This window comes from Equus caballus, chromosome 4 (genome assembly GCF_041296265.1).
Source record: "Equus caballus isolate H_3958 breed thoroughbred chromosome 4, TB-T2T, whole genome shotgun sequence".
In the NCBI taxonomy this organism is placed as follows: Eukaryota; Metazoa; Chordata; class Mammalia; order Perissodactyla; family Equidae; genus Equus; species Equus caballus.
Window position 1 is genome coordinate 45,260,926 of NC_091687.1, and position 238,261 is coordinate 45,499,186.

The window sequence follows — 238,261 nt, forward strand, 5'->3', positions numbered from 1 at the left end:
CCTGTGGAGCCAGTACCAAGCAGAGCTGGAGATGATCCCTGTGCCCTCAGTTCCTCAGACTCCAACAGTGGAGAGTGAATCATCGTATCACCCCTCCATGGCCTTGATCCAGCCCAAGATACCATTGTCAAAATCCAAAATTCTGGGTGATTGCTTCCCTTAAGATAATTATAACGTTTTTTCCCCCATTATAGAGATACTAATTGTTTATTTCAGAAAATCAGGAAAACATGGAAAAGTCAGAAAGACTACTTATATCCCCACCACTGTTGAACATTTTGGTGTATTTATCTCCAGATTTGGAAAGGTGATTCTATTTTCATTTGCTTAGGTTTGCCACTCTAGCAAGGACTGTAATACAGAGATGATACTATATTTGCATCTGGCTTTTTTGATATAATGTCTTAACGTCAGCATTTTCCTACATTAATATAAACTCTTGCTAAACATTTAGTGGCTAATATTTAACTTTTTTTTATCTCAAGGCTATACTGCCTTTTTTTTTTTTTTAACTTCCTGGTACCTTCTAAAGGAAAAAAGCTGATGAAAATAGAAAGTTCAGAAGGCTATTGATCTCCCAGTATTTCCTGCTCAACCAGAAATTCAAGCACCGGAAATCTCCTTAATCTCTCTGATTGTCTAGTTCGTCCTTTGTTAAACCTATTTCTTAACGTGGTTCTGAGGATTAAATGAAATAATTAGCAGTAAATTCCTACACATTCCTGCAGAAGGTTGGCACTCAAATTGGGTCAGTTTCCTCTTCTCTATGACCTCTGCAATTTAAGAGCAACAGCCAGGTCAGTCCCAGGGAGCATAGATCAGTAAATGACAAGGGAACTCCAGGATCTCCTACATCCACACTCTCACTTGTCAAATCAAAACCTTGCTCAGAGCTCCCTGGCTTAGCAGAGCCATAGAACCAGAAGCCACTTCTCTGAGTTCCAAACTGAATTTCTCCTCTTACCTGATATTACAGATAAAATGAATTTATCAGTCATTCAGACATTCACAATTGAGAGCTTTATAAGGAAGTTCTTAATAAGCATCTATTGTATCATCCCGGAATGACAAGTTATTTTGCTCTCATACAAATCTTTTTGATGGGGGCGGCAGGAAGCAGGGAAGAAGTGGAGGTGCTAGGAAATTGTGGAGTGGTCTCTTCTGTGCCAGCCTGGGGAGAGACCGGGTGAGGGGAATTCCAGGTTGAAAGTGAAAAGGGCAGTTCTTGACCAAGTCATTCTGGCCTATTTCAGGCCTCATGCCAGCTTCCCTTTTATGCATTTGTGAGATTGATGGAGAAGATATACAGTACCTGGCATATCCTAGCCTATTCACATGTCCACTGGAGAACTGGCCTGGAATCCAGGATAGAAATAGAAAGGCAGCTATCGCGCCACTATTGTGCCTCCTGGGCAGGCCTGGGTCACCTTAAAAGACAAAAGACATGTTCCTGGTGGCCTGTGGGTAAATATTACTCTTTCAGAGAGGTGCAGAAGGAAACCCTGTCCCACTGCCTGGGGAGTCCAGAGCATCGAGAAGAACTGACCCCGGGGAAGCACAACACTGGGTTGGAGTCACCATATATTTCAGGCCTCTGATCCCTCACCTCTAAAAAGAAGATTCTCCTTAGACTTGTGTTTCTTAGCTCATGTTGTTTCACGGAACAAATTGTTAAAGCAGTTCTCTTGAGAAGAGGGTGTTCAATACAGAGCTGGAGGGGCAGTGGAGGTGAGTCAGCGCGGGGCAGCTGCAGGAACGTCCTCACCATCTTGGGAGCTCCACTTCCTTCTCTGTGGCTGCTCCAGGCTCCTCTCTCTCCTTCCAGCTTCTTTGGTCTCCACCCTGCATCTTTGCTGCTCCTGAATAACTCCTGCTTGCTCGTGGCTTTCAACTGCCATGGCCCCAATTCAAGTTCATCCCATCATTTTACTTTGAACTCCACTACCAACTGATTAGTTCTGTGTGTCTCTTACTTCACATTCCTAACAGAAAAACTTTGATTGACTCAGTGTTTAGGGGTTGAATTCTCTCCCCCAAAAGGATATATTCAATTCCTAACCCCTAGTTCCTGTGAATGTGACCTTATTTGGAAATAGGATCTTTCCAGAAGTAATCAAAGTTAATATGAGGTCATACTGGGTTACAGCAGGCCCTAAATCAATATGACTGGTGTCCTTAAAGGCAGGGGTCAAATTTGGACACAGGAAAAAAAGACGCAGAGGGAGAACCCCATGTGACAACAGAGGCAGAGATTGGAGTGATGCATCTAGAAGCCAAAGAAGAAGGATTGTTGGCAACCACCAGAAACTGCAAGAGGCAAGGGTTCTTCTCTTGTGCAGTTGGAGCTTGATTTCAGACCTCCAGCCTCAGAACTATAAGAAAATAAATCTCTGTCGTTGTAAGCCACCCAGTTTGTGGAAATTCATTATGGCAGCCTTAGGAAACTAATACACTCAGCCTATCTTTTGGTGCCAGGCCAACCTCAGAATGTGGCCACCTCAGGTGGGATGCTCACTCTTTGCCCAGTCCGTTTTGGCCGAGAGAGTCAGGGCAATGGCATCTAGTAGCAGCCACTTAGACATCAAGGCTGTAAGCAGAGCAATTTCCTGTAGGAGGAGGCATGAGTGTGGATAGATGTTTGCTGGTGTGACCTCTCCATTACTAATTAGGTGGCTTTTAAATTAAGTTGCCTTTCTAAAGATGCACACTGCCCAGGAGTGCATGCCTTCTCTGGCTGTATTTCAGCCCAAGGGACATTTTGTTATTGTTTTTGTTTGCCAAAGCAGTATTTTCAGTACAAATTATTTTCCGTCTGCAATTCCCAGGTGATAGTTTCTTCAGATGAAAAATATATTGGTTACTGTCCAGACCTGCTCTTGTTCCCAGGTGAGCCCGGTGAGCAGCGCCACCCACACTGGCCAGCACCGAGGCAGAATGGCTCTGGGCCAACCTTGAAGGCATGTTTACCTGATACAGCCAGAGGCAGTTAGCATTTTAAGGTGAACTAATGATCTTAGGAAAAATTGAATAGAGCCAAGAGTCATATCAAGTGAGATAAACAAAAAAAAAGAAGCAACATCTATGGCCCAAAGGCTTGAAAGCTTGATGGACCCAGGAGACAAGAATGAGGAAGAAAGCAATTTAAAACCAAGTCCATGAATGACGAGTGTGCGCAGGATTTTGTCTTTCTTGCCTGAACAGTGTTTGCTTCTGGAACGGATATGGTATCTTAGCACAGAGCAGACCACCAAGATTCTCTACTCCTCAAAAATGCTTTGTTTGTGGAGTTAACTTTTGTCTTAACGAAGAAATCATTTTCATATATTAGAACTTTATATTTATGATGATAGCCCTGAATATTTGTTTAAAAAACTGATTCTTGACTTAAGAACAAAATCAGAGACTGATTTTCTTACTGACAGAACTGGCTAGGGTTTAGCTTTGCCATTTATCCAAATATAGTCTGGTGCCTTGTGTGTTTTAAATCACTTGTTTCCATGAATATAAAAGTTATACCTATTCACTGTAGAGATTTAGGATAGAAACTTGTTTTAAAAATTTTTTAGGGTCTGATGCCTATAGTGGTTTAGGAATGGTGCTTACAATCAGATCTCTGCTTAAGGTCTGTCCTGTTAGTGCATTGCTTTCCACTCCCTGAAACTCTAGGTTAGCTCAAAACTTAGTGTTGTTACCCCTCCAGGGAAGCACTGTTTTTACTCACCCTGGTTCTTCTATTAAGACAACTCTGCAAAATTTGTCAAATTATAGGAATATCTTACATTGCTTGTGCATACACATTTATGAAAAACCTTGGGAAAGATCCCCACATGGAGTCTGAGATTCCTTGACCCCATCCATCAGGAATGCTTCGTTTTCTCTGGGAAGTAGATGGGTTTAGCAGACTCTGATTATTGTCTATGGTTCTTAAGCAAGATCAGCATGCTGCCTCTTAGAGGTCACTGCATTTCTACAAGATAGGGGATGTCTGCAAATTTCCTGTCAAAAGTCCCTCCTTGTTTAGAAATAGTCCTTGCTTCCTTTTAATGTTTTCATCTTAAAAATAAGAGAAAACTGTCTCTTTAGTGCCTCCTATGAGCTGACAGATATGTGTTATCATGGCCCTGGGGAAGTTATAATAAGATCTGTAGCATTTTTACTCCAACATGTACCTCCCATGTAAATGGGCACTTGTTTACATCCACAGAGGCATGGCTGTGCTGGAGGACAACTGTGGCACTTGGAGTTATGAAAAACCATCACTGACCTGTGGCCTTGAGCCGCTTGTGTAAGCCCACAGCTAGGCTCTTGCCCATCAGTGTTCTGACTCTGATTCTACCTCCCGTCTATAACACCTGAAGGGGGTAGGTGGTGGCAAGCATTTTTTTCCGGTGTGCATTCCACTGCTGCATCCAGGGTGGTCACCCCATACTCCATACCACAGGTTCAGCACTCTGTGTCAGTCAGCTCTAGCGATGGCTGCAGCTGTCTCCTCTGAGAGCTTCTGAGACCATTGCCCCACAACACAGATGAGTCCTTCTGATCAAGATCTTCCCTTGCCTTCCATTGACATGGTGACACCATACTCTCCTAGGTTGAAAAGGTAAATAAAGAACATTCCTTGCATGAATGGGACTGCCTTTCTAGCTTTGCCTACAAGTCCTTCTCCTATCCTCCCTTTTGGTAGTGGTGTATGGAAGGAAATGATGCAACATTTGATCAACATCAAAAGAGATCATATTCTAGAAATGCAGTGTTTACAGCCTAAGGAGTTCAAGGGAAGACACAGTTGGAAGACATGTTGTTCTACATTTATGCTATAAAATTCTAAATGACAAATTTTACATGACCAGAAAATGAGTCATCATTCACATTTTCCCACATACTCTGGGTGAGATTTGCATTTGTGGTCATCATTGACAAGCGTGATAACAACCTTTGAGAGAGTCATTGGAAGACACTATGCATGGGCAGCATGATGGATAATGCCATATCATGACTAATGATGCAATCATTAAATCATGATATCAGGGAACTGCAAAGTCTAGAATATACTGTTTCAATAGCAACAGTTTCTGAAGAACCATACCATTGTAAAATATCAGTCAGGAATGGTGCATTTGACAGTAAAGAGCATAAAGAGATGGTTCTTGAATCTGAATAGGGAGAGATTACAAATAATCTTCATGTGCGCTGATTGGGTAACAAACAAATACATAAATACTGCTCTATCATTATTCTAAATCTTCATAGATAGATTAATAATGATGCCTCAAATGGGTCTATGAATTTTGTAAAATATTTTTAAATCAAACTGTTTTTATAGACAAGGAGTTTTCAGAAAATATTTGCCCAGGGCCACATACACCCTACCTGTAGTCTAGCTTCACTCATCTATTTTGGGAGAAAGAGGTGAAACATGAATATTTTTTGGTCTATGACCTTGATCTTAAACCATCCCTATAGTCATTCTTCATCTTTTTTGTATGCTCAGTCTCTCCCTCTCCTTTGCTTCTTCCCTTGTACTATTTACATAATCAAGTTCCCCTTTCGTAGTGTAATCTTCTCTGACATTTCTATCCCATTGAGTCACCATACTAATAAACTTTCTTTTCATCAGTACACTTATTGAAAGGATAATTCACAGCCTCTTCACTCATCTGCACTAATTTCTTGCAGTCTGCGTTCGACACCTGTTATTGTACCTTTTTTCCATTTCCTTCTGTAGGCACTGTCCATGTGTTTTTTTTTTATTATTATTATTCATAAGTAAGTCAGCATTGACCCCTCTTATGAATCTCAGATGTACATTTCTGCCTGCCTACTAGACAGCTCCTCCCTGAAGCCCTCATGGTTATTCAAACTAGACAAACTTAAAAGCAAATCTACTGTTAAGCCCCATGCTTTACTACTCCCATCTTCCACCCTCACTAAAAATGCTACTGCTGACTTTACTATTTTGGTGGCAGTTATGGAAATTTTTTCATCCTCCCTTTTCCCAAATCCTTCACCTCTGAAATGTTGCTAATATTTGTTTTAGTACTCATTCCTGCTGGCTTGGGAGAATGCAATTGTTTTTCAACCAGTATTTTCATGTCTAGTCTCTTTTCTTCTTTTGCTCCATTCTTCACAAAGATAATTAGTAATATTGATCATCAATTAATAATTGTTTCCTCTTGCTGCATTAGAGATAATTGGGATACAGAAAAAGTTTCCATTGAATTCTAAGATATGTCCCAAGGAAGACTCATTGAAATGTATCCTGTAGTTCAAAATTAACAAGAAGAGTTGAAAGTGGAGAAAATCCCCAGGAAATAGAAGGAGAAAAAGACAAAGAAATGAAAAGAGCAGAAAAAAGATGGGAAAAGCAAGAGATTAATCCAGCAATCCACACGGTATCTCTAACAGGAGAAAAGAGCGGAGGAAACAGAGGGAGTGACACTTAAATGAGGAACGCCTCCTGGGAGGTGACCCTGGGCGTGAGACTGTTACCTGCAGCTCTCCAGAGGGGTGTCAGCCTGTGTGGAATGCCCCCAGGCCAATTTGGTCACTTGGCAGATGTCAGTTTCTTTTTAGAGATTATCTGTAGAATCTAGCAGAGGAGATTCAAAGGTATTAAGTCAGTTATTAGGTCAGAAACCTCAGTAACAGATAGTAAAAGATAAAGGAGACAAATCTGAGACTAAAATCTGCTAATAAAGTTATCTATGACCAAACAGACACAAATAATCCTGCAACGGTTTATTGGAATTTGGGAGAGGCCTCTCTCCTTTGCCTTGAAGGGCACGAGACAACAATGTTAACGAAAATCTGAGCAACATCACACTGTGACATTGCAGCGTGAGAGGACTTGTAGGTGACTCTGATGGCGGGGCGTGGAGGGGGGCACAGCTGGATGAAATCTTCTATTAAGGACCAGCGGGTACAATGCCTCCATTAAAGCCCCATTAGCATAGATACCATAAAATTTGCAAGTTCTAGTAAATTTATACAGTTGTGCTACCATCACAATCAAGCTTTACAATATTTCTATTGCCCGAAAAATTTCCTTCATGCTAACATGCAGTCAGTCCCATTGCCATTCCCATCTGCTTTCTGTCTATCATTTTGCCTTCTCTAGAAATTTCAGGTAAATTGAATCATTCACAATATGTAGTTGCCTGTGTCTGAATGTTTTTACTTAGCATAATATTTTTGAGATTCATTCATGTTGCTGCAAGTATGAGTAGTCAGCTCCTTGTTATTGCTGAGTGGTATTCCATGTCTGGATATACCATAGTTTGTTTATTTATTCACCAGATGCTTGGACGTTTGATTGATTCCAGTTGGGGGCTAATATGACAAATGCTGTTATCAACATTCACGTACAAGTCTTTGTGCAGACATGTTTTCATTTCCCTTGGGTCAAGACCTAGGTATGGAATTGCAGGGTCATATGGTATACCTATGTGAAACTTTTAAAGAAATTGTCAGACTATTTTCCAAAGTGACTCTACCATTTTACATTCTAATCACTTCCAATTTCTCCACATCCTCACCAACACTTGGTATTCAAAGTCCTTTTTGCTATAGCAAACCTAATAGGTGCAAAGTGGTGTCTCCTGACTTTAATTTGCATTACCTAATGACTAATAATATTGAGCATATTTTCTTGTGCTTTTTAGCCATATGTATATTTTCTTTGGTGAAATTTCTTCTCCAATATTTTGCTAATTTTAAAAATTAGATTGTCTTCTTATTATTGAGCCAAAAAATTCATTATACTAGAAGCAAGTCCTTTATCAGATATCTGACTTATAAATACTTCCCCAGTCTGTGGCTGTCATTTCCTTCTCTTAATGGGATCTTTTAAAAAGCAAAAGTTTCCCATTTTAATGGAATCCAGTTTATCAGTTTTTTTCTTTTATGTTTCATGTTTTTAGTATCTAAGAAATCTTTGTCTATCACAAGATCATAAAGGTTTTTTTCCTGTTACCTTGTAGAGTTTTCTAGCCTGAGCTCTTCCATTTAGGTCTATGAAGCATAGTGAATTAATTTTTGAGTCTGGTTTGTGATAAGAGTCTCAGGCTTGGCTGTTTGTTTGGGTGTTTTTGGCATATTCATATAGAATTGTGCAGCACGGAGAGCTAAAAATATTATCCTTTCAACATTGAATTGCCTTGGCACCTTTGTCAATTATCAGTATACCATAAACGTGTGGGATTATTTCTGAACTCTCTGTTATGTTCCTTGAATCTAGGTCTATCTTTATGCCAATACCACATTGTCTTGATTACTGTAGCTTTACAGTGAGTTTGATATTTGTTCTTTTTAAAAATTATTTTAGCTATTCTAGGTCTTTTGCATTTCCATATACATTTTAGGATTAGCTTCTCAATTTCTCCAAAAAACCAAAAAATAACCTGCTAGGATTTTGATTGGGATTGTGTTGAATCTGTAGATCAATTTGGGGAGAATTGCAATCTTAACAATACAGAGTTTTCTCTTCCATGAGCATGATATACTATTTTATTCTTTTTGATGCTGTTAAAAAATATACTTCTTTTCTTAATTTAATTTTCAGATTGTTTTTTGCTAGTATATAGAAACAGAATGGATTTTTGTACACTGATTTTGTATCCTATGACATTGCTAAACTTACTTAGTAGTTCTAATAGATTTTATAGTTTCCCTGGGATTTTCCATATACAAGATTATGTCATCTGTGAATAAATACAATTTTCCCTCTTCTTTTCCAATCTGTATGCTTTTACAGTCCAATATATCTGCTTTTACATTATTTTTCTTGCCTTGTTGCACTGGCTGGAAACTCTAATACCATGTTGAATAGAAGTGATATATTAGTCAGTGTTCCAGAGAAACAGAATCTATAGAATATATATAAAAATATTTTTATTATGAGGAATTGGCTCACATAATTATGGAGGCTGAAAAGTTCCATGATCTGCCATCTGCAAGCTGGAGACCTGGTGTAACTCTCATCTGAGGCCAAAGGCCTGAGAACCAGAGAAGCTAATGGTGTAAACTCCAGTCCCAGGGCAGGAAAAGACCGATGTCCCTGGTCAAGCAGGCAGGCAGGGAACAAATCCTTCCTTCCTCCACTTTTTGTTCTATTCAGGCCCTCAATGGATTGAATTGTGTCCACCCACGCTGGGGAGGGAGATACAGTTTACTGAGTCCACCAATTCAAATGCTGATAATCTGTTCCGGAAACACTCTCACAGACACACCTAAAAACTAATGTTTAATCTGGGCACCCTGTGGCCAAGTCAAGTTGACATAAAATTAACCATCACAAGTCGTTAGAGTGGATATCTTTGTCTTGTTCCTGATCTTAGAGGAAAAGCATTCAATCTTTCACATTAAGTATGATGCTAGCTGTAGTATTTCTGTAGAAGCCCTTTATCAGACTGAGATTTCCTTCTATTCCTAGTGTGTTAAAATTTTTTAATCATGAATGAGCACTGGAATTTGTCAAATGCTTTTTCTGCTTCATTGGGATGATATTTTTTTCTTTTTTCTTCTATTAACGTAGTGTATTGCATTAATTGATTTTTCCTGTTAAACTAACCTTGCATTCTGTGATACGCCTCACTTGTTTATGGTGTATAATTCTTTTTGTATTTTTCTGGCTTTTTTTTTTAATAAGATTGGCACCTGAGCTAACATCTGTTGCCAATCCTTTTTTTCCCTCTTCTCCCCAATGCCCCCCAGTACATAGTTGTATATTCTAGTTGTGAATGCCTCTGGTTGTGCTATGTGGGACGCCACCTCAACATGGCCTGATGGGCAGTGCCATGTCCGCGCCCAGGCTCCAAACCAGCGAAAGCCTGGGCTGCTGAATTGGAGCTCGCGAACTTAATCACTTGGCCATGGGGCTGGCCCCATCTGGGCTTTTTTGTCAATATATTATTAAAGATTTTGCATCTGTGTTCAAGAGTCTAGTTTTCTTTCCCTGTGATGACTTTATCTGGCTTTGGTATCAGGTTAATACTGACCTGATAAAATGAATTAAGAAGTGTTCTGTCCTCTTATGTTTTCTAAAAGAGTTTGTTTGGTATTGTTATTATTTATTACATAAATAGTTGATAGAATTCATCAGTGTAGCCATCTGGGTGTAGGCTTTTCTTCGTGGAAAAATTTTTTATCGCTAATTTAATTTTTTTGCTTGTTATAGGTCTATTCAGATTTTCTGATTCTTCTTGAGTCACATTAGGTAATTAATATCTTTCTATGAATTTGTCCATTTCATCTAAGAGATGGGATGCTGAACAGCTATGCTTGATAATTCAGCAGGTTTTCTTAAAGAAGAGCAGAGCTGAACTTTTGGAGACGATTTTGTGTTGATGGTGGGGTCTAGCAGTAGATGGAACGTGGTGAAGGTCCTTCTCTTGGTGGAAGACAAAACTGCTACTTCAACGTTCGGGAAAGCAAAGGAGAGAGACAGTCATTAGGGGGACACTACTTTTAGAGGGATGTGTGGTTTCACACTGTTGGAGCAATAGCTCATATAGAGCTTTAAGTTTTCTGTTTTAGAGAGTAAATCCTTACTGTTGTCCTCAGTCTTCAGTAAATTTTTTTAAATCTTCAGCTTGTTTTTAGCCGTATTTTGGAGAGTTAGCAAAGGGGCACGGAGGAAAGTGGTAAAGAAGAAGAAGGAAGAGGAGGAGGAGGAAGAAGGCAGCAACCCACAGAAGCAGAAGCAGAACAAGAGAACCTACAAGATGTCAGGAGGTGAGTCCTCGTGCAGCAGCAGCTCAGAAAATGGCAGAGGTGACAAGCAACAGCCAGAGAGAATCTGTGGACCAAGTAAGCATTCCTCGATGATTTCGAGATTACTTTGCGGAAGTAAGCTCAGTTAAAAAAAAACAGAAGAAGTTAGAGTAAGTCTCAGTACCAAACAAATCCAAAAATTTCAGTGGCTTACGACCACAAAGTTTACTTCTTACTCGCACTACCTTTTTATTGTGAGTCAGCTGGAGGGCTCCAATTCAAGTCACCCTGCCTCTGAGATCAAGGCTGAAAAAAAATGGAATTTTTGGAATCTAAGGGATGAAGATTCTGCGTCTTTGAGTTATGGGTACTTAAAAAGGGCCTATTTGATCACCTCAAGCATATCAAGACTGGGGACAAATTAGTCACACACCGTTTTCCCAGTAATCATTGTTTACATTCCCCAGGGGATCAATGGAGTCAAGGTATTAGCTGCTCCTTTCATATTAAAAGCAATCAGATAAAATCACGTCATATAAAAATGTTCTCTTTCCCAAGGTTAATAATTGCATTTTTAAAAGGACAAGTTAACTCTCCTGGAGACACTGCTTATTACAAAGGAATAAATGGTAGTATTCCCCTGCTTATCCGCAGTTTTGCTTTCCCAAATTTCAGTCACCCGCAGTCAACCTCTGTCAATCGAGGTCTGAAAATAGTAAATGGAAAATTCCAGAAATAAACAATTCATAAGTTTTAAATTGTGTGCCATTCTGAGTAGCATGATGAAATCTCACACCACCCTGCTCTGTCCAGCCCGAGATGTGAGTCCTCCCTTTGCCCAGCAGATTCGCACTGTACGTGCTCCTCGCCCATTAGTCACTTAGTAGCAGCCTCAGTTGTCAGATTGACTGTAGCGATCTGTGCTTGTGTTCAAGAACCCTTATTTTACTTAATAATGGCCCCAAAATGTAGGAGTATTGTAGTGATGCTGGAAATTTGGATATGCCAAAGAGAAACTATAAAGTGCTTCCTTTAAGTGAAAAGGAGAGGAGAAAGTTCTCAACTTACTAAGAGAAGAAAAATATTGTATGCTGAGGTTGCTAAGATCTACAGTAACTTTTACTACAGTATATTGTTATAATTGTTCTATATTATTATCAGCTATTGTTCTTAATCTGTTACTGTGCCTAATACATAAATTAAACTTTATCATAGGGATGTGGGTATAGGAAAAAACATAGTTATATATAGGATCGGGTGCTATCCACGGTTTCAGGCATCCACTGGGGGTCTTGGAACATATCCCCTGTGGATACGAGTGGACTACTGTAGTAGAATTTCAGATAGCAATGACAGGTAGATAGAGAAGAATTTTTATTCTTTGGGGTGAAACTTTGGAACTTAGATCCCACCAATAGATGATGCTATAACTTGCCTATTCAAAAATAAGCCCCATCCCGAACCAAGAACAGCAGCTAGTCAGGGGAGCTGAAGAAAAGAATATAAAAGAAGCATTTAAACCCCCGTTAATGGGTTTAGTGCACTTAGACAACTTACTTACGTCCAATTATTTTACTGTTAAATGTCTGTGCATCCAACCAAACAGAAAGCTTCAAAGCAGATTGACTAGTAGATTAATTCACAGCCCTCAGGAGGAAAGAGGGATTATTTAAAATGGGGTTTCCTTACTTCTTACCATCCTGCTTGGAGACTTATTCATAGTGAGACTGACATCTAAGGCGACCTTATATGAAACCATATACCAACATATCATAGGAAATGGGCCTCGATGTCACATTGTGAGGGGGAACCCTACTGGTCAGGGTGATCTAAGCACTTTGAAAACAGCACAAGAACGAGACTGTTGGAAATATTCTGATGAATTAGTTGTATAATTCTTATTTTCTCCATATTTTCCTTTTTCCTTATCTTCTCTACCCCCATCCCTGCTCCTAATAGGCTCTGTGCTCCATTATCTCTGACGGGGCATGTAGAAGGGTGGGAAGCAGAGGCCTAGAGACTTCTTGGATTTGTTTTCCTGGAAGCTTTCATCAACTGAGGAGATCAGGGTTTGAGGGGAAGGGGCAAGGCCACAGTGGGAAGAGAGACTGAGAAGTGATGCCCCTGGCTTGAGGAGAAGAGGGATCTAGGGTCTCGGAGGAGCAGGGCCATGGTTCTGCTTCAGGGCAGAGTACTCAAGACGTGATAAGCCTGGAGGGACACGGCTGCATGCCAGGCCGAGGTGGAAGAATTTGTAGTCCTTCAGATTTGGTGGACCCAGAGTAGAAAAAAGATTCTGTGGACTCAGAGTAGAATGGAAGTAAAGAAAAGGACTAGGCCTGAATTTAGTGCCAAGTTAGCTTCATGGAGACTCAGAATAAACACAAAATTAATATATTTTAAATACAGAGATGAGATTTTTCATATATCTGACTTTGTGAACTGAGGTTTATGTCACTGTGCAGTTATATTCTTCTCTAAATACAAATTGAAAGCTTGAGGCTTTGGGAGTATAATGGGTTTCTCACTAGAAAAATTTTTGATAAAGGCAAGGAAAGGAAGCAGGTTACAATCAAAGAATTACTTTTAAGGCTACTGAGCAGTCAACTAAAAGAGCATTTCTATTTTAGGGTTCTTCGACCTTTGGAGTGGGTAGCGGCCCAGCTGCTGTGACTGGAGGGATGCACAGGAGGAAGTCTTCTCTTCAGAAGATACCTCTACCACCCCTCCTGACTGCTAATAAATAGTTAATACATTTTGTTCTTGATTTTAAGCTTTGAAAACCTAGGTTTCAAAATAAAAATCATTAAAATGATCTTCACCGCAGTGGGTAGGATTTTCCAACCTTGCATCTCACTGAGAGACAGTTCCCTTCTAGTGGGAGGAGGAGGGTGCAGAGGTAGGAAGCCTCATCAGGAAGGACGATTGAGGTGGACCCGCTATCCCTGGGGCTGATGTGAGGGTGTGTGGAGTGGGGAAGAGGTTAGGTAAGCTAGGCCTCCAGAGCAGTGACTCTGTAGAGAAAGCCCTTGACGGGAGTCTCCTTAGAAAAATTAAATGATCCGTGCCCCGGAGAGCTGTTTCTAGCTATCTTCCCCATCCGTGGAAAGCAAGGCCAATCAGTGTTAGAGAAGCAAGTGACAATAACCTTCTTGGTTATTGTCACTTGCCCTAGGCAGAAGCATCCCTTCCAGCCTCCTCCCCGGTCACAGAGCAGAAGTCACAGAGCTGGGGTGGGTGAGAGAGCAGATCACCAACTCCTCCATTCCCAGCCACCACTCAGCCTGTGCTGGTGGGGAGGGGCTAGGTTGAACATGATACTTGAAGTTTTATACATTAAGATATTCATTGCACAGTAGATTGAGATTTTATAAATGAACATCACCAAAATATAAGAACTGGAACGAGATTGTTTTAATGACTGAAAACTTGTGGAGTTAGGTTGAGATATTGCTAAGTTATTCTGACAATAAATGGGTAGAAGTGGGGGACAAAGGAAGGGGGAGGTGACTCAAGACATTACAGTTCATGGCAGCTTTTGGAAAAATAAGAATTACATTTTGTTTCTATACCAGTGAGTTAAGCTTGCTCATTCAAAATGATTATGTTTATAAGCAGTTTAGTTATTTTTTTGTCCTCGATCTCTTTTTCCATTGGGCTGTTCTCTTATCTATTGATAATTAAGGGTTCTTTCTATACTAAGTAAATTCACACCTGGTCAAAGGCTGGACAAATATTTCTTCCCAGTTTATTATTTGTGTTATACCTTTAAATGAATTTTTCCCTGTAGTATTTTTTACATAATTTATTTGTCATTATTTTCCTTTGTGGATTCTGGAGTTTGTATCTTGCTACAAAAAACATTCTTCACCCTAAAATAATAGTAAAAAAAATCATTCATGATTTCTTCTAGCACTTTCTTTTCATGTTTATAAATGCCATCTTGAGAAATACCAACTAGCCTTTAAGAGAGAGCACCAGTTGTTGCTTTAACAACAATGAATCTTTTGTAACTTTTTCTTCCAGCATTTACCCACTGATGCTTGGATATTTTTTCCACTGTCATTGAGGTCCTAACTTGCTATGCATCACTAACCTTTCTGGGACCATGACCATGGGGCTAATCGCTCTTATTTCTCACTTTGCCACATGCATACACTGATTCCTACTCTACATACGTACCCTTCTTACAGTTACCCTGAATCTCTGTTCAAGAAGCAGCTTGGTCAGAAAGCCCGTGGTATCCTCATCCCTCGGGCTGGAGAGGGCTTGATGGAGGGATGCAGTCAGTTCCTAAAATCTGAAATCAGCCGCAGCCTCAGAGGATTAGAACATAACCCTTTCTCAGGTTTCTTGGGCTTATACTTGGGTTATATTTTAATGCCATTTGGAAGATAAAGCAACACATTTACATTCCATTTTCCAGAATTTCCATTACCTCCTGGATAGGGATTATATTGTTGAAAGTCAGCAGTGCTTATTATAAGATGAAAGGAATTAGCATTAACATAAATAGGGCACATTATGTCTTTCATCAGAGGATTCCTATTAGGTTATTGCCAACTTGATCCACCTATCCCATGGGATTTCTGCTTAGGCTAAAGAACAATGTTCTAAAGCCCTAAATAAACCTCCCTTAGAAAGACTCAAATGCCATAGTATGATTAATATCTCCTAAAGGGGTTTTTTTTCCTGTTATAAATTCATTCATTCAACAAATCTTCATTAAGCCTTCAGTTCAGGCCACTATAAACAAATTACCATAGACTGGGTGGCTTAAACAACAAACATTTATTCCTCACAATTCTGGAGGCTAGTAGTCTGAGATCAGAAGGCCAACACAGTTGGGTTCTGGTGAGAGCCTGTCTCCTGCTTCACAGGTAGTCATTTTCTTGTTGTAGCCTCACGTGGCAAAAAGAGTGAGAGAGCTCTCTGGGGCCCCTTTTGTAAAGGCACTAATTCCATTCAGCCCTGGTGGTCTGATGGTTAAGATTCACAGCCCTGGTTCATTTCCTGGTCAAGGAACCACATCACCTGTTGGTTGATTGTCATACTGTGGCAGCTGCGGGTTGCTGTGATGCTGAAAGCTATGCCACAGGTATATCAAACACCAGCAGGGTCACCCATGGTGGACAGGTTTCAGAGGAGCTTCCAGACTGAGATAGACTAGGAAGAAGGACCTGGCCACCCACTTCTAAAAAAATTGTCCATGAAAACCCTATGAATAGCAGCACAGCACTGTCTGATATAGCACTGGAAGGTGAGAGGACAGCCAAAAAGACTGGGCAGGCTTCTGCTCTGCTGCACACAGTGTCACTAGGAGTCAGAATCAACTCAATGGCACTAACGATAATAATTGAACAAAACTAAATTCCTGCTTTTATGGCGTATACATTCTCATGGAGAAGACAGACCAAAAAAACACAGAGAAGTAAATCAATATATACCATGATATTGGGTAGTGATATGTGCTATGAAAATAAAATAAGGCAGAGTAAGACGATGGAGAATAAGGATCGGGCCAGCAGGGAAGACTTCTCTGAAGAGACAACATTGGAGCAAAGACCTGAATCAACTGGGGGAATGAGCAGTGTGGAGAGCTGAAGGCAAAGAATTCCAGGAAAAGGGAATGGCAGGTGCAAAGGCATTGCTGTGATTGGTGTAAGAAAGAGCAAGCAGGCCAGTGTGGCTAGAGAAGTATGAGTGAGGGAAAGAATAAGGATACAGTTAGAGAGGATAATGAAGATCCTGTAAGCTATTAGCCAGTTTTGAGCAAAAGATTGTAACCTGATTTACATTTTAAAAGGCTCACTCTGGCTGCAGTGTGAAGAATTGAATATAGAAGAAAAGGAAGGGAAGGTGTTTAGTCTGGGTTCTTCAGAGAAACAGAACAAATAGAATTTACTTTTTTTCTCTGTCTATTTATTTGTTATAAGGAATTTGCTCATGCAATTTTGGAAGCTGAAAAGTCCCAATATCTGCAGTTGCGAGCAGAGACCCCAAGTCTGAGTCCACAGTCATGAGGAGACCAATGTCCCAGCTCAAAGACAGTCAGGCAGAGAGCAAATTCTCCCTTGCTCAGCGTTTTTTGCTGTATTCAGGCTTCCCCTAGATTGGATGAGCCTCACCCACACTGGGGAGGGAAACGTGCTGTATTCAGTGTACCAAGTCAAACACAATCCCACCCAGAAACACCCCCACAGACGCAACCAGAAAAATGTTTAACTAAATATCTCAGCACCTCATGCCCCACTCAAGTGGATATACAAAGTTAACCATCACACAAGGAGATCAGTTAAGAGGCGATTGCATAGACCTGGTGAGAGATGATATGACAGTGGCTTGAACTAGGAATGTAGCACTCTACTTGGGGAGAGGTGGTCAGATTCCAGATGCTCTTTGAAGGTCTAGCATGGGGTGAGAGGAGTCAAGAATGACACTGAGGTTTTGGCATGAACATGTGAATGGTGCTGTTATTATGAAGATGGAGAACACTGAGGGAGAAATCAGTTTTAGGGGCTGAATACAAAATTTGGCTTTGGACCTGTTAGCCTTGAGAGGCCTATTAAAAATCTACATTGAGATTTCAGGTAGACAGATAGATGAGACTAGAAGGTAGAGAACAGGGCTAGAGATAAAAATTGAGAAGTCTTTAGCATATTAAGAGTACATGAAGTCAGCGGCCAGATGAGACCTCCAGGGGGAAGACTAGATTGAGAAGCCATATGAAGCCTGAGCCTTGGTCTCGCCAGTATTACAAGCCAGGAAGAGAAAGAGCATCCAGCCAAGGACACTAAGAAGAAACAGTTGGTGTCAGAGGAGGAAACCAGGATATGATTTCCTGGAAGCCAAGGGAAAAGCAGGGGCTTAACAAGGAGGGAGTGATCAAGTGTTTGAAAGGCTACCAGGAGAGTAAATAAAATGAGGCCTGAAGGTTTTCCTCTGGATTTGGCTCCTTCCTCCACCTGTCTTCCCATGTGATAGATGAGGATTGATCCCTGGTGTACCTCAAGCCAACCCTCCCAGGTCAGAGAGACTGCCACTGAAGATGCCTCTTCCTTACCCACAGACTCCAATTTTATCCAGGGTGGTAATGTGTCTACCTCCTCTGAAGCCAGAATTTATCACGTGGTACAGGTCTAGTCAATTAAGGGCAAAAAGGAGGCATGTAATGGGGATCTTTGGTAAGTTCTTTAAAGTGGACTAACTCAGCTGGACCAACTCACACACTCACGTGTCTGTTTCCTTTAGTTCATCCCTTTCTTCCTTCCTAAAGCATGGATATGATGGCTGGAAATCTGGTGGCCATCCTGACAGCAAAAGGACTGTGGACACCCACTAAGGAGGGTGGACAGGAAAGCTGGAAAGAGCCTGGATTGCCCAATGACACTTGAGAGCTTCCATGCCAGTGTTGGACTATTTAAATTTTGATTTCTTTTTTTATGGAAAATATTTATCTCTAATTTGTTTAACTGTCTTACATTTGTTTTCTGTTACCTGGCAACTGAACCTAAGCGTATCCTAAGTGATACACTAGTTGTGTGATCGTCACCATGGCTCTCCCTGCCAAAGCAGCCCCTCTCATCCTACACAGTGGAAATCACGTGAGGCTGGAGGCATGGGCTGTGGTTCCAAGACCATCCCTGATAGTCCTATATAGTAGTGTGCCTTTGGTCAAATCACCTGAGCAATCTTCAAATTTCACTTTCCCCAGCTGTCAAATGGGTATGTTGAAGAGTCAACCCCTGCCCTTCCTTTATGACCTTACATTTTCTCTCCAGAATAAATTTTTTCTTAGTTATCAGTGAGCTGTTCTGATTATGCTGCTTGAAGTAAACGTGAATGCAGTATATCTCTGAGATCCAGATTAGATCAAGGCTTTGGGAAAGAATCCATGGGCTACAATAAAAATAAACTCGAACAGAGCTTTAGCTACTAAGGTGGAAAGCTTCATGCCTTTTAGTGGCTTGAAAACCAAGCGAGGAAAAGCAAGAAAACCCAGAGCAAAAATTTCAGGTGTAAATGAAAATTAGTCTTGATGTATTTAAAGGCCTAGCTTTGCATTATAAAGTCAAAAAACCTGTGCCAAAGGGCTGGGTGATTTACACAAGTGTGGGTTTGCAGAGGACTTTAGTAACAATGCTAGAGATGCTGATGGAACCCACCAGTCCCCAGAGTGTGGGCAGGTTCATGCAGTCCACCTCCATGGGAACTGGCTTCCTGCTCAACTCTGGTGCTTCTTCAGGTCAGTGGAACTGACTTTGGAACTCATGCAGAGGAAGAGAGAGAGAGAAGGAGTCAGGGTGGGGCAAAGGAGAAATCAGAAGCCCAAGAACAGGAGGAGGAAAAGTGTTACCTCTCAAAGAGAATGATTTTCAAAGTGTCATCTAGGAACACTGATACTTATACCTAAAATGCCAGCATACAATGTGCTGGTTCCAAGAGTGGAATCCATCCGGGGTCGAGTTTTTTCCTGTAGGAAACTCTTCAAAGTGGTTGAGAGGCAGAGGGCAGAACTGCTTAAGTCAATGTCAATGCTCACATTTGCATAACTCAGGACAGATGACAGCCTTTATCACATGCCATCCTCATGATTACCTAGGGAGGCAGGTTGGGCAGGTTCAGGCCTATTATCTGATCCAATCGTGTCATTCTTACATTTGTGGAAGAGGAGGCCTCCAGGAGAAGTTAGATGAGGCTAAACTCTTAGAGCCGGCTGACAGCTTGCGGGGTAGACTAGTCTGGAGGCCCAACCATCAAATCTGTAGTTGAGCTGGCACTAGGCTTCCTTGGGCTTCAGTTGGATTCCGTTCACCACTTGATTCAAATATTTTGTTTATAAATGATGATTTTATACCTTATAGGGCTTGTTCTTGTTAGAGTAGGAGTGGTGGTCTCTTGGGACTTTCTCTATCTGGCAAAGGGGAGCCACCTGGTTCTGCTTCAGTTCCAGGCAAGATCATATGGGCCCCAGGGTCAGGCTGCTCTAGAGAGTTCTCTGTGCAATTAATGGCAGGGAGCTGGTGACAATTTTTTGTGTTACCCTGCCCAGAGCTGTTTACATTTGGATAAAGGAGGACCCAGGAGGCAATGTCTTAGCTGAAAAGTATGAATGCAATGCTAATAAAAGGATTTCAGACAGTGTGATGTCAATTATATCTCAATTAAAAAGAAAAGACAATGTGGCAAGTAGGTGGAATAGATATTTCAGGGTCAGAGAGCACTTGCCAATGCCTTCATATCATGGCACCTTGGAACTTTCTCCTTCTATGCTTGAAGCCTGCACCAGCTGCTACTGCCTTTCTGGTACTTCAGCCACTCAGATAACAGGAAAAGGGCCCAGAGCCAACAGGAGGGAAGAGAAAGATAGCCCCAGGGGATGAAGAATGAGGTGGTGTTGGTTCAGAGTCCCTTCAACAAAGCCTGGACCTGCTGATCCTCCTTCTCCCATCCTATCCCTCACTTCCTAACTGAGAATTCTTTCATTTATCTTTCAACTTAAATTTATCGGATCGCCTGTTATGCACAAGACACTGTGCTGGATTCCGGCATTATATTCAGCAAGACATGTAAGGCACTTGCCCTCAGAAGAGATAATAAATAGTAAATAAACCTTGTGAAGAGGTTGGCAAATGTAATAGTCACAGGGCAGTTGGGGTGGGGGGTGGGGGTGATGACTAGATAAGGAGATCAGAGAAGACCACTTGAGCTGAGACCTGGAAGATGAAGACTGAACCAGCCATGTAAAGAGCTAGAGGAAGGACCTTCCAGATTGAGGGAACAGCAAGAACAAACACCTGAGATGGGAAAGAACCTTGTTTGTGGAGGGACAGAAAGAATGTCAGTGTGGCTGGAGTGCATGGGAAGTGACCAGGAAGAGGTATGAAAGACTCAGGTAGGCAGACAGGAGCCAGAACATTCTGGGCCCTGTTGTGTAGCTTGTGAGAATCCGCTTGAGTGATTCATTGTAGGAGAGTGGCTCGATATAACCAATATGAAAAAAGACCACATATGGCAGCCATGGGAGAATGTATTGTGCATTGGAGCTGGAGGGGAGAGAGTGGAGAACGATTGTGGGAGACGGGGGAATTCCTCCCTCAGCCTCTTCTGCAGGGCGGCAACAACCCAAGAGAACATCAGTGCTTGGGAAAACATGTGTTGTCTTCATCTCCACCCAGAGCTCTTTCCCCAGTTCCCAAAGGTGTGAATGGTGCTTGGTTTTCCTTAGTGGCCATTGTGTCTTTTGTGCTGGGGGTTTGTGGCCACATTCTTGTCATTGTTTATTGACCCCCTAGCAACACCTGCTGCCAGCTGTACACTCATATTTTCCCTCCTCTTGCTCTCCACTTGCTCTCCAGCTGCTGCAAAGGCTATCTGTGGCCAGGGAGTGCTGGAGATTTTGCCCCGTGATTAGAGAAATTTCACTTGGCAAGAATGTCCTAGAATCCAAGCCAGGGGGCATTTGAAGGTCACTACCAGCTGCCACATGGGACATACTTTTCAGTGTTCTGTGGTTGGGCTGTCTTGCCTCTGGTTCTTTGAGTGGCTCCCACAAAGCTGCCTTCTACTTTCCTGCCAACAACCCACACCTTGGAGTTACCTTAGCAACTATCACGTTCCCCTCATTTATTCCCATCCTGCTCTCAATCTAATCTAGTATGATTCTAACCCTTGACTCTGTGGACCTGACTGTTATCTTTGACAATGACCATTTGTGGATGGTGTTTCTGGCTTTTGACCCTCGGCTTTTCTTAATGACCTCTGATCTGGTTTGTCTTTCCCCAACTCTGCCCCTATGGAACTGACAAGCAGCCCCAGCTGCTTGACTGACCCCTGATTCCCTGTGAGAGAGGGAATCTTTCTCTTTCAGATCAGATGGAGACTGCCTTGGATGCATTCTCTGCCCAGTTGAGTCATCCCAATCCAAAAATCCAACCATCAGATCTGAAATTGCTTTTGCCTTTTCTGCCAGGAGTCTGAGTATGTCCTCATGTGAATTGGACTCACAGCTGACCCTGATACTCTAGAATTCCCAAGGTAGGCATGAAAATTAGATCTAAGCCATGACCTTCATTTCACACACATAAAAAGAATGTGTGAGGACCCATGGCTTGTGAAAGCAGCCTCGTTTCTTCACAATCATTTTTCAAATCCCACTAATGGCTTTATGCTTTCAACTTGAACACAAAGCATTACTCAAACAGCCAGTGAAATAGATGAGTAGATAGTACCACATCTGAATCACCGGCACAGCTCCTTTATCTTCAATAACAAGGTTTCTGTTCTCCCTCTGGCATTCTGGAAAACCCAGTCTCAGGAGTGCTGAGATTGGAGCAGACACTGGGCTGAGAGTTGGCTTCCTCAGTATCTGCCCTCCCTGTGGATGCCATCGTCCAAATTACACCAGCGAGCTTCTTCCTTGCTATCTGAAGGAGTCTAACTAATAATATGATTAAAAAGAAACAGATTCAGCAGGAGCAAGCATGATTGTGTTGCTCTTTGCAAGGCTAGGAACCAAGCCACCAAATGGTTGATAGATCACTTCCCTGTATACGGGAAAGAAGGGAACTAACTCAGAAAGGTTCATTCTTCCCTGTAGGCTGTAGAGGAAGCAGGGATTGCAAGCTCACAGTTTTTTGGTTTTGTTCTTTGTTTTTCTGAGAAGGGTTGAAGAAGACAAGTTTATTCTCTTCTAATTGGAGGGGACATGCAGGAATAGGGAATAGAAAGGCATGTGGATAAAATTTTTAAAAATCCAAGATCCATCAAAGAAACACAAATGTCCTTTTGCCATGAGAAAGAAGATATAATAAGTGTTTCAGAGGATTGCGTATGTATGATTTTGTTGAGCAAATGCTTTAATGCGTTAGGAGTCATGTTATTCTCTTCTCATTTGGGTCACTGAAGTAATGGTCTGTGAGTGGCAGCAAGGTACATGGAGGCAGTGTGGAAAGGGCACTGGGCTGAGAGCAAGGAGACCTGGATTCTGCATCATGTGAGAACAAAGGCCAGTATAGACCTCTGTACAAGGGCCTCACTGGTGGATGACAAAGACCCAGGGGGTGGGCAGAGCCCTCGGCAGTGAGCTAATCAACACAATTAGTGCTGGACTCACTTGAAGACCAGCTGCACTCCAAACAGAGATAAACACTGATAAGTAATGAGTTTGTGATATACAGGGGGCTAAACCTGGTTTATTCCATGGTAACCCCTTGTCTCTTATAGGACATGTCTTCTCTGGGAACATCAACCTACCCCCACACAAAGCAAGTCTTTGGCCCCTTTCTCTGTGGCCTGGTGGAGGATGTAAAATACTTAGTGGGCCACCCTTCCCCACCCTCATCAGGTTAACACCTACTAAGGACTTTGGGTTCCCTTCTGAGATGTATCAGTTTCCCTCATTCACGTTGGAGTGTGAACCTCTAGGCTAATTCTAAAGGGGTCTGGAGTTACTACTGAATTAGAATAAATTGCATTGTGAAAATTACTGTTGAGATTTGATATTAATGTAAAGAGGAATTGGTGTTTTACAAATAATAGCAGTAATTATAAAACAATACTTATGGCATCATGCATAGAAATGGGTATAAATCCTAATGAAACTTGCCGTGAATCCCTCTTACATTACAGTCTGCCTTCAGAGCACAGAGGACTGGGAAGGACCGGTTTTTATCTTGAGATTGTGGGGAAGGGAGGTAGGAGTTTGATTAAGCGTAGATTTGAAATTCAAAGACACTTGGGTCGAGAACTCCTTGAATGCTCTTCAGTTTCAACTCAACTTGAAGAGACACTCTATTAATAATAGTCCACAAGCAGTTTTGCAAGTAGCTACAGCTGTATGACTCATATTTCTAATGTGTTTAAAAATATGCCCTGTGCAAAAAGAAATTGAGTTTGTGTCACAGAAATTGGGCTTCCCAGAGTCAACCAAACCTACATGTGTGACTCATAGCTTATCTACCCTTCTGAATACCAATAACCCAGGAATGACCTGGAGCCAGAAAGGCTGGAAATTAACTGTTTCTTCGCTGTCAGACTCTGAGGTCTTAACAAACCACAGAATGGACAGCACCCTGAGACTGGACCAGCCTTTGGGAGTGGGCTGTGTGTAAAGGACTCCTTGCAGGTCAATTACCCCATTTCTAGACGCCCTAGCAACAACCTCGGGCAGTTATAGCAATAGCAACACATTGCTTGGAGTTAGAAGAACTGGTTTTTTTTTTATTATTATTAATATTATGGTAGATTACAACCTTGTGAGATTTCAGTTGTACATTATTGTTAGTCATGTTGTGGGTACACCACTTCCCCCTTTGTGCCCTCCCCCCACCCCCTTTTTCCCTGGTAACCACCGATGAGTTCTCTTTGTCAATATGTTAACTTCCACCTATGAGTGGAGTCATATAGAGTTCGTCTTTCTCTGTCTGGCTTATTTCGCTTAACATAATACACTCGAGGTCCATCCACGTTGTTGCGAATGGGCCAATTTTGTCCTTTTTTATGGCTGAGTAGTATTCCATTGTGTATATATACCATATCTTCTTTATCCAGTCATCAGTTTCTGGGCATTTAGGTTGGTTCCATGTCTTGGCTATTGTAAATAATGCTGCGATGAACATAGGGGTGCAAGGGACTCTTGGGATTTCTGATTTCAGGTTCTTAGGATAGATACCCAGTAATGGGATGGCTGGGTCATAGGGTATTTCTATTTTTAACTTTTTGAGAAATCTCCATACTGTTTTCCATAGTGGCTGTACCAGTTTGCATTCCCACCAACAGCGTATGAGGGTTCCTTTTTCTCCACAACCTCTCCAACATTTGTTGCTCTTGGTTTTGGATGTTTTTGCCAGTCTAACGGGTGTAAGGTGATATCTTAGTGTAGTTTTGATTTGCATTTCCCTGATGATTAGCGATGATGAACATCTTTTCATGTGTCTATTGGCCATACTTATATCTTCTTTTGAGAAATGTCTGTTCACGTTCTCTGCCCATTTTTTGATCGAGTCGTTTTTTTTTTGTTGTTAAGCTGTGTGAGTTCTTTGTATATCATGGAGATTAACCCTTTGTCGGATAAGTGGCTTGTAAATATTTTTTCCCAGTTAGTGGGCTGTTTTTTTGTTTCAATCCTGTTTTCCCTTGCCTTGAAGAAGCTCTTTAGTCTGATCAAGTCCCATTTGTTTATTCTTTCTATTGTTTCCCTCAACTGAGGAGTTATAGTGTCCGAAAAGACTTTTTGAAACTGATGTCAAAGAGTGTACTGCCTATATTCTCTTCTAGAAGACTTATTGTTTCAGGCCTAATCTTTAGGTCTTTGATCCATTTTGAGTTTATTTTGGTGTGTGGTCAAAAAGAATGGTCAATTTTCAATCTTTTGCATGTGGCTGTCCAGTTTTCCCAGCACCATTTGTTGAAGAGACTTTCTTTTCTCCAATGTAGGCCCTCTGCTCCTTTGTCGAAGATTAGCTGTCCATAGATGTGTGGTTTTATCTCTGGGCTTTCAATTCTGTTCCATTGATCTGTGGACCTGTTTTTGTACCAATACCATGCTGTTTTGATCACTGTAGCTTTGTAGTATGTTTTGAAATCGGGGATTGCGATTCCTCCGGCTTTGTTTTTCTTACTCAGGATTGCTTTAGCAATTCGCAGTCTTTTGTTGCCCCATATGAATTTTAGGATTCTTTGTTCAATTTCTGTAAAGAATGTCCTTGGGATTCTGATTGGGATAGCATGGAATCTGTAGATTGCTTTAGGTAGTACGGACATTTTAACTATGTTTATTCTTCCAATCCATGTGCATGGAATGTCTTTCCATCTCTTTATGTCGTCATCAATTTCTTTCCAGAAAGTCTTGTAGTTTTCATTGTATAAATCCTTCACTTCCTTGGTTAAATTTGTCCCAAGGTATTTTATTCTTTTCGTTGCGATTGTGAATGGGATTGAGTTCTTGAGTTCTTTTTCTGTTAGTTCATTGTTAGTGTATAGAAATGCTACTGATTTATGTATGTTGATTTTATACCCTGCTACTTTGCTGTAGTTGTTGATTGTTTCTAATAGTTTTTCTATGGATTCTTTGGGGTTTTCTATATATAAGATCATGTCGTCTGCAAACAACGAGAGTTTTACTTCTTCATTACCTATTTGGATTCCTTTTATTTCTTTTTCCTGCCAAATTGCTCTGGCCAACACCTCCAGTACCATGTTGAATAGGAGTGGTGAAAGTGGGCACCCTTGTCTTGTTCCTGTTCTCAGAGGGATGGCTTTCAGTTTTTGTCCATTGAGTATGATGTTGGCTGTGGGTTTGTCATATATGGCCTTTATTATGTTGAGGTACTTTCCTTCTGTACCCATTTTATTGAGGGTTTTTATCATAAATGGATGTTGGATCTTGTCAAATGCTTTCTCTGCATCTATTGAGATGATCATGTGGTTTTTGTTTCTCATTTTGTTAATGTAGTGTTTCACGTTGATTGATTTGCGGATGTTGAACCATCCCTGTGTCCCTGGTATAAAACCCACTTGGTCATGGTGTATAATCTTTTTGATGTATTGCTGTATTCGGTTTGCCAGAATTTTGTTGAGGATTTTTGCATGTATGTTCATCAGTGATATCGGCCTGTAGTTTTCCTTCTTTGTGTTGTCCTTGTCAGGTTTGGGGATCAGAGTGATGTTGGCTTCATAGAATGTGTTAAGGAGTACTCCATCTTCCTCAATTTTCTGGAATAGTTTGAGAAGGACAGGTATTAAATCTTCTTTGAATGTTTTGTAGAATTCTCCAGAGAAGCCGTCTGATCCTGGGCTCTTATTTTTGGGGAGGTTTTTGATTACCGTTTCTATTTCCTTACTTGTGATTGGCCTATTCAGATTCTCCATTTCTTCCTGATTCAGTTTGGGGAGGTTGTAGGAGTCTAGGAATTTGTCCATTTAGAAGAACTGGTTTTAATGCTAACTTTATTATACAGCCATCTGTGGGACTAGCCAGATTAACTAGCTAAAGTAACTAGCTAAGTGTCTATGAGCAAATCATCCACTTCCAGGAACTGAGTTCTGGCTATTGTAAAATGAAGGCCTTGGACTCAGTAATGACTAGTAAATGATAAACTTCTATTAAGATTTATGATACGAAACATGAACATTGTGTTAGTTAGGATCTAAGACTTAGAAAGAAAAGTCTAGGTCTGATTCATCTGGAACTCCCTAAGGTATTTCTCAAATGATTCAATTAAATTAACTTGGAATCGTAAAGATGCTTAATGGATATAGCAACCTTCCTTTTTGGATTTCCTTAACAATGGGTAATATACCTACTTCATAAAAGTCTCCAATATTATTTTTTTAAGTTAGAATCAAAGTTCAGTATTGGATAAAAAGGATTACGTTATAAGAAAAGTTCATTTGGGTAGCACCTGACATTTCCTAACAGTGATAGGTTTATGAAATATTATTGTACTTGATTTGCTTTCTACATGTAGACTTAAACTTACTCTTAGTATATAGGTTCAATTGGGATGCAGGGTCTTTTACTTCTTTTCAGTCCCAACAACACCTAATTCAGTACTCTAAATATAGTCAACATTCAATAAAAATTTAATTATTGACTGAATCTCAGCTGTTGGGGAAAAAAAGACATTGCTGTTTGTTTAGGCATGCTCCTCTGATTAAATGCCACTTTTGCCTTTCTAACTAATCAGTCAGTAAGCTAAGCATGGGACACAATTGATTTTCCCCCTAAAAGAAGGTCACTGGCTGAAAAGGAGATCCAGTCAGATCATATTAGGAGGATTTTCATGTGTACTCCATCAGGGAGACTAAATGTCCAGGGGTCTCCCACATTTCCCCTTAGAACTTGGTCTTATAAGTCTCAACATTTCAAGATCATCACCAAGGCGTTCATTGTCAATTCCCAATTATGTTCTCAAAAGGTTACTGTTACATATTACATTAGTCAGAGTCCTCCAGAGAAACAGCCAATAGTATGTAAATCCATGGAAAGAGAGATTTATTTTAACAAACTGGCTTACTGTTTGTGGGGTAGGCTGGTATGTCCAAAATCTGCAGGACAGGCCAGCCAACTCAGGGAAGGGATGATATTGCAGCTCAAGTCTGAAGCCAATGTGGAGGCAAATTCTTTTTCCTCAGGGGACCTCAGTCTTTTCTGTTTAGGTCTTCAACTGATTGGATGAGGCCCACCAACATTATGGAGGGTAATCTGCTTTCTTCAAAGTCTACTGATTTAAATATTAATCACATCTGAAAAAATACCTTCACAACAACACCTAGATTGGTGTTTGACCAAACATCTGAGCACCAAAGCCAAACCAGGTTGACACATAAAATTAACCATCATGTATATCAAAGCAGATGAAAAGATTTTGACCCACTACAGTTATCTTCTGAAAGTTCTCTAATTTCCTTCATTATTTAAAATAGTCTACAAATAACAAATAGTTCTTATGTTGACAATTTTTCTAATTTGGGGAAAAACAACTTTTTTCTAGTCTTTCACTGCCTTCTCCCACTGAATCCTACTTCAAATTATGTCCACTTCCTCCATAATTATTATACATCGGTCCTCGGGATACATAGAAGAAAAGGCATGGTTTCTGACCCTCAAGGGGCTACAGTCTGAGATGAGAAGAGTGTGCAGACTATTGCCAGGCTACGTGCTTGCTCTTCTGAGGTGCACAAGGACAATAGAGGAAGTAAAAGTTTAATAAGCAAATTGGCATATTGGTGGTGCTTGCATACACAAGTCCTGTTTGTTTTCTCTGTGTGGTACACAGGTCCTCCCTGTATAATGGCTAGAAATTTGATTTTCCCTGGAGCTGAGTTGAGGTCAGGTGACCTAAAAAGGTTTGTAAACTCATCATCCATCTCCATCCCCCAGCACATACTCAACTAAATAAATTTAGTCTCCCAGTAAAGCTTGCTGCCTAAGGAGATGAAATTACTTCCATGGCGGTTTCTCTTGACTTCTGCTTGTAACTTTACATTTCACTTCCAACTTTATGTTAAATAAGCTCCAGATTTTTTTCTTTATTGTGTTAAAATACACATAGCATGAAATATATAATCTTAATCATTTTTAAGTGTACAGTTCGGTGATGTCAAATCCATTCACATTGCTGTACAGCCGTCACCACCATCCATCCCCCTCACTCTCTTCATCTTGTAAATCTGAAGCTCTGTGGCTATTAAACAGTAACTCCCCAGTTTCCCCTCCCTCCAGCCCCTGGCAACCACCATTGTACTTTCTGTCTTTGTAATTTTGACCGCTCTAAATATGTCATATGAATGAAATCATACACTATTTGTCTTTTTGGGACTGGAATTAAGCTCCAGATTTTTAAGTAGACTTTAATAGTACATCTTTAGTCAACGGAGCTGTGTCTGGCAGTGGAGTGGACAATGTGCAGGCCTATGTCACTGAGGCCAAGGCAAAACCTCCTTTCCCGTAGCGGCACTGAGATTTGATTGTGCAGCTCTGGCACTGGCTCCTCAGAGGCAGTGAGGTGTTGAGCAAGCTCAGACTTGTAACTGAACTTTGCCCTCCAGGCACTGCTGAGAAGCCACTGCCAAGAGGGAGAGAATTCTAGGAACTGGCATGCTGGCAAACATACCTCCTGGAATCGTGCGCGTTTGACAGTGGTTCTGGCAGGACTTCCTCCGCCTCATTGACATCAGTGGTGGGGAAGGGACAGAGGGGCTGATTGGGGAGGCAGATGGATTCGTGGACAGAGACGGGGAACTTTCAGAGATGTCCAGTTTTAGACTGCTAACAGGACCTTTTATTTTCTAGTCCTGTGTCCTGGACCCCCTCAAGGGAGTAAAGAAAGCTGTCATTGGTTTCACCCCTTCTAGATCTGGAGAATCCTGCCTTGTTCCAACTCAAAAGCCTCCCATCGCTTCTCTTTGGATATTTTTCTTTGCTCCAAGGCATAAGCCCCACTTATTGTCTCTGGCGGGGACACAAAGTTAAGAAATCCTGCATTCTGCTCAAAGCGTGGAGGGCTCTGGGTTTCACAGGGTGCCAGACACGTCTGTGATTGCTTTCTGAAGTATTGGGGAAACAAACAGAACCTATTTCTCAATTATTCTTCTTACAAGATTAAAATTCCAGTGTCCCATTAGATCCTAGAATGGTTCAGAGTGAGAATTCCAGGGAAAATGAAATTATTAAAAAAGCAGAGCCTGAGGCATATACTGTTTAATAAAGCCACAAAACAGCCTCAGATTCTGCAAGTAGGAAAATAGATGGTTACGGGAAGACTTACATTCTGGTTTTTAAAAATGGTCTTCACACACTCTTTATACATGCTGAAATTAAATGTTTTATTCCATTTAGATGACTTCTGCACATTAACCATCAGTTTGAAATGTGACAGTAGGGCAAAATCTTTGTGCTTCTTTTCCTATGTTTTGTTCTCCAACCTCCTCAGAGGAATTACATTAGCTCCAGTCTTTCTATTCTGTACTAGGGAAATAAGAAATGCATAATCAGTTCCATCTCCCCCGATAGGCACATCTCATGGGAATCATAATTAGAAGGATGCTTCAGGAGCCTGGAAGCCGGAGAAGAGGACTTGGTGGGCTGATTCAAATGTTTGCCAGCATTAACCTGTGACAACCTGATGCATCTATCCACAGCACGGGTGAATCTGGGTACCAGACAGGGCCATGAGCTGGTATGCCCCCACCTCCTCTGCTGGCACAGGATGGGTGCCAGCATATACAGTTTTAAGATAAATTTAAAATAATTTTGTTCTGCAAATATCTTGAGAATTGTGAACTCTCCCTTGAATCAAGATAATTTTACAAAGACACAGCCAGTAGGATTAATGGTTGCTGTACAAGTACTTCTATCTGCTCTAGGATTGTTCACTTACTAAATGCTGCTTGATATTGATGCAGGAGGCAGCATTTCCTAAGACTGGGAGGGAAAGGCCACAGGTTTATCATACACAGGTAGGCCTAAACCACAGGCAGAAGACAAAGATGAAGTGGGAAAAACTGAAAATTAGGAGAGGTAAGAAGGTAAGAGGCAGGAAAGGGAAGAAAAAATGTTTTTTAAGGGAATCTGGGTTTGTTGGAGGTATAAATTTCCTTCAAAAACTGCTTCAGTGATTGATCATATGTTCCTCACAGCAATTTAGGCTCCACTAGTGTCTGTGCTGAGGGACAAGCCATTCATCCCAACCCTAGATTGATCTAGCAATAAAGCCTCAGACAAGTTGATATCTTTTTGTGTATTTTTCATCCATAACCGCTAGACAACTAATATTTCACAGTAGAATGAAAATAAAGATAGAGACGTGACCAGCCATGATGCTATCCATTCAAAATTACTAGTTTTGTTTTCAGCTCTATCCTTCCTTCTCCATTTTTCTTTGCCATTAGATATTGCCATCCATTCATTTACTTTTCTTAATAAGACCCAAATTAGAGACAACTCCCAAAGCAAACCAAACAGCAACCAACTAAACACACCAAAATTACTCAGAACACATTATGTTAGAAATTTCTTCAGGTTTAAGCATTTTTGTCAAGGGATTAAGAAACAAATAACAGGGGCTGGCCCCGTGGCCGAGTGGTTAAGTTCGCGCGCTCCGCTGCAGGCGGCCCAGTGTTTCGTTGGTTCGAATCCTGGGCGCGGACATGGCACTGCTCGTCAGACCACGCTGAGGCAGCGTCCCACATACCACACTAGAAGAACCCACAACGAAGAATACACAACTATGTACCGGGGGGCTTTGGGGAGAAAAAGGAAAAAATAAAATCTTTAAAAAAAAAAAAAAGAAACAAATAACACTACTCAGCACTACGTGCTAGGTTATATATACATAGTCTGATTTGGTTTTTGCCAAAACTTGCTAGATCGGTATTACTTTTCTCATTTTACAGACAAAGAAACATTTCAGCGAGCTTAATTTTCTGTATTCTTACTGCTAATGAATGTTGGAATGGTGATTCAAAACCTTGTCTCTTTGACTTGAACCTTCTTCTGTTAATTCCCAATACCAGTTCCCAACATGGGGGAGTATTCGTTAAAGAATCAATCCAAGGACTTCCTTAGAAAGACATAGTAACTTCTGGTAAACTTGCTCTTAAGATACACGTATTATATGACTAACAGGTGGGCTTACTAGATATATGACCTAGGGCCTAAAGTTACTTAACCTTCCTGTGTCTGAGTTTCCTCATCTGTAAAATTAGGTTAGTAATGGTAACCTCACAACAACAAATAAAGCAATGGAACAGAGTAGAGAATCCAGAAACATATCACCCATGTCTGCTCACCTGATTTACGACAAAGGTGACACTGCAATGCAGTGGGGAAAGGATGGTTACTTCAATAAATGGGACTCAGTTAACTAGATAGAAATATGAAAAAAATCTTGATCTCTACTTCACACCATACCTCAAGTTCAATTCCAAATTAATTGAAGAATTAAATACAAAATGTAAAGCAATAGAATTTTTAGAATAATAATAGGAGAACATCTTCATTATCTTAAATAAGCATATTTCTTAAACAGAACAGAAAAAGTGTTATAAACAGGAAAAAAACTGATAAATAGGACTATGATATAAGATGAAAAACATGAAGGGCACTATTAAGAGAGTGAACAGGTAATCCACAGAATAGAAGAGGAAGAATTCAAATCCAAAATACAGAGCAGCTAAAAGTCAAAAAGGCAGATTGTTATGAATATTAAATAAATTAATGCAGGTTTAGAGTAGAATTTGGCACATAATATGCTCTCACTTCATATATTCTATTATTATTATTATTATTACTAATCAGAACAAAGATCCAGGAATCTCCTGTTCTGAATCTCTGTCCTATGGCTATCCTATGTGTTTGGTTTGGAAAACATGGTAACCACAGTAATAAGGCAGTAAAAAGGTAAATCTGTAGAACAGGATTCAAAATATGCGATTCAACAACACAAAGAGTAGCGTTTATTTTCCCAATATTTCAGTATTTATTCATTGCTTTCTGTTGCTGTGTGCTGATAGGAAAGGTGTAAAGTAAGGAGTAATGTTACAATCTAAAGCCAGCTCAAAGAGGAAAGCATGAGGGCCTCACGCCTACTCCACCATCGCTTCCACAGGCATCACAACCATCTCACAGACCTCACGCCCCAGAGAGCCTCCATCCAGGAGTCCTGAGCTCAGGGCCTCTCTCCTCAGTCCTCATACTCAAGCCAGTGTGAAGCTCCAGAAGGCCTGGAGTCTCTTCGCACTTTACATTTGACATCTCCTAAGGCCTTCTGGATGTCCCTACATCAACCGAAGGGCTTTGAGGACTACTTCTCTTGCAGTCTTACAGTCCCCATAACCCATACCCCTGTTATCAGTACCCTCTGCCCCAAGTCCTTCCCCAACCTAAGTGACTTCCATTTTCACGTGGAAAACCCCTTCAGAGTCCCGGCCTCTTCAGTTCACGACCACTCTTTCCTCTTCAGCCACCCACTCTCACGGCCTTGTCTTAAACTGTGTCATAACCTGAGGAGTTCCTTTGAACTAATCAATTCAGTCATTCCACTTTTTAACCACAAAATTGTCTTCTTCTAATTCTTTTTTATCCATTCCCATGACATTGGTTCTTTGACTTCAACAAAGCACAAAACACGGAATCCCTTCACTTCCCAAATATTGCCCCTGTTTTCAGCTGAATTATGGTCCTCCAAAATTCATATATTGAAGTCCTAACCCCCAGTACCTCAGAATGTGGTTGTATTTGGAGATAGGGCCTTTAAAGAGGTAAATTAAAGTAAAATGAGGTGATGCAAGTGGGCCTCAATCCCATGTGACAGGTGTCCTTATAAGCAAAGGAGATTGGAGATTGGGTCACAGACATGTGTATGCACAGAGAAAAGGCCGCACGAAAATGTAGTGAGAAGGAGGCCATCTGCAAGCCAAAGACAGCAGCCTCAGAAGAAAGCAAACCTGCTGACACCCTGATCTTGGACTTCTAGCCTCCGGAACTGTCAGAAAATAAATTTCTGTTGTTAAAGCCACCCACACTGTAGTATTGTTACAGCAACCCCAGCAAACTAATGCAACCACCTTCCATATTTGCTTCTCTCTCAGTCTGATTTGTATTCCACGAGCCATCCACCACTCTCTTTCTGCATCCTTGCTCCAGCGTGCTTCCAGTTCACTGGCCTAGCAAAATCTCAACCTGGATGAATTTAATAGTCTGTCTCATCCATGCCTGCACCCAGGCATATTAAATATGGTTGGAGAAAAAATCACAACACCGTGCTAATTAGTGAAACTTTAAAGTCATGGCCCAAAATCTCAACTATTTCTCTAGTTAGGTCCCTTTATAAATTCATAGACATGCAAACTTTCTACCTCTTCTCTCACTCTTGGCAACTTACTGTGCCTCCTTCTTCTCGGTGAAAAGCAGCCATTGGACACCAATTCACTCAACTTCCTACGATCAAATCAACACATTGCTCTGTCTGCACCCATCTTTTACTCCTTCTCACATGTTGCAATGGAATTGGTATCTCTGGCTAATCCTTCCATTTGTGTTGTAGATCACATGCTCTCCCTCCACCTCAGGAACTTTCTTTGTTCAACTGTCTCTTCTTCCTCATATCTTCAACCTCTCCCTCTGTATAACTCCTTTCTAATATCACTTAAATATAATCAAGTTTGTGCCATTAAAAACAAAACAAATATAAAAACCAGCCTTCATCCGATGTGGGAGATTGATTACAAAAAATGGCCCCAGTTCTTCACCCATACCAAGAGGCTTTGCAATGAGACTTTGCAGATCCTTGTATGAAGAGGTAAATCTTTTGCCCTATACCTTGAATCTTGGTTGACTTTTTCACTCATTCTGAACTGTAGGATGTGACAGAACAGTGTGCCAATTCATGACTAGGCCTCAAGAGATCTTGCAGACTTCTGCTCTCTCTTAGCATGCTGCTATGGCCATGTGATCTATCATGTTGAGAGATAACAGAAACATGGCCTAGTCACTAGTACCCCAGCTGATGGAAAACCAATTTTCCAAAGTGTGAGTAAGACCATCTTAGATCAGCCAGCCCTCAGCTGACCACAGATGCATGAGTGAGCCCTAGAGACCCAGATCAGTGGAACCACCTAACTCACCCATAGACATGTGAGTGATAATGAATGCTTGTTATTTTAAGACATTGAGTTTTAGTGTTGTTTGTTACACAGCAATAGCTGACTGATACACCCCACATCCCCTTTTAGCTACCATCTAGTCTTTTTCTCTTAATTCCCACATAACTACTTGAAAGACCACTCTACATTTGCTGTCTTCACTTCCTTACCTCTTGTTCTCTCCTTTAGACACCTCAGTCTTATTCCAGCCCTAACATTCATTCTTCTGAGCGTTTTTTTTGCCAAGATCTCCATGACTATTCTGTTGTTAAATCCAATGGAAGCTTTTGATGGAAATCTTGCCAAGCTTCTTAGTGGCATTTAGCACCATTGACTCTCCTGCTTTGGCTTTAGTGCTTAGACATGACACTTCTGACTCTCAGGCCTCTCCCTCTGGGGATCCTTGGCAAGCTTCTCTTTGATTTCTAACACTCTAACATTGCTCTTACTTGGGAAACATGTCCTAGGGCTCTACTCTTCCCACTTCATAATCCTTCCTGGGAGATCTCATGCATTCATTTTCTGTCATAAAACTGCTATTTCCTTTACGATTTGATTTCTGTTAAAAAGGAAAAAAGGTACATTATTTAATGACCACATGAGAATCATCCTGTTATCTTGTTCACCAAACTTAACCACCATATAGGTGGTTAAAAAGTAGCACATAGGACATAAGAAAATACAAGAAAAGTAAATTTTTCTTGGCTTGTTGAAATTAGGTACATTTTTAATCTTGTAGATTGTTTCTATTGTATCCATATCTACAGCTGTTTTCTTTCAGCACTTTGAAAATCTTGTGACAGTGTCTTCTCACTTCCTTTGTTTTTGCTGAGAAGTCGATTGCTAATCATATTGCTATTCCCCTGCATGCAATGTTACATTTTTTGTTGTTGTTGCTTTCAAGATTTTCCTTTCACTTCTGGCTTTCGGCAGTTTGTGTTGTGGCTAGTGGAGTTTTTCTTTGTATTCATCCTGCTTGGGGTCTGTTGGCTTCTTGGATTTGTAAGTTAATTTTTTCACCTAATTTGAGATCACCTAATTTGAGATTATTACCACTATATCTTCAAATGTAGAATATTTTCATCACCCTTAAAGCTCCTTCATGTCCCTTTGAAGTCATTGTCCCCTTCCTATTAAACTCCCCATCTTGTGTGGACTAGAGCCTTAAATTTTGTCCCTTTCATCCCCAGAAGCCACCACAGCTAAAGTTTAAGACATCCTGGAATAACGAGTGTTTTGTGGCAAAACCAGCTCCAATGTTCTAGTAACATTTCTAATAATTTCCCATTTCCCCTTAGATTTTAGGCATATTATCCCTCAATATCTCATTAGCAGTTTGATGTAAATTTAAGTAAATTTCTTATACTTTTTAAAACAATTTCATTGTTTCCAACAGGAGGATTTGCCCAGCTGAAGTAGCCCTGCCTATTACCAGAAGCAAAGTCTCTAAGTTTAAATAGGTTCAAAATTTTTTTTTGGTTTTTAAAATAAGAACATATATTTACTAAAGAAGTCTTCTAGAAAAAATACAAATTCTTTCTAAAGTGATGAGAATCTACAGAATAAAAGCCATCACTGTTAAAGGCTGTACAATGTTGTCTGAATTGGAAAGAAAACAAAGATTTCCCATTGCAGAAGTGGAAACTAAAGAAAGCCTACAGAGAGTACCAGAAACCTACTCAAGGCTTTTAACATGTTCATGACTATTTTATATTGGATGGTTCAGGAAATCAAAGGATACCATCCAATATCTTGTAGTAATTAATTTGAGAGGCTTTCTCAAAACAAAATAATGGAAAATTCATTCATTGTGGAAGCTCATTTAAGCTTTAAATAAAACAAAATGACCTGAGGAGGGGCAGGATTTGTATTGGGAAAAGAGGTTTAAGAGAGATATTCATTAATTTGAAACTAACCGTTCTAGGAAAATGCAGATAATAAGTACATCATGGAAAAAACTTTCTACCTCTTTGTGCCAAAACTCCACTTAAAAATTATTTGCCAGAGTCTTTTGATACTGGAAATATAAATATTATCTACAGAGTTAAGTTTAAAAGCTTCACTGTCTTAAGATATTTCGGGGGCTGGCTCCGTGCCCGAGTGTTTAAGTTCACGAGCTCCGCTGCAGCGGCCCAGGGTTCGGATCCTGGGCGCGGACATGGCACTGCTCATCAGGCCACGTTGAGGCGGCGTCCCACATCCCACAACTAGAAGGACCTGCAACTGAGATATACAACTGTGTACAGGGGGGGTTTGGGGAGATAAAGCAGGAAAAAAAAAAAAGATTGGCAACAGTTGTTAGTCCAGGTGCCAATCTTTTAAAAAAAAAAAAAAAAGATATTTCAAATTGTTTTTCTTTCTCAAGCAAACTAGATAAATCAATTGCAAATATTTTAGCAGAGCTGAATTAAAAAACTTGAACTTGTCTCCTGATTCCACTTTTTACACTGGCTGCTTTTTCCATTGTGATGGATATTTATTAAAATGAATTGTAATGTCCACACTAACAAAAAACAATGTATGTGGGCTTTCAAATAGCATTTGGCCCCACTGGCCAGTGTAAGGAAATGGCTTGTCTCCTTCTTGTCCCTGGTACATGAGCCCTCATTTAAAATGTGTCATCCCATCCCCATTAGAAGGACACAAGTCCCTCTATCAGTAAGCAAATTATTTCTTTCCTACTTGAGTGGGGTTAATCATTGCAAGCTTCTAAATGCCCAGAACACAGCTCTTTCTTCTTCTAACATCTATTCTAAGAAAAATGGCTGTTCTTCATATTTTATTGCTATATTTCTAAAAATATTCTTAGTCTCTAAGTGGCTCCAAGAAAGGTGGTACTGCAACCTCTGACCTAGGTAGTCCCTCTCTCTTCCTGGAATTCCTTTACACACTAGCATTTCTGTGACTTCTCCCAGACTGAATTACTGTGGGAGTCCAAGTTCACGGCCCAGGTTATAGTTAGTTAGCATCTTACTTGTGCCATTAGTAGACACCAGTAGGGCAATACTGGGCTGCCCTAGATTATCCTGTTTTGAACTGCATCCAAGAGTGACCTTTGGGGATTCATGACATATGGTTGGACACAATAGCCTCTGGGATGCACATTGGGTGTCTTGGGCACAATAACCTCGGGATCTGCATAGCACATTGCTGGCCACGGTAATCTCTGGAAACTTATATAGCAAATCCTTGGGCACTCCAAATCACCATGACCACCTATTTTCAAGTTGGCTTTGGCTTTGTCTGTTTGGGAGCAAACTTAGAGGGGGTTTCAGTGATATTGATAATAATCTATTTCTTAAGCAGGGTGGTAGATACACAGGTTTTCATATGATTATTTTACTTTAAAACCTACTTATATGCAATGTACATTCTTTTGTATATATCAGATATTTCACAATATAAAGAAATGACGGACATACACATTAAGACTAAAGTGAGGGGCCGGCCCGGTGGCGCAGCGGTTAAGTGTGCACATTCCACTTCAACGACCCGGGTTCACCAGTTCAGATCCCCGGTGTGGACGTGGCACTGCTTGGCAGGCCATGCTGTAGTAGGCATCCCACATATAAAGTGGAGGAAGATGGGCACAGATGTTAGCTCAGGGCCAGTCTTCCTTAGCAAAAAGAGAAGGACTGGCAGACGTTAGGTCAGGGCTAATCTTCCTCAAAAAAAAAAAAAACCTAAAGTGAGATTCCATTTTCTACCAACAGATGAGCAAAGGTCAAATAACTGATAACTCAGCGATAGTGAGGAAATGGAAAAGCAGGCACACTCATAAGCTGGGGAAATGTAAATTGCTGTGGTCATTAAGGAGGGCACTTTGACATACTTATCAAAAGTACATTCTCTTTGTCCTTACAATTTCCCTTTATGAATATAATCTATAGGTATAGCTACACAAAGACTAAAGTGTACAATGATATTCAGTGAAGATTTGGTTGTAATAACAAAAGAATGGAAACATTTAAATGCCCAGCAAAGATGAATTGATTAAATAAAATGAACAGCTGTGAAGCTCTTTAAAAGATTAAGCTAGCTCTTTATCTACTGATAAGGAAGGAGTTCTCTAATGTTAAGTGGAGAAGTAAGGGGGGGGGAGAGAGAGTGGAAGAGAGGAAGCAAAGAAGGGAAAATTCTAAAGGGAAATGAATGGTGCCCTCAAAAAGTAAAATAGTTGAGAATAGCTGAATTGAAGAACACATATAAGGACCTAGAGGGAGACAAACTGGAAACATAAGCATCAATGAGATCCTAAAGGACCATGAATATTATGCTAAAAGCTTTGAGGTGTCTTAAGATGGAGAGCCCACAAAGCATTTTAAGGAGGAGAATGATTGAGTCAGATTTACTATAACTCCGCAGCACTAAGTGGACAAAGATCAGAGGGGAGGGATAAGATGGAGGCAAGGAGGCCTGTTTGGAAGCAGTGACAGACTCAGGGTGGAGAGGCACAGGAAGAAGTAAGATGGACCAGATGCACTGAGCAATTGGATATGAGGAGTGAGGGAGAGGAAAGATGTTTCTCAGAGGCCAGATGAGGTCACTGGCTGAGCGACTGCACCCTTATGAGAAATGAGGAACTGCTGGTTTGTGGTAACGGTGGAGGGTGGTAGAAAGCAAAGTTAGTAGACTTTATCTCTAACTTTTCGTATGGGAAAAGCTCAAGTAACACTCTAAAATTTGAAGAGGCACAATTTTAGTCAATTTTACTGTATTTGTCAATATTTTTCTAATAGCAAAGTATGTAACACACCATAGGGTAACTCTATACAAATTCCAATATTTGTTTCTTGGAAGACTTGGAGATGAGATGATTACATAAAGGCAAGGGTTGTCAGGTTTCTGTTTTTGTTATTTTCCCATCAGGGCCATGTTCCTGTTTTATTTTTTAAACAGCTGAAAGCAAGTCTGAGCAGTGATTTATAATGAGCATAATAGAATTAATTTAAGAAAAATCCCAAATTGCAGATACTGGCAAACCATAGCACCCTTCATTAAGATGTGAGGGGGGGAAAACAGCCCAATGATAAGTTTAAGGTAACGCCAATTAATATGCTAAGGAGGAAATAACTGGAGAATTCATTAGTACTTAAAAATAATAACAAGAAACTGTGAGTATGGAGTTTAAGGGCAAATTTGAAGGATGGTGAAAATAAAATTGAAGCCTTCAGTCAATTTCAGAGAGAAATAGATTAGTCTCTACTTGGCTGTCTTTGCAATCTACAAGTCCTAATTAGCTAGTTAGAATTCCTACTATGTAGTTCTTCTTTCTTTCTGCTTCGAAGATAGAGGGGAATTTTCCCGTCTTCTGTCACAACAGTCATCTTAGGTTTTTTATATTCCATAGGAATAAAATATTTAGAATGAGGGACATCCTGGTTTGTGCCTCTCCCCTACTCTGGTCTCCAAGACCATCCGCACAAAGTGGAGGGCATGCTCAGAAGTAGAGGACAGGATGGTAACAGAGCCAGGGAAATAGGAGAAGCTGCTGAAGCAGCTCGAATGAAAGAGGATGTATTGACTGTCTTAAAATAATAACACAACCATTCAGAAAGCCTTCCAAGGTCAGAGGAAGAGTTCCTTAGGGCGGAAGCCACAGGAGACATCCAGCTCAAGTTACAGCAGTGGGAGTGGGTGTTATCTAAAGAATGGGCTGCCTGGGGAGTGGATAATTGTCCTACCAGAAATGTTCTTCCCAAGAATGCCTAGTCACTTACAGTATTTGTGTAAAGAATATAAGCCACAGAGGAGATAGGACTAGAAGACTCTAAGGATCCTTGGCAATTCTAAGAGGCCATATTTTCTCAACTTGATTAAAGAAGAGTTTAAAACTTCCCAACTTTCAGAGTCTGATATGACTTTAAATGAATTCATTTAAATGAATTTCAAAGATATGAATTTATGTAAAATGATAAATAATGAATGCTTTTAGAAATCAAATCAGTCCAATTAAAAAAAAAAACCCGAAATGCCATAAATAAACGTATGAAATGTGATACAGGGCTATTCTTGTTTTGACAATCATGTATATACAGACATATATATTCTGAAACATGTCTTATTTTAGTGACATTTCACTAAAAGATAGAAGAAGAGGGAAAAATCTTGGACACTTCAACAGCTTTAATCCATCTTTGCATTGCTATTCATGAAAGATATCGAATTATAGAATTGTAGAGAAAAAAGGCATAAATAGTAAAACACTCAAAATTTCAAGTCAAATAGTAGACTCTCTCCTATGGTTAGCGTAATTCAGATGTCCCCTTGCTGGTTCTCAACCAGGGTTGCTCAGCAGAATCACCTGTGGGTGCCCGGCCTCATCCAGACCTGCTTGGCATGCATTTCTCTGAATGAAGAAACGAAGGTGAGCATCTCTTCACATGCTTACTGGTCGTCTTCTTAAAATTGTCAATCCCCATTATTTTCCTATTTTTTCCTTTTTTACTCTTTTTGATTTATAGAATCTTTTGGTTTATTAGAGACGTGAAGCAATTCTGTTACATGCAAATATTTTTTTCTCATTCTCTCATTTACTTTTTTTGTATGTTTAGGATAAACATTAAGACTAAAATCACCAAGCTTAATTGTTATTTTATGAATTCGACATGTTCTTCAAATACCTGATTAGAGCATCTCTTCGGTTAGCAAAGCTGAGGTTTCAACTAAACAGAAATGACAGAAATGATCACCTAAGATACTTTAACATTTCAATGGAGTTTTTTCATTGTTAAAATTCTTGAACATCACTAGTACTGGACCAAAGACTAAAAATTTCTCAATGCCTTAATTTAAATATAGACTTCTTTGTATACACATCCTTATTTCTAGCGCGTTGTGTACATAGTCAGTCCTTTTATCATTTAAGAATGGAGAAACAAAATGTCGTACATCTCCTCTATCTCTACTGGCTTTTTAACTAGCTTAAAATGAAAACGTAAATCATCATTCTCTTTTCCAGAATTCTCAGATTGTTCAACTGAGCCTCTCTGATCTTTTATCTAGCTAGGCAACACTACCTCTGACTTTTCCTTTTGTTTTGCTAATCAGGGTGGGGGAAAGAGGGGAGAGAGTCCTGAATCTCAAAGTGGATTAGAGAGTAATAGTTTTTACCCATTGACATACCACTTTCCTCTTATTCTTCTTTTAAACTAGTGTGACTTTTTTTTCTAATCTTTTTCTATTCCTCTATTCCAAGTAGTTATTTGTGTAATGAATTTTATAAAGTGAGTTCTATATATTTTTTAATGTATTCAGTTCTTCCTATGTGTGGAATTAGGGTCACAGAGGTAAACATCGCATGTCTTTGCTCCGAAGCTCAGAGAGGAGGCGGAGGATACAGATGCTGTGGTCCACAGAATAATGGCCCAACGATGTCCATTCCCTCATCGCCAGAACCTGTGAATAGTTACCTTACATGGCAAAAGGCACTTTGCAGATGTGGTTAAGGTTAAGGACTTTGAGATGGGGAGATTATTCTGGATTATCCCGGTGTGCCTGATCTAATCACGTGTCCTTAAAAGCAGAGACTCTTTCCCAGCTGTGGTCAGAGAACCAGAGAGATGGCAGCATGAGGAGAATTTAACCTGCTGTTGCTGGCTTTGAAGATAGAGGAAGGGGCCACGAGCCAAGGAATCCGGACGGCTTCTAGAAGTTGGAAAAGGTAAAAAAAAAAAAAAAAAAGAAAGAAACCAGATTCTTCCCTAGATCCTCTGGAGGAAACAGCAGCACTGACACCTTGATTTTAGCCCAGTGAGACGTGCATTTCACTTCTGACCCCCAGAAGTGTAAGATAATATGTTTGTGTTGCTTAAGCCACCAAATTTGTGGTAATTTGTTAGAGCAGCAAAAGGAAACTAATGCAGATGCTCTCGACTAAGTGCAAAGCAGCTTAGACTGTGGGCAAGGTAAAATGGAGGCATTACCCAAGTGCTTCGGGCCCTCCATATTGAGCATGGCACAAGTGATAGAGATGAGAAAGTATCACAAAGGAGGAGGCCTCCAAATTGTCCTTGAAGTATTAGGATTTGGTCAGCCACAGGAGGAAGAGAAGGACATTTCAGACAAAGGGTGAACATCCAAGTCAACATCACAACGTGTTTGCCTATCAATTTTCTATGTGGGCAAAGTTGTGAAAAGCTGGAAAAAGGAATATAAGTACTTCTCTTCTGGCAAAATAGTAGACTAGATCCTCTGAAGGACCTCTTTGCTTTCCAACAACCATATGGTGACTAGTACATGCTTTTTAATGCATTGCTGGGCTTCCAAGAAATAAGAAAATACCCAAAGCCCTCCCTCCCACAACAAAAAATATGGTAATGGCCATCTATGTCACTCAGATCCACTTTCATGCTGAGGACAACTAAAAAAATGAAAAAAAATCCAATCACCTAGAAATCTTCAAGAGACTAATAGGATCATAAGGAATTACTAGGCGTGAAGATGGGAGTCTAGAGAGGTGCACCCAGCACCCAGAGCAGGTTTTGTCCGGGGGGGTTTTCCCATCCAAGAAAGGTGGCTGAAAGGCTGAGCCGCATAAACAAGGAACAAAAAGTGCTAGCCCCAAAAGAAAAGATGGGTAAATTTGAATGCATTAACACTGAGAACTTCTGTTCACTTAAAAGAGTAAAGTAAAAAGACAAGCCACAAAGATACTAGCAACACAAACAATGAACAAAGAATTTGATTTCAGAATATATAAGGAACTCCAGAGATTCAATTAGGAAAAGACAATCCAATAGAAAAAACTTCCCCAGTTGTAAACAGACATTTCACAGAAGGAGCAGCACAAATGGTAAAGAAATATGGTAAAATGTTACCAGAGAAAGGCAAATTAAAATAAGATATTGTTTTGCACCCACTATTGGTAAAATGAAGTCTGACAATACTAAGTATTGGCAAGAATATCAGTTAATGTGAACTCTTATACACAACTGGTGGGAATTTATAATGAATTGGTTCACTTTGGGGAAAAGTTTTGTATGATAGACAATTTTTAAATGTTTACACATCCTGTAACCCAGCAATTCCCACTTTTGAGTATACATTCTAGAAAAACATTGGTGCATGTGGCACCCAAAGCCAAGCAGAGGGGCATTCATAGCTGCACTGGTGCAATAATGAAAAAAATGAAATGTAAACAATTGAATTGATCATAGACAAGGCAGTGGTTAAATATATTGTGATATATTCACACAAATATTATACAACTGTGAAAGTAAATGAACATGTATGAATTATAATGTAATAACATAGCAAGTTGCACTAAATTATATATTATGAAACAAATTTTCTAAACCCCCAAAAAACCTAAATAATAAATTATATAGAAATATGGTTACCTGTGATAAAACATGGATTAAGTATCATATTGAATGAAAATAGTACGTTGCAGAGGACTAGAGTATAACACCATTTTTTCTTTTTTTTGAGGAAGATTAGCCCTGAGCTAACTGCTGCCAATCCTCCTCTTTTTCCTGAGGAAGACTGGCCTTAAGCTAATATCCTGCCCATCTTCCTCTACTTTATATGCAGGACGCCTACCACAACATGGCTTGCCAAGCGGTGCCATGTCTGCACCCAGGATTCAAACCAGCAAACCCCAGGCCGCCAAAGCGGAATGTACGCACTTAACTGCTGTGCCATCGGGCGGGTCCCAAACGCCATTTTTATATAGCTCTAAAATAAGCATGACTATGTATTGTTTAGAGATACACAGAGATATATGTGGTTTTACATGTAAAATTACACATAAAAACCCATAGCAAGTTGAAATGGTAAACACAAAATTCAAGATAGGATATCGCTGGCAGGGGTTGGGATGGTGGAGTGGCACACAGGGAGCTTCAATAGAATTAGTTATGTTCGGTTCATTCTCTACGTGATGTGTTCACTGGTGCTCATCTTATGTTTTGTAACTTATAAGTATATTGCATATATTATTTGTAGTATCAAATATTATATAGTAAACATTTAAACTACACAAAATTGGTTTTGCTCAGATGGGTGTCCTTCCAGCTCCTCTTTCACTGAGTGTCTTTTTTGTGCCACTGAACTTGAATAAGGGTAGCAGATCTGAAAGAAGAAACGTGTCGTGAGATGAGATATACAAATGCTGTCTGAGCTCAGCTCAGACTAATGATCTTCCCAGACTGGATGTGGCAAAATTATTACAAAGTGACAGAGCCAATTCTCTTTTACTCCGTTGGGTCATATTTCAGTTTGGTGGCTCATTTTTCAGTGTAAGACCTATCTTTAAAATACGTGCTCAAGAGTGGATGTGGGCTTCAAGCAGTTCTTGCCTGTCAAGTACCTTCTCATTCCATCCCCCTAAAATTGAAAGTTGCATCGACACATTTTAAAGGAAGGACGGAAAAAGTTCCTTTGTTTAGATTATAATTTTTGTTTTAAATATGTAGTTTAAACACACAATAAAAGTTTTGCTACCAAACGTATTGGAGGAGTGGGGAGTGACAGTGGTTAATCAATTTAAGTCATTTTAGTTCCAATTGATTTTTTAAATCACTTTCAGGGCAAATGAGGCAAAAATCTAACCACCCTCACCACCCCAACTCCTGTCCTAGCCTCTCAGCTGAGAACCCTTCCATGTTGCTGAATTTTCCCCAGGCAGGATACCTTGCCTATCTCACCACCTCCTCTGCACAAACACGCTCCCAACACTTCTGATTCCCAAACCGCAATCCTTCTCCACCACCTACCTTTTGCTACTGGTAGGGCTGTGAGGGGTTTGAAGGACTGGGGTGGGTAGGGAGGACAAGGCAGGCCAGGGAGGAATGGGGGAGTAGGCTAGGGAGGGAATTTAATCCAAAATAATATACAGCAGAGGAATTAACAGGAATCAGAACCCCGCTGCAGGTTGTGGAGTAGACAGAGCCTGTGGATTGAGGTTGCACAACCTGGAGTCAAATCCCCAGCTCCACCATTTTTGAGTTGGGTGACTGTGACAAATGACTAAACTTCCCAAAGCCTCAGCTTCTTCACCTGAAAAATGGTTAATAATGCCTACATCTAGGGGGGTTGCAGGATTAGATTATGTTTATAAATTGTAAATACTCAGTATACAATCAAATATGGTGCTTTATTCGTATTGGGTGAATATGCTGAAATTACAGAGGTTCTGTATAGGCTTGTTAATAGAGATGTAGATTTGACTCATTATAGGTTGATTTACTTGCTCATCCTTGGATGCAGACTTCTTGACATTCCTTTTCACTGTTGAATCTATTTCCTGAGCCATTACAGCCACTGAACCAAAAGCGGGCACAAGAGTTGACCTGTTTGTCATAATACCATCGAACCACATACTCGCCACAGTTTCCAGGCTTTAGGGCTTCCAAACATCTAGGATCTAGGGTGAGAAAATGAAAGTGGGTTATTATAGGTTTTTCTTTCACTGGAAAGATGAAAAGTAAAAGCTTTATGAAGTTTATTTTCCACGCACACTAATACACCAACTAAGAAATTATGGTTCAAAGTTAGAGAAGAGTTCCCTGATTCCCAAAACATTTCCTCCACCTGAAACTCCACCATTAGATACTAACTTCTTTGAAAACATAAGCTCTTAATCCTCATGAAACCCCACTAAAAATGCATATTTCCCTAAAAGCATTACACTGAGAGCCTTCATTGGTTAATACTTTTGTGGGGATTAGTTGATAGGAAAAAGATGGGACTTCTTCATTTTGGATTTGATTTAAAATTGAATTAATATTTGGAATGAAGACGATTTGGGCCTTCTGGACACATGCCCTTCCAGTTTGTTTAGAGAAAGCACCACTGTGTCACATGTCACTGTGCCTAGTAAAAAAGGAAAATTCCTTTAACTTACAAAAAAAGTAAAATGAAGGGCCCCCTTTATATCATGATTTTCTTTTAAAAAGAGCAGCTCTTGCAGGACAATAAAAACATGCCCTTCTAGTGTCAGTTTACAAATAAATTTTAGAAACACATCCACTGGAAAAAAAAAAAAAGCCAAAGAGAGCTACAACAATAAAGCCATTGTTAAATCTCTTTTTATTTCACAGTACTCGTTAGTGCCTTGATTCATATCTCCTACCTGAGGAAGTGATTCCCAGGCCAGAGAAGCCAGAAAAAAGACCAAATATGTATTTGCTGAGACCTGTGTTCTTTGAGACCGTTTATATGTATTTTTATATATGTTATATTTATATTATATTTAATTTCTCAATAGCAAAACCAGCCCCCTCTCCATCTCTCATAATCATTTCCCCAGATTTGAAGTATGTCTCAATTCATTTCTTTTCTAAAACTAAATGAAGACTCCTTAGACCAAATGGAAAGGAGCTGTAGATTTTCACAACCTCCACTCTTAAAAATAATAACTAAATAATGTAAATTGTGTAACTTGTTTTCAAGCCAATCCAAGTTTCTTTTGGGCAAGGAGATTGTCTCTTTCACATGTACTTCAGAAACTATGTATATAGTGATAAATTTCTCTAGATATTAACTCCATAGAAAATATTTTGATGAATTGTAATCTAGATTCTAGCTTCTTTCTCCTTATTCTACAATCTAGGGATTAAAAACACAAATGTCTATATGTGTGAAGTTCACATGCAAGACAATAGGGAGTGGTAGGGATTATGGCAAACAGGAGCACACAATCCTAATGGCATTCAAATTTATAATAATAAACACTATAAGAGCTTTAAAATTTTTATTGACCAAATTTCTTCCACAGCCAGTCAGTTTTCTAATTCTATATATAATAAAGTGAAAAGTGTGTTTTGTCCTCCCTGTTTACAGTCAAAACATGTTCTCTCTGGATGAGATTTTAGAGACCATCCTTCCTGCGCCTTCCTCACATTGTAGATGCAGCAGCTGATTGGCAGATGTCTCTTACCTTTGTATACTAACTTTTCCAGCGGTAAAATCAAAATGGGACTTGGAGTTCTGGTTTCCAGACCCTCTGCCCCATCCTCAGAGGGGCTGAGCAATGCTCCCTGGGTGGTAGCAGCTTCAGATGAAGGAGTAGGGGCCATGCTGTCAGCCCAGGTCGGCTCTAGAGGCTCTTTCTCTTTGTCCTGGGTTCTGGGGACACTGAACTACACACAAAAAAAGTTCACATTTTTGTTTATGGTGATATGAAATCAAAAAAGCTGGTTAGCTTTGGGGAACATTTAAGGAAAAGTTCAGCATTGCTGCTTCTCTCCAACTCTCCAATATTAATTATTTCAATAAAAGTTCAGGAAATGTCATGCATCCCAGAATACCTAAGTGGTGAATTTTCCCACCACTTCATGTGGGTGAGTGTGTCTACACATGCACACATTTCACTGCTCCGGGCACAGATGCTTTTGTGTCACGCCTTCCGGAAACATCCGCACGCAGGGCCTGAAATTCCTGTGAGGTCGGGAGGAATTTATCTTCATCCTTACTCACTGGTATGAGAAGGGAAAATAACCTCTAATTTCCTTAACCTCTTTTTTTCATGGCCTTTTCCTCTCCATTTCCTAACACTACAGAACTAACTATATTACAGAGTATCTACTGCAAACTCAAGGAATTTTGAGATTGGGAATTGGGGTGGCAAAGGACAATAATACGGCTAAAATAAAAGCAATCACTTTTCATCTCATTTGATTGTTTACCCAAATCGCGGCTGACAACGCCTTTGCCTGCCCTTCCTGTCATCCAGACTCCGTATAGTCCCAAATGCTACAGGATCCTTAGCTTCTAGGAAGTTCTGAGACAAGTTTGCTTTCTAAGGAACAAAGAATCATAATTTCAAGACCAAGTTTTCTGGACTAAAATTTCCAAGTTTCATCTAAATTTATGATATGTAACGAGACAAGGAAGAAAAAATGTTTTGCTTAAAAAAAAATCATGTCAGTTATTCTTGACTATGATTGCCAGGAGCTAGGCCAATCTTTTATGGGACCAATTAAATTCTATTTTTTTTGGATCCCAGCTACTTGGAGTTGAGTCAGTCATTCATCTTAGTCCTGGCCCAGTACAGCCATTTGCATACTGTCTTTTCTTGTTTGTTTGCTGTTTATTTATCTAAACAGGTAAATTTGTGAACTAGGTAAAAGTCATTTTTTTGACGCTTTCGCACTCAAGATTTCTGTCATCCTGCGACCAGAGCCAGCGGTCATTACCTGTTCCCTGTCATCTAAGCTGTTTTGCTTTTGATTCTGTTCATACACATACAGACACACACACACACAGGCACACAATGGAGGGAAGGGCTAATCAATACTACTACTCACATATGTTATTTTTGCAGTGATTAAAGCACCAGATAAATTAGAGCAAGTATTTCCATTGAACTAGTCTGGTCATCAGCCCTATATAAAGGATAGTCAATGCAAGCAGAGTAGTGAATTTGTTTTTGTCTTTGTTTTCTGCTAAGGATGGTTCACCCTGAGCTAACATATGTTGCCTATCGTCCTCTATTTTGTATGTAAGCCACCATCACAGCATGGCTACTGATAGACGAGTGACGTAGGTCCACAACTGGGAATGGAACCCAGGCTACCAAAGCAGATGCACCAAACTTAACCACTAGGCCACTGGGGCTGGCCCCTAGTGACTTTTCAGTAGTCTCAAGACACAATTTCTCGTACAAATAGAGATAAAACCATGGATCACTTGAGGTTCCTCTTTCTTTCAGAATGATCTTGAGTGTACATGTGATGCTTTGCACACAACCTTTGTTATAATCATAGAAGTAGAGAATTTTAAGGCTAGAGGAAAACTTTCTCAGTATCTCATTTTCTATGAGAGAATCTAAAGCCCCAAATGAGTAAGGAACTTCCCCAAAATTATTGGTAAGCTAGTGGCAAAATCTGAGAAATGTCTGTTTCAGGAAAGAAATACTGTCATTTTTTTGGTTGCACGTATTTCACTTTAAGCAAAAAATAAGTTAAAAGAAAAGCTTGACTGAGGAGTAGTTTATCAAACATAAAAGCCAACGGACATTAGGCTGCACTCCAGAAATACTGCCTGTCGGGTGAGAATGTTCCTTTGAGGAAGTAGGCTGGGCAGCACGGTTTTCTTAAAGGCGTTAGCTCAGCCTTTAAATCGTTGCCTTGTTCAAGTCTTAAGCCCTCGTGAGTTATTCTTTACCTCTTGTAAGTTTAGGAATGTGTGTTTTCTTTTTCAATCATGTCATCATTTGGGAATTTTGACTGCTGGAGCGTTACACCTCAGTTCCAGAACAAGTGAAATTAATTTTTTTTCATAAATGAGAATAATTTTATCTTTTGGTTCCATGAGATTTCAGATTAGTATTCAAACAAATGCCTAATTGTTATGGTTTGCCATTTTTATAATTTTCTTCTTTATTACAAAAGCCAACATGTTTGTCGAAAAGAATTTAGAAAATCTGGACAAGCAACAAGAAAGAAACAGAAATCACGAGTGATTCTACTTCCTAAAGATAACCACTGTTGTTACTCAGGTGTATTTTTTCCAGTCTTTTTTCTATGTGTATATACTTATTTTTTTTAACAAAAATGTACTATCTGGTTTTCTATGTTTCTTTTTTAAAAACTTAATATATTACAGTTGTTTCATACACTTTACTATGACTCTATAACACCAGTTTAAATATGGAATCTATGTATAACTAGAATGGCCTTTTTTGAGCATTTCATTTATTTCCTCTTTGTTTTTCTGTTAGAAACCACAAGACTGATTTCTGGGTCAAAGAACAACATGTTTCAGGCTTCTGAGACAAAGTCCTCTCCAAAAAAGCTTTATGATTCGGACTTTCACCAGAGAGTATCTTTTCTTAAACTATCACCTCTTACTACATATTATGATTGAAAAAAGAGATAATTACCAGTTTGATAGGTGCAAAATTCTTCAACTGATCCACAGAGTCCTGCCACAATCTGTCTCCCCCCTGCATTTATAACCTCACCCTTCACTACTCCCAGCATGTCTTGCGATGGTCTTCCGTTCCCTCCTCCTCTTCACTCTGCCTCAGGCTCTCAAAGTCATCCCTCCCACCAGGGCCCAGGAGAAGTTGGTCCCCATCAGCAAAATCTCCCTCAATAACCCCATCTCTACTAACATTCCCCTTCCAGATGGTGCGTAGTACCTTCTAATGCTTCTATACTTGACCCTGATCACATAGAAGTTAACCTTTAGTCCTAGTCTATCTTGTATCATTTCTTTTTTTTTTTTCCTTTTTCTCCCCAAAGCCCCCCAGTATATAGTTGTATATTCTTCGTTGTGGGTCCTTCTAATTATGGCATATGGGACGCTGCCCCAGCGTGGTTTGATGAGCAGTGCCATGTTCGCACCCAGGATTCGAACCAAGGAAACACTGGGCCACCTGCAGCGGAGCGCGTGAACTTAACCATTCAGCCACAGGGCCAGCCCCCTATCTTGTATCATTTCTGTTTCACAGGTGTAAATATTGTTTCTTTGATAAGAGACATTAAATCATACCACGTTTTTCTTTTTCTTTTTCCTTTTCTTCCTTTCTCTTTCTTTTCTTTTCTGTTTCCTTCCTTCCCTCTCTTCTTCTTTTTAAAAATCTTTATAGCACAGAACAGAGAATTGTGGCCACTGGATGAATTCAGAATGGGTTAGAGGCTTTCTGTTACATTCATCTTTAGGCTGAACTTGATAAGGATATGCAAAACAGAAGAAAGGCAGAGAGAGAGAGGGAGAGGATGGACTTTGGATTTAATTATTCAGTTGCTCTAGGTTTTAATGTCGTTTTAAAATTTAAAAAACGATTAGACCCTAACATACCTTCCAACTCTAAAAGTGGGATTTACACAGCCCAAACTTTACTGGTAGGATATACACCAAATTAATGGTAGTAGTGGCTTCTGGAGAGAGAAGGAGGAGAAAGAGACTCTGGAGGGAAACAAGCGAGGAATTAAACTTTATCTGAAGCAAGAGCGAGGGAACAAATGGAAACACTGGTTGTGTCTGGGCGGTTGGTACTTAGATGTTTGTTACATGTATTCTCGGGTTTTTTACAAATCTCAAACCTGAAAACAGAAGACTGCTGACCAGCTCTGCGCATTTCTACTCTTGCCACACCGGCTGCCTCGGAAGAGACAAATGGTCCCAGGCCTAAGCAGGGGCTCACCACTGTGGAAAGACAGAGAAGAAGGGACTACGGACACATGAGGGGCCGGCAGCTGGAGCGCAGGGCTGCTCCATGCAGCTGGACAAGCAGATGTGTTATCGTCATTCACTTTCAGCCTTAGAGCAGATCATTAAGAGGAGGAAGACAGATTTTGAGCAGCATCCTAGGAACATAAATGCACGAGCTAAAGGAGGATTACTGACCAGGTGCCACACGATTGCAAAAGGTCGCTTGGTTTCTGATTTCCAAACATATTCCTCATAATTCATTACCTAGATTCTTGCACATACTACAGACCAGCTCCTCAAATTTGAGCTCATGTCTTCTCTGGATGAATGCTAATGATCACCTACATTAGCCCATGTGTTCAGACTTAGCTCTTCCCGATGGTGCAGATCCAAATATCTCCCAGTTGGCTGTGGGGACTCTGCTCCTGACAGTTGGCTCCTCAGCCAGTGCCTTCAAGGCGCCTGGCTTCTCAGGCTTTTGACCTTGATGGACATTTACCAGGTGATAACATTTCTTTGCCAGGTCTCTCAGCACTGAAGTCCTTAAATTGAATGCTCTTTATTTGCATGTAAGGTTGCTGAGGATGTCAGGAACACCTTGAGTTTGGGCTGCGCCTCCTGTTTACCTGCAGCTTTGTTTTGAGGTAGACTGCAGGAGTTCATTCTGTTTAACCCCCTCATTCTTTGTATAATGCCTTCCATTCTGCCATTGCCCAGTATACCTTTTGACTGTTCTAATCATATGCTTTTAGAACAGGAAGAATATTCTGGTAATAATCCCTTATTTTACAAATGACGAAATGGAGATCTCAAGAAATAGGTGATTCACCCAACGTCAGGCAGCTGTCAGATTTCATTTCTATGGTGTCATTCATTGTGACAGGCACTATAAATTTTAAAAGCCTTAAAAAAAAAAGACCACAACATGCAAAATACATGCATCCCAATCTCTAAAATAATAGAATAGGAAAAATATAAACTTTAAAGCCAAGGAAATAAAGTATTTAGCTCCAGTACTGAGACTATAAGCCAAGTTTCCTGACTTCCAGGTCTGGGATATTTCTTCAGTTTGCAATATTATTTTTTCTCCTTCATAGGATAGGAGCATCTTATATTTTAAGGGTAATACATATATTATTAGCAAAATATGATACTTACACAGCAACTTCACATAACAATACTAATAATTAGTTGTTACATAGGGTTTTGTCAAGAAGAATTTGAGTTTTTTTGACCAGCACAGTGAGAGAGTATTAATTTTATTTTATAAACAAATAAATCATAGTTGACCAATATAACCACGGCTTAGTTATACTTGGCTTAGTCAGGGCCACTTAAAAATGATTAGATTTGATTTCAGGAAATCAACTTAATTTTCCTGACAGTGGAGATGCTAGTAAACCAACACTAGGCTTAGCCCCGTGTCTTTTGAAAGCACTGATTATGGCCTTTGAATAGGCTACTTCATTTAATAGTCAGTATAATACAACTGAATAACCTATGAAATTTTACTTGAATAGGACATTAGGAGAAAATATAAATGAACTCAAATATTTATGTCTTTTCTCCTAATCTACTCTCATAGAGGCTTAGTACTAAGTTAAAATATATGCCATGGTTTTATAGACAGGTTTTTCAAAAAATCCAGCCAAAATGGAATTACATATGAGAGATAATTCAATGATGTTATTTTTTAAAGAGTAAAAAATAAACAAAATGACACTATCAACAGGTAATGGATAAAATGGAGAAGATGTAGAAAAGAGAGGACAAGAGTTTTGAGTTTAACAATATATTAATATAGACAAGAAATGATGAGGCCCTGATCTGCAAAAGTAGAAGTATGGATGAGGGGAAGGAGGTTGATGGCTTGGATAGAGGGATGTTAAGAATAAACCAAAAAAGACAGTTCCAGTGAGTATGGAAGATGAAGTAAGGAGAGAGCTACAGACTAGCCCAGGTTTCTTGTCAGGTGCCTAACTGGTTGGTGAGACTATACCTAGGAAGGAAATGTGCAGGAGCAGCCCTGTGAACATATTCTATGTTGACTGCCATGGGACACCCAGAATAAGAGGTACATAGACAACCAAAACTATGACTCTGGGTCCCAGGAGAAAGGTCTGGGTTGGAGAGGCAGATTTGAGAGAAGGTAGCAAATGTGGCTCTAGAACTCAGAATATGGAACAAGAAGAGAAGCAGGCTAAGGACAAATCTCAGAAAAATTGAGTTTAATATTTAGGGGGTTGACAGAGAAAGAGAACCCCCCAAAGTTACTGAGAAAGAATGCTCAGAAGGTCGGAGAATAAGAGAGAGGACTCTCAAAATCAAAGAAAAAAGTGGCCATGTTGTCATATGCAACAGAGAAATTAAGTAAGAATGTGACAGTAACATTTGGCAATTAGGAGGTCATTGGCGACTTTTCCAGCAGAGTTTCAGTGTCGTGTTGGAGGCAGTAGCCTGACTTCAGAGATTTTCCTAAGTGAGTGAGAAGTGAAGAAGTTGAGAGAAGGAGCCAGAGGGAGAGAGAGGGAAGCAGAGCAAGGGTGTGCGTGTGTGAGAGAGAGACAAAGACAGAGACAGAGAGAGACAGAGACAGCAGAGACTGGCCAATGGAATAATTTTATTACAAAAAGAAAGAGGATAGTAGCAAGAGGGACACGTGAACTAAAAGAGGGTTGGGGTATTTTTTAGGTGGAAGAGTCTGAAGCCCATTTACTGACTATAGGGAAGGAGTCAGAAATACTGGCGGGAAAGGGCACAACGGTGAAGCAAGGTCCTGGTCTTAGAAGAGGGGGAAGGGAATGGGCCTCAGAGCACAGGTAGAGAACTAAGAGGTGTCCCATCAGAGTTGAGGATAGAGGCTGAGGTCAGGTTTTGGAATGAAGGGACACATCCAACTCCAATATCCAGTCAGAACCTGCCCAGGTCTCCAGTTCTTGAAAAAATTGCCAGAGGAGCCCCAGTTTCAGAAGTTGCCTTCTTTAGGAGGATCTTAATATGGAGTAAGAATGAGTAAAAGTTGTGAGGAAAGGAGAGTAAGAGATGAGAGAGATGGCAAGAGTGATATGGACATGTAGATCGTTGAGCAGCGGGTGTGATAATGATGCGAGGGGAGAAATGAGGCAAGTGGGATGAGGACCAGGGATAGGGTTTCACTAAAAAAGAAAGCAGACAAAGAGAGAGTGGGACGGCCGCTGTCCTAGTTTTCTGTAATTCACATGAGTATGGAATATACATTTCCTCCTTGGAAATGAGGAGCCTGCATCCTAGACTTAAGGCTAGCATTCACATCCAGATGGTCTCACAGGGAGGGAGGAGACTCACAGCTCCCCCTTTTCCTCCACCTCTCCACCTGGTGGAGGAGCAACCCAATGAGACTCTAACTAAACTAGCATGCCTACCTCCATCACTAGGTTGCTGTGCAATCATTCTGCATAGGAATCCCACAGCCTCCTTTCTACAGAGAGGAAGAAATCTCTGCTACCAGTTTAAGTTATTTGCAATCAGGGATCAATTTTTCACAACACAAAAAAAGAAGCTTAATGGAAAGAATAGATAGGGCTTCTTTCCTTTCTACTCTTTCAAGGGGAAAAAAAAATCTAGAATATTATTACAAGAAACCAGCTCCAGTGAATAAACACCCTGCATGTTGACATTACTTTATTTATTAACGCATTTAGAATGACAAGAAGTGACTTCATGCAGGAAATTAATATGCTCATTTGCTGAATGAATCATGACTGGATATAACCAGTTGGTCAGATTAAATCATGTTTACTTGAGTCTATTGTCCCACTCCCATTTATATCCCAGAAATCTTAACCCAACTGGCCAAACCCAGAGATATGAAGTGCCAACATTATTAGTCCCATAAAGGATAAGGCTTTTTTACATATACAGTATAACTTGTTTATAACAATCTTGTTTATAACAGTATAACTGATGTGTTTTTGTTGAAGGAAATCTTCAGATTTCTTTTTTAGTCCAACAGTCAGTATAGCATTCATTTGGCCAATAAGTGTTTATTGAGCATCTACTATGTGCAAGACAAAGCACAATTTTAGATCACAAAGATTAATTAGACACAGATCATGTCCACAGGGAATTTAAATCCATTAGGAGAGTCAAGGTCCATGCATAAATAATTATTAACAAGGTAAAATGTGATAAATTCCAGGAGAAACTATAAATTTTCCTGAGATTTCAGAAGGACAGAGTAGAATGGATGTACATGTTTAGCTCCCCAAGACTGGCCTGAAAAAGCAGTAGGGCAGGGTGTTGCCTAAGTGTTACGAATTTAGTAGAACATGGGAAATCCTTCTACTTTCCACATTTCCCAACACACCTGTTCCCAGAAGTTTAGTGTACAAGTTCATTCCACAATTAGATAAAATACTTAAATGTAAGTCCTTCTTGGAGATAGAAACCCATTGACTTAGATTTCATATAAAAGTGTAAATAGCTGATATCAGATTTTTCCCTAAGAATGGATTTTGAAAGAAGAGGAAGGAAAGGAAGAGCTAGGTGTCTTAAAGAGTGACAGAAGAGCCAACAGAGAAAGGAAATAGAGACACAGAAAGGAAGACAGCACTTCTGACATCATCACTTACTCATTTTGCAGTATTGCTGGGGAAGGCTTGGCAACAACCTGAGAATTGAAAGGTTTTGACAGATTCATTTTGCTTTAGATGTTTGGATACTGTAATTTTACTTTTAGAAAAAGGCAGATGTGCATGCACAGATATAGAAGAATGTTTTTGTATTTATGTGTGTGTATACATTATATGTACATATGACAGAGATATAAATGTGAATATAAATGCATGTATGTTTGTTCAGACTAAATATCTGTTAGGAACATTGATTGTTTAAAAATTCAATCTTGCCTTGGTGCTTCTACAAAGGGAGCCACGGTGAGAAGGTCTAGAGACAAGAAGGGCTGTCCAAGAAGCTCAAGTTCATTGCGAGCTCCCACTATCTCAGTTAGAGGCACCCTATGGAGACCTAGCTGATGCTCAGTTCCCCTCTATGTGACTCTTAGTGTTATAAATCCAAACTATTTTGGATGTACTCTTCTTATAGCCTCCCCTCCCCAGCTACTAGAATGCTTCATCTTTCATAATCCATTAACAAAACTTATCTCTCAGGGTCATCAAGCTTCTTGGGTCATGACACCAGAGGATAGGGTCTGGCTGTTCCTCATTTTGTTATAAGTGCTTTGGATGTCCCTTAGGTACCTCCACTTTACCTGGTACAAATTAAGCTCATTATTTTCGTCCAAAAATACCCCGCTCTGCCTCCTGTATTCTCCATCTCAGTAGATGGTGTTTCAGTTCACCCCATCTCCAAACCGGAAATCCAACTGTCCTCCTCAAACCCCGCCCCCCCCCAACCTCTAATTCATCAAATCACTAAATCCTGTTCATTCTGCCACAGAAATGGCTTTCCAATCCATGCCTCCTTTCATTCTGACCACCCCTGCCTTAGTGTAAGGCCTCATTATCTCTTACCTGGATTATGGCTCCTCGCATCCCAGCCTCCAGTCTCCTCTCCTCCCCCTCCTATTTATCTTTCACACTGAAACCAGGGTTATTTCCCCTGTGAACCAAATATGACCATACGACCCTTGTTTTAAAAACTCCTCTGTTTTCTCGTGGCTGCCTGTATGGAGCTTGACACATAAAGCCATTTATACTTAGTCCTCAAATTATCTGTCCAGCTTTAACTCTCACCATTCTGCCACACACACACCTTAGGCTCCAGTTAGACAACTTGTCCTAATTTCTTGAAATGCCATGTACTTTGGAATCCCCCTTTGCCCATATGTTCCCTCTGCTGGAAATATCATTGCCCCTACTCTTGCCTTGAAAAACTCATATTTATTCTTAAAATGCCACCTTTTCTATAAAGCCTTCCATTACTCTGCCCTGAAATTAATTGCACCATTTCTTGTGCTTCATCCATGGCTTTGCTAAAGTTCTTAATACTTCTTGTACTTATCCATCTCACTGATAGACCATGGATTTCTCTCGGGCAGGAACTGTGTCTTAAGAGCCACAACCTAGCACAGTAGTAAATGACCAATACATACTACTGGAATTCATTGGTTATGAGGAGAGCTCAATTTAAGTGCCACTTGCTCGGTGAAACCTGAGTTTGCTCTTGTTTATGAAGTGTTTAGAAAGGGAAATGGGTTCACCAGGAGAGGGAAATAGTGATAAGTTATACAAGCAGGCAAGGCTCCAGGAGCATTCCATGCTCAAGAGGACATAAACTGTATACATTATTATCTGTAATGTACTTTAAAATGCCCAGTAAAGACCAGGGTTAGCAAACTCCTGTGGGCCAAATCCTAGTCTGCATCTGTTTTTGTAAACAAGCTTTATCAGAACACAGCCATGTTCATTCACTTAAGTATTGGCTACGGCTGCTTTTGCACTTCAAAGGCAGAGTTGAGTAATTGGAACAGAGATCAAATGGCCTGCCAAACCAAAAATATTTACTGTATGGTCCTTTATAGAAAGAGTTTGCTGACCCCTGTTATGGATCCCGTGGTATAAATGTGTGTGTTAATTTCAATCTGCAATCCAGGGGCAGTCTGTTGCCCTAATTGGAATTGCCCATCTCAGAGTCAGTTAGTGACTAAATATTTGATTAAATACTATTTATTATTTGATTAAATTTATTACTTTATTAAGTTTATTACTTGATTAAATACTATTAAATACTATTTAATCAAGCAGAAATATATTAGAGACTTTTCTGCCCTTTTTTGAAGCCCATGAACACCTAGTGAGTCTCACAGTCTGTCCCCTTAGGAATGGCATCCTAGGCCTGATTTCTCAATGGTCCTGTGTCTAACTACTGATCAGGAGGCTTCTTAGGGCCTTAGTCCAACTTAGGTCCAACTAGCTGAATCTTGCTGCTAAAATATTATTGCACTTGCTCATAATGAATCTCTCATGCCCGTGAAGACTTCACAAAAGGACAGCACGTGGACTTCATTGAGCTTACAGAATAGGGGCACGACTGCTATGTGCCTGCTTGCTGAGAACATCCATATGTGTAGTACAGATCAGCCTAGATCTGCCTTAGTTGTAACTTGGCGGGGGGGACTACAGCACTCTCTTACCGTACTGTGGGAGACTATCCAAATTTCACCTAAAAGAACTTAATGGTTGCTCGTGACCTGATTGGCTGAGGTCCGTGCCCAGAAGCTTGCTATGAGGACCGTCACATTTGTCTTGATACATTCAGGAGGTAGTCTTTCATGCACATATGATTGGGGCGCTCTGAAGCAAAGCATCCACCTTGTACCATATGCGCGCACAGTCTCCTTCCCTGTCCCCACTCTGGGTACAGAAGGTGGACGTTAAATAAGCAAGAACGTGGCCTGGAGTGTGGGAGAGTAGCAGGCTGAGTGTGTGTGCACTTTGAGGAAACTTGAGAGGGTGCAAAGTGGGGAGTGTATGCAAAAAGAAATGAAGGAGAGCTGTGACCTTCATTTCAAAGGAATGAAAGGATCTACAAAGCATGGCCAGTGCATGATTCAAATAGTGTAGTGCTATTCTGTTCTAGTGGATAGGATTACTTTGGTGGTGGCAGAGGTAATATATAAAAATATTACTTGCAACATTTAATAAATAACTGCTTATAAAATATAGCAATATTTTAAAATCTCATATTCATGCTTGCATGCCCCAGAGCTATTTCAGAACTAGAAATCTGGAGACAAAGTGCTAATATTTAGAGCCGAGGACCTGAAAATACACATACCTCAGCTGATTCTTGACAGTGCAGGGCAAGGTGGTCTTCGACATAAAACAGACAGAATACACAACTTTAAGCTTGCAAATTAAGCAAGACAGTTACTTACAGACTCAGAAATTTCACTCTGAGGCTCCGGAGTAGATTCACTGCGTTCTTCCCCTGACGTCCCAAAACCAGGTTGAAGCAGTGGTGAACCCAAAACTTGAATGAGGTAAGAATCAAAATCCTCACATTTTTTTTTAAACAATTTTTGCTTCAGGGTGTCTTTTAAAAGAGAAGTAGAAAAGGAAGAATGTAGGAGCAATGAAACATTACTCAAAACCTGTTTAAAGAGAACTTCTGTGCTCCCCTTAAAATAAGCAGACACTTTCCCATCACTTGAAGTCAACTGCTAGGTAAACTAAGATTTTATTTTTTTTTTTGAAGTTTTTTGTTTTTGTTTTTTTTTAAGATTTTATTTTTTCCTTTTTCTCCCCAAAGCCCCCCGGTACATAGTTGTGTATTCTTCGTTGTGGGTTCCTCTAGTTGTGGCATGTGGGACGCTGCCTCAGCGTGGTCTGACGAGCAGTGCCATGTCCGCGCCCAGGATTCGAACCGACGAAACACTGGGCCGCCTGCAGCGGAGCGCGAACTTAACCACTCGGCCACGGGGCCAGCCCCTAGGTAAACTAAGATTTAAGGCATTTTTACATCATCTGTAAGAGGCCATCTAAAATAATTGCATTGAATTGAATAATATATGATGGCCCAAATAGACAAAAGAATGACTTAAATGTTTGTTATCCAAAGTGACAGTTAACTGTAAGCTACGCTGTGGAAGGAACGAGTTTCCCCATAATAAGTTTAATAGGCAATTATCTCTGGTTTTAGGACTAGCAGAAGACCAGCCAGTCCAAAAATATATTCCTCCCTGGCTGGAACAAATTACTAACTCCTTTGGTTAAGATTATAAAGCTCTTCAATTATTAAAATATAACTCGTCTCTGAAATATGTAATACTTCTGGCCATTCTAACACATTAACAGCCCGGTGGGATTGAATATATCAGATAAACCCACCAGTCACCCAGCAGGGTGTCAAGGAAATGGGACCCTAGGTTAGAAAGTTCTGAAGAAAGGGGGAAATAGAAAACGGACAGGTTCTGAGAATGGTATGGTATCCTTAGGGCCAGCTGTGCTAGTACCGGGAGTAAGCCTGGAGCAACGTGGAAGGTCTGTGCCAGGCCACGTCAGACCCCACTCTCAGATGGGTGGAGGAGGAAGGAGGAAGCCAAACTGAAGCCTGCAACCATATTAAGCATGAATTTTACTTATTTCACAAGCTTGCTGGGTGTGGGCCCTGCCAGAATAAGTTAATCAGTTTCCAAAGAATTGGAACGTGTTTCATTGTAAAGCAATACTGACTATACTTCAATCATAGATGAGTCAGGGCCTTAAAATGTCTCATTAGGAAATATGAGTTCATGTGAAAGGGTAAAATGGCATAGGGAAGGCCATCAGGTTAGCAGTGACTGTATGATGAATACTCAAAATGTTGTTCTTTACGATAAACTCCTGACATCAACATGTTTACTTTGCATTATCTTTCACAAAAACAGAGAATAAAACATTATCTATTTTCATACGAACACAGAATGTATAACAGAGAATACAACAGAATAATTCCAGCTACTTGTGTTTCTCATCTCTTTAGATCAGTATAATTTTTTTCCATTCATCATGTACTTAACTCATTTTGATTCTACGGTTATTTTCTGCCTTGCTGTTGGCTAGATTTGTCTCTTATTCAAGTTAGGTAACTTTCTGAACATTAGCTAATCTCAGCAACACACCCAAGTCCTATTCTTTCTTTCCATTCATGTCTTTCAACTATAGATACTCCAGTTAAACAATTTCAAGGCCAACTCAGCACTTATTATGAATGAATAAAGACGAGATTGTACTCTCTAATCAGGATGATACTAGACGTTTTTCCCTTCTAGAGTGTGCATAAGCCTCATTAGCCTCCTGATTTCCATTTTTGGTCAGGATAATCCAGTGATGTGGTACTTGGAAGGACAATGTAAATTCCTTTCCCCTGGAGCTGAGTCTTACCTTGTAGGGTAATGAAGTCATCAAATTGATAAACGTGCTCACTATCTGGGTCAGTAGCAATTAGATTCATTTCTTTGTGGAACATTTCAAAGTTGGGGTCATTTCTCTTTACCACCCCAATCACAAATATTTCCACACTGGCGTCACTGGCGTTCTTCACCACCTCTGTCAGATTCTTTTCATCTCGGGTATCTGTCTGCCCATCAGTGATGACCAAGGCCACCTTCTTTACACCCGGCCTTGCAGCTTCGAACATGTGGTTGGCTGCATGGAGAGCTGTGGCTGTGTAGGTACCTTCCCCGAGATACTGCATGTTGTCCACTGCCAGCTTGAAGTCGTCCTTGCTGGAGAACTGTGTCAAATGAGCCACCATCTCCACCTTATGGCTATAGTTGATTATGCCTATGCGGGCTGTGTCAAGGTCCAGAGCAACCTGGTCAGTCAGGGTCTTCACAAAATTCTTGATGATCTGAAAGTTCTCTGGCCCTACACTTTCTGAGCTGTCAATCACGAACAGCAGCTCTAGCGGAGTCTCTTTGCATTTGGGCCCACAACCTAAAAGATGAATGTTGAGATAGAAACATTGCAGGAATGAAAATCAAAACATCACTGATTAACATCAGATTGGTGGAGGGAAGGGAGAGACAGGCAAGGATGAACCCAAGACCTGGATTCTTACCTTCCTTTTCTGTTACTGTGAACACAGTTGACAACTGTCTCCATTCTAGTTTCTATACCTGACTCTTTTTCAAAAATAATTTCTTACAAAAAAAACCCCAAAACACTGTAGATGACAAAATAATAAGCACCTATATGCCAATTTCGCAGATTAAAAACTAAACTACAGTCACGTGCTGCATTACACCATTTCTTCCAACCATGGACCACATTAATGGCGGTGGTCCCAGAAGATTTAGTACCATATGGCCTAGGTATGTAGTAGGCTATATCATCTAGGTTTGTGTAAGTACACTCTATGATGTTTGCACAACAAAGAAATCACCTAATGATGCATCTTTTACAATGTATCCCCATCATTAACCGACACATGAGCGCATTTTTAAGAGTTGGCATCCCCTGTGTATGCCCTCCTGATTACATTTACCACCCTCTCCTGAAGAGATAACCACTATCCTAAATTTGTCATTCCACCATTTGTATTTAATCTGAATCCGAAAGCTAATATTTCCGTCTTCAACCATATCCTTATATGAAAATGGATATTTGCTCATTGGCATGGCCAATGGGTAAAGTAATAGGATGAAATTTCTTAATTGTGAGGAAGGTTAGTGCCTTTAATTGTACACAAGAATAGCTGCACCTAGCTACTCTAGTTTATGTCTCCAATCACTTACAGTGACAACTAAGGTGGCTCCCATTTATCAAGGAGGCCCATCCATACTATGAAACCTTTTGAGGATAATGATGTCAGAGAATGCTGGTCAATAAACAACATCTATTTAGGGTTTACCATTCAAAGCGGTTGCCGGGGTCACCAGGCAATAAGAATGATCAGGGTTCCATTGGGTTATTCATATCATGTTGCCCAATAACGGTTCCACAAAAAATCATGAGGAAAATTGGTACCATTTTTCCAGGCTTCTAGAACTCAAAAGCTACGTCAAAGCTGGCCTGTCACCATACAGAGTTTCAGGTTGGTTCTTAAAGTTTAGAAGTCTTGAGGACAAGCCAGTTCTGGGGCTCTGTGTATAGAAGGGCAATGATATTTCTGCCTCTGTCCATTTTAAACTCAGGAGTTTCCCTTCTCTTCATTATTTCAATAATCTCTTGCCTTTTGGCTAATCTCTTTCTCAACTTCCTCTTTCTGGTAAGTCTATTTTAAGTCTAATGTATTTAGCCATAGAAGCATTTAGACATAGTTGTGAAGCGAGATGACCTCCTGACTCTGTCCTCCTGCCTTTGAAATGGAATGCACTCTAGAAATGTGCTCAAAATCCCATTCGAAAGTCTTCTTGCTTCAGGAAAAACACAGACATTTTAAGCGCCACTAGCCTGGACTCAAATACCACTTAGGCCCCTATGGTGCTATTTCCTTTGTTGTTTTTTCTTCCCAAGCTCAGGTAAATGTCACTGAATACAAATGAGCTCTGTGTTTGCAAAGGGCCTGGCTGCCCAGAGACTCTAGGCCGGTGTCTTCACGCTTTTTAACCACCCTGGGAACATGATTTTCTTTTCTTAAATCAGGATTCCCACAGCCCTCATTGCTTCCTTTCAGTTTCCCATTGACTTTTCAATCGCACTTCAAACTTTCCCATGAGCTCCATAATATACGTCTTCTGGGTGAACGCATTATCTTGACCAACACAGAGCCTAGTGGGGTTGGGACTTTAAAGCAATGATTTTTTCTTAATAGTTAAATCTTACCACATATTTCAAAAATAAGTTTGATGATTTCTTCTTTCTGGAGGAAAAAAGAAAAAATGTATTAATTGTATGACCATAATATTTTTTCCTATAGTCATAAAAGATATGTCTTATTACAATCAACATTGGCCATTTGATTTAATCCTTCCACTGAAGAAAATAAAATACATAGCACAGAGGTTAAAAGTTAGCTATAATATATCATAATTGAAATGTGTTTGAGTTGTGAAACGTAATAGCTCAGACATTTGGAGTTCAAATTGCAGCTCCGGCATGTATCAGCTGTGTGACCTTGGGCATTAGGTGACCTAACAATGTCTGTGTGTCAGAGTTGTGGTGCAGGTTTAACAAGGTAACGCATGCAGAGCTCTTAGCACAGGGTCTGGCCCCACAAAGTACTGCCTACAGTGGTGTGGGTAATGCATGTATTCAGTTAACACCATTTAACCCACATGTCCTGAGCAACCAAGACAGGCCACAGGCCAAGAGAGAGTTCATTCTCTGCTATGTTCCCTCCTCTTTTTCAGTGCCATTCCCCAATTTTCCAAGACCTTCCCCAGTTTCCTAATACTCTCACTTTGACTCTTCCATGAAATGCCTTGGGGCTCCTGAACGCTCCTTCCTGGTCCTGCTGCTCATCAGCTCCACCAGAAGGGCCTGAGAGGAGCTGGTAGTACAAGAAAATCTGCCAATGCCTTGCCCTGAGTAGCATGTTCACAAATGACTGGGATGAGACTGGAGAAGGCAGGATTCTACGTTTGCCAAAGACAGGAAGCTGACAGAGGTGATTAACTTCACAGATGAAAGACACAGAAGCCCAGAAAATCTCAACAGGGAGGAGCAGTGGATCTCATCTAAGAAGACAAAATTTAACAGTTGCAAAAGTAAGGTTTTAAAAGGAAGTTCTACGACAGAATTGGAGTGAAAGTGTCAGCTGGTAACATGGCTGAATGGAAGCATTTATGAAGAATATTCAGGGAATTTTCATTTAATTTTCTTTTTTTACTTTAAATTGAGTAAAAGCCAACGATTTCAAGTGGCTATTTAAAAAGAACTCACAATGCAATATTAATAAAATTATACAAAATGGAGAAGTCAACAGTCATCCTTTTTTCAGGTTTTGTCATGCTTTTCCACATTTAGAGATGTATTTATTAAATCTGAAACTAGAATATGTCTAGAAAGGGAAAATGTATATATTTATATTATGTATCTAGAAAGGGGAAATGTATGTATTCTTATATTTATGTTTAATATTTTTACAAGTGGAGAAAATACTATACACCAAGTTTTATAGTTTTTCACTTCATGTGATATCATAATTAATTTCCCATATTATTAAGTCTTCTAAAAAACAATTACTGAAATCAAATGCATGGCCATTTTAAGGCTCTTGATGTGGACTGCCAAACTCACTATCAGAAAAGCTACAGTAACTGACACCTCTAACAGGAGTATGTAAGAAAATCTGTTTTATTTTAGACACACAATACTGGTTATTATTATTATATAATCTTTGCCATATGAAAGAATAAAATATCTCATTGTTTTAAATTACACTTAGTCAATTACTTGTAAGGGTAAATTTTATTTTATATGCATGTTTCCAAGTTGTGTTCTCCTGTTCATAGTCTTTCTATGTCCTTTGTCCATTTTTTCTATTAGAATGATTGTCTTTTATTGGCTTATAAAGGCAATTTATATATCAAGGTTGTATTTTAATTCTTTTCAATGTGTTTTTATGGCATAACCAAATCTAAAATGCTTTAAGTAGTCATATATGTCAATCTTTTCCTTATATTCTTTTCTTTTAAGTGACTGGAATAGTTTCACCCTTTCCACTAAAATTGCTGAATGACTACTTTGGCTACTTGGTGCCAATGATGAAAGCATCAAATTTATGCCCCTTAAAGGATTCACATTCTAGCAAGAAATAGACATATCAACAAATACTTTTGTAAGTGTTATGCTGTTATACTGGAGCCAAGGAACCATGTTGGTCTGTCAGGAATTCCAGGGGTGGGAGAGTGGGGATGGGGCTGTGGTGCAGAGAGGTAGATTCTGACCAGACTGGGGTGAGGCGAGTAGAGGAGGAGGAGGAGAGTTCCAGGCAGGGACAAAGTACACAGAGCACACTGCATTACAGTCCTTGAGTAAACTTATGACTCGGTATGTGGCAGAAAGAATGAGAGGAAATATGGAAGAGAGATGAACTCTAGAAGGCCTTGGTGTCATGTTGAAAAGTGTAGACTTTATTCTGGGTGGTGGGAAGACACATGGTCCCTAAGCAGATAAAGATCTGATCACACTTTAATTACGAAAGGTGATCATGGCAGCCAATGAGGGGATTTGAGGTTCCTAAATAGTTCAAGCGAAGAAAATGACACCAGAAAGCTGTGGTAGCAGTGATGGACAGGAAGGACTGGCCTGGAGGGACATTTCAGAGGGAGATGAAGAGGGTTGGTGAGTAATGTAAGAAAGGATGAGGGAAAGAAGGAGTCTCTAGGAGGACCAGGAGGAGGCAAATGATCATGGTGCACTCTCTGAGATATAGTGGAATAGCATGGAGGAAGGTTGGGAGCTAATGAAGATGACTGGGTTCAGCTTGCGCCTGGCTTAGTTTCATGTATCTACAGGACATCCAGCTGGAGATGTCCCGTAGGCAGTAGGCTGAAAGGTCTGGGGCTCAGGAGAGTGGATCAAGCTGGAGGCAGATTTAAGAAATGCCAGTATACAGTTGCCTGTTGAAACAGAGATGGCAGATAAGCTGCGTGGAGCAAGGCTTCTCAGTCTTTTTACAACCAGTGTGCCCCCCTACCTCATTTGTTACACATACCCTTTTCCATATTTATAATATAAACACAATATTTTTTTATTGTCCATACAACTTTTCTGTGATATTAAATTAGCCTTTTCAAACTATACATCCCCGGTGCCTTTAATGGCTGTCTCTCCCTGAGAGTGTGAAGGCAGAAAAGAGAAGATTGAGGGCAGGCACTGAGAAGTGCTAACATTTAAGGGACAGGAAGAGAAACAGTCTTTTTGAAGCAATTTAGGGTGAATTATTAAAACATTGAACTCTTTGCCTCTTCAAAGAGAAGTTTGTTAGTCTGGAATGAATCTGCGACTGACAGCATTTAGGAATATATTTGATCAGGGAGAGATGGGGTGGGACGAGGAAAGAGGCCTTCTAAGAACAGCATTCATGGGGGAGTACCTGGATTTGGCATCAGACAAGCCAACCTGGGCTATAAGGGCTCTATTACTTGCTAGCTAGATGACTTCAGGCATAGTGCTCAAGCTTTGTGTCTGAATTAGCATGTCCTCACTGAAGTGGAGATCATACTACGTACCTCATGGAGCTCTCATGTGGATTGATATGGGGTCTTGGGTAAGAGGTAGCTGAAACCTACAGCCTGTCTCCTTCTCATTGCACTCCACCCCCACCAGTCCTACACTGCCAGCATCATGTGGTGAACCCAGTCCTCACTTCAAGCTCTGTCCAAATCCCCAGAAAACACCTGCCCCTTGGACACCTCATGGGTGGGCCCATGCATACAGGCCAGTGTGGTCAGCTCTCCCAACTTGGGGCCACTTGGGCAGGCAATTCTGGAATCCTGTGATCCTGTGTATCCAGAGTGTGGTGTAGAGAGGACATGTGCTCAGGGTCATCACTCCCCTTGGCCGGAAGGACTCGTCACCCAGAGGAAGGGGTGCAGGTGGAGAAGGACTGGAGGTCCAGAGCGGTGCTTCTGAAGCACACTGGGTACTCTGCACTACTAGGCAAGGGTGGTACTGATGTGAAGGAGCCTATCACACTGCGGGTCACATACTAGATTTTCATTTAATGCAAATTCTCCTTTCTTTCATTCTTCCCTTTCTGCTAGTCCCTTTTCCCTAGAATCTAGAAAGCCAATGTCAGCAAAATGGTATCCTCATTCCTAAGTACTCTGCCTCTTGGGTAAAAACCTTCTGCTCCAGAGACAAAAGCCTATCTTGCCCCCAAACATCATCATACGTCATTTGTGTCTGCTCTGGACTCACATATCCACTTCTGTCATAGCATTTATCAAACTGTAGGTGAACACCATTTGCTTGTCTTTTTCTCTACTGGGCTGTGAGCTCCTTGAATCCAGAGACACAGTCTCTTATTTTCTACTAACAAGAGGGGATTAGTCCCATCTCTGCCACAAGGCCGGATAAGGGCTGCCTTGTGTGATTCCTCCCTCGCATTCAGATTCCATTACCTCGTGCATCTAAGTCGACACTGGGCTCGGAGCAGTGCTAGCATTTACATAGCAACTGAAGCTCTGCGTCAAAAGAATTCAGACTTCTAAAGCTAACACATGGATGTAATAATTTTGCAGGCACAACCCTCAATTACCCCCTAAGATTGATACTCACTGTAAGTCCTAGGTCTCCTTTTGGTCCTTGTAACCCCTACTTAGTGGAAGAAGAGTAACAGTCAATATAATTTGGAACTAGTTAGTGTATAAAATTACAGTAAGACTTTAAAAATCACTTCTTGCCTGTTTTCCTGGAGATCCGGGCTCTCCAATTTCCCCTCTCTCGCCTTTCTTTCCCACATCGCCCCGTTCTCCATGCTCTCCCTTTATCATATAGTGAAAAGGTAAGTTGAGAATGTGAATAATAAAGCCAAATAATAATAAAGCCAAATTTTATTATTGGATTTATTTGCAACTAGTGTCTCTTGAAGACCTGGGGCTCCTGTTGATACAAATATACTATCAGAAAAAAAATGGGGGGCATTTTACTAACATCCCCCCGCCCCCCACAGGGTGTCATAATCTAATCATGATGGAACAGAGATCTCCAGATGAAATGACCTTGAAATACCATTGGATCAGTTCACTGCCTTCAGGAAGTTCAGCTAGTATATAATTTTATACCTGAGTTATCTGGTATCTTTTACATGGTATGTTGTAAGGATTTATTCCTTCATCAACTGGCTTTTGAGAATGAAGAAAACGAAATTTTTATAAAGTAAGCATGTTTGTAGTTAGGAAATGAAATGCATAGGATTCACTTTCAAATAGATTTTTTCCTCTGAGAGCTGTAAGGAGAAGAGTCACAAGTATATGAGAGCTCCTCCAAAGTTCAAGTTAAGCTATTGAGATCCTAAACCTAAGCATTTCTCAAAGGCCCCGTAATACTTACCTTCTGGCCAGGGAGGCCACGGCCTGTTGTGCCCTTTGGCCCTGGAAAACCTTGAGGTCCTTGCTCCCCCTGCACGTGATATGAGAAAGGGTTCCTGTAAATTTCTCAGGATAACTTGGGATAATCTCTGGGTCAGATATATGCTTGCAATTTCAAAACTGCATTATAGCAATATCTAAATTGGAGGGAAAATATATATGTCAGATGGACTCAATGCTTTGCTAGTCAAAGTTTAACTACTGAATCTTGGGTAGAAGTGAGGGAGCTGGTTTACAGCATTTGCCTATTTTGGTGGTATAAATACCCCCACCTTGGCTTATTTCACACTGTGAACACAATATCAACCAGTTCACAAATAACAAACAATTATTATATCATTTGTGATATTAATGGTGATTTTTATAATCTTCTCCATATTTTTCTATATTTTTTGACATGTTAAAAGCATGTATTATCTTAATAATGGAAGAAAAGAGGATATAAAACCATCTCTCCCCAGTTAATGCCAAGGAGTTGTTTATATAATTCCCCATACACTGTTAGTTCCATCTCTGATAACCTGTAGCAACATGAGTCTATTTATCTAAATTTACTACCTCCTTAATTTGAAAAATAAAAATGTTTTCATTTCAGGACTTGTTTTTAACTTTCCCCACCATGTCTTAACATCTCTCCTGCCCCCCGACTCCCATCCCAAACTCGCACAGGTTTAAAGGGTTTTCTTGATGTCGAGCACGTGGAACAGGAATAATCCCTAATGAGTATGCAATGTCACAGTACCGATGCTGCTTGGATCCTATACACAATCCCTGCTTAACTAGATCATTATTAGCAATGAGTCTGTGGCAAAACTTTGAAGGACCATGGGCTCCTGGGATTTGGTTTGCTTACCTTCAGCATCTTTCTCAAAGGTATCCTGACCACGCCCACTAGAATCACTGGTATGCTTAATAAAAACCTCAGACCGACTAAATGAGAATCAAGGACGGGGGCAGGGGTGATATATGCATTTTGCCATAGGCTTGCTGAGGCTTGAGAACCGCTACTCCAGAAGGCAGACGGGCTTTAGAAGGTCACTCCTGGAAAGGTTGCAGAGGCTTCCGTGGAGGCCTTTGTAACTTTGAGTGTCAGCATTCTTGCGCCCCCTTTCCCAGCTCATTGGCTTTCAAGCTTTTTTAAATCAACAGAACACTTTCTTTTTAAAAGTGTTATAATGAAACATTTCAGACATACAAAATTTATCCAGAAAAAGACAAACACTCACCTGTATACCACCACATAAAAAAATGAAATAGTGCAGTTTACCAGTGAAACTCCCGACGTACCCAATCCCATCCCCCAAGGAGAGAGGAAATCTCTCTCTGAAACTAATATTCATCATTCATATCCATGTTTTTATGCTTCAAATACATCTGTATATATTCTAAACCAATGCACAATATTGTTTTTAATATTTTAAACTTCAAATAAGTGATATATTTATGCATCCAATTTATATTTTAAATCTCAAAATTCTATATTTGAAATTTATCTGTGTACATACACGTAGTTCTAGTTGGTTAATTTTCTCTGCTATACAGTATTCCATTGAATAACTATACTACAATTTATCCATTATCCTAATGATGGACATTTAGGTTGTTTCCAATTTTTCCCTGTTACAAATAATGCTTCAATTAATACTCTTTTATATATTTTTGCACACATGCACACATCCCTGGGAGGGAACCTTTTCATTAAGACAAATCTTATACAGAATAGTACAAAACAGAATGAATACAAGTAGAGATTCTCTTATTTAAGTGAAGGGCTCAATTTTTCTTGCATCTATCCCTAGCTTCTCACAGCACGTTGGCTTGGCTGAACTTTTAGGTCATTTTTTTCATCTCTGCCATGTTGTATTTCTAAACAGATGGCAAGTATGGGGTTATAGTTTTGCCTCCTCGGTTCAATGCTAGAGGACTTAGAACAAGTTCCTTACAAGTCAGATTGCAGAGAACTCATTCACTGAACATATTTTTCACTCTAATGCCCAATACAGTGGGCCCACAGTGAACGTCTATGCAGTGTTGTGCATGGATGTCTCAGGCCTATCCGAGGAGACTCACCCATGAAGAACAAGTGCCCCCTCTATTAGCTGCTTAGTTGGTTAGAGGAGACAGGCAGGGATCATTGGTCTTCTTTATTCAGTTTACAGTCAAGAGAGAATAGTCTTTTCCAACCAGGAGACCTACTGGTATTGGGAGCCCCAGAACCCTGGATAGGGATTGGTGCCAATTAAATAAGCCCCAAACAGGAAATCAACACTAAGATTACAAGCTGGAGATTCAAGCAGAAGAAAGGAGGAGAAAAATCTTTTCTGTTTCCAAAGACTGCATTGCTAACTCTAGTGAGATGAAGAGAAATAGGTAGGAATGTGTATAACACAGACTGACCTCATTACACTTACTGAAAAACAGGCTGTACTAAGAGTGGACCTGTAGAGGAGACAGTGTCAAGATGGTGGTGTAGGCAGACTCTGAACTCACCTTCTCCCATGGACACAACAAATTTACAACTACTTTTGGAACAATTACCTCCTGAGAGGGAACTGAAAACTGGATAAAAAGAACCTCTACAACGAGGGACAGTGCTGATTGAGGTGGAAGTGGCAGAAATGCCTTTTGGAGAGAAAAAAGGCACCTTCCAGCTGCAGGACTTCATGGGAGGCAGGAGCAATCTTAAGGTACATAGCCTTCCCTGGAGGAGTGGGGGATCTGAGAGGGGGAGCATTGCCACAATAAGCAGCTTTTGGACTCATCACACTGAGACAAGTATCATAATATCTGGCTTTGCTGGCTGTTAACAATAAAAGGGAACACCCCTAGAAAAGCTATCATAAATAAGGGGAAAAGAAGCCTGCTCTTAAAGGGCCTATGCACAAATTCACCTGTTTCAGAAAACAACCTAAAATCATCAGAAAGAAAGGTATACTGTTTTTTGGTGAAAAGAGACTCACTTGATAGGCTCTGGGTGCATCTCAGTGAGAGGTGAGATCTCCCCAGGCTGAAACTACCTCCCCAGGGACTGAGACATTGGTGGCAGCTGTTATTGTGACCTAGTACAGGTGTGCCAACACAGACACTGGCAGATGCCATTGGAGTTCTTCTCCCAGCCTGCTAGCCCAGGCTGCACCCACTAGAGCATCAATTCAATCCAGCTCAGCCAGGGCAGACAGCCCCTAGGGACAGTTCTGTAGGGACTGGTCCCACCCAACGGCAAGCTCTCAGGCAACTTGTGGGCCCAAAGAGGCAGAGTACCAGGAATGTCTGCAGCCAGATGAGTGGGTCCGCCTCTGTGGAGAATGGCATGCATGAGGGGCAGGCCTGCATTGGTGGAGTGTGTGGGACCTCTGCAGTGGGGTGACTGGGTCTGCTTCAGTGGGTCAGAGCATGCACGTGGGGCAGAAGTGTGTTGATGGGTTGTGTGGCCTTGCAGGTGCTGGGGTTTGTCAGCTGCAGCAGACTTGTGCTTTTCAAAGAGCCACATAGGGGATCGGGCCCTACTTTCCAAAGCCTGAAACAACTGGGTGCTCTCATGCTTGGGACATGCCCCACTCTGCTTGGGGCCACTTGCAAACTTGAGAGAGCTGACAACAACCTTGCAGGCTGGATACCTACTGCAATTATAAGCCCTTGAGCCTAGCAACCAGCCACATGGGGGACCTACTCACTTAACAGAAAAACTGCAACAGGAATGTGCTATTAGACCTTGCAACCAACTATGAGGGGCTGCCCATGCCCAATAAAGTGACTGAAGGCTCCATAGCAGCCACACACAGCTGAGCACTACAACAAGCCAGCCAAGGGACAGCTAAGCCTCCCTGGGCACCTGCAGCAAGAGAAACCCTGCCACAAGAGAAGGACACATGTAGCCCACACAGGGGAGACTCCTGGAAAATTTAGAACTGGTGATGAGAGGGAAGCACACTGCTGGCCTCATAAGGCATCTCTTATACAAGGCCACCTCTCCAATATTGAGAGACAGCTGACCTACCTAATACGTAGATAAAAGCACAGAGAAAGAGGCAAACGAAGAGACAAAGGAATATGTTCCAAGTAAGGAAACAAAACAAAACCCCAGAAAAATAACTAAACAAAACAGAGATAAACAATCTATGAGATAAAGAGTACAAACTAATAGTCATAAGGATGCTCACTGATCTTGGGAGAAGAATGGATGAATTCAACAAGAACTTCAACAAAGAACTGGAAAATATAAAAAAAGAACCAATCAGAATTGAAGAATACAATACTGGAAATGAAAAATTCACTAGAGGGACACAATAGTAGAGTAGGTGATATAGAAGAACAGATTGGCAAGTTGGACAAAAGACTAGAGGAAATCACCCAAGATGAAAGGATAAAAGAAAAAAGAATTAAAAAGAACGAGGACAGTCTAAGGGACCTCTGGGACAACACCACGCACATTAACATCCATATTATAGGTGTCCCAGAAGGAGAAGAGAGAGACAAAGGGGCAGAGAATCTATTTGAAGAAATAAGGGCTGAAAACCTTCCTAACCTAAGGAAGGAAACAGACATCCAGGTACAGGAAGTACAGAGAGCACCAAACAAGATAAGCCCAAAGAGGCCCACACCAAGAAACATTATAATTAAAATGTCAAGAATTAAGGATAAAGAGAGAAAGGCAACAAATTACATACAAAGGAAACCCCATAAGGCTATCAGCTGACTTCTCAGCAGAAACCTTACAGACTAGAAGGCAGTGGCACCACATATTTAAAGTGCTGAAAAGAAAAAACCTATAGCCAAGAATACTCTATCCAGCAAAGTTATCATTCAGAATGGAAAGAGAGATAAAGAGTTTCCCAAACAAGCAAAAACTAAAGGAGTTTATCACCAAGAAATCATCATTACAAGAAATGCTAAAGGGACATATTAGAGTGGAAAAGAGAACACCACAAATAGGAAAAAGAAAATTATCAAAAGAAAAACCCAATAAAATCACTGGTAAAGGCAAATATACTGTAAATGTAGCAGATCAACCAGCTATGAAGATAATATGAAGGAAAAAAGACAAAAGTACTAAAATGATCTATTGCCATGATAAGAGGGTAACTAATACACATGCACAAAAAAAGAGGCTAAATATGATATCAAAAACACAAAATGTGGGAGGAGGGGAGTAAAAGAATAGAGCTTTTAGCAAGAGGTCAAAATAAAGAGACCATCAACTTAATATAGATTGCTATATACATAGGTTATTATATATAAACCTCATGGTAATCACAAACTAGAAACCTATAATAAATACCCAAAATATTAAGAGAAAGGAACTCAAATATAGTATTAAAGAAAGCTATCAAATCACAAGAGAAGAGAACAAGAGAAGAAGAAAGGAATAGAGAAGAACTATTAAAACACCCAGAAAAAAAGTAACAAAATGGCAATAAGTACATTCTTATCAATAGCTACTTTCAATATCAATGGACTAAATGCTTCAATCAAAAGGCATAGGGTGGCCGACTGGATAAAACAACAAAACCCATATATGTGCTGCATACGAGGCACATGTCAGACCTAAAGACAGTCACAAACTGAAAGTGAAGGGATGAAAAAAGATACTCCTTGCAAATGGCAATGAAAAGAAAGCTGGGATAGCAATACTTATATCAGGCAAAATAGACTTTCAAACATAAACTATAACAACAGACAAAGAAGAGCACTACATAATGATAAAGGGAATGATCCAACAAGAGGATGTAACACTTGTAAATATCTATGCACCCAACATAGGAGCACCTAAATATATAAAGCAATTATTAACAGACACAAAGGAGAAATAGAGTGCAACACAATAACAGTAGGGAACTTGAACACTCCACATACGCCAATGGATAGACCACCCAAACAGAAGATCTATAAGGAAACATGGGCCTTAAATAACACATTAGACCAGATGCACTTAGTAGATATATACAGAACATTCCATCTAAAAACCACAGAATACACATTCTTTTCAAATGCACATGCAACATTTTCCAGGGTTGATCACATATTAGGTCACAAAACAAGTCTCAATAAGTTTAAAAAGATTGAAATAATACCAAGTACCTTTTCTGACCACAACAGTATGAAAATAGGAATCAACTACAGCAAGAAAATAAGAAAAACCACAAATATGAGGAGATTAAACAAAACGCTACTGAACAATGATTGAGTCAATGAAAAAATCAAAGGAGAAATCAAAAAAAACCTGGAGACAAGTGAAAATGAAAATATGACATGCCAAAATTCATGAGATCAGCAAAAGTGATTCTAAGAGAAAGGTTTATACTAATACAGGCCTACCTCAAGAAACAAGAAAAATCTCGAATGAACAATCTAACAGTGCACCTAAAGGAAGTGGAAAAAGAAGAACAAACAAAGCCCAAAATCAGTAGAAGGAAGGAAATAATAAAAATCAGAGCAGAAATAAATGAAATAGAGACTAAAAAACAACAGAAAAAAATCAATGAAACTAAGAGTTGGTTCTTTGAAAAGAGAAACAAAATTAACAAACCTTTAGATAGACTCACCAAGAAATAAAGTTAGAAGGTTCAAATAAACAAAACCAGAAATGAAAGAGGAGAAATTACAATGGACACCTCAGAAATACAAAATATTCTAAGAGAATACTACAAAAAGCTATACGCCAACAAATGGATAATCTAGAGGAAATGCATAAATTCTTAGAATCATACAACCTTCCAAAACTGAATCAAGAAGAAATAGAGAATTTGAATAGACAAATCACCAGTAAGGAGAACGAAACAGTAATCAAAAACTTCCCAAAAAATAAAAGTCCAGGACCAGACAGTTTCCCTGTTGAATTCTACCAAACATTCAAAGAAGACTTAATATCTATTCTTCTCAGACTCTTCCACAAAATTGAAGAGGAGAGGAAACTTCCTAACTCATTCTACAAAGCCAACATTACCCTGATACCAAAACCAGAGAAGGACAACACAAAAAAAGAAAATTACAGGCCAATACCACTGATGAACAACGATGCAAAAATCCTCAAAAAATACTAGCAAACTGAATACAATAATGCATTAAAAAGATCATACACCATGATCAAGTGGTATTTATTCCAGGGATGCAGGAATGGTTCAACATCTGCATTAGCAAAATAAAGAATAAAAATCATATGATCATCTCAATAGATGCAGAGAAAGCATTTGACAAGATATAGCATCCATTTATGATAAAGACTCTGAATAAACTGCATATAGAAGGAAAGTACCTCAACATAATAAAGGCCATATATGGCCAACCCACAGCTAATATCATTCTCGATGGAGAAAAACTGAAAGCTATCCCTCTAAGAACAAGAACCAGACAAAGATGCCCCCTTTCACCACTCTTACTTAACATAGTATTGGAAGTCCTAGGCCAAGAAATCAGGCAAGAAAAAGAAATGAAAGTGGTCCAAATCAGAAAGAAAGAAGTGAAACTCTCACTATTTACAGATGATATGACTTTATATCTAGAAAACCATAAGAATCCACCAAAAAACTTTTAGAAATAATAAATAAATACAGTAAAGTTGCAGAATATAAAACCAACGTACAAAAATCAGTTGATTTTCCATATATTAACAACAAAGTAGCAGGAAGAGAAATTAATAATTCAATCACATTTACAATTGCAACAAAAAGAATAAAATATCTAGGAATAAACTTATCCAAACAGATGAAAGACCTGTATGCTGAAAACTATAAAACACTGTTGAAAGAAATTTAAGACACAAAGAAATGGAAAAATAATCTGTGTTCTTTGATTGGAAGAATTAGCACAGTTAAAATGTCCACACTTCCTAAAGCAATCTACAGATTCAATGCAATCCCTATCAAAGTTCCAACAACATTTTTCACAGAAATAGAACAAAGAAACCTAAAATTTATATGGAACAACAAAAGACCTCAAACAGCCAAAAGAATCCTGAAAAGCAGAATAAAGCTGGAGGTATTTCAAAATATTACTCCCTGGGGCCGGTCTTGTGGCTGAGTGGTTTGGTTCGCGTGCTCCGCTGCAGGCAGCCCAGGGTTTCGTCATTCGAGTCCTGGGCGCGGACATGGCACCGCTCACAGAGCCACACTGAGGCAGCATCCCACATACCACAACTAGAAGGACCCACAACTAAGAATACACAACTATGGACCTGGGGGATTTGGGGAGAAAAAGGAAAAAAAAAATATTACTCCCTGATTTCAAAATATACACTGAAACTGTAGTAATCAAAACAGCATGGTATTGGCACAAAAATAGACACACAAATCAATGGAACAGAATCAAGAGCCCAGAAATAAACCCACACATCTATGGACAACTAATTGTTGACAAGAGAGCCAAGAACATACAATGGAGAAAAGAAAGTCTCTTCAATAAATGATGTTGGGAAAACCAGACAGGCACATGCAAAATAATGAAAGTAGACCATTATCTTACACAATACACAAAAAATAACTCAAAATGGATTAAAGACTTGAATGTAAGACATGAAACTTCTAGAAAAAAAATAGGCAGTACACTCTTTGACATCAGTCTTAGTAGCATATTTTCAAGTACTATGTCTGACCAGGCAAGGGATACAATAGAAAAAATAAACAAATGGGACTGCATCAAACTAAAAAGCTTCTGCATGCAAAGGAAACCACCAACAAACTGAAAAGACAACCTAACAATTTAGGGAAGATATTTGCAAACCATATATCTGTTAAGGGGTTAATATCCAAAATATATAAGGAACTCATATATCTCAACAACAAAAAAACTAACAACCCACTTAAAAAGTGGGTAAAAGATCTGAACAGACTATTTTCCAAAGAAGATACACAGATGGCCAACAGACACATGAAAAGATGTTCAACATCACTAATTATTGGGGAAATGCAAATCAAAACTACAATGAGATATCACCTCACACCCATCACAATGTCCTTATTAACAAGACAGGAAATAAGAAGTGTTGGAGAGGATGTGGAGAAAAGGGAACCCTCATATACTGCTGGTGGGAGTGCAAACTGGTACAGCCACTATGGAAAACAGTATGGAGGTTCCTCAAAAAATTCAGAATAGATCTACCATATGATCCAGCTATTCCAGTGCCAGGTATTTATCCAAAGAACATGAAAACACGAATGCCTAAGGATACATGCACCTCTCTGTTCATTGCAGCCTTATTATCAATAGCCAAGACTTGGAAGCAATCTAAGTGCCCATCAAGGGACAAATGGATAAGGAAGATGTGGTATATATACACAATGGAATATACTCAGCCATAAAAAGGGTAAAATCTTGCCATTTGGGACAACATGGATAGACATTGAGGATATTACGCTAAGCAAAATAAGTCAGAGGGAGAAAGTCAAATACCATATGATCTCACTCATAAATAGAAGATTAAAACAATAACAAACAATCACATAGAGACAGAGACTGGATCAGTGATTACCAGAGGGGAAGGTGGGAGGTAGGAGAACAAAAGGGGTGATCAGGCATATGTGTACGGTGATGGATTGTAATTAGTCTTTGGGTGGTGAACATGATGTAATTTACACAGAAATCAAAATATAACGATGTTCACTCAAAATTTGTATAAATGTTACAAACCAAAGTTACCACAATTCAAATAAGAAAGAGTGGATCTTTAGCCTCATCTTGAATATGAAGGATAGAAGTGTCTGCCTATGTAAAGACTAGGTGGTCAGACCACAGAGTGATATGAAGGACAGTGGGAAGATACCTGCCTGAGATTATGCCATTCTCTATTATAATTTAAAAGAAAAGAAAAACCAAAAATTATAAGAAAGCTTTCCTCTTAAGGAAGATGTATCAGCAAATGACACTTTAGCGTAAATTAGTTTTCTCAGATTTTTTTTGTGGAGGTGAATGAGGATGTCTTCATTCAACCAGGTACCTGGTTGAAAGGTAGTTTTGGCTTGTCAAGGAGATGCTTGAGACCACTGGTACCTGAATCGGAGGTCAGATGGGTTCCTAGCCAAGTGTAAGAGACATGAAAGGTTCATGGGAGAACACTAACAGGAAATCTATAGTTGGCTTTGTCCCAACCTCAAAGGACGGAACAGTGTGAAAAACAAAGGAGTTGGGACTGCAGTGCAATGGTGAATTATCACTGGGAATTACATATTTAGACAAGGTGGGTCCAGAAAGAACTTTCTGACAACTATTCAAAATTATTTCTTTTACAACCTTTCAGATTTCCATAGCAGCTATTATAGAAGATCTCCAATAAATACTTACGACTAACTAGCTGCCTTTAAGAAATGACACAATTTCCTAGCAAAGTTAAAGGCTTCAGTGGCTTCATTGCCATGCCCTGAGGAAAAACCTTAGAGGAGCCAATTATCATGTTAGGATCAGCTCCATGTTCAGGAATTTATTTTGCATTACTTCACAATATAGGCATTTTATATATAATTGTTAACACTATAGCTATTCCAGGCAGCTGGTTTTCCCTATAACAAAGGTAATGCTTTTCTTTTTAATCACCAGTTTCTCTTCAAAATACTTGAAAGCTTCCTATAACTTTGAGAGTAGACTATCTGGCTAAAAGCCTTTAGCAAGTAAGTCCGTGCCTTAGCTTGGCAGATGTGAATGCTGTCTGATCAGATTTTTCCCCTTTAAGTCTCAGGAAAATGATAGACAATTATTTCAGCATGGGTCAGAGGCAACTGCAGGAAAGAACCTGTCTATTGGTAGGTATAATTAAATCCAAATTTCAAACCCAGCTTCTTAACCACTATATCTACTCTTAGATCTGCCCTGCTAAAGATGTGATCGTTTTCATTTTTCAGATGATTGCTTACTCTATGGAAGAGAAATTTCTGAGGATGATACACAGCTACCTGACTATTTTAATAGTTTTGTGGGGCTTTTTGGCATTACTGCTATGTCAGGAAACTACAGTTTTTCTTTCCAAATGTTTTCTCAGTAAGGTGCAGTAAGAAAAAAAATCAAATTCATAGATGATCAAAAAATATAAAATGGATGCCTGACTTCCACTTAGGATGTAGGAAACTAGAAAAGGCTGCTTTCATTCATAAAGGAACAACAAAAGATGCTAACTAATCTATGAAATCACAACGTTCCTTGAATCCATCATACAGCTGTGATGCAGGGCAACCAGCTAACTCAAAATCCAAGGAAACATACGGTCCTCCAGAGAGACAGGGCAGGGGCACTGAGCTGCTGGAGACGCCAGATGTCGTACAAGCTGGTAAGAAGAACGCAGCCAAAATTCTTAAGAAATTGCTAAAGATTGAGAGTGAGCTAGTGTGAGAGAACAGCACTGCTAGGAGGTTGAGGCACAAGGGGAATTCACACCCACTCACAGGCTCTTCAAGAAACACTGGGGACAGGGCGAGTCCCAGAACGTCCCTAGTAGTGCAGGCCGAGGGGAGGGAGGCAGCAGTCCCACAGGGAAAGGCATGAAGCCTCCTGTGGGTCAAAAATCTGAAGCTGCTAGGGGAAGTACAGCCGACAACGGTAACTTCAGGGCACAGACGACGACCCATCGCATCTGGGGGAAAGAAACAGAAGACCTGCAGGCATGACTCCTGGGCCAGACCTTCAGAGACGTCATCCTGCTTGGGGAGCTTCAGAAACCATCCTCAGCCCAGACATTAGAGGCCTCCTACGTGTTTGCTGTAACTCATAGAACGGTACACATATAAGGATGAATTTTTCTGTATATAAATAATCCTTTACTAAAGAATGAAAAAATTTCTTTTAAAAATTAAAAAGAATTAATGAAACACTTGTCAAAATGAATAAGGTCTATAGAGTAAATAGAGTATCAATGATAATTCTCTGATGTTTATCATTTTACTATGTTATGTAAGAGAATATGTTTGGACAAAAATTACTGAAGTATTTGGGGGTAAAGGGATATTGTATATGCAACTTACTCTCAAGTGCTTAAGACAAACACAGAGGCTGATAAAGCAAATGCGGTAATGTCAATATTTAGGGAATCTGGACAAAGGATTATGGGAATTAGTTCTTTGTACTATCTTTGCAGCTTTTTTATAAGTCTGAAACTATTTCACAATAAAAGTTAAAATAATATATGAAGTGAATGAATGAATGCACTAAATGGTGGCATAAATGTACCATCTATCAGTGCGATAGGAGTTGAAGCGTATGAGCACACAGGTACTTTACTCCCTGAAGTTTGGGAACCCAGAGGCTAAAAGAACCAAGAGAACGAAAGCAAAGCCACAGCTGTGGATTTCACCCCACCCAGAGACAACCTCTGCTCTCCGAATTCGGGAGGACTGCAGGCTACCGGAAACCCGTTTCCCCAAGACGTACATTCATACCAACTTCAGTGCAACGTTTTAAACCGGCAGTAGCTTGTCCCACTTGGACACAGCCTATTTATAAGCCTGATGTTCGTCATCTCCCAGCACACCATGACTTTATCTGCGTAGGGATGATGTAAATGCTAACAGAAAAAGTGGGATCCAGTTGCACAGCAAGAAAGGCAGCCCCCAGCTACCACTTTCCCTTCCTGCTCGAGTTAATGCCTCCGAAGTTTCCTCTACCATCTCACAGGTAATAATGGAGACAGTGATTTAGAACTTAGAGATATTTATTTCACATTTACAAAAAAGTATTTGGAAGTTGACTACTGGGGCCGAGCGGGAGGGGGCGGAATTTTAGATTGTTCTGGGATTTCAGCACTTGCTCATTGCCTCAGACTGAAATGTGAAAGAGAAAAAACCCAGCTATGATACCTAAGTGGGATGTTGGCCCAAATCCAGGCTCACTTCAGTGAAAACACTTAACCATTTTATCTTTACACCATTTTCATTTTACTGTTGAACTACTTTTTTCCTTCTCAATTTCCGTTTCTTGCTAAAAGAAAAAGAGCTAAAGTCAATAATTATAAAAGGAATCCAATCCCCAGTGTTTCCAGCTCAACTAGAAGCTTGGATTTCTCCTCCGTCAAGATTTGTGGTCCTATTTGAGAAACTGCAGAGGCCTGTTACATACTGAAAACAAAGGCAACCTCTGGCTAACCTTCAGTCATAGATCAACTGGAACATTCTAGGTTAAGAGCACTTGCTGTAGAAGCTATGGGAAGAGGAAGCATTTTACTTTTGTACCTAGTTTTCTTTGCTGGGATGCAATCATGCAACCATGTTAAAAGTCTAAACCCATCTCCATCACTTTATAGTGGCCCCCAAAACATGCTAGAATAAATCAATTTATCATTCTTCCCTCTGCCTCTCTTCTTGTTTGCCTTTCCCCCTTTCTGATGGTGATTAGAGTATTGCTAATTAAGAACCAGGGGAATTGTAAATTTTGAAAGTGGAGAGTAAAAGCTTATTCAAGTGGCCTTCTGCCAACTTCAAGAAAGAAGCCAGTATTGTATTAAGATGTTGACTTAGTGGGTAAATGGCCGAGTTAGCAAGACGTGCTGACCTGCCTAAATAGTCATCTAGTATTTGACCTGGAATCAGGAACCACTCTGTATTGAAAGGGATTATTTTCTTATGCTTTGTGGGCACAGGTAGTTCACTTTAGAAGGAAAATAATATCTTCCTGGTGGCCTGTGGAGTACATATGGAGTGCATGTAGATAGAAGGCAGTTATCCAGAGACCCCTAGCACAACCCAATGGTCTGGCGTTGTGGCATTTATCTCCTTCTCCCTGAAGTTCTGATCATAACAATCTCCTGCTGTAACTAGTAGCTGCCATTTATTAGGTGCCTATGTGTGAAGGACAGAGCTAGGTAGTAATGGAGTTAGGCGTATTCTTATTTAATTTCTGTAATAACCCTGGGAGCACTATATAAATGATAAAACCGAAGCTTCTGCAATTCTTCCATGTCACTTCTAATTGTTATCTGATTTCACAGCAGTGCTTGGAATAGTAATTCTCTCTCAAATGCGAAGCTGACAGTTCTTCCAAAGGCTCTGCTGATTTTCATTGCTCAGTTCTGTCTTGGGATAGAGTAGAAGCCAGGCAGTTTCCCCACCTCTAACCTAAAAATCAAGAGCTTCCGGTTTCTTAAAATCCTTTTCTTTTTGGAACTGAATTCCTCTAACTTAATGTCCCATTTTGATATGTCAACATTTTCTAATGGAGACTAAGACAGCCTAATGCTTGGTCAACAAAGCAGCCCATTTGGTTAGGAAAAGAATCAATGAGTAAGTTACTTGTTATCAGGGGAGCCAAAAGCTGGAGGGTAGCCCTGGCTCACCTGGTACCTGGCAAGAATACAGCCCTAAAGGGGCTTAACGGAACAACAATATGGCTTTATTATATTTTATTTCCATTCAAATGGTGATCTGGTCCCATTGTGCCCAGTGAGAGTCAGGGAAATAGTTTGCTTTTTACAGATTCAGGGGCTGATTTTGAGTCTGTTGCTAAAAACAGTTTAATACTTGCACCATTTCTTCCTCTCTTCCTCTCCAGGGCCTCAAAGCAGGGTCTTTTTTAATAACCCAAGAACCATCAGCCATGTACAGCAAGGCTTTTCAAAACAGCTCCTCTGGAAACTTCCACAGGCTAGGCCAAAATGCTGATGAAATTAATATTGATGGCTCTATTCATTTCCTATTGCTGCTGTAACGAATTATCACAAATTTAGTGGCTTAAAAAAACATAAATTTGTTCTCTTACTATTCTGGAAGTCAGAAGTGCAAAATCAGTTTCACTGGGCTACAATGAACATATTGGCAGGGCTGGTTTCCCCTGGAGGCTCTGAGGGGAGCATCTGCTTCCTTGACAACTTTTTCAGCTTCTAGTGGTCACTTGCGTTCTTTAGCTTGTAGCCCCTTCCTCCACCTTCCTCCACCCCATCATTCCTGTTTCCATCATCACATCAGCTCTTCCATAGTCTATTCTCCTACTGCTTCCCTCTTATGAGGACCCTCATGATTACATTTAGGGCTCACTCAGATAATCCAGGATAATCTCCCAATCTCAAAATGCTTAACTTAATTACATCTACAGAGTTCTTTGTGCAATATAACGTAATATCACAAATTCTGGGGATTAGGACACGGACATCTTTGGGGACCATTATTCAGTCTACCACAGTGGCTTTTCCCCTATTCATGCAAAAATTAACATAATTGTTATAGTTTCTGTAATTTACCTTAATATACTTCAGTTTAGACAGAATCATGAATATGTGTATGTACAAATTAATTTTATTTACACTCTAGGTGTGCTGAGTTAACATTTGAAATACCATAATCAATACTCCAAGCTTCAAAGACACATGCTTCAACTATTACTCAATGAATTTGCTCCAGCAGGATAATGGATACAATTTATCCTTGGGGAAACAAGGGGTATTCAAGACATGTGGTAGCTGGAAATGCCGTGCTGGTACCTCACCCCTTGCATGAATAGGGTATAAGAGCCAAGTGAGCCCACCTGCTAAATACTTGTGGTAGAGCACCGTAGCTCCAGCACTCATTCAGAAGTGCCTTCTACCCTCATCCCATAATGAAGGCTCCCTTCACCTGATCTGACTGAAAGGTTAATTGGTCCTGTCATGAGAACATTGTCGGAATTGCCTCAGAGTGATCATTTTATGCAAAGTGCTTGTCAAAGTGCTTAAAAAGACAGAGAATTGGAACTTGGACTATGCTTTCAGTACATGTTTTTGTGCCTTCTTGTTAATAAGTAGCTGAACATAGGGTAGAATTCTGTCTGAAACTTGCTTTAACTGAAACGTGCCACCTGAGAGCGAGGTTGTCCAGGAGGAAGCAGGTAACTCCTACCAACTTCTAACCCTCAGGGGCTACCGGGAGTCATCAAAAAGAATCTGACCAATATTTAAATGTCCAAATTGGCTCGCAACAGTCATAGCCAAATGTGCTCAATTTGGGCATATTCCTCCCCAATCATTTTTCTTAAACTTTTAGTCCCTGCTTCCATTTTCCGTTTATATCTACTAGCAGATGTTAAGGTGACTGAACAATTAGCACATGAGTATTTACAGATAACCTCAGCAACAGCCAGGCCACTTAACTGGACAGTGTGATTGCTTTGTGGATACGTGGCCTCACTGTTATGATTTTCTATCCAATCCACAGACTTTAGTTCCGTTTTCTGATAATAAAATTGTTCTTAGTATAAATGCTAGAATTAAATACATTGATAGGTCATAATGTAAACATCATCGTGGCTTCAAGGGGCTTTATTAGCTGGACTCAGTTGCATACGCTAACTTCTTCTGCCTAAATAGCCTTCTGTAAAACCTGTTGAATTTCATGAAAATCTTGCATGATGTTTGAAGATACTTGCAGCACAGATGACAAATACGCAGAGGCAGGGTCAGCTTTACGGCAGTTCCTCTGCCGGAGACAGGGCATTCTGGAACGCTCCCTTTGCTGGCCATCTGCACAATGCAGCCTCCCGGCTTTCCTTCCGAGTTTCTAGTGGTTTGTTTCTTTAGTTGTTGGTTTGTCTTTCACAACTCCAATGTGTCGCTGGTGCTCTCTGTGACCTCAAGGTAGATGTCTGCCATGGTCCCTTATTGTACTTTTGTACCATCCTTAGCCCTCTTGTCCACATCCATGACATTAGTGGTGACCCTATAGGGAAAATCCCTGATTCTTTAATCACTAGTCTCACCCCAGTCTCTAAGCTCCAGGCCTCTTTATCTGTTTTCTAGATCTTTCCACTTGCTAGCCATTTCAGAACTAAATCCATCATATACAGAATCCCACTCAGCCACATCTGCTTTGCTTCCAGGCTTTCCCTCCTTCATTCACCCCCTAGTCTCCCAAGCTTGGGACTCCGTTTGTGTTCTGGCTTTCTCTGTCTTCCCTGAACACCCTCATCGTATGTGTGGGCAAGTCCCAGCCCACCAAAAACATCCAGGAAGTCTTCCCTGACCTGCCCTTACCTGAGCCGAGTGTAAGACCCCCATATCAACCACACCTCTCTTGTAGCATGTGTCTCATCACAGGTTTGGACGCTCCCATCCTTTCTGTCCTACTTATCTTAAACTCCCTAAATAGAGGCACTTTATCTTACTTGTCTGTTTACCTTCTGTGGCACCCCATAAAATTCATTTTAGACTTCTGGGCTCCAGAACTGCAAAAGAATACATTAGTGTCATATTAAGCCACTAACTTATTGGTAATTTGTTACAGCAGCCACAGGAAACTAACACAGATACTAATGTTATCATTTCTCCCACTTTTAGCAGATCAGACCACAACACAGAGCATTTTGCATTAAATTATCAAAAAATAATTTGGCTCAGAAATCATCAGTATTTCAAGTGTCATAAAGTGAAAATTAAAACATTAAAATGAGGAGGCTGTGGGAAGATCCAAGATGGCGCCGTAAGTAGTCCTCTTTGTCTCTCCCCCTTCGAGTCTACAATTATTTGGACACTTATCGCTTGGCAAAGGATATCCAGACAGCATCTCAGGACGTCTGAGAGACCCACACGACTATACATCTGAAGGCGGATGGACTTTCCTCCGGGAGGATGTGGAAATAGGTGAAAACTCTCCGACCCCGACGAGCAGCCTAGTACCCGCAAGCGGCTTTCTTCCAACGGACGCCCCCAGAGGATCTACACACATCTAGGGCAGGAGCGAGCACACAACAGAGGAGCGACGGTGGAAACAGGTGACCAGAACCCTACCTAAACCCCCCGCAATTACTCCTAAACGCAGAGGGAAACTTTGGAGTTGCACACCTGAGCCCGCGGGGAGAGTCTCTCCCCGCCATTGACGGGGAGAACACGCCTGGTGCTCGCGGTGCCCGGAGGGTCCCAGAGAGAGTCGCTGAGGGTACGGAGGTCTCCCAGCTGCCGGTGCCCGCCCCGTGGGACTAGGGATTGCCGGAGATCTCGGAGATGACCAGGGCTGGGGGAAGTTTCAAAGGCCGGCTCTGCGACCCGGACGGGAAGCGCCGAAGTTCTGCCCGGGCAACAGACAAAACTCTCTGTCTGCCATTAGCAGAGGGGCCACGCCGAGCATTCACGGCTCCGGGAGAGGCCCGGAGAGAATCCCAGAGGGCGGGGCGACCCCCAGCTGCCGTTGCCCGCCCCGTGGGTCTAGGGATAGCCAGAGATCTCGGAGAGGACTGGGGCTGGGGGGAGTTCCAGAGACCCAGCTTCGTAGCCTAGGGGGAAACCCTACAGGCTCACAGCAGCCTTAGGGAAAGCCTCTGCACAGCACCAGTAGAAGGCACCCAGCCACCAGCCACAAGGCTGGAAGACCCCAGGGCAAAAGCAGCATAGCTAGGTGAACTAACCACAGACTGTAGAAGATGCCAATAGCTCTCCTATGACCCATAGAGGACAAGTGAGATTTTGTGGGTGCCGACAGCAACGGAGCGACAAATATAAGTGATCCCACCCCTGGCCGCTGGAAAAGCCCATAACACCATTGCAGACCCCAAGGAGAGAGCACATCTAGGTGGGCTGCAACGGTAGGCACCAGCAGCCTGAAGCCCCCCTGTGACGGCCCCCACAGCAGAGGAGGGAATCCAAAGGGCCACTGTGGCTACGAGGAGGGGCCCAGGCCCAGTTAGCAACTGCGGACAGGGTTCCTGGTTGGTGCAGTATAAACAGCTGCTCCCCCACCGCAGCAGCTGAAACAAGTGAAAGGAGTGACTAAACTCTATCTCCATGCAGAGGCACAAATCAACAACATCTAGCAATATGAAAAAATACATTAAATCTCCAGAACAGAAAGAAAGTAACAAATACACAGAAAACAATCCCAAAGAAAATGAGATATATAACCTAAATGATGATGACTTCAAAACAGCCATCATTAAAATTCTCAATGAGTTAAGAGAGAGTTCTGACCGTCAACTCAACGAGTTCAGGAGCTATGTCACAAAAGAGTTTGATACGATAAAGAAGAACCAAACAGAACTATTGGAAATGAAGAACACAATAGAGGAGATTAAGAAAAATCTAGATGCTCTGAACAGTAGGGCCGATAATATGGAGGAAAGAATTAGCAATTTGGAAGATGGCAATATAGAATTGCTGCAGGCAGAGGAGGAGAGAGAAGCAAGACTAAAAAGAAATGAGGAAACTCTCCGAGAATTATCAGACACAATTAGGAGATGCAACGTAAGGATTATAGGTATACCAGAGGGAGAAGAGAAGGAGAAAGGGGCAGAAAGCCTATTCAAAGAAATAATGGCTGAGAACTTCCCAAATCTGGTGAGGGAGATGGATCTTCAGGTGACAGAAGCCAATAGATCTCCAAACTTTATCAATGCAAGAAGACCAACTCCACGCCATATAGTAGTGAAGCTAGCAAAAGTCAACGACAAGGAGAAAATACTAAGAACAGCCAGGCAAAAGAAACTAACCTACAAAGGAACCCCCATCAGGCTATCAGCAGATTTCTCAGCAGAAACTTTACAGGCTAGAAGAGAGTGGAATGATATATTCAAAAATCTGAAGGACAAAAATCTACAGCTGAGAATTCTCTACCCAGCGAAAAGATCCTTCAAATACGATGGAGAAATAAAAACTTTCGCAGATAGACAAAAATTAAGGGAGTTCATTGCCACAAAACCTCCTCTTCAGGAAATCCTCAGGAAAACCCTCATTCCTGAAAAATCCAAAAAAGGAAAGGGGCTACAAAACCAAGAGCAGAGGAGATAAGTAGAAGGACAACAACAGAGAGTAGCAGCTCTACATCAGAACAGATTAAACCATGGGACGAGAAACAAAGGAAACTGAAGAAAAGCGGAAAACAAGACACAAAATGGTAGTGGTAGGCCCCCACATCTCAATAATCACTCTAAATGTAAATGGATTGAACTCCCCAATCAAAAGACACAGAGTGGCAGGATGGATCAAAGAACAAGATCCAACAATATGCTGCCTCCAGGAAACACACCTCAGCCCCAAAGACAAACACAGACTCAGAGTGAAGGGATGGAGAACAATACTCCAAGCTAATAATGAACAAAAGAAAGCAGGTGTCGCTATACTAATATCAGACAAGGTAGATTTCAAAGCAAAACAGATAAAGAAAGATAAAGAGGGACAGTATATAATGATAAAAGGGACTCTCCACCAAGAAGACATAACACTTATAAATATATACGCACCCAACACAGGAGCACCAAAATTTGTAAAGCAACTCTTAATAGAACTAAAAGAAGACATCAACAACAATACAATAATAGTAGGGGACCTCAACACACCATTAAAACCAATGGACAGAACATCCAGACAGAAAATCAACAAGGAAATAATAGAATTAAATGAAAAATTAGACCAGATGGACTTAATAGATATATATAGAACACTTCATCCAAAAACAGCAGGTTACACATTCTTCTCAAGTGCACATGGAACATTCTCAAGGATTGACCATATTTTGGGAACCAAAGCAAACATCAATAAATACAAGAGAGTTGAAATAATATCAAGCATCTTTTCTGATCATAACGCTATTAAACTAGAAATCAACTACAAGAAAAAAGCAGAGAAAGGTGCAAAAATGTGGAGACTAAACAACACGCTTCTCAACAAACAATGGATCATTGAGGAAATTAAAGAAGAAATCAAATATTATCTGGAGACAAATGAAAATGAGAACACGACATACCAAATCATTTGGGATGCAGCAAAAGCAGTCCTAAGAGGGAAATTCATCGCAATACAGGCCCACCTCACTAAACAAGAAAAAGCTCACATAAGCAACCTCAAATGACACCTAACAGAACTAGAAAAAGAAGAACAAACAAAGCCCAGAGTCAGTAGAAGGAGGGAAATAATAAAAATAAGAGCAGAAATAAACGATATTGAAACAAAAAAGACAATAGAAAGGATCAATGAAACAAAGAGTTGGTTCTTCGAAAGAATTAACAAAATTGACAAACCCCTAGCCAGACTCACCAAGAAAAGAAGAGAGAAATCGCAAATTAATAAAATTAGGAATGACAGAGGAGAAATCACAACAGATACCAATGAAATACAAGAGATCATAAGAGAATACTATGAAAAACTATATGCCAACAAATTGAACAACCTGGAAGAAATGGACAAATTCCTAGACTCCTACAATCTCCCCAAACTGAATCAGGAAGAAATGGAGAATCTGAATAGGCCAATCACAAGTAAGGAAATAGAAATGGTAATCAAAAACCTCCCCAAAAATAAGAGCCCAGGACCAGACGGCTTCTCTGGAGAATTCTACCAAACATTCAAAGAAGACTTAATACCTATTCTCCTCAAACTGTTCCAGAAAATTGAGAAAGATGGAGAACTCCCTAACACATTCTATGAAGCCAACATCACCCTGATCCCCAAACCTGACAAGGACAACACAAAGAAGGAGAACTACAGGCCGATATCACTGATGAACATAGATGCAAAAATCCTCAACAAAATTTTGGCAAACCGATTACAGCAATACATCAAAAAGATTATACACCATGATCAAGTGGGATTTATACCAGGGACACAGGGATGGTTCAACATCCTCAAGTCAATCAACGTGATACACTACATCAACAAAATGAAAAACAAAAACCACATGATCATCTCAATAGATGCAGAGAAAGCATTCGACAAGATCCAACACCCATTTATGATAAAAACCCTCAGTAAAATGGGTCTAGAAGGAAAGTACCTCAACATAATAAAGGCCATATATGATAGACCCACAGCCAACATCATACTCAATGGACAAAAACTGAAAGCCATCCCTCTGAGAACAGGAACAAGACAAGGGTGCCCACTTTCACCACTCCTATTCAACATGGTACTGGAGGTGCTGGCCAGAGCAATTCGGCAGGAAAAAGAAATAAAAGGAATCCAAATAGGTAACGAAGAAGTAAAACTCTCGTTGTTTGCAGACGACATGATCTTATATATAGAAAACCCCAAAGAATCCACAGAAAAACTATTAGAAATAATCAACAACTACAGCAAAGTAGCAGGGTATAAAATTAACGTGCATAAATCAGTAGCATTTCTATACACTAACAATGAACTAACAGAAAAAGAACTCAAGAACTCAATCCCATTCACAATCACAACGAAAAGAATAAAATACCTTGGGATAAGCTTAACCAAGGAAGTGAAGGATCTATACAATGAAAACTACAAGACTTTCTTGAAAGAAATTGACGATGACATAAAGAGATGGAAAGACATTCCTTGCACATGGATTGGAAGAATAAACATAGTCAAAATGTCCATACTACCTAAAGCAATATACAGATTCAATGCTATCCCAATCAGAATCCCAAGAACATTCTTCACAGAAATTGAACAAAGAATCCTAAAATTCATATGGGGCAACAAAAGACCGCGAATTGCTAAAGCAATCCTGAGCAAGAAAAACAAAGCCGGCGGAATCACAATCCCCGATTTCAAAACATACTACAAAGCTACAGTGATCAAAACAGCATGGTACTGGTACAAAAACAGGTCCACAGATCAATGGAGCAGAATTGAAAGCCCAGAGATAAAACCACACATCTATGGACAGCTAATCTTCGACAAAGGAGCAGAGGGCCTACAATGGAGAAAAGAAAGTCTCTTCAGCAAATGGTGCTGGGAAAACTGGACAGCCACATGCAAAAGATTGAAAATTGACCAGTCTTTTTCACCACACACCAAAATAAACTCAAAATGGATCAAAGACCTAAAGATTAGGCCTGAGACAATAAGTCTTTTGGAAGAGAATATAGGCAGTACACTCTTTGACATCAGTTTCAAAAGAATCTTTTCGGACACTGTAAATCCTCAGTTGAGGGAAACAATAGAAAGAATAAACAAATGGGACTTCATCAGACTAAAGAGCTTCTTCAAGGCAAGGGAAAACAGGATTGAAACAAAAAAACAGCTCACTAATTGGGAAAAAATATTCACAAGCCACTTATCCGACAAAGGGTTAATCTCCATAATATACAAAGAACTCACACGGCTTAACAACAAAAAAACAAACAACCCGATCAAAAAATGGGCAGAGGACATGAACAGACATTTCTCAAAAGAAGATATGAATATGGCCAATAGACACATGAAAAGATGTTCATCATCGCTAATCATCAGGGAAATGCAAATCAAAACTACACTAAGATATCACCTTACACCCGTTAGATTGGCAAAAACATCCAAAACCAAGAGTGACAAATGTTGGAGAGGTTGTGGAGAAAAAGGAACCCTCATACACTGTTGGTGGGAATGCAAACTGGTACAACCACTATGGAAAACAGTATGGAGATTTCTCAAAAAGTTAAAAATAGAAATACCCTATGACCCAGCCATCCCATTACTGGGTATCTATCCTAAGAACCTGATATCAGAAATCTCAAGAGTCCGTTGCACCCCTATGTTCATCGCAGCATTATTTACAATAGCCAAGACATGGAACCAGCCTACATGCCCAGAAACTGATGATTGGATAAAGAAGATGTGGTATATATACACAATGGAATACTACTCAGCCATAAAAAAAGACAAAATTGGCCCATTCACAACAACTTGGATGGACCTCGAGGGTATTATGTTAAGCGAAATAAGCCAGTCAGAGAAAGACGAACTCTATATGACTCCACTCATAGGTGGAATTTAGTATATTGATATGGAGATCTGATCGGTGGTTACCAGGGAAAAGGGGGGGTGGGGGGAGGGCACAGAGGGGGAAGTGGTGTACCCACAACATGACTAACAAAAATGTACAACTGAAATCTCACAAGGTTGTAATCTATCATAACATTAATAAAAAAAAAAAATGTTGGAAACTACTTAAAAAAAAAAAAAATGAGGAGGCTGTGGGGGGTGGCCAGGGTGGCTTTGAGTTTGCAAGAAAAGACAGTTCTCTGAGAAACAGTACTCTTCTGTGGCTTTTCTCCCTTCAGGACAGAAATCAATGTTGAAAAATAATATTTCACAGCAGAAGGAAGGTTATTCAGTGTATGACTTTGCCTTCACAGTATGGGTGGAGACTGGTGGAAGAAGGCTCTGAGTCACTAAGGATAATGATTCAGAATCAGCAAATCCATCCCTCCTAACTTGTCCTGGTTCAGATCCACATCACCTGTGGACTAAATTGTCACAATAGCTTCTTAACCCATGCCTTTACTTCAGCACATATCCATTATACCAGAGATTCGCAAACGTGGGGCAGGAGGAGGAGATGCAGGGAGACCCTCCAAATGCAAGAGGAGGAGGAGATTTCCAACTATACAGCCCATCTCCTACCCCCACACCACTATCTAAAAAGGGAACAGTGAGAACAGCTGCTGATGGAGTGTTCTGGACGTGTGAATGGTGTGGAGGCAGAAGAACGACCAGCACTGCCCCAAGCTGTAATGTACTAAAACACTCAGCTGGCCAGGCCATTCCTGTCTTTAAAAAGGACAAGGTATATATCCAAGAGAAATGAAAAATATGTTCACACAAAAACTTACACTAGGATATTCATAACAGCATTATTTATAATAGCCAAAAAGTGGAAACAACCCAAATGCTCATCAATGAACAAATAGATCGATAAAATGTGGTATATCCATACAATGGACTATTATTTGGCCATAAAAAGAAAGTTCTGATACAACATCAATGACCCTCGAAAACATTATGCTAAGCGAAGGAAGCCAGCCACAAAAGACCACATATTGGGTGATTCCATTTATATGAAATGTCTAGAATGGGCAAATCAATGGAGACAGAAATTAGATTAGTGGTTACCAGGGGCTGGAGGATGAGTGGGAAGGAAATGAAAGTGACTTCTATGGGATATGGGGTTTCTTCTTGGGATGATGGCAATGTCCTAAAATTAGTTTGTGTTGATAGTTGCACAATTCTGGGAAAATACTAAAAAATCATTGAATTGTATACTTTAAACAGGTGACTTGTATAGTATGTGAATTATATCACCATAAAGCTGGGTTTTTTTAAATAAATAAACCCTTCCAGGGCTCTCTGTCATAAGAGCAATGGTTCTCAAACTTTGACTTACATCGGAAGTTTCTGCAGAGTTTGTTAAAACAAAGATTACTGGCTCCACCCTCAGAGTACATTCATTAGGCCTAGGTGGGGCCCAAGAACCTGCATTTCTAATGGGTTCCTAGATGATACTGATAGGCCTGGTTAGGGGTCAGGGGAGAACTTTGAGAACTGTTGATTGATAGGCTCCACATGAAGCTCTTCAACTTGGCCATAAAGGCACTTCACAGTCTATCTCTGCCTGTTTTCCAGCCTGTTTTTCTTCAGGCTTCATCTTGTCTTAACTTTAATTCACGTAGATCTATTTCTAGCTCCCCTGCGCTGTCTGGCCATGTGTTGGGTATCAATTTATCCCTAGTGTCTAGCCCAGGGCCTGGCACATAGCACATATTCAATTAACATTTTTGAACCAGTGACTGGGCCCAGGGCACTCCAGTACCCAATCATCTCACACAAACAGGTAACTACTTCCTCCTAAAGCTGGTGCTACCTCCCTCTCCAAATCCCCTGGGATAGAAGCCATAAAGAAAAAGGAATAGGGGCTGGCCTGGTGGCATGGTGGTTAAGTTCACACACTCTGCTTTAGCGGCCTGGGGTTCGTGGGTCCACATCCCAGGCACAGACCTACACACCACTCATCAAACCACGCTGTGGCAGTGTCCCACATAGAAAATGGAGGAATACTGGTAACAGATGTTGGCTCAGGGCCAATCTTCCTCACCCAAAAAAAAAGAAAGAGATTATGACCCAGCCATCCCACTACTGGGTATCTATCCTAAGAACCTGAAATCAGCAATTCCAAGAGTCCCATGCACCCCTATGTTCATCGCAGCATTATTTACAATAGCCAAGATGTGGAACCAACCTAAGTGTCCAGCAACTGATGATTGGATAAAGAAGATATGGTATATATACACAATGGAATACTACTCAGCCATAAAAAAGGACAAAATCGTCCCATTCGCATCAACATGGATGGACCTTGAGGGTATTATGTTAAGTGAAATAAGCCAGACAGAGAAAGACGAACTCTACATGACTCCACTCATAGGTGGAAGTTAACATATAGACAAGGAGAACTGATCGGTGGTTACCAGGGAAAAGGGGGGTGGGAGGAGGGCACAAAGGGTGAAGTGGTGTTCCCACAACATGATAACAATAATGTACAAGTGAAATCTCACAAGGTTGTAATCTATCATAACCTTAATAAAAATAAACAAATAAATAAATGAGAGAGAGAAAGAAAGAAAAAGGAATAGAAAAGCCAAACAATATTCATGAGGTATAAACCTATAAAGCTAAAATACACCAAAATATATAAGCCATGCATCTTTGGGCATGTAGCCAAAGGGAAGATTCTAGTTAGTTAACTAGCCTCCGTGCACAGACTTCAGAAACACCAAGAAGAAATGTATGGTAAGAGTCTTTTCTGTTAAAGTAAATAGCAAAGTACAGCAGGTAGCTTATACATAAGCAGAAAATAGCAGTTCCAGCTGTCAGAATGAATGTGCCTTGACTGTCACACATCTTAGTGTGAAGGTAGGTAAAAAATGATGTTTAGTGTATATCATCACCAAATGATTCTGAGGAAAGGGAAACTTGTTTAGACTATAGGTTACATGTATAATTATGTCAAAAAGAATATATGGATGTGACATTCAGCCCGGTCTTCCCTCAGTCCTAAATTATTTCCTGTCAGTGGGTTTGGTTAGCCTTGTTAACTTGTGCTGCACACCAGTGATCTCCTCCAGCCACACCATGACCTTCAACCCACTATAAGCAGAATGGCTGCTATGTCAGCGCTTCCCGGATCAGGTCTCTGGCCATCCTGGCACTTTGGATCCTGTCCCGCCCATGTAGAAATTCTGGAGGCATTGTTGACACTGACATCAAAAAGCCACAAGCGAAATACGTTGCTTTTAAATTCCTGTATTTAAGATATGAATTACAGGACATATGCCTCTGTATCGTTCTCCTAGTTTTATCGCCTGTCAAAAAGGATTATAGCTACTGAAAGACAGCTGCCTTCTGTAAACTGGTTGCTCTCTACCAGGAATTAAAAGCACAGAAAGGAGTACAAATGAATTGCCCTCTCACAGAACGTCTTTCACAATATTAGCTTTTCTGTATGTCCTTTTCTGGATATGCTATGGGGATTTAAAAAATAATATTTATAAAGTCCCAATGAATTCATTACGTAAAATTATGATAGGCTTATTTCACTTAGCATAATGTCCTCCAGGTTGACCCATATGGCAGAATTTCTTCTTTTTTGGGTCTTTTATTGTGTGTATATACCACATTTTCTTAATTGATTCATCCCTCAATGGGCATTTATATTGTTTCCATGTCTGGGCTATTGTGAACAGTGCTGCAATGAACATAGGAGTGCTAAGTGACATAAGCCAATCGTGGAAGGACGAACACTGCACGACTGCCCTTATATGAGATAACTGAAATAGTCAAACTCATAAAAGCAGAGTAGAATGGTAGCTGCTAGGGCCTAGGAGGGGGAAGTGAGAAGATGTTGGTCAGTAGGTATAAAGTCTCAGTTATTCAAGATGAGTAAGTTCTAGAAATCTGCTATCCAACATAATGCATATAGTTAACAATACCATATTGTACACTTAAACATTCACTAAGTGGGTAGATCTCATGTTAAGCGTTCTTACCACAGTAAAAAAAAATAAAAACAATAGCTGAAAATAATGAATTTGTTTAAAAACATGGTAATGATAAATACATCCAAGAGTATTTTTTTAATGAAATAAAGAAAATTACATTAATAAAAACTGAAAAAGCAGTGAAAGTACAATAGAGGCTACGGTTAATCCTTCCTCTAGGCAATCCTGAACCTCATTAATGTATATGCCCTGTTTCCTTTCTCACTGCTTCCAACCTAACACAACAGGAACTATTCCTGATCGTTTAGATGCCAATTTCAGAGGGGCGGAGCTTGCTCATATATGGAAACTTTTCTCTTGATGTTTCCCTGAAAAACTCTTCTAGACTCTATAAGCTGCTTAATGACAACCTAAGAGCGGCCTTGCTATACCACAGAACACACAGGTGTGGTTGGCATATCTGAGGCCAAGAAACAGAGTGAAACAGTGCAAAAGATCCACAAAGTCACAGTCTCCTACGGAAATATGCCTGTTAAGAAAGTTCAGTTAGTAACAAAATTAACTCAGATTTTAATTGCACCATGCTTGCTTCAAGGACAAAGCAAGGAAACACTTGACTTAAAGTTTAACAGAGACAAATTTATGTATTATGAAATTGTGTTCACTTTTACAAGCCTAGACTCATGCTCCAAGTGAAGTAGAAAACTACATCAAAGGCTTGGCAGTAGCAAAAAATTCACAGGAAGGCAGATTTCAGTTGAATATAAAGAAAGAAAGTCTACCAACTATAGATATAGGATAAGCCTTTCAAAACACAATGAAATGGAAACACTAGTATAAGTATGGGAAAATACAAGTGTTCTCTGTAGCACTATTTAAGGAAAGAAAACATATAAATAAATTGTGTTACTTCCATGTAACAGACTACTACATAACTGTTTTAAAAAAATTGTAAATCTTTATATACAGTCACGTACCATCTAATGATGTTTCAGTCAGGGATGCACTGCATATACAAAGGTGATCCCTAAGATTAGTGCCATATAGCATAGGTGTGCAGTAGGCTATACCATTTGGTATAGTATAGCCTACATACATCTAGTATGTAAGTACCACAGGCGAGAAAGAAATTTTCCTCTGCCCTTCTAGGTTCTTCTGGCTGGTCCAGAACAAATTGATGTGAGACAGAGTAACAGGAGAAAAGCAAACAAGTTTAATAACGTACATACATGGGAGAAACCCGGGAAAACCAAGTAACTCGCCAAAATGGCCGAAGCCCTCACCTTTAATACTATCCTTGGCTAAAGACAAAAGAAGATGATGGGGGTGGGGAGAGTCAGGAATTTCAAAGGGAAGGAAGGCAATTCACAGGTAGGTGAAAAGGAGCAAACATTTGGAAAACAAGCATTTGTTTGGCCACACAGAAACAGAAGAACACAGAGGGGAGGCTGACAAATAGGCTTTTCTAGGTTCTTCCCTGCCTAGCACCTAGTTCAGGTTATGCTAAGATGATAGCTTGCTTCCTGAGACAGGTTTTTTTTTTTTAATCTGAATTCTTTTAGGCAGTTAAGGGGGCGGTAACAAGAAAAACTTTTTGAGTCTTTTGTTTCTTAAAAATAATCAGCCTGAAATAATCCTCATGTTAAAGAGGCATGCTCTGAGGTGGCACATTTTGTTCCTGTTCAGTACACTCTATGATGTTTACACAATGACAAAATCCCCTAATGACACATTTCTCAGAAGCCATCCCTGTCATTAAGTGACACAAAACTGTATTGATTTGGAGGGCCGTTCATGCTCCATTAACTGGGGAGGGAGTTGGGGAAATTTTGTATAGAATGATTTTGTATAGAATGGCTGTTGTGCTGTATATGTGTGTGTTTACGCATCTACTTGAAAATATGGAAGCTACATACCAAACTGCAAACAGTGGCAACCTCTACAGGGTAGGACTGAAGGGGAAACAGCTAGACTTTCACCATTTTGCATAATTAGGAGGTATTTGGATTTGATACAGATATGCATTATTTTCAGTTTAAACAAACAAAGCTTCTTGAACTTGTTACAAGGTCACTGGGAAACATACAAGAAAGCAAAAAGCTTCCATTTCCTGGAGTGTCCAAGTAGATTCTGGATGACCAGATGCCCTTTAGAATGCTGTAAATAGATTCTTGTGTTGGATGGGAGGGGAACTAGTAGAAACCCCTTCTGTCTGGTATCACGAATATTTCCTTGTTCAATAGATGTTTGCCGCCACCACACAATATATCACAGTACCTCCCATCTTTAGAGAAAAAAAACTTCCTTAATCACACGTGTCACTCCGTCTATTACTCCATTTCTACGTTCCCCTTTTCAAAAGTGTTGCCTGTAAGCTCTGTCTTCACTTCCTGTCTCACCACTCTCTTTATTACAATTTTTATTTTAAAGTAATTTCAAACTTATAGAAAATTTCAATAATAATACAAATATTTTCCATATTCCCTTCACCCAGATTCATCAACTAAGATCTTTCCATGTTTTATTCTCTCTCTGTGTGTGTATGCATGAATGTGTGTGTGTGTGTGTGTGTGTGTGTGTATGTGTACACACAGCTCTTGTCAGGGTAACCAAGGACTTCCATGTTGTCAAATCTAAAGATCACTTTTCAGCTCTTATCCAGTTAGCAATATGGAAAATAGTTGATTATACCCTCCTTCTTGAAATATTTCTTCTCCTGGCTTCCAGAAACCACTTCTTCTTGGTTCTTTACCCCACTGGCTACTACTTCTCAGTCTCTGCTGTGTCTTCTTCATCATACAGACCTCCAAATGCTGGAGCCAGGGCCCAGTCCTGGGGTCTCTTCTCCTCTCTGTAGACATTCTCTCCCCAAACGTTCTTATCCATCCTGGAGACTTTAAATACTATCCGTATATTGTAAAATCAAATTTCTATCTCCTGTATTGATTTCTTCCCCAAACTCTAGATTTCTATCCCCAAATATCTACTTAACAGCTCTGCTGGAGGTTTAGCTTTACATGTCCAAATCCAAATTTCAGATTATGTGAACTGATTTCTTCCACACCTACCCATCCCCATTTTCCTGTAGTCTCTCACATCTCAGAAAATGGCAACTCCATCCATCCAGTTGTTCAGGCCAAAAACCTTAGTCATCCTTCACTCCTTTATTTTACACCCCACGTCCAGTCGAGAATCCAACCACCCCTTATCCTGGGCTAAAACACCACCAATCTCACCTGCACTTTGGCAATATCTTCCTATCTCAACTCCTTATTTGTCTTTGTACCCAACATTCTATTTGCTACATACTGCTAGAGCCATCCTTGTAAAACATGATTTATGCTAGGTTAATCCTCTATGCAAAGCCCTCCAGTGGATTCTCATCTCACCTCATGATTCATTGCATTCCAGTCATCCTGTCATTGATGTTCCTTGAGTATGCCAGGCATGGGTTCTTATCCCAAATCCCTAATTAAGAATCCCCAAATTCCTCCTATCCACCACCTGAGCACCCCACTTTTTAACACGCAGCATGGAATGTCAAAGGCCAGGAATGCAGAGTGAAGAAGTATAAAGAACCTGGTCAATAAGGGAGTGTGTTTGGCAAAGTAGGCACAAGCAGGTAGTAAAGGGATTCCCCCAGTGGGAGAAGTGTTGCCCTGAGTCTTTTGTTCCTTTAAGGTATACTTTAGAATCTACCATGAATACAGCTGTTGACTCTGAGAAACTGTTTGTTTTCCACATTGGCTGACATTATCGGGATTTAGTTTCAGTTCCTGATTTCATCAGCAAAGTAACCAGGGTTAAACTTGAAAACATTTTGCTTCCTCTTTTCAAGGCTGGTTGCAAAGCTATTATCTTATGCAGTGAGAAGTGGTAAACTATAAATACACGTATTTCGTGGTTTGGAAGGAATGGGCTCATTTTGATGTGTGATATACAGATTCAGTCTTACTAGTTCCCAGTCCCGTCTCATATACCACCCTTGATCCAACACTTTCAACACAAATGCATTCCACTACTCAGATAGCATATGACAGAATGTACATAGCAGATGTCTCAGATTGAGAGAAAATTGCTTTATAAAGATGTTTAGAGAACCAGACTATGTAGACTTGTAGTTTTCACTGTCAGTGAAATAACCATCAAGTCAAAATATTAAACAAAGTCATCTTATACTTTATAAGGTAAAGAGCCAACAGACCCAATTCAAGGGACGCTATTTTCTCTTCACCGCTGTATATGTTTTGATCTCTGTTTTTACTAAATGGGTATAGAAGAATGTAGATGGAAACTGTAGAATCTAATCTCCATGTATAGGTGCTTTAGCCATCACTTCTATCCCCAGAACTTAGCACAGTGTCCAGCACATGGTAGATGCTGATTAATATTTGTTGAATGAATGCTCTGGAAGATAGGCAAGATGAGGAATATTAAGGAAGGCTACAGACAGGACTCATTCATTTTCTATTGGATACCTAATGTGTGCCAGGCATAGACAAAAAGGTGCTCAGGAGACCAAAGAAAAAAAACACCCCACACAAGACATTTTCTGTCTCACATTTCTCACAGTCTGGTGGTTCGATAAGAAAACAAGTGCTTACAATACAATCTGGGAAGCGCTATGATGGTGGTTGTTCAGTGTACCATGGAAACACAAAGGGAATGCAGGTTTCAGGAGACAGGGAAGGCCTCTGGAGGAAGTGCTGCCTAACAGGAGCCCTGACATATGAGTAAGAGCCAGCCTGTTGAAGGGGGGTGGGGGCAGGGGGTGAAAGGGATCTCTCCAAGAAGGGGGAACAGCATATGCAAAAGCCCTGGGGCCAGGGAGCACAGCTTTCACAGGGAACTGAAAGACTTTTAGCATGACTAGGTCTTTGAGAGCTGAGGGATTGAGAAGACCTAAGATTGGGTGCCCAGACCATATGGAGTCTTTTTAATTTTTAAGCTAATCTTTTCAGCTTCATGTTAAAAACTCTTTAGATTGATTTTCTTGATAAATAACACACAAAGGTTTTTTATATTATAAAATAGATTTTGAATACTATTTTCATATCCACATGTTTACTATGGATGAGGGTTTAGTTTATTAAGAATTACATTCCAGAATGTTCTCTAATGGCCAATACAAGACAGATACTTCTTTTACCGGACTTTGGCAGGGATGTCAGGTGACAACACATGGTTCTTCTGTCACATGTATGTCCTAAGCCTCATGATTTCATTTATAATATCTCAGCATACAATTATCATTGATTGAGGAGAGAGAAAAGGGGAGGAAAGGGAGAAAGGCAAGAGGAGAGAAGAAACTTCCACCTTTGTTCTCGCCAAATACATAATGCAAACATGTATCTAGGGTTAGGATTTTTTATTTTTCTGCACAGTCCAGATATAAAATATAGTTCAGAACGGTTTAATAGCCTAAAATTCAGTTGTAAATTTGCAATCAAATCTATGTATCTGGCATCAATTTTGTCAGAATGTTTTCTATTACATGTTCCTGCTTCCAGACATAGGCCACTAGATATAAATCCTTTCCTAGGGAGTTAAATTTATGTGAACTAGATTATAAAACTTAGATTTTCAAATGCCATTTGTAATTGCCTGGATTCCTCAGTAGCCTCCTTAATTCAGTCCTGGTCCTAATGCAGTCTATTCTCAGCCCAGCAGTCACGGTTATTCTGCTAAAAAGTAAGTCAGACCACATCCCGCTGTTGGTCAAAACCCAGAAAATAGCTCCCTACTTCACTCTGAGTAAAAGCCAAAGGCCTTAGAAGGGTCCATATGACTATACGTGAGCTGACCACCTCCAACCTCACTGCTGTTACCTCCCTGACGTCATCTCCAGCCACACAGGTCTCTTTGCTCTTCTTTGAACCTGCTAGGCACCCTCCTGCCATCACAGGGCCTTTGCACAAGCTCTTCTCTCTGCCTGGGATGCTCTTTCCCCAGAAATCCACAAGGCTCCCTCCCTCACCTCCTTTAGGTCTCTGCTCAAATGTTATCTTCTCATGAGGCCATCCCACTTAGAACTTCATCACATCCCCTTGATCCCCCTTAACCCTGCTCTCTTCTTTTGTGCCATAGCAGTTTTCATCTTCAAACATACTATATAACTTATTTATTGTACTTATTGCTAGTAGAATGCAATTTCCATAAAGGCAGGAATCTTTGTCTCTTTTGCTCATGATACATCCCAAGCATCTAGAACACAGCCTGGGATATTTACAAATGCTCAATAAATACTTACCAAATTAATTGCCAAAATAAAATTTTGTACAATTAGCTAGGACTGAATATTGGAGTCAGTATTCTTAATTTTGAGCAGAAAGAAGACCTAATTTAAAAACTTGTATATAAACTTATTCTCCTTATCTGCAGAACAAAAACAGATTCTATTCTGAAGAGGATATTAGCATTACTCATCTCACAATCCTGGCAAAAAGTGTGTGTGCACTATTATTTAAGTATATTTCAGTATAGCAGGAAAACACAGCAAATGTGTTTACTTTACAAAATCTCCGCAGTAAGGTAATTTAAGAAGGAAGGACAGGTCGAGGTTTGTGGAAGATTTATTTCCTTCTAAAACTGGCGTAATAATCACAATGGGAGCTATTGACACTTTGGATTTCATTTTTCAAAAGCAACAGAAGCCAGTTGGAGAACTTTCAGAAGACTAGTATTCTAATAGATTAAAAATCTATTTTCTCCTGTGAAATTTGAGAGCCACTGTTTAAAGGCATAATTGCATATGCCAAAAAAAGCCTTATGGAAGCTCACTGTCTCTATACCAATGAACAGGAATTGATAATGAATGTGTTAATACTGCGTACTCTTTAAATGTCATCTCTACAAATATGAACTCACAGGAAAATCTGTCCATTTCCAAGGCTTAAACTTCCTGGTAAAAACTACAAAGGTGTGGGGCCAGCCCCATGGCTGACTGGTTAAGTTTGCACGCTTTGCTTCGGCGGCCCAGGGTTTCGCCAGTTCAAATCCTGGGCACAGACGTGGCGCCGCTCAGCAGGCCATGCTGAGGCTGTGTCCCACATACCACAATCAGAAGGATCCACAACTAAAAATACACAACTGTGTACTAGGGGGCTTTGGGGAGAAAAAGGAAAAAAATAAAATCTTTAAAAAAAAAACAAACATAAAAGTCTTTTAAAAAAAAAACTACAAAGTTGTGAAAATCTAACAACTGGATAGCACTGAGTCTTTTATTTGTTTCCACTCTAATTATTAATGTAAGAGGACCATGTTTCAAAAGTATAACGATATTGTATAATGATTGACTGGTCTGCTGACAGGCAATGATGCATTAAGTTTCCTCCTCCTCAGCTCTTTAACCAATTAATATGAGTCTTTAAAAGTAGGACCTAGATCAGATCAATCAAGAATTTTATTGAATATATACTCCAGTCATCATTGGGCAGAACCCATTGAGCATACAAAAGAAACACCAGAGGCAATGCCCGCAGGTTTCTTCACGTCAAACAAGTACATTTACTTTTATAACATTATGGTGATCCTGTTGCATTGTGGTAATAGATAATTTGATCACAAAGGTATACTTTCAAGAAAGCCAAATCTAGCACTTCCAAGTAAACTTCTACCAGTTAGGCCAAACAATTGTACCAAACTGTAAGAGTAAGGTACTTCCACTATTAAACACTAGGGTTTAGAAAAGAATTTATCATTTCACAAGTTTAGAGTTCTCTTAATGATGGAATTCAATAATTGTTTGTTGAATAAAGGATATACAGACAAATCATTTTGTGGGTCAACAAAATGGTTATGAGTGGAACTTTACCATCATCCACCATATAACCTCCATACATTTCTTCTATTATTTACTACTTTGTTCATTCATTAAATAAATATTTATCGAGTGCCTACTATAGGCCAGACACTCTGCTAGGTCCTTGGAATTCGAGATGAATGAAAGAAACAAAGTCTCTGCTCTTAAAGGGCTTCTTTGTACCAGGAGAAAGATAATAAACAAGTAAACAAAGAAACAAATATTTTCAGATGGTGATAGTACTATGAAAACAATTAAATGGGACAGTATTGTAGAATGATTGAGAATGAGGTGGAAATGGGATTGTGTGCTTAGGGATGGTCTCTCTAAGGAGATAACATCTGAGCTAAGATATACAGGAAGAGAAGGAGCCAGCCATGTCAAATGCCAAGGTAGGAGAAACAACAATGCAAAGATCCTACAGAAAGAGTGAACTTTGTTTTTGAAAAACAGGAAGAAAACCAGTGTGCCCTGATTGTATTGAGTGAGATGAAGCAAGCTTCAAGATGAAGTCAGAGAGGTGGGCAGCTTCCAGATCATACACAGCCTGTAGAGGTTTTCTTTTCTTTCTTTCTTTTAATTTTTTTAAATTATAGGAAGCCTTTAGAGACTTCTTAAACAAGGAAGGGAAATGGGCTGAATTTCTTTCTAACAGAATATCTATTAGAATAACTATGTGGATTTTAAAAACTCAAATAGAACACTTTTTTTTCTTTTTTGAGGAAGATTTGCCCTGAGCTACCATCCACTGCTAATCTTCCTCGTTTTTTGTTTTTTTTGCTTGAGGAAGATTAGCCCTGAGCTAACATCTGTGCCAATCTTCTTCTACTTTGTATGTGGGATGCCTGCATAGCATGGCTAATGAGTGGAGTAGGCCCACACCTGGGATCCAAACCCAAGAACTCAGGCTGCCAAAGCAGAATGCACAGAACTTTATCCACTTGGTCACTGGGCCAGCCCCTCAAACAGAACTCCTTGAAATGAAATATATAATTGAAGCTAAAAACTCAATGGACTGGTTAAACAACAGATTCAACACAGTTGAAGAAAGATTTAGTAAACTGGAAAATTGACTAGAAAAATATCAGCCGTAATGTAGCTCAGAAAAGCAAGATTGAAATATGAAAGGACAGATGTGTAGGAGGGAAGAATGAAAAGGTTTAACTAATTGCAGCTCTGGAAAGACAGAGAAGGCATAGAGCGGGGAAGACTGGATCAGATTGCTTCAGGTTGCTTATTGAAAGATAAGGAAGAGAATTTTCCAGAAATCATTAAAAAAATACTGGTCCCCAGAATCAGGAATTTTAACAAATCTTAAGCAAGATAAATAAAAAGAAATCTACATTTAAATACATCATAGTGAAACTGCATAACACCAAATAAAAAGAGAAAGCCTTAAAAGCCACAGAGAAAAGGACAATTTACCACCAAAGGAACAGCTAGACCAAGAGCAGCAATAGAGGCCAGATGATGGGAAAATCTTCCACGCACTGAGAGGAAAAACTGTGTACCTAGAATTCTACACTCGGAAAGACACCTTTGAAGAAGATAGTAAGGAGAAAAAATACAGTTTCAAGCAAACAAAAATGGAGAGAAGGTGCCATAGTAGGTCTTCACCAAAGGGAATTCTGAAGAATCAAGTCAGGCAGCAAGAGAGTGGCTCCAGCCTGAGAGGTAAGATGGATTAAAGAGGAAGAGAGTAGCAAATATGCGAGTAAATCAAATAAACAGTAACTGTACCAAAAAAAATGTTTTGAGGGATTGAAAATTAAAATATAAAACAATAATAATATTAGGATAGGGGTAACTGGAATTAAAGTGCTCTAAGTTATTGTAGTAACCAGAAAGTTGGTATGAGTATTTCACAAGGTAAATGTGAATTTTTTAAGAGTAAATATTGAAAAAAAAGGAGAAAAATGTATAAATTTCAAACTAGTAAAGGGAAAAAATGCAACAGTTAAAAATTAATAAATCTTAAAAAAGGGAAGAAACATAGAACAAGTGGAACAAATAGCTCAAAATTATATGGTAGAAATAAATTTTTAAAGTTCACTACTTACATTAAATGTAAATGAACTACGTGCTCCTGGCAGAAGACAAACATTGTCAGACTAGAGTTTTAAAAATCCAAATACATGTTGTCTAAAACAAATGTGTAAAATAAAAGGATACGTAAAAGGACGAAAGTAGAACACCAGTAAAATTTGACCAAAAGACAGTAACTACATTAATTTCAGGTAATAAAAGACTTTAAGGCCAAAAGCATTACTAATCACAGTGCTCTAAAAACCACATTTCCTATTCTCTTTCTTTTATTTCCCTTTCTCTTTTTTCTTCCTAATTCCCTCTCTCTGTCTCAGAGGCAGACAATTTCTCTGCCTCTCTCTCTCCATTTCAATATTGTTTGCTCTTCTCATGCAGGTTGACTTTCCTAGGATACAGTGTGCACCTGCTGGGCCCATGACACCCACCCTGACAACGTGAGAAGCAGCTCTGAAGAATTGCTGCGTGAAGAATTTTTCATAGGATGAAAGAAAGATTATTCTGGAGCTATTTTATGAGTTTGAGCTACAAATAGCCATAAAACTCCATAATCTTTGCTTTGTTCCGGGTTCTTGGTATGACCCTGAACAGGTAATATACATCATTTACTTTGATTTCTTATGCTTGAAATGATAATGAAAAGCCAACAATTGTAAAGGTTTTAAGATGTTTGTACGAGCAATAAAAACAACTTAGATTATGGACCAGTTGGCTGCTCATTGACTTGTGGTGCCAAAGACTGTATCTTTCAACCAGCCAAACCAGAAAGAACCTGAGAAACCTTTGAACATGTGATGGCCATAGTGGTCATCACAGCCTCACCGAGGGCAGCTCACATGCCAGCCCAGACCCTGTTGTGATGCCTAGTCTTATTCCTGGAAGTTGATTTCAAAAGTCACTAAGCTCAATCCCTGGCTTTTCACAGAACTGCAGTCACGGAAAAGAAGTGCTTTTTCATACTGCCTTTTTTTTTTTTTTTTTTTTTTTTAAGATTTTATTTTTTTTCTTTTTCTCCCCAAAGCCCCCCGGTACATAGTTGTATATTCTTCGTTGTGGGTCCTTCTAGTTGTGGCATGTGGGACGCTGCCTCAGCGTGGTTTGATGAGCAGTGCCATGTCCACGCCAGGATTCGAACCAATGAAACACTGGGCCGCCTGCAGCAGAGAGTGCGAACTTAACCACTCGGCCACGGGGCCAGCCCCTTTCATACTGATTTTTTTAAAAAAAAGATTAGACGATCAGGAAAAAAGACCTCAGTGCATATATCTCACATCTCAAATGGTGAACTTCTAATTTCAAGATGTAAATTAAAATTCTGAGTGGCATTTGCTTTCAAAAGTCTCAAACTGATCGTTTTCCTCTCTCTGACATCTACAATGACTTGATCATGACCCAACACATGATTACTTCAGGGAGGCTGCCTGGAGGAGTACCAGGAGTCACCTTGGATACCTTCCTTATTGCCTCTGTGCCCTGGTTTCCTAGAGCCTACCTCATAGACTGGTCACCTTGAATAAGATAATGCATGGAATTTAGAGAATGTAATACGGCCCTGTCTCTCTCCCCGAGCTCAAAGCTCTGAATAGTAAAGGTACTTCTCACTTTGCTGAAAGGAGAAGGGTAAAAATCTATACTAGTAACTTACTTCTAACCAAGCATTGATGGGTGGGAAAGAAATAAAATATCTTTTGTAAATTTTCAGCAGTGAAATTCTTGGGCTCTAAAGATGGCAGCAGTAGCTAAGAGTAATTTATCCATCTCCTCCTCTCAACTTGGTTTTTATATAGACAACATCTGTGATAAGAACGAAAAGGAATAAATATATAGTATTTACTTATTTATATATTAGGTAGATATGAGTGGGTAGCTAGGAGGCAGCAAGGAAGGGACATGAAGGAAGGGGAGAGAACAAGTCAGAACAACTTAAAATGGCAGCGTGCTTGCCATAAATATAAACTATGTACTATGATAGCGTGATGAGTAGTTTTAGTATATAACTGCTCAAATTAGATCTTTCATATAATTTTCTAACTTTTGGTGATAATTTAAATCTTTTTTTTTTTTTTTTGATATTCAGCATCAGCACATGGTGTTGAGCATTGTCCTATCTTTGTTACCAAGTCTTTCGTCCTTTTGACTTTTTTTGGAATTGGGGAAACTATAGTAAACCTTGAGGCAGGATACAATATTTACTTTGGAAAAAAATGACTTAGAATTTAGTTTTTCCTTTTAGGTTCATGGCAGTGTAAGGAGTGTGGAAGAAGTCGAGCAGACTTCTGTGACAGTCACGGTCACCAGCCACAGCACAGGGCCTTGTTCATGGTGAGCAGACCATAAATATAAGCTGGTAATGATGATTCAAGTCCCACTAAATTGAGGGCCTAAAGTTCCAGTCCAATTCTGATTCAAGGAATTGGCTATTAAAAAAAGAAAATTTAATAATGAGATTGAGAGAGGAAAATACCCTATCATAGTCTCAGATTCAGATTCAGGAATTAAAAAAAAAAATCCTTTTTCCTAATTGACTTGAAGGAATGAAAGCCAGTAGGCCCAGGGGGAAAATGAAAGTGTGAACCAGTAAGTGGGAAGTACAAATGGTCTCAGAGCCAGCCCCAGTTAATGAATGCAAACTCTCCGTGACCTATCCAACCTATATAGGGAATTCTGTGGGCTCAGCACTTTTGGCTTTGATTCATAACCCACATAATTGTTTTTAATTTGGTTTAGAAAATAATAAAAGGTATTAAGGTATGGGGACGCCTTCAATTTCTGGAACTAGGTTTGTGGACTTTGACTACCAGGATCAATTTTTAGCCACAGTCTTCCCCCGCCACAGGCATTTTGGCAAGTGTAATCCCAAAACACAACAATTTTAAAGATTAAACCTCTCATGCAATTCTGACAACTCCTTTCAATGTAGAGGAATCATTGTGGGAATTTGAAAATTACAATATGGGAAAAGTATTAGAAGTTAATTCAAAGATGATTTTGGCATAAGCACACAGTCTATGTTATGCAGTCAACTATATATTCCTTATTGTTTTAATTTAATTTCTAAAGTGTGTTCAGGTTGAATGCAGTGGTTGTGCTATTACCAGGGTTGCTTTTATTTTCTGTTTTTGATGCTGTTGTCAGTTTGCAGTCAGGAAGAGGAAAAAGAACTTCAAACTGAAACACCAGCAAGTCATCATTTTAAAATGTGTGTGTGTGTGTATTGCTCCCTTAGTAATATTAACACCATCATACGCATGGCTGTGAGTTCCCAAGACGGAAAAAACGTCCTTAAGTCAATACCTCTTGACCTTCTGCAGGTATTTGAAACTTAGTGCATATCAAATCTACTCCTGACTTTTCATAATTGGGATCCTTTTTTTCCCCTTAAGTCAGTTTCATTTCAGTGAATAAATCACTTCTATTTCGTCTGTAAGGGGGGCAGTTTTCATGCTGTGATAGGTCCACTCTAACCAAAAATCTAGTCAAATGGATTCTGGAAACACTTTCAAAGTGACCAAATGACAGGTAGGAACCAAACGGAAGACTGGCAGGCTCTGGGGTGAGATTTTCACCACAGCATACTGAAATTCTTTCAAGCTGTCGCCCGTCTGTTGAACGGACAACAGAAAGTGGCAAAAATATCTGATGCAGTTAAGAGAGCATTTGGAGTTTACAGAACCACGGTCACTTCCGACACAGCTGAAACAAACAAACAAAATATCCACCTAAGAAATGACATTAACCTGAGACATTGAGCCAAAAATCCTACAAAGTTCTGGGTTCTACCCTGAATTCCTAATCAGAGAGGCTTGGTGGGAGAAGCCCTTTTCTTTCTGGCTGTCCCTATGCTAGGCCCTATAAGCTGGGCTGACTCAGCCGCCATCACACCCCTGCTGGTCTCAAATGCTACTGGCATCCCAAGTAATCCCCTAGGAGTCCAACTGTTCCCTTATTCCTCACCTGAGCCTAACTGCTGGTTTCTCTTTATCTCCTGAAGTCAGGCTCTTTGTGCCAGCTCTGCCTGCCTCCTCTGATGCCATGCCCATCTCTCCCAGCCTTTGAACCACAGATCTCCGACCAGGTTTCAGGTGTCCCTCATCCTCCTGCCCTAGGTCTGTCATAGAAGGGAATGAGCATTTCTTGTTCCTTTCCTGGTCCCACTGAACCCCATGCCTCTTCCAGCTCTTCAGCTGGTACTTAGCTTGTCTACTCAAGACAATTTCTAAATCATCCACTGGGGCTGCTGATGCTGCTTGAAATAAGTAAGAAGATATCAAGGCTCCAAGATTTTCTTTTCAATATAGGATAAAAGGAATGATGGGGCTGAACCCAGTCCTTGTAAGCCCAGGTGACTGTGCCCCACAGTATCAGAAGACTGATGAGGCATTCTGGAAGTTACCATGCAGATCACCCTTGTTTTCTGCTCTCTTCTGGAAACACCAACATACTTCAGAAAAACAAGTAACTTGAAAATTTCCGTCTTTCCTAGAAATAGGCTAAATTATGTGTGGCAGTAATTGCCAGCTCTTTACCAAACCCCTGGTTCCTCTTCTTCTTGGGTACATGGCTAGACTGCCTTTCCATGAGACTAGTTTTTGCCAATAAAATAGGGGCAGACATGATGTATGTTACCTCCTAGCCAAGACTTTGAAGAAGCAAGTGTACCTCTTCCACATCTTCCCTTTCTGCCTGCTGGGTATAAGTGATAAAGAGGCCCAGCAAATGGAGGAACCATAAATGGAAGATGAAGTTCTCTGAAATTCTGTGTGGAAGAATGTTGCCCACCAACCAGGAACACCCACATTGGCCTGTTATGTGAACAAGAACCTCTACTGTGTTTGAGTTATTATTTTGGGGTCTATTTGGTACTAGAGCCAGGCCTACACTAATCAATGCAAACAGTATCTTATGTTTCAGAGCATTAAATCACTTGAATGTCAGAATTCTGGGCCTTCATCCTGGAAAATACAAGAGGGACTAGCAGAAAGGGAAGGGAAGTAGGAAGGAATAATGATGTGAATAATTACAAACATTTACTGCATTTGTAACCATGTGCTGAGCCTTGTGTTAAATGCATTACACATACTGTCTCATTTAATTTCATTTATTCATTACAACAACTTTAGGAAACAGTGCTATTATTATCTCCATTAGTCAGACGTGGGAACTGAGGCAGAGACATAGTACTCGGGAAGTCATAATCCAAATCTGTTGACGTCATAGCCCAAGCACTGGTTGAATACCCACTATTGTATACTAGTTACTTTGTACAATTTCGTCTTTACAACACCTTGTAAAATGCTTTATTATCCACATTTTAAAGATAAGTGAGCTAAGGTTCAACAAAGATAAATGATTTGTCCAAGCTTACACAACCAGAGGGATTTAGGTCAAGGTCAGAGTGGCTCTAAAGCTCATTCTCTTTCCATCACACCACTGAGGTTAGAATACAGATAGAAGGGAAAGGTCATTTGAACTGAGTTTCCTTCCATTTCTGGGCCCCAGATGTCTCAGAGGTTGATTTGTTAGCTCTGTGACATGGGATCACTGCGATCATCACTATTTGTCAGCTTTGGAGGCATTGGGATTTCTGCCAGATAGTGTTTACCAGATTCCCCCAGCACGTCACTGAGGCTATTTTTTCACACTGATAACAAACAGGCTAGGCCTGAAATATTAGTTAGCTCATCCTTTGCCACGGCCTAACTACAGAAGAGTTCCCTCAGACAGTGTTGGATCAGTTATGTTCAGGCCTAAACAAAGAATGGAAGCCAGCAGCATGAAAGTTCATTCTCTTAATGAATAAAAGGTTGTAAATAGCAGTAGTTATAGCCCCAGTCCACAAACCTACCTCAGAAACTCCTAAAGTCATGGAGGGCCACCAGGAATCTTATTTTTATAAAGACTTCCTGATTCTCTGAGAAGAAATACTATAGGAATATCAGGGATGATCAGGACACTGAATGACTTGAACAAAGATGGGAAGAGAATTGGCATGACTCTTGGGTAGAAATGAAGAGTAGACGGAAGCCATTTCTGTCTATTCCTGTATTTGGCTTTTTAACCTGGGTGTCCTACCCTCTCATTACATCCCTCCTGGCCCCTATAAGGGCTGGCCCCTCAAGGGCTAGTTGACATATCAAGGAATCACTCAAGACTCAGCCCCATCCTGTCTGCCTCCTGACTTAATCTGGGGGACTATTGGCATATCTAGAGTCTATGTCTAGGGGAATGGTCAGTGCTGGAGGCTCACAGTGGGACAAGATGGTGGCATCATATAACCTGGCCTATGCCATGAACCTGAAAGATGGAGGCCACTTCGGGACCAAAGAGACACAGTCCCATTTCATCCATACAATCAATAGATAGTTGTGGTTGGGAAAAAGCACTGAGGTCACTGAAGGAGCTGGAGCTTCACTGCAGCATGGAGCCAGCTGGGCCACAGTGGGGACTGCAAAGAAATGGCAGGAGATTGTGGTGGTGTCCAAGGGGAGTGAGCCCATCATGTTTTCAGGGTTTCCCAGGACCAGGGCTAGCACAGAAGCATCCTGGGTGGTCCCAGAGCCCCAGGAAAGGCAGGAGGAGGAGGTTTCCAGAAGATCATACTGTTCTACATGGAGAATCAGGAGAATGCATCGAGGCATAGGAAGGACAGCCCCACATTCCTTCTAGGCATGCCCATCCCTTCTGTAGATGGTAGAAAGAGTGAGTCTTTTCTAAATACTTGACCGATCACGTCACCCTTCCCTGACTTTCAATTGCTCAGGATTAAGACCAAATTCATTACTGTGGCCTACTGGAGGCCCAATTCATTCCATTGTGCCACTCTCCATACTCTCTGGAGCTCACTGTGATTGTTTTATAGCCTATACACTGCATGAGGATTAAATTCATTTCTTTTTGTTCACCATTTTATATTGTGCTTGGCTTATTTTGCCTGACATAGATGGTGCTCAATCAGTGTTGCTTGGTTGGTTGGCTGGTTGGTTGGTTGGTTGGTTGAGTGACTGACAGAAGAGACAATATTCCAGCAACAAAGTTAGGTGGTGCTGGAGCAAATCACCTCAGTGTTTGCAGGGTGAGCCCTTATTTTCCCCATGATTGTGATGGCATAGGGACAGGGCATGGATCGGGCCCCAATGTTAAAGGTTAACAGCAACAAGGGCTTTCATTAAAGACTTACCAACAGACATATCAACAGAAGCAAGTTTCACTGATTCAAATGGTTTTTAGAAAGAGGTGGGATATAAGTCAACAAATGAATGTAAGAAATGAAATTTCACTGATGATGTAGCCTTTCTTTTCTTTTTTTTTAAGATTGGCACTTGAGTGAACATCTGTTGCCAATCTTTTTTTTTCTTTCTCCCCAGTGACCTCCAGTAGATAGTTGTATATATTAGTTGTAGGTCCTTCTAGTTGTGCTATGTGGGACACCGCCTCAGCACAGCTTGACGAGCAGTGCTAGGTCCACACCCAGGATCCGAACCGGTGAAACCCTGGGCCACCAAACCAGACCACGTGAACTTAACCACTTGGCCATGGGGCCAGCCTGATCATGTAGCCTTAAACTGACTCAGAGGAATACCACCAACTCGATCTTTTAGCTTCCTCCATTTTGAAGTGATGATACAACCCAGGGTCAGGAAGATGAGGTGAGAGTCCTGAGGGAAATACTTTTGTCCTGCTACCAACAGGATGCCACGCAATCCAACATGTCTAGAGAGGTTTTATGAGGCAGCCTTGGTCAAGGCTCACTGCCAAGTAGTATCAGGCCCCAGCCCCCAGTGGAGGAAAAGCTTATCCCACTTCTGATAGCACGAGATATGTGGCAGTTTTAATTTTGGCTCTTTCCCTATGACAGTAGGCTTCACACCATAGTTTCACTCGGGACAGACTTCAAACATGGCATAACCCAGAGCACATAAGAAAGGGCAGGACACCAGGTGAGTCAGAGCTAGTGAAGATTAATTAAGTTCAACCCAAGATGCTTCTATGTGAATAAGGAACTCATGGAAAACCATCTGTAGAGCGTTACCATCTTTCAAATACAGAATTTAAAGATTAAGTATGAGAGTGATGGTGTTACAAGGAAGCACGCTTTTGCTGTATTTTCCAGTGCTCTTGTACTATTGGCAACATGTTAACTATCTGAACTTTGCTTGGATACTCAGCCCGACAGATGAACAATTGTTATTTAAAAGATCTGTGGCGGAAGCCCTAGACATTGCGTGATAGAGTGGAAGATTTAACACAGGTTCCCTGAGTTTTACTCTTGACTAAACTCACTCTCTAGACAGGAGTAGGCAGTTTAACACAGGAGTTTCACATTATCTTAAGCTCCTACTTAACAAGAAATTCTGCTATTTTAAAAAGAGTTTATTTTGAATGTTTCCACTTTTCTAGGGTCACTATCAATTACTCAGGGTGAGTTACTCCATTTCGAAGCCTAACCGTGGTAAAAACAACAGTTTATTTAGCATGAGAGTGAGCCAGTAAAAAATAAAAACTAAAAATCAATAAATCAATGTATGAGAGTAGAAGGGGAATTGTTTGAAATGACATAGCAACATTAAGATGCTAAATTTTGTCTACTGAGACATAGGAGACCCTGGGAGTCTCACCTTGCTAGATAGGCTTGTTGCTGCTAAGAAAGAAATAAAGCAGAATGCAACGACCATGAATTCCAATAACACAGATTCAGGGCTTAGAGTCGTGGTTCTCACCCTGGATGCTCAGGAGAATCACCTGGGAGCCTTGTAAACCCATATACTCAAGCTCTACCTCCAAAGATTCAGATTTTGTTTTTCTGGGGTAGAGCATCAGTGTTATTCAAAAGCTCCCCGGGCAATTCCATTGGAAGCTAAGACTGAGAAGACTTGGGCTAAGAATGGAGGATACAGGTGAGGAAAGTAAGGGAGATAGAGGGACCGTGCAGCTGGGCATAAATTCTCCACTCAGCTCAGAAACCAGCAAGAACGAAAAACCACTGTAACAGTTAAATTTTTCACCAAGCAATTTATGTACTGTTTAGTGTTCCTGAAAGAAATGTACTTACACCATTTTTATACTCCTGGATGGTATCTCTTAATACTGGATGCAATTTTAACTGCTAAGCTTGCATTAAATTCATTTCATAATGGTCATATTTTATATCATCCCCAACCTCTTTTCTCCACCACCCTAGTGGATTGAGAGGTGACCCCAGCACCATCACATTCACTTACTTTAGTTCCTTGTAATCCATAGCCAGGGGGGCCCGGAGGCCCAGGTAAGCCTTTCTGCCCAATATCTCCCTGTTGGAAGATGGAGAGAAGTAGAAGAGAAGTGTAAGAACATTTAAAAAGAAACAACATTTTCCTGCTCTTGGCTTCATTCTTACTTCGGTCTGATCAGGACCTACATCCATGCTGCTCACAAGCTGTATCATATTTTATATAAAGCAGTGTTTTTTCTAAAATGTTTAAGCCACAGAATTCTTTGCAAAAATCATATGTATAATCCAAATATAAATAAAGAGGTAAGGAGTAGCTGCTTGGCATGAGCAGAAGTGTTGGCCTGGTAACCTTGTCTGCTTAGGCTCCTCTAGCTGCCCTAACACCAACTCCTGGAAGACCCAGGGGTATGAAGACCGCTCACACGCAATTCTATGCATCTTTGAATATGTTGCTCCATTCCAAGATGGAGTGCTAATTCATTCAGGTTGCTGTTAAAGATTCAGTGGATCAGTGTTGAATTTTTAAGAACATATGTAAATGAAGCAAAAAGTGCATCATTTCCCAGTATGTGTTCCTTAAAGCATAAGTTGACCACATGTTTCTTGAGGAAAGACTTGTGTGGTTAAATGAGATTGGAAAATGTTCTACACCACGGTATGGGCCTCTCCTTGGAGATCCCTAGTACATATTAACATGTTAAAGCCTCTAAGAAGTCCCACAATAAAGAGATTAGTTTAACTTTGTTTACCCCAGAAGTTCCCAAATTAATATCTGATGGAACAAGCTTTGAGAAATGCTGGGTTAATATAAGTTACTGTATAAGTCAGTCTTTTTCTTCCCAGTATGGAAAAAAGCTTTATTTTTTCTGATTGTAAGAGGAATACCTGCTCATTACAAAAAAAAAAATTAGAATAAAGATGACAATGAAAAAGAAAAAATAGACCCCTCATCCTCTCACCCAGTGATAATTACTAACATCTTGGCAGACCTGTATCCATAAAGTGATCTACAAGGTTAATAAATTGCCCATTGCTGGGCCGGCCCGGTGGCACAGCGGTTAAGTGTGCACGTTCTGTTTCGGCGGCCCGGGGTTCACCAGTTCAGATCACAGGTGCGGACATGGCACCGCATGGCAGGCCATGCTGTGGTAGGCGTCCCACATATAAAGTAGAGGAAGATGGGCACGGATGTTAGCTCAGGGCCAGTCTTCCTCAGCAAAAAGAGGAGGATTGGCAGCAGATGTTAGCTCAGGGCTGATCTTCCTCAAAAATAAATAAATAAATAAATAAAAATAAATAGCCTATTGCCAAAACGGAGTTGATGGACAAAAAGAGGATAAACTAAGAATCTTGGTAATTCTGGAATCTGTAGTAAAATCTGACTCATAAAGCCTTTTCTCTTGCCTCTCTGATAATGGAGTTCTAATTCACTTCTGTGCATTTTGGGTGTGAATACACCTGTTTGAAATTTGAACTGGTGATACATGGCTCATTGACACCTGTTTCCCAATAACATACCTGGTACCCCTTTACCTTACTTTTTCCACAAATCAAAGAAATACTTGTTGAGCAAGTGAATGGACAGTTAGAACAGGGCTTCCCAACCTCAGTACTATGGACAATTTGAGCTGGATAATTCCTTATTATGGGAGGCTGTCCTGTGCCCTGTAGGATGTTTAGGATCATCCCTTGCCTGTACCCGCTAGATGCCAGTAGCACTCCCTCCCCAATTGTGACACCCAAAAAGTGATTTCAGACATTGCCAAATGTCCCCCTGGGGCAAGGAGGGAGAACAGAATCTCCTTCATTAAGAAATACTGGATTAAAATAATAAAAGGACGAATAAGCACCAAATTGGAGGTGACAAAAGGAAGAGAACTAGAAATGAAAGCAAAGAGAACCAAAGGAAGCTCCTCTTACCTTCCCTGGGGCAATAAATCTAGAGCCCTGCGATGAGGCCCTGCACACGGCCCCGCACACGTGACACAATAGAGGCATCAGCTGACATTCCATTAAAAAGCCACCTGAGGCCCCTCTGGCCAAAGTAAGGATGTGCTTCTTAACGATGGCACAGCCTCTAAGGAAACTGGAAATATTTTGAGTACTTTATAACACTTTCTTAAGAGACACTGACTTTTTAATTTACTTGGGGGAAGTGAAAGGCTTTATCAACTTAAATATTCTATTCTACGGAAAGTTCACATGATATAAGAAAATAAGACTTTTCATCAGCAATCAAGAAAAAATAAGTCAACACCAAAATGAACACTTACTTAATATGAAGTTAATGTTTACTTGGTTGTCACTGAGGGTACCTGCCCCTTGGGGTACCAGACCTGAGGACTCACCTTTGGCCCTTGGGTTCCTATGCCACGAGGCCCAGTTGGGCCCGGAGGGCCTCTGACACCAGGCTCTCCCTGAAAAGATACAATGATTGAAAAGTTACTGATTTTGAAAAAAAAACTTTACATTGTATAATACTTCATATAGAATTTCATAATCCATATTAAAAATATTTCATATGAATTTTCATAGTCTAAAAACATATTTTAAGATCCCAAACACTTGAATTTGACTAAGAGATTGATTAAGCCCTGTTTTCCCAGATTACCTTGCTATACTTGACAAAGAGAGTGTTATCTCCTTTCATTTTCATTTCTTATTGTCATTGATGCAACATTCAAGTCAACTGATATAGGTCCATTTCAAAGCAATCAAGTCCACTAACTTCTTGTCAACCTTAATATACTTTTTTCAGAATTCCTTTCTGTGGAATTTGGAAAAGTAATTACCGCCATTGTGAATAGAGGGAGAAAGAAGAAACAAGAATAAAAAGCGAGCATTAAAAGATGCAACTCCATCCTGAACTAGTTGCTCTTATTAGATTAGGGATTGGCTCTATGATACGTTTGCCACTAGAGCAACTGTGACTGCAGAGTAAGTTCTATGAAGCTTTTCAGATTCTCCAAAGTGGGACAGTTTCATAACAGGCAACTATCACCAGAAAAGTGGTGAGACCTGATTAGGGTATGTCAGACCCCGTGGTTCAACCTATTTGAGATATGAATGATGGGAAGAGCAGAGAAATGAAAATCTGTTCATCAGCCACCTTCTATGTTCCCAACCCTATGCTATGCACATTCATATATGTTGTTTGACATAATTTAGTATTCACAACAATCCTATATCACAATGATGACTAACTTACCCAACTTCTCTGAACCTCAGTAAATTCATCAGATACATGGAAAATCACACCTACAGTTCATGGAGATGACAATAAAGTAAGACAAAGAATGTGAATGATTCTATCACAGAGTCTAGCGTGGAGTAGACACTTGGTAAATGTTAACTCCCCACCCCACCTGTTTTATTAAAGAGGAAACCAAAGTTTGTCCTAAGCTGCATGGCCATTGAAAGGCAGGGCTACTAGGATTTGGAGAAAGAGGAACCCTCATATGTTGCTAGTGCAGCCACTTTGAAAAACAGTCTTCCAATTTCATAGAAAGTTCAAGATAAATTTACCATATGATCTACTAATTTCACTGCTATCCATACACCCAAGGAAAATGAAAACATATGTCCACACAAAGACTTGCATACAAATGCTCTGAGTAGAATTCTTCATAATAGCCCAAAACTGGAAACAACCTAAGTGTCCTTCAGTGGTAAACAGATAGACAAAATGTGGTCATTCAGCAATAAAAAGGAAAGCACTCCAGCTACATCCCACAACATGGATGAACCTCAAAAACATTATTCTCAATGAAAGAAGCCAGACTATGAGACCACATATTATTTGATTCCGTTTATACAAAATGTCCAGAAAAGGCAAATCTATGGAGACAAGAAAGTAAATCCGTGGTTACCTGGGGCCAGGAACAGGAACTGAAAATGATGATTAATTGTAAATGGGCCTGAGGGATCTTACTGGGGGGATGAAAATGCTCTAAAACTGATTTGTGATGATTGCTGTACAAACTGGTAAATTTACTAAAAATATCATTGAATTGTGCACTTGAAATGGGTGAATTCTATGATACATAAAATATGCCTCAACGAAGTTATAAAGAAAAAAAAACAGAGCCAGAGCCAAGTTTTGAACCTAGAACTCCCAAGTTCTTTGCCTCTTTTGTCTTGTTCTGTCCACATCCTGTTAGGAGCTAAATAGCTTATAATTTTTAACAGTGCAAAAATCAGAATTGAAATCAGGATTATCAGAAATGATGAAACTGTTTATCTAGAAAAACTGCCCATCTTTTACTTAACTTTATTTTCTACTTACAAACTGTAAAATATTTCTAGAGAAAACAAGACCTTAAAAGAATGGGGAACATTTTTAGACTTTATCACTGACAATTCTCTTAATCTCTACTTTCATAATTACATATTTCCTTTTTGCTTACAGGCCACTTTTATGATTCTGGTCTTCTGTCTCCATCTCTTCCACTTAATAATCAACTGCTGTTCAGACCATAGGTACTAATTCTCTCTTTAACACCTCTCTCCTTCTAACTCCCAGCTTTCAGTGACCCCAGTTTCTCCCAGCTCAAATGATCACTCCTATCATCAAGAGCTCCAAGTAGTGAACATGAACTTGTCCTGTACCATATACATTTCTGTTATCTCTCTTGACTAACTCTGAAGTACCTTTAAAGGGGAGACCTATAAATTCACTGAGTGTGGGTCTCCAACTAGACCTGACTGATTCACACACTTGCTACATTTTGATATCCTCCAACAAAATGGAACATAGGTAAACATAGTTAAATAGATTTTACCCAGAATCGTTAAATGTTTTATCAAAAATAATTATCTTCTTTGCCTGGCCCCCTCAACCTCACCCCAGATACAATGGCCCCTTCTTTTGTGTTTCTGTTCACCTCTGCCCTTCCACGATGAGGTTAGAAAAAATATGGCCTGACACCTAATGTGATGCAATGGGGAGCACACAGTCCCACCTATGAGTATTCTGGCTGAGAAAAACTGAACCTGTATCTGGGCAGGTCTCTAGGTCTAACTGCCAGTTTACAAAAGAAAGAAAAAGATATACAGAGGATGGAGAAACAGGTTGAACACCACCATAGGATACCATCAGCAAAATCCTCGAGGACAAAGAACCCATCCACAAAGACAGCGCAAGGACAAAACAAAAGGTGAGTAACCTTTGATTTTAAAAGAGATTAAGGGACATCTCAATCGAGTTCAATGATTGGACATCATTTAGATTCCAATTCAAACAAACCAAGCAACAAATTTATCAGACAAACTGGGAAATTTGAACGCTGGAAATTTGACGATACTAAGGAATTGTTGTTAATATTTTTTTAGGTTTGCTAACAGTACTGCAGTTATGTTTTTTAAAAAAAGAGCTCATATCAAACAGACAAATGCTAAAGTTTCATATGGTCATGTTTGGGATTTGCTTCAGAATAATGCAGTGTGGGGAGGGGAAGTGAGGAGTGGGGCACACAGATAAAGACTCACCACATGTTGATCATTGTTGAAGAAATCTGACGGGTAAATGGGAGTTCATTCTACTAGTCTTTCTACTTTTGTATATGCTGAATAATTTTGACAATGTTTTTAATAAAATATTTTTTTAAATCCATGAACAAGACCCAATAAAAATCTCACCAGTGAGGGAAGGGAAAGGTTGCTGTGATGTTCCTCCTCAGTACAGAGAAGAAGACAAGATTTAAAAGATGGAAAGATGAGCGAAAGGGAGAGCACACAGGTAGATTCAACATCATTAGTAGAACTTACATGTGTTTCATGTATTCTTAGTAGATACACAGTGTTGCATAATTTTCAAAAATTAAGGATATGGCAAGAAGATGGAGATGTTGTTTACACAGCAGTATTTTTTTAAGAAAGAATTTGACACTCTACTATTTAATTTGCGATACTTTTCTTGTGATGATTTTAGTTAAAATCCCTTCTCAATTAATATTAATCATACTAATGTGCATGCTCACACACACATACAACCAATCCAGATGGGAAAGCAAATAGGAAAAACAGTTGAAATAAGTTTTGAGTTTACATTAGGCCAGCCTTGTCAATGTTGATTATTGCTATTCATTTTCTCTCTTATTCATTCTCACTAACTCTCACCATTAAGGAGTGTCTGAAGGTGAAAAGCAATAGGATAGCTGACCCTGTGGACACCTTATTGCCCTCTGTATATGTGAACCTTAGCCAATGAGCTTCAAGGGGGTGATCCCACATCATCTGTGGTACTGCAGTGTTACCTCGATCAAGTTGTCCATTCTTATCCATATAATTGTTGACATACAGCTGTGTTTTACCTATCAAAATCTCTTTTGTATCTTTTGACCTATGTGTATATAATCCAATATATGCATTTATGAATCTGATAGACTTTAAACCAAGTCTTAACATATTCTGCAGATGTTAGAGTTAGTCTATAACATATCAGGGTTGTTTCTTTGTGTATATGTACCATACTTTTCAATAGATGGGAATATCAGGCACTTAATAAGCTGTGTGAAGCCACAGACATAGTTTCTCTCTATTGTGATGGGGTCTTGAAAATATATTGTGTCTTTTGTTCCATGGGCCACATGTCCACGTAGGCCACAACACCGGGTGAATGTGTACAAGCGGACTGTGGTCAGGACTCACTTCACCACTTGACAGCACTGGTTCTGCCACAATGCAGCACCAGTGATACCTAAGAAGTGAGTTCACCATGATATTTTCAGATATGCAGTTTACTTGTCAGTGGACAGAGTGACATTCATAAATAAAAAGAATTGCAATAGGTACTTGCATAGCTGGACTTAGCTTCCCACACAGGATCTGAGGGTTATTGGAGCCTGCAGAGGGAGCCCTTGCATTAGGAGATAATGACGAGACCTGAAAGCAAATTCTGGAGTTGCCATTCGTAACTACATCCATCAGTTTCATAAGACCATAGCCTAAGCCCTACCCCTCCCTCCTACCTCCCCTCCCTCAAAAAAGAATAGCCAGTCAGATTGCCTACAACTTCCTTCTGGCCCACAAAAGGAATTCCAGATGGAGATACTCCTTTCATTTTCACAGGACGCGACCAAGTTTAGGACCATCTGCAGTACTTGAAATGTGGACTTAACAAATGATTGAGTGAAGGTTTTACTTAGACCATAACCTTGCAGAGTGGTTCATTTCAACCCCTTTAAAATCATACATAATCTTATGATCGTCCTGGTAATAATTCATTGAACCTTTCACTTTTTAAAAGAAAAAAGAAAGCAAACATACTATCACATTTGTTCTTTTTCTCATGGGTAAATCTTTGCTTTGGTTACCATTAAATTTATCATAATTAATAACAAAATAAATAATAATTAACATGTATTAAATGTATTATGTGGCAGGTACTTTTCATTTATTATCTCATCTGATCCTATCAACTTACTTCATTTTGTAGATAAGGAAACTAAGGCTAACAGATAAGGATACATGATTTGCCAAAAACCGTGCACCCGGAAGCAATTCAAACCCAGGTCTGACTCCAGAGCCCATCTCCCATCTTGGTGTTAGCTGGGGCTAGATGCAAGATGCTAACTTCCACAGACTTTCTTCCAGCTGCTACTTAATGCAGAGCCCACGGCTGTGTGGCTGTGAAAGTCCTTTTCCTACACTGAGTCAATCACACTCTCTCAAGGAGAAAAAAAAAAAAATTCTCATTATGAGCTTCCTAAGTGGTCCACAAAATTTGCACAAGTACCCAGCTGCCTAAGGCTTCCCTTTCCATTTTCCCCCCATTGCCATTCCTCAGTTTTGTGGTTGCCCCCAATGTTTTTGTTGGTCTCGTTCCAGATCTCCTACCTACACAAATTCTTATTCTCTCTTTTTATCCATACTACAACATTCAGTACTTGATTCGGGAGAGTAATGCATACTATGACTACTACCCCTACCAATAATACTTTAGTATGCTACAATTCATAAAAGTATTTTATAGACATTGTTCCATTAATTTTGCAGACTAGCCCTGTGAAGTAGGCACTATTAGCCAAATCACAGATGAAGAGTTTAAGTCTCAGGGAGACTAAATGACTTGCTGAGGTCACACAGCCAAGAAGTGACAGAGGTTTCAAGGTGGAGCTGTGATAAGGAAACAGTCTCTAACGCCTTCCACATTTTATAAGATTTAAAAACAGCATTTGAGGAGACAATTCTCTTAAGAGACCAAACAGCCCATTAGACCATCTCCCCCTGTACACATTAACAAGGTTTTAATCACTATTTTTCCCTTTGTTTGCGCCAATTAAGTCCTTGTCATTCTTTGAGAGGACTGTGGAAGCAGGTTACAGTTGTTCTAAAAGTGATTTCATGCTTTTCTACTTTGAGGATAATAAAAAGCAAGGTGAATTCCTATGAAAAGAATTAACCTCTTAAGAATTTTCCAAGGAGTGGTACTCTGAAGATTCTACTAAATGACAAAACTAACAAATGACTGAGTTTTAAAATAAGGTAGAAGTCAAAGTGATGATTAGTGGCTGCTTAATGTTTCTTTCTTCCTGGCTTTTAAATAAAATTAAGACATAACTTAATAGTTGTCTTATAGACATATCTTAATAGACTCCAAATACCACAAACATAAGCAGCCCTCTGGAATGAATTATGTCATGAGCATACATACCGGCTTAGTAACTCTGGAATACCTCACTGTGATTGCCAGGATGTCAATGGAGATTTTAGAGGCCTTCTTCTAAGCTTATGGAGAGACTACCTGATACTGATAATGTATATTGATCATTGCCTGGTCATTTTCATATCACTTGGTGACTTTTCACTGACACCCTTTAATTTGCAAAGGGAGACATTAACAATCACCAGCACACTTATCAGGGGGATGAGGAAATAAGTAAGAAGATACCAGAAAACAAACATTCAAATCATGGTATCATTTTCTTTAGAGTATTTTTAAAGCTTTAAATTTTAAAATATTTAAAATAATTTCAATTCTTTGAATTCATTTCTCTCCTGGAAGTTTAATATTCGCCCCAAAGCAGTAGTATCTCAAAATCCATGATTATTTAAAAGCTTGCTTTAGGATTTAGGGGGATTTGTTATTGATTGTTTCTTCCTTTTCTCAAAATCAGCTCATCAAAGATGAGCAAATGATGCCCCTGTGCCAAGAGTCTCATTGGAGAAGAGTTGTTCTTATTTAGCTGAGTTAGAAACCTTAAAAATAGAAACATTGATACTGCCCCTAATGACAGGGAGAAGAGAAGTCTCTTGTACTGATATTCAATATAATTTTCAACCGGGGAAAGTTCCTCCAGTCTGCATGATTAAAAATAAAAATGCGTTGATGGAGTTGTGGGTGGTGAATGTTAAGAGGATTTAGTGTATCTCCAGGGCTGAGGAGAAGGTATGTATGTACTTCTAGGGAGAGAAATGCAGAGCTAGGAAAACAGCAAGGAGAGATGAAAGCAATACTGAAAGTCATAAGGAGATGGGAGTCCCACCCTGATTTTAGAGCTCATGCATAGAACTGAACTGGGGAGTAACCTTGAAAAGTCACCTAGTCGAGTTTTCCTGGTCTTAAATATGACCTTTTCTGTAGCCCAACCGTCAAGTTGCTCAGCATTTAAATTTGATATGGCTCTGGCTTTAATTAGTCCTGTTTCTGAGCTGATTGTCCTGCCTGAAGCAATTTTGCAGCCATATTGTAGGAGGTGGGTTTCTTCAACTCCAATTTGGAATCATACCCTTAACTTTGCTATCATTAAGCCTGTATCCTAGGCCAGCTCTCCTTGTCAGACACTGTTCAAAATGGAGTTTCTTGTCCAGTCTATGTTCACTGATGGAATCCACAAATTCCTAATGCATCTCTGTGTGAATCGCTCCTCTGTTTCACCACTGCCTGTTGGTGGTGTGCACATATGTGAGCCATTGCAGAGAACAGAGGAGTGATTCAGATGCTGGGAACATTTTTAGAATAATGATACACAGTGGAATTTCACATAGACTTGCATTTTAATTTATGACTATGGGCCACTTTTGTCAAATAAAGCATGTATTTATAATATTCAAACATTTAAAGCTTTTGAATAATGTTTAACTCTTTTGGGTTTAGGTTTATGCTTCTCTTTAATATTTACATAATGTAAGTCTTGACAGTGGAAAAGCTAGAATGGGAAGAGAAACAATCCAACTGTATGCTAAATGGTGCTGAGATAGTTGTAAGATGGACAGCATTGGAGGCCGAGCATCTGTAGATTAGGGCAAGTCATTCTTTCTGCTCTGATTTATTCATCTGTTTAGTCTTTCATTCATTCATCCATATTCATAATCTCCTCTCATGAACAAACACTATATAGTATCAAAACTGTTTACATTGTAAACAGGCAAGTTGTTCAACGTTTCTGGTTCTTGATTTCCTTATCTATAAAATAAGGAAGTTGTTGAAATGCCATGATATTCTGGAAATATTTAGGTAATATATAATATAATATTTAGGTGCTATGCAATAATAATAACAACAACAATACCCAACAAGTCTTCTCTGCTCACAGGTTTATACCAACCACTTGGTGGTGAAGAAGTCCCTTGAGTGCTCCAAAAGCCAGGTGAGATTTCCTTGTGCAAGGATTGACCTTAGCTCAACTGCTCCAAGGCTCTGGGGAAGGCCACGGCTTTCTCTGTGATGAACCAGCACACAGAGAGGGGCTGAAAGACCTAGAGAGACGGATGCACCTAAGAGCTAATGGCAGGATGCACCTGCCCTTAGGGAGCTCAGGAGAGCCACTCCTTGTATTCCTCTTCTAGGCGGCCAAGAACAAACGTTTACCAATAGAGATGTAAGGGAATTAACCCTTGGGCCACATGTACCTCTTAAGCCTTTAGGAGTAAAAATACAGGAGCAAAGAGTTATCAGGCCTTCTCAAAGGGAGATTAGATTTACATAATGATTGTCCCCAAATCACAAAGCGTGTTCCTAGGCTCTAGGGCTCCAGTAAAGAAATGCAGGCAGCGTTAGGTAGGATCTTTGAGCTTGTCTTCCCCATCAATGAGCTGGGAGTTTGGGTCTAGGGTCAGGGTACTGGATGAGCACTTCCCACTTAGCAAGGAACCAAATTGTCAGTTCCTCTTCCTAGCATGTTTCAAAAGTGGATTTTAAAACTATTTCTACCATCTCCTTGGAAGTTGTAGTTTTTACAAGAATTTTAGAAATCTCTCAGAAGCCCTTGCCAGAATTTTGGATTCAATTCAAGGTAATTGTATATAGAAGTAGTATAACCACTGATGTCATATGGAATTCTTCTACTTGGAAAAAAACCCGTGGAGTACCACAAGGGCACAAGATGTCAGGGACTGCTTTTGATATGTTTTGAAACATAGAAGCTTTGAGTCTAATGTCTGTGTCATATGCTAAACACATGTGACCTTAACTAAATATTACAAAAACTCACCATAAATTAATCGTCAACCTTAATGGTTTCCTCATTTCAAAACACATTTGTTTTATAAGTTAATGCCCTAAGGCCAATATTTTAAGGTGACTACACAGAGTTTAAATGGAAAACTTATCAGAAATATATGTCAATACAGCTACGCACACACACACACATACACATTCCCACATACTTAATTTTCTCTGCCATTTTAACACAAAATGGAAGGAGAGGAATTCTGCACACATTTGAATCTAGTGCTTTTGCTCCCATTGACAACTTTAGAGTATTTTGAAAATCTCACCTCCACTTTACCAAACCAGAAAGACAAAGTTAAGTGGCAGGAGACTTTTCCTAATATCTCCCTTTCTTTACCAGTTTCTGTTCATATCTCTGTGTGTTTCCAAAAGTTTTCTTCAGAAAAGAAAGGCCACATAGAGACTTTAAGGCCTTTATAAAAGACAAAGGATGATTTTGAAAGTTATCTTTCAAAGCTGGTATTGGCTTTTAGAATTTCCTTTATTTTCAAGTTTATCATCAAGTTCTTTGATTCTAAGACCGGCTCACACTCCTAATATTCTCCTTCGGGGGCTAGAGATTTCTAGGCTAACACACTTTCCCAGCGTCCAGAGGAAGAGACAACAGAGAGAAGGAAAAGGCAGCTGAGAGGGAGGCGGGCAGATAGGGGCAGATCCTAGCTAATGTTCTCTTCTCCCCTCCGCCAGAAGGGAGCTGTCGGCTGCTTCCACTCCGCCTCCTGTTCGGGCTAACAGAGAAATACGAGTTTCACCTAAGACACACCTTCTCACAACATGTTAATTGTTTCAAAAAATAAAATAGGCGGGATAAAATTGTAAAGGAACACCTTTTTTTCTTAATGTTTTTCCCCCTAAAATGTATGAAAGCAAATTCAAGAGACTTTTAGAAGGAAAGAGTATATGAAATCATTTAGTAAAAGTTTTAGTCTGTATGTTAAATAATCCGACATTGTGGAATATTCACAAGAATCAAATGTTCAAATGTTCTCTATCTGTGCCTAAGTACCTCTTGACTATTACTGCAAAATGTAAAGCAGTAACATACTAGGATAATTTAATATAATACAATGCATACATATAGAAAATATTCATAATAATCTACTCTGTGGAAATGTATATGATCATACGTTTCCATTAGAATACAAATATATTCCAGTATATATTTAACACATCTTATTTTATCCCTTTTTTTAAATATAAAAAAGCTTCTACATCCCTAACTAAAGGAATATTTAGCATAATAACAAAAGTTTGTACCAATGTTTCACTCAGAGTAGAAAATAATGAGGTTTATGTACTGAAATTTCTCTTTCTATTTTCAAATTTTAACATTTTGACATATACTGTGCCTCAAAAAGAAAAGATTACTTCATTACTCAAATTCAGCATGATCATTGACACTGCCGACGGGTGTTAATGGATCAGATTCCGTCCCAGGTCAGACCTCACCAGAACCTTGATATAAGCACCTCAGATGTGTCTCCTCTGCACAGTTTACTCAGCACTTTCAGACACAGCCTCTCCCTGGACTCTCACATAGACCCTAACAGACAGAGACAGGGCTGGAATCAAGACCTCCTTCAGAGACGCCATGTAGTACCATGGTCTCCAATCTTTCATTCTACCTGGGAGAGGGCAAACGGGCACCTGTCCCATTGTATAAAAGCAGTATTAAGGTGTTGTCACTCCTAAGTGCTGGGGCAGAGACTAAAAAGTTAAGACAAAAAGTTGACATTGCGCACTTACAACGCCTCTCTCTAATGACCCAGAAGCATTTGAAAACCTAAGTGAGTAGATATGTTTCTAAGGAAAAACTTGTCTCTTCAAGGTATTATTAATCATTCACTCATTTTCCAGTCATTCAACATGTTATAGAGCTCCTATTGGGTGACACACCTAGTTCTGGTGCCAGGAATTTAGCAGGAAACAAGACGAACAGCCTGCCTTTGGGGAAATTTACACTCTTGTGGAATAAACAAAGCAGTAAGTAAGCAAGGTGGTTTCCAAAAGTGATACACACTATGTAGGAAATACACAGAGGGACGTGATAGTGATGGGGAGGGTGGGAGAGGACAGAGATGGGTGGTCAGGGAGGTGAGATTCAAGCTGAGGCCGTATAAGAATGAGCCATCCTGACAGAGCCAAGGCCCGGAAGCAGGACTGAGCTGAAGTAGTGAAGGCCAGTGTGGCTGGAGGTAGGCAGCAAAGGAGAAAGGGGCAGGAGCCTCAGGTGGGTCTCAAAGGTCCTTCTAGGCCATGTAAAGTGATTGGAGTGGTTTTTGAGAAAGAAAGGGAGATGATCTGATTTATGGTTTTAAAAGACCACTCTGCCTGCTTGGTAACAGAAGGGCAGAGGTGGAAAAGGGGAGACTAGTGAAAAGGTTGTTTTCATAGGCCAGGCATTAGACCATGCTGGTCTGCCCCAGTGGAAGCAGCAGGAGAAAAGCAGCCAGAGTCAAGATATATTTTGAAGGGAGAACTGACAGTATTTACCAAAAGACTAGATGTGGAGAGAGGAGAGGGAAAGGCAGGCACTACCAGTTATAGGCACTACAAGGGTGAAAATCAAACATTCTATTTTGGATGTTAGGTTAGAGGTGTCTGTGAGAAACCTAAGAGGAGACATATGGTAGGAAACCAGATGTGTCAGACCAGAGCTTAGAGGGGGGAAGATAGAAATTTGAAGCCATCAGCACGTGGATAGGGGTTAAAGCCATTGGACTGGATGCCAGCACCTAGGAAAGAGCATGGCTAGAGAGAGGAGGGCTCGGAATAGAACTCTGATCTTGGTACAGGAAGACAAAGCAGCAAAGGAACGTGAGAGCTGCTACCAAGGAAGGAGGAGAAAAACCATAAAGTTAATCTACATCTTCAAATTTGTGCAAGGTACCCAGAATGTCCATAGATGAGGATAAATACCTGTGTCAATTTTTCAGACACCTCTACTCTTCTGTAACGTCTAAAAAAATTTCACATTCAGCAAACTCACTTACTTATAGATACATTTTTAGAAGCTACCTACTTTAAAGTCTTACCTTCGCTCCAGTGTCTCCCACTCCACGTAAACCCATTGGTCCAGGGGGTCCTGGTAGTCCTCGAGGTCCCTGAGATGATATAATAAGGGAGAGAGTGAGAGTCCTTGTATGTGCAGTGTTCAGAAAGAAAGAGAGAGAGAGGGACAGAGAGGGAGAGAGGGAGGAAGAAAGGAAGAAAGGGAGGCGGTGGAAAGAGAGAGAAAGAAAAAGAAAGGAAGGAAGGAAGGAGGGAAGGAAAGAAAGATGGAAGGAAGGAAGGAAAGAAGGAAACAGGGAGGAGAGGAAGGAAATAAAAGCAATGTCCACACTTACAGCCGCACCAGGATAGCTGTCGCCTTTGGGTCCTGGAGCACCCACTGGTCCCCGAGGGCCTTGGGCACCCTGGGTAAATTCCAACACCAAGTGATATCATAAGACTAAACTATGAAACACCTGGCAAAACTTAAGCACAATATCAACTCAATATGCCAAAGGTGGATTTGATAGGTGCAGAGAAATTATTTGAAAAATTTTAGAAGGAAACCCTACCACATATGGCAACTTATCTCATCATAAGTCTCATCCATTTGTGGTTGTGTCTTATCCATTGTGTTGCAAGTGTGAAGCTTGGAACGAACATAGGGAACGTATATGAACCATTACAAAGTCCTCTGTAGGAAAACACTTCATAGGAATTAGAAAATGGCTGATTGCTGATATTTTTAATTTTAAAAATTACAAAATTTTAGTGCATCATAAATTAGTGAGAAGTATAAAAATGAGGAAATTTGGTAAGCATCATGTGAGAAGAAAAGTAGAAAAGAATACATAGCAAAATTTTCAGTGTAAAAATAAGATAATTATATGTTACCCATTTTTATGTTACATCTATTGTCTCCCTCAATGGGGCTCAAATTACAGGGGGAATAAACAAGCCCAAATAAAAACTAAAAACAGATTAATTTTTTAAAGACAAGTTGTAAAGGGCCAGAACACTGAGTTTGTGGTTCATATCTTGAGACCTAGGAAAAAGTTATAAATGTTACTTTACAGCTATAACCTTAAGCATCAAAAACCTTTAGTAGCAACTACTGGCCTCCTCTGTAAAGAAGAGGGAAGGGTGATTACGGCCTTTTGAACAGCAGAATTTTCTGAGATGTGTAACTCTCTACAAAACGGAAATCAAAGAAATTTCTGGCTAACATAAAGTGGAGAGAAAGGAAGAAAAAAATGAGGAAGACTCTTTTATAAGAAGATTTATTAAATATAAGTCTATTACACTTATATTTAAAACTTGTAATATTTCTTTTTACACCACATTTCATTCTGTTGCTGTGACAACTCTTACAATGGCCCTTGTCAACACACATCATTTATTTTGATAAAGAGCTGCTCATGTTTTAAAATATTTATAGTTTTTTACATTAGGAGGAAACTCTAATAATAGACAGATTTTTGTTTTCCAAGATTGGGAAAAGTAGCAGGACCCTCAAAACTTTACTTACAAGCAAGCAAACACAGGTCAAACTACCATTACTCCAAGCCAAAACGTTGCCCAAAATCCAAGCCCAAAACACTGTTCCTAATTCTACTCCTATGAATCAATGATTGATTTGGGGGAAAAATCTACGTACCCTTTAAGCAATAAGAAAGTTAAATTTATTTTGAAAACCATGAATGTAATAGCTGTTCTTTCCTATTAAATCTGAGACTGATTTCATGTGGTTAACCTTCTTAAGAATGATCATCTTCAGAAAACATGTGACCACTTAGAAAGACTTAATGTGCTATTTATCATCAACAAAAACCCAAGATGATCCCTTAAAAAGTTTTATGACAGAGAGCAAAAACCAGGTCTTCCGGAGAGGTGAATTTTGGTATATCCCCAACCACAGGGAACTGGTCACTTCTCAGAAGCAATTTATTATGCTCTTCCAACAATGGTTAAGGTTAAAACTCTAAACTTCCATATAGGAGTATGGGATGTGTCCCAAAATAAAATGCCTCTTTCTTTCCATGCTGACACAAGGAGCAGGCCAACAACAAAACAAAGCGGTAACTGCTCCCTGGTTAAGTTGAAAGGAAAAGAAGATTGGAATCAAAATTCACTTTTAGTTTTTATTTTTAGGTTCCAAGCCTATAACAAATTATCAGCAGCTGTTTTTATTTATCCTCTGGCACCCACACTGGAGGGAAAAACATTCAAACGTTCATAGTTTACCAACACTTTTTCCCTTGAGATCTTTGTCTTCTCCTCTGCAAAAACTTCAGTTAGCTTGTTACTTTAATGTTCATAGGAACTATCAAGGAGCGGGGATAGAGGCAGTGTTCTTTCTTAGCTTTTTATTTTGGACTCCTCATAATATTTTTATAAGTGGAATTTTGCCACTTGGACTTTCTGCACTGGATTCAAGAAAATGTCCTGGAAAATGAATCACTTTGAAGTGTCTTTCTCATTCAATAGAAATTAGGGCAGAAATTTTAATCTGGTGTTTTGAAATTGGCTTTGGGGGGATCTGGGAGTTCCATAAAGTAATACATAAAACCAAATTAATGTGTCCAAACTTCCATCAGACATTTAACCCTCCAAAAGCTTAAAAAACAATGCATTAGGGAAGAATAGCAGAAAGAACATCATTAGCGGCGAAGGGATTAGAAAAATGTTTGGAGTGAATAAGAAAATGACTTTAAATACCGTCACCTACAATGCCCAGTAAAGAGCAGTAGAAACAGGTAGGGCTTATAAACCCCAGCTGCACATTTAATTGCATTTTATTTCAGTTGTAAAGAATAGTATATGTAGAGAGAAGTAACTCTAAATCATGGAACTAGGAATACATAGATTCCAGAAGTTATCAAACAACACAAAAATTGTCACCCAAATGTTCTTGATCAAATTCAGACCTGTAGGTTTAACATTAGGAAATTTAGAATTTTCTCCCTGAGTCATACACAGCTTGGCTTCCCACGTGCCTCAGGGTCTGGGGAGTGGGATGACCGTCTTGTTCTTGCTGGCCTGGGACTTGCTCTGTTTTAGCTTGAAAGTTCACATTCTGGGAACTCCCTCTGCCCCCAGTAAATGAGAAGATTATCACACTAGCAGGACGACTGGTAAAGTGACTAAGAAAACGAGGTCAGGATCCTCCCTCAACCTTCAGAAAGAACCACTCCGATTCCTCTCAGTATAGAACAGCTTTTGCATTATGTTTAAAGATGGTTCTAAGTTTTCTTTTTTGAAGTTTGAAAATCACCAATGTTCGTGTTTGAACCCTTACCCAGAAGAGACAAATTGACAGAACTAAAGCCAGCTTCCAAGCTCCTTAACAACATGCTCTGAATTTAGTAAGTGCTGATTATGGAGCCCTACAGTCTGTTCTCATAAACAGGGAAGTGCTCGTTGACATTTGGAATGATATATTGTGCTGGGACGCTGGGTTTCGTGTGAGGAGGCAAACGGAGTTTTGTTGCCATGGAAAAATAGATACGATTACTTAAAGCTGTCTTCTCCTATAATTATTTGCATTTTCATTTAAAATAACCCTTAAGATGAATAACAAAGCAGAGAAATTTGATTCAATAAAGCTTTTTGGACAACGTTTTGCAGAAGAGATACATCGGCCATTAATATGTAAATGAAAGAGGCTAGAGGCCTATAATTTCTTATATCAGAGACATTACAAAAAGCATTTTCGAACTGTTTAGTCAGCAAAAATTGAGGAGCTGTCATCCCCAACATTTATGAAAAATCAATGATCTGATGGCTTGATTTTTAGAAGAGGGACCAGTGTAGTCTTCCATCTGAGTTCATCAACTGCAAGCAGAGCGATCTCAATCATCAACTTTCTTTTTTTTAAAGACTGGCCCTGAGCTAAAATCTCATGCCAATCTTCCTCTTTTTTGTTTTTCTTCTTCTCCCCAAAGACCCCAGTACATAGTTGTATATGCTAGCTGTGAGTGTCTCTGGTTGTGCTATGTGGGACACCGCCTCAGCGTGGCCCGATGAGTGGTGCCATGTCCGCACCCAGAATCCAAACTAGCGAAACCCTGGGCCGTCAAAGTGGAGCGTGCAAACTTAACCACTCGGCCACAGGACCAGACCCCTAATCATCAACTTCTTAGGTATTAAATCTCCTTTCACTCCTCTCACATACGGGAAAAAAGAACAGCAGTAAAGCATACCTTTGGTCCTCGAATAGAAATTCCAGGTTCTCCTTTAAATCCAGGCACGCCAGGTCCTCCTCTATCTCCCTGTACATTTCAAACAATGTTTATAGTTTCAGACTTTAGCTTGCATCGGAAACCATAATGGGACAGAGCGAAAATGCAATTGGCCAATTTGTGAAGGGCTTGATCTGTCAGCCTCAGATCTTGAGATAGTACATTCTTCTAACATATTGGAGGGGAATTTCAAATCCTAAGCAAACAAAACCTGCCAGTAAAGACTACTACTGCTGTTTAGAGAAAGGCCATTGAAATACTAGGTGGCTCTTTAGACTCAAATATTTAATCTTTAAGAATGTCTGGGAATGCTTTTAAATCTGAGTGGCCTTTTCTTCTGCCAGACACTCTGTTTATAAGTCCTAGCAGATTCTTCCGAATAAATGCAATAAATTCTTACCTGCATTAGGGCATAGGATTTGGGAGAGGTAGTTCAAGGTGAAGTGACGAATTCAAGACCAGGAGTAAGAAATCTGGTTTCTAATGTTAAATTTGCTGCTGGCCCTTAGTTTGCTTAATTGTGAAACATCGTATAATAGACCTATGCAATATCTTGGAGTTCTTCCAAAACTAAAATTCTGGTTCACTTACTGGTATCATGAATTTTTCACCCTCCAACTGCCAAAGATTCCAGTAAAAGAAAAAAATATTCCTAAGAATGCATACCTTTGGCCCAGGTGGTCCAGGATTTGATGCTCCAGGCATCCCAAAAGGGCCCATAACCCCCGGATCACCCTAAAAACAGAGCAAAATATTCATTACATTTCAAGCAAAGAAATCATATTCCGGAATTATATTAGGAAAAACATAGAAATGTATTTCCAGTCTTTTAAAATATTATGACCTGTCTATTTCATAGACCAATGTGAAAATATTTGAGCATCTTTCTTAAGCCACTTTAAACTTATTGATGATTAAGACTTCAGTGCCTTTAATGGATGCATTCAATTAATTCCTGAGTATTAGGAAATTTTTATCTCTTGCGCATCCTTTTATTAGCTAATAAAACTATGCAATTCATGATGCTTCCCTTTGTGTTATGTGCCTGGAAGCTCAGAGGGAAATATTTGTTCAATTATGGCAATTATCTTCAGCGTAGGTTTTTGAGTACACTTAGTAGATAAATAATTTTCCTTCTAGTTTATAACGTTTTTGTTATTTTATTTTAGGGCCCATGGCATACCAGTCTTCCAGTATGCTATCCCACATTCCTTTTTAAAGGTAGAGTTTATAGTAAAAAAAAAAAAAAAGAAATTTCAAATAGAAAAATTAAAACAGTTCTCTTTTTTGGGGGGACCTCAATATCGAACTGAATTGGCATCTCAATAAAGACTCAATCTGGAACAACAAGCAATCTCTCTGTCTAGAGGAATAATTCTCAAATTTGGGGGAGTAGAGGAAATCGTCAGAGGAATTTGGTGACATACAGAGTCCAGGGTTTCAGCCTCAGAGATTTTAATTCAACAGACATAGGAGCTGGGCCCAGACATGTAAATTTTCATGTGGCACCTCTGGTGATTCTGACAGGTACCGTCACTGCGCTTAAAAATACTATGCAAAGCAATTGGCAATAAAAGAGAGTGCACACACTCCATGAGGTGTTCAGAATGACCCATTTTGGATATTAGAAGAAAATATGAGGGCTACACTATATATTTTTATCTCATCTTTTAAAACTCTAATTATTTATGTGTCTCATAACATATATGTTAGTATGATAGTTTATGAATAAAAATTACAATTAAAAATAAACAAACAATGGCTTTCCCAGTGGCACAGAGGTTAAGTTCACACGCTCCTCTTTGGTGGCCCAGGGTTCGTCAGTTCAGATCCTGGGCATGGACCTACACACCACTCATCGAGCCATGCTGTCGTGGCATCCCACATAGAAGAACTAGGAGGACTTACAAACAGGATATACAACTACATACTGGGACTTTGGGGAGGAAAAAAAAAGAGAAGAAGACTGGCAACAGATGTTAGGTCAGGCCCAATCTTCCTCACCAAAAAAATAAAAAATAAATAAACAAACAAATCTATATTGAAGTGTGGCCAAGATTTTTTTTACTAGTAGGGATTTATAATCAAACAGTTTAGAAGCTACTGATCTAGAGTACATAGGGTAAACTGCAACCAGTGGGCCAAATGCTGCCTATTGCCTGGGTTTGTATAGCCACGGGCTAAAAATGGGTTTCATGTTTTAAAATGATTGTTATATAAGTGCCTACATAATATCATTAATTTTTCCTCTTGGCCCACAAAGCCTAAAATATTTACTACTTGTACCTTTACAAAAAAAATTTGCCTCCTCCTGCCTTAGAGAGTAAGCTATTCTCAGTAATGTGAGCTGCCCATTTGGTCCTCTGCTTCCTCTGAGAGGGACTCCATCAATCAGGTCCACCCGTAATGACTCTAGCCCTGAGCTGAAGCCTATCGCTGTCCTGATCACCCAATATACCAACAGGCTGACCACTCCCGCCTACTGGGGCCCAGATCATAGCAATGCATGTATGTGCCAATCCTTAATTCCAAACCCACACGGCCAGGATTCTGGCAATGGAAAATCCCCCTATTCAATCCTATGGCAAAGGAATAAAACGTTATCCTGTTAAAATTTTCCCTAGAACCAGGCTACGCAAAATTATGCTTATAGATTTAATCTATTCTACTTCTTTTTTTAAAAAAGAGGCCAATTACTTTCAAAATACAGTATTATACAGCCAGCTTTCATGGCCTAGTGGGTAAAGTTCAGCGCACTCCTCTTCAGTGGTCCAGGTTGGTTACTGGGTGCGGAACCACACCACTCATCTGCCAGTAGCCACTCTGTGGCAGCGGCTCACACAGAAAAACTAGAAGGACCTACAACTATAATAAACAACTATGTACTGGAGCTTTGGGGAGGAAAGCAAAAACAGAGAGAGAGGAAAATTGACAACAGATGGTAGCTCAGGGCAAATCTTTCCCAGAAAAAAAGAATTTATACATAGAAAGTATGCAATTCTTCCTAAGACCCTGTATTAACATGTGATTGTGCTTTAAAATACGCTAATTCTTCATCAAAGAGAAACTTTATTTCAAAATACAGAAAAATATTCACTTTGAAGTATAGTAACTAAGATATAAGAATAATCACGCTAGGGGCCAGCCCGGTGGCGTAGTGGTTAAGTTCACGCACTCTGCTTTGGTGGCCCGGAGTTCACCAGTTTGGATCCTGGGCATGGACTGTGCACCGTTTGTCAGGCCATGCTGTGGCAGGCGTCCCACATATAAAGTTGAGGAAGATGGGCACAGATGTTAGCTCAGGACCAATCTTCCTCAGCAAAGAAAGGATGATTGGCAGCGGATGTTAGCTCAGGGCTAATCTTCCTCAAAAATAATAATAATAATAAAATGAACATCCCTGAATAAAATTTTTTAAAAAAAGAATCACTCGTTAATACTAATACAACACGTTTCTCATATAATGGCTTTTCTCATCATGTGCTCCTTGAACCACCTGCAGCAGAGGGCACTTATTTAAGAAATAAAGATTCCTGGGACCCACCTACCAACTAAATCCAGATCTCTGGGCATGGTGCCGAGAACTACGAATTCATGACAAGCTCCCTGGGTGATCCTGACGGACACTGAAGTTTAAGAATCACTGGGCCACAGTGGATGCTTTGTTTTGTACCTTCTATTATGTTACTAGTACCGTTTTTTTTTTTTTTTAGTTGTTTTTTTAATAGTCTGGTCCTTGAACATACTCCTTGTCTCTTTCTTAAAATTAGCATCTTCCTAGAGGCCTGAACTCCCTAAGGCTTGCCATTTCTGTTTCCTGACACATCCAAATAACCTCAATATTCTCTCTTGCTAAGTCAGGACACATATCTGAGTGCTTGTCTCACAGTCTCCTTCAGTTCTTTCCTCAGCACCCTGTCTTGGGAAGTTTATCAGGACATACATCCCCTACTTTCCATTTCACAGTATTGATATTTTTCTCTTTGAAGAATTCCAGGTATTGAACGCTTTCTACGTGCCAGGAACTGTGCTAAGTGCTTCACAGTATTGATATTTTTCTCTTTGAAGAATTCCAGGTATTGAACGCTTTCTACGTGCCAGGAACTGTGCTAAGTGCTTTGTTAACTCTTGTAGCCCCCACAACAACCCTGTGAGATAGATGCTATTATTACTTTCTTTGATGATTGAAGCGACTGGCCCAGAAAGGTTCCAGGTGGAACAGGATGGGAATGCCGCTCTCCCGCCTTCTGAAGCCCCGCTCTGCACCATCGCTGCACTGCGGGACTTTTCTGTTGTCCAGAAAAACAAGGTGATAGAGAATTTGTATCTCCCATGGTCCTAACTTTATCCCAATTCTGAGTATTTGGTTGTTATTAGAGAGATAAATAAATACTCCAATGAAGATTACCTAACTATGCAATCTCTTTATTCCATTTTATTACAGTCCGGAATAGGATATATTCTAAAGTCTTTTTCATTTAGTGGTTTTGTTTTGTACTTGTTGAGAAGGAAACAGGGAATCAAATTTGCAGTAGAAATCTAATATTCTATTAAACCAGTCACAGTTCCAATCTCCCAGAGCATAAATGAGAATATAAGACACATACCTTTGGCCCTTCGGGCCCCGGAAATCCTCTTTGTCCTTGATTTCCTTTGCTCCCTTTCTTTCCTTCATCACCCTGACAAAATAATTATAAAAACATAGTTGTTGACTTAACAAACCCTCTTTAATCTTAAAACAACCATATCAGGGCCAGATTCTCAACCAACACCAATTTTAAAGCGATGCGCCCCAAGCCCAGCTCACTTGTGCAGGGTTCGTCAATGTGCTTGACAGGTTGGATGACTTCTGAGCTGTTCAGTCTTCACCATTTATTCAATATGATTTAATATTTTTCAAAATCTAAGTTCCGTATCTTTCTTTGGGGACTTTTATTTGAATTTACAGTTCTTTTGCACCCTTGGTCTATCAAAAGATGATTCTGAGACATTCAGACATTCAGAAAAGAGAGCTATCTATGCTTTTCATACTGTTCTTCAGCTTTCTTGCTATTTCAGTTTAACATAAAATGAGACGTTTTTCAAATCCAGCCCATTTCATCCTCAGTGGGGAGCCTAGTTCTTTCTCCCAAAGGAGACCAATATTTCTACTGGTAGAAACGTGTGTGAGCATTGACTTGGGGCAGAACTAGAAACTGCCTACTGGCTGTTCTCCAGCCTAGTTGGGTACACCAATGCTCCCCCAAAAGACTTTTGTTAGCTTCAACCAGAAGCCTCAGAGCATTACAAAACTATCCTTAAACTAGGGGTCAACAGCAAGGCACCCTATCCAAGTGTATGCCCAGCTCAGCAAAAGAATAACTCCTGGGGGTTTGCAGGGGAGGCCACTTAAACATTTATCACATAAGTGATTATACCATGGTTTTCAAACCTTAGCTTGTATCAGAATCACCCAGATGGCTTATTAGCCCACAGATTGCTGGGCCCCACATCCAGAGTTTCTGATTTAGTAGGTCTGCATTGGGACCCAAGAATTTGCATTTCTGCCGTGTTCCCTGGTGATTTTGATGCTGCTGGTCCAAGGACCACACCTTGAAAACCACTGGACTATACCAAGGTCATCAGCAATGCAGACCCTCCACCAAGAAGAAGAAGTGACCTCTTGTAGAATCTACAGAGAGGTAATTAGTTCCCCACAGTCCATATTAATGGAGAGCAGTGACCCAGGTAATAAAAAACAACAGTTGAATGTCCAAATATCAGTTATTGTATCACTGTCATTTGCCAATAGAGACAAAAATCTAACCATAACTATTTATTTTCTTCCGTTCTCCACCAAATTTAACTTATTGACCTATATCCCCCCAGAAGACAACAGCAGGAACCCAACTAAATGTAACAAAGTGCTAGCACTGAACCATAGCATGCCTGGGCCATGTAATATATTGCTACCACTCTTCTTCAACAGCCTTCCATAAGCCACAAATCGCCTCAAAGCTACTAATCCACTGGCCTCTCTTTCCCATGTACATTCTCCTTGCTCTGTTGGTGGCATTTGACACCACCCATTGCCTTCCTCTTGAAACTCTTGTTCCTTGGTTTCCCTAACACAGTAACTCTTCTGCTCACCTCTGTGCTGCTCTGAACCTTCTTTCTCCAGCTACTGCACACCATGGGATTCAAATCTCAACTCTCTTTCTCAGATATATATTTTTCTCAGATATATATATTTCTCATTCTTATAGCTTCAACTATTAACTCCAAGAGTCTATTTTCCAAAAGTATATTCTAGAAAACATTAGTTCTCCTGAATATTAATAGGCAAGAATTTCCAACAGTATTTCTGCATGTTAAAAAAGGTCTTCTCTGTCCATATTCCTCCCCTCCCCCTCAAAAAAGGGATCTCCTAGTCTGGTAAGTCAAAAATAAAATTTTTTTTAATTTTATAAATATATTTAAATTTCAAATTCTCACATCTAAGGGTAAGGGCTCAATTTTATCCAATATTTCCACAAGACATACTCCTTGAGCTATCAATTTCTATTTTAGTACAATTATAAGTAGAACACTAATAAGTATACAGATTTATTTTTACTTTACTCATATACAATTCTTCAGAATCTTTATATGGGCACTGGTGACTCTTTCTAAAAACTGCAGGAACACCTGGCACCTTAGAGGCTGTAGCTTGTGTCACTAATGGTATTATTGATGAATTTGGAGATTCCTTATCTTGACATATACAGATGTTATTCAACGTGTATTTCTGCAATGTATAAAATAAATTTATGCCAAGTTGTAAAAGTGAAACTGCATTTACCAGGTGATTTTTTTTTTTTTACTGTGTGGGATTCTATAAATATGTGAAGAAAATTTATGGACTTTCAAGTCTCAAGGATGTATCTCAAGGCTTCTTTTCCTTTCCTATGGGTTTTTAGAATGTCAGTCTGGCCATTATTGAGAAAACATGTGTTGAACTCCTCCTATAAGCTGAGTCTTACAATAGATCTAAGGAAAATAAAAATGAATAATACATACTTGCTGTCTTCCAAAAGCTCTCAAGCTAGTATCCATAATTTCAAGCCAGAAGTAAATACATTTGACACAGCAAGAATAACAATCAAATTTCTCCTAAGTTGGCTCTTTAATATCAGGACCAGAACACAGGCAGTCTGCTCCCCCACACCGTCAGTTCCGTACCTTGGGGCCAGGTTGTCCTTTTCCAGGAAGTCCTTCTGGGCCTCTTGTTCCTGGAAGCCCTGCTTCCCCCTAGAGGAAATGACACTGATGTCTTTGCTGACCCTCCGTAAACAGTTTGTACGAGCCCACCTTGTCTTCTTTCACGGCCAGTGTACTCTCTGCTGAGACCCTCCAAAACAGACCAGACCTTCACTCCAGTCTCCAAATTAATTTGGAAGTTTACCAACTTGAATAAATTAATATCAAACTCCCGTTTAGCTCAGAGCAGCTGAAATATCATGAAAAAGTCCAACTTCTCAGCCAATTTCTAAAGCAATAAGCTCACTTTCCTTTGGCTCTTCGTTCACATTTGGTGGATTTTAAAAAAAAGAAGACCTTCAGCCTTTCCATCTGCTGTTTTTCACCACTTATATTGAAAAACGAGCATTTCAAATGTCAACTCAAAATACTTTAGGAAATCTTTATACTGGCCTTACTTCCTGAATGCATTTACAGACTCTCCTTTTGGAGGAAAGAAAAAGTGTTTTTCTCTAAGTTTAAATTAAAGTGCTTTCTAGGAATCCAAAGGGACTAGGTCACTGGAGGATGCCAGGCTAAAATGCCAGAGAGAAGGCAGAGGGTGTAAGACACTACTCAACTGCCTTTGAGGTGCTCTTTCTATCTGAAGGAAGTGAAAAAGGAAATTTAGAGTTGTGGGAATTTTTTTAAAAAAGACTAGGTTTGCCCTGGATGGTTTAATTTGAGCTCCTGCAGGACCAAAATATCAGGGTGGTTCGATAGTTTTTAATCTAATAATATGAGAAACGTAGTGTTACCTTCTTCCCTGCAGCTCCATCTTCTCCTGGTACTCCTGGGTGTCCTGGAAGCCCTATTGAGCCTGGCTCCCCCTGGTGGATGAGCAAAGATTTTATTTCCCAGAAGTTCATATTTATCATGCACCTCCATTTTGAGGCACTTGCAATTGGATATATCTTATAATGTCTGAGTAAAGCCTCTGAGTGGAGAAATCTGAATAGTGATTAATAGTCATTAAACTATTTGACCTTGGAAAGTTATTTAACCTCTCTTGTTCTCAGTTTTGAATTATGTTGTTTGTTATGTGTTGACTTGTGACCCCAAAAAAGATATGCTGAAGTCATGACCTTTGGTACCTCTGAATGGGACCTCACTTGGAATTAGGGTCTTTGCAGATGTAACCAAGTTAAGATGAGATCACTAGGGTGGGCCCTAATCCAAAATGACTGTTGTCCTTATAAGAGGAGGAAAACACCATGTGACAACAGACACAGAGGGAGAACACCATGTGATGACAGAGGCAAAGATTGGAGTGATGCAGCTGTGAGCCAGAAATGCCAAGGACAGATGGTCTCCACCAGAAGCCAAGAAGAGGGAAGAAAGGATTCTTCCCTACAGATTTTGGAGGAAGCATGGCCCGGCAGACACCTTGATTTTTGACTTCTAGCCTCTAGAACTATGAGACAATAAATTTCTGTTGTGTTAAGCCACACAGTTTGTGGCACTTTGTTACAGCAAGCCTAAGAAACCAATATAAAAGTGAAATGAAAAACTCTGGGCCCAGCATCACTCCCAACTCTAATATTCAATAATTATACTTGCTTTCCAGTTGATTTGTGATTAAGAATAAGTCCTTTAAAATGTTCAGAGAAAATACATGCTACATTCGGAGAATATAAAAGTGTCCTTACTGCACTTATTAAGAGCAAAAAATATTAAATATAATTGAAAGTCATTTCAACTAAACTCAACTGAAAAAATTAGTGAAAATAAAAAGCACAGTAAACCTAAAAATGAGTAGAAGGACATGATAAAGACAAGAGCAGAAAATAATAAACTTGAAAATAAAAAGGAAGAGGAGTAACAAAATTAAAAGGTAATACTTTAAAAAAACTAATAAAATAAACAAACCTCTAGCAAGAATGAGTAATATTAAAAAAAGAAAAGGCATAAATAAACAGTATTAGGAATTAAAAGGAAATATGACTTTATACATACTAAAGATTTTTAAAAATCATAGAAAATTTTTGTGACAGTTTGAAACAGATATATTGGAAAACATTAATAAATAGATAATCTTCAAGAAAAATATAAATTACATAAGAAGGAATGGACAAGCTAAGTAAACCAATTTATTTATTCAGTTAAGTAAACGGAATCAGTAATTGCAAGTCTCTGACTTCCGTTCCCTCCCAGATCACAGTCTTAGTTGGTTTTACAGTCAAATCTTCCCAAATTTTTAAACCTTTGAGGCACAGATATAAATTGTTCTGAAAAATAGGAAAAAGAGGAAAGTCTACCCAATTTGTTTTACGAGGTTAATAAAACCTTGATTAAAAATCACACAATAACAAGTAAACTAAATTATAGAACTAGCTACCTATGAAAATAGATGTAACGTAAGCTTCCAATAAAATTGGAGGCACTAGATTTAATTTCTTGCCTGACAACTAAAAAAAACAGACAAAATATGTGAAACAATGTCTCTCAAGACATTAGACACCAAATAATGAAGGACAATAATCCCTGAGAAAGGGAAAACGAATTAGATGAATGCTGTAACTTCCTCTGTTTACTGCCTGGGGAAAGTCTCCAGGCTTTGGTGCAGGGAGAGAGAACCCAGAGAAAGTTCAGAAGTCTCCCTAACTTCAAGAGACAAAGGTAGGAGTCTAAGTAAGCCAAAGCATCAAAAATTCACAGAATAGATTACTAGAGACGAAAGAGTTACACAGAGAACTATGAAGATCTGTTGAGCATCCCCCTTGAGCATTCAGATGAATACTGTACAGCACAGTGTGAAGAAACTACCCAAGGCTAGGAAAACAACCAACTTAAAGGATAAACCTCAAAATTCTTAGGGAACAGATTAGAATTCTAATAAGGGTCTTGCCTCAGTAGTGGGGAAAAACTAACCCTAGACGAAATGCTGCTCTTATCCTATCTAATAAAACTTAAAAGCAAAACCAAGAGGCTCAAACTGTTTTTGAGTAATTTAACAGTATTCAAGAACAAAGCTCAAAAATATTTATGGGAATACAAAAATATCCAGCACCAAAAAAGGTAAAATTCATAATGTTTGGCATCCAATAAAAAATTATCAAGCATTCAAAAAAGCTAGAAAATCTAACACAGAAAATGATGCAGGCAATAGAATTAGTAGATAAGAACCTTAAAGCAGTTATTATACTGCATTCCATATATTCAAGAAACTAGAGGAAAGTTGCCACATATTAAATAAAAATATGAAAGATACAGAAAGACACGAATTGAACTTCTAGCATTGAAAATTGCAAAGAATGAGACAAAATATATGCTGGATAGAATTTTTAAAATTCGATCTCACAGAAGAAAGGATTAGTGAACTGAAAGATATAACAATAAAAACTATCCAAAATGAAGCAAAGTTAGAAAAGAGACTGAAAAAGAATGAGCAGAGCATCAGTGAACTATGAGATAACTTCAAGCATCCAAATTTAAGTAAAATTGGCGTTCCCTGGCTGAAGGCAGAGGGTGGGAAATATTTCGAGAAATACTGGCCTAATATTTTCCAAAACTGATGAAATCAATGACCCATAGATTCAAGAATATCAATGAACCCCAAGCACAAGAAATATGAAGAAAACTAAACTAGGGCACATTAAAATCACTTGGCCCAAGACCAGTGATATAGGGAGAGTCTCAAAAGTAACCAGAGAAAAGAGACATGGTAGATAGAGAGACAAATGTATAGATGACAATAGATTTCTCATCAGAAACAACGCAAATGAGAAGAGGGTGGAACAATGTTTAGAAAGTACTAAAAGAAAAAGGAAAAGTCATCAACCTAAAATTCCACACCCAGTGAAAATATAGACAAAGACTTTTTTTGGAAACCGATTTGGCAGTTTTTTGAAAAGTTAAACAGATACCTACCATATGACCCAGCTACTTCACTCTTAGGTATTTACCCAAGAAAAATAAAAACATATGTTCATATAAAGGCATGTATATAAATGTTAATAATGGCTTTATCTATAATATCCAAAGCTGGAAACAACCAAAATGTCCATCAACAGGTGAACGGATGAACAAAGTATGGTATATCCATACAATGGAATACTGTTTAGCAAAAAAGAACAACCTATTCATACATGTTAAACATGGATCTCAAAATAATTTTGCTGAGTGAAATGCAAGCTAATTTATAATGACAGAAAGCAGACCGATGGCTACCAGATAACTGGAAAGCAGATCGATGGATCAGTAGAGATAGGAGAAGTTACGGAGGGATGGAAGGATGGTATTACAAAGGAAGATATGACCTTAGGGAGTGATGTATCATTTTATTATCATGGTTATGGTGAGAGTTTCAAGGATATATACATATGTCAAACTTATCAGATTTTATACTTTAACCATGTGCTTTTATTGTACATCAATCATGCAATAAATAGAACAAATAGAATTATTTTAAATGGATGCAGAAATCCTAAATCAAGATTAGTCATTGAATTATTATCATAAAAAATTATACATCATGATTAGTTGGATTTATCTCAAGAATGCCAGAATGGTTCAACATCTAAAAACTCTGGAAATTAAATACACCATACTAACAGGTTAAAAGGGAAAAACAATGCATTATCTTAGTAGGTACACAATCTGATAAAATCCAACGCTCATTTATGATGAATAAGCAACTTTTGGTACAATCGAAACGGAAAGGAATTACCTTAACCTAATAGAAGGTATCTATCAAGAACCTATAGCAACGTCACACTTAAAAGTAAAATTTTAGAAGCATTTCTTTTGAAGTCACTTCTTTTAAACGTTGCTCTGGAGATCCTAGCAGCGTAAAAATGATAAAAAAATGAATAAGAAAAAGAAGAACTAAAAGGAGATATGAAAAACTGTTTTTATTTTCAGACAATACGATTATGTACACAGGGATTTAAAAAGCACAAGACTTTGCAAACAATTCAAAATAATAAGAGATTTCCTAAGGTGGCTGGAGAATAAAGTCAATGTACCAAAACAAAACAAAACAACAAAGCAATACTTTTCCTACAGACCTATAATAGCTAATCAGATGATGTAGAAAAAGAAACAATTCACAGTTACAAAAATTTCTCCAAGGTATCTTTTAAACTAAAAAGGGGAAGATCTTTAACGAGAAAATGACAAATATTTTCCTGGAAAATTAGAGAATTTTACCCTGTGATTTGAAAGACTCAGTATTTAATCTGAAGAGTCAATGCAATCCCAGCAGGATACCCCAATGGGATATTTTGTTAAATTTGACAAGCCAATCCTCAAATGCATATGTTGGAATCAAGAATAACCAAGAAAGAAGAAGATGAGAGTATTTTCCCTATCAATGATAAAATTTATAAACCTGTCGTAATGAAGACAGAGAAGTAATAGCAGTGAGATACAAATAGATGCACGGGGCAGAATGGAGAGCTCGGGCACGGAGCTTCACAAATCGAGAACTTGCCATATGTCATAGGTGGTATTACAAATCAGTGTGGCAAAGATGGACTATTCAATAACTGATGCTAGGACATATGGTTATCCATATACGGAAAAAAAGAGATCCTTACATTGTCCCATACAGAAAAATAAATTCCAAGTGGATCAAAGACACGAATAAAAAAAGCAAAACACCAAAATTTTCAGAAGAAAATACGTAAAAATATTTTTGTGACTTCAGAGTCAGGAAATGTTTTTAAATAATATTCAAAAGAACCCAAGACATAAAGGGATAGAAATATATCAAAATTTAAAATTTCTCTATACTGGAAGGTACTCTAAGTAAAGTGAAAAAGACAAGTCATAGTCCGGGAAAAGATATTTGCAACACAAATAACAAACGGTTGATATCCAGATATATAAGAAATTATTTATTAATAAGAAAGGAACACTCAACCTTAACAAAATGAATATCTACAGAAATTTACCAAAGAGAAAAGCTGAAGGTCCATCAAGCACAAAAAAACTGTTCAGTTATCAGAGAGGAAAAAATAAAACAATGAGATATATCTTTACATACTTCTTATTGGCAAGAATGTAGAGAAAGGAGCATTGTCACCCATTGCTGGAAGGAAGGTAAACCGACACAACCGCTTTACCCCCTGTCCATTTTGGACAGGATTTTCACAATATCAAAACTGAAAACTTGCATCTCCTGTGATCTTCCATTCCACTTATATCTGCCTATCATCTACTAGTGAGAGGAACTTCTACTCTGACTAACACAGAAGGAAACTAAGAATCTTAATGGCAGCATTGTTGGCAAAGGTGAAAAGTGGGAAGCAATTTAAATGTCCATCAACAGGAAAATGGATAAATTTTAATTGAGCTATTTTCGTACAATAGAGTACCATGAATAAATTAGAAGCATATAAAACTAATAAAACGTAAGGCTAAGTATAAATATATTGCAGTATGATCCACTATGTAAAGTTCGAGAACACAAAAAAATATATATAGTTTATGGATAAAAATATATGTGGGAAAATGATAAAACCTTTGAAAGAATGATAAACACCAAATTCATGATAATGATTATGTCTGGGGAGGGAAGGTGGGGCCATGAGATTGGAGAACACCAGCAGAGGCCTCCAGCTACGTCTGTAATGCTTCTTCTTAAAAAAAATGTCTAGAATGAATATGGCAAAATGTTAACATTTGATAAACCTGAGTTGTGGAATATATGGGTGTTCTTTGTATTAGTCTCTACACTAGTATATTTAAAATATTTCATTTTTTACAGTGAGAGAAGCTTAAGATTACACATTTAGTTAGTGACAAAACTGGGATTTGAACTTAGGCAGTCGAACTGTCGAACCTTACTACTCTATATTGCCTCTCTGAGATTGGCATATATGTGACATAATATATATGCATATATATATATATATATACACGGCACATATAGATACATATGTGTCATACTTAGCACATTGTGTGGCACATCAAAACTATCCAACAAGTGGCAGCTATTATCTAGCACTATCTTAGCACATTTTGCATCCCCTGTAATTATGTTTATGTATGTGTAATGTGTATAATCTTCTTAGACACACATCTTACCTATTCTTCTAATAACCAAATATGTACAGGGAAGATGACAATGACAGTAGAACAATGATGGAGTTTAATGCTCAGCATGGCTTGCCAGATCCTTTATGCCTTCAGGATGAGTTATATAACTTGTGAATGGTGAAATAAGGATTCATTCATTTATTCAACAGCATTTATTGGGTACCTATCATGTCCCCCAAACTGGGGATTCAATAATAAACAAGAAAACAAGGTCCCCGCCCCAGTAGAGAAGCACTGTCCAAAAGAAATATAAAGGTAGCTGTGTATGTCATTATAAATTTTCCAGCAGCCACATTTAAAGAGTTAAAAAAAAACAGGTAAAAATAATTCTACTAAAATATTTTATTTACTCTAAGACATATGAAATATTATTTCAATATGTAATCAACGTACATGCGTATTAATGATCGAGTTTACATTTTTTTGTGTGTGCCAAGCTTTGTAATCTGGTGTGTATATTACATCTGTAGCACATCTCAGTTCATACTAGCCACACTTCAAGTGTTCAATAATCACATGTGGCTAGTGGCTCCAATATTGGGCAGTGGATTTCTAGAGGATAGAGTAAGATGAAAAGTAATTTAAAAAACATGCAAGTTGAGTAAGTGGTAAAAGCAAGGGAAACAAACAGTGTGCCGTGCTGAGGTATAAAGTAAGTGGGTAACAGGAGTTGGGGGGACATACTTTAGATTCAGGGGATGAATTTCTGAGAAAGTAGCTTTTAAGCTGAAATCTGAAGGATCAACAGGAGCCAGCCACAAAACAAAAGAAGGGAAGTAACCTTCACTGAAATTCTACTATGCTGGTGCTTTATATATATATATATATACATACATATGGTGTTTTATAATACAGCAGGAAATAATGTTCTTAAAGAATGACTCTGCCAAAAAAAGAGCCTTTGATGCTAATAAATAAATGCGTAAAAACCAAACAAACAAACAGCAGGCATTACGATAAACTAAGATTTTGGTTCTTCTTAAATGGTAAGAGTTATACTGAGCATCAGACACTTTTCTGAGTAAATACTCTAGTCGAGTAAAATGACAGATGACACATTCATGATCTGCTTTGCATTGGATATAAATGAAACTTTACATAATATTACATAAATCGTCTAAATGATTCTGAGCAGCATAGTCAACTCACCTTTGGACCTTGGACTCCAATTCCCACTGGTCCTCTAGGACCTGGAGGTCCTGTCTGGCCTACTTCTCCCTAGTAAGGAAAGAGCATTTGAAGAATATTTGAGTTTAGGAGCAAAATAAACAAAATACATTCCTGCCTTTGATCTCCGAAGAGCTGTCTTATATTAGCAAAATAAGATAAAACTGAGTTTCATGTACTCAATTTATATATATATATGTGTGTATGTATATACATAAAATATTCAAATATAAATATATATATATATTTCAGGAAAATATATATATTTGCCTAAAATACCTTCAGGTTGATAGGTTTTTATCAAATTTGGAATGTATAATGGTCTGGCTTAAAATACAGGCTATATAGCATGCTCAAAATTGATTTTAAGGAGCCCAGGAGGAGACCACCTGGGAAAGACAGGCAGCTATATTCCAAAACAACTAATACTGACACATGAAAAGCCAAAGTGACTGCTGATCAAGAGCAATATCCTAACCAGAGAGAACAACCTGGGCTTTCAGTGATGGGCCCCAAATCAACAATCTCAAGGGCAGTAACTGTATTCTACTGAGACGCTTCTCACATGGGAATCTCTAAAGAGTGTTCTTGAAGGTGAGTACTCTCAGAGAAGTATTTATTTAACAATGATTAGCAACTGTTTGAAGCAACATTAATGATAGCTGGTTAAATAATGTGTCATGCCTCTCCCCAAGGGATAGATGGTAGTTCTAATTTAGGAGATAATTTGAATCCTAAGTTCATAGAAAATTTTTATTTGTTAGGTTATTTCTGACTCCATATCTTTAACTAAATGCTTCAATAGTTGGACCTTCTGTGGGAGCATTGGTGAGAATGAAAATTTGCCAACCCACAGGTAGCCTCTACTGATAGTACTGTGCTGCTTGAATTGCCAGAATAGAGTCACATAGTAAAAGAAAGAAAGAAAACAATAAATTAAGATTGTGTACATAAAAAATTCAAAGAGCGTAAAGAATACATATTACATTTTCTAAACCATTAGGAATATCAGTAACATTTTGCATTAAGTAGAGATATCTGATTTTTAAGTTCATTTCATCTGCTGTCTTCTAAATGCACTGGCCACTGACCAGAAAACAGCAATTAGACTACAGATATATTAAACTCTGCTCTCATTTAGAAAGTTACCTTGGAACCAGGTGAACCTTGTCCTGGGGGCCCTTGAGGACCAGGTGGACCAATAGGACCTTGGATTCCCTTTAAAATAAAATTTAAAAAAATAGTATTACTGAAATTAAGAAGAAATATGGATAAGAGTAGTTTCAAATCCTCTAAAGTGAGTTTAGTTCACATCCCATAATAGGTTACTCTTCCTCAGTTAATATTTGTTGAATGGGGTGGCAGAGGCTTCTAGTTGAACTATAATTTGCATCTCCCTTTCTTCCATAGTAAGAGAAATTTTAGCTGGCCCACGTGGCTGCCTGGAATAAAGACCACATTTCCCGTCCCTGTTGTAGCCAAGTGTTGCCATGTGGACTGGATTCTGGCCAATGGAATGTGAATGGAAGTGATGTGTATAATTTCCACTTCATGCTAAAGGAAGAGGTATGTCTCGTCCTTCCCAACACCCCTTCCTCAGGGGCTGAAGTGAAGACTTAGTGGCTGTCTTGGGTCACGTGGATGAGGAAAGCACTCTCAGAATGGCAGACTAATGAAATGAAAAAGCCTAAATCCCTGATGACCCTGAGAGGCAGAGTCATCACACCAGTTTGGAGTTTTAAATAAGAGAAATAAAATTCCATCTTGTTAACCAATTTCATGTCTCAGTCACACACAAGCAAAGCGATATCCTAGCTGTACCAATTGATACATATCAGAATACTAAAATGAAGGTTTGACCTAGGCTGCAAGAATGATAGCCTGCAGACACCAGATTGAAGAATGTTCAGGCACTGGACTCTCACTCACATTGTGGGTATAAAAAGGGAAGCAAGCCAGCAATTATAAAGCTCTTCTTTGGAGAAAGTAGTCTTATAAAGAATTTTCTTTGGAGAAAAAGGGAGGGGTTTAAGTTGCTTCTCTGTTTACCCTATTCTAGAAAAGGAACTTCAGTGAAACCACTTGGAGACCTTGATTTTTGTTTTGGAGACACAAGGGACCTGTGTCTGACTCACGCCTGAGAAAGCTAAAATGGATTGTGATAGCCAAGAGGGGCTGGGCTGGGACCAGCCTGTGATTCCAGAGTTTGTCAGTGCGAAGAACATGTGAGTTTTTCCTGTGGACCAGATGTACCCTACGTGTGAGACAGACTTGGCCTGGCACCATTTTGAATCCTGTCCAAGAGGACCTGGAAGAGTGATAGAACTCCAACAGAGAAAGTTGGCATAGAGTAAACCCCCAGGAAAGCAGAGGCCGACAGGAAGAAACAGCCAGAGGAAGAGCATGCTTCATCCGTGTCCTAGGAGGGGCAAACACAGGGGCCAGTGCAAGGAGCCCCATGAGGAAGAGTGTCAGCGTCAAACACCTGCCATGCTCAGAGGACCCAAAGCCATCTGACAATAGATCAGCCAAGAAAGGATCTCCGAGGCCCCTCTTCTCCTCCCATCCTTGACTTGGTCCGGGATGAATGAGAAGCACATTCCCTCCCATAGACACTGGTTCTCCCGGCAGCTCATACCAGATGAATAAAGATTGAAAGGAAGATTAGTATATTGACTAGAATTAGACAGTTTTTATTATACAATTAAAACTGTAATTAGCAACTTAGAGTGACCTTATAGCAGCTTTCTACTACCTAAAAGTGATAAGAAAACTCTATAGCCTGCTGGTAACTTCTGTCTGTGGGAGGAAAAAGAAAAAACTTCCCCTAATAAAAAATTGTAAAGGGATGATGAGAGAAAAAAACTAAGATTTTATTTTGCTTACACTTCACAAGCCATGACTGTGAAAATAATGGTCACAGGTAATGATTATTTTATTGCAAATGTTATCCCCTTTTCTCTACTTAGATGATACAACTGCTTGTTCATTTTTAAATGACAAATATTTTTGCCCTTTTCCCGGTTGATGAAGATGAAGCAGTCTAAACCATTTAAGGAAGCTAAGGTTCAACATAAATATTGACCCGTTATTAGAAGGAATCCTTCCTGACTTTCACAGTAATCTGCAAGTAGCATGAAACAGGACAAGGAACCAAAAAATTCAAAGAGATACGTGCGTAAGTGTGTGTACATGTGTACATGTGGTTACTTATATTCCACTTTATTTTATAAAAGATTGGAAGTGATCAACTTCCAAATATTTCATGAAAATCTGCAGGCCACCTGAGGGATATTATAAACATGTTGCTGGAAATAGAAGTTCCCTCATACAGATATGAGAGGGAAAACATTTCTATAAGAGAAATAGGAAGATCTAATAATAACAGTAATTCAATGGGTAAACGTTAAATTAAAGATAAGAAGAAAAATGAATAACTGCATAGAGGTGAAATTTATGTACAATTTAAATCATTTATCTTAAAAGGTAAACAAATTCTTTCCTTCTTCAGAGCAGTTTACAAATAATACATTCCATTCAATATCTTATCCAGTAGGGGTCAGCTCCATATAGACATGTCTACCTTAAAAGGTTTTTTCTCTTTGGAAAAAAGAGAACAGGGTGAGAAAACAAAAGAAGTCAAAGAGGCTTTTTTTAAAACTGAAGAACAACAAGCTCCACCAAGAACCAGCATTACAGGAAGCTGCAGGTGGGAGGGCCAGAATTCACAGGCCATCTGGAAAGACTTGGCTTTCTTTGAACCTATTTCCAGCCCCATGGTGGTGACTCAGCACCAGGAACACCACAAGACCCAGGATGTGACAGCAACGTCCAGCCACCTCTGAGATCAGAATGCAAACCCTGCTGAAACCAGCAAATAAACTACAAAGTTTGAGAATGCCTGGTGGCAGAGTCAAACCATGCTCTTTGTGTAGTCAAAATACTCAGCTCTTAACTGTTATCTAAATATTTATATACAGATTTATCTTGGCTTCTCCTGCACCTTAATCCTCCTCATGTATTACACTAGGACCTCTACCAAGGGAAAGAAATGGGAAAAGGGATAATGTCCAGCTTGGCTGTTGTTTGCTAGAAGATGGTTAGAAATAAATTCAAAGTTAATATCAACAATGAGATCTGGAATTATCTCTTTTTTTTTTTTTTACCCTTTTCTTCTCCTACTACCCTAGATAAAAGAAGCATTATCATTCTCTAGGCAACAGAATAATTCAAACATGAATCATAAATTTTAAACTGATTTGCCACTTTCCACACAGGAGGACATTCAGCATGAACTTGGATTTTTTGGTCATTTTGATTAAGTGAGATTATGTACGTAGATGGTACTGTTATATTACACTTGTATTATTTAGATCTAACAAAATGTCCTGTTGTTTCCAAAATTTATGGTCAGAAGACTTTGGAAGCAGTTCCAGCCGTGAATATAGAGACATCCTCAGAGATCTTTCCTTTCTTCTGACCAACAGGGGTTAAGTGTCACGTATAAACTCTATCTGTGGTTTATTCCTATTCAGGAATGGTGCCCCTTAAATTAAGTGTACCTCTGATTCTGGTCCTTGTTTTAAGTGTAATACTTTTTTAGATTGGTACGTGGCTAGAGGTGGGAAATACTACTCTACTGGCATTGGAAGAAAGTGAGATATAGTCATTTACAAAGCTTCAAGGGGGAAAAACACACAAACCAACCAGTAAATAAACTATTGCTCCCAAGGGAAACTAAAAATATAAAATATTACTTCAAAACTCTTCTCCTGTTAATTAGCTTTAATGTTAAAATTCACAGCACCAAGAAACACACAATTTATTTTTCAAGTCTTTGGAAATTCTAAAAAATAAAATCTCATGAAACCATCTTATCCTTCCCTACATTCACGTTGGACGTGTATTCCATTGCAATTTGACTAACAAATATGCTCATAAATGTTTGCAGGATGGCCTTCAATGAACATAAGGATTGGGCCAGAATGTTCTGTACCAAAGAGACAGAGAGAAAGCCTTGATTACCTGTTCCCCTTGACTCCCGATTCCAGGGATGCCCATTGGTCCTTGGGGTCCCACAGGTCCCAAATCCCCCTGTATAGAAAATAATTCAGAAATATAACAATAAAACTCAACCTCATTCTTTCATACTTTGTTAGCCTTGAATTATACTGGACTAAAATCTATCTTTCCACCATAAAACAGTTTAACACGGAAAGCTAGAAAACTCCACTCCTTTTAAACAGTTTATAGTTCAAATTTGCCAAAATAGTAAATGATGTTTTTGCTATTTAGTCTAGATTGGTGAGTATTTGCACCAGCTTATATTTATTATTTTTTTCATAAGAACCAAAAATTCCTGAATGGTTATTATAATGACACAAACACTTACTGTTAGGATCCATAACAGAAACATTTAAAAAAGTATAAAATTTATAGGGTGCAAGAAAATTAGAATTTGAGAAAGAAAAACTGGAGAAAAGTGTTTTAAAATGTTCTAACTACCTTTACCCTCCAATTCTTATTAAAATGCATTTTGAAAATTAAGAAATGATCTAAGGTGAATGCAACAAAATTAAAGAATCTCACCTTCTCCTCCCATGAAATAAATTAGGGAAATAATGTGAATGATATCCGTAAGAAGAACAATATCATTTATCCCTTTTTTGTTACTTTCAACAGATATTTAGAGTGTCCGTTATGTGCCAGAAACTGGTCCTAACACTGGGGAAACAACAGTGACCAAAACAGCCAAAATCTCTGTCCTCGTAGAGACTACATTTTAGTAGAGGAAACAGAAGATAATAAACAAGACGAATAGATAAAATAAATAGTATGTTGAATACTGATAAGTGCTAAGGGGAAAAGTAAATCAGAGAAGGGGGGAGACAACTGAAATTTTAGATAAGGCGGACTGGGATGACCTCATGATGAGAGGGAGTGAGCCAGGTGGAAACCCGGAGGAAAAGCATTCCAGGCAGAGTGAACCTCCAGTGCAAGGATGATGCCTGGCACATTCCAGAAACGAGGAGACAAGGTTGCTGGAGCTTCTGAGCATGAGGGAGAGTGGTAGAAAGATGGAGTCGGAGAAGTACGGCAGTGGGTCAGGCAGAAGGATCAACAGGGCCTTTAGGCCATAGTAAGAACTTTGGCTTTTCTCTGAGTGAGATGAGAAACCACCAGAGGGTTTTGAGCAGAGGAGTGAAAGATCTGACTTGGTTTTGAAAGCCCCAATCTGACTGTACTGAGAAGAGACTGAGAGGAGATCCATATGAGAGATGATGGGGGCATGGATTGAAGTGCTGGAATGAGGCAGTGGGGAGCTCAGATCCTGGATATATTTTGAAGGTAGAGCAAACAGGATTTACTACAAATTGAGAGAACTCCAAGCTGTCTCCAAGGTTTTTGGAAGAATAGACTTGTCACTTACGGAGAAGGAGAATCTTGAGAGAGAAGCAATATTGGAGGCCATGTAACATCAGGAGCTCAATTTTGGACATGTAAAGTCGGAGATGCTAAAATAGACATCCAAAAGGAGATATCAAGTAGGCAGGAGAGGTGTTAGCTGGAGATGTAAATTTGGGAGCCCTCAGTATACAGCTGGTATTTAAAGCCATGACTCAGTGAATTTACCAAGCAGATCGAGAAGATAGAAGGTTCAAGGACTGAGCCTTTTGGACACTCCAAGTATTAAAGGTCAGAGAGATGAAGAAGCACCAGCAGTGGACACTGAGAAGGTGCAGTCAGAGAGACCAAGAGATTCTTTCAAGAAGGTAAGGATCAGTCAAGTGCTACTGATAGGCCAGGTAAGTTATCAACTGAGAACTGACGACTGTTGAACAACATGGATAAGTATGACTATTTTAATACCAATTGTATTTAGACTACATCAGGGTAAGCAAACTTTTCCTCAAACAGCTGGATAGTAAATATTTTATGCGTAAGGGCTATGAAAAGGTCTCTTTCATAATTAATGTATACTGTTTTGTAATGTGAGGCAGCCATAGACAATACCTCAAGGAAAGGTGTGTCTATGGTCTGATAACACTTTATTTACAAAACAGGCAGCTAGCTTGTTTTGCCAGCTAATATACTTTATTTGCATATTTTTTAGCATAAAAAGTATGCTGAACCTGTCACTAAGATATGCCCTCGAACATGCTTCTTAGTGTTTCACTTTGCATCAATTCCCAGTCTAAATAAACATCACAAGAGGGAAAATGTAATGGACTCAAGTTCTAATTCAGAACTGGATGATCCTGATTCAGAATTTGATTGCTTGTCATGTGGCAGTCACTGTGCTACATGCTTTTCATGGTTTATCTCACTTAACCTTCACAATAACCCTCCGAAAGCAGGCAGCCCCACTTTCCAGAAGAGGTTAAGCAACTTGCCCCTGATTACACAACTGTGAGATGGTGGAAGCAAGATTCAAGTCTGCTCTCTCTCATTCCAGAACCAAACTCATAACTACTATTCTGCAAATATTCAATAAGTATGTAAGAGAGATCCCTTTTTGTGCAGCATTATTTACATTTAAATATCTATATCAACAGGTCACGTCAAGATGGCAGTGTAGGCAGACTCTGAACTCATCTCCTCCCATGAACACAACCAGGTTACAACTATTTTTGGAAAAATTACCCTGTATAGAAAACTGAAAATGGGATAAACAGAACCCCCACAACAAGGGGCAGTCCTGACTAAGGCAAAAGACGCAGAAATTCCTTCTGGAGAGAAAAAAAGCCATCTTCAGGAGTAGTGGAGTTTCTCAGCTGGCCAGGCGGGAGTCACCTTAAGGTATGCAGCCCTCCCTGGAGGAGTGAGGTCCGGAGCGGGGCGATACTGCTATAAGCATCCTTCAGACTCAGCACGACTGAGACAACAGTCTTACTATCTGGCTTCTCTGGCTATTATCTGCAGAGGGGACACCCCCCAGAAAAGTTATTGGATGAAAGCCGAAAAGACCTGGGTCTTAAAGGGCCCACACGCAAACTCACTCTTCTCAGCAACCTAAAATCACCAGAGAGAAGGCTGACAGTCCTTTGGTGAAAAGAGACTCACCTGGTAGGCTCTGGGTGAATCTTTTGAGAGGAGAGTCCTCTCTGGAGACTGAGACATTGGTGGTGGCCATTGATGTGACCTAGTCCAGGTGTGCTGACACAGACCCCAGTAGATGACATTGAAATTCTTCCCCTGGCCTGTAAGCCCAGGGGTCTGTCATACCCACGAGAGAGCAGATTTAATCTAGTTCAGCCAGGGCAGGCAGCCACTCTTGGGACCAGCCCCACCCAACAGCAAGCCCTCAGGCTACTTGTCAGCCTGCATTGACTGGGTGGCTTGATCCTCTACAGGCAGGTGAGTGTGTCCACCTTGTCAGGTAGGGCCTCTATGGGGACCAGGTAAACTGTGGGGGGCATTGGTGGAGAAGTGGGGGCCTCTGCAGTGGGGCATCAGGCTACACTCCAGGGGACTGGGAAGTGTGCACAGACCAGGACTGTATAGGTAGTGTGTGTCGTTCTTTGGGGGTGTGAGGCTTATCAGCTGCAGAAGACCTGTGCTTCACAAATAGCCATAAAAAGGATCAGCCCCACCTTCCAAAGCCTGAAACAATTGAGTGCTTCTGTGCCTAGAACCATCCCCACTCAGCTGCACTCCTAAGAGAACTGACAACAGCCTTGTAGGCCTGAGGCCTATAGCAACTGTAAGCCCCTGAGCCTAGAAACCAGCTACACTGGGTACCTACCCAATTAATAAGAAAACTGCAAGAAGAAATTAATTAATAGGAAAACTGTTAGACCTGTAGCCAATGGTGCTGAGGCTCCCCAAACCAGATTTACGAATAGCTGGCCAGGGAAGGAAAGACTAGACTCTCTGGGTACCTGCATTAAGAGCAACCCTGCCACAGCAGAAAGACACAGGTAGCCCACAAAGTGGTCACTCCTGGATCATTTGGACTGGTGACGAGAGGGAAGCACACAGCTGGGCCTCAAAAGGAATCTCTTATATAAGGCCACTTCTCCAAGATCAGGAGACATAGCTGACTCACCTAATATATAGATATGGCAGAGAAATAGGCATAATGAGGAGACAAAGGAATACATTTCAAACAAGGGAACAGGACAAAACCCCAGAAAAAGGACTAAATGAAACAGAAATAAGCAACCTACCTGACAAAGAGTTCAAACAAAAACTCATAAGGATGCTCACAGATATTGAGAGAAGACTGGATGAACACAGTGAGCTCATCAACAAAGAACTGGAAAATATAAAAAAGAACCAATCAAAAATTAAGAATACAATACTGGAAATGAAAAATTCAGTAGAAGGACTCAATAGCAGAGTAGATGATACACAAGAAGGGAGCAGCGACTAGATGAAAGACTAGAGGAAATCACCCAAGCTGAACAGAAGAAAGAATTAGACAGAATGAGAACAGTGTAAGGGAACTCTGGGATAATATTAAGCTCACTAACATTTGTCCCAAAAGAGAAAAGAGAGACAAAGGGGAAGAAAATCTATTTGAAGAAATAATAGCTGAAAATTTTCCTAACCTAAGGGAGGAAACAGACATCCAAGAACAAGAAGCACAGAGAGCTCAAAAGAAGATAAGCCAAAAGAGGCCCACACCAAGAAACATTATAATTAAAATGTCCAAAATTAAAGATAAAGAGAGAATCCTAAAAGCAGCAAGAGAAAGGCAACAAGTGACGTACAAAGGAAAGCCCACAAGGCTACCCGTGGACTCTCAACTGAAACCCTACAGGCAAGAAGAGAATGGCATGACATATTTAAAGTTCTAAAACGAAAAAAACCTACAGCCAAAAATATTATATCCATCAAGGTTGTCATTCAGAATGGAAGGAGAGGTAAAGAGCTTCCCAGACAAGCAAAAATTAGAGGAGTTTATCACAAGAAACCAGTTCTACAAGAAATACTAAAAGGACTTTTAAAGTGGAAAAGCAATGACCACAAATAGGGATAAAAAAATTATCCAAAAAAACCAGGCAATAAAATCACTGGTAAAGGTAAAAATATAGTAAAGGTAACAGATCAACCACCTGTGAAGATAACATGAAGGCTAAAAGACAAAAGTACTAAAATTACCTATTTCAATGATAAGATGGTAATGGATAGACACACGCAAAACAAGAGATTAGATATGATTTCAAAAACATAAAATGTGGGAGGAGGGGAGTGAAAAAGTAGAGCTTTTAGAAAGTGGTCAAGCTAAAGAGTCTATCAACTCAATATACTGCTATATACATAAAATGTTATATAGGATCCTCATGGCAATCACAAATCAGAAAACTATAATAAGCAAGCAAATAAGTAAGACAAAAGAAATCAAACATATTACTAAAGAAAGTCATCAAACCACAAGGGAAGAGAGCAAGAGAAAAAGAAAGGAACAGAGAAGAACTACTAAAACACCCAGGAAAAAAGTAACAAAATGGCAATAAATACATATTCATCAATAGCTACTTTAAATGTCAACAGACTAAATGCTCCAATCAAAAAGCATAAGGTGGCCAATGGGGTAAAAAAAAAAAAAGGCCCATATATATGCTGTATACAAGAGACACACTTCAAACCTAAAGACACTCACAAACTGAAAGTGAAAGGATGTTAAAAAGATATTCCATGCAAATGGCAAAAAAAAAGAAAGCGAGGGTAGCAATACTTATATCAGACAAAATAGACTTTAAAACAAAAACTATAACAAGAGACAAAGAAGGGCACTACATAACGATAAAGGGGACAATCCAACAAGAAAATATAACACTTGTAAATATCTATGCAGCCAACACAGGAGCACCTAAATATATAAAGCAATTATATAGTTATATATAATTGTTATATATTTATATATAAAAGACATAGGAGGAGAAATAGACAGTAACACAATAATAGCAGGGGACTTTAACACTCCACTTACACCAATGGATAGATCATCCAAACAGAAGATCAATAAGGAAACACTGGCCTTAAACAACACATTCGACCATATGGACTTAGTAGATATATAGAGAACATTCCATCCAAAAACCAAAGAATAGACATTCTTTTCAAATGCACATGGAACATTCTCCAGGGATGATCACATATTAGGCCACAAAACAAGTCTCAATAAACTTCAGATCAAAATAATACCATGCATCTTTTCTGACCACAAAGGTATGAAACTAGAAATCAACTACAGGAAGAAAACGAGAAAGCCACAAAAATGTGGAGATTAAACAAAATGCTACTGAACAAGAATTGGGTCAATGAAGAAATCAAAGGAGAAATCAAAAAATTCCTGGTGACAGATGAAAATATGACATGCCAAAATCTGTGGGATACAACAAAAGCAGTTCTAAGAGGGAAGTTTATAGCAATTCAGGCCTACCTCAACAAACAAGAAAAATCCCAAATAAACAATGTAACAGTGCATCTAAAGGTACTGGAAAAAGAAGAACAAACAAAGCCCAAAATCAGCAGAAGGAAGGAAATAATAAAAATCAGAGCACAAATAAACGAAATAGAGACTAAAAAAACAATAGAAAAAATCAATGAAACCAAGAGCTGGTTCTTTGAAAAGATAAACAAAATCGACAAACCCTTAGCTAGACTCACCAAGAAAAAAAGAGAGAAGGCTCAAATAAATAAAATCAGAAATGAAAGAGGAGAAATTACAATGGACACTTCAGAAATACAAAAGACAATAAGAGAATACTATGAAAAACTATATGCCAACAAATTGGATAATCTAGAAGAAATGGATAAATTCTTAGAAACACACAACCTTCCAAAACTGGATCAAGAAGAAGTAGAGAAAGTGAATAGACCAGTCACCAGTAAGGAGACGGAAATAGCAATCAAAAACCTCCCCAAAAAATGAAAGTCCAGGACCAGATGGCTTCCCTGGTGAATTCTACCAAACATTCAAAGAAGACTTGATACCTATCCTTCTCAAACTCTTCCCAAAAATTGAAAAGGAGGGGAGGCTTCCTAACTCATTCTACAAAGCCAACATTATCCCGATACCAAAACCAGACAAGGACAACACAAAAAAAGAAAATTACAGGCCAATATCACTGATGAACATCGATGCAAAAATCCTCAGCAAAATACTAGCAAATCGAATACAACAATACATTAAAAAGATCATACATCATGATCAAGTGGGTTTCATTCCAGGGATGCAGGGATGGTTCAACATCCGCAAATCTATCAACGTGATACACCACATTAACAAAATGAAGAATAAAAATCACATGATCGTCTCAATAGATGCAGAGAAAGCATTTGACAAGATACAGCATCCATTTATGATAAAAAACTGTCAATAAAATGGGTGTAGCAGGAAAATACCTCAACATAATAAAGGCCATATATGACAAACCCACAGCAAATATCATTCTCAATGGAGAAAAACTGAAAGCTATCCCTCTAAGAACAGGAACCAGACAAGGATGCCCACTGTCCCCACTCTTATTTAACATAGTATTGGAAGTCCTACCCAGAGCAACCAGGCAAGAAAAAGAAATAAAAGGGATCCACATTGGAAAAGAAGAAGTGAAACTGTCACTCTTTGCAGACGACATGATTTTATATCTAGAAAACCCTAAATAATCCACTAAAAAACTTTTAGAAATAATAAATGAATACAGTAAAGTCGCAGGATACAAAATCAACATACAAAAATCGGTTGCATTTCTATACACTAACAACAAAGTAGCAGAAAGAGAAATTAATAACTCAATCCCATTTACAATTGCAACAAAAAGAATAAAATACCTAGGAATACACTTAACTAAAGAGGTGAAAGATCTGTACACTGAAAACTATAAAACATTGTTGAAAGAAATCAAAGAAGATACAAAGAAATGGAAAGATATTCTGTGCTCTTGGATTGGAAGAATTAGCATAGTTAAAATGTCCATACTTCCTAAAGCAATCTATAGATTCAATGTAATCCCTATCAAAGTTCCAACAACGTTTTTCATAGAAATAGAACAAAGAATCCTAAAATTTACATGGAACAACAAAAGACTGCGAATAGCCAAAGGATTCCTGAGAAAAAAGAACAAAGCTGGAGGTATCACACTACCTGATTTCAAAATATACTACAAAGCCATACTAACCAAAACAGCATGGTACTGGCACAAAAACAGACACACAGATCAATGGAACAGAATCGAGAGCCCAGAGATAAACCCACACATTTATGGACAGCTAATATTCGACAAGGGAGCCAAGAGCATACAATAGAGAAAGGAGAGTCTCTTCAATAAATGGTGCTGGGAAAACTGGACAGCCATGTGCAAAAGAATGAAAGTAGACCATTATCTTACACCGTGCACAAAAATCAACTCAAAATGGATTAAAGACTTGAATGTAAGACCTGAAATCATGAAACTTCTAGCAGAAAACATAGGCAGTACACTCTTTTGACATCGGTCTTAGCAGCATATTTTCAAGTACCATGTCTGACCGGGCAAGGGAAACAAAAGAAAAAATGAACAAATGGGACTACATCAAACTAAAAAGCTTCTGCACAGGAAAGGAAACCATCAACAAAATGAAAAGACAACCTAACAATTGGGAGAAGATATTTGCAAACCATATATCAGATAAGGGATTAATATCCAAAATATACAAGGAACTCGTACATCTCAACAGCAAAAAAACCAACAACCCAATTGAAAAATGGGCAAAAGATCTGAACAGAGATTTCTCCAAAGAAGATATACAGATGGCCAACAGGCATATGAAAAGATAGTCAACATCATTAGCTATCAGGGAAATAAAAATCAAAACTACCATGAGATATCACCTCACTCCAGTCAGAATGGCTATAATTAACAAGACAGGAAGCAACAAGTGTTGGAGAGGATGTGGAGAGAAGGGAACCCTCGTACACTGCTGGTGGGAGTGCAAACTGGTGCAGCCACTATGGAAAGCAGTATGGAGTATCCTCAGAAAATTCAGAATAGATCTACCATATGATCCAGCTATCCCACTGCTGGGTATTTATCCAAAGAATTTGAAAACGCAAAGGCATAAAGATTCATGCACCCCTATGTTCACTGCAGCATTATACACAATAGCCAAGTCTTGGAAGCAACCTAGGTGACCACGAAGGGATGAATGGATAAAGACGATGTGGTATATATACAAAATGGAATACTACTCAGCCATAAGAAATGATGAAATCCAGCCATTTGTGACAGCATGGATGGACCTTGAGGGTATTATGCTAAGACAAATAAGTCAGAGGGAAAAAGTCAAATACCGTATGATCTCAGTTATAAGTAGAAGATAAAAACGACGACAAACAAACATAGCAATGGAGATTGGATTGGTGGTTACCATAGGGGAAGGAGAAGTGGGGAGGGCAAAAGGGGTGATTAGGCTCACATGTGTGGTGATGGACTATAGTTAGTTTTTGGGTGGTGAACATGACGTAATCTACACAGAATTCAAAATATATTATGATGTACATCTGAAAGCTATATAATGTTATAATCCAATGTTACTGCAATAAAAAAATTTAAAAATAAATAAATACATAAACAAAAATAAATTTCTGTATCAAAATTACCTCCTTGTTTTGTACCAATTATGTATATTTGAGAGCCCTTATCATAGGAGTTTTTATCTTATCACTCAAATCACTGACACCAAAAGTCTCTGAATCTAGGGTTATATAGAAAAGGAAGAAAGAGGGAAGAGAAAAGGGAGACAGGATTGATTTAGTAAGGGATAGCAGATAAAAGTTTTGCAATTACTATGTGATAATATCCTGATATTTCAGCGCATCTTCTTTGCATGAGCTCCAGATGTAAAAACACAAGTGCCATGTGAACAACACCTGAAAAAGTTAACTTATTGAGCTCATAAAACAATGGTTCTGTTGTACTCAGTTCTTACTGCCCCCAAAGGAATAAAGAATATTTACATATTTTTAGAGTATTTTGGAGCTGGAGATACAACCAGAGCTGAGCTATTTGAACCAAGAATTATATGATATCAAAATTTGTATAACTCACTATTTACCACTATCTCTGCTATTTAAATATAGATACCTGGAAGAGATAGATACCAGTAAATAAAAGTAAGTAATTCAAGACAGAAACACAACACTTAAGATAACCATAAATATCAATCATCATTCTAATACAATATATAATGTTATAATATGCTTAGAAGCTGACAGATAAATGACTCCAAACTGATGTGAGGTTTCTGTTATTGCACATTTGCTTTATCCCCTCCTCCTCCAGCAGCTTCCACTTCCCACTGGTCTTTAGGGCCTTATCGCCTCCAGTAGCTTCTCTCACCAGCCTCACCCATACTTCTAACTGGGTATAACCTGTAGCTATTTTAAAGAAAATGAGTAACTAGTGAGAAAGAGAAAAGCAACGGCAGGTAGGCCGCGGTGTTGAACATGAGCAATTTTACAGAATACAGTGCCAATGTCAAACATGGCCATTGTCTGTGATGAACCAAGACAAAAGCAAGACCACTCCGTCATCATGTCTGAGCACAGACAAAAAGGAGAAACAGTGTCCAAACCACCCCTCCCCCCAAAATGATCAAACATCCCCCTATACTGGTTAAAAATGAGTGACTGCTACTTCTTTACCAATTACAGCTAAGCCTGGCTCCATTTTTCCCACCTCCTAAATAAGATTCATTAAAATATCCAATCTTAAAATTACCCCCACTTCCTGATAGCATCCAATCCAGAGTTGACTCCTGTTTTCTTGGACACCCCAAATCACCTAACACAAGCCCAAATCCTATGAAAAATCTTTCCTCTTCTTACTGAGTTGCAATCGGTTCCCCATGGTATGTGGTCTCCTTCACTGCAATGAGTCAATAATCCTAATTTTGTTCAACCATAGGTGGATTTCTATTGTCTTCGCTGGAGGGCATCAACACGAATTTTCTTAAATGAGTTCTTTTAGCCCCATTTTAAGGTAATATTTTTGAGTGAGCCTAAGGGTGGATATGCACTTCTGTAATGGGGTCAAGTCCATACATTCTTAACAACTATTTTCTTTACTAAGAAGAGGTCTCTTTTGCTAATGTCTGACTTCAAAGCTGCTTGGCTGATGATAGGGGTCACTGGAAGTCAGAAGCTAGATAAATGAGATATTACTATAAATATATATGATGGGATTTTCCAGATCATAATTCATCCTACATAATAATATATCTTCCATATACTTAAAGTATAATTGACTTGATACCTATGTGGTATGGCTGTTAGGTTGTATACAGTTTATAAATGTACACACATAAAGAACAATGAAAAAAATAATTTTATTGGCATCTCTTCTTTTATATATCCTATGTATAGTACCTTGTCCCCTTTGATTGACAGGCCTTGCAATCCTTGTGGGCCAATTGGTCCTTCAGAACCTTTTTCACCCTGAAAGTATAAGGGAGGGATATCAGTGTACTAATAAAAATCAGGATTTTAAAACAGTTAAAGCATTCAAAGCATCCAAATTCACTGCTCACTGCAAATGGGTAATTCTAACTGACTCCAAGATTTGTAACTTGCAAAAAAAGAATTAGTCTAACACTCTTAAAGAGGAAGGAATCTGTCCAAGCAGAACACATACACAGCATCACTAAAGGTGGAAAAGAGCTCCATTCCCAATATAATCAGAAATATCTGGAAATGGGGGAGCTATTCAATCACATGGTACAACCAACTGAATCAATCTTCCACTTCGTCAGCATTGCTGCAACCGATCCAGCACAGAGTGAAAATGTCTCTCTCATATTAGTATACAAACTAATACTTGCTAGGATTGAATTATTTAACATTTTATATCATGGAAAATTTTCCTTGATATGCTTCTATAGTCACATGACCTATGTGAATAGCTCTGGTTGTAACGTACTATCAATGAAGGCCTAACACTTTGTGCACTAGTATGAAAAATAAACCATATAATCAATCAGAAACAGCATTCATTTCATGAATTCATTTGAACCAAGAGTAAAATCAAAAAACATTTGCAAGAAACCTAGAAAACAGAAAAATATACCTTTATGTCTTTCTATATTCATAATTTATTCACTTAAGCCCTATATTATTGGAAAGCAACCCCAAATAGCACATATAGAAAACTCCCACTGCTGGTTGGGGAATGAAGTATTCTGACAAATAGCTCTTCTGATCATTACCACAGAGAATAATTGCTATAGTGGACCCTAAAACAACAATAAATACAATATGTTCTTTCTTTGATGAGCTAGAGGTCAATGCAGTGCCGTGGGTTATTAGGAATGAGTGTATCATGTACATATCACACACTTGAACCTGTCACTAAGACACGCCTTGCAATATGCTTCTTAATGTTTCATTTATTCATTTCTCATTCATTTCTTTATTTTAAAAGAACCCCAGAGATTATAAAGAAAAATAATTCTAGCTATTTGAATTTTCCAGGTTGTTTGGGCTACACATAAATAGAAAGTTACTATATGCCAAAAAAATTCAAGAAATTATATATTATAAAACTTTCTGAAATGTAGTCCAGATTTCTGGCTTCTGTCTTCTGATAGTGATACTTTGGTTAGTCAAGGGCATTAGTAACATCCCTTTTATAGAACATATTATTTCCATTTATTATGACAAATTAAAATTTATTAGTTAACTAGAGCCTCTTTTAAAATTCAACCGAGCAGTCACTCACAACTTAGTACAAATTAGTTGTTTTAGCTAACTGATTTCCTTCTAGTTGAGATTCAGGTTTCTCATAGATAATTGAATATTGATCACAGTGGAAGGGGCTGAGAATGAGATGCAATTTTTGAGAGTGAGGCTGTACTGAGAAGGTCAGACCTTAGTGACCTGACTGAATGACTGATGTGGAAAGGTCTCAGACACTTAGAAAACAGTCTGCATTTCTCTGGGCAATGTGTGTATTGCATGTATGTGTGTTTGGGGGAAAATTTTAGAAAGGAAGGAAAAAAGACTCCAAAGTTTACCCTTACTTACTCTGAAATTTTGTTAATGCTGCCCAAAGTGTCCTGGAAAACCATCTCCTGAGTGCTATAGATTGTGGGTAAACAGCTGAGACCAGGGATCAGCAAACTACGGCCCACTGGCCAGATCCAGCCCACGTGCAAATTTTTGTATTTACAAAAATTCAGCCTTATTATAACACAGCCACACTCATTCATTTTTACATTGTTTATGGCTGCTTTCATGCTACAACAGCAGAGTTAAGTAGGTGCAACAGATACCATATGGCTCACAGAGCCTAAAATATTTACTACCTAGCCCTTTACAGAAAAAGTTTGCCAACCTCTGGCGTAGAGACACTTGAGCTCCAAGAATTATACACAGTCAGGAGGCCCTTGACGACGGGGATACGTTCCGGGAAATGCGTCGTTTTGCAATTTCATCATTGTGAAAATATCATAGAGTATACTTACACAAACCTAGATGGTATAGCCTACTACACACCTAGGCTGTATGGTACTAATCTTATGTGACCACGGTTGCACATGCGGTCTGTTGTTGACCAAAACATCATTATGTGACTGTATGGAAAGCAGTGGAAACAATTAAATTCTCGATTGCCAGGTAAAAAGTAGGTCTTTCGTTATATTTTGCTCTTTATGGTAATAAGGTAATATTTCCTTTCTGATTATACTAACAGCAATACTATTACAAATTGGTTTATTAGACTGTTTCTTATCTATGTTTCACAAACAAAGCTAAGAGTAAAGCTTAGTCATAGCTACACTCAGTAACTTCTGGGCATAAAGATGCTATTTATCACTGTGGCTTTAACGACTACAAACAACTTTAAGATATTTTTTTCTAATTTCATATGCAGTAACTATATTAAGTAGAAGTTTCTCAATTACTTATTTATAATTGCAAATTTCGCCATAGTTTCATGTTAAGGGAAGATTTACATATTCTTTCATTTAATAGGATGAAGATGGTCAGGAAAATACTTATAATAATTGGCTAGGACATATTTTCTAAATTTGTAATTCATGATCATGCAAGACAAAGCACTGTTTCCTCGCAGAGGTATTGTTACCTTTGGTCCCGGAAATCCTTCTCCGGGTAAGCCCCTCTCTCCTGGAGTTCCCTCAGGACCACGGGGACCCTGGTTAGGATAAGAGGGAATGAGGAGCAGGAGAAAACAGAGACAGACAGAATAGGAGGAGAGGAGAGGGGAAGGAGGAAAAGGGATGAAAGAAAATGGTTACATTGCAGTTCACATGGGCATGGTGACGATGATATGGTCCTATCTAAGTTATTAGTAAGAATCCTTCGAGTAAGCCCCATACTGATCAGTAGATCGTAGAGTTGTGAAGAATAATATTCCTATTGTATTAAATACTCGTTCCATATCATGGGCATAAGATGTCCTATTCTGGTGTCCTCAAATTAGAGAAAAATAGAAATTAAGCGGTGCTTCAGAATAAGGATTAGGAAATAAATCCTATGAGAAAAGGCTAAAATTCTAAGACTGTGTGGCCTGGAGAAGAATGCAGTGATTCAAGAATTTAATCAGGTATCAGGGGAGCCCTGTGAAGAAATCATTACACAACTGTTTTAAAGCCTTGGATTCTGTTTACGTGTGTTTAATTTGTATCTTGATAAATTTGGATTCAGACTTGAATTCTTGCAGGAACTTGTTGAATCCACAGGAGGTTTATGCACAAATAGGAATCTTGATAGAATCATTAAGAGGAAACATGATTTTTGGTCTCAGTGATTAAAATGAAGAAGTCCATGTAGCCAATGCTCAGAAAGGTGCTAGGAAAGGTGAGGACTTCTCACATAAGGAAAGAAAAATGACACAGTCTGAGGCTTTGAAGTGGCCTGTCAGGAGACATGCTAATTGAAACATAAAAGACAACAGCAAGATATTCACTTCAACCAGGAATTTTAAAAGGCTACAAATTTTCCCTCCTTTCTTCTTGGCCAGAAGGCAAGAAAGTAGAAAAGGGACTAACAACAAAAATCTTAGAAGCACAAACTGAAACTTTACCTCTAATGGACTTAAAAAGATAATATGGTCTTGCTTGCCAGGAAGTAGACCTGTGATGGAACAAGTCTACTGAGATACCCAGAAGCTCCAAAGCCCGCACGCTGCAGACCATGATCTGAATGATCTGGGGCTGGATTTGCAGTGCTCCAGGGTAACTTAAGAGATGCTTTCTAGGGGCTGGCCCCGTGGCTGAGTGGTTAAGTTCGCGCGCTCCGCTGCAGGCGGCCCAGTGTTTTGTTGGTTCGAATCCTGGGCGCGGACATGGCACTGCTCATCAGACCACGCTGAGGCAGCGTCCCACATGCCACACCTAGAAGAACCCACAACGAAGAATATACAACTATGTACCGGGGGGCTTTGGGGAGAAAAAGGAAATAATAAAATCTTTAAAAAAAAAAAAAAAAGAGATGCTTTCTATTCCAGCCTGGTAGTAAAACTAGGATACAGCATTATGCTAATCAGTAACTGATCACAGCTATGGATTTGTAAGAAAGCACGCTAGCCGTATCCCATTGTTTAATTTTTTTTGCCTTTCCCTAATATTGTATATATTAAAAAAAGTCTTCTTTAGTATTTATCCATAGCCAGTTTAGTAATGACTATAATTTTTTTTTAAAAAAAACCTAACATTTCATTCAATTTAAATTGCCACGCTTACAGGAAACCTAATTTTTAACAATCTGAGACCTTAATCAAAGCACTAATATCCGTGACAGCTTATTCTAATGTTAGAGCAATTAGCTAGGGGAAAAATAAATATAAGCATGAAAATTAGATTGCAAACTAAACGGACAAGTGCCTAACTAATACTACATACCTTAATTAAAAAAGTTGATAAATATTATTCTTCCCCAATAAGATGACAAATAAAAATAACACAGTTTACATTAAATGCAAAGAGGTCTTTTTCCAGTTCATTCAATTTCTTTTTCATTCATCCAACAAACATTTACCAAACGCCTATGTCTACAAGGCACCGTACTGGGTTCTAGGAACAGCAGACAGACCCACTCTGTCTCACGGAGTTTACAGTCTTGTGTGACAAATAAAAGCAGATTTTGCTGTCATCTGGACTAAGTTCCAACCCCAGCTCCACTACATATTAGCAGTGTGACTTTAAAAAATTTAATCTCTCTAAAATTCATCATCCTTTTCAGAATGGTGATATCCATATTACCTACCTCAACCACAAGTATTAGTGTAAGGATTAAGTCAGAGAGATTTACAGCTCATACATATTAAGCATTCAATAAATATCTGTTATCACTATCAAAATTCTTTTACTTGAGTCCTGTAGTTGCTAAGAATGTCCTTTTTTGGAAGTTTTTGCAAATCAGGTAGTCTCAGTGAATGGTTTGTATTAAGCAATGTGGAGACAGCACACTGCACAGAATAAACACTGAACCTTCCTTCCGTCTCTGCATTTCTAGGGACATCAGCCAAGGTGAAAGGGAAAATAATGCAGGCTTTGAGGAGACCTGTGTTCCCAGCTGCTGAGAACAGAGAGTTAATGCTCATGAACGATCACTTAGGGGCATTTAAAAAAACGGCGATCCAGGGTTTAATTGCTGTAAACTGTCAGAGTAACATTCCACACCATCACTGTATTCTCAAGTTTTCCTATTAAACAGTCAGGATGGAAGACGATTGTTAACCAGAGAAGAGAAAGAGCAGGTACTTGGGTTAGGCGAACTATACTTTTAATTTATTAAGACAATACCAATGGATCATTTTATAAAAGACATAAATACTTCTATAAAAAACTCACAGCGTCCTTTTCAAAGGCCGTGAGAACCAATTACAACTATGACAAGTTTATTTGGCTTCTAATGAACACCTTTAATTTAAAAATATAATTAAGGAATCTAATCAGCAGTTAACACAGTCTGATCAGTGAAATACTTTATTTGAGGCATTAACAAGATCAGATAAGATTGTCCATTATCTTATTACCTTCCTTAATAATATCAATAGTATGGATGATCAATAAGGTGGTTTCAGTATACATTGCAAGCATTAAAGATAAATATGCTAAATAATAACAAAAATTGTCCATAATATTCAAACAGTGCCATCTTCTTTATTTTTAACTTCAAAGTAATTATAGTCCTACTTTGGGGGTATTTTTTACTGATAACACTCTGAATAACCTTGCTCAAAAAACACACAGATCACCCTGAGAGTCTGAGCCAATTTATTTTTCATGAATCAGTCATCTATCAGACCAGTACAAAACTAATGGTAATCATATAATTAAAGATGATAGCTGACAGTTCAAAGTTAGGTCATGAAGCAGGAATATTAATTCAATCAATCAGATTTGTATTAGTGTTGTATTGAAAAGAGAATAGTACTAAACTTGGAACCACGTGAAATGATTTAGGCAAAGAAACACACGTAAAGCACTTTCAAAAGAACCTTTGTCAGTCTTAAGGGAAGTCTTTATGTTACTTCTAAATAATTTGAAAACTCGCATTCTTGATTTTTTTGTTATAACATTTGGTGTAACATTTTCATACATTATTTGAGATCCTTCCCACCTTTGTTATGATTTTAGTTTAAATCACAGACTTCAGGTTCTCTGATTTGTGTAATTGTAGCCTGGAAAGCAAGCACACAAACAAGAATTTCATGTGCTGGTAATATTGTGAAAACTCTCTAGCCATAAACAGAAAGGCAAGTAATACAAATTTTTCTCTAAATGAATTTAAAGGCATTTAAGGGAAATCACAACATTGCAAAACAAAAACAGAGCTGTACACTGGAGAGGTAAGCACATAGGCTGATGCTATAGTGGTCCCGGGTGAAAACACGTGGTTGTGTGGTGGGAATAAGTCTAGGACGTCTAAGAGGGAGAACCAGGAGCAAAGACTTTGGCTCACTCAATGGAAGAGGAACAGAGAATTAGAGGTGAGAGCCCCACATAAAGCTAGGACTTTCAAAGTTATGTACCTTCAATGAAAGGGCAGGGTAGACAAAATGCCATCACATCAACACAGTGATGTGAATCACGAGACTCTTATCTGCCTTCTCTCAGGCTCTAAATGGGCTTCAAAATTCATCACCTGGTCCTGTGCTGTGTATGAGTTTGTAGTTTCAAGTAACACCACGTAGGCGGTCCAGGGACACCTTGGTTAAGAAATTTGCATCAAGGATACACCTGGAGTACATAAGAGATGCAAACGCAAATTTCTCTCAAACACCCTGCACACTGAACACTTGGGATTTTCACAGCTAACGCCCAGCTGACAACGAGTTCAGATGCCAGTGTGCAAAACATACAAGAAAACAATTCTCAATGAGTAAAATGAGCCAATATAAGATAAACTTCCTCATAGAATAAAATAAGAGACCCACGAAAAAATGAGTATACCTTAAATGATTAATAGTCTCAAAAAAAGAATAGAAATACAAGAAGCAAAAAGGACAGTATAACAAAAGCACACTAGTAAAAAGAAAAAAAAGGCAGATTTTTAAAAATTACTTCAAGAATTTTTTAAATACTGATAAGCTAAAAATACAATGGATGAGTTAAGGACATTTTATAAGCAGATGAAGGAAAAATGTGTGAATTATACATTAGATTGAAGGAAATTATCCAAAATGCAACCAAATATCTAATAGGATTTCTAAATAAGTAGAAAATGGAAAAAGAAAGTATTTGAAGAGATATTGGCTAGGAACTTTCAAAATTGTTGAATTTTCAGATTCATGAAACACGTTGAATTTGAAGCAACATAAATGAAAGTATATCCACACTTATATGATGAATCTATGGAAAACCTAAAGGGAAGAAAAAATTGCAAAAGCAGCCTAATATAAAAGATAAATTACTAAGAAATTATAAGCCTCCTGAAGATATCTCAACAGGAACAATGAAGGCCAGAAGACAGGGAAATTAGTACTCAATTCAGATTTCTACACCAGCTAAACTTTATAAAGAAAACTAAATAATGGCATTTCAGCCAAAGACTGAGAGAATTTAGTGCTAACATACTTTCACTGAAAATAATTTCCAAAAGATATACTTTTTGGAAAAAGAAAGCAATTAGCCAAAAAGAAAAGATGAAAATTTGAGAAGCTACAGCCAGCCTAGAAATTGGTAACTATATGGGTAAAACTAAATAAATACTGACTGAAAAACTACAAAAATAATAATAATAAATAGTTTTGATGGTATGAAAATAAGGTAAGACTAAGTTAACAGAGAATAATACTCTAAAAGTGGAAGAGAAAGAATTGGAGTAAAGGCCTCCTACGATCAGTGTATTTTTCAGAAGTAGATGGCAATATTGATGACATTTCAAACTTGCCAGCTAAGAATACATGTCAAAAGTTCAGTAGCCACTACAAAAGTAGAAATAGAATATACAACTATATATATGTATCATATATATATATTTATATGATATATATACACATATAAATATATATATGATATATATTATGTATACACACACATATATTTACTGGATACACATACACATATCAGACAAATATAGAGAAAATAGATATATTTGAAATGTTTGTGTTTTCTAATTAGATTTTTGTTTTCCTATTGAGTTTTGAAAGTTATTTATTCTAGGTATAAATCCTTTGTCAGATATGGGATTGCAAATACTTTCTCCCAGTCAGTAGCTTGTCTTTTCATTCTCTTAACAGAGTCTTCTAGAGAGCAAACATTTCCCATTTTGAAGAATTCCCATTAATCAATTTTTTTCTTTTTCGGATCGTGTTTTTTGTGACATGTCTAAGAAATCTTCACCAAGCCTTAGGTCCCAAAGATTTTCTCTTATGTTCTATTCTAAAAGTTTTATAATTTCACATTTTATATTTAAATCCATGATCCACGATGATTCATTGTGAGTTAACTTTTTACAACATGTGAGACTTAGGTTTACTTTCATTTTTTTGCTCCAGCACCATTTGCTGAAAAAGTTATGCTTCCTACATTGAATTGCTTTTGCACCTTTATGAAAAAATCAGTTGGCTGTACTTGAAGGGGTCAATATCTGGGGTCTCCATTCTGTTCATTGACCACGTTTCTATGATCTGCAATTATCACACAGTCTTCATTACTGAAGCTATATAATGTCTTAAACCCTGTCAGTGTGATTTTTTCCAATTTTATTCTTCTTTTTAAAAATTGTTTTAACTATTCTAGCTCTTTTGCTTTTCAAAATAAATTTTAAAATAATTTTATCCATATCTACAAAAAATCTTGCTGGGATTTTTTTAAAGGCTTGCATTAAAACTTATATCAATTTAAGGAGATTGACATGTTTATGATGTTGAGTTTTCTAAACCATGCACACAGTTTATCTCTCAATACATTAAATATTGTTTAATTTCTTTTATTAGTGTTTTGTAATTTTCAGGATACAAGTCCTTTACATGCTTTATTAGATTTATACCCAAGAATTTCTATTTTTAATGATTACAAATTGTATTGTATTTTTAATTTAGTTTTTATATGTTTATTACTAGAATATAGAAATAATTGGTTTTTTACGTTCATCTTGTATTCTATGACCCTACTGAATTTGCTTGTTAGTTCTAGGAGGGGGTTTTTTGTAGATTTGTTGGGATTTTCTATGACATCATGTTATCTGCAAATAGGGACAGTTTTGTTTCTTCTTTTTGATCCCTATGTCTTTTATTTTCTTTTCTTGACTTGTCGTGCTGGCTAGGACTTCCAGCACTACATTGAATAAGACTGGTGAGAGCAGGCATCCATGTCTTATTCCTGAGCTTAGAGGGAAGTATCCAGTCTTTCACCATTGAGTATAATGGTAGCTGTAGGGTTTTTGTAGAAGTTGAATAAGTTCCCTTCTATTCCTAGTATCTGCGAGTTTTATCAGGGTTTATGAAGATTTTGAATTTTGTCAAATGCTTTTCTGTCTCTTTTGATATGATCATGTGATCATTCTTCTTTAGCCTATTGATGTGATGTGTTACACTGATTGATATTCAATTATTAAACCAGCCTTCCATTCATAGAATGAACCCCATTTGGTCACACTGTATAATTCTTTTTCTATATTGCTGAATTCTATTTGCCAATATTTTGTTAGGAATTTTTGTATCTATACTCATGAGAGATATTGGTCTACAGCTTTCTCCTTATGTATTGTCACTGTCTTGCTTTCGTACAAGGGAAAAACTGGCCTCATAAAATAAGTTGGGAAGTATTCCTTCCTCTTCTATTTTCTGAAAGAGATTATATAGACTTTACTGTATCCATAAAGTTTTATGTCTTTTAAAGAAAATCTAAAGCAAGTGTAGAAAAATGTTAAGATTTGTCTAGCTGGTAGAAGTTTACTAAATCCTTCTTCGTTTTTTAGTATGCTTAAATATTTTTATTATTTACAAATAAAACCATTTTCAGAACTGGACTAAACAAATGAAACTCATTCTGAAGTTTATTGCTGAGTTTGGAAAGCATAAATAATAGCAAAACAAAAAGTTCAATCTCAACAAAACATTTTTCAATTTATATTAAAAAATATAAAGTTGAACTTGTTTCTCTGAAATTTTCAGAATTTTGTTTTCATATGTCCAACTCTGAAAATCATAGAGTTAGAAGAACCCAATCTTTTGATTTTACAGAAGTTAAAATTTGAGACTATGATGAATTAAAAATGTCTAGAAGTTCTTTACTACTCTCCCATAAGCAAGCAGAGTCTTTTTCTACTCCACTCAAATCTGAGCTGGTCCTATATTGTCTTAGCCAACTGCATCACAGAAATGATGCTGTATAATTTCAGAGGCTGATCCTTAAGTGATCTATGGTTTCTGCCTATTGGAACACACCTGCTTGGATTTGAACTGCCATGCTGTAAAGAAGTCAAAGCAACCGCATGTAAAGGCCCATATGGAAGAAAACTAAGGATTCTAGGAAATAGCCTTAGCTGAGCTCCTAGCCAACAACCAGTAAAGGTGACAGCCAGAGCCATCCCTGATGGCCTAGTGGTTAAAAGCTCAGCACACTCCACTTGGGCAGCCCGGGTTTGGTTCCCAGGCACAGAACCACCCACTTGTCTGTCAGTAGCCATGCTGTGGCTGCCACTCACGTAGAAAAACTAGGACTTACAACTAGAATATACAACTATGTACTGGGGATTTGGGGAGAAGAAAAAAGAGAGAGAGAGGAAGATTGGCAACAAATGTTAGCTCAGAGTGAATCTTTCCCAGTTAAAAAAAAAAAAAAAAGGCCCAACCAAATTTGTTTTAAAAAGTGACAGGTGACAGCCGTGTGAGTGAGGCCATTTTTAACATTCTAAACATTCTAGCACTCCCTGACGTTGCGTTATATGGAACTCCCCAGTCAACCTACAGAATCATGAGAAACAACAAATTGTTGTTTTAGGGCACTAAGTCTTGAGGTAGTTTGTTACAGAGAAATATATAACCAAAATAGAGATTCAAAGAAGTTAGTAGTTTATTTGGGGAAGGAGGGGATTTACCTGATTTATTTCACTTTAACTTATTTATTTATTTAAAAACACAATTACATGGGATTATAATAATGGTGATTAAGACATTAGTAAGTCCTTCAATGGTGGATAGTAATGGCAAATCCTTGCTTGCCTGTCTCCCCTACCCCATTATGGCCATCATGGCTCCCTCTGTTATGAAATAGCTCCAGTGTAGTCAACATACTACCAGAAGTATGACTCGCCTTTTCCAAAGAAAGATGACATCAGGCTCCTACGTAGCTTTTGCGGGTTGGGCACTCAGCAGTGGCAGTATCCAGGTTAGCTTTGTTGAAAGGAAGTTCACATTGGTCCCATGTATAACCTCCATCCCTGCCACTCATTAAAACTGAGTGGATGGTAATGGAGCTGGAAAAAGAGGTTGACTGACATCCTGTCTACTTGATTATTTAGAGCCTTCTCTAAACTGAATGCCCTTTGGTGAGCATTCACATAAAACACAAATATCTTCACACTCTATTCATGAAGAGATATAATGCTGCAGGAGTCTATTTCCAGCTAGGCCAGCATAACCTGCTCAATTTTGTTTTCCCTTTGTCAACTGCACATATTGTCCATGGGGCTATAGGTGTGGCTTGTGGGAGCAGTAGCAATGGCATAGATGCCACGGGAATCTAAGCCAATTACTCATGAAACTATTTGTATCTTCAAGAATTAATGATGGACTTCTACTACACATAGCCCAGATAGCACGAAGGAACAAATAACACCCAGTTCATGCTCACCAATTTAACATGTATAATCATGTACGGCCCCATGGTTAGCCATGCAGCCTCCCCTAGGATCAAGCAGCAAGGCAGAATCTGTTTAAGTTAAAAGTAGGCACATGGAGGAGGTTTTGTGTTTGCATCAAGATTCTAGGATTGTTTCAGACAATTCAGAATGGCTTTGCTGTGTAACAAGGAGATCATTTTTATTCCTACTGATTCAGAGCATTGTGAAAAGATTATTTTTCATTCCTGTTAAAAACTTCCCAAATTCTCTGCTGCACTCCTTCTACACATGGCAACCTCTCTGAGCCTGTGTCTTTCTAGCTGATGTCACTTCAGTTTTCTAGGTTTACAGCCTCTCCAGTGAAGAACCAGCAGTGTCTGCGAGGGAGTTTGTTTTTTTCTGTCTCAGTGGTTTACCTTTAAGGGCACTATCTGGTTAGTGGAAACTGAGACTAGATCATTGATCTCTAGATAATTAGTCCAATGTATCTTTCTTCCACGTGATGCTCTCTTTTTTGAGTTAGTGTATCCAGACACCAGTGAAAAGCCTAACCTTCAAACAATATGCTGCCATTTCACTCACAGGGCATGGCAAGGAAGCACATATTTACATATGAGGAATTAGGCAATGCAAAACCAAATTGGGAGACCAACTGTTCACAATCAGTTGTTTTTATTTGTACCCCAGCGAGTCAGCAACTATTCTTTCCTTGGAGAATCATTACTTGAAAAGTTAAGAAGGTCTTTATCCTAGAATAGTTATGTTTTATTCATTTCCTCTCCAGATCTCTTTTGATAGAAAGTTTTATTTTTCTTCTCCAACAATACTAAACTTCAAAGCTACATAAGGTAGAAACTGAAAATAACACAGGTATTACCTGTATACCATCATCAATCCTAGCTTTAGAGTGTTCTCATGGGTTCGGTTATGAGCGAACTTCCCGTTCTCGGTGATTTTCTCATGGTTACAGGAAATTCAATTACAAAGTATAGACATTAGGCCTGAATCCAGATCTCCTGTCTCCTAGAAAATTTTGACACGTGAAAACTCTTTTTTTCTTGGACAAGCTGATTAATCTTGTAAGAGATGACAGTAAGAGAGTCTGTTGTACATCACGTGTGTGTGTGTGTGTGTGTGCGCGCACCCCTATTTCAAGTATTATGAAAAATAACACTTGGATCTGGTCCTTGCATGTTTGTTGGGGTTTTTTGTCCAAAGAGATACAAGATCGTTTAATTTAATCATTTGTTCTGACAATAAAGAGTGCGTAAGAACTATATTTGTTCTTATTTCATGCAGAATTTCTTGCTACTTACTGGCTGGCCCGGCTCACCATCGCCAGTCGGTCCTGGAGCCCCTGTTCTTCCTTCCTGGCCTCTCTCCCCCTAAGAGAAAGAAACAATCAAATGAAAGTTTGAGTTTTTAAATAAACGCTAAACATAGCATAAAATACTCTGGAGGTTTCAACAAAGAGAAATAGCAAAATAGTCAAATTTTCACATTCATAGAGATAAAAAAAATTCTAGAGGAGGAGAAATGGCTTAAATTTGAGCGAACAAATCACCCTAAAATGTTCATTATCCCTTCATGTCTAAACGCAATATGTCACTTTCAGCTTTCAGAAACTAGTGTGTGGTAATTGGCAGGATGGACTGTGTGCGACTCCTTTCGGTTACTGAGATGACCAGGCTAACAATGCTCGTGCTGTTCCCTGTCCCCTCGCCTCCATTCTGGAGAGCCGCCCTTTCCTCATCCCCACTCTATTCCTTTTCATCTCTCCTTTCAGTTCTGTTTCACACTTGATCTCCTTCAGAGCCCTTCTCCAATAACTCTGCCAATATAAACTACACATCCCCTGGAGTCTTGATGTGCTTATTGTCTAAATGCCATCTGTGGTGACACTTGGTGACATTCGAAGTGCACTGTTTTGTACTGCTCTCTTTTCTAGTCCTGGACCAAAGTCTTATTGTCCCAATAACATATAAAAGCCATTTAAAATAATCACTCCTGCTCTATTACATCCTATGTGATGCAGAGCACCCCAGGATGTTGGGTGTCCCAGTCCTCTGTAGTTCCCTACAAACCCTTCTGTCAGCATTTACTTTTTGGTGTCATGGTCCTTCTGGTGTCTGCCCCTCTGTGCTCATTTAATGTGGGCAGGTGATATTTGATGTGTTAAGGTGTTTCACATCCCAATAACATTTTTTGCCTGTTAACATTTAAAATCCATAAAAATTTAACAGAACTAGATGTATTTTGGCAAGAGGGTGGGTATTTGGAAACAAGCAAATTTTCATTCCAACCAAATCAAAATATACATTGATAATTCTTGTGGTAAATGCCACTGACCAGGGCATTGCAGTGTCCAAGCATCCAGACTATAAGTATTTCTGCAGGCAGCCTCCTTATGTCTATGAGGGTAAGGCTGAGAAGAGTTCAAATCACAGCTCCCCCAGGCCCTACAATAAATTCAACAATTGCTGATGGGCAAAGAGACAAGAATCTTTACCTTAATACCTTGCTGTCCAATACCAGGGGCTCCCGGAGGACCATAAGGACCAGGAGGACCTGGCTCACCCTAGAGGAAGAAATAGGGATATGTTAGGTCAACCCTATAGCATTTGTTGGCAGCTCTTAGATGTATAGTGATGCAATAGGGGCTTTGAGGGCAACAACAAAACCTAGTACGCAGTCACTACCCTCATGCATTGACAGTCTGGTTGGAAACACAATATAGACCCAGGGTCAAATTAGTCACTGAGCACAGTAGGCACAGTATGTAGGGTCCACAAAAATGTTTCCATTTTAATTTTTTAAATCAGAATTTTAAAAGTAAACATAATAATAAGGAATATATAACAATGAATCTAGTCTGGATTATATTTGTCTTTATACCTACTCAATCATAAAATATAATTTTTAATATTTTCTATGGAGGAAAGAGTCCACAAAGGCAAATTTTTAGAATCCATGAGTCATAGTGTGGCCCTCACTCATTCATTCACCAAATCTTCATTAAGTGCCTCTGGCAGACTCATTCATTTCCTACCCCATGACGATCCTCTTCCCCCTTTCCTTCCCTGCTGTTAGAACTCTGATCTCTTCAGCTCATGGGCAGCTGTTCTTTGTCCTCAGAGGTGTGGGATGAAAGATAATCAGTCTAATGCAAGCCTAGAATCTCCTTTCCCCTTGTCACTGATTAGTCTGAGTTGGTCCTTTGGGTCCATTCTGACAAATGAGATGTGCAAATGAGATTGATGCAAAGAGAATCCCTTTGTCTCTGTCTCTTCTTTCCTACCTGGAGATGTGATAGCTATTTTGTAACCACGAGGCAATAATCCTTCGGATGAAGGCCAAGAATTGAAGAGGATGACGCAGAAAGAATTTAAAATAGCCTGGCTCCTGGACAACCTCGTTGAGCCACTGATCCAGTCCTGGACTACCTACCTTCAAACATTGTTTATTCAACAAAACCTCTTATGATTTAAGCCACTATTAGTCAAGGAGTCTGTTACTAGAAGCCAGAAGCTTTTTTCCTCTTCCAATTTTTTTTTGTTTTGCAGGAAAAGATTTGTCCCGAGCTAAATAGTTGCCAACCTCCTTTTTTTTATTCCCTCTCCAAAGCCCCAGTGTGTGGCTGTACATCCTAGTTGTAAGTCATTCTAGTTCTATGTGAGCCACCACTACAGCATGGCAACTGACAGACAGGCGATGTGGTTCCGTGACCAGGAAGTGAACCTAGGCCGCTGAAGTGGTAAGGACCAAACTTTAACCACTAGGCCATCAGAGCTGGCTCCAGAAGCATTTTCAATTAATACAGTCTATTATGTGGCAGGATCATTGTAGAATTTAGGCATTATAGAACTGAACGAGACCACTGCACTCAAACTCCTACATTTCACAGGTGAGCAACTTGAGTCCCAGAGAGGTTACCTGGCCTGCCCAAACTCACACCTCAATATCACCCAAGGAATGTGGCTCTTCAGGCCTCCTGGCTTCTGGTCCTCTGGGTTGTTGATCAGGACAGGAGAGTGTCTATTGATTATAATTTCTTTTTTTATAATGCTAATATTTTCTGTTTATCAAAATAATGTATCCCCATTGTAGAAAATGTGTCATATATTGAAAAGCATATGTACAAAGAAATTTTTTAATTATCCATCTATAACTACTCTTACTTTTTGGTGCACTTCCTTCTATTTTTGTTATATACATACATATATCTTTAATTTACGTTAAGGAAGATTTCTGAATACTCTTGCGTTTGAATTAACGAATACTTGCTATTTAAAATTTCATTCAACTTAAAGATTTATCTCTTCATCCTTGTACTAACCGAAGGTAAAACGGCACAGGAAGTTGAGACTAACCTTCTCCCAGATTGAGAGGAACAAAGAAATTTTCTAACTAATGTTCAATTTAACTAATGTTAAAGCCTCAGTTCAACTCAGAGACTTGTGATTTTGAATGATAAGCTTAGCAACTAGAGCAATGTTCTATTAATATGGTAGAGGCATTACTTTAAAGAAGTCTGTTGACTTTAGCCAATTGCAAAGAGGAAAGAGAAGAGACAAGAAGAAGAGTCAGAGTCAAGTCACCTTCCCAAAGGACATTTCCAGGCTCAATATGAATCAAAATAGAGAAAATTTGTCTCAGAATCAGTTTAGTTTATGATGCTTTGGCATTTGAGTGGACTGAATTTAAAAGTAATTTCTGTTTATCGTTTTGAGTACAAGTCTATCTGGCAGATAAAGCAACTTGAATTTTTGCCTTTAAAATTCAAAATTGTACTCATTTTTCTACACAGATGATATTTTCTGGAGCAGCCAGGTAACTGCCATTCTAATTTTTCACATATTCTTGGCTATGGAATTTCTCTCTATATATTGTCAGACATAAAAGTTCTCCCTAAATTCGAAGTTTCCTTAATCTCAAAGTTTGATTTACATGCTAAAGAATATTCAGTTTCCTACAGGTTCCAAATTTTCACTTCAAAGAACTTTTTCTTACTTCCTATTTTCTCCACTCAAGTCGGAATCTCCTTGTCACTTATACTGCATATGGTTGACTGTTTCCATCACTCAGCCAATGAGCATGAAGTACTTGCTATGTGGAGGGTAGCGAATTAAATACAGAGAATTAAGACATAGTCCCTAAACTCAAAGGACTAGTTTAAGGGGCTAGCCCCATGGCCCAGTGGTTAAGTTTGCGTGCTCTGCTTCGGCAGCCCAGGGTTTCACTGGTTTGAATCACGGGTGCAGACATGGCATCACTCATCAAGCCATGCTGAGGCGGCATCCCACATGCCATAACTAGAAGGACCCACAACTAAAAGTACACAACTTTGTACCAGGGGGCTTTGGGAGAAAAAGGAAAAATAAAATCTTTTTTAAAATAATGACTAGTTTTGAGAGATAAAATATACCATTATAATAATAATAATATAATAAGGCTCTAAGTTCACTTATTCTATTCATTTCCTGTCCCTTTTATATGTAGCCTTGGTTCTGTAATAGATCAGAAAACTTTTAAATCATATATGTGAAGGAGAATTTGAGGGGTTTTTTTAGTAGTGGAAGCTCTTCCTTACTTAATATTTATCTGTATATTTGATCTAAAACAAACAAGAGCACAGTCAGGTGAGAAAGTTTCCTCTGACGATGGGCAAGGCATTGGATGTGTTGTTACCTTGAAATGTGTGAACCAGGAGAATCAAGAGGAGAAGCAACGATGTTATCCATGAGCCCATGAGCTCCATTTAGCCTTGGTCAAGTACCAACAGCAACTGAGAGATTTCTTATATTGCTTTTTCAGGGGAATTACAGGGACCTAAAGCTTACAGAGAGATCGCTTTCCCTTACCTGAACACAGCCCTCTGGCAACATATCTTCTCACTGCACCTGCTTAAATTTATTTCTCAGGAGCCTAGTATCTCGACATAGGACCTGCAGACCAGCATTGGCCCACAATTAATGTTAATCTCTTTCCCTATTCCCCTTTCCCTCTCCTTCAAAGATTCTCGAGGTAGTAAAGAAAGTGGTCCTGACTGTAAAACACCACAACTGGGTAAGACAGAATAAGAAGAGAAGAGACAATACTCTACTCAAAGTGGTTTTCTGAGAATTCACCAAGGCAACATAGCCCTGTTAAGACTCCAGGCTTTGTTCTTTTTCTGCTATGATGCCTTACCCCAACCCTTACCAACAAACACAAACACACCCGCAGATTGAATGCCTCCAGTACTACTTATTATTTCTCTGCTTGACTTTCTTTAACCATCAGAGGTGTATCCAAAGAGGACTGGATTAAAGTGGATGACCCCAGAGGGAGTCTGCTTTTCATGACCTCCATATGAGTTTGAATGTGTGTGAACGTGAGTGTAAGCATGTGTAGAGGCACCAAGGAATTTAGGTTGACCACTTTAGTCCTCCTCAGAAATTAAGGACCCCTATGCTATGGGCTTCAAGATTGAAGGAAGTCAACATTTAATAAAATCTATTATTTCCAAGTACTGCCCTGATACTCTATATACATTATCTCATTTAATCTTCTAACAATCCTAGGAAATAGGTATTTTTTCCATTTTATGATATCGGAATATAATCTCTACTTTTAAATCCACTTTTTAGCATGCATAGAACCACAGAAAAAAGCATGGCTTTAGAATCATTCAGTCTAGTTGAATCCTGGCTCTATAATTTACTAACAGAGCATTTGCAAGATCTTTGTATGCAGAATTATATCTATCTTACAGAGTTGTTGAGAGGATTTGAGATATTGTCCGTAAAACATGTAAGTCATAAACAGTCACATGGTAGCTGTTTAATACATGCAGATTCATTTGTTATTTATCAGGCTTTCATTGAGCAACAACCTGGTACTGAGTACCCGGTTACTTAATTATAGACGTAAATCAGGTTGCACCTGCACTTTGCACACACTTACAATCTAGCTAAAGAGACAAATGAATATAAAAGAAAATACAATCATGTAAATTAGCTACAATAAAGATACCAGAGCATATAAGACTATGAGGCAGAAATGCTTAATTCTACCTTAAGGAATTGGGAAAGTTTTATACAGTAGAGGAGATATTTGCTCTGAACAAAGAAATACATATCATATCTAACCTGGTAGGAAAGAAGAGGAACAAAAGTTCAGGAAAATGAAAGAGTATGAGGCAGAAAATGATGTGAAATGTTCTGGGGACAGAAAGCAGCTCTGTGGGCACAAGGGATCAGAAATGAAGTAACAATAGGGTCACTGTCTCAGGCAGTGCTGTCCAGTGGAAATATACAGTGAGCCACACATGTGATTTTAAATTTCCTAGCAGCCATATTAAGAAAGTAATAGTATACTTAGTCCAGTATATCCAAAATATCATTTCAACATATAACCAATATAAAAATCTTATTAATGATTTTATTTTTTAATGCTATATCCTTGAAATCCGTTGTGTATTTAAGACTTACAGCACATCTCAATTTGGACTAGCTACATTTCATGTGCTCTATAGCTACATGTGGCTACTCTATTGGACAATGCAGGTTTAGAGTGATTAAAGAGGCTGGAGGCTCAGGTCAGAACCATGGAGAGTACCAACATTTAAGTAGGGTGGGCGAAGAACACAAAGACGTCTTGTGGGGAGCTGGGGAAGACAGTGGCTGAGAAAAAGAAATGGGAACTGACAAAAAACATTGTGAAAGAAGTCAGGGAAAAGAGAATTTCAAAAGGAACACATCATTTCCAAAGATAAACTCATAATCTTCCACTTGCAGACCTGATCATCTTCCAGCATTCTCTATCTCAGGGAAAGGCATCCCTCCATGTGTCAAGCCAGAATCTAGGAGTAGTTCTTGACATCTCTCATCCCTTACATCTCATATGCAATGCATCACCGACACCTACCAATATACCTCCTAAATCTCTCAAACCCATCTGTCTCTCTGATCCTCGACCTTGCCTCTACAGTCTACACCAAATTATTTTCATCTCTTGCTCAGACTACTACAAAGTCCTTAGTATTCTATATGCATCCATTCTGGCATAGTCCAGTTTATTCCCCCCATTGCTGCCAGAGCAATCTTTTGATTTTAATCTGACCAAAATCCTTCAAGGCTTTTGGGTAAAGACAGAGCTCCTTACAAGGCTTGTGACCCTGGCATAGTGTGATCCTGTAGCCTTTCCAGTCCCACCTATTTTCAGTTGCTTCTTCATTAGCCACCCTAGCAGCATTGGCCTTTGTTCAGTTCCTTGTACATGGCATGCTCCTTCCTGCCACAGGATCTTTGTACACACTGTTATATAGTGTGTACACTTTATACTCACTGACATATACTTTATATGACATACACTTTATACACACTGACATATACTTACCTCTCTCTTTTCCTAGTTAATCCTTATTAATCTTCAGATCTTATTTTAAGCAGCATGGCTTCAGGGAGGGCCTTTCTGGTCAGATGAAATTCCTACTCTAAGGGCACAATAGCATCATTTTCTACTTTTTCTGAACATTCATTACAATTGCAACTTTGCATTTCCAAACGCTTTAATCTGTCTCCCCCTAGACTGCGGGGAGGACATCATGTGATTTTTCTCAGCTTTGCATTCTCAGTGCTTAGCTAATTGATATCACTTAACCAACCACGCATCAAACGTGTACGGAGCAGCAACTAGGAAGTAGGTACTGTGCTAGCTGCTGGAGGTGAACAAAACAGAAAACCTGGTCTAGGCTGGGGGACTTGGGGGTTTGAAATTGCCCCTCTAGACTTCCCTCTGATTTACTTAGGTTTTCAACCAAGAACAACTGTACACAAATTACATAGTGATATCAAGTGCTTATTCCACAGTTTCTCCTAGAAATTTACCCAGACACAATTAATCATTTTTTCTCAGCTGAAGGAGTAAGGAAATCCCAATAGATGGTCTAAGGTTACACTGTATGGAATGTTCAGCTAGAGAAACCAAACCCTCCTTATTCCTGGCACTGGCTCTAACCAAAATCAACATCCTGCCTTTTCCTAAGATAATAAGTAACAAATGGTTGTCCAAGACTCATTGAATTTTTTGAAGACAGAACTTTATCTCTTCTTGAATAATACAATTATGACCAATTTAATCATACTTTGGTCTCTTCTTAACATTAGAAAGATGTTTTAGCAACTTCTTTTGATCATTTCCAAGATATGTGTAGCACCAACTTTAATATTTTAAGTCTTGTGGCAAATATTCTCATATTTTCCAAATGGAAGAAAATGATGTATGAGCATTTTGTAGATGCAAAATGGTTCAAATGTGGTCAAGATACATTCTTAGCTGAAACGCAATAAAGTGGTGACTGTATACAAAGGCTTCAGAGAAAAGTCAAGAAAGGCCCTTTTTTCAGAAAGAAGGAAAAGTGGGTGGAGGGGACAGGAAACTTATATTTATCAAATACTTGCTAAATCAAGCTCTATTTTTGGTACCTAATTTGTCTTGTTTCAGAGGAAGTGTTATATAATAAGAGGCTTATTTTTAGAAAACATATCAGGCTAGACTTGTTCTACATTAATAAAAAAAAAGGTTTTGTCAAAATACTTAACTGCTTAATTCTCGCCAACACATATGGCACTCACTATGTAACAGATGCTGTTCTAAGTCCTTTACACATACTAACTCATATAATCGTCAAAACACGTCTAAGACGTAGGTACTATTGTTAACCCATCACATGGATGAGAAAACTGAGGCATGGGGAGGAAAAGTAACTTGCCCAAATCACAGAGCTAATGCAATACGGGACAGGGGTTGAACCCCAGTAGTCTGGTTTAGAGCCAGTGCACTATCCACCATGCAAGACTGATTGTCGAGACTTTTCATTTCTTTTCTTAAAGTATTTCAAAAATCATTTGATTGCAGACTAAATTTGTATCTTGGTTATAGGATGGAAAACAAAAGTCAGTTACAATCTACCCATAGTTAAAGATCCATCATATGAAGACAAAGAATTCTAAAATAAAATATAAGCCAAGAGGAAATATACTTTACAAGCCGAATCACACGCCATTTCAGGCACATAAAGCCTACCTGGATCAGTGTTGTCACTGAATGGTGGTAAAGGTAATATAAATTATAATTGGCAATATTGTGATCACACAATGTAACTCTTCGTATAAACCCATTATTAACCAACTGCCCTAAGTTTGGAGCCACCATTATTCAAATCTCCAATTAGAATCTTTTTTAAATATCCTCCACTTAGGTAAGAGAAAAGACCACAGTCTACATACTCTACCCACTCACGCTTTCCAAAGAAGAAAAAACTCCATAATAACAAAGAATTGGTGACATGTAATGAAAATTGTAGTATTGTACCAGATTTTAGTAACTCAACTCACTTTCTTGATTGCTATTGGGTTAAACCACATGAAATTGACAATATTAGACCATTTTTAACCCAGAAAATGGCGATTCAGTATGGTTCAATCTAATAGGAAAGTCATACTTCATCATATGTAATGAAATCTAAGGAATAGTGTGTCATTTTCCCTAAAAGAAGGGACCACTCAGAAGCCCATCAGGAGAGCTTTTGAAAATCACAGCTCTGGTGGACACTGTTGGGACTCCTCCACCACAAAATGAGTTGCTAGAAAATATTCAGGGTGAACCCTCTCCATAAATCTGAGAAGAAGGACATCAATTTATGAGAAAAGATGGGTTCATATAACAGGGTGATAGATTTCTTAAAAACTTACCCTTGAAGACCAGGGGTGGAGGAAATGAGAAGAGTTATTTTTAAGGGTACAAAGTTTATTTTGGGATAATGAAAATGTTTTGGGTTTAGATAGTGGTGACAGTTACACAATATTGTGAATGTATTTAATACCACTGAATTGTACACTTACAAATGGTTAAAATGATAAATGTTATGCTATGTATATTTTACCACGATAGAAAAAACCTGACCATTGGAATAAACTTAATTTTCCCCATTGTAATGTTGCTATTGTAACTTACTTGAATTAATTAAAGACATTGATGTCATTATTAAAAAAAATTCTGACATCCCTCTGAAGACATTGCAGCAACTGATTCCCTTCTACATTAGTGCTCAGCTTGACTGGGCATGTGGGTTAGACTCAGCTCCTTTGTGGGAAATGTTGGCAGTATTTTGAATTCCGTGATCCATCAGTTTTCACCTTGGCTGTCTTTGCATACAGACAGGGACGCCCACACACACATGCACACACACACACACACACACACGCAGTATACCCCATCTGCTGAGAACCACATGCATCAGAGATTTGGGAATGAAAATTATCTGCCTTGAAGCCATTGGCTGACATCCCACATGTTCTGGCAGCCACTTCAAGTTGTCACTATCAGTTGCCTCATGTCAAATGAGTTAATAAGCTCATTTAGAGCCCTGGTGGGCAGATGTGCATGTAGGTCAAAGCCCTTTCCACAACAAAAATTGCTGGATTACTAATGATTCTTTCTCTTTAATTAGGCCCAGGGCAGAAATAGCATTTAGACTTTGACATCCTTGAAGGAAAAACATTCACACGGTTTGGCAGCTTGGCTCTGGTTCTTCATTAAACCGATATTTATAATTAACATTGTAAAGGGATTCTTCCCTTTGCGCTGCTATACGCTGGGTAGTCACGACCTTGTTCAGAGTTGTTAGCCTGGCAGGAGAATCAGAAGGCCCATTATTGCTTTTGGACAACTGGAAAAGCTAACGTGTTCCAGTATCCTATACTTAAAATACTTTACATGGAGTCAAACATATAGTCATTCTGCTAAGAGAGCTGTGAATTTAAGAAAGGTTTTTTTGATTAATTATTCTGTACTAGGAACGTATGTTTCACCTGCTTTACTTCCCATCAAGTTGTAAGGAATATATCGTATTACAAATCATGACTTTAGTGGTTGAAAGCAATGTCATGATGTCAGGAGATTTTTAGCATTTTGAGTTGTGTGAGTACTGAAATAAAACTACATAACTCGCTTGTTTGAGGAGAAAGTCTAAAAGCCTTCATAGTTGTTCATATTTGTGGTATTGAACTACTTCCAAACCATGATTGAAATATTAGTATGTTTAATAGGCTGACCTACTAAAGTTACCAAGCTAATATGGAGTCAAATCAAATATTTAAATAATGACCAAAACTAGGGGTTTTTTTCTCTTTTTTTGGTGAGGAAGATTGGCCCTGAGCTAATATCTGTTGCCAAATTTCTTCTTTTTGCTTGAGGAAGATTATCCCTGAGCTATCATCTATGCCATTCTTCCTCTATTTTCTATGTGGGACACGACCATAGCACAGCTTGATGAGCAGTGTGTAGGTCCATGCCTGGGATCCAAACCTGCAAACCACAGGCCACCAAAGCAGAGCACACAAACTTAACCATTATGCCACCGGACTGGCCCCAGAATGTATAAATTCTGCTAAATTTTAGAATTTAAATTTTAATTTTAGAATTTAAAACTGTTAAATCTTCACTAATGATTTTTCATTTTAGTGAAAATATTGCCATTATAAAAACCATGAGACTCTCAGTTGTATATGTGAAACTGTAAAAAAAAAAAATTTAAGTCCCAAGTCTTCATGCCACTCTGAGAAGAAAGTGGAAGTATAAATAACACATTAGATTATTTAATGCACAAGAAGCTTTTGATGGGCTATGTCAACACTGTGCCTGTTTCTCTATATTTTCCAAATAACTTGAAAGAAAGGTCAAACTTCCTGACTATTGCATGCTTCTCTCTGACTCCTTCTACAATCCATTGTCATCTCTCCAGCCTCTCTGTTGAAACTGCTCTCTCAAAGTTTTCCAAATAACCTCGAAACTCACAAACTAAGGCACAGTTAGGCTCCTGCCTGTTTGATCTGTCTGATTTCATTCCATTTAAAACCTTTCACACATTCATTCAGTCAGTCAGCCAGTCAACAAATATTTATTTCTTGTTTACCTTAAATGTGTGTGACCGAGTGTGCATGTTGTAACTTATCTCTCAGATGTGGTAGTGGTGTTGTGACCTGTTGTCACTAGATCTTCTGCTTTAGATTTTTTTTAAAAACAGTGATGGACTTGCATGTATCTGTCCAATTCTCCTGCCAGTTGTTCAGATCTGAAAGAAGGCTAGCAATGTTTAAAGGTATAACATATGGAAGCTAAAAGGAAACTTGACTAGCACTCTGCCAGCTACCAAAAATGTCTGCATATGCATTCCTAGCAGCTGTGTCAAAGGTTGACAGCCAGCCCTCTTCTTAAAACTTTGTGTGTGTGTGTGAGGAAGATTCACCCTGAGCTAACATCTGTGCCAACCTTCTATTTTACGTGGGACACCGCCACAGCATGGCTTGACGAGCAGTGCTAAGTCCACACCTGGGATCCCAACCTGCGAACCCCAGGCTGCTGAAGCAGAACACGTGAACTTAACCACTGAGCCACTGGGCCAGCCCCTAAAACTGACTTTTTTTCATAGAGCATTTTGAAGAAAACAGGATGTTGTGTGGGGATGTTTACTAAATTTACAGTTTTAATTTCGAGATATGTACTTTTAGCTCTTATATGCTTTTCTTCTTAAGAATATCAGCTACTTGAAAAATATCTACTGTGCTTGGGAACCTCAGAAAATGGGATGGAAGCTCGACAGAGTTGGATAAGGAAGTGTAGGGTGTCCAGGAATCCTGGTGTGGGGCAGAGCTTTGGAGCAGTCTAAGTGTTTAATGTGCCTTCACTCCTGTTGAACATAGGTTCTGTTTATTCTTTCATCCTGGGTCCTTTGTTCACTCTGGGCAGGTGGATGGATATGTGATTCGCTGGAGATTATTTGCCCTGACCATATCCATTTACTCAAGTCGACCAGACCATTGCTATATCTCTATGGGTTTTCTTAACATCTCAGAAGCTAAACTGAACATAAAATAAGATCAAATCTCATATGTAAAAGGACTTTGAGCTTCTTACACTTGAGTTCAGCACAAGAAGAAAACACTAAGGGGGAAAAAACCCCTGCAGGAAATATATGAACATACTAGAGTAGAACAATGGAAGAGGTTAGAAGAAGCAAGGCAATTCGTCTATTAACATACATTAATATATAACATAATATCATGGTGTTTTTCCAGTTGTTTGGGATGAACATGTGGTGCTTTGCCTTGGGGAAACACATCAGGGATATTCCTAGTGCTCTTTTGGCCCTGGCACTGAAGTTCTAGTGCTAGGATACTTCTCTGTGTCACAAACTGTATCCTGCTCCTGCCACAGTGGGCAGTCCCTCCTCCCAGGAGCACAAAGAGGGTCTTGGAAAGAGCAGATTTCCATGAGATTTAAGAAGGAAATACCCTTCAGAAATAATCTCAGGAAGACATCCAGAAATGGCAAAAATTCCCTAATGTGGGCTTGGCACACCCAGCATTCTACTGTGTTTATTTGTTCAAAACTAATTTTGGTAACTTGTTCTCTGCGATTTGAAAGGCCAGCCAATCTTGAGCCATTCTTGCTAGTTCTTAGGGGGCCCATCCTATGGCCAGATACGACTGCAACCTGAACCACCGCAATAGCCCTTGGAAGTCAGCAAAGAGTTCTTATGCACTCCATTTTTACTCAGAAAGAGCACAGTGCTCTCTCCTGGGTTACATTTCCAGTTTGGTCCTAGGGATAAGGCTTCTTGGGCACTTGCATGATTGCAATCCTAATTGACTTTAGAGACTGATGGGATGTTCTCTTATGAATGCCACTGTATGACCCTCATGTAGGGGAGAGGCTGAGGTGGCCTCAGAGGCAAGGCTTCGTTCTGAGAAGAGTCTATATTTTGTTTCTAAGGCAACAAGGTCATTTAGGGCAGAAAAGGAGCTCCTTTACATGTGGAAAATATTAATGAGAGAAATGATTTGTGAAACACCCCAGAATCACATTTTCCCTTGATTTATCGTGTGCTATTTTTTCCTTTTGTTCTTTGACCACCTTTTCTGCAAACCCTTTGATGAAGAAAATCCAACTACTAGAGCAACAGAATGGGATTGTAGTTCATGAGAGAGATCATTCATTCATAAATGCAAAGACAGAGGCAGGCCCCATCTAGAAACTCCCCTGGAATCTTTGCAAATGGTACAAGTCTAAAGGTTTCTATTTTAAGGTCTCGTAAGAGACAAAATATTTGAAAATGCACCTTACTGGTTTCTTACTCCCTAGTGACTCTCTTCCTTCTTCTTCTGCATTTTCAGATGAGCATTATAACCAGGTAGAAATGCACCTCTCAACAGACTGTTGTTTCCAGCCAGAGCACACTAGAGGAGGGGACAGATGCAATTCCCATACTGTCCAAAAGAAATGCACTCATCTCAGGTCAACTATGCAGGAAATTCAGGAATTTTCCTAAGGAGATAAATATAATATGGCGGCTAAGAGTAGACTGGCTGGGTTTGAGTCCTGGCTCTGTCCCTTACCAGCTGTGTAGACTTGGACCCACTGCTTAAACTCTCTGTGCCTTAGTAGCCTAATCTACACCACAGGGGTAAGAAAAGATCATGCCTCAAAAGGTGGCATTACATTAAATGACTATTTAGAATTGTATCTGTACATAGTAAATATACAATAAATAAGTGTTACCTATTATTGAAGTTTCAAAATAAATAATCATCCCTGTGCCCATTAGAAAATACAGAATTACTGGATTTTAGAGATTTTTTTGCACAAATTGCCATAGCAATTTCTTAAAAAATGTTTTGTAATAAAATGGGAATGGATGAAAAGAAATGGCACTATGAAACATAACATTATTTCCAGATTGAAGAAAAGAATCATTTATTAAGTCTTTAAGATTTAGAATTCATTCTGGGATGCAAGACGAAATCATTCCCTGAAACCTGACTTTTTAAGACAGATAAACGTATAAAATAAAAAAAAATACTTAATGATCAATGTAACATGCATCTCTGGTTGACAGACCTAAAGAGAAGTAGAAATTAGTAATAGTCTCAAAGTAAGAGTCAAGAGGGCACTAACTTTGTGACCTTAACCCAGAAATATAACTAGAAGTTAAAAGAGAAGAGTGCACCCACCTCAGTCCCTCCTAACACAACCCCCAACAAGCTAGAGAAATTGACCTTTTCAGTTGGCAATGAACTTTGTGTATTCAGCTGGTAGTGAATTTTGTGATTAAATCCTAAGTGGTAATTTTATGTTATTTACCTTTTATTACAATTTTTTTAAAGAGAGGCCCTTGAAAAATTGATGACGGCTTCAAACACTTTTGAAAAAATGACTCCTTTTATGATGATGTTGTGAAAGTCAAGCATGAAATATTATGTCAGAAAATTACAACCTCCCCAAAACACTTGACTCATTATTTCTTTTTAATAATTAATGCAGCATTGGAATTAAAAGCTAAATTTTGTTAAAATAAATTTATTTAAGAAGAAAAACCTAAAGAGAAGTGATCAAATGATGGCGCCTTTTTAGGGACTGCCACCAACCATCTCCCAAAGCTGCATGCCCTGTTCCCGCCCAGCACCTGCACAGATGCCCTCCAGACCTGACAAACCTGGCTGTGCCTCTCCCTCAGGCAAGCCATTTGATCTCTGCACTTCATTTCTCATTTTCCAAGATGAAAACTTTGAGCCAGTATGATTTCTAATATCCTCTGTGGCTCAAACATTCTATAATTCTATCACTATTGCAAGCCCCAACCCCGGTGCCTGATTTTAAGCCTCTTTTTCACAAGCATGTGAAAATTATCATCTTAGGTAGCCCAAGAACCCTAGAAATAAGTGTGGACTGTCAAAATATTTTTTTTTCTTGCTGCAGTATTTTACCTACAGTCGGTTATACTACTCAGTATTCAAAAGAGCCATTTCTTTCCTCCAGCAAGAATTAATCATAGGTAAGGACTGGAAAAGACAATTTCCCCAGGTGAAGTTTAAGCACACTCCCGCTAAGAAGCCCATTCCTTTTTAATTTGCCAATTAAAAGTGGCCTGGGAAGTCACACATTGTCATTATCTCATTAAAAATACCATACTTGTCTCTCCCTTTCCTCTCTCTGGAAAAAGAACACTCAAGTAGTCCAACTGCTCCCCACAACTTAAACTGAATAGCACCCTAAAAAATTGGCTTTATCTAGTGTCCATCTTCTGCTATTACTGCCACAAATTCCACAGATTTCCAGTCACTAACCCAACACCATTTATTGGATATTTACTATATCCGTGAAATTTACTAAACATTGAAAGGAGTTAAAAAGGCACTAAAAAGCTCACTTTCAGCAAATTCATGGCCAATCTCATTGGAAGACAGTCTTATAACTAGTTCTTTTGAAGATCCCAGCTGTAGCGTCTTTCAGTTCTGCTTGGCTCTCATTAACCCCTCCCTATCTGTCTTGCCTGGTCATCTGTGAAAGGACGTTATGAGCATGGTACTGATGGTTGAGATTACACCCCTGTAATAAAAAAAAAAGGCTTGATGATTTTTGCTGGTATGACAGCTATAAATATCCTTCTCTTAAAAACTGTATATTGAGTCGACATTCCGTGTGGGAAATGTAATGATTTGAATTGTGTTACTGTTACTACTTTTCAGTTTCTGATGAGCCATATAATGACTAAAGGACAGGAGTAAGAAGGAAACACTGCAAAGATTCTTGATAATGGCTTATATTTAATAGTGCCCTTTGAATAATATAGTCATAAATGATAAATCTATGCTACTGACTTCCTGCATGTACTTGAGCATGATTTTGTGTATACACCTGCAGATTATTACGTATTTCCAAAAATACGTTCTCAAAGACTTGTGCATAATAAAAACACGCATTACCATACCTCACGAGGGGAAAGGTACACTGCCTGTCTTGAACCAAAGGTATGATTACCTTATTGCCTTGAATTCCCTTGAGGCCTGGATCCCCAGGAGGTCCACTAATGCCCTGCTCCAAGATGAAAAGCAAGAATTAGTGCTGTGTACAAAAGGCCATCCAGGAATGAATCATTCATTAGGGTCCCTAGAGATCCTGGAGTTAGAAGTCAGACTCTATAACTCAGAGTTAAGTTGGGGTTACGTGCAATTGAGAAAAGTAACAAGATAATATTCCGTGTGTCAAATACACAGCTTCTAAAGTAGCACTTAAGCTGAGAGCAAACATGTATTAATGAGGTGTTTGTTTTCTAAATCTGTTTCCAACCTTTCCTGTGCTAGACCTTTTTGAAAGATTTCAATAAATGACATGTTTTTTTTAATATCTAAGGTATGTATAACTGAAAGTTGGAGCTCCCAATGACACTGTGATAACCAGAGTTACTGCCCTGCCCCGGCACAACTCCAGGCCAAAGCAAAGGAGTTGATGGTTAACTAGATGCTGTCTAGGAAATCTTGGGTAAAGATAAATTTTCGGTAGACTTTTTGAAATATTGAAATTAACTCTTCACACATACACACCCTCCCCCCCTTACAATTTTAGATGAGGCAAGTCCTCAGACTGGAAAAACCTGATCCAAATTATTTCCTGAAATCCATTGGATGTGTCTAACTTAAATAAATGCCTTAAAGAATCATTGCAAGTTATTGAGTATTAACTACTTATAAGGATGGAACAATACAAATACTGTAATTTAGAAAAATGCGTAGCTCTTCCAACTATATTATAGTAGCAATGCAAAAATAATTATATCTTGCTTTTCACTGCTTGACTTTATCCGTCTTCCTAGACTCTAATTTTTTAACTTCTGTCTCTTCAGCTACTCACTAAGTAGACTCACCTGCTGGTACTTATCTTTAAGGAGCCTGAATTAGTTACTTGAAACATTAGGGCAGTGGTTTCTAAACTTTTGTTGCACATTGGAATCACCTGGGAATCTTTAAAAACATTGATGAATGGCTCCAAAACCCAGACATTCTGATTGAATTGATAGAGGGTACAAGTGGGCAAGGGGATTTTTCAAAGCTCCATAGGTGGTTCTATCCAGACTTAGATTTGGTTTTAGCCTCCTTACCTGAAGTCCTCTGGGTCCCTTTGATCCATCTGGCCCTGGGGATCCCTGTGGAATAAAATTAACAGTAAGTTGCTCTAATTATCCATCTTTAAAGGGCAATGACTTTAGGTGGAAGAGAAGGGAATGTGTTCTCAGTAATGGCCAGTCTTCCCAGGTTATCCACACATCATAAGCCAACAGATTCATTGTTAACGAAATGATCCTAATTAACAAGCCAACTGGGGGTCGAACTTTCTTTTCCTAAACAAACTCCATGAAAACACGAGTTTAGATCCTTGGCCTATATGTTGACATTTTGATCAGAGCAAAGGATTTATTACTTAAGATTCCTTAGAAAGCAGTAAACTTGGCGGAATATTGTTTCCTTCTCACAAGGCGATGTCAGTTAAAGGAACAATTTAGTGAGTTTCCACAATGACTAGATCACTCTTTTGCTATCTTCAAGACATGAAACTTGGCAAAACACTGTTTATACTCAACACTCTTCTAACAGAAAATATTTCACTATGTTCCGTAAATGAGAAACCCTTTAAAGTTTATTTTTATGAGAGTACAATATAGTCTAGTCTCTCTTTTCTCAGATTTTCACTTTTTTTCTGCTTACCAAAATATAACTTATTGATAATAGACACACTTTGACAATCATAGAAAAAAGGAAAGAAACAAAATAATATTACACAGAGGCAACTGCTATTAACATTTTAGGCAGCTTTTCATCCAGTTTTATTCCCAACAGATTTTTTTCTTCAAATAATTTTGTATCCTATTTATTTGGTCTTGCAGTGTATCAAAAATATTTTTCCATGTCCTTAACTCTTAGTAAACTGAATTATACTCAAGAATATGAATCTATCATAATTTACTTACTCATTTCCCTAGTTTTGACACTTAAATTATTTCTAATGATTATTATTTTTTTTTTTAAAGATTTTATTCTTTCCTTTTTCTCCCAAATGCCCCCCGGTACATAGTTGTGTATTCTTCGTTGTGGGTTCTTCTAGTTGTGGCATGTGGGACGCTGCCTCAGCGTGGTCTGATGAGCAGTGCCATGTCCGCGCCCAGGATTCGAACTAACGAAACACTGGGCCGCCTGCAGCGGAGCGCACGAACTTAACCACTCGGCCACGGGGCCAGCCCCTCTAATGATTATTTTAAATAATAGTACAATGAACGTCTTTGTGTATAAATCTTTGTCCAACTTCTAATTTGTTCCTAAGGATAATTTCCTGGAAGAGGAGGACTGATGCAGAGACCATCAGCATGTTTAAGGCTCTCCCACTCCCTGTTGTCTCTTACATCATGTATGGAAAGAAAAAGTGAAACTTTCCTCCATAAAGTTTGTCCAGATTTCCATTCTCGCTGTCTGAGTAGAGAGCACATCCTCATCTTATAGAATCTCCATCAACACTAAGTATTATATATTATTTCAGTGTTTGCTAATTTAATAGGTGAAATAATATTTTAATGTTTTAATTTCACTTATTTAATTACTAATGTGTTTAGATATTTTTTAGCCATTTATACTTTTTTGTGTCCCTTCATGTTCTTTGTATGTTTTACTTATAAACATGCATGAACTCTTCATGTCAAGGACACTATATTTCATTGACTCTAGACAAGCATTTTTCCAGATTTTTACATCTCTGACGTTGGGATACATCTTACAATCAGTTGCATCTTACACTTATAAATAGCAGTATTTTTTCTCCGCACAGAAAATAATAGGGCATTTAACAATCCCTGACATCTTAGTCAATGAAATATACTAGCTTTGTCAGCCATTTTTATTTCTAATAGTTTTCCAAACTATGGTTTGATTTTCATTTTTTTCTGTATGTGTCCCTTCTCCTGTATTTTCAAGTCCATGTCCAACTCCCACTTTCAATTATCCTCCAGGAAGAATCCATTCATCATCACACTTTTCATTTTGCCCAGAGATAATTACCAAACCTGCGTTTTTCAGATTCTCCTGACCTTTAACTCTACGGTAGTTTAAAAGCTTCAGAAAGTCTCAAGCTATTTAAAATGTTTAATTACATGGACGAGTGTCATTATCTTATCCTCTTCTTTTCACCTTCTGCCTCATTTTCTCTCCTTGACTCTCTCCCATAATTAAAATATAGATATTGAAAGAGTTTAATATTTTCGTGACATGCTGTTAATAGTTCTTAACTATAATGAAAACTACTTTTACTCTGTACTTTTTTGGACCCTTTATCATTATGTTTCAAATGTCCTCTCCATTTCTGATCCATTAAAGAACTCCTTAACGTATTTAAAATTGTCTGCAGTTTAAATAATTTATTCATATTTATTTTTTAATGAAAGGTAAATAGCTACCCAATTATCTGTTGCTTGCTGCATTTTCAAAATTTCAAACCCCTAACTATGTCTAGTTCTGCCACATTATTTATAAGTATCTCAACTTACTTCACAGAGTTCTTCACTCTACTTCGGAAAGTACTTGTTCTCAGCGTTTATATCTGGAAACCAATTCTGCTTTGACCCAATTGGAGCTTGAATTGACTTTACTGGTTAAATTATTCTTTTCACCATCACATTCAGTAGGTCTACTCTCAAAGTTTAGGGTGCCAAAAAGCAAAATTTTAATGGTCCATAAGAAAGGCATTTGGGGGCTCCATTAACTAGATTTAGGTAGGGCTTTGTTTTCTGCTTCATGTTTTGCAGATGTGAAAACAGAGCCAATGACTCTCCAACTCCAGTAGTGAGATCAACCTAATGCATCCCAGGAGTTTCCTCTTAAGGAAATTCAACCCCAAAGGGATCACAGCTGTTAGCATTTTAAAAACATGTTGCTTACTTTGTCACCTTTTATTCCTGGTTTACCACACTCTCCGCGTTCACCCTAAAAAAGAAATAAATAAAATAAATGAGGACATTTGCAGTCATTTAGTGTTATGATCTTTTTTTAAAGATTCCCAGCAGAATCTTATGACATAAGCACTCTAATGGATTATACATAATTTTATCCTCAATCCTCTGGGTTATTTGGTCATTCAACCCTGAAAAACTTCATCCAGGAGTCATCCTTAGCTTGACAGACTCAAATCAGTGATACCACCTAATGAAGTTTAACATTTATTTTTTTTTAATTGGTACTTGAGCTAACAGTTGTTGCCAATCTTCTTTTTTTTCCCAGCTTTTTCTCCCAAAACTCCCCCAGTATATAGTTTTATATTTTAGTTGTGGGTCCTTCTAGTTGTGGCATGTGGGACGCCGCCTCAGTGTGGCCTGATGAGTGGTGCCATGTCCCCGTCCAGGATCCAAACCAGGGAAACCCTAGTCCGCAGAAGCTGAGCGTGCAAATTTAACCACTCGGCCACGAGGCTGGCCCCAAGTTTAATATTTTTGAGAGATGGATAAAATTGAACGGAAAGAAACTAAGGTTTATTGAGCATCTACCATATAGTGTATGTGATTTAATTTGCAATTGTGATTTAATTGAGTCCACATTACAGTCCAATAAGATGAATTTTAAAATTCTCATTTTATGGATGAGAAAACTTAAGCTCAAGAAAAGTAACTTCCCTCCATCATATAGCTAGTAAAAAGAAGAATTAAGGTCTGAACCCAGGTTTACTCAGAGTCCCTATTTTTTTCACAGCACTATGCTCCATCCTGGGTACCAACTTTGATCAATTAGTAGTGTCTACGTAGAGAACTATGAGAGAAAGTTTCTGAGACCATGTCGTGACTTGGTGAGGAAAGGAGCCATGATGAATCAGCAAGCTCTGCTGTGAGGGAGAGCGTAAGGCATGGTGGCAAGCGTACTATGGATTTTCTGTCATCACACTTTACTGCCCTGCCTCCCCGGGAATATTAATTTTTAAAACCTAACATTTAAATTACGCTTTATAGTTTATTATTAATGTTATTTTCACACTCAGATATTAACTGTCTGAGGTAGATATTATCAGCCCAATTTTACAGACTGAAGATTTGTGATTTAAAAAGGTTAAGTAACTTGCTCAAGTAGAATGAGAACTGGCACCTCTGAAAACTAATCTATTATATCAGACTTCTAAGACTTTTAATAATCAGAACTAAAAAGTAACAAAGTCAATTAGAAAAATGGTTAAAGTTAGAATTTTCAAAGTACTTTCATATATATATCTATTCTGAGCCTCAGAGCAATTCATGTTTTTAAGATGAGGCAGCTCAATTGGAGAGGTTAAATGATTGACTTAAATGTACACGCTAGCCAGTGACTCCTAGTCCAGTGCCCTCAGCACTAGTTTCTGCTTCTGCTGCTGCTTTATCTCTGTGCTGCTCTAAGACATGCTACTCTATGCCACTACACAATGACATAAACAACTTGCACTAGAATGTACATCAATGCCCTGCTTCCTTCACGAAGTCTTGCTATGAAAAATATATGTCAGCTGAAGTAAACAATGTATTTAGTGATATAGTGGATGTATATTCTGGTACAAACTTTATCTCATCACAAAATAGTGATCATCAGTTCCTAGATTGATGGCCAGCCTGCAGGTCACACTTTGAATAGCACTGCTCTAAGAAGGGAAGTCAGAGTTGTAACCACCCATTATGGATGCAAATTATGTGCCAAAGCCTCTACATTATTGCTAATCCTCACAGCAGCCTTGCAAGGTCTATATATATATCTCCACTCACAGATTAGGAAAATGAGCCTCAGAAGGATTAAGTAGCTTGCCCATGATCACAAGATTGAGTCTGTTAGACTCCCAAGTCCATGTTCTTCATCAGCCACCCAAAGCTGAACAGGGCACGCTGACATAGTCTGCAAGTTACTTTCCAGTAACTTGATGCTTCTGCCTCGGGTACTGCGTGGGGTATTGCTGGCATGGGGAGCAGGAAAGAAGGAGGTACAATTCCTAGATCCAGCTATGCTTCTGTTCAAAAGCAATCTGTTCTCTCTCCACACCATGTTGTGAGTCAAACCCACCCAGGAAAAACTGAGCTCTCACTTAGAACAAGTTGAACATTTATTTCTAAGTGCAAATGGAAAATCATTCTTGAAGAATCAATTAGAAGGCAATTAATTTAATAATGTTGGATGGAAATAAAATGAGTCAACCACCAAAATGTAAAACAGAAAAGTACCATAAATACACCCAAAATTCTTTTGGCCGGAATTCACATTCCATTTGTCCAGACAGATTCGTTAGCTCGAGGGTCCTGAGGAAGAGCATTTGTTTGGGGGGCAGATTTCCATCAATGAAAATATTGTCCTCGTGTTATTTGCCTCTGCAAAGGCGTTTTCTTTTTTGATGGGCTCAGTAATCCCTATGGAATGGCCATAATTACATAGTTCCAGAGAGCAAGTACTTCAGAAAACTGTGAACAGATTAGCTCTGTTCTCAGCCTCTGATTTCTAACGCTGCTGCTCCTTGTGAAATTGCGGTTTGAATGTCGATGGTTCAGGGTCACTTTGCTCTGACAGCTTGTATTTTCCAGATGAGAACTCCTCCAATGAATCTACAATTCCCCAGAAGGTTAAATGAATCTTTCAAGAATATATACATAAAGCTTCCTGGTGTTGATAATTAGCTCATTGTATAAGTCAAGATGGGCAAGGGCATGGAGAATTTTCTTCAACTATATATAGGACAATTTTATAATCATGAAACTTTCTGAACTTGCCCATATTATCGTTTCTTCCCCGTCTCTTCACAGTAGCACCTTACATTTATAGACCAGCAGTTTACAATATATTGTCACATTCACTATTCCATTTGATTCTCCAACCAACCTGTAAATTAGGGAGGCCTGTATTAGTCCTGTTCTATAGAGATGAAGAAACAGACACTCCAAGATCTTGAGTTACCCAGGTTCTCACGGCTAAGTACAGAATTACGGCATTTCTTACACTCTTCCCCTTTTAGGCCTAACTCTTCCAGTGTTTGGGGATATATTTATTTGTCTGTACATAAGTTCACCCCTACTATTTGCAGGGCCCAGGACAAGATGGGAGCAGAGGCCCACATACCACATATCTAAATAGTTGAAAGTTATGAATCAAGTTAATAAACTAGTAATGTTCTAGCTTCCTTTCTTGAAAAATATACCTTCAAAAGGAATAAGAAATGAAAGAATTTTGGGATTCCTCAGAGGTCCATGTGGGAGTAGAGCCCCATGGCCATGGCCTACAGCCCAGCTCCCACTTCACTTTCTACCTCCAGCGCCTTCCACAGGAGGAGGAGCCTGAGTGTGCGTACATGAAGGTGCCCCAGGCAACACAACAAAGCTCCCTCAGGGCCCTTTCCTGCGCCAACAAATAGCTCCCATTTGGTTTCCCCTCAGGCCTTGGAAGAAGATGGACCTAGGAAAGAGGTTTGTGAACGCCTTCAAAGAAGGCTCAGGCCGTTTTGCAGAGACTTCTGGGGTCTTGGTTACCCAAAGCATGATCCAGAAGAAGAGGGCACAGGCCTCTTGTCCTGCAGACTCCTGGCTCCATGGGGAGTGGGGAGACCAGAGGAGACCCAGAGCAGGACCCCCTAAAGTGCAGGCCTCTTGCCCAGGTCTGCAGGTTGTGGACAGAATGCATGATAGGCACATGTTCTAATTTCAGACAGAAAATCTGGTAAGAGAGAGAACAATGGCATAAACTGTGAATGAACTATTGAACCCTCTCAAAGATGCCTGAGCCCCAGTCCAACTTGTTCTTTCTTTAGAACCAGTTTGATTTCCTAACTCGCAATTTGCAAATAATCATAAAATAATCTACTAACCCATAACTTTTGCTCCTTTTTTGGTCAAATTTACCCTTCCTGCAAGCTCTACCCCGATGCCTGACAGAATGAAGTAAGCAGTTCTTTACTGCTTACCCAGGGTAAATCCTCTTTCCGCCATGACTGGGTTCGGTGTTTGGGTTTCACAGGAAGTTAAGCACCAAGGGAGCAACCTCACTGAAGTGTTGCCACATCCGTTTGTATATAGAAACACTTAGTCTGGACGCCTGTGCTGCATGGCTGTTAAACTGGTGTCTCTGTTTGTGTTTGTGGACCTGAGAGTCTGGATTCTAGTCTCAGGAATCTTAGGGCACCTTCTACCCCTTACAACACACAGCCGTCTCTTAAGTTCTATTATTATTTTATGTTAACAGAGTTAAGAGTCCACTTAGGAATTAGGGAATCTAGACTTACGAAAATAAAGGAAAATAGATTTTATTAAGTGCGTAAATACAGTTATGTTTCTGTTTTACTTTCTGAAATTCTGGTCTATCTATTTGTTGTTACCAACTCACCTTCTCACCCTTGTACCCACGAATTCCCTAATTAAAAAGAAAAGAAAAGAAAAAGTGAATATGATATTAGAAGGCATAGTTGGAGGAAGTATTTGATGTTTTTCATTTATGAAGTATAACAAAACACCTCTGTACAGTCCTGGAAAATAAGACCATATAAATATAAGCTATTTCACTTTTTGCGCTGAGGGAATGCGCACTTACCAGGGAGAAGAAAAGAACCTATTTTTCTCTTTATTACATTCCATTCTCAGTTCCATGTATTTTTTCAAACCTAATTTCTTACCCTTTGGCCCAAAGCTGAAGGAGAGACTAGACACTGAAACTCATTGTAGAAGTGATGACCTATGACGGTCCTTTCAAAATTGTTATATTGACTTTTAAACTATGAACTATCACAGCTGAGAATGTTTCCCAGGGACTGTTAGAGAAATTGGCTTTGAAAATGAGCTGAGATAATGGCCTTTAAAATGTACGTAAATATTTATATCCATTATGGTCCTCCTTTCAAATTCAGTCTAGAATATAGAATATCAAGGAAATGAATGGTTCCTTTATCGACCGTAATGAGACAGTGACCTTTAAGTTACTATATTTTATCTCCTGCTAAATAAGGGGCCGGCGCTTCTGCTCCTCTTCTGTGTCACTCTAGGGAATGCTGCACCGCCTGCTCCATTGTGTCCCCGCCCATAAGCCCTTTAAGTAATACAATGCTGGATGTTAATGGACTGGGAAATTACCAACTTTGAGCAACGGCAAGTCTTTTTCAAACAGGGTTTCACATCTTTTTCATACAACTATAGTTTTCAAGTATGAAAATAGAAGTGTAAAATATATTTTAAGTGAGCTGGAGAAACCGATGGAAAGAACAAGTATGATTACAGTTACATGTGAGTCAGACTACAAAATTTTGTTGTGCGTGGCTTTTGTACAAAAGGCAAAAAGGAAAACTTCAGGGAGGAGATAACACTTCTCTCCAAATGAGCGGTCACTGAGAGACTGAAGATAAAAGTAGAACTAGTCAAAAATATTGTTATACTACAATTTAATCCGTTTTAGAAATATTTATTCACATAAATGGTTTAAGTTTTAGTATTGTGCTGAAAATGAAAGGCCACATTACAGACAGTTAAATTGGGGTTCTTTATTAAAACAATTCACGTTTACAGCACTGGAAAAGGCCAGACTTCCAATCTCAGGAATCTCAGTACGCCCTTCACCCCTTACAACGCACAACCATATTTAAAATTCTGCCATTAGTTTATGTTAAAAGAGTTAAGATTGTATTTAGGAAGGAGCCAATATGATTTACAAAAATAAAGGAATATTACTTTTTTATAGTATACTCTTTATTTTCCCCCTATTTTTCTTTCTGAAATCTCTGGTCAATTTATTTGGTTGCTTATTCTTCCTTCCTTCCTCCCTTGCTTTCAGTGCATCTTAATTAGTAGTTTAAAATATTCAAATTTAAAATATCCAAAACAGCACTCATCGGTCTCTGCCAAATTTGTTTCTGACTTTCCTATTTCTATTCATGGTACAATCATATTTCAAATCACACAGAATCCGAAGTTTATAGTCGTATTTTCTCTCTATTTGCCCTCCATGTTCCTTTAATCCGACCAGTTAAAATCCTCCAACAGCATCCACTGCACTTAGTTTCAAATCTGCTCTCCTTCCCCTGGCCAGCAAGACCCTAGGTGATCTGGCCTCTGCCTACCTCTACAGCCTCATCTCCTGCCACTCTTTCTGACTTCTTTTATATTTTTATAACACTTGTCACTGATTGGAATTCTTATTCATTTTTCTGCCTATTTATTGCCTCCCCTTGGCAGCACACTTCGTGAAACAAGGACTACATGTCTTGCTCACTCCTGTATCCCCAGCATCTAAAAGAGGGCCCAGCATATAGCAAGGGCTCAATAAAAATACGTTGAGTAAATGAGTTATAGTCACCACAGCTTATCATTTCTACCCTTTCGTGGTTCTCAGAATGTGCTCTTCCTTTCTATTTTGTCGTCACTGTAGCCCAATTCCATCCAATATAATGTGAGCCATATATGTAATTTTAAATTCCCTTATACCTACATTAAAAAAAGCAACAATAAACAGGTGACATTAATTTTTAATAATATATTTGATTTATCCCAATATGTCCAAAATACTGTCACTCCAACATGTATACAATAGAGAAAATTTTCAATGAGATATTTTACATCTTTTTTGGGGGGGGGACTAAGTCATCAAAATTCAGTGGGTATTTTACTCTTACAGCACATCTCAATTCAGGCTAGCCAAGTTTCAACTGTTCAGTGAGCACATATGGCTAGCGGCTTTCACATTGGCCAGAGCAGCTCTAGCCAATGTCCCTGTTACTTCTCACATAGGCTGCAGCAACAAAACTTCTTCCAAATTCTTCTTCCTTCTACTTGTTCCCATTTCAACTTTTCTTTAAGAACCATGCCAGATTAACCTTCGGAATACACAGCTCTTGGGTCATGCACCTCATCTAAAATCTCAGGAGGTACCCATCACCTAGCAAAGCCCAGATCTTACAGCCAGCATGGAGTGCTCACTCTGACCTTCAAGCCATGTCTGACAATACTCCTCTTCAGGTACCCCATCTTGCCATTCTCCAATGCATTGCCTTCCCTCAGATTGCTGCTCATGGCACTCTCCATCTGGAATGCCTGTTCCCTTCCACCTTCCTGTCTGTCCTTTCCTGTCACAATCCTACACTCTTCAGGGCTCATCCCATAAAACCTACCCCAATAGCTCCAATCGCCTCTGAAGGCCCATAATACTTTGTGTATGCGATTTTTACAATGGTTTGACATTCTGCTTCATGCTGTAAGCCATTTTAAATATCTTATCTCTCCTGTGAGATAATAAACTTTTCAAAAATGTAAGTGCTTTGTCCTAATTTTATTTTCACATGATAATACGCTTTATGTGTGGAAGATACCTAAGAAATGTTTCCTGAATAAATAACACAAATTTCTAAATCAACTACCATTGAAATTATCAAACTTTCTATCAAAGTTTTTCATGAAGTTGATAAAAAAAACACCAAGAGAACAGTTTTTAAGACCTCTGAGTCTGAGTCCTGGGCTTTCACCCAAGGGGGCAGCCAAGAGGAGAATTTGTATGTAGCATGACCTCCTTTTTATTCACTGTCCACTTCTCTCCTATTTGCTCCACTACTGCAATTCCCCCAGAAAAAAAATGCGGAAGAAGAAATTTGCTGTGATTATCTCTCAGACAATCTCTGATATCTTCTAATTTTAGGGATAATAAATCAACTAGAATGATCTTTTTTTGTCTGTAGAATTGGATTAACAAAAGCATGGTTTAGATTAGGTAATTCTTATGCTCCCAGAATTTTAACTTATTCTTTATCCAAAAAAAAAGAGCTAAGACAGAAAGCAAAATACTTTTCTTATTTGAGGCTTTCACAAATCTCAAATTAAGTATCAGGGAATGTCATGTGGTTGACCACCCTGGTCCTATCATCACTCCTGTTGAGCAGACCATTTTCTCCTCACATTTGCACTTCTAAGATCATATCTGTCTGGTTGCCCAAGTGAGCCATCGAGAGCACACGTAGACATAAATCATTTTTGCACTTGCACTACCCGGGTCAAAATGATCAATTACAGGATCTTAGCATCCTGGGATTACTTTCTTAGGAAGGCAGTCCAGTTGTGTACATACCCCCGGGCCTCTTTCTCCAGGTTCTCCTTTTTGGGCATCGCCCTGCGACAAACAAAAAACTTAGTCAAAATTCCACAGCCCTGCAGAGTGACTGATTGCTCAATAAAAGGCATTTTTCAGAATTCCCAGATTGATAGGTTAACCCAATGGGGAAAAAATCTTTAGCTTTTACCATTGACATTTGCACCACGCAATCTAGGGAAGAAAATAGCAGCTCAGATAGCCTTTGCCCTTTGGAGTGAAGCCAGATGTATAGGGTGCAGAATCCAGCTACATTTTCACAGTTTAGGCTGAGTCTTGCATCCCAGTTTAATAACACAGCCATTGTTCTCAAATACAGCATTGTACTCACTCAGAGCCAGCCACTCTGGCTTTTCTCCAAGGGGCTTTGGAATGTTTTCCAAAATGTCGTTAAGAGTGATTGCTTGATTTCAGCAACACTTAGGAAAATATATTATGTGGCGCAAAATTACAAGCCAAATAAATGAAATGTGAATGTAGGTTTACAACAGGTATTTAACAAAACAAAAAGAAGACATGATGGCATCAATTCAGACCCATATGAGGTGATTGAGTGTGGGGGGTATGTGTGTACGCATACGAATTATAAAGTCACCCAAGGATACTTTACATTCCCTTTATTGGACAAGCAAGTAATTGGGAAAAATACTTTCACGCATCTAACATGTTTTTTATTACCTCCCTAAACATATTCTCAGAAATGGGGTTATTGGGTTAAATTCTTTTTTTTTTTAAGGAAGATTAGCCCTGAGCTAACATCTGCTGCCAATCCTCCTCTTTTTGCTGATGAAGACTGGCCCTGAGCTAACATCCATGCCCATCTTCCTCTACTTTATATGTGGGATGCCTACCACAGCACGGCTTGCCAAGTGGTGCCATATCCACACCTGGGATCCGAACCGGTGAACCCTGGGCCACCAAAGTGGAACATGCACACTTAACCACTGCCCCACCAGGCCAGCCCCACACACAGCATGTCTTGATAAGTGGTGCATAGGTCCGCGCCCAGGATCCGAACCGGTGACCCACAGGCTGCCAAAGTGGAGCACATGAACTTAACCACTGCACCACCAGGCCAGCCCTGGGTTAAAATTTTGAATATCTGAATGCTTCTTATGTAGTGCCTAATTGCATTCCAAAATGTTTGTGCCAGGTTACCTTCAAAGTGAAGATCAAAGTAGTTTCACCATCACATTGCTATGACTAGTTGTTATTTTAATATTGCTATGTTAACTGCTATAAGAAAAAAAATGTTTTTTAAAATTTGAAACGCAGAAAAATCCAAAGCATATGAACTAAAAAATTGCTCCTCCACCCCTCAAAAAACCAACCAACAATCCTGGACTCCAAAGTTTCTAAAATGTGAATAATTAGAATTAAATGGTATCTCATTGTGTCTATTTAAATTTCTTTCGTTAACTAGTGAAATTAAATGTTTTTCTATTTCTTTATACTAGTTTTATTTCCTCTCTTGAAAATCATTTGTGTCCTTTCACCTTTCAATGATTAGAAACTTGATATTCTCCCATCTGTTTTATAAAGTCCTTAGGTACTCTAGAAATTAAGCCAATGTCCATTGTGTTTGATGCAAACACTTCCCTATATGTGTTCCTCTTCATTTAAAGTATTGTTTTTCATTATACAGAATTTTGCCTGAAATTTTCACATAGTTGTATACGCTCATCTCTCTCATGATTACCACAGTTGCTCTTGAAATTGAAACACCATCATCCCAACAATGATCTAAATAGGTAATTTTTTAAAAACTTAATCTAGGATTCTTTTTGATGGGTACACAAAAGAAGTGGGGAAATGCCTAAAGATGGTTTGGCAGTAAGAGACCATCTGGTGTTTTTTCTATTATTATCTTAGGTCAATTATCCATAAAAAACACTAGTACCAATGTCATTCTGATATGGAATATGTATCAGTAATTTATGGAACATTGAATTCATTGTTTCGGGTTACCATTATTTAAGTACACATTTCTATTTATTCACTGTCCCTAGGTTTCCTACACTTATAGACTAAAATGGTCATATGTTTCTCAGAATTTGTAAACACAAGCTAACACATACCAGACAGATACTGTAGGCAGTGAACAGTCTGTATTCTGCACAGAAATCATCAGATATTTGGCATTGACATATATTACAATGCTCTTTGTTTTCTCAATTTTTGTTCTTTAAATAAATCTAGAAGGAGATACATTGATTTAAAGGAAAGCTGTTCATTCATTTACCGGGTTTCCTTTTGGTCCTCGCTCACCTTTGATACCTGGGTTTCCATGCGTACCCTGAAGGCAAAGGGAAAAAAGATTATATTGAGGAAGAATTCTATTAGTTTCCTACACCTTACAATAATTCCTGATTAGCTTCATCCCATAAAATGAGGGAAGATTGTATAAAAAAAAAAAAAAGCACTTTACCTACCAAGCACAGATTCAATTATGTTCTCTCCTTTACTACACACCAGGAAGGCTGCAGTCTTGAACAGACAGTCTTTAGATTTGCTCAAAAGAGGATAATGTCTCTTTCTCTCTCCGTTCAAGGGATAATCTCAAAAGACGGAAGAGAGTTCTCCAATTCTATTCCAGAAAAGTGCTTTGTTTTCCTATTCTCAAACTGCCAACAAGCTCACTTTTCTGAGAAAGGGTTTTGGGGGCACTCAATAAGTATTAAATAACATAGTTCCAGGGTATCTCTATTAAACATGGTACAGTAATTTCCTCTAACAATACTGAGTTACTGAAATTGTCAGATGAGCTCAGCAATTATCAATTTTCTTACTGTTCATTCTAAAATATAATTGAATATCCCAAATAAACCTTCCCCTGGAAATCTCTTGGTGTATTAAGTATAAACTAAGACTTTAAAGGAAGGAAAGTTTAAACCTTTGTTTTGGCCAAAATCAGCTTCTACTGACTGCCACATTATCATGTAATACATCTAACTTTGTATCTAAAGAAAAAAAGACAAGCAAACACTCCCACTTTCTAATGATTTGATTGGTAGAATGGTTTGGAAAACTATAGGCTTTGAATTCAAGTCTGAAGTTAAACGTGTCACAGTCTAAGAAATTCACTGTACACATTCCCTTTTTTGCCCCTTCATACAAGCATAAGTTCAAAACATTTATCCAGGCATTTTTGTGAAGTATCTCCACTTGTTTTTGAACTCTAAGCTTTGGAATCACATAAGTAAGTGGAATACTGAATGAGCAGTACGGATGCTTTCTGGTGATAGGTTTCAGAGAAATGTTCAGCGTCTCCAGTCATCATGATGTCGCTTCAAACGCCTTCTCAATACAACATGGCACCTACCAGATAATAGGCCAGAATATAAAGGAAGCACTCCTTTTTGGATTATTTTATCAAGTATCGAATCATCATAGTAAATCCTATGTTGCCATTTCACTTAATTCACTCTAATCCCCAAAACTTTCTGATCAGCTTCCCACCCCCCAGCACCCCCTCCACCTCCTCACCCCACCCCCCACCCCGACCCCACAGGCCATCTGGTGCTGCTCTTGGATACATGTGAAGATAAAATTACCTTCCAGAGAGGTCTGTGTCACTTGTTTCTAAGTGGAGTAGGATAAAGTTTTACCTAAAGCTCTGAGGATTTGTATGATCTCTTTTTCTGTATTTTCACTTAAGTATTGAGAAATTCTGGCCCCAATTGTCACATTAGAAGTGATCCTGAAATATCTTTTGTGGGAACAACTTCATCATTTTAAACCAAATCTGCCCTCAGTTCAGGTCAGTAAAATCCCAGGCTTATTTCTAAGGACAGAATGTATCCCTTTAGGAATAAAAGAAAGAATCAGCATGTCCAGTTTTGCTATTATTTGCACACAACGGTTTTTCAACAGCACAAAATTGCCCCGATGTCTTCAAGTGTGAATAGAGCTATCATCGCTAGGACATCCTGACTTGACCCTAAGTTCAAGTAGAAATATACTCACAGGAGGCCCTGGGTCACCCGGATCCCCCTTCTGACAGTCACAAATCTTGTGTTCACACTGAATCAATAATGAAAAAAAATTTTAACACATAGCAAAATACAGCATTTCAAATCTTATTCAGTACATAACTAAATGGAACACTCCCTTGAAGAAATGTTACCTTGCAAATTTATGGAGATTTTGCTCTCCCTATTAAATTCTTCTAGGAAAACGCAGATCTAGTAAGAGCCAGATAACACAGTATTGTTAAATATTGCCATGGTTAAACAAAATAGACCTCCCATTAAAAAATATATATATATAACATATAGTTTCCAGTTCAAAGGGGAAAAATAAATATTTTCGGTGGACTTTTGGAACTTCTGCTGTTTCTCTTTTATATAACACAACAAAGCTTAACAATATACAAATTCAAATACTCCTTTATTCAACAAAGGAAACTCTTTGACTTTCACCATATTTTATCAATTCTAAGACGCACATTTTTCCTTATTTTAATGTCTCTGAAATCAGAATGAGTGTTATACAAATCAGGCCTGATCATGATGAAGTTATTTTCTGCATATACACTTCAAAACTAACAGAATGAAATGGAGGAAAACTCCAGAGATGCCACTGGAGCACTCTCAAAAAATGCTGCATCACCAATGCTTTTGACGGCACAGAAGCCAGGATTGTGTGGAAAAACAAGGGCATCGATGATTAAGACAAAACGTGATTCAGAAGACATAGACTCTGACTGCGAGGGAGTTTTAGAAACAAGCAATTTAGTTTGCTTACACTTTCCTTTATATGTATGCACAAAAGTGATACAGGATTTAAAAATCTACAGCTAAATAAATCCAAAAGGACTCTTACGATAAGTATAAAATGAAAAACTGCAATTGATAATTAGGTACTGTATCTTAGTTTAATTGGCAGGGTTTTACCTGTCTAGTTGCACATGAACTAATGGTGTATCTGACCGTGTATAATTCAATGGAACGTGGTGCTCTACAAGGTTTGGTTGGCTCCTACTATTTTATGCAATACTACTTGTAAATTTCCTGACATTAAATAAGCAGTTTATCAAACAAAGTTCAGATGTTCCAAACTCTTTGTGTTAAAAACCTCACAGCCGGTACAAGTCCTTAGCAAGCTGATGGTCATTTGTTGTGCTAAGTACTATCCAGCTGATATCAGCCAGCTTCCCTTGCCACTTGGTCTGGTTGCCACCATCAGGAAGGAGAATGAGCTTAAAGTCAATCAGCAAGCAGCAGAGGGCAGCTCTGAGCTCTGTCGCTTAGCCAGAAACACTGCCTATCCCTAGCCAACACGGTACACCTTCCAAAGTGGAGGACCCCTGCGAGTAGCTGGTATCAGTGACATGCTTAGAATAAAAGAAGTCATGTCAAAGTAAGTAAAAACTATGCCGTTTGGTTATTAATTTCTAAAATCATTCTCTAAAATCACATTAAATATTTTCCAGTTTTTCTGATTTTTCTAACCTGCAGTGGACGTGGTGACATAAAAAAATCAGATGACTGTCTCAAAATAGAGTGGCTCCTTTTTAAAATAATTAAGCAAATTTTTTAGTCACACCTTCTAATGTGAATTATAATGCTGATTTGATAATGTGAGCTTTCAGAGTAATTCATAGTAATCAAAGCTGTGACACTTACCTTCTCTTCAAATAAAATATCCTAGGAGGGAAAAAAGAATGAAACGTTAATTAGATTCACGGTTCTGCTTCCAGCTTCTTATTAGTCTTAATTATTCCCTAAGGGACATATAATTTCCAAGAAGAATAGCAATTCAGCCTTTTAACCTTGTAAAAGCAATAAAGCCTACCAGCCAAACACCCGAGGAACACTTTGAGCTATATAATAATAAAAGAGGTAAAGGGCACTAACATTAAAAACGATTCTGTTTCCTAGGAACTTTATCTTATTGCATACTACATTTTATCTTTTGTTTCCTTTATCAGCTCTATAATCTCCATAATTTGGCTACAAGCTTTAATCAGCCCTAATGAAAAATTTCTCACTTTCATTTACAAAGACAGGCAGAATACATAATTGTGTATTTTCTCTTCTTTTATTTTTCCATTCCTTATTTATTTTTTGGCATTAAAACATTAATTTTAGATTGATAACTTCATGAGATATTAATAAGCCTTAGAAGTCACTCGAATCCATCTTCTCATTTTGCCATTAGGAACCGTGGGCCTGCAGTGCAGTCAGTGACTTGCTTAAGGTCACACACTTGGGCTGAGCCACCTACCAAGTTCAGTGCTGCTTCATATTTAACCACACAGAAGTGAATTAGCCAGGATATTTTTCAAAACTACTTTAAATGTATAATTTTAGAGAAGTTCACAATCTGGTTTTTGTTCAACATCTAGGCCTCCTGTACTACTTCAGGTCAATGGGGTATTACCTGACAAGTGCACTGAAGGCGATGTCTGAAGTCAGAGGCTGGAAAGAAGTTAACCTCTGTTTACAGATAGAATTATTGCTTCCTTAAGGTAGAAATTATGTGTCAAATGAATGCCTCATGATTGAATCTGAAGGATTTACACATGACAAAATAGAAATGGAAGTAAAAAGCAGTAGAATAATTGTTGCAAGATATTAAAACTGAAGGATGTAATGAGGAAGTTAAAGATAAGTCAGAGTCGTAACTTTACGGAGACTCCGCATCCCTTTAGCTTTGTTTTTACTTTATCTTTTTTTCCATACAAACTAATAATATAGAGGGAAGATATAGCAAAATGCTTTAAGTGGCCTTGGTGATTTAATAGGGAAAAAATTAGATTGGGAATTAAGTGTCATCTAGGATTTTCATATTATTTCCACCATTAACCAGACACACGGCCTTGGGCAAGTCATATCATCCTTCCAGGTCATTTTCCACATATATAAAAGGGGAAAGTTGGACCACATGGTCTCAGGAGCTGTAAAACTGGCCACAGACCCTAACTGCAAAATTCAAAGTCTCCCCTATGGCCCTCTCTGCCCCCTCCCTCCCTATGCCCTCCCACCCCAATGATTCTAAATTACCAGCCAGTGTAAATCCAGGCTGAAAGCAGATGAGATACTTGTATCTTTAAGAACTAGTAGGTCATGCAGAGATACACTGACAGTCTCAGTAAAATGGCATTACCCCTCTCCAGGACATTTGGCTATGCCTGGAAAGCTGAAGATGTACATGCTTTATCTCTAGACTGTTCAAGACAGTCCTTGTTTCCACTTATTATACTGACATCCCTTCCAGACGTAGCTTAGAGACATATCCTGGAGAAATTCTTGTACTTGTATATTTCAACATTCATTGTTTTTAATAATGAAAAATTTGAAATAATAAAATATCCATCAATAAATGAAATATTATTCAGCAATTAAAATCAATGCATTGGATCTACATATTTCAATGTAGATAATTTTCCAAAAATGTTGAGTGACAAAGCAAGTTGCAGATGAATACATAGAATGTGATCCAAATTATGAAAATATTTAAAACACACATCAGAAGCTTGGTTTCCTCTGGGAGCAAGAGAGGGAAACGGAATTTGAAAGGAGTTCAAGAGAGACAGTAAAACACCTAGTAATTCAAGTCAAATTGCAATATTTGAAAACAACTACTGAAAGAAAAATTCACAGGTTTGTCACTTTACAACCTTTTTATAATAAGCAATATCCTTATCAATTTTAAACTCATGAATTTAGCTGCTACTGTGCCTGATGTATAATTTTACACCTTTTTAGCTCTTCCTTTGAAAATTCAATTTCTGCTTTGCCATATTACTTTTTAAAAATATGTGCCGCCAGGCTTAAAACCATAACAACACAACTAACTAATTATTTTTGGAACTCATTTGACTTTGTGTTTGCTGGAATTTATATTTCTATGGAAACAAAAATGAACCCAAAACTGCACAATAGATAAGACTATTTCAAACAAAGAACAAAGCTCCATCCCTAAGGGCACTTATAAGCCCCAGTGACAGAAAATAGACAGCACACAGCAAGCAGTGTGGGAAGGAGATTCTAGAATGAGGGGGCAGGGCGAGGGAGTGACAAGATGGTTTCTTGGAATAGGTGGGTTTTCTGGATAATTTTTAAGAGAAGAATGCAAAGGACCAACTCATTGATGGAATGCTGTTCTATATGTCAAAGTTTATGAGGAAAACAGTCATAAAGGCTAGTGTGGGCAATAAGACAAAGGAAGCAGTGAGGAGGGATATTTAAAATGACAGAAGGGCCCACGAGGACAGAGCTAGAGGCCTTGGGAAGTGGTGAGGGCTTTTAGTTAGGCAGACAGGCAAACTGTGTGGAGAACATGGTCAAAGTCAGAGGGAAGGGTGGTTCCGTTAAGGTCTAGGTGGATACTAAAGTTTAAATGGAAAGAATAAGCAGAGAAAGGCCCTCACTAGAGCAAAAGAAGGTGCATTTTATTAATGGAGTCAGACTTTTATGATGGCATATACGTGAAAGGAGAAGGCAAGCCTGGAATTGACATTTTTGTGAATGACTGTGAGGTCAATGCTATGTAAGGGCACAGAGGAAATGTGAGGAAGGTGCCAACGTTATTAGCATGATGGCAAATGGGATGAAAATAAAGAGTTTAGTAGGCGGGGCCAGCCTGGTGGCGCAGCAGTTAAGTGCGCACGTTTGTTTCTTGGTGGCCTGGGGTTCGCAGTTCGCATCCCAAGTGTGGACATAGCACCACTTGGCAAATGCCATGCTGTGGTAGGCATCCCACGTATAAAAGTAGAGGAAGATGGGCATGGATGTTAGTTCAGGGCCAGTCTTCCTCAGCAAAAAGAGGAGGATTGGCAGAAGTTAGCTCAGGGCTAGTCTTCCTAAAAAAAACAAAAGAATTTAGTAGGCAAAGATTACAAACTCTATGACAAAAATGTTTGCAGCTTATTATAGTAGCAAGATAGACACTACAAAATCTTAAACAGAGAACAGAAATAAGGCTCTAAACAGAAGCCTTGAAAACCTGAAAAGTAGACCATAATTAAATTAATCATGCATAAGATTCTAAAGATGATATAAAAATTATCAAGTTGATCCCTTCTTGTTATGTGAGGGAGGGGATACAATAAATTGATATCTTCCTTAGTAATCTTCAGAGAAAGAGACGTTTGTCACAGCATTTATTCCTATAAAGGCTTTTTTACTATTTAACATTAAAAGTGATAAAGAATTTTTTTTAATCTCCACATACTCTCCCTTGCTCTTCTAAAGGACGAAGTAACATATCCAGGAGATTGGGTTGAATTTGTTTCTTAGGTTTCAATACTGTTACGTAAATCATAATAAAATAGCAATAAAAATATTTTCTTGAATTTGGAATCGTCAGGTCTCTCTTGGGTAATTCGGAACTGAAATGTTTCCATGGGGTTCTTACATGATACATTCTACTAGAGGTGTCAAGGAACGTGCAGTGATTCCTTGATTTGTCTTGGCTCCTGCAAAAGCTATTCATTGTGAACACTCATTTCCGTAAATTCAACTAAAGTCTTCTCTGCAATAAAAAGGAATAAACTGTTGGTATTAAAAAAAAACCCAGATGAATTTCAAAATCATTATGCTAAGAATAAGAAGGCTGGTACACAAACAGCGCACACCGTATGAGTTTATTTATGTAAAATTCTAGAAAGTGTACACTAATCTAGAGTGACAAGGGAGATCAGTAGTAGCTTAGGGGCAAGGGAAGGACGTATTACAAAGAGGCATGAGGGAAGTTTTAGGAGTAATGGAGATGTTCCGTATCCTACTTGTGTTGATGGTTTCATAAGTGTATACATCTATCAACTCATGGAATTGTGCACTTTAAGTAGAGGCAGTTTTGTATTTAAATTATCCCTAACTAACATATTTAAAAGTCAACTACATAATTATTTCAAAATAAAAACTTAAAAAATTCAATTGAAGATGCAACAGAAATAGATTAAATGAGAAATTTTTCCAATGGTCTGATCAAGAGTCAAGGTCTTCCTTCTGGATGGCAACAATTTGAAACATTGAAATTTGGTATCTCTTTCTTTGAAGAGCCTAATCAGCCCTTTGGATTCTGGAAGTGTTTGGAAAATAGTATCTCCTTCTAAGAAGTGGCTTGTTCACAGAGCTTCCATCTGAACAAACAAGCTGCGATCACAGGATGCTAAGGAAGAGCAGAGTCGTTAGGATGCTTTGTCATTTATTGGTTTCCCCAGAAACAGTTTTGCTTCGAGTCTACTGCCAAGAGCCTGTGTTCCTAGTTGGGCCCCAGCTCTTGGCGAGGGTGTGTCTGGAGGGAGTATGAACCTCCTGAGTCTACACATCTGGCCAAACAAGGAGCTGCCTGTCCTGCATTGTCTACAGGCAGCAACAGGCAACTCATTATTACAACTCCAGGGTTCTCTCCTGCACATGCTGGAAGCTTCTGTTTTAAGTTCACTGGTGACGACTCCTTAAATTATGGCACATACAGGCCTAGGAAGATAGCCAGGTGTCCCAGTACATTTCCCTTTCGTGCAAAAGAGATGCACAGAGTTAACACTCACCCCAATCACCCTGGGGGTGCTGAGGCCATCTGTCTAGGTAGAACTCTCAGCATCGACGCCCAACGCCCAAAGAAAAAAGTCTAGAAACAATAGTAACTTTGGAGGAGAAACGTAGCTTAACTGTTTCAAGGCAGTTCTGATTAAGAAAACCTTAAAAAATAATTACTATTGCCCCTCTCAATGACTTCACAGGGTTAAGCACTCATGCAGACTCCAGAGTCTTTGCTTGGCCTAAATTTTCAACTATAAAATGAGGATAATGAAAGTAGTTACATCATAAGATTGTTGTAAACATTGAGTAAAATGTGTAAAGTGCTCAGAGCAATCACTAACACACAGAGAACACTCAAGAAATTATAAGTATTATTTAGATTTTAAAAACTCAGCAACTCACAGTAACAATAACTAAAAATTAAAAAATAAGAGTAACATTGAGAAAAAGGATTAGGGGAAGGGACAAAAGAAAAAAACAATCTCTGAAATGGGGCCTGAGGGTTTTTTTGACCTATAGAAAACAGCCATATGAAATGCTCAGTACCTAAAGGACACAATCGCCTTACCCTCTTCTCAAGAAATTTTTAAAAATCAATAATTTTAAGAAAATCAATTTTTAACACTTAACAAATCAGCCACCTCATCTCCAGGAGCTTCTTCCTTGAGAAAAAAACGTTATAAAGAGGGATTTCATATTGATCGCTTTGTCTTGTATTTTCCCAAACAGTAGGGAAAGGCTATCACACACAGCTAAGAACCAATAAAGAAAAGCATTGACACAGTTAATCAGACCAATCAAGTGGAACTCACAGATCTGATGGGAGAAACTGTTGGGTGACTGCAGGCTGCAGGTGATTTTAAATTGAGTGGCCTTGTTAACACTCGAGAAACAAAGAGATAATAAAATAATGAAAGTCTATGACTTTCGCTTGAGCATAATATGGCAGTAGGTGATACAAAGAGTCAAAAAATATTTCTGCACATGTGGAATGGGAACAGACCAACTTAGTACAAATAGAGGAGACCACAAGTTGACCACAAATTGAATATAAGTCACAATGTTCAATGATCCCAGGATGTATAAACAGGAGTCTGAGGCACGTGATTGAAAACAACTCTTTCCAAAATCTTCAGCTTTGGCTAGTAATAAAGCTAGGAATGCAATTCCTAGAGAATGAGCCCGGTACTTCCCCAGTTTATGTGGTATAAACTATCAAGGAAGTGGAGAGAGATTTCAGAAAGATTCCTCTTTCCGTTTCCAAGGTGTATTTTATTCTTTCATCTTTTTGACCTAGTATCTATCTTTACAGAATTTGTAACCAATATATCAATATTATGATGAGAAATACATATATAAAACCAACCCGTTAATTACCTACCAGGCGATCTCGAATTTTATCTGCAAGGGTTGGATCATTCAACAGTGGAATGGGTTCACTGGATGAATCCCCAGATATCAAATGAAGTTTGGCTTCATTGACTACAGTAGAAAGTCCAATGGTGATAAACAATATTCCTGCAGTTCTGGCATCTTCAGAAATACTTTGAACATCTGGATTCTTTGGATGGTCGATGCCATCAGTCATCAGCAAAGCCACTTTCACGCCATCTTTACGTCCTTCTCTCTGAAGTAGCCTAGTGGCATTGGAGATGGCATAATAAGAGAAAGTACCTTGCCCAATTAAATTCATAGACTTGACCCTCTGCTTAAAAGTCTGTAGATCCTTCCAAGAAGAAAAAGGTGAATCTATTTGGACAGAGCTGCTAAACTGAAGGGCTGCCAGTTTGATGTCATATTTCAAGGAGCGAACCGGGGTCAGTTGGAAAACCTTGTCACTCAAGCTATCCACAAAATCTTTCTGTTTATCAAAGAGAACTATTTTGGAACTTTCAGAGCTGTCCACGATGAAGACAACATCTATGAAGCAAGTGGAGTCTGAAACAGAACAAACAGGTTAGGCAAAGTACTTGTCCCTTCTTGTGAAACAGCTTTGCATACGGGAAGCCCAAGGGTGGTGTGTTTGTGTCTTGTTTGTTTTTGAGAGGAGAGGGAGGTGAAAAAGAGGGGCATCTTGGAGAAAGTACTTAAGTTGTAAAGAACTCAAGCTCTTTCCAAGTCCATAAATTCTTTTCCTCTTGTAAAATCATGCAAATCAAAAGGAAACAAATAAACAAAATACCGTATATTCTGAGCATCTTCCCAAAGTACAACGTGCTTAAAGTGGGAGGAAAAGAGAGTGCATCATAGTTTAAAAGTTCAACAAACATTGGGCAAAGTTGTCTAGAAGTAAACAATACTCTGCCTAATTCTCAGGTTGTGTGTCATATTGGTGAGGGCCCGTCTTGTTTTGGTTTTTTTTTTTTCAACTTTTATGAAATCAAGAGAGAAAATGACTGTACGCTTCACATTGTAGCAATGATAAGGGAGAAAGAAACTTGAAAGGAGAGAACTTAAGTTCGAGTCTTAGCTCTACATCTTACTGGTAGATTTGCCTACGGCCTTGAGTGTTCCACTTGACCTCTCTGGGCCTCAATTTCTTTACCTATGAAAGTGGCCATCTCTGTCATACCTATTTTACAAAGCTATTGTGAGCTTCAAATGAGATAATAAATGTACAAGTGCTCTGAAAACGCTGATGTTTTTATAAGTATGCTCTATAAGTACTGTTATCATAATATAATTATGCTACAATAGAATGTCACATATATACACATATTTGGTTTGTTATTTATATCAAATACTATTTGGAAAAAATCATATTAGTTTTTTAAAGGCTAAACCTTATCATTAAAACAAAATATCATTAAAAATAAAACATTTTTTTACCCTGGAGATCATTTTTCCTTGTAAGTAAATTGGACTTTGATCCTTTCTTTCTTTGTCCATATAGTGTTTGATTCATAAAAGCTGGCAAAAGCAGGAGATAAAAGACAAAATGTCTGTTCCACATTATGGTAGATGGTGAAAAATCATCTGTGTGTAGCACCTTTAATAGAAAAATCAGTTATAAATAATCTAATAAAATATAGTATTTTCTATTTTTAATTTCAAGCCAGCAGAATTGAAAACTGGCATGCAACTGAAGAAAGTTTTCATTCATATTTATAGAAAAATATCCACATTGTGATTTTAAAAGTTTCTAATCCAAATAAATCATGACATCACAACCAAATATTTTAGTGACTATTTCCATATATCCAAAGAATTATATCCAAGTAGTCTAAATTTCCCATTTTATTAGGGGAGCAGGGAGTCAGGAGACCCACTTAGAAACATTCAAGCCCACTCTACATGGTGACTATGGTTCAAACACAGGCTCTGCTTTGACATCTCCCCATTCTTCAGGGTGAATTCAGATTGCTACATGGCTGTTTCATTTATTTTCATTATAACTAATTTCTGACTATCCCAAGATTTGTACAGAGTTGTAGAGAACCACCACCATTTGTCTTACCATTACATGCACAACTTCAGTGAGTTCAGAGGTCAAGTCAAAAATTAAATTGCCCTTCTGTTTCCATAGAACCCCATTCCTCTTTTCTACTTTTATTTTGGAAAATTTATCTCCACCACAGTTCCAAGCTGGACTACAGTTGCACATCCAATGAATCAAAGGAATGTGAGAACAAACATAATAGATTTGCTAAGCAAGATTGTTCTTCCAGTGCTAGCTAGAAGAACTAATGGAAAGAAACAGGACTTGAAAACAAGAAGTACACCTTTTGAAACTATTTTTCTGGGCAGATTAACAATAAAAAATCTAATCCTGTAATAAAATCTTTAGCCATCTTCATCACTTAATATGGCCAGCTATACAACAAATTACTTTGAAACCCGCAGGCTTCCCTGGCAAGAGAAAACTCATGTGTGGCTAGCTCAGGATACCCAAGAAGGAATAAGAAAGCTTATTTTGTATCAATGTTCTACACAGTTTGAAAATGCTTGCCTACTTAAACTATATTGACTTCAGAAGTTCTGGAAAGGGAATCACGATTTCCTTTTTGGGCACCTTGCCTTCAGAGAATGGGAACTAGGAAATCATGGGAGTGTGATTTTTCCAGGCTCTGAATAAGTGGTGGAAATACATGCAAAGGCATTGAGGAATGAGATGCGCAACTGACTTCTGTCATACATGCCAGACGGAGAAACCCTAATGGGAAGAAAAGCTGTTGGGCTGAGAATGGACGAATGGATGGCTCCATGCCATAGTCAGCTCCTTGAATAGCGTTATCTAGTATCAAGTTTATTAAGCTGACTTTGTATCAGTATGGCTGGCCAAGCATCTCTACTGGCAAGTGCATCAAGTGCCATGGGGCAAAATTCAGCTGCTCTTCAGACCAGGGATGTATGCTAAGATGTGAAGACAGCTGAGTATTAAAAAAAGAACAAGAATTGTACTAAGGAAATAGGACACAGAGGACATCCCTCTCCAATTACTCACCTTGCTAACCAAGTAGAAGAATACAGAAGGATATACAAGTTTAACTCTGAAGATTTAGTATAAGGATAACCTTATGTAGCAAAACACAACTGCTACTGCATTTTCAGAGGGAGAAAAAGAGTTAACACCATGTCCCTGGTATTGCATATGGCTTTTCTCTTTTGTTGAGCCCATACCATAAGGAACTTCTCAGAAGTTCTGGAAATAAGAGACTGAGGATTGAATTTCATCTAGAATAAGAGAGATTTTACAAACTATGTAAGACAACTCTTCAAAAACCTAAAGAAGGTAATTCCCACGCAGTATCCTGAGAAGAAAACCACTTTCTTCTCATTTGTAGGCCTCATTTTGGGCTTTTGAAATGCTGGCTTTAAATAAAGACTTATCTTTCCAAAAACTAAGTGCTTGCTCATACAGCTTTCCTGGCATATAATCATGAATTCATACCTGAAGCCTTGTGTATACAATGCTCACTAACACAACTTATTCGTTAGTAATAATCACGATATCTCATATTTTAACACTATTTGCTCTGGCAAATCTTTATCTAGCACTCCCAAACCAAAGTCTTGCCATATCCTTTCTGTTTTCTGATATTAGCCAGAGGACATTCCTCACACCTTTCTCCAGTTTTTTAGTTGTAATGTCATCGTGAAATCTCTTTCTTCTTTCCCAGTTTGGCACCTTAAGAGCCCACCCATTTCTAATCACTTTTGCCATGTTTTATTTTGCCTCAGTTGTTAATAATGTTCAGCTTTCTCTCATTTAGATATCACATACAAGCAAAATAGGTTTCAAGGGGGAAAAAATGCCATTAGTTAAATGAAAGAAATATAAACCTCTATGTTTATTATAGGTTACATTTTATAAATGCAGAAACAATTATTATCTTTAAACAAATGCCATGTTTTTGTCTTTTTTGCCTAAAATTTATTTTGGGTAAATATTAGGATCAATAAATCCAAGGCACTTATATTTTATGATTTTCAAAAGTAAAATTATCTTTTAGCAGAGTTTATCAATTTTACTCACAGTAGTTGCATCTCATTTGCTTCTACATGAAGATGAACTGATCAAATACTTTATTCAAATTGCAAAACTAGCCAAATTATAAAATATTCTGTAATTATTACTGAATTATAAAAACTTGTTCCAAATTAAGAAAAAAAATCCCAAAAGATATTAACATCTTGCAATGCTATGTAGTAGACTGTAAATTAAAAATTAATTTTAAGATAACTTTAAAATAAATTTTGTTTCTACATTTTAACAATTATTCATATTTTTCTAACAATTAATTTAAAGTAATAGCAGAGGATAAAAAATTTTGATAAGCTTTCTTCATGTAGTAAGTATGCAAACCTTTTAGTCTCCCACAGTTCCTAGATGGTTGTAGCTGATTCAAGTGATTAAAACAAACAGTTAATGTCTTACCTTATAAATTTAGTCAAACAGGAATTAAAGACGGGTTAAGCAAATGCCAACAGCAAGGACCATTGTTGGGGATGGGGTTGGCTATTTGATATTGTTCTGTGGAAAACAAAAATTGCCTTTGCTTTTGGATCTTTTGCAATCTCTTATTCATGTTTATTAGACTAAGTTAAAGCAAGAGTGGTCAGGCATTTGGCCAGGGTGCAAGATCTGGGTGGGATCAGTAAGTAATTTAAAGGAACAGTGTCCTTTCAGAACAAGTCTGTGTTTTCCAGACTGTTGTAAAAACAACTTGAGCAGGTTTTCTACATTTTAGGCATTTATTGACAGCCTGCCTTTGTTTCGCATGGTACGTCTTCTTTCTTTTCCTATGTTTCTTTGCCTGGGGGACGTTCTGTAAGATATTGATTCTGAACAGCTCTATGAAGGACTATAAATGACGCCAGACTCAGATGCAAAACTGGTTTTTCAAGAGAGGCAATGGGTTGATAATTATTCAAGCTGGATGATGAGTATATAGAAGTTCATTGTTCTAGTCTTTCTATATTTGTGACTTTTGAAATTTTTCATAATAAAAATTTTATACAATATATATTGAAATAGTGATCGGAATTTAATCCTGGCACTTTCTCTAACACGGGGACCTCAGTTTCCCATGTAAAAAATGAGGGAATGAATTTAATTATCAAGATCCTTTCAAACTGTAACATAAGAGGTAGGTTTACAATGGTCAATATTCTGAGGTCTCTGTCCAGGAAAGGCAGTCACTATAGTGGTTCCATTCTCTTTTTTCCTATTTTCTACCTTGCAGTTATGGCTCATAGTAAGTTGATGTTTATCAGTGCAAAACATCCTGCCAAGAAGCCACTCGACCTCTAGACAACTAACAGGCAGGCTTCTCTATGGACTGCCTCAGAGATAGAGAATAGCAAGATGATGAGAGAAAGCAATATAAATTTCATGTTATAATTAGTTAAAATCAACTTTCTTAGGAAGACGTTTTAACATACATGGATCTGCTCATTAAAACAATAATAGCTTCCATTTTGTAAACACTTTACCAGGTGCTAGGCTCTGTGCTAAGTTCTTCACACACATGATGGCATTTAGCCCTCCAAAAGCACAACCACCTACTTACAACAAGCACTGTAAGAATTCACTTTTTGCAGAGGAGGATGTTGAGGCAGAGAGGAGTTTGGTAACTTGCCTGCTGTCATGCAATGCTAGAGAATCCCAGAATGGGATCTCAGCTCAGGCCTCTCTGACCCCTGAGCCTCACTTATAACAACTGTTACATCATTAAATTAAGTATCCATGTGAATGTTCACGTTTTCATTGTCTCCTCACCACAAAGCCGTTATTGAGAAACTAAGGAAGCTTTGTGGGGCTTTGGCAATAGAAAGAAGAAATAGTAGGTATATTGCAGAAGTAGCAATGGAATTTCCCAGGAAGCAACCACATATGTATCTTAAATAGCCTGTGGATATTAGCCACACTTTTCACTTTTGTGAGATGAGAATCATGGGACAAGGAAGCAGCGTTTTTTCAGAAGGCCAACTCTCTTTTTCCTGGACTGGACTAACAACTTGCAGAAGAATACCTCTAAGAAGCAAAGAGGTGATTCCTGGAGAGGAGAAATGGGATAAAGCCCTCCTGTTTTGCAACTGTTCTGATTGAAGTTGGTGAGGGGTTGGAGTCCTGCCTGCTCATCATCTCCCTTCGATCCCCCAAAGTCAGATAGGGTAACCCAAACCTGAGGACTGCCACCTCTCATTCCCAGATGTGGCAATCAGCACTAAGTTGATTGGGTAGATGACTCAAAAGAAAATCTTGGATTCTGTCCATGTATATAAGGCAATTAGCTTTGCACCCAGAGAAACAATGCCCCATGGCTGAAGACCACACTCTTAAGCCTAACAGATAGTCTTGATTTAGTGTGCAATTGGACATACACAGACCAAATAAGAGAACATAGATAACAATAATACCTATAAAAAGGCAACTTGGAGTCTATGCCCTTCTGATAGTTGCTCTGTAGCAAAGTCTTTATAAATGAAGAAAGGATAGCATACTATTTTTGATGTTATACTGTGGATGGCCTAGAGTAAGAACTCAATTAATATTTGTGGAATGAATTATTATTAGAATTAATTTTTTAGTGTTCATCTATCACTTGAGAACGATAATACAACAGATTGCTCTCCTCTAGAGCAGTGCCAGACAGGAAACCTTTTCTCAACTTTTTCAAAAATTTTTAATACTCTCCCATAGTAGAATCTATGTTGGCTTTATTTGTTTTGGTACCAGTGCCAAGATCTCTATTTCAGGAGTGATGGTATTTTGGGGTCCTAGGATCATTTAAAGGGATCAAAGTCTTGGATGACTTGTATATGTCAAATAGTTTTATCTGCATGAGGTTACAGAAACACAAAAAGCCCCATAACAGATCAGCTCAAATTTGTACCACAGTTACACATCTGGACCAAGTCCAAGGTCTAGTGCAATGTTTCACAATCTTCTCCCAGTTTCACCCACCTCCCACACTGCTGAGCCAGAGTAGAAAAGAACATTATCAACTGAGAAGTGAGAAGTCAATGACCTTCTATCCAACTTGGAAAAATTTGTTGTTAAAGGTCCCCTTCTATTTTTTTCAGTATAAAATCTTCATATGTGTAGTAGAATTTCTAACATTTATCTCAAAGCTCTGAAGTTTCTGGGATTCATTATCTTTTTCGGCTCCAAGAGCATGACTTAGACATTCTCTCATGTCATTTATCAGTAAATTAGAGGAACACCAAAATGGCATTGATCCTATTTACCAACTAAGGGAAGAATTAAAAGCATTCCAGATAACAAGGAAGTGAAAATTATCATTGGTAATAAAATTAGGAACTGTGGCATCACTCAGGTCTTGAGCATCATGACTCCAGTGCCCTGCCCTTCACCAAATTCTCGTGGAATTGACTCCTTCACATTCCCTCTACGCAATTATTTTTGTATTGTTTATGCCCTGGATTATCTTGCTTCATTATTTGTCATTTGGTCCCCAGCTTGAATAATTGTGTCACATATGCAACACATAGTGCCCTAGACTACAGTGACAGCATAAATTCCCATTGTACCAATCTTATGACTATTAAAATCTTTCTCTAAAATTTTCCTTCAATATTGATGTTTCCTCTTTCTGTGTTGTTTATTCTTTACTAAGAGAAAGTTATTTGATGCCAAAATATCAGAATGCTTTCTGGAAAATTTTACAATTTTCCTTTCTAAGAAATATCTGAAAGTAGGTAGGTCTTGTCCTATCATAGGTTTAAATATTTGATTTTTAAAAAATTATTCCCTTCAGTCAGCGGCTAGAGCAGTCAATTTTTTCATGCACAGTTCACCAAAAGAGAAAGACAGGATCTACTTATTAAGCTTTGACAAAACTCTGCTTTTAATTGAGAAAATGTTTTTTATTTTTCACTTAGTTGATTTTACTTTCAGGTATTGGAAAGTGCTGTATTATATCTTGGTGCATACTTCATTTCTCTCTAGATGATATTTAAACTTTTCTTATATTGGGGACAAATAATAGCATCAAATCTCAGAACTTGAAAAAACCTTAGAGAGCACTTTTATTTGATTTTTCCATTTCCATGATAAAATAGAGGGCAAATGTTAACACTCACCCAAAGGTGAGACCTCAAGTCAGTGAGGAAATAAAGTTTATATCTTTGCACATCAGCTGGCCATGTCTGATTATCCCGAAGTACCCCAGGAGGTTTCCTTGGCCTCTGTATCACCCAGGCTTGTGCCAGAGCAGGAGAAAAAGGAGGCTGGTCTATAGCCAACCATTTTATTTGAAAAATTTGAATTTTACTTTAGTAGCAAATGGCTCAGGACAAATTATCATGCGCTAAATTCCAGCAGGTAATGAGTCTCATATCTCAGTGTATAAATCTTAATGCCTGGGCCATCAAAGGCAATGAACACACACCACTTCTTAGAACCCTGAGTTGAAGAATTTTGGCTTCCAAGTTTGGGCAGGTTTGCCCGAGTAGCTGGGGATTTTTACACTGATTTCAGTGACTTGCGATGCATCTTATTGATACCTGATCAAAATACAGCCAGTAATGTAGATAGATATCATCATTTTCATGAGTAATATAGACTGCAGAAACTCAACACTTATTTGCGTTTTCTGGTCAGTGCATTTGGGATTTAATAAGAATATTCAACAAAGAAAGTTTTTTAATAACTCTATCAAATTCCTGGAACAAGTGTTTTAAGAACCTTAAGTAACTTATTGTCCACATTATCTCAACCCATTATACCTCTGGTTTATACAACATTGTCCCTAATTGAGCTTATAGAGTCACCTGTTTTTGAGTTACATCTAAATCATATACTGTAGTTTCTCCTACACAACAGTTTGCTTCTTCTTCTGACCTTTTAAATTCTGTACTGAAGGTAAATTGTTAATGGACAAAGTTTACAGTGAAAGAGACTTAAGGTGAATTAATATTTTTACTATATGAGAATTTGAAAAACTGAGGACTGACCATTGGTCTCGAGGGACTCTTGTTTGAAAAAAGATATTCGGGCACCACCTTGTGGGGCTTTGTAGAAAGACATGGTGTGGGAGTCGGCTTGTCTACTATCGTTAACAGATTAAAATTCTTAATTGCCTATGATGCTGAATAGGTAGACTGTAAGCTGTTTTCTACGAATTTTCTGGGTAGGGGAATAAGAAAATGAATCAAACAGGTGACGAAATTACTTTTATATATGAATCAATAATCTAAGTAACATCTGATGGAATCCGAAATACACTCATTTAACAAATATTAACTTAGTTTTTACTATATGGAGGCATTGGGTAGAAAACAAATAAGACCCAGTCACTGCAGTCCAGTGGAGGAGACAGGTAAGTAAAAGGCAATAGCAAATTTTACCAAAAAGAAATTTGTTTTAACTCATCAAATATCAAACTCTAGCTAATGATACAATGCTGAAGTGTTTGGGAGCAAAGTGCACTGGCATCTGCAACTTACTGCGAAACACATCATAGAAAAGAAGATGGACAGAGAGATGCGTAGATGAATAGATGTTTGATAGAGCAAGTATGTCAATTGTAGATCAAATGTTAATTGTGGAATCTAGACGGCTGCTGGTGGGTTTTCTGTATAATCCTGTCAACTTTTCTGTATGTTTGAAAATTTTCTTAACAAAATACTAGACAACAAAAGGCAAAGGCATATAGCGTGACAATATCTACAAAAGAGATCTGGAAAGAGGGCACCCAGCCCAGACTGTGACACAGAGGTTGGAAGTGCAGAGAGCAGAAGATAAGTAGGCATTTCTTTTGTGCTGTGTTAAAGGGTTTAGACTTTATCTTGAAAGCAATGAGAGGCCACTGAACAATTTTAAGCAGAGAATTGACATGATCCCATTTTCATTTTAGGAAAATCACCCTGGTGGTTGCATGAAGAATTAATTGCAGGGAAGCAAGCATGAAGACGGAGAGAGCTGTTAGAAAACTTACTAAAATACCAATGAGAGATAAGGCTCTCGAGTACCAGCATTGGGAATGGAAAGAAGTGAACAATTCCGAGAAATATTTAAGAAGCAGAATTAAAAAGCTTAGTACCTAATTGTCCTAGGGAAAGGAAGGAAATGAAGGAGAAGGATGGTACCCAGTGGTTTGCTGAAAAGTATTTAACACTTGTGCATGAACATGTATGTATGTGTTTGTATATATGTATATGTTTATTATACATGTTACTGATATAAAGGGTGTGTAGTATACAATTTACAAACAACGAAATATGCAATATACTCTATTGTAAGTTCCGTATAGTAAAATGATTCTCACAGAATGCTTTCACTGATTTTTGCCAAATTCTTGCATCCTTAGCCAACTTATGGTTGCAATTGATCAATGACTGTAGTTCCAACGTTTGGAATGTTGATTGACATTCCCATTTTCTTTAACAAGTATGCCCTTGCTGTCATATTTCTACGATACTTCTGCTAGTGTATAACTTTTGGTATCTCTTTCCTCTCCTTATTCACTCCTCCCCACAGGATGAGCAATTAGATTTATCCTGAATGATGAGGGTGATAGTCTAACAACCATTGATCCATGTTTCCTGAACAAGTAGAGTTAATGTGCTAAAAGTCCTATGCATGTGTGACCTCATCCTCTCCATATTTACTACTGGGAATCCAAGGATGGGAAATAGTGAGTGATACCCTTTGCAGCTGGAAGACTCTGTTTGATGAGAAAACCCAAAATCTAGACATGGATGCAAGTACCAGGAAACTTGGTTGTGGTTGCAGATCCAAGCTACATTTCCAAGCTTTGTTGGTAATAATGCTGATATTTTCATCTCCATGTCTCTGATTGCTTTGTATATTTCTCAATTAACTCCAAACCCAGAAGAAGAATGTTGCAAATAATGATCACCCTTAACCCCCATCTCCCTGTGTATATATGTATAGGCACAGCTAAAAGTGACTACATTTTATTTCATTGTTTATATACTTTCCACTGCTCAACCCCTACCTTGTAAAATACATGCAAAGGAAAGAAAAATTCGGGTTAAAAGAAATAATTTTCAGAAACTAATATTTTGGAGACACACTAGGAACACCAATTTAATTCCAACCATGAGAAAACAAGTGGAGTCAATGCATTTATTACAATGAGTAATCTTACTCAATTCTATTTATCATAAATGGATGTTGAATTTTGCCAAATGCTTTTTCTGCATCTATTGAGATGACCACATGATTTTTATCCTTCATTTTGTTAATGTGAGGTATCATATTGATTGCTTTGTGGTTGTTGAACCACTCTTACATCCCTGGAACAAATTTCACTTGATCATCATGTATGATCCTTTAAACATATTGTTAAATTTGGTTTGTTAATATTTAATGTTTTTAATGTAATTAATTAATATTTTTGCAGCTATGTTCATCAGTGATATTGGCCTGTAATTTTCTTTCTTGTGGTATCCTTGTCTGGTTTTGGTATCACGATAATGCTGGCCTCATAAAATGAGTTTGGAAGTGTTCTTTCCTCTTCTGTTTTTTGGATCCAATTCTACTTAATACTCAGGGTTAGGCTTACTTGCATCCAATAATGTCAAGGCAGCTGCTAATACATCAGTAGCCTTTACAGGCTATTAAATGGGAAGTCTTATTTCCCAGACATGTATATTAAAATTACAAGAAAAAAACCTCTTAAGCAATAAGACATGTATCTAATAAATATAATTTTCAGGAATTAATGTAAAGAATTATTTCTATGTAAACAAAGAATGGTTTAGATCTTCAGCCAGAGATGTAGAATTTACATGTATTTGGGTGATAAAGTTCCTGCTAATACAATAGGATAAGCAAAAAAACAGCTTAAACTTACTCTCAGATAATAATCGAGTGTCTTCCTATTTAAAACAATCTTTTCCAGTTAAATTCAGTCTTTGGGGCTATTCAATTTATAGCCAATCCACTTATTTTTGGCACACGCATGAAAAAGCAAATATGACATGTATGTATTTCCTTGGCCGGCATGTTAAAAAACAAAAATTTTAACTTTTAAACTATTAAATAAATAATTACAGGGATGCTTCTCCCCTCAATTTATAAAAATTAAGCTGCTTTTTGGAGAGCAGATTATTTTTAAACCCAATGTATAAACATCCATATCGCAAAATAATATTTTTAATTGTCCAAGCATTTGCCTAATTTACACACTACGTATGAATGCTCCTCATGATATTCAGTATCATTCCCTGTACAGTATCATACATGTGACATACAGTATCATACCCCATATCAGAAAATTGCCCCTTCCCCAAGACTCTTGCTGCCTGACAATTGACAGAATAACCATGATGCAAATGGCCCTCCTGGAGGCATTTAATACCCAACCTGCAGAACTGCAGGCCTTGACCCTGTGTAACATCACACTGTTTATGCAACTAATATCTTAGTGTAGAGTTGCAAAATTTTTTTGTATGTTTATTATCATATTTTACAATTTGCATGAATTTATTAAAGACTTGAAATTTTAGTTGCCTAAAACAGTTTGTTCATTTCGATTCCAGTTGAATGTCACCAATCTATTGAAAGAGCAGGACTCCATAGGATGCATTATAAAACAACTTTATTTTTCTCCCCACTCTTCTTTCATGCCTACTTTTCAGGGCAGGATTTTCCTTGTCACTTGGACAAAATGACAGGCAGGTATCATGAGTCTTTGGGTCAGTCTTTCACATAAAAATCACTTCTCTCATCTTTATTTATAAAAACTACGTCATTCCAATAATTAAAATGTCTATTCTCATGTAGTTGCTAAAACTCTGAGCTTAAAGTTTCTTTTCTCCCCAACTGGGGCTTGCTTCAGGCTGGAAACCTGCAGTGGGAAAGGGCGCGTGGCCAACTTTTCCACTTTGTGCCTCTCTGCCTTCCCCAAATTCATGAAGAACAGTTTCTGACTCTTCCAGGTAGAAGGGCCAGAAAGATCTACTTAACTGGTGACTAGCTTGCTCTGGTTTTGGAAGCGAGTCAAATGATCTCTTTCTCCACTGTGAAGTTCTCCAGCACTTGTTGGAGACTCCGCTTTGCTGGGGAATCTCTCATCTAAAGTTCTCTTAAAGCTGGGAGGGTCTCCTCTCTGGCAGGTGTCGAACACAGTCCCCCCTCACAGCATCCTGTTCCCAGCGGAGCACCTCTGATGGCTCTCAGCTGACATAGCCTCACTCCCACCAGAGAGCTATTAACTGCTCTAGGCTGCCTCTCTCACTCTTGTGGCCCACATCCAATCTCAGGGCATGCTCATGCATCGTTTATCCTGACAAACTCTGAGTGAAAGTTGTTCCCAACAGATGCGCTTCTCACCTCTCTGCCTTCAGAACAACTAGCCGGCCTTTAGCATTTTCAGGCACAGCTCAGACAGCTGCCCACCATGTTCCCTACCCACGTCCCTTATCCAAGTTGCACAGATCAAGCTCTCCTCAGAAAACAGTACCCCCCAGACCTCTTCCAGGGGATTAGGAGTGAGACTTCCTAGAAATGAATTTCTCCAAAGAAATCTCTCCCAGACTCTTCATTTCCAAGCTCTTTACATCCTTCAAGAGGCTTTGGGTCTTCAGGTTACAAAATCTTTTCCAGGTCTGCATAGGTAGTAGCATCTCACTTTGGGATGTGGGAATATTCATCACCTATTGTTCTGTTCCAGTTTAGTGGGGATCTAGCCAAAATGAGAGATGACAAATTCTATTTTTAACATCTTGTTACATAAACTAATATGCTGTATGAGCATGGCTAAATCCTGAAAGAGAAACAGAGAAATAAAAACAGTTGTGCATGGTAGGAATATCTGAATTTGAAGACATTTCCTTCAATATTGTTTTCACAATAATATTTTTAAATTTTGACTTGGAATGGAAGCATTCATATGTTTGCATAATTTTTCATCATACATTCATTGTTTTGATTTAGCAAGTAATGAGGGGAACAATAACAATTGTAACATGTATCTCACCCTCAGGGAATTCACAGTCGAACAATATGAGTATACCATAATACGATAGGTAATAGCATTATTATAATACATAATTATATATAAATGTGTATGTAAAGAGACGAAGAGTATGCTAGAAGCACAGCAGACAAGGTGCCAAGGAGTTCAGAAAGGTAGACAGCACTTCCAGCTGTGGGAGACTTTAGGGACGGGCTGAGGAATATATCTTGAGGGACAGATAGAGTTTAATTTTTCTAAGACTTGGGGAAGGGCATTCCAGGGAAAAAAATGGAACAAAGACATGTTACAGACAAAGTGCTACGTAAAGTAATTGGGAACAGATCAGCAGGGCTAGAGCTAGTGTGGGTTAAGGGATCAAATGGGAAAGACTTGTTGGGCCAGAATGGGGACAGCCTCATGTTGATAACTCTTTTTGCAATATCCCAGAAGCTTTTGTGCATGTTACGAGAGGAATATTCACTACTATATATAATTTATTAATATTTAAGTAATTAATATATATATTTACCTCATTTATACAACCAATACATTGAAAATATATTAACTTAATAAATTAGATTTCTCCAAACTTGTAAACATTGTTGCAAACTGAATCCCTCTTCTCAAGTTTAGAGCAGCAGAGTCTTTTAAATGTTTTTCAAAAGAAGACAAAATATACTCAGCAGTGCAATGATTACAAAACTGACTGATACAGAAGTTACCGAAGGGCTAAAGCTTAAGAAGTAAATTTGTTTCCTCATCATTTCTGCCCTGATTCTAATCCTGATTCTCTTTCTGCTTCTGATTTCTCACCTCTTCCATTTCTTCCTGAGGTTACGATTATACTTAACCAAGAAAGTCAGGTTTAGCTTCTCAAATATGCTGCAGATGGCCCAAGATTTTGAACATGAGAATCAAGTCCATTATCCATTTGAAGGTTTTATAGTCACACACTGTACATTACATCAGAAACAGTCCAAATTATTGACTCAGGCCAATCAGATATGCTTTTACTTTCTGTGACCTAGTCTATTCCTCAAAATGACACTGGTTCTGAACACATTATCTTCATAGTTTGATATATGTCTAACTTTCAGTGTTGGTTATAGGAATCTTTTTCTCGTTTGACTGTCAAAAGAAGCCTATTTTTACAACTGTTTTGTCATTTGGTTTAGGTAATTCTAAAACTAATGGGATCCATTGAAAATACAAATTTTCTTCCTCATCATCTGTTGAGACTTAGAATATTGACATCTTAACTCCAGGCTGAGGAGTTTCGATGTTGATCTGTAGGGAATGTGAACCAATGAAGGGTTCTAAATAAAAGGATCACTTAAGACGTGCTTCAGGAAGATCATTCGAGCCACACAGAGGAGAGAGTTTAGAGTCAAAGAGTAGGAACAGGGGATCCAGAGGTCAGTTGGGATACTAGTGTCTGGGTGAACAGTAATTAAGACCTAAACTAGGGCAATGGCTATGGGAGCAGCGAGATTAGAATTTAGCTACATCATCTGTTTCAAAAGCCCAAATGTGATTTACTCAAATCCTGTCCATGAGGGGAAGAGGCCAGGCAATGAGATGGCTGTGGTTTCGCTGGGATTAGCAGTGCTCATTTGAAAGTAATTTTGATGGCTTCAGTGCTTCAGGGATCGTTGGAAAGGATGAGCCAAATCTTTTAGTCAGTTTGGGCTGCTATAACAAATTACCATAGACTGGGTGGCTTATAAACAACACAAATTTATTTCTCACAGTTCCAGAAGCTGGAAGTCTGAGATCAGGGTGCCAGCATGGTTGGGTTCTGGTGAGGGCCCTTTTCCCAGTTTCAGAGTGCCGACTTCTCACTGTGTCTTTACATGGCAGAAAAGGCGTGAGAAAGCTCTCTGGGGTCCCTTTTATAAGAGCACTACTCTCATTCATGAGAGCTCCACCCTCATGACCTAATTAACTCACAAACGGTCCACCTCCTAATACCATCACATTGGGTGTTACGATTGCAACATACCAATTTGGGGGGATACGAACATTCAGCCAATAATACCAGGTTACCCACAAATGAAACAGAGACCCTGTGAAGAAGCAATGAGCAAAGCAGGAAATGTCAGCATCACTCTTGTTGCAGTTATCATCCTAACACTGCCCCAGTTAACAGAGCACTTAGCATGATGCTTGAACCTTATTATTTCTGCCTTAACTCTGTGGGTATAGGATTATGAGGTGCCTCTTAATCACCATGGAATTTAGCGTCCTAATCCCTCCAACTATATTCTTTAAAATAATATTCATTGGTTTATTTTCTCATTAAAAAAGTTTTAAGGGGCCGGCCCCGTGGCCAAGTGGTTAAGACTGTGGGCTCTGCTTCAGTGGCCCAGGGATTCACCAGTTCAGATCCTGGGACACGGACATGGCACCACTCACCAAGCCATGCTGAGGTGGCATCTCACATAGCACAGCCAGAAGGACCTACATCTACAATATACAACTATGTACTGGAGGGCTTTGGGGAGCAGAAGGAGAAGAAGAAAAAAAGATTGGCAACAGATGTTAGCTCAGGGCCAATCTTAAAAAAAATAGTTTTACATTTTTATTTCCGTAAACATAGAAAAGCATAATGAAGAAAATAAGGATCACTTTTAAACTTACCACACAGAGATAGCTACTGTTAAAAGGTTGGCATAATTCCCTTTAGTCTTTAAAAAATAAGGTTAGGATGATTATGTGTATCCCATTCGCTACTATTCTATTCCTATAACAATAAATCTTGCATGTTTCCTCTATCTTTAAATATTTTTCAATTACAGGGGTTAGCAGACTAACCCAACCTGCCATGCTGTTTCTGTAAATAAAGTTTTCCTGGGACATAGCCACACTCTTTACTTACGGACTGCCTATAGCTGCTTTTGCACTACAACAGCAGATTGAGCAGATGTGACAGAGGCAATATAGGCTGCAAAGCTGGAAATATTCACTATCTGGCCCTTTACCAAAAAACATTTGCCAATGTCTGTTTTAAAAGATTGTTTTAATGGCACCGAGAACTAGATCAAGTGGCTATTCCATTTGATAGTGCGTGGGCCAGTAGTTAGAAGCATAATGCTGGAGCCAGATTGCCTGGGTTCGCATCCTAGCTCCACTACTTAAGAGATATTTGGGCAATTTATTTAACCATTCTGTGCTCAGTTTTCTCATCTGTAAAAGGGGAAAAATAACAGTATCATGCTCATGAAATTGTGATAAAGATGTGGTGGATTCCATGGTGCACCTCCCAGATGTCCCCCCTCAGTAATGAATGTCTTAATCCTTCAGCTGTCGGGAGTGTTGCCAGCAGACATCCTTGAGGTGTCAGCCTTCTTAGAGGACTGGCTTGCCTGAGAAAATTGCTTCACTCAAAGTCATGCTTCCTTCGAGGGACAGCTCACATCAAGGACACATCCACATCAGTGGGGTAGTTAGTATAAAGGCCTGGGTCCCTCATCTCAACTCAAGACAACTCTGAAGGGCCAGTCCGGTTGCAAATTTTCCCATGGAATGGCTGAGGCCCTTGTTAGTATTGAATCAAAATTCAGGTTCTCCCTCTGCCCAATCCTGCATCTTCTTCCTCCCTTTCACAGGTGTTGATCTCAAGAACACCCCTGAATAAGAATCCTACATCCTAATCTCCATCTTGGAATACAGTTCCCAGGGCACCCAACCTGAGAGAGAGTATTAAATGAGCCTATGTTGTAAAGTGTCTGACACATAATATATGCTATATAATTATTTGTTGTCAAAAAAATAAATAATCCAGTGGGAGAAAGTAGAATGGAAATACAAATTCAAAGAGAAAAAATAGAAAAACATAAAATTTCCTACAATTAAAGAATAACTTATTCACAAATTTTTAAATGAATGATAGCGAGAAACTCCCAGTAAAAGTATTCATGGGATACAAAGTGTGATGCAATAGTTTTATTCACAATT

General features: G+C 38.9%; 1 protein-coding gene and 1 long non-coding RNA gene across 8 annotated transcripts; one reads left to right on the plus strand and one right to left on the minus strand.

Moving 5' to 3' along the window:
* The first annotated feature begins 7,827 nt into the window (after positions 1 to 7,827).
* LOC138923743 (uncharacterized) lies at positions 7,828 to 13,525 on the plus strand. The gene is made up of 2 exons (XR_011437812.1): positions 7,828 to 10,731; positions 13,341 to 13,525. It is a non-coding gene; the product is annotated as an uncharacterized lncRNA (long non-coding RNA).
* A 32,411-nt stretch (positions 13,526 to 45,936) lies between these two features.
* COL28A1 (collagen type XXVIII alpha 1 chain) lies at positions 45,937 to 224,950 on the minus strand. 7 transcript variants are annotated; one of them, XM_014739197.3, is made up of 35 exons: positions 224,788 to 224,950; positions 221,739 to 221,898; positions 220,291 to 220,847; positions 214,044 to 214,064; positions 212,383 to 212,439; positions 210,659 to 210,712; positions 208,396 to 208,437; positions 204,682 to 204,708; positions 200,254 to 200,298; positions 197,433 to 197,477; positions 196,316 to 196,369; positions 180,963 to 181,031; positions 179,770 to 179,838; positions 169,284 to 169,352; positions 166,571 to 166,639; positions 155,239 to 155,307; positions 151,363 to 151,431; positions 150,196 to 150,264; positions 142,761 to 142,832; positions 141,946 to 142,014; positions 139,353 to 139,424; positions 135,412 to 135,480; positions 134,707 to 134,775; positions 130,861 to 130,929; positions 130,549 to 130,617; positions 118,410 to 118,478; positions 116,072 to 116,140; positions 69,390 to 69,458; positions 68,741 to 68,821; positions 68,616 to 68,651; positions 64,212 to 64,248; positions 61,827 to 62,381; positions 59,840 to 59,997; positions 47,741 to 47,942; positions 45,937 to 46,225 (listed from the first exon to the last, which is right to left on the minus strand). In XM_014739197.3, the coding sequence occupies exons 2-35, from the start codon at positions 221,860 to 221,862 to the stop codon at positions 46,053 to 46,055; spliced, it is 3,447 nt and encodes a 1,148-aa protein (XP_014594683.2). In that variant the 5' UTR covers positions 221,863 to 221,898; positions 224,788 to 224,950; the 3' UTR covers positions 45,937 to 46,052. The 7 variants fall into 7 exon arrangements, with proteins under 7 accessions (XP_014594683.2, XP_014594684.2, XP_070120608.1 ...); XM_014739198.3 differs by having other exon boundaries at positions 220,291 to 220,546; positions 224,788 to 224,905; XM_070264507.1 differs by having other exon boundaries at positions 210,685 to 210,712; positions 220,291 to 220,546; positions 224,788 to 224,885.
* Between the last annotated feature and the right edge of the window lie 13,311 nt (positions 224,951 to 238,261).

What these genes read in the sequence shown, in the direction of transcription:
- COL28A1 (XM_014739197.3), bottom strand. Translation starts at nt 221,862, where the DNA reads ATGTGGAACAGACATTTTGTCTTTTATCTCCTGCTTTTGCCAGCTTTT. An exon ending in CTGGAGAAAGAGGCCCGGGG is followed by an intron (nt 204,709 to 208,395) that starts GTATGTACACAA and finishes CTTTTTAATTAG; the next exon opens with GGAATTCGTGGGTACAAGGG. An exon ending in TGACTTCATTACCCTACAAG is followed by an intron (nt 59,998 to 61,826) that starts GTAAGACTCAGC and finishes CTCTTTTAAAAG; the next exon opens with ACACCCTGAAGCAAAAATTG.